This window comes from Carcharhinus amblyrhynchos, unplaced genomic scaffold (assembly GCF_965287045.1).
Source record: "Carcharhinus amblyrhynchos unplaced genomic scaffold, sCarAmb.v2.hapA scaffold_43, whole genome shotgun sequence".
In the NCBI taxonomy this organism is placed as follows: domain Eukaryota; kingdom Metazoa; phylum Chordata; class Chondrichthyes; order Carcharhiniformes; family Carcharhinidae; genus Carcharhinus; species Carcharhinus amblyrhynchos.
The window spans coordinates 2,996,487-3,265,801 of NW_027649784.1; the positions used below are offsets into that span (position 1 = coordinate 2,996,487).

The 269,315-nt window shown below is 49.6% G+C and overlaps 6 protein-coding genes and 1 long non-coding RNA gene across 8 annotated transcripts; 1 reads left to right on the top strand and 6 right to left on the bottom strand.

The window, feature by feature from the left end:
• Nucleotides 1-11,517: 11,517 nt before the first annotated feature.
• Nucleotides 11,518-22,915, bottom strand: LOC145337068 (mannose-P-dolichol utilization defect 1 protein-like). The gene is given in 8 exon segments (XM_080181813.1): nucleotides 11,518-12,014; nucleotides 12,795-12,905; nucleotides 13,492-13,583; nucleotides 13,586-13,609; nucleotides 17,271-17,356; nucleotides 19,774-19,906; nucleotides 21,002-21,067; nucleotides 22,738-22,915. Coding segments are annotated over 8 exon segments (732 nt in total). The 5' UTR covers nucleotides 22,835-22,915; the 3' UTR covers nucleotides 11,518-11,891.
• Nucleotides 22,916-42,976: 20,061 nt separating this feature from the next.
• LOC145337144 (macrosialin-like) lies at nucleotides 42,977-67,028 on the bottom strand. Its single transcript, XM_080181931.1, has 6 exons — nucleotides 66,952-67,028; nucleotides 53,879-54,435; nucleotides 52,405-52,524; nucleotides 50,086-50,158; nucleotides 45,021-45,194; nucleotides 42,977-43,155 (listed from the first exon to the last, which is right to left on the bottom strand). Exons 1-6 carry the CDS (start codon nucleotides 67,013-67,015, stop codon nucleotides 43,016-43,018), a joined length of 1,128 nt encoding a protein of 375 aa, XP_080038057.1. The 5' UTR covers nucleotides 67,016-67,028; the 3' UTR covers nucleotides 42,977-43,015.
• An 8,698-nt stretch (nucleotides 67,029-75,726) lies between these two features.
• LOC145337124 (eukaryotic initiation factor 4A-I-like) lies at nucleotides 75,727-85,321 on the bottom strand. Its single transcript, XM_080181891.1, has 11 exons — nucleotides 85,204-85,321; nucleotides 82,482-82,533; nucleotides 81,038-81,170; nucleotides 80,411-80,550; nucleotides 79,975-80,143; nucleotides 79,006-79,115; nucleotides 78,334-78,477; nucleotides 77,896-78,033; nucleotides 77,485-77,574; nucleotides 76,925-77,004; nucleotides 75,727-76,828 (listed from the first exon to the last, which is right to left on the bottom strand). The coding sequence occupies exons 1-11, from the start codon at nucleotides 85,227-85,229 to the stop codon at nucleotides 76,684-76,686; spliced, it is 1,227 nt and encodes a 408-aa protein (XP_080038017.1). The 5' UTR covers nucleotides 85,230-85,321; the 3' UTR covers nucleotides 75,727-76,683.
• On the top strand, nucleotides 84,832-117,636 carry LOC145337125 (uncharacterized). Of its 2 annotated transcripts, XR_013885312.1 has the most exons (5): nucleotides 84,832-84,993; nucleotides 92,435-92,529; nucleotides 106,447-106,512; nucleotides 108,485-108,597; nucleotides 116,934-117,636. It is a non-coding gene; the product is annotated as an uncharacterized LOC145337125 (long non-coding RNA). The 2 variants fall into 2 exon arrangements; XR_013885313.1 differs by lacking the exon at nucleotides 92,435-92,529.
• Nucleotides 97,461-144,207, bottom strand: LOC145337123 (uncharacterized). The gene is made up of 11 exons (XM_080181890.1): nucleotides 144,125-144,207; nucleotides 133,756-135,134; nucleotides 127,092-127,436; nucleotides 126,362-126,473; nucleotides 119,288-119,435; nucleotides 114,947-114,994; nucleotides 113,795-113,872; nucleotides 112,936-113,073; nucleotides 108,529-108,612; nucleotides 104,668-104,718; nucleotides 97,461-102,638 (listed from the first exon to the last, which is right to left on the bottom strand). The coding sequence occupies exons 2-11, from the start codon at nucleotides 135,119-135,121 to the stop codon at nucleotides 102,528-102,530; spliced, it is 2,481 nt and encodes an 826-aa protein (XP_080038016.1). The 5' UTR covers nucleotides 135,122-135,134; nucleotides 144,125-144,207; the 3' UTR covers nucleotides 97,461-102,527.
• A 5,868-nt stretch (nucleotides 144,208-150,075) lies between these two features.
• Nucleotides 150,076-194,891, bottom strand: polr2a (RNA polymerase II subunit A). The gene is made up of 29 exons (XM_080181916.1): nucleotides 194,570-194,891; nucleotides 185,023-185,155; nucleotides 184,109-184,245; nucleotides 182,893-183,066; nucleotides 182,117-182,398; nucleotides 180,858-181,019; nucleotides 179,644-179,864; nucleotides 177,803-177,935; nucleotides 176,750-176,874; nucleotides 175,637-175,847; nucleotides 174,492-174,701; nucleotides 173,172-173,340; nucleotides 169,797-169,891; nucleotides 169,488-169,691; nucleotides 169,003-169,225; nucleotides 167,779-167,962; nucleotides 165,382-165,553; nucleotides 163,859-163,964; nucleotides 162,281-162,486; nucleotides 161,187-161,411; nucleotides 160,172-160,418; nucleotides 159,007-159,107; nucleotides 158,452-158,559; nucleotides 157,518-157,700; nucleotides 156,153-156,356; nucleotides 155,255-155,441; nucleotides 154,361-154,474; nucleotides 154,078-154,227; nucleotides 150,076-152,260 (listed from the first exon to the last, which is right to left on the bottom strand). The coding sequence occupies exons 1-29, from the start codon at nucleotides 194,654-194,656 to the stop codon at nucleotides 151,146-151,148; spliced, it is 5,868 nt and encodes a 1,955-aa protein (XP_080038042.1). The 5' UTR covers nucleotides 194,657-194,891; the 3' UTR covers nucleotides 150,076-151,145.
• A 41,665-nt stretch (nucleotides 194,892-236,556) lies between these two features.
• Nucleotides 236,557-237,636, bottom strand: LOC145337087 (solute carrier family 35 member G3-like). Its single transcript, XM_080181835.1, has one exon. The coding sequence runs from the start codon at nucleotides 237,634-237,636 to the stop codon at nucleotides 236,557-236,559; it is 1,080 nt and encodes a 359-aa protein (XP_080037961.1).
• Nucleotides 237,637-269,315: the final 31,679 nt, after the last annotated feature.

Sequence of the window (269,315 nt, forward strand, 5' to 3'; positions counted from 1 at the left end):
ATATTACAGAGAAGGAGGTGCTGGAGGTCTTAAAGCGCATCAAGGTAGATAAATCCCCGGGATCTGATGAAGTGTATCCCAGGACCCTGTGGGAGGCTAGGGAGGAAATTGCGGGTCCCCTAGCAGAGATATTTAAATCATCGATAGTCATGGGTGAGACGCCTGAAGATTGGAGGGTGGCAAATGCTGTACCTTTGTTTAAAAAGGACTGCAGGGAAAAGCCTGGGAACTACAGGCCAGTGAGCCTCACATCTGTGGCGGGTAAATTGTTGGAAGATATTTTGAGAGACAGGATCTACAGGCATTTAGAGATGCAAGGACTGATTAGGAACAGTAAGCATGGCTTTGTGAATGGAAAATCATCTCTCACAAATTTGACTGAGTTTTTTGAAGGGGTAACCAAGAAGGTAGATGAGGGCAGTGCAGTTGATGTTGTCAACATGGACTTTAGCAAGGCCTTTGACAAGGTACTGCAAGGTAGGTTGTTGCATAAAGTTAAATCTCACGGGATCCAGGGTGAGGTGTCTAAATGGATACAAAACTGGCTTCTTAACAGAAGCCTGCCCGCGTCTCACACACTGACACACACACACATTTTATCATGCACACTGACACACACACACTGACACACACTGACGCACTCTCTCACACACACACTGACACACACACACATTTTATCATGCACACTGACACACACACACTGACACACACTGATGCACTCTCTCACGCACACACTGACACACACACACATTTTATCATGCACACTGACACACACACACTGACACACAGTGACGCACTCTCTCACACATACTGACACACACACACACACACTGACATGCTGCCTGGTGGTTATAGAGGGTTGTGTTTCAAACTGGAGGCCTATGACCAGCGGTGTGCCTCAGGGATCGGTGCTGGGCCCACTGTTATTTGTCATTTATATTAAAGATTTGGATGAGAATATAGGGAGCATGGTTAGTAAGTTTGCAGATGACACTAAGATTTGTGGCATAGAGGACAGTGAAGAAGGTTATCTAGGATTGCGACAGGATCTTGATCAATTGGGCCAGTGGGCTGACAAATGGCAGATGGAGTTTAATTTAGACAAATGCGGGGTGATGCATTTTGGTCGATTGAACCAGGGCAGGACTTACTCAGTTATTGGTAGGGCACTGGGGAGAGTTACAGTACAGAGAGATCTAGGGTTACATGTTCATAGCTCCTTGAAAGTGGAGTCACAGGTGGACAGAGTGGTGAAGAAGGCATTCAGCATGCTTGGTTTCATCGGTCAGAACATTGAATACAGGAGTTGGGATGTCTTGTTGAAGTTGTACAAGACATTGGTAAGGCTACACTCGGAATACTGTGTACAGTTCTGGTCACCCTATTATAGAAAGGATATTATTAAACTAGAAAGAATGCAGAAAAGATTTACTAGGATGCTACCGGGACTTGATGGATTGAGTTCTTAGGAGAGGCTGGATAGACTGGGACTTTTTTCTCTGGAGTGTAGGAGGCTGAGGGATGATCTTATAGAGGTCTATAAAATAATGAGGGGCACAGATCAGCAAGATAGTCAATATCTTTTCACAAAGGTAGGGGAGTCTAAAACTAGAGAGCATAGGTTTAAGGTGAGAGGGGAGAGGTACAAAAGTGTCCAGAGGGGCAGTTTTTTCACACAGAGGGTGGTGAGTGTCTGGAACGAGCTGCCAGAGGTAGTAGTAGAGGCGGGAACAATTTTGTCTTTTAAAAAGTATTTTGACAGTTCCATGGGTAAGATGGGTATAGAGGGATATGGGCCAAATGCGGGCAATTGGAATTAGCTAAGGGGTTAAAAAACAAAGGGACACACACACGGACAAGTTGGGCCATGCTGTAAACCTCTATGATTCTATAGCCTGATGACAGACACTGTCCCGGGGGAGAGCCCGATTCCTCTCTCTGTCCAATGTGAATGTCAGAAACAGGCTGACAAGGCAGTCGTTGGTTAAAGATGAGTGATTTTGCCACCGGTGCTGCAGGATTGAGCTGAGTGTCCAAGTCCAGGGAGCTGAACAGTTTCCAAGGATACAAATGAACAAGACTTGCCGGGGGGGGGGGGGGGGAGCAGATTGGATAGTTCATTCAAAGAGCCAGCACCAACATGATGGGCTGAACGGCCCTCCTTCAGTGCTGTGTGACTGTCAACAAACATTTCAGTAAGGCGTTTGATAAGGTTCCCCATGGTAGGCTCATGAAGAAAGTAAGGAGATGTGGGATAGAAGGAAATTTGGCCGATTGGATAAGTAACTGGCTGTCTCATAGAAGACAGAGGGTGGTGGTGGAGGGAAAGTTTTCAGACTGGAGACCAGTTACCAGCGGTGTACCACAGGGATCAGTGCTGGGTCCTCTGCTATTTGTGATTTTTATCAGTGACTTGGAAGAGGTGCTGAAGGGTGGGTTAGTAAATTTGCTGATGACACCAAGATTGGTGGAGTAGTGGATGAGGTGGAGGGCTCTTGTAGACTACAGAGACATTGATAGGATGCAGAGCTGGGCAGAAAAGTGGCAGATGGAGTTTAACCCTGATAAGTGCGAGGGGATTCATTTTGGTAGGACAGACTTGAATGCGGATGACAGGGTCAATGGCAGGATTCTGAGGAATGTGGAGAACAGAGAGATCTTGGGGTTCATATCCACAGATCTCGGGGTTCATATCCACAGATCTCTGAAGATTGCCACTCAAGTGGATAGAGCTGTGAAGAAGGTTGATAGTGTATTAGCGTTTAAGAGCCGTGGGGTTATGCTGCAATTAATATGGACCTTGGTGACACCACGTTTGGAATATTGTGTGCAGTTCTGGTCACCTCACTATAAGAAGGATGTGGAAGCATTGGAGAGAGTGCAGAGGAGATTTACCAGGATGCTGCCTGGTTTGGAGGGTAGGTCTTATGAGGAAAGGTTGAGGGACCTGGGGCTTTTCTCTTTAGAGCGGAGGAGGATGAGAGGCGAGTTAATAGAGGTTTATAAGATGATGAGGGGGATAGATAGAGTGGACGTACAGAGACTATTTCCTCAGGTGGATGTAGCTGTTACTCGGGGACAACACTATAAAGGTCCATGGTGGGAGATATAGGAGGGATGTCCGAGGTAGATTCCTCACCCAGAGAGTGGTTGGGGTGTGGAATAGACTGCCTGCTGTGATAGTGGAGTCGGACACTTTAGGAACTTTCAAGCGGTTATTGGATAGGCACATGGAGCACTCCAGAATGACAGGGAGTGGGATAGACTGATCTTGTGTTTCAACATAGCTCGGCACAACATTGAGGGCCGAAGGGCCTGTACTGTTCTACGTTTCTATGGTAAAGGATTTATAGGGTGAGATTTGTGGGTTCTCCAGGATCTAACATTTCAGATTTCCTTTCGCTTACAGGAAAATTCAAGAGGTGCCCTTCCCATTCCTGGCTCGGGCCACTGGGATAGGAGCGACGGAAAGGCCACTCAGCCCCCTTCATGCTGAATCTGCTGCTGTGTACTGATCCAACCGCGGGATCTTTCTGTGCCATCTCTACCTGAGCTTGCGACCCTGTTCTCCCACCTCCGCGGTGAGACATTGTAATGCTCCTCCCTTCCCCGACTACCATCCACGCTCGTAGCTCACTGCCACAAGGCCATCACTGCTTTCTGCAGTTCAAACACGATACACTGCTGGGAAGGGATTGGAGATCACACTCACACCCCCACAAACCCCCACCCACACAACCCCCCACCCACAACCCCCCACCCACACAACCCCACCCCAACGAACCCCCCACCCACACAAACCCCACCCCCACAAACCCCCCACCCACCCAACCCCAGGACAGGTACAGCACAGGGTTAGATACAGAGTAAAGCTCCCTCTACACTGTCCCCCCCCATCAAACACTCCCAGGACAGGTACAGCACGGGGTTAGATACAGAGTAAAGCTCCCTCTACACTGTCCCCCCATCAAACACTCCCAGGACAGGTACAGCACGGGGTTAGATACAGAGTAAAGCTCCCTCTACACTGTCCCCCCATCAAACACTCCCAGGACAGGTACAGCACGGGGTTAGATACAGAGTAAAGCTCCCTCTACACTGTCCCCCCATCAAACACTCCCAGGACAGGGACAGCACGGGGTTAGATACAGAGTAAAGCTCCCTCTACACTGTCCCCATCAAACACTCCCAGGACATGTCCACCTTGTAGGAATAGGTTGCTCACACAGACGCTGAAACTCAATGTGCCAGCAGTTAAATATAGCAGCAGAGATAGAGTGGACACGGTGATGTGACTGTTATACTCCCACCCCCTCCTTGCCTGGTTGACGGTGCTTCTATTACTCAATGTGTCAAGATATTGCTCCTTACTGCAAGAGCCACTGAAATCTAAACTGATTTACAATAATAAACTGCTTCATTTCAGAAACTGCCTCGTAATCTCCTTTCTTTGGAACCAATTCAGAAATCAGTATACAGGGTGCAGTACGGTGACACAGTGGGTTAGCGCTGCTGCCTCACAGCGCCAGGAACCCGGGTTCAATCCCAGTGGCACGGTGACACAGTGGGTTAGTGCTGCTGCCTCACAGGGACCCGGGTTCAATCCCAGCGGCATGGTGACACAGTGGGTTAGTGCTGCTGCCTCACAGCGCCAGGGACCTGGGTTCAATCCCAGCGGCATGGTGACACAGTGGGTTAGCGCTGCTGCCTCACAGCACCAGGGACCCGGGTTCAATCCCAGCGGCACGGTGACACAGTGGGTTAGCGCTGCTGCCTCACAGCACCAGGGACCCGGGTTCAATCCCAGCGGCACGGTGACACAGTGGGTTAGCGCTGCTGCCTCACAGCGCCAGGAACCCGGGTTCAATCCCAGTGGCATGGTGACACAGTGGGTTAGTGCTGCTGCCTCACAGGGACCCGGGTTCAATCCCAGCGGCATGGTGACACAGTGGGTTAGTGCTGCTGCCTCACAGCGCCAGGGACCTGGGTTCAATCCCAGCGCCACGGTGACACAGTGGGTTAGTGCTGCTGCCTCACAGGGACCCGGGTTCAATCCCAGTGGCACGGTGACACAGTGGGTTAGCGCTGCTGCCTCACAGCACCAGGGACCCGGGTTCAATCCCAGCGGCACGGTGACACAGTGGGTTAGCGCTGCTGCCTCACTGCGCCAGGGACCCAGGTTCAATTCCCGGCTTGGGTCACTGTCTGTGTGGAGTTTGCACATTCTCCCTGTGTCTGCATGGGTTTCCTCGCACACTCCAAAGATGTGCAGCTTAGCTGGGTTGACCCTTAGTGTCAGGGGGATTAGCAGTGTATAATGCGTGGGGTTATGGCGATGGGATTGTTGTAGGTGCAGACTCGATGGGCCAAATGACCTCCTTCTGCACTGTAGGGGTTCTATGACTCTTCTATACGAAGATGATCTGATTGAATGGTAGAACAGGCTCGAGGGGCCGAATAGCCTCGTCCTGGAGCTACAATGCTGTCTCATTTCCATGGAGAATGTGGGACTCGCTCCCACGGGGAGTGGTGAACGGGGAGGTGGGGGGGTGAACGGGGAGGGGGGGTGCGGTGAACAGGGAGGGGGTTGTCAATGGGGGTGGGGATGGGGTGAGATTGGTGTGGAGCAGAAACATCAACATATCATGGCTGGGCTGAATGGCCTTTCTCTGTATACCCTGTGTACAGCAAAATAGAGGGAGAGAGGCGCACAGAGACAGAGAGAGGTGCACAGAGACAGAGAGAGAGAGAACATAAGAAATAGGAGGAGTAGTAGGCCATCTAGCCCTTCGAGCCTGCCCCGCCATTCAATAAGATCATGGCTGATCTGTCGTGGCTCAGTTCCACATTCCCACCCTCTCCCCATAACCCTTAATCCCCTTGTCTATCAAGAACCCATCAACCCGCTTCTTAAATATATTTAGCGAGGCAGCCTCCACCACTTCAACGGGCAGAGAATTCCAGAGATTCACCACCCTTTGAGTGAAGAAGTTCCTCCTCAACTCCGTTCTAAACCGCCTCCCCTTTATCTTGAGGCTGTGCCCCCTAGTCCTACTGTCTTTTTTGAGCGGGAAGAGTCTCTCCACCTCTATCCTATCCATCCCATTCATCATCTTATACGTCTCAATGAGATCTCCCCTCATTCTTCTAAACTCTAACGAGTACAAGCCTAGTTTATTCAGCCTCTCCTCATAGCTCAACCCCCTCCTCATAGCTCAACCCCCTCAACTCCGGTATCAGCCTAGTAAACCTCCTCTGTACTCCCTCCAAGGCCAAAATATCCTTGCGCAGGTGCGGTGCCCAAAACTGCACACAGTACTCCAGAGAGAGACAGAGACACAGAGAGAGAGAGAGACAGAGACACAGAGAGAGAGAGAGACAGAGACACAGAGAGAGAGAGAGAGACAGAGACACAGAGAGAGAGAGAGACAGAGACACAGAGAGAGAGAGAGACAGAGACACAGAGAGAGAGAGACAGAGGGACAGAGACACAGAGAGAGACAGAGAGACAGAGAGACAGAGACACAGAGAGAGAGACAGAGAGACACAGAGAGAGAGACAGAGAGACACAGAGAGAGAGAGACAGAGAGACACAGAGAGAGAGAGAGGGCAAATAATGATGGTATTTAGTTCCACTCCGATGCCGTTCACAGTGATATAGCCACAAACACACAGTTCAGCACACACAACCTCAGTTACACAGAAAACCCGGGATCATTCTCCTCGGAGCAGAGAGGGATAAGGGGGAGATTTAATCCAGGCGTTCAGAATCACGAGGGGATTTGGATGGAGTGAAGAAGGGGAGAGAGTTTGCCAGTGGCAGGAGGGTGGGTAACCAGAGGGAGAGGGACACAAACTGAGGAGAATCAGGAAAGGAAACCAGCGTAAGGGAATGGGATAGGTCTGTCAGGGGGCCAGTGCAGACATGATGGGCTGATTGGCCTCTTGCTGGGCTGTGTCATTCTAACACTCCAATAATTGTATGTGAGCTTACATCACCATCCAGTGGCTGTTACAGTGCATAGCCCCAAGATTTATAAAGTGCCTTAAAAATAATAACAGCTTAGGGGAATTTCACAATTATTAAACCAAATACCACATGAGATATCAGCAGAAACAAAAGCTTCATTCCAAGGAGCGGCTGAGAGGAGGAGAAAGAGAGAGACACAGGACGGAGTGGTTTAGGGAGGGAATCCCAGAACTTAGGGTCCCCAGGCAGCTGAACATAAGAACATAAGAAATAGGAGCAGGAGTAGGCCATCTAGCCCTTCGAGCCTGCCCCGCCATTCAATAAGATCATGGCTGATCTGTCGTGGCTCAGTTCCACTTTCCCGCCCTCTCCCCAGAACCCTTAATCCCCTCTCTTATCAAAAACCCATCAACCCGCGTCTTAAAAATATTTAGCGAGGTAGCCTCCACCACTTCAACGGGCAGAGAATTCCAGAGATTCACCACCCTTTGAGTGAAGAAGTTCCTCCTCAACTCCGTTCTAAACCGCCCCCCCTTTATCTTGAGGCTGTGCCCCCTAGTCCTACTGTCTTTTTTGAGCAGGAAGAGTCTCTCCACCTCTATCCTATCCATCCCATTCATCATCTTATACGTCTCAATGAGATCTCCCCTCATTCTTCTAAACTCTAACGAGTACAAGCCTAGTTTATTCAGCCTCTCCTCATAGCTCAACCCCCTCAACTCCGGTATCTGCCTAGTAAACCTCCTCTGCACTCCCTCCAAGGCCAAAATATCTTTGCGCAGGTGCGGCACCCAAAACTGCACACAGTACTCCAGCTGCGGCCTCACCAATGCCCTATACAGCCGCAGCAAGACCTCCCTACTTTTATATTCAATCCCCCTCGCTATGAAGGCCAGCATCCCATTCGCCTTCCTGACCACCTGCTGCACCTGCAAGCTGGGTTTTTGCGACTCATGCACAAGGACCCCGAGGTCCCTCTGCACCATCGCCTGCTGCAGTTTTTCGCCCCGTAAGTAATAGTCCTTCCTACCATTCTTCCTACCAAAGTGGACCACCTCACACTTGCCAACATTAAATTCCATTTGCCATTTCCTGGCCCATTCGCCCAGCCTATCTAGATCCTTCTGCAGACTCTCCACACCCTCCGCACAATTTGCCGTTCCCCCAATCTTGGTGTCATCAGCAAATTTCGACACCCTACACTCGGTTCCCTCCTCCAGATCATCTATATAAATGGTAAAAAGTTGAGGCCCCAGCACCGACCCCTGGGGCACTCCACTAGTCACCATCCGCCAATCCGAATAGCACCCATTGACCCCCACTCTCTGCCTCCTATTTGACAACCAATCCTCTATCCACGCTAACACCCTACCGGAGGCTGGAGGAGGTTACAGAGATAGGGAGGGGGTGTAGGGGGCTGGAGGAGGTTACAGAGATAGGGAGGGGGTGTAGGGGCTGGAGGAGGTTACAGAGATAGGGAGGGGGTGTAGGGAGCTGGAGGAGGTTACAGAGATAGGGAGGGGGTGTAGGGAGCTGGAGGAGGTTACAGAGATAGGGAGGGGGTGTAGGGAGCTGGAGGAGGTTACAGAGATAGGGAGGGGGTGTAGGGGGTTACAGAGATAGGGAGGGGGTGTAGGGGCTGGAGGAGGTTACAGAGATAGGGAGGGGTGTAGAGGCTGGAGGAGGTTACAGAGATAGGGAGGGGGTGTCGGGGATCTCTTGAAGGGTAGTTAGCCTGTGGAGAGCAGAGGGGGCTGTGAGACAGTGAATATATTCAAGGCTGAGTTACCGAGACTTCTGACTGACAAGGGACTGATGAGGGTTAAGGGGGGAGGCTTGTGGGGGGGGGGGGGGGGGGGAACGTGAGGGGTGTGTGTGTGTCTGTGTGTGTGTGTGGAAGACAGGCAGACAAAGTCAGCACCACAATGAGCTCAGCCATGATCTGAGTGGCAGGGGGAGAGGATAGAGGGGCCAAATAGCCTCCTCCCACCCTGAATCCAGACGGTCTGAGTCACGGTCCAGTTGTCCGAGAGTCCAGGTTCAGATGCCATTCCTCTGCCGCAGTACCGGTCACCACCTGCAGGTGGCAGCTGGAGCGGCTGACCATCGCTCCACATCACCCCCCTCAGGCTGTCAGCAGTACTGCTGCCCCCCAACATCTCCCATTTCATTCAAGGGTTTGACTCAATGTTTCACCCAATATTTTGAGGGGCAAGTAACAATATGGAGATTTATTTTGTGTGGAAACTGGGCCGGGAATGGATCAATGTTAATTATTTCTCCTTCCTTCCCCTGCAATCATCGACTGACGTAGTTGTGACGGCAGCCATCTTGGGGCCTTGTCTCTCACTCTGGGGTTCTTCAGCTCAATTATGGAGTGCTTGACTCACCGCTGGTTGGGGTACCACCGTCTCCACTGAGACCCTCCGCATTCTTTTTGGACCATAAGACCTCCTCATGGATGTGGGGGGAGATGTTTCCATTAATGGGAGAGACCAGGATTCGAGGGCACAGCCTCAGAGTAAAGGGATAACCCTTTAGAACCGAGATGAGGAGGAATTTCTTCAGCTAGGGGGTGGGGAATCTGTGGAACTCTTTGCCACAGAGTAGGCTGGGTCATTGAGCGTCTTTAAGACGGAGATCGATAGGTTCTTGATTAATAAGGGGATCAGGGTCATGGGGAAAAGGCAGGAGAATGGGGGATGAGAAAAATATCAGCCATGATTGAATGGTGGAGCAGACTTGATGGGCCGAGTGGCCTAATTCTGCTTCTATATTAGATAATAAGATAAATCCACCGAACCTGCAGGTCTTTGGACACTAAGGGACAATTTAGCATGGCCAATCCACCCTAACCCACACATCTTTGGACACTAAGGGGCAATTTAGCATGGCCAATCCACCCTAACCTACACATCTTTGGACTGTGGGAGGAATCACACACAGGAGAAAATTTTACAGAGTTGAACCTGCGCATTGACCACAAACTGACCACGACATTTATCCACCAACCCAAACACTTCTTCCTGCTCCGATGTCCTGTGGGCCTTCCGCGCACAGCAAGATCCTGGGTGGAATATTTAAGGTCCAGCTCGAGGGGTGGTGGTGGTGGGGGGGGTCGGGTTGAGATAAATGTGAGCCTCAAAGTAGAGACAGGCGAAAATATTCAGATTTAATCACAATTGGTCAAAAATCAGGAAGAGTCATTTTTTTCTGCTTCTGCTTCTTCAGATGAATGATTTGGAATTGGGAATTGTTACAACGCTCACCTCACCTCGTGGTCCCCGTAGGAACGTGTCACACCCACACCTCCCCCTCTCACCCCCCGCACTCGCTCCCTCTCCCCCCCTCACCCCCGCGCTCGCTCCCTCTCCCCCCTCACCCCCGCGCTCGCTCCCTCTCCCCCTCTCACCCCCGCGCTCGCTCCCTCTCCCCCTCTCACCCCCGCGCTCGCTCCCTCTCCCCCTCTCACCCCCGCGCTCGCTCCCTCTCCCCCCCGCGCTCGCTCCCTCTCCCCCTCTCACCCCCGCGCTCGCTCCCTCTCCCCCTCTCACCCCCGCGCTCGCTCCCTCTCCCCCTCTCACCCCCGCGCTCGCTCCCTCTCCCCCTCTCACCCCCGCGCTCGCTCCCTCTCCCCCTCTCACCCCCGCGCTCGCTCCCTCTCCCCCTCTCACCCCCGCGCTCGCTCCCTCTCCCCCTCTCACCCCCGCGCTCGCTCCCTCTCCCCCTCTCACCCCCGCGCTCGCTCCCTCTCCCCCTCTCACCCCCGCGCTCGCTCCCTCTCCCCCTCTCACCCCCGCGCTCGCTCCCTCTCCCCCTCTCACCCCCGCGCTCGCTCCCTCTCCCCCTCTCACCCCCGCGCTCGCTCCCTCTCCCCGTCTTCCCCACTCTCAGTCACTCCTTCCCTCCTTGTCCCCAACTCTCAGCCCTCTGGATCAATACTGTGCCCTGCGCAATGCTGTGGTCACAGTCAGGATATTCGACTGCATGATGCATCACAATCTCCATCCTCTGACCCAGCACATCAGCTCCCGGATTGGATAAACTGCAGGCACAGCACAGATTGTGTCTTGACCCTTTACTGGTCTGTTGGGGTCACCGTTACACTCCCCCAGCCCACCATGTGAGAGTCAGGGTGTGTATGGGACCCGTACCCCAGTGAGAGTCAGTGTGTGTGTGTGTGTGTGTGTGTGGGGGGCACCCGTACCCCAGTGAGAGTCAGTGTGTGTGTGTGGGACCCGTACCCCAGTGAGAGTCAGTGTGTGTGTGTGGGACCCGTACCCCAGTGAGAGTCAGTGTGTGTGTGTGTGTGTGTGTGTGTGTGTGTTTGTGTGTGTGTGTGTGTGGCACCCGTACCCCAGTGAGAGTCAGTGTGTGTGTGTGTGGGACCCGTACCCCAGTGAGAGTCAGTGTGTGTGTGTGTGGGACCCGTACCCCAGTGAGAGTCAGTGTGTGTGTGTGTGTGTGGGACCCGTACCCCAGTGAGAGTCAGTGTGTGTGTGTGTGTGTGGGAGCCCATACCCCAGTGAGTCAGTGTGTGTGTGGGAGCCCATACCCCAGTGAGTCAGTGTGTGTGTGTGGGACCCGTACCCCAGTGAGAGTCAGTGTGTGTGTGTGGGACCCATACCCCAGTGAGAGTCAGTGTGTGTGTGGGGGACCCCGTACCCCAGTGAGAGTCAGTGTGCGTGTGTGTGGGACCCGTACCCCAGTGAGAGTCAGTGTGCGTGTGTGTGTGGGACCCGTACCCCAGTGAGAGTCAGTGTGTGTGTGTGTGTGGGACCCGTACCCCAGTGTGTGGGGGTGTGTGTGGGGGTTGGTGGAGGGGGGGAGCTGGGGGAGTGTCATGCTGAGCTGGGGGAGTGTCACGCTGAGCTGGGTGTGACACTGAGCTGTTCTCTCTCGCTGGGTTTGCTGTTGGTGTTTAATCAGTTTTTTGGTCTTTGTGGATGGTAACTTTCCAGTAATACAGAACCTGGCTGGCAATGATTCCATTAAAGGACGAAGCCACCACATAGGTCAGAATCATCAGCAGGTCACCCGTCTCCTGGGAGAGGAACACAAGGAACGGAGAGGGTTAATTCCCAGGACATGGCAATGGGGGGTTGCCAATGTTCATGCATGTACACGCGTGTGCGCATGCCAGTGTGCATACGCCAGTGTGAGAGTGTGCCTCACAATTCTTTATATGTGCAGCTGTGTATGTCTGTATCTATGTGCAGGCATGTGTGTGTGCGAGAACGTGAGAGTTTGTGCGAGTGTGTGTGTATGTGTCAATGTGTGTGTGTCTGTGTGTGTGTGTGTGTGAGAACGTGAGAGTTTGTGCGAGTGTGTGTGTGCGAGAACGTGAGAGTTTGTGCGAGTGTGTGTGTGTGTCAATGTGTGCGTGTGTGTGCGAGAACGTGAGAGTTTGTGCGAGTGTGTGTGTGTGTGTGTGTCAATGTGTGCGTGTGTGTGTGCGAGAACGTGAGAGTTTGAGTGTGTGTGTGTCAATGTGTGTGTGCGTGTGTCAATGTGTGTGCGAGAACGAGAGAGTTTGAGTGCGTGCGTGTGTCAATGTGTGCGTGCGTGTGGGAGAACATGAGAGTTTGAGAGTGCATGCGTGTGTCAATGTGTGCGTGCGTGTGGGAGAACGTGAGAGTTTGTGAGAGTGTGTGTGTGTGCGTGTGCGTGTGTGCGTGCGTGAAGGTGGTATTATAGAATTACGAGGCCAGTGGAGATTCTATGCCTCTTTGGGATGTGTGCAGCGAGCGGGTGGTGGGGGGTGGTGGGGGGTGGTGGGGGGGGTGCAGTGTGCGCGCGGGAGAGATTGAAGCCACAAACTGACCTGGACGGAGGTGAAGATTCTTGCCAGAGAGCCCGCGAACAGGAGGAAGACTGTGAGAGCAGAGAGCTGACCCGTGTGTCCGTTCCGATAGTTAGTGAGGATCTGAATCAGCTGCCGAACCCAAACATTACCCCAAGTCAGAGTTTGCATCACACCCCCAACATCCCCCACCCCCAACAACTACTATCACACCCCATCGCCGTCAGGGGGGTCGGTGCCGAGGGAGCGCCGCACTGTCAGGGGGGGTCGGTGCCGAGGGAGCGCCGCGCTGTCAGGGGGGGGTCGGTGCCGAGGGAGTGCCGCACTGTCAGGGGGGGTCGGTGCCGAGGGAGTGCCGCACTGTCGGGGGGGTCGGTGCCGAGGGAGCGCCGCGCTGTCAGGGGGGGGTCGGTGCCGAGGGAGCGCCGCGCTGTCAGGGGGGGGTCGGTGCCGAGGGAGCGCCGCGCTGTCAGGGGGGGGGTCGGTGCCGAGGGAGCGCCGCGCCGTCACGGGGGGGTCGGTATCCCTGGACCAGGATGACAAATAAACAAGTGACCTGGGGTCAACTGTTATGCTGTGGGATCTTGCTGTGTAAATTGGCGGCTGCGTTTCCCACAATGCAGCAGCGACCAGTCTTCAGAAAGACAGGCTGTGAATCTGGTTTGGGACGCCCTGGGCTGGGATTACGGCCGTTCTATCCAAAGGGTCAGTTACTCACCCGGCTGACAATGACCGCTGGCATGTTGAGGGCCTGAAGAAAGGTCACACCCACCATGGGGGTCAAAGGTGACAGCAGAACGCCAACCAGGAGAAGTAAACCAGCAGACACATCACACCTGGAAGGGAGAGAGGGGAGAGAGAGATTGACGCAAACCCTCGATCAACGAGCAGCGCTGACGCACACACCACACACCCCGCTCCCTGCCACGCACACGGACACACACCCCGCTCCCCGCCGCGCACACACACACACAGACACACACCCTGCTCCCTGCCGCGCACACACACACAGACACACACCCTGCTCCCTGCCGCGCACACGGACACACACCCCGCTCCCCGCCGCGCACACGGACACACAGACACACACCCTGCTCCCTGCCGCGCACACACACACACAGACACACACCCTGCTCCCTGCCGCGCACACGACACACACCCCGCTCCCCGCCGCGCACACGGACACACAGACACACACCCTGCTCCCTGCCGCGCACACACACACACAGACACACACCCTGCTCCCTGCCACGCACACACACACACAGACACACACCCTGCTCCCTGCCGCGCACACACACACACAGACACACACCCTGCTCCCTGCCGCGCGCACACACACAGACACACACCCTGCTCCCTACCGCGCACACACACACACAGACACACACCCCTGCTCCCTGCCGCGCACACACACACAGACACGCACCCTGCTCCCCGCCGCACGCGCACACACACAGACACACACCCCGCTCCCCGCCGCACGCACACACACACAGACACACACCCTGCTCCCCGCCGCGCACACACACACACACAGACACACACCCTGCTCCCTGCCGCGCACACACACAGACACACACCCTGCTCCCTGCCGCGCACACACACAGACACACACCCTGCTCCCCGCCGCGCACACACACACACAGACACACACCCTGCTCCCTGCCGCGCACACACACAGACACACACCCTGCTCCCTGCCGCACACACACACAGACACACACCCTGCTCCCTGCCGCGCACACACACACAGACACACACCCTGCTCCCTGCCGTGCACGCACACACACACAGACACACACCCTGCTCCCTGCCGTGCACGCACACACACAGACACACACCCCGCTCCCTGCCGTGCACGCACACACACACAGACACACACCCTGCTCCCTGCCGTGCACGCACACACACAGACACACACCCTGCTCCCTGCCGCGCGCACACACACAGACACACACCCCGCTCCCTGCCGTGCACGCACACACACACAGACACACACCCTGCTCCCTGCCGCGCACACAGACACACACCCTGCTCCCTGCCGCGCGCACACACACAGACACACACCCCGCTCCCTGCCGCGCGCACACACACAGACACACACCCCGCTCCCTGCCACGCACGCACACACACAGACACACACCCCGCTCCCTGCCACGCACGCACACACACAGACACACACCCCGCTCCCTGCCGCGCGCACACACACAGACACACACCCTGCTCCCTGCCGCGCACACACACAGACACACACCCTGCTCCCTGCCGCGCACACACACAGACACACACCCTGCTCCCCGCCGCACGCACACACACACAGACACACACCCTGCTCCCTGCCGCGCACACACACAGACACACACCCTGCTCCCTGCCGCGCACACACACAGACACACACCCTGCTTCCTGGCGCGCACACACAGACACACACCCTGCTCCCTGCCGCGCGCACACACACAGACACACACCCCGCTCCCTGCCGTGCACGCACACACACACAGACACACACCCTGCTCCCTGCCGCGCACACACACAGACACACACCCTGCTCCCTGCCGCGCACACACACAGACACACACCCTGCTTCCTGGCGCGCACACACAGACACACACCCTGCTCCCTGCCGCGCGCACACACACAGACACACACCCCGCTCCCTGCCGTGCACGCACACACACACAGACACACACCCTGCTCCCTGCCGCGCACACAGACACACACCCCGCTCCCTGCCGTGCACGCACACACACACAGACACACACCCTGCTCCCTGCCGCGCACACAGACACACACCCTGCTCCCTGCCGCGCGCACACACACAGACACACACCCCGCTCCCTGCCGCGCGCACACACACAGACACACACCCCGCTCCCTGCCACGCACGCACACACACAGACACACACCCCGCTCCCTGCCACGCACGCACACACACAGACACACACCCCGCTCCCTGCCGCGCGCACACACACAGACACACACCCTGCTCCCTGCCGCGCACACACACAGACACACACCCTGCTCCCTGCCGCGCACACACACAGACACACACCCTGCTCCCCGCCGCACGCACACACACACAGACACACACCCTGCTCCCTGCCGCGCACACACACAGACACACACCCTGCTCCCTGCCGCGCACACACACAGACACACACCCTGCTTCCTGGCGCGCACACACAGACACACACCCTGCTCCCTGCCGCGCGCACACACACAGACACACACCCTGCTCCCTGCCGCGCACACACACACAGACACACACCCTGCTCCCCGCCGCGCACACACACAGACACACATAAGCACACTCAGGCACACACACACACATAAGCACACGCAGGCACACACACACACACATAAGCACACGCAGGCACACACAGACGCACACACAGCAGAGAAGGTGTTTGCTCACCGTCTCAAACACAGGTCAAAAGGCGTAGTTGTGAGAATCTCAAACTGTGTCCGAGTGGTTGACCAATCACTTTTAGCCACAGCTGCGACCATGGAAGCCCTACGATGCAGACAAGGCCATTCGGCCCATCCAGTCTGCACTGACCCTCTGACAGAGCATTTTACCCAGACCCCCTCCCCCATCCTGTCCCTATAACCCACACCATGGCCAGTCCACCTAACCTACTCATCTTTGGACACTAAGAGCCAGTTTAGAATCATGGAACCCTACAGTGCAGAAAGAGGCCCTTCGGCCCATCGAGTCTGCACCAAACAATCCCACCCAGGCCCAACCCCCATATCCCCTACATATTATACCCACTAATCCCTCTAACCTGCGCATCCCTGGACTCTAAGGGGCAATTTCTCAGCATAGCCAATCAACCTAACCCGCACATCTTTGGACTGTGGGCGGAAACCGGAGCACCCGGAGGAAACCCACGCAGACATGGGGAGAACGTGCAGACTCTGCACAGACAGTGACCCGAGGCCAGAATTGAACCCAGGTCCCTGGCGCTGTGAGGCAGCAGCGCTAACCCACTGTGTCACCGTGCCGCTGGGATTGAACCCGGGTCCCTGTGAGGCAGCAGCGCTAACCCACTGTACCATTGTGGCACTTTTTAGATTCAAGCTGGCTCTTCTTACAATGCTATCTTTTACTGTCGTTCTATGCTTCTCAAACTTTATTCCAACTCTTTGAAACTCTCTAACAATGCACTATTACAATATCCAACCATCCTCAATCATTTCAGATGGTGCACACGGCTGTCACTGAGGGTGGGGGGAGTGAGTGTTTGTGGATGGGGGGCCGGGGCTGCTTTGTCCTGGATGGTGTCGAGCTTCTCGAGTGTTGTTGGAGCTGCCCCCATCCAGGCAAGTGGGGAGGATTCCATCACACTCCTGACTTGTGTCCTTGTAGATGGTGGACAGGCTTTGGGGGGGGGAGACAGGAGGTGAGTTACTCACTGCAGGATTCCCAGCCTCTGACCTGCTCTGGGAGCCTCTGTGTTTATGTGGATAGCGCCGGTCAGTTTTTGGTACCTTTGTCTGTTCTGCCACCGTAACGTTGAATGAGGAAGGCAATCGTCAAAGTCTGTAGCATCAGGAAAAGGGCTTCACCCCAGGAGCTGAAAGAGGATGAGGAACAAGAGTCAGCAGCAGAACTGTGTGAACATGCCCCGCACATTAGCGCACACGCTATGGGTCGCCACACTTCCTGAACTGGGGATTATCCAACACCAACTTGCAGCGGCACCGTCAGAGGGTCAGTGCCGAGGGAGCGCCGCACGGGGGAGAATGTGGGACTCGCTCCCACGGGGAGTGGGGGAGAACGTGGGACTCGCTCCCACGGGGAGTGGGGGAGAACGTGGGACTCGCTCCCACGGGGAGTGGGGGAGAACGTGGGACTCGCTCCCACGGGGAGTGGGGGAGAACGTGGGACTCGCTCCCACGGGGAGTGGGGGAGAACGTGGGACTCGCTCCCACGGGGAGTGGGGGAGAACGTGGGACTCGCTCCCACGGGGAGTGGGGGAGAACGTGGGACTCGCTCCCACGGGGAGTGGGGGAGAACGTGGGACTCGCTCCCACGGGGAGTGGGGGAGAACGTGGGACTCGCTCCCACGGGGAGTGGGGGAGAACGTGGGACTCGCTCCCACGGGGAGTGGGGGAGAACGTGGGACTCGCTCCCACGGGGAGTGGGGGAGAACGTGGGACTCGCTCCCACGGGGAGTGGGGGAGAACGTGGGACTCGCTCCCACGGGGAGTGGGGGAGAACGTGGGACTCGCTCCCACGGGGAGTGGGGGAGAACGTGGGACTCGCTCCCACGGGGAGTGGGGGAGAACGTGGGACTCGCTCCCACGGGGAGTGGGGGAGAACGTGGGACTCGCTCCCACGGGGAGTGGGGGAGAACGTGGGACTCGCTCCCACGGGGAGTGGGGGAGAACGTGGGACTCGCTCCCACGGGGAGTGGGGGAGAACGTGGGACTCGCTCCCACGGGGAGTGGGGGAGAACGTGGGACTCGCTCCCACGGGGAGTGGGGGAGAACGTGGGACTCGCTCCCACGGGGAGTGGGGGAGAACGTGGGACTCGCTCCCACGGGGAGTGGGGGAGAACGTGGGACTCGCTCCCACGGGGAGTGGGGGAGAACGTGGGACTCGCTCCCACGGGGAGTGGGGGAGAACGTGGGACTCGCTCCCACGGGGAGTGGGGGAGAACGTGGGACTCGCTCCCACGGGGAGTGGGGGAGAACGTGGGACTCGCTCCCACGGGGAGTGGGGGAGAATGTGGGACTCGCTCCCACGGGGAGCGGGGGAGAATGTGGGACTCGCTCCCACGGGGAGTGGGGAGAACGTGGGACTCGCTCCCACGGGGAGTGGGGGAGAATGTGGGACTCGCTCCCACGGGGAGTGGGGAGAACGTGGGACTCGCTCCCACGGGGAGCGGGGGAGAACGTGGGACTCGCTCCCACGGGGAGCGGGGGAGAACGTGGGACTCGCTCCCACGGGGAGCGGGGGAGAACGTGGGACTCGCTCCCACGGGGAGCGGGGGAGAACGTGGGACTCGCTCCCACGGGGAGCAGTCAAGGGTAGTATCGAGACATTTAAAGAGGGAAGCTGGATAAACACATGAGGGAGAAATGAATAGAAGAATATAGTGATAGGGTGAGATAGAGGGGGCTGGTGGGAGGAGGCTGGTGTGGGGCAGAAATACCAGCACAGATGGGCCGGATGACCTGTTTCTGTGCTCTAAGCTCTTGTAATGTGGACGGAGAAAGAACAGCTACAACGATAATATCACCATAATAATGGCAATCGTGACTTCAAAATGGATGTTCTGGGTGTTTATAATTTAAACTGCTGGGAGTTTAAATTATAGATGCAGGTCGTAAGGTCTGGGGGAGCTGTGATCTGAAGCTTCCCAGATAAGGGAAGTTGTTTACATTAACTGAGACTCTGTGGCACAGAATTTTATGGCTGCTATGTATGGTACATATCAAATTAACTAAGTGTAATGACTTCGTTCAAAAGTAATTTCACTGGATGATCAAGCCATGTGATCAGTTTCTGGTGACACAATTGGCTGGATGACAGAGAAAGCGAGTGGAGAATTGTGGATAAAAGACAAGTGAGTCCTTAGTTTGACAGCAATAACTTAGAGACCAACCATCACAACAAGACTTGTGCCCTGAAGGATGCTTCAGGGAAGAAGAAGATAGATTCTACATCGAGGACATTTCTCGGTCAGGGTTTTCCTAAATTCGGTAGTGTCTATTTTCAGTTAAATAGTTACAGTTTAGTTAAAGTTGATATTTGATTAAGGTTAGCATACAGTTTAAGAGTGAAAGTTCAGTTGATGTTCGGTTACAGTTAAAGTGCAGTAAAAAGTTAATAAGTTGCAAATGTTTATGTTTAAATTGGTAAAGTGTTAAGTAAAGAAATATTTGAATTACTGACCTTCTTCATCTCTTGAAACTGGAATGTGTGGAGGGTGTTTAAGTTAAAGCTGTATAACAGTAATCACACGTGAGACACAGAGAAAAGTACCTGAAGGGGAAGTGGTTCCTGATACCATACACCATGGAGCCAGTGATGGACACCATTTCCAGCAGTACAGACTTAAAGCTCAAACCTTCTGTACTCTTTGCTTTCATAATCTTCAAAATCTGAGGTAGTTTCACTGCAAATAATGTACATCAGAGTCACTTACAGAGAGACTGCGTAAAGCCATCGAATCCCTACACTGCAGAAGGAGGCCATTCAGCCCAAGTGTGCACCCACGCTCTGATAGAGCACCTTACTCAGGCCCACTCCCTATTCCTGTACACATGCATTTATCTGGAGCATCGTGTACAGTTCTAGTCTCCTTCATTAGGAAAGGACATACCCTGTCTACATCAACGGGGCAAAGAGCTTCAAGTGTTAAGGTGTCCCGACCACCAACGACCTGTCCTGGTCCCCTGGTTTCCCCCCCCCCACGCCGACACTATAGTTAAGAAAGCCCCACCAATGCTTCTACTTTCTCAGAAGACTAAGGAAACTTGGTATGTCCGCTACAACTCTCACCAACTTTTGCACCATAGAAAGCATTCTTTCTGGTTGTATCACAGCTTGGTCTGGGCTCCTGCTCTGACCAAGACCGCAAGGAACTACAAAAGGGTCGTGAATGTAGCCCAATCCATCACGCAAACCAGCCTCCCATCCATTGACTCTGTCTACACTTCCCACTGCCTCGGGGAAAAGCAGCCAGTATAATTAAGGACCCCCCCCCCCCCACACACACACACACACACACACACACACCCCGGACATTCTCTCTTCCACCTTCTTCCGTCAGGAAAACGATACAGAAGTCTGAGGTCACGTACCAACCGACTCAAGAACAGCTTCTTCCCTGCTGCTGTCAGACTTTTGAATGAACCAACCTCACATTAAGCTGATCTTTCTCTACACCCTCGCTATGGCTGTAACACTACGTTCTGCACCATCTCCTTTCCTTCTCTATGAATGGTATGCTTTGTCTGTATAGCGCACAAGAAACAATACTTTTCACTGTATGATGATACATGTGACAATAATAAATCAAATTAAAATCAGCACTCGGGGATGGACAAAACCTTACAAACTCAAGGGAAATGGTGGGGGGAGGGGGATCAGGATATTGAATTTGATGATCAGCAATGCTCAAAATGAAAGTCAGAACAGGCTTGAAGGGTTGAATGGCCTCCTCTTGCTTCTAGTTTCTATATTTCTAAGCAGTTCTAGATGTACTCACCCATCACAGATCCTGCAATGATTCCCAGTCCCAACACCTTGCTGAGGAGAATTTTCAGACAAGGAACTAAATAGGAATGGAGACAGGAAAAGGGTTAGTGTTTATCTGCACAGAAGGATCCCTGCCCCAAGCCGCCACTGAAACAGCTATCATGCGCAAAGAGTAATTCTCACTGGCTAAGTTTTAAAGTTTATGTATTCGTGTCACAAGTAGGCTGACATTAACACTGCATTGAAGTTACTGTGAAAATCCCCTAGTCGCCACACTCTGGCGCCTGTTCGGGTAACACCGAGGGAGAATTTAACACCTAACCGGCACGTCTTCTGGATTGTGGGAGGAAACTGGAGCGCTTGGAGGAAACCCACACAGACACGGGAGAATGTGCCCCAAGCCAGGAATCGAACCTGAGTCGCTGGTGCTCTAAGGCAGCAGTGCTGGCATAAACCTGGACAAGCTCTCTGGCAGTGGACTGACAAGCTAACACAGAAAGGGAGGCAGGGGTGGGGGGATCCTCACTCTTAGAGCCCCTATCTCCTGGCTGCACGTCCCCACACCTCCCCTCGCGTGGGCTGTGCGTCTGTCCTACATCACAACACTGGCTGTCCTTCAAGTGTAGTCAACTGACCTTTTTGTGCTTGTATCCATCTTTCTCTGCTGAACACAGATTCCAATGCAATAAAGGCAAACTACTGCAGAGGCTGGAGATCCTCACCATCGTAGAATCCCTACTGTGCGGATGGAGACCACTCGGTCCATCAGATCTGTACTAACTCCCCGTCACAGCATCCCACCCAGACCTTATTCCCATGACCTTATGTATTAATTATGTATTAATTTTTTGGACACTAAGGGGCAATTTAGCATGGCCAATCCACCTAACCTGCACATCTTTGGACAGTAAGGGACAATTTACCATGGCCAATCTACCCTAACCTGCACATTTTTGGACACTAAGGGACAATTTAGCATCGTCAATCCACCCTCACCTGCACATCTTTGGACACTAAGGGGCAATTTAGCGTGGCCAATCCACCCTAACCTGCGCATCTTTGGACACTAAGGGGCAATTTAGCATGGTAATCTCCCTAACCTTGTGGGATACACATTTCAATGGGACTGATCTGGGTTGCCCACAGGCATCAGTGTATGTTGGTTTTCCTCTTTGCAAAGCCGGTGTCTCTTCGTTCTCCCTGTGTCTGCGTGGGTTTCCTCCGGGTGCTCAAGTTTCCTCCCACACTCCAAAGATATGCAGGTTAGGTGGATTGGCCATGCTAAATTACCCCTTAGCGTCCAAAGATGTGTAGGTTAGGTGGACTGGCTATGTTAAATTCTCCCTCAGTGTACCCGAACAGGCGCCAGAGTGTGGCGACTATTGGGATTTTCACAGTAATTTTATTGCAGTGTTAGTGCCAGCCTTACTCGTGACACCAGTGAATAAACTTTAACAATCTAGTAGCAAGGAACGATTTGCATCCCAGGACGATAAATTCACCAGGGTCATCGCTGCTTTAAGAGGGCGGGGGGATCGAGCCTGATTGACGGCGCGAAAGAGCAATGGGAAAGCGCAGCAGCGTCTCCCATCTCCTGATTGGCCGAGACGGCTTGGGATAGACCAATCGGAAGCGGGAAGGGCGGGTTCTCTCCGGCGCGTGCGCGCCAACGGTTTGCACCGACCCACGGTAATGGCGGCGGTGGCGGCCGGGTCGTCCCCGGCTCCCCCCACGGTCCCCTCTCACCGTCCAGCAGGTTAAACTCCAAGAAGAAGCGGTCATAGCATTTCTCGGTGAGAAAGAAGTTAATCAGAAGCGATCTGAGCAGAGCGGACGCCATCATCGCCGCGGCGGGAGGTGAGGTGAGGTGAGGACCGGAGAGCGGCGACTTCCGGTGGGTCCGCCTTCTTAAACAGTCCGACTGGTCCCGCCTTCCTAGACTGTCCGGCCGGTCCCCGAGGCTCGTACAAAGGTTCTGCCCCCATTGCGATAGATCATAGAATCGCTAAGGTAATGAAAGAGGCCATTCGGCCCATCGAGTCCGCACCGACCACAATCCCACCCAGGCCCATTACTATTTTACCCACTAATCCCTCTCACCCACACATCATTGGACATTTATGGGCAATTTAGCATGGCCAATCCACCTAACCTGTATATCTTTGGACACTAATGGGCAAGTTAGCATGGCCAATCCACCTAAGAAATGTCTCTTCACCTCTGTCCTAAATGGCCCACTCTGAATCCTCAGACTGTGATCCCTGGTTCTGGACTCTCCCCACCATCGGGAACATCCTCCCTGCATCTACCCTGTCTAGTCCTGTTAGAATTTTATAAATCTCTATGAGACCCCCCCCCCCCCCTCATTTGTCTGAACTCCAGTGAAAACAATCCTAACCTGGTCAATCTCTCCTCATACATCAGTCCTGCTATCCCCAGAATCAGCCTGGTAAACCTTCACTGCACTCCCTCCAGAGCAAGAACATCCTTCCTCATTTATTAGTATCACAAGTAGGCTTCCGTTAAAAGTTTTTATTAAAGTTTATTTATTAGTCACAAGTAGGCTTACATTAACACTGCAGTGAAGTTACTGTGAAAATCCACTGGTTCCTGCACTCCGTTGCCTGTTCGGGTTACACCAAGGGAGAGTTTAGCACGGCCAATGCTCCCTAACCAGCACGTCTTCCAGACTGTGGGAAAAAACTGGAGCATCCAGAGGAAACCCACTCAGACACGGGGAGAACGTGCAGACTTTGCCCAGTCTGTGACCCAAGCCAGGAATCGAACCTGGGTTCCTGGTGTTGAAGCAGCAGTGATTACTGGAGAGGGAGTGGGGCAGAGGCTCATCTGGAGCAGAGACATCAGCACGGAGCAGATGGGCCGAACGGCCTGGTCCTTTGCTGGTGATGCTTTGAGTTTGCAGCCAGGAGTACTGAGTAAAGTGTTAGTCAGTGCCTCCATTTTAACATTCTCACTCTCAAATCCCTCCATGGTCTGGCTCCTCCCTGTCCCTAACCTTCTACATCCCCTCCCTATTTCTGTAACCCCCTCCAACCCCGACACCCCCTCCAACCTCGACACCCCCTCCCTATCTCTGTAACTCCCTCCAACCTCGACACCCTCTCCCTATCTCTGTAACCCCCTCCAACCTCAACACCCCCTCCCTATCTCTGTCAGCTCCTCCAACCCCGACACTCCCTCCCTATCTCTGTAACCTCCTCCAGCCCCTACACCCCCTCCCTATCTCTGTAACCTCCTCCAGCCCCTACACCCCCTCCCTACCTCTGTAACCTCCTCCAGCCCCCTACACCCCCTCCCTATCTCTGTAACCTCCTCCAGCCCCCTACACCCCCTCCCTGTCTCTGTAACCTCCTCCAGCCCCTACACCCCCTCCCTACCTCTGTAACCTCCTCCAGCCCCCTACACCCCCTCCCTATCTCTGTAACCTCCTCCAGTTCCCCTATACCCCCTCTCTATCTCTGTAACCTCCTCCAGCCCCTACACCCCCTCCCTATCTCTGTAACCCCCTACACCCCCTCCCTATCTCTGTAACCTCCTCCAGTCCCTACACCCCCTCCCTATCTCTGTAACCCCCTCCAGCCCCCTACACCCCCTCCCTATCTCTGTAACCTCCTCCAGCCCCACACCCCCTCCCTATCTCTGTAACCCCCTCTAGCCCCGACAACCCCTCACTATCTCTGTAACCCCCTCCAGCTCTTACACCCCTCCCTGCCTCTGTAACCTCCTCCAGCCCCTACACCCCCTCCCTATCTCTGTAACCTCCTGTAGCCTCTACACTGTTCTGAAATGGGGAACATCATAAAGATGAGTACCTGACACACAAAATGGTGGCCTGGCACATAAAATGGTTACCTGAGAGAGAGAGAGAGAGACATTAAGCAGGGGCAGACAGCTACTTAAAATTAAAACATACAGCACAGATAGTTATTTAAAGTTAAACATGCAGTAAACAGATACTGCAGAAAACCAGTAAGCGCTCGAGGCATTTTAAAGATAAGGACAGACTCAGGACAATAAGGTGTGATCAGGAGATTAGCCATAAATGGGAATGGGAATATATAAATGCAGGAAAACTAATTACTCAATGTATAGACCGAAACTAAGGTATTGATAGTCACTGATAGAGGAAGTGTATCCATTCTATGAAACAATGCGATGTTAAATGCTAATGTCTGTATATGTAATGACATGTTAACTATCGATCCTACTCAACTATAACAACGTGTTAAATGGCTAATGTCCGGACTATCCTTTGTAAAGTATAAAAATGAACCATTCCTTTCTTATTATTGAGAAAGTAGCTGCTAAGTACTGCAGAGTACCAGTGCTTTCTCCCCTGAAGCTTCGTGTCCGAAATAAAGCTGTACTTTTGGATCTCCAGTCTGACTCTGGTGGTAATTTTCCCACAACAATTGGCGTAGTCGGCAGGATCCTACTATTGATAAGTTTCGATCGATTGGCCCTGATCGGAAAGCCAGATAGAGATCACTGAATCTGTGAGAGTCGGACAGGGTCAAGAATACAGTTTGCAAGGGGTTAAACTTAACGGGTATTTGTAGTAATAAGTATTGTTGTATACATAGAACAAATAGAACATAGAACATTACAGCACAGTACAGGCCCTTTGGCCCTCGATGTTGCGCCGACTAGTGGAACCAATCTAATGACCCTCTAACCTAAACTATTCCAATGTTATCCATATGCCTATCCACTGACCATTTGAATGCCCTTATGGTATAGTGATAAGTAACTATTACTTGTGATAAATAGTGATAGTGATAAATAACTATTACTTGCGCTGACCAACAAGAGGATAAAGTGTTGCCTGTCTCAAACAACCCAGCCTTAGACCGGTTATTAAGAGGGGAAATCCCCTACGCGATGGTCAGGAATTGAAGTGGGCGTAGAGGCACCAAGGGCACTTAGGGTTGTGAAGCACAAGGGGGCAGAGGTCAGTTAACGTCAAACTCTGTAGTGGCGAACAAAATAGTCATGATGTGGAGACGCTGGCGTTGGACTGGGGTAAACACAGTAAGAAGTCTCACAACACCAGGTTAAAGTCCAACAGGTTTATTTAATAGTAAACACCACTAGCTTTCGGGGCTCTGCCCCTTCGTCAGGTGGGTGGGAGTTCAGATCAGAATTCTCCACTCACCTGACGAAGGGGCAGAGCCCTGAAAGCTGGTGGTGTTTACTACCAAATAAACCTGTTGGACTTTAACCTGGTGTTGTGAGACTTCCTACTGTAGCGATCAAACGCAGAGTTTGTAAAGTTGGGTACTGGCCTGTTAATGTTGTAAAAGCTGGACAGAAACAGGAGCTTGGTCAGCTCTGACCGAGAGCTGGAGTCCGGTGGAGAAGCACATTGCCGAGGTGGGAATAGTGGGAGGGAGTGAAGTCTCGACGGTAGGGAGTACACTTTACTAGGGAGTGATCGTGGCTGTACGGTGCCTAACACACATTGCCAAGGCGGCAGTAGTGACTGGGGGGGGGAGTGAAATCTGTAAAATGGTAGATAATGAAGTTGAGAGAGGACCTGCAGGTTCCCCCGTTGATGTGTACATGACAGACAGGCAAGCGTTAGTAAAGAGGATACAAAGGGATGGCTGGGATAGAGCAGCAGAGAAAGTGGATAGTTGAAAGAAAAACAAGACAAAGAATGCAGGGGTATTATTAGTACATCAGGTAGCAGGGACTCATTGAACAAGTAATCACCTCTACTAAAAAGGGGAGTGAAGATAAAGAGAAGATTAGAGAGTTAGAATCCCGAGTGAGGGAACTGGGGAAACAAAACCAAGTGTTAGAGGAGAATCAATGGGGAGGGGAAACTGTCCCTCTACCTCCTTACGAGTCCGCAGGACAGGGACCAACCTCGCCTCCAGAGGAGTGGGGAGTGCTAGAACACAACTTAGCGCCAGTAACCCGAGGCAAATTATAAACCCTTCACCCCAGGTGAGAGACAGCAGATAATGGCTTCCCTGGGTAAATTACAACCTAGAAGAGCAAACACTCGATTCTGGGGAGAATTAGACACAATCTGGGTGGGATACTAGTTACACCTGAGAGACGTACACCAGCTGGTCAGGGCAGCCTGTCCAGCAGATAAGTGGAGGCAGAAAGCAGGTGGACCCGCCGCTCCTCCAGCACAGGATTATAGTGGAGGTGGGGGGGGGGGGGCGGTGGACACATGTAGTTCCCCTAACATCGGAGATAGATACCCAACAGGCACCCTTCACCCAGTTTAAAGCAGAAATTCAGAGTATTAGGGAATACTCCCACTCACTGGAGCAGAATTACCACAACAAAGCAGTTAGAAGGGGAAGGAGCTTCTGAGTACGGGGAACAATTGTTCCAGTTTTATCAAGAATGCTCAGGACAAGGGAACCCAGGTCGAGGAGATCGAGCATTCATCCAGGTTTTTAAGAATGGACTCTGTAGCGCTCACCATCCTAAAAATGGGAGTGATTATGGCCCAACAATGCAGTGAATTGGTCGAATGGGTTAGTGGCAAACCTGGAGGCGGAGGAGGAGAAATCTTCGTTTCTGTACTTCAGCGTGTTTGTGTGGTCTGGTTGCTTGTCGAATGTAGGTGGTTGTTGTTGTATTAGAGTGAGAGCAGGAGTGGTTGAAGTCTGTTTGTTGTGGGCAGTGGATACGGGCTTTGCACCTTAGCTTAACCTCGGGGGTGCTGGGGAAGTGTTAAAACTGTTAAAGATTAAAGTGATAAGATTTCTTGAATTTACTTTTTTTTGAGTTTAATTACAGTTTGAAAGAGAGAAGAATAAAAGCGACTGTCTTAACTTTCTGTATTCTCTTTAAATGTTTTATTTCCGTCCAAGTTTAAAATTGAATGAAAGAGGAAGTGCTGTGGAACGAATGTTGGAAGCTTCCATGTGTGTCTGTGTTTACCAAAAATGAATGTTTTGTTGTTTGTTTCAGTGGTCTTCCCCTAATTGTGATTTTACAACAATGGGGTTTGACGCAGAGTTTCAATAAAAATTGGAAAGTAAATTGAAGTTTAAAGGATATAAACCTTGAAGGGAACCATGTGCTCTTTCCTTTTGTCTTGAAGTAGAAATTGTAAGAGAGTTAGTTGAGAAGTTAGGAGAAGAAAATAAGTCATTTTGTGGAAAAGTAGAAAAGTGGGAACAAAGGAATGAGGTAAATATACTGACTGTGAATCCGTTTAAAAGTATATCAAGTCAGTGAAGGTCCACAGAATATAGTGATTTACAAACGTCTGATAGTTTAGTATTCTGTAACTGGTTAAAATTATGCATTGACGTCAGAATTTCATGTGCCATCAAGGCTTGCCAAATATGAAAATACTGCAGAGTTTAACTCAGTTTAAAAATTGAAACAACTTAAATTAGAAGGATTTGGAAATAGGGTTTGTATAAGACATTGGTGAGGCCGAATTTAGAGAACTGTGTGCAGTTTTGGTCACCCCATTACAGGAAGGATATTAATCAGGTTGAAAGAGTGCAGAGGGTTTGCAAGGATGTTGCCGGGACTCGAGAAACTGAGTTACAGAGAAAGGACTTTATTCCCTGGAGTGTAGAAGAATGAGGGGAGATTTGATAGAGGTGAAGAAGATTATGATGGGTATTGAGAGAGTGAATGCAAGCAGGCTTTTTCCACTGAGGCTAGGGAAGAAAAAAAACTAGAGGGCATGGATTAAGGATGAAAAGTTTAAAAGGAATATTAGGGGGGGCTTCGCACAGAGAGTGGTGGGAGCGTGGAATGAGCTGCTGGATAAAGTGGTGAAAGCGGGCTCACTTTTAAGAAAAGCTTGGACAGGTACATGGATGAGAGGGGTGTGGAGGGATATGGTCCGGGTGCAGGTCAGTGGGACAAGGCAGAAAAATGGTTCGGCACAGCCAAGAAGGGCCTGTTTCTGTGCTGTAATGTTGTGTGGTTCTAAATCACGGTTATGATGTGTAAAGTGGTATGATACAGATGCTGCTTGATTATTATTACACAGTACAGCACCCGAGAATAAAATCAAATCCTGAACAACTTGCACGATGCAGCTAAGTGTTGGTGCTAGGCATTTGAAGGCACTCTTTGTAGGTGGGGTAGTGGCTTTTTGTGAAGTACTGTAATGTAGCACTTGCACGCAAACGTGATCCAATTATATATAATGTAAGAGTACATAATATAAAGATTGGAGCTGTATGGCATGTGATTTTAGTGGGGAAAGCGATGCCTTTACATCGGATTACATACAACTGAATGGATGCAGCCAAAAGACCAGTGCAAAGTGTTATTTGGTTCACACTAAGCTTTCAATGGAAGGGGGAAATGTAATAAAATATCTTGCACTAATTGCAGAGATATTGTCCACTATGCTGACAAGGCTAAGAGCTACCACAGACCAGACTAACCCCTTACCAACTAATGACAGGACGGGTGATTCAGTTACCAGAAAGCATCAGAACAGCAGGCGGGACGGATGTATGTCATAAGAACATAAGAAATAGGAGCAGGAGTAGGCCATCTAGCCCTTCGAGCCTGCCCCGCCATTCAATAAGATCATGGCTGATCTGTTGTGGCTCAGTTCCACTTTCCCGCCCTCTCCCCATAACCCTTAATCCCCTCTCTTATCAAGAACCCATCAACCCGCTTCTTAAAAATATTTAGCAAGGCAGCCTCCACCACTTCAACGGGCAGAGAATTCCAGAGATTCACCACCCTTTGAGTGAAGAAGTTCCTCCTCAACTCCGTTCTAAACCGCCTCCCCTTTATCTTGAGGCTGTGCCCCCTAGTCCTACTGTCTTTTTTGAGCGGGAAGAGTCTCTCCACCTCTATCCTATCCATCCCATTCATCATCTTATACGTCTCAATGAGATCTCCCCTCATTCTTCTAAACTCTAACGAGTACAAGCCTAGTTTATTCAGCCTCTCCTCATAGCTCAATCCCCTCAACTCCGGTATCTGCCTAGTAAACCTCCTCTGCACTCCCTCCAGGGCCAAAATATCTTTGCGCAGGTGCGGCGCCCAAAACTGCACACAGTACTCCAGCTGCGGCCTCACCAATGCCCTATACAGCTGCAGCAAGACCTCCCTACTTTTATATTCAATCCCCCTCGCTATGAAGGCCAGCATCCCATTCGCCTTCCTGACCACCTGCTGCACCTGCAAGCTGGGTTTTTGCGACTCATGCACAAGGACCCCGAGGTCCCTCTGCACCGTTGCCTGCTGCAGTTTTTCGCCACGTAAGTAATAGTCCTTCCTACCATTCTTCCCACCAAAGTGGACCACCTCACACTTGCCAACATTAAATTCCATTTGCCATTTCCTGGCCCATTCGCCCAGCCTATCTAGATCCTTCTGCAGACTCTTCACACCCTCCGCACAATTTGCCTTTCCCCCAATCTTGGTGTCATCAGCAAATTTCGACACCCTGCACTCGGTTCCCTCCTCCAGATCATCTATATAAATGGTAAATAGCTGAGGCCCCAGCACCGACCCCTGGGGCACCCCACTAGTCACCAACCGCCAATCCGAATAGCACCCATTGACCCCCACTCTCTGCCTCCTATTTGACAACCAATCCTCTATCCACGCTAACACCCTACCCCCAACTCCATGTCCCCTGACCTTCTGCAATAACCTCTTGTGAGGTACCTTGTCAAACGCCTTCTGAAAATCCAGAAAGACCACATCCACCGGCTCTCCTCTATCCACTGCCCTAGACACATCCTCATAGAACTCCAGTAAATTTGTCAGACACGACTTCCCTTTAATGAAACCGTGTTGCGTCCGCCCTATCAAGCTATTCCCTTCAAGATGCCTCGCAATTTCCTCCTTAATGACGGATTCTAACATTTTACCTACCACAGACGTTAAACTAACCGGCCTATAATTCCCCGCCTTTTGCCTGGCACCCTTCTTAAACAACGGCGTAACATTAGCCGTTTTCCAATCTTCCGGCACTTCCCCGGAATCCAGTGACGTCTGGAAAATAACCACCAAGGCATCCACTATAACCTCTGCCATTTCTTTCAGAACCCTCGGATGCATTCCATCCGGTCCTGGGGACTTGTCCACAACCAGCCCCTCCAGTCTGTCGAGCACCACCTCTCTAGTAACAGTAATGTCATCGAGACCCTCCATTCCTACCACCTTTCCATCGCTAACACCCGGCAAATTATTCACGTCCTCCTCCGTGAAGACAGAAACAAAAAAGTTATTCAAGACCTTAGCCATATCCCCATCCCCTACCACTAGCTCCCCTTTCTCATCCTCTAAAGGACCAACGTTCACCCTAGCCAGCCTCTTCCTTTTTATATATTTATAAAAACTCTTGCTATCCTTTTTTATATTAAGTGCTAGCCCAGCCTCATAGCTTCTCCTACCCTCCTTTATCAACTTCTTTGTCAATCTTTGTTGACATTTAAACCTTTCCCAATCCTCTTCTCGCCCACTGCTCTTAGCTACTCTAAATTCCTCCGCTTTTAATTTAACACTTTCCTTCACCTCCTTCGTTATCCACGGCTTATTACCTCTCTTCCTACTGTCCTTTTTAACCATCGGAATAAATCCTGAGATAAAATCAGGAGATACGTTTTGGAACGAAGCGCCCATCTCAAAGGGATGCACAGATTTGTAAAAGACGCAGAGAGAGAGCTTGAAATGCTCCCTGGTGTCCCGACAGTGGGAAGTCACGTCCTAGTAAAAACATTACCTGACAAACCAGGGTTTGTACCAAAACGGAATGGGCCATATGAAGTTATACGGAGACACTTGTGCCTGTCTAGACATAAGAGGCAAAGGTGTATGGAAACATTGGACCCAGCTGAAATTACACAAAGAAATGAATGAATTAATTAATTAACTGGACTGTTTTCCTCCCCCAAGCAGCCTGGCACCCTCCCTCCTGCCCCCCTCCCTTCCCTTCCCCCAGTGGCCTGGCACCCTAAGAATGATTGGTCCCTAAGAATGATTCCTGTGTGCAGACGCAGTGTGTCCATCAACATTGTTGGGTTAATAAGGGACAGATTACTTGCACTTGTGACGAACAGAAATGTCTCAATATAACGGCGGGAAGACAGCACATTTTTGGACAGTGCAATGGGACTCACGTAAGCTCAACCAAATGGACATAGCCATTTGATACCAGGTGGTGGGATCAAACGGGGAGTCAAGCAAACCAAACGATTGGCAATATGAACAAACTCATAATCGAGACACTAAGTGTTACCGGGCTAAGGAAGGATATGTGTTCCTCTTCAATGCTACTTACACAACAGAAACACCAAACCTCCCAAACTGTTTTGCAGTAGGAACAATAGGACCAGTGACGGTTCCATGCCTTCAGAAGGGGCACATACGGAGGAGAATAGTAACCTGGACTATTAGCAAGGAATTCTGCGCTGACTGGGAAGCCCCGAGCACAATGGGATCCTCACTGGGATATGGGTTCCTTGGAGCTTTATCTCTGGGAGAGGCAGCAGGAGTGATTAGTGCAAAGAATAGGAATCATAATTTTTGTGGTCTAACAGTCCTGGGAAACCACACTTCAAAAAGCACTACTAAAGTCATAATCCGGACCAAAAGGGGGGACTGAAGTGGGGGAAATCATAGAGATGGGTACCTGATACACAAAATGGTGGCCTGGCACATAAAATGGTTACCTGAGAGAGAGAGACATTAAGTTGGCATGGACTTTCGCGCAGACAGCCACTTGAAATTAAAACATACAGCACGGATAGTTATTTAAAGTTAAACATGCAGGAAACAGATACTGCAGAAAACCAGTAAGAGCTCAAGGCACTTTAAAGATAAGGACAGACTCAGGACAATAAGGTGTGATCAGGAGATTAGCCATAAATGGGAATATATAAATGCAGGAAAACCAATTACTCAATGTATAGACCAAAACTAAGGTATTGATAGTCACTGATAGAGGAAGTGTATCCATTCTATGAAACAATGCGATGTTAAATGTTAATGTCTATATGTAACGACATGTTAACTATCGATCCTACTCAACTATAACAATGTGTTAAATGGCTAATGTCCGGACTATCCTTTGTAAAGTATAAAAATGAACCATTCCTATCTTATTATTGAGAAGGTAGCTGCTAAGTACTGCGGAGTACCAGTGCTTTCTCCCCTGAAGCTTCGTGTCCGAAATAAAGCTGTACTTTTGAACCTCCAGTCTGACTCTCGTGGTAATCTTCCCTATCTCTGTAACCTCCTCCAGCTCCCTACACCCCCTCCCTATCTCTGTAACCTCCTCCAGTGCCTCAACCCCGTCCCTATCTCTGTAACCTCCTCCAGCTCCCTACACCCCCTCCCTATTTCTGTAACCTCCTCCAGCCCCACACCCCCTCCCTATCTCTGTAACCTCCTCCAGCCCCCTACACCCCCTCCCTATCTCTGTAACCCCCTCCAGCTCCCTTACACCCCCTCCCTATCTCTGTAACCTCCTCCAGCCCCTACACCCCCTCCCTATCTCTGTAACCTCATCCAGCCCCCTACACCCCCACCCTATCTCTGTAACCCCCTCCAGCCCCCTACACCCCCTCCCTATCTGTGTAACCCCCTCCAGCCCCCTACACCCCCTCCCTATCTCTGTAACCTCCTCCAGCTCCCTTACACCCCCTCCCTATCTCTGTAACCTCCTCCAGCCCCTACACCCCCTCCCTATCTCTGTAACCTCATCCAGCCCCTACACCCCCTCCCTATCTCTGTAACCTCCTCCAGCCCCTACACCTCCTCCCTATCTCTAACCTCCTCCAGCCCCTACACCTCCTCCCTATCTCTGTAACCTCCTCTATCCCCTCCAACGCTCCCTATCTCTGTAAACCCTCCAGCCCCTACAATCCTCCAAGTTCTCAGCGCACCTCCAGTTCTGGCCTTTTAAGCATTCTCCGATTCCCTTCACTCCACATGCCTTTAGCTGCCAGTGGCAGGGGAATGGGGTTGGCCCCGAATCTCTGGGATTCCCTCCCTCTCTTGGTCTACCTCATTGACCTAGTTTATATTCACCATTTATCTCGTTAAGTGCCTTGGTGTCAGCTCTATTTTCTGATTTACTTCTGGACATAACATTGGGACAGCTACAGCTAAAGCTATGAACATGGGGGTGTGTGTGTGTGTGTGTGTGTGTGTGTGTGTGTGTGTGTGTGTGTGTGTGTGTGTGTGTGTGTGTGTGTGTGTGTGTGTTAGTTCCCCAATCCATTTGCCTGTTCCTCTCAGATATTGTGTACATTTGTGGTCACCTAATTACAGGAAGGATATTAATAAGGTTGAAAGAATGCAGAGAAGGTTTACAAGGATGTTGCCGGGACTTGAGAAACTGAGTTACAGAGAAAGGACTTTATTCCCTGGAGTGTAGAAGAATGAGGGGAGATTTGATAGAGGTGTATAAAATGATGATGAGTATTGATAGAGTGAATGCAAGCAGGCTTTTTCCACTGAGGCTAGGAGAGAAAAAAAACCAGAGGACATGGGTTAAGGGGGAAAAGTTTAGAGGGAATACTGGGGGGGGCGGGGGTGCTTCTTCACACAGAGAGTGGTGGAAGTGTGGAATGAGCTGCCAGGTGAAGTGGTGAATGTGGACTCACTTTTAACATTTAAGGAAAACTTGGGACAGGTTCATGGATGAGAGGGGTGTGGAGGGATATGGTCCGGGTGCAGGCCAGTAGGACTAGGCAGAAAAATGGTTCAGCACAGACAAGAAGGGCCAAAAGGCCTGTTTCTGAGCTGTAATTTTCTATTTTTGATTTTCTACACCTCCTCCGGGCTGTGTCACACTCACTCCACGTCCCATATTAAGCTTCTCCCGCTGCCCCATGGCTCCATCTCCTCTCTGCCGCTGGCTCGGTCGAGCTGCCATCCCCCTGGAACAGAGAGAAGCAGGGAGAGGCCGTTCAGCCCCATTTCCAAATCCTGGCCCAGCTGCACCTGAGCTCCCTGGCCAGGGTTTTTCAGCCCCTTTCCCCAGCTGGCGGGACCTTCCAGTTCTGCTGAAGGTGACCCTGCTCGCAGCGCCTTACTTGGCTGGTTACATAAGAACATAAGAAATAGGAGCAGGAGTAGGCCATCTAGCCCTTCGAGCCTGCCCCGCCATTCAATAAGATCATGGCTGATCTGTCGTGGCTCAGTTCCACTTTCCCGCCCTCTCCCCATAACCCTTAATCCCTTCTCTTATCAAAAACCCATCAACCCGCTTCTTAAAAATATTTAGCGAGGCAGCCTCCACCACTTCAACGGGCAGAGAATTCCAGAGATTCACCACCCTTTGAGTGAAGAAGTTCCTCCTCAACTCCGTTCTAAACCGCCTCCCCTTTATCTTGAGGCTGTGCCCCCTAGTCCTACTGTCTTTTTTGAGCGGGAAGAGTCTCTCCACCTCTATCCTATCCATCCCATTCATCATCTTATACGTCTCAATGAGATCTCCCCTCATTCTTCTAAACTCTAACGAGTACAAGCCTAGTTTATTCAGCCTCTCCTCATAGCTCAATCCCCTCAACTCCGGTATCAGCCTAGTAAACCTCCTCTGCACTCCCTCCAGGGCCAAAATATCCTTGCGCAGGTGCGGCGCCCAAAACTGCACACAGTACTCCAGCTGCGGCCTCACCAATGCCCTATACAGCTGCAGCAAGACCTCCCTACTTTTATATTCAATCCCCCTCGCTATGAAGGCCAGCATCCCATTCGCCTTCCTGACCACCTGCTGCACCTGCAAGCTGGGTTTTTGCGATTCATGCACAAGGACCCCGAGGTCCCTCTGCACCGTCGCCTGCTGCAGTTTTTCGCCACGTAAGTAATAGTCCTTCCTACCATTCTTCCTACCAAAGTGGACCACCTCACACTTGCCAACATTAAATTCCATTTGCCATTTCCCGGCCCATTCGCCCAGCCTATCTAGATCCTTCTGCAGACTCTCCACACCCTCCGCACAATTTGCCGTTCCCCCAATCTTGGTGTCATCAGCAAATTTCGACACCCTACACTCGGTTCCCTCCTCCAGATCATCTATATAAATGGTAAATAGCTGAGGCCCCAGCACCGACCCCTGGGGCACCCCACTAGTCACCATCCGCCAATCCGAATAGCACCCATTGACCCCCACTCTCTGCCTCCTATTTGACAACCAATCCTCTATCCACGCTAACACCCTACCCCCAACTCCATGTCCCCTGACCTTCTGCAATAACCTCTTGTGAGGTACCTTGTCAAACGCCTTCTGAAAATCCAGAAAGACCACATCCACCGGCTCTCCTCTATCCACTGCCCTAGACACATCCTCATAGAACTCCAGTAAATTTGTCAGACACGACTTCCCTTTAATGAAACCGTGTTGCGTCCGCCCTATCAAGCAATTCCCTTCAAGATGCCTCGCAATTTCCTGCTTAATGATGGATTCTAACATTTTACCTACCACAGACGTTAAACTAACCGGCCTATAATTACCAATGCGGAAGGCCAATGACTTCAGCCGGACAATGGGATCCCAGCGGGGTGGGGGGCAAGGATTTCGGGTCCAACCCCACCGTTGGACTTGGGCAGACGTGTGGTGCTGAGGAAGTGCTACACTGTCAGAGACACTGTTTGCAACCGCCCCGCCCCGCCATGAAAGATCTGACGGCCACTATTGTAGAACGCTGTGTACAGTTTGGTTACCTTATTGGAGGAAAGGTATGTTATGATTGGAGGTGGTGCAGAGGAGGATGACCCCGGGTACGGAGGGACTGCAGTATCAGGAAGGTTCAGACTAGTTGGATCTGTAACTCCTTGAGGATGAGAGGTGGTGTGATGGAAACATATATAAGATCCCACTGGAGACCAATGGACAATGCCGTTCTGCGAGCCTTGCCCAATTCTGGGCAGGGCGTGCCACTAAAATTCAAGCAATTGAACCCCTACAGTGCAGAAGGAGGCCATTCAGCCCATCAAATCTGCACCGACCACAATCCCAGCCAGGCCCTATTCCTGTAACCCCTTGTATTTAGCCTAGCTAATCCCCCTGACACTAAGGGGCAATTTAGCATGGCCAATCCACCTAACCCGCACATCTTTGGACACTAAGGGGCAATTTAGCATGGCCAATCCACCTAACCTGCGCATCTTTGGACTGAGAGAGGAAACCGGAGCACCTGGAGGAAACTCAAGTAGACACGGGGAGAATGTGCAGACTCTGCACAGACAGTGACCCAAGGCCGGGAATCAAACCCTGCGAGGCAGCAGTGCTAACCCAGTGAAACCAAAAGGTAAAATGCTGGAAAATCTCAGCAGGTCTGGCAGCAGTCTGTTTCAAGTGCAGATGAGCCTTTGTCAAAGGGTTTTGACAAAGGCTCATCCGTACTTGAAACGTCAGCTCTTTTCTCTCCTTACAGAGGCTGCCAGACCTGCTGAGATTTTCCAGCATTTTCTCTTTTGGTTTCAGATTCCGCAGTAATCTGCTTTTATCCAGTGCTTACCACCGTGTTGGCCAAAAGATATAAGGTTTGTTAGGTGGTTAGACAGGTTAAATATTGGGAGGATGTTTCCACTGTTTGGAAGAAGGTGGGACCAGAGGGCAGAGTCGCAGAATAATGGCATGCCCATTTCAGCCGGATTTAAGGAAGAATTTCCTCTCTCAATGAGTGGTGAAGCTTTGGATTTCTCAGGAAGCTGTGGTGGCTGAGTCCTGGAATATTCTCACATTATAGGCTGGGCGAATGGGCCAGGAAATGGCAAATGGAATTTAATGTTGGCAAGTGCGAGGTGGTCCACTTTGGTAGGAATAATGGTAGGAAGGATTACTACTTACGTGGAGAAAAACTGCAGCAGGCGACGGTGCAGAGGGACCTCGGGGTCCTTGTGCATGAGTCGCAAAAACCCAGCTTGCAGGTGCAGCAGGTGGTCAGGAAGGCGAATGGGATGCTGGCCTTCATAGCGAGGGGGATTGAATATAAAAGTAGGGAGGTCTTGCTGCAGCTGTATAGGGCATTGGTGAGGCCGCAGCTGGAGTACTGTGTGCAGTTTTGGGCGCCGTACTTACGCAAGGATATTTTGGCCTTGGAGGGAGTGCAGAGGAGGTTTACTAGGCTGATGCTGGAGTTGAGGGGGTTGAGCTATGAGGAGAGGCTGAATAAACTAGGCTTGTACTCGTTAGAGTTTAGAAGAATGAGGGGAGATCTCATTGAGACATATAAGATGATGAATGGGATGGATAGGATAGAGGTGGAGAGACTCTTCCCGCTCAGAAAGGACAGTAGGACTAGGGGGCATAGCCTCAAGATAAAGGGGGGGCGGTTTAGAACGGAGTTGAGGAGGAACTTCTTCACTCAAAGGGTGGTGAATCTCTGGAATTCTCTGCCCGTTGAAGTGGTGGAGGCTGCCTCGCTAAACATTTTTAAGACACGGGTTGATGGGTTTTTGATAAGAGAGGGGATTAAGGGGATTAAGTGGAACGGAGCCACGACAGATCAGCCATGATCTTATTGAATGGCGGGGCAGGCTCGAAGGGCTAGATGGCCTACTCCTGCTCCTATTTCTTATGTTCTTATGTTCTTATATCAAGAAACGGCTGCAGGCACCGGATATTGCAAAGGCCCTGATAATATTCCAGCAATAGTACTGAAGATTTGAGCTGCAGAACTCACCGTGCCCTCAGTTACAACACTGGCATCTACCCAACAATGTGGAAAACTGTCCAGGTTTGTACTGTACACAAGAAACAGGAGGAACTAACCTGGCTAGTCTACTCTGGATCATCAGTAAAGTGATGGAAGGGGTTATCGACAGTGCGATCCAGCAGCACCAGCTCAGCAATAACCTGCTCAGTGGCACCCAGTTTGGGTTTTGCCAGGGTCACTCAGCTCCTGACCTCATTACAGGCTTGGTTCAAAGATGGACAAAAGAGCTGGATTCCAGAGGTGAGGTGGGAGTGACAGCCCCTGGTATCGAGGCTGCATTTGACTGAGTGAGACAGCTCGGATGAAACTGGAATCAAGGGGAATCGGGCAAATTCTCTACTGGTCGGAGTCATACCTGGTACAGAGGAAGGTGGTTGTGATGATTGGAGGTCAGTCATCTCAGCTCCAGGACATCTCTGCGGGAGTCCCTCAGGGCGAGTGTCCGAGGCCCCAACAATCCTCAGCTGCTTCATCAATGACCCTCCCTCCATCATAAGGTCAGAGATGGGGATGTTCGCCAATGATCGCACAATGTTCAGCACCATTCGCCACTCCTCAGATACTGGAACAGCCCGTGTCCAAATGCAGCAAGATCTGGACAATATCCAGGATTGGACTGACAAGTGGCAGTAACACTCGGGCCACACCAATGCCAGGCAATGACCATCTCCAATAAAAAACACTCCAACCACTGCCCCTTAACATTCAATGCGGTTACCATCACTGAATCCCCCACTATCAACATCCTGGGGGTTACCATCACTGAATCCCCCACTATCAACATCCTGGGGGTTACCATCACTGAATCCATCTTCCAAAGTCAGAACCACTTCCATCCAGAAGGACACGGGGCAGCAGATACCTGGGAACACCCCCACCTACAAGTTCCCCTCCGAGCCTCTCACCATTCTGACTGGGAAATATATCGGCCGTTCCTTCCCTGTCGGTGGGTCAAAATCCTGGAATTACCTCCCTAACGGCATTGTCAACCCACAGCACGTGGACTGCAGCGATTCAAGGAGGCAGCTCACCCCCACCTTCTCAAGGGGCAACTAGGGATGGGTAATAAATACAGCTCACCCCCACCTTCTCAAAGGGCAACTAGGGATGGGTAATAAATACAGCTCACCCCCCCCACCTTCTCAAGGGGCAACTAGGGAAGGGTAATAAATACAGCTCACCCCCACCTTCTCAAGGGGCAACTAGGGAAGGGTAATAAATACAGCTCACCCCCACCTTCTCAAGGGGCAACTAGGGATGGGTAATAAATACAGCTGACCCCCACCTTCTCAAGGGGTAACTAGGGATGGGTAATAAATACAGCTCACCCCCACCTTCTCAAGGGGCAACTAGGGATGGGTAATAAATACAGCTCACCCCCACCTTCTCAAGGAGCAACTAGGGATGGGTAATAAATACAGCTCACCCCCACCTTCTCAAGGGGCAACTAGGGATGGGTAATAAATACAGCTCACCCCCACCTTCTCAAGGGGCAACTAGGGATGGGTAATAAATACAGCTCACCCCCACCTTCTCAAGGGGCAACTAGGGATGGGTAATAAATACAGCTCACCCCCACCTTCTCAAGGGGCAACTAGGGATGGGTAATAAATACAGTTCACCCCCCACCTTCTCAAGGGGCAACTAGAGATGGGCAATAAATACAGCTCACCCCCACCTTCTCAAGGGGCAACTAGAGATGGGCAATAAATACTGGCCCAGCCAGCGAGGCCCAGGTCCCACCAATGAATAAAAAAGAAATTTCCGAGGCTGAGATGGGTCAGTTTTTAATCAGTTGGGGATTTCGGGGTTATGAAGGTAAGGCAGGAAGGTGGATTCAGTGCATTTTAGATCAGCCATGAGCTTATTAAATGGTGCAGCAGGCTGGAAGGGCTGAATGGCCTCCTCCTGTGACCCCCCCCCCCCCCCCCTGGTTCTGGACCCCCCCCACCATGGGGAATGTCCTCCCTGCATCTACCCTGTGTAGACCTGTTAAAATTTTATAAATCTCTAGAGACTAACCCCACCCCCCCCGCCACCCCCAATTCAACTGAACTCCAGTGAAAACAATCCTAACCTTGTCAATGTCTCCTCGTACATCAGTCCCTCCATCCCCGGAATCAGCCTAGTAAACCTTCACTGCACTCCCTCCAGAGCAAGAACATCCTTCCTCAGAAAAGGAGACCAAAACTGCACACAATACTCTAGGTGTGGCCTCACCAAGGCCCCTGGATAATTGCAACAACACATCCCTGCTCCTGTACTCCAAACCTCTCGCAATGAAGGCCAGTATGTCATTTGCATGTCCCCCAGATGACCCCCTGACATGCTCCGACCCCTGACCTCCTCCCCGTGACCCCCGACAGGATAACTTTCAACCTGCACCCCTGCATAGTGCCCTCCAACCACCACCCCAGCAATGACCCCTCATCTATCTTCCCCTCCCTGGTCCCCAACTCAGGCCCCATTCTCCTTGGCACTGACTCTGGGCACATTGCCAGGTGGGCACTGGCCAGCCATGCCCCTGACCACACAGGAAGGGATTCAGTGGCCCCCCCCGTGCCAGCCTGGCATAGCCATGGCGACTGGTCTCCACCATGAGTGGAGACCGGTAGTGACTCTCGCCTGTGTGACGTGCCACCGGAGAGGTGGGACATTGCGGGAGGGAAGTGGGACACATACACACACACGAGGTCTGCACCACACAGTGACGGGACGGGGGTCTGTGATTCCCCCTCACGCGGTGACGGGACTTTCCCTGTGTGGGAATGTGGTCTACCCAAATAAACATTCCCTCGGTTTTTGGTAGCAAACATGTATCGGTGTCTGCTGTAAACACAGCTGAGCCTCCCGCGGTGGTGGCTGGATGTTGGGTGGGGGGATTCCTTGGGATATTTAAGCAAAGTCAGTGACTCGAGACGGGCACGTGTTAAAATTGTGAGCTTATATATTAGAGAAAGAGGAACTGAAACTAGAGTCTTTGAACAAAAAAAACAAGATTTTATTACAAATATATATTCTACACAGTAAAAGACATGATGTTATGTATTAATGGGGTTATGATGACAATGGACAGCTTGCTATGTTAGATCCTGACACCCCCCCGGTCAATGAATTCCATTGGTGGCTCTGTCCTGGGGTTAAAAACCCCATCCCCAAATCGTGGCCTGAGATTTCAAAGCTCAGGTTCTAAGACAAGTGTGGTTCTGGCAGGGCTGCAACTAGAGAGAACAGCAGCACCAAAGGAGGCCATTCATCCCATTGTAAGCATGCTGGCCCGCCGAAAGAGCTATTCGACAAAGTCTCGCTCCCTTTTGAACTAACAGCCCTGCAATTCCCTTTGGACAGTTCCGACTGGAGCCGCCCTTTCAGGTTGGCGTGGTCCCAGGTCAGAGTCCGGGCCTGGGAGCTTCCTGAGGGGAGAGGGAAACGGGGAGCTTCACTCGGGAGAGCAGATCGGAGTGCCTCCTCCCCACTTCCCTCCTCTCCCACCGAGCAGGGGGCCATGGACAGCACCCTCACCCTGTCTCTCACATCGCTCTCAAACCACAAGCTTTCACCATAAGTATGCAGAAGAAATTCCCTTTTTCAAACAGAAATCACAGAATCGCCCAGGCGAGGCCCAGCCAACTGGCCAAAGTCCAAAGCGACAGCAGCAGAATCTAATCATCCATTTCTCAGATTCCACTGAATGAAGCTGCAACGCACAAACACCCCACTTCATCCTGAACGTTCCCCATCTCACCCTCACCCCTGACCTGATAACCCCTCCCCCCACCCCACCACTGACCAGGAACTCTCCCTAGTGACCCCCCCTCCCCACTGACCCGGTAATCCCCCGATCCTGGCCCAGTAATCCCCCCCCAACCACTGACCCAGTAACCCCCCTCCCCACTGACCCAGTAATCCCCCCGATCCCTGGCCCAGTAATCCCCCCGATCCCTGGCCCAGTAATCCCCCCAACCACTGACCCAGTAACCCCCCTCCCCACTGACCCAGTAATCCCCCGATCCCTGGCCCAGTAATCCCCCCCCTCACCCCACTGACCCAATAACTCCCCCTCATTGACCCAGTGAACCCCCCCCCACCCAACTAACTCAATAACCCCCCCCAACCCCGTAACTCACCCCCACCCATGACCCAGTAACCACTGCTGATCCCTGACCCAGTAACCTCCCCTCCTCCCCCCCCACTGACCCAGTAACACTACCCCCTCACCCCAGGACTCAGTAAATCCGCCCCACTCACCCTGAACCTCAGGAACCCTGACCCTGGAACATGCCATCTCCCCCCGTGTCGTATTCCTCACCCATGTTGTGCTGGGGGGGGGGGGGGGGGGGGGGCATTGGTGTCAGAGATGGGACCAATCAGATGCTCTGGTACCCGGCTGGGGTCCTCCTCCGGCCAATCAGATAGGCCAAGACCACGACGATGATGAGCACAATGAGAACAACAACAACAACAATGGCCACCACCGGGAGCTTCTGGTCCTGGGAGCAGAACTCGGCTGTCAGAGAGAGGGAGAGGGAGAGAGATCAGACTCAGAGTCAGCAATAATCATAATAATAATAACCCCTTCCCTCCCGCCAATCCCTCCACCCCAATCCCTCCCCCCAATCCCTCCACCCCAATCCCTCCCCCCCAATCCCTCCCCCCCCAATCCCTCCCCCAATCCCTCCACCTCCTCCCCCAATCCCTCCCCCCAATCCCTCCCCCCCAATCCCTCCCCGCCAATCCCTCCCCCCAAATCCCTCCCCCCCAATCCCTCCCTCCCAATCCCTCCCCCAATCCCTCCCCCCAATCCCTCCCCCCCAATCCCTCCACCTCCTCCCCAATCCCTCCCCCAATCCCTCCACCTCCACCCCAATCCCTCCCCCCAATCCCTCCACCCCAATCCCTCCCCCCAATCCGTCCACCTCCTCCCCCAATCCCTCCACCTCCTCCCCACAATCCCTCCACCTCCTCGCCCCAATCCCTCCACCTCCCCCCCGCCAATCCCCTCCTGCAGACACTTCCTGGGATTACAGGATGGAAGGACTGTCCGTGTGTCTGTTTTAGGGGGGGGTAAGGACTGTCCGTGTGTCTGTTTTAGGGGGTAAGGACTGTCCGTGTGTCTGTTTTAGGGGGGGTAAGGACTGTCCGTGTGTCTGTTTTAGGGGGGGTAAGGACTGTCCGTGTGTCTGTTTTAGGGGGGTAAGGACTGTCCGTGTGTCTGTTTTAGGGGGTAAGGACTGTCCGTGTGTCTGTTTTAGGGGGTAAGGACTGTCCGTGTGTCTGTTTTAGGGGGTAAGGACTGTCCGTGTGTCTGTTTTAGGGGGGAAGGACTGTCCGTGTGTCTGTTTTGGGGGGGGAAGGACTGTCCGTGTGTCTGTTTTAGGGGGGGTAAGGACTGTCCGTGTGTCTGTTTTAGGGGGGGTAAGGACTGTCCGTGTGTCTGTTTTAGGGGGGGGTAAGGACTGTCCGTGTGTCTGTTTTAGGGGGGGTAAGGACTGTCCGTGTGTCTGTTTTAGGGGGGTAAGGACTGTCCGTGTGTCTGTTTTAGGGGGGGGTAAGGACTGTCCGTGTGTCTGTTTTAGGGGGTAAGGACTGTCCGTGTGTCTGTTTTAGGGGGGGGTAAGGACTGTCCGTGTGTCTGTTTTAGGGGGTAAGGACTGTCCGTGTGTCTGTTTTAGGGGGGTAAGGACTGTCCGTGTGTCTGTTTTAGGGGGGGTAAGGACTGTCCGTGTGTCTGTTTTGGGGGTAAGGACTGTCCGTGTGTCTGTTTTAGGGGGGTAAGGACTGTCCGTGTGTCTGTTTTAGGGGGGGAAGGACTGTCCGTGTGTCTGTTTTAGGGGGGGTAAGGACTGTCCGTCTGTCTGTTTTAGGGGGTAAGGACTGTCCGTGTGTCTGTTTTAGGGGGGAAGGACTGTCCGTGTGTCTGTTTTAGTGGGGGAAGGACTGTCCGTGTGTCTGTTTTAGTGGGGTAAGGACTGTCCGTCTGTCTGTTTTAGGGGGTAAGGACTGTCCGTGTGTCTGTTTTAGGGGGGTAAGGACTGTCCGTGTGTCTGTTTTAGGGGGGCGGTAAGGACTGTCCGTGTGTCTGTTTTAGGGGGGAAGGACTGTCCGTGTGTCTGTTTTAGGGGTAAGGACTGTCCGTGTGTCTGTTTTAGGGGGTAAGGACTGTCCGTGTGTCTGTTTTAGGGGGGAAGGGTTGGTCATATGTTGAATGGCAGCCCTGTTCTGACCCTTTGCGCAGGGGGGGTTGGGGTGGAGCCCCTCCCACTGACATCAGCACTGTCTATGTCCCCACAGACACAACTAGATTCTGGGCCACCCCGAAGGTGTAGACGGGCGCTATTAGAACACACGTCCTTATATCCCGCACATTCTTACCTGAACCAAACTGTTGGTTTTTGGCGAAATTGAAGGCTTGGATACGTTGGTCCACCATATCCACAAAGAAGGTGCTGTTGGCCTCCACCGATTGGTTGGAACAGCGGTAGGAGTGTCCGAGGTCAGTCTGAAGCATCACTAGACTGGTATTGTGCACGGAGTAGCGAGTGGCCACTGTGAAAACAACCCAACGCTCTGATTAGAATCCCCTGGCCAAACGATCAGATTCTTTAACCCCACCTCTAGCGAGCCATAGGCACGGTGGGTTTGCATTGCTGCCTCACAGCACCAGGGTCCCGGGTTCAACTCCCAGCTTGGGTCACTGTCTGTGTGGAGTCTGCACGTTCTCCCCGTCTCTGCATGGGTTTCATCCGGGTGCTCCGGTTTCCTCCCACTGTCCAAAGATGTGCGGGCTAAGGGGTTTGGTCATACTAAATTGTCCCTTAGTGTCCAAAGATGTGCAGGTTAGGTGGATTGGCCATGCTAAATTGCCCTTAGTGTCCAAAGATGTGCAGGCTAAGGGGTTTGGTCATACTAAATTGCCCCTCAGTGTCCAAAGTTGTGCAGGTTAGGGTGGATTGGCCACAGTAAATGTATGGGGTTATGGGGATAGGTTGGAGGAAGCGGTGGAGGGAGGGGGGTCCTTGTCTGGATACTCTATCAGAGAGTCAGTGCAGACTCGATGGGCTGAATGGCCTCTTCTGCACTGTAGGGATTTGATGATCTCACATCTACAGGATATTATATGTTGGAAACGGCCCAGGGCTGTGTTGGAACAGTCATGTCTAGATTTAGTGATGGGTTTCAGCAGCAGGTTTGGCCACGCAGTGCTGGGTGCTGTTACTGAGATGGAAACATGCGAGCTCGCCAAGGTGTGAGTAATGTGGTTTACAACTCGTCACAAGCTCGGCTGAGGGAGCTGGTGGAGTTGAAAGGTCACACTGGTTCAGCCTCTTGGGCAGCTTCCAGGGGAGGGGGAAGAGGAGGAGGAGAGCGAGGTCTGTGGTCAGGGGAGGGTAGCGAGAGAGGGGCTGGGGTAGAGAGATCGCAATGGCCTTCACTCTGCACGGTATTTAGTTGGAGAGAACTTTTCATAGAATCTCTACAGTGCAGAAGGAGGCCATTCGGCCCATCGAGCCTGCACCGACCACAATCCCACCCCAGGCCCTATTCCTGTAACCCCACGTATTTACCCCACTGATACCCTGACACTAAGGGACAATTTAGTATGGCCAATCCACCCTAACCTACACATCTTTGGACACTAAGGGGCAATTTAGCATGGCCAATCCACCTAACCTACACATCTTTGGACACTAAGGGACAATTTAGCATGGCCAAAGATATGTGGGTTCGGTGGATTGGCCATGCTAAATTGCCCCTTAGTGTCAGGGGGACTAGCAGGGTAAATGTGTGGGGTTACAGGGATAGGGCCTGGGTGGGATTGTGGAGGCTGCAGGCTCGATGGGCTGAATGGCCTCCTTCTGCACTGTACGGATTCAGTGATTCAGGTTTTAACTGGCCGGTTTCTTGTTGCTCTCTCTTAATTAAATGCTGTCTTTTAATTCTCCCTTCCCCCTGCGGTGCCTAAACCACAGTCTCTGACTCCGCTGACCTCCCTTCAGTTTCTTTCTGACCCGCTATTTCCATTACCAGTCCTCGCTGCCCTCCCAGTTTAATGTCTCTGTGGCCCTCCGTAACCTGTATTTACTCTTTGGGCTCTGCTCCCAGCCCAGTTCGTGGGTGGGGTGTGGCCTTCCTGTGGCCACACTGCTGCAGTGTCACATCCTCCACTTTCCCCCACATCCACTCCGGCCCTGGCCGTGTGTCCAGCTCCCTAATCTGCTCTTGCTTCTGCTGCAGTTCTGGGAATAATCCAGAACTCACAGTCCTTCTTTCACTGAGCTCCCAGTTCCTCATGTTCTTCCCAACAAAGCAGCTTCTTGCCTGCCCTGTAACTCCATCAAAGATGAACGTGTAAAGCCTCCCTGCTGGTGTTTCCTGTCTGTCTCAGTGCCTTCTGCTTTTCACACAGATATGATTCCATTTTGAACTTTCACATCCTCTTCAGTCTGCACCCCATCCTCACCCCAATTCCATCCCCCCAGCTCACTGCTCCAGTGTTATTCCAAACTGAGCAAGTGCCACTCTTCCTTACTGACCCCTTCCTGAGAGAGAGAGAGAGAGGGGGGGAGAGAGAGAGAGAGAGGGGGAGAGAGAGAGAGAGGGGGGGGAGAGAGGGGGAGAGAGAGAGAGGGGGGACAGAGAGAGAGAGGGGGAGAGAGAGAGGGGGGACAGAGAGACAGGGAGGGAAATAGAGAGAGAGAGAGACAGGGAGGGAAAGAGAGAGACAGACAGACAGGGAGGGAGGGAAAGAGAGAGAGACAGACAGACAGGGAGGGAGAGAGAGTGAGACGGAAAGAGAGAGAGAGACAGTGAGGGAGAGGGGAGAAAACCTCTTGGTAAAATCAGTGCTTTGATCTGCACAATATCTTCTGGGTGAAGAAATAAACAAAGGAAAGTTCTGTAATCCGACACAGTCCCTTTTTAAAAAGTCACCCTGAATTGGGGCTTGCCCAGGTTGGAGCTGCCCCAACCAACAACTTGCATTTACGTAGCACCCCTTCTGTCCCTCACACCAGCTCTGGTCGAAAACAATTTGACTCGAGGTGGAGACTTGGCCCATGAGGAAGGCTTCAAGGACAAGGCAGAGGGTGGAGTGGATTAGGGAGGGAATTCCAGAGGTGGACAGGTTAGGTGGATTGGCCATGCTAAATTGTCCCTTTAGTGTCCAAAGACCATAGATGTGCAGGTTAGGGGGATTGGCTGTGCTAAATTGCCCCTTAGTGTCAGGGGGACGAGCTTGGGTAAATGTTATGAGGACAGGCCCTGGGTGAGATTGTTGTCGGTGCAGGCTCAATGGACCGAATGGCCTCCTCCTACATTCGATGGTGATCATGACACTGCTGCTTTAAGCCACGCCTGAAGTATCTGATTGTATTAACAGGTGTCTGAAGTACTGGACGTGAAGGGAGGTTTAGCAGAAGGATTTGAGAAGAGGGGAGAGAGAGAGAGAGAGGGGAAGGATTCACACTGGCTCGGAATCGAGCGGGAGGCAGGGACACGGCCCTCTCTCACTGCTACTGTGCTCCACCACCAACAAGCATGGAGATAAGAGGGTGGCTGGAAAGGAAAGATAATTTCTTTGCTGGGTATGTAACGCGTGATAGTGAGGCCCCACTCAAACTATTCCCTCCCCAATCACCTTCCCAGTCAGGGCCCTGCACTGTCACACAGTGTAGACAGGGCCTCGTTTACTGGGGGCTCACAATGCTGACACTATCGTTAAGAAAGCCCCACCATCGCCTCGACTTCCTCAGAAGACTAAGGAAATTTGGCATGTCCACTACGACTCTCACCAACTTTTACAGATGCCCCATAGAAAGCATTCTTTCTGGTTGTATCACAGCTTGGTCTGGGCTCCTGCTCTGTCCAAGACCACAAGGAACTACAAAAGGTTGTGAATGTAGCCCAATCCATCACACAAACCAGCCTCCCATCCATTGACTCTGTCTACACTTCCCGCTGCCTCGGGGAAAAGCAGCCAGTATAATCAAGGACCCCCCCCAACACACCCCGGACATTCTCTCTTCCACCTTCTTCCGTCGGGAAAAAGATACAAAAGTCTGAGGTCACATACCAACCGACTCAAGAACAGCTTCTTCCCTGCTGCTGTCAGACTTTTGAATGGACCTACCTCGCATTAAGCTGATCTTTCTCTACGCCCTCGCTATGACTGTAACACTACATTCTGCATCCTCTCCTTTCCTTCTCTATGAACGGTATGTTTTGTCTGTATACCGCACAAGTAACAATACTTTTCACTGTATCCCAGAACGTGACAATAATAAATCAAATCTATGTACTCTATGAACGGTATGCTTTGTATCGTGCACAAGAAACAACACTTTTCACTGTATCCCAGTACATGTGACAATAATAAATCAAATCAAGATGTTTCAGTAAGATCACCTCCCAGTCTTGTAAACTCCAACGGTTACTGGCCCAAACTGACCCTGTACGGCAAACCCCCTTCATTCCAGGAATTAACCCTGGGAAGCTTCTCCAAACTCCCTCAGGAGCTGATGGCCCAGTGGGATTACTACCAGACTATTAATCCAGAAACTCAGCTAACGTTTCTGGGGGACCCGGGTTTGAATCCCACCACGGTGGAATTTCAATTCAATAAAAAATATCTGGAATTAAGAATCTCCTGATGACCCATTGTCGGAAAAACCCATCTGGTTCCTTTAGGGAAGGAAATCTGCCGTCCTTACCCCGGTCTGGCCGACATGTGACTCCAGAGACACAGCAATGTGGGTGACTCTCAACTGCCCTCCAAGAGTGACCAGGGATGGGTAATAAACGCTGGACCCAGCCAGAGACACCCGTGTCCCAGGAATTAATTATAAAAAATCCCAAGGGGACAAAACCTCATCCAGCCCCCAACACCCCCTCCCTATCTCTGTAACCTCCTCCAGCCCCCTACACCCCCTCCCTATCTCTGTAACCTCATCCAGCCCCCAACACCCCCTCCCTATCTCTGTAACCTCCTCCAGCCCCCTACACCCCCTCCCTATCTCTGTAACCTCCTCCAGCCCCTACACCCCCTCCCTATCTCTGTAACCTCCTCCAGCCCCTACACCCCCTCCCTATCTCTGTAACCTCCTCCAGCCCCCTACACCCCCTCCCTATCTCTGTAACCTCCTCCAGCCCCTACACCCCCTCCCTATCTCTGTAACCTCCTCCAGCCCCTACACCCCCTCCCTATCTCTGTAACCTCCTCCAGCCCCTACACCCCCTCCCTATCTCTGTAACCTCCTCCAGCCCCTACACCCCCTCCCTATCTCTGTAACCTCCTCCAGCCCCCTACACCCCCTCCCTATCTCTGTAACCCCCTCCAGACCCTGTGTTCCTCCGGGATCTCTGCGCCCCTCCACTTTCTGCCTCTTGAACATTGCGGAGTTTGATCAGACCACCTTTATTAGCCATGCCTCTCACTTACCAGTGGTATCTGGGAACATGTACATCAACTCACTTTGAACTTCGCTGAGGTAAAAGCGTTGTGTTTGGCTGTTCTGTGGACAGACAGAGAGAGACAGAGAGGGCGTACATTTAACCAAAATCTAATACAAATGGCCAATAAACTTAACCCTTTGCGTTGCCCTGGGGTTCTGTGTATCAATTTAATCACAGAATCTTACAGTGCAGAAGTAGGCCATTTGGCCCATCGGATCCCACCCAGGCCCTATCCCCATCCATTTACCCCTAGCTAGTTCCCCACCCCACACTAAGGGGCAATTTTAACACAGCCAATCCACACAGCTTTGGACTGTGGGAGGAAACCAGAGCACTTGGAGGAAACCCACGCAGACATGGGAAGAACGTGGAGACTCCACACAGACAGTGACCCAAGCCGGGAATCGAACCCGGGTCCCTGGCGCTGTGAGGCAGCAGCGCTAACCCACTGTGTCACCGTGCCGCTGGGATTGAACCCGGGTCCCTGTGAGGCAGCAGCACTAACCCACTGTGTCACCGTGCCGCTGGGATTGAACCCGGGTCCCTGGCGCTGTGAGACAGCAGCGCTAACCCACTGTGTCACCGTGCCGCTGGGATTGAACCCGGGTCCCTGTGAGACAGCAGCGCTAACCCACTGTGTCACCGTGCCGCTGGGATTGAACCCGGGTCCCTGTGAGGCAGCAGCGCTAACCCACTGTGTCACCGTGCCGCTGGGTTTGAACCCGGGTCCCTGGCGCTGTGAGACAGCAGCACTAACCCACTGTGTCACCGTGCCGCTGGGATTGAACCCGGGTCCCTGTGAGACAGCAGCACTAACCCACTGTGTCACCGTGCTGCACTAGTAAAATTAGCACACAGTCCATGACCAACGAGTCAAGGCACAGATCCTGGGTTGGAGAGGATTTCTGCTCCTGATCACTGTCCAGTGATCCCTGGGTTAGAGAGAGAGAGAGCGGAAATCAGCCAGGGTTCCTGCTCCTGATCACTGTCCAGTGATCCCTGGGTTAGAGAGAGAGGGGAAATCAGCCAGGGTTCCTGCTCCTGATCACTGTCCAGTGATCCCTGGGTTAGAGAGAGAGAGAGAGAGGGGAAATCAGCCAGGGTTCCTGCTCCTGATCACTGTCCAGTGATCCCTGGGTTAGAGAGAGAGAGAGGGGAAATCAGCCAGGGTTCCTGCTCCTGATCACTGTCCAGTGATCCCTGGGTTAGAGAGAGAGAGGGGAAATCAGCCAGGGTTCCTGCTCCTGATCACTGTCCAGTGATCCCTGGGTTAGAGAGAGAGAGAGAGAGAGAGGGGAATCAGCCAGGGTTCCTGCTCCTGATCACTGTCCAGTGATCCCTGGGTTAGAGAGAGAGAGGGGAAATCAGCCAGGGTTCCTGCTCCTGATCACTGTCCAGTGATCCCTGGGTTAGAGAGAGAGAGAGGGGAAATCAGCCAGGGTTCCTGCTCCTGATCACTGTCCAGTGATCCCTGGGTTAGAGAGAGAGAGAGGGGAAATCAGCCAGGGTTCCTGCTCCTGATCACTGTCCAGTGATCCCTGGGTTAGAGAGAGAGAGAGAGGAAATCAGCTAGGGTTCCTGCTCCTGATCACTGTCCAGTGATCCCTGGGTTAGAGAAAGAGGGGAAATCAGCCAGGGTTCCTGCTCCTGATCACTGTCCAGTGATCCCTGGGTTAGAGAGAGAGAGAGGGGAAATCAGCCAGGGTTCCTGCTCCTGATCACTGTCCAGTGATCCCTGGGTTAGAGAGAGTGAGAGAGGGGAAATCAGCCAGGGTTCCTGCTCCTGATCACTGTCCAGTGATCCTTGGGTTAGAGAGAGAGTGGGGAAATCAGCCAGGGTTCCTGCTCCTGATCACTGTCCAGTGATCCCTGGGTTAGAGAGAGAGTGGGGAAATCAGCCAGGGTTCCTGCTCCTGATCACTGTCCAGTGATCCCTGGGTTAGAGAGAGAGAGAGAGAGGGGAAATCAGCCAGGGTTCCTGCTCCTGATCACTGTCCAGTGATCCCTGGGTTAGAGAGAGAGGGGAAATCAGCCAGGGTTCCTGCTCCTGATCACTGTCCAGTGATCCCTGGGTTAGAGAGAGAGAGAGGGGAAATCAGCCAGGGTTCCTGCTCCTGATCACTGTCCAGTGATCCCTGGGTTAGAGAGAGAGAGGAAATCAGCCAGGGTTCCTGCTCCTGATCACTGTCCAGTGATCCCTGGGTTAGAGAGAGAGAGGGGAAATCAGCCCGGGTTCCTGCTCCTGATCACTGTCCAGTGATCCCTGGGTGAGGGACATTCTGAATGTTGAGTGTGAATTACTCACCTTCTTAAATCCGAACATGAGGTAACCCCCAGGGAAAGTGAGAGTCATGTTAACAAAGTCTTTGCCGCAGCTTCCTGAAGTCTTTGTCTTCTTAGGTTCAATTCGGAACAAACCCCAACTCTGTCAATAAAAAAATAGCAGCAGGTCAGAGTGTGTGGCAAATATCTGCACCTTTTCGTATCGTTTTAACCAGCGGTGCTCCTCTGGGGTAGGTCACTGAAGGAGGCGTCAGGAGAACAGCTATCAAACCCTCCAACTTCAACAAATCAAATAAAATTCCTCCCCAACTGAGAGAGAGAGACCTCAACGTATTCTGTCACTGTGAGCAAGCTAGTAGCGGGAGCTTTACTCTGTACCTAACCCCGTGCTGTACCTGTCCTGGGAGTGTTTGATGGGGGGGACAGTGTAGAGGGAGCTTTACTCTGTATCTAACCCCGTGCTGTACCTGTCCTGGGAGTGTTTGATGGGGGGGACAGTGTAGAGGGAGCTTTACTCTGTATCTAACCCCGTGCTGTACCTGTCCTGGGAGTGTTTGATGGGGGATAGTGTAGAGGGAGCTTTACTCTGTATCTAACCCCGTGCTGTACCTGTCCTGGGAGTGTTTGATGGGGACAGTGTAGAGGGAGCTTTACTCTGTATCTAACCCCGTGCTGTACCTGTCCTGGGAGTGTTTGATGGGGGACAGTGTAGAGGGAGCTTTACTCTGTATCTAACCCCGTGCTGTACCTGTCCTGGGAGTGTTTGATGGGGGGACAGTGTAGAGGGAGCTTTACTCTGTATCTAACCCCGTGCTGTACCTGTCCTGGGAGTGTTTGATGGGGGACAGTGTAGAGGGAGCTTTACTCTGTATCTAACCCTGTGCTGTACCTGTCCTGGGAGTGTTTGATGGGGGGACAGTGTAGAGGGAGCTTTACTCTGTATCTAACCCCGTGCTGTACCTGTCCTGGGAATGTTTGATGGGGGGACAGTGTAGAGGGAGCTTTACTCTGTATCTAACCCCGTGCTGTACCTGTCCTGGGAGTGTTTGATGGGGACAGTGTAGGGGGAGCTTTACTCTGTATCTAACCCCGTGCTGTACCTGTCCTGGGAGTGTTTGATGGGGGGACAGTGTAGAGGGAGCTTTACTCTGTATCTAACCCCGTGCTGTACCTGTCCTGGGAGTGTTTGATGGGGACAGTGTAGAGGGAGCTTTACTCTGTATCTAACCCCGTGCTGTACCTGTCCTGGGAGTGTTTGATGGGGGGACAGTGTAGAGGGAGCTTTACTCTGTATCTAACCCCGTGCTGTACCTGTCCTGGGAGTGTTTGATGGGGGGGACAGTGTAGAGGGAGCTTTACTCTGTATCTAACCCCGTGCTGTACCTGTCCTGGGAGTGTTTGACGGGTGACAGTGTTAGAGGGAGTTTCGCTATCCTTGGTGCTGACTCTGGCGCTGAGGCATTGAGATCCCGTTGAAGATTAAAGTCTTTACTCACCATTTTCTTCTTTGCTCCTTGATATCGGATCCGGAGCTGTAGTTTCACATCGGCCATCACGCACACCGACTTGTTCACCGACACATTGTAGTGTCCTGATTGGAGGGCAGGGGCGGTTGTTGGATGCACGGTGGTGGTCAACGCAGAGTGAGTGGTGTGATTGGTCGGTGGGTGAGTGGTGTGATTGGTCGGAGAGTGAGTGGTGTGATTGGTCGGAGAGTGAGTGGTGTGATTGGTCGGAGAGTGAGTGGTGTGATTGGTCAGAGAGTGAGTGGTGTGATTGGTCGGAGAGTGAGTGGTGTGATTGGTCGGAGAGTGAGTGGTGTGATTGGTCGGAGAGTGAGTGGTGTGATTGGTGGGAGAGTGAGTGGTGTGATTGGTCGGGGTGGGATGATGAGTGCTGGCTGTGCTCAGAGTGACCGGAGACGCGGGAGTCAGGACCGTTGGCTGCACCAAAGTGGCGGGTCTTTTGGGAGTAACGACAGTGGCGGGCACCAGCGAGGCTGGGGTTGGCTGTGGACGACAGTTCTCTCCCTCGCACTCAACGCCTCCAGTCGCTGCGGAGAGAAGGACAAGAATGAACCTCACCGACTGGGAAAGAGGGAAGTATCCCGAACTTCCGAATGAACGCAAGGAACAGCGCGTGGGAACGAGACACCAGTTAGTCAGAGACACAAGATGCTCAGTAACACCCCTCACGGTCAGTCCAGCCTCTCTGCACGCCAACTCCCCAGGACCCTGATCAGATATTCCAAATAATCAGTGCCTAATTCCCAATTTTCCAGATTGGGGTCCCTGTTCCAGGAGGTGGGAGAGGGACCTGCAATCTGGAGATGATCGACAAAGATTCTCAAAAGCTGACAACGTGAAGACTCAGCGATGGACACCCGAGTTACTGTTCCCCAAAACTCCACACTATCAATCATCTGAAATCCTGTATCTAACCCCGTGCTGTACCTGTCCTGGGAGTGTTTGATGGGGGGACAGTGTAGAGGGAGCTTTACTCTGTATCTAACCCCATGCTGTACCTGTCCTGGGAGTGTTTGATGGGGGACGGTGTAGAGGGAGCTTTACTCTGTATCTAACCCCGTGCTGTATCTGTCCTGGGAGTGTTTGATGGGGGACAGTGTAGAGGGAGCTTTACTCTGTATCTAACCCCGTGCTGTACCTGTCCTGGGAGTGTTTGATGGGGACAGTGTAGAGGGAGCTTTACTCTGTATCTAACCCCGTGCTGTACCTGTCCTGGGAGTGTTTGATGGGGGGACAGTGTAGAGGGAGCTTTACTCTGTATCTAACCCCGTGCTGTACCTGTCCTGGGAGTGTTTGATGGGGACAGTGTAGAGGGAGCTTTACTCTGTATCGAACCCCGTGCTGTACCTGTCCTGGGAGTGTTTTAGTAAGAGTTATCTCTGTGTTGGAAAGGTTAATATCTCATCCTTGGGGCAGTTGGTCTTCAGATCTCTGCAGGAAGTGGGTTGGAGAGTGTGTAAGAGGAAGTGTCACCGCGATTCGCACCCCATGATGGTCTGGTCGATATGAACTCTTGTGCTGAGAGAACTGTCTGGGGACAGTTTGTGTGCAGAGACAGCCGGGTCAGAGAGCTCGAGACTCCACAGCTAAACAACAACGAGCTGCATTCGCATAGCCCCCTTTCAAACAGTGCAAAGTCACAGGAGTATAATCAGGGAGACAACTTGGGACAAGCTACAAAGTGTTCAGCCAAAGGGGGCTGGGCTTTAAGGAGAGAGAGAGGGAGGGAGGGAGAGGACAGAGAGGTTCAGGAGGGAATTCCAGAGCTTAGGCACCAGTCTCCTACCCCCAACCCTCATCCAGGCTGAAGACAAGGTCGCCAATGGCAGAGCGATGGGGGTCAGTGGATCCCTGGGGTGGGGAGTGCCAGAATTGGAGGAGCGCAGAGATTTCGGAGGCTTGTAGGAGCTGGAGGAGGTTACAGAGATAGTGAGGGGGGTGTAGGGGCTGGAGGAGGTTACAGAGATAGTGAGGGGGGTGTAGGGACTGGAGGAGGTTACAGAGATAGTGAGGGGGGTGTAGGGTCTGGAGGAGGTTACAGAGATAGGGAGGGGGTGTAGGGGCTGGAGGAGGTTACAGAGATAGTGAGGGGGGTGTAGGGGCTGGAGGAGGTTACAGAGATAGGGAGGGGGTGTAGGGGGCTGGAGGAGGTTACAGAGATAGGGAGGGGGGTGTAGGGGGCTGGAGGAGGTTACAGAGATAGGGAGGGGGGTGTAGGGTCTGGAGGAGGTTACAGAGATATGGAGGGGATGTAGGCTCTGGAGGAGGTTACAGAGGTAGGGAGGGGGTGTAGGGGCTGGAGGAGGTTACAGAGAGAGGGAGGGGGTGTAGGGTCTGGAGGAGGTTACAGAGGTAGAGAGGGGATGTAGGCTCTGGAGGAGGTTACAGAGGTAGGGAGGGGGTGTAGGGGCTGGAGGAGGTTACAGAGAGAGGGAGGGGGTGTAGGGTCTGGAGGAGGTTACAGAGGTAGAGAGGGGATGTAGGCTCTGGAGGAGGTTACAGAGGTAGGGAGGGGGTGTAGGGGCTGGAGGAGGTTACAGAGAGAGGGAGGGGGTGTAGGGTCTGGAGGAGGTTACAGAGGTAGAGAGGGGATGTAGGCTCTGGAGGAGGTTACAGAGGTAGGGAGGGGGTGTAGGGGCTGGAGGAGGTTACAGTGATCGGGAGGGGGTGTAGGGGCTGGAGGAGGTTACAGAGATAGGGAGGGGTTGTAGGGTCTGGAGGAGGTTACAGAGATCGGGAGGGGGTGTAGGGGGGCTGGAGGAGGTTACAGAGATAGTGAGGGGGTGTAGGGGCTGGAGGAGGTTACAGAGATAGGGAGGGGGTGTAGGGTCTGGAGGAGGTTACAGAGATAGGGAGGGGGTGTAGGGTCTGGAGGAGGTTACAGTGATCGGGAGGGGGTGTAGGGGCTGGAGGAGGTTACAGAGATAGGGAGGGGGTGTAGGGGGGCTGGAGGAGGTTACAGAGATAGGGAGGGGTTGTAGGGTCTGGAGGAGGTTACAGAGATCGGGAGGGGGTGTAGGGGGGCTGGAGGAGGTTACAGAGATAGTGAGGGGGTGTAGGGGCTGGAGGAGGTTACAGAGATAGGGAGGGGGTGTAGGGTCTGGAGGAGGTTACAGAGATAGGGAGGGGGTGTAGGGTCTGGAGGAGGTTAGTTACAGAGATAGGGAGGGGGTGTAGGGTCTGGAAGAGGTTGCAGAGATAGGGAGGGGGTGTAGGGTCTGGAGGAGGTTACAGAGATAGGGAGGGGGTGTAGGGTCTGGAGGAGGTTAGTTACAGAGATAGGGAGGGGGTGTAGGGGGCTGGAGGAGGTTACAGAGATAGGGAGGGGGTGTAGGGTCTGGAAGAGGTTACAGAGATAGGGAGGGGGTGTAGGTTCTGGAGGAGGTTACAGAGATGGGGAGGGGGTGTAGGTTCTGGAGGAGGTTACAGAGATAGGGAGGGGTGTAGGGGCTGGAGGAGGTTACAGAGATAGGGTGGGGGTGTAGGGGCTGGAGGAGGTTACAGAGATAGGGAGGGGGTGTAGGGTCTGGAGGAGGTTACAGAGATAGGGAGGGGGTGTAGGGGGCTGGAGGAGGTTAGTTACAGAGATAGGGAGGGGGTGTAGGGTCTGGAGGAGGTTACAGAGATAGGGAGGGGTGCTTTGAGACCACAGAATGGTTTAGTGTGGGGCAGACCGGTGCAGGGGCAGCAGGATTTTGGATCAGCTACACTCAGGGAGGTCGAACGTTGGAGCATTCCGGATTCCGATCACAACCCCACGATCCCAGGGCATTGGCGAAGGGACGGAAGAGGTGGGTCATCAGGAGATTCTTAACTCCAGATATTTTTTATTGAATTGAAATTCCACCATCTGCCGTGGTGGGATTCGAACCCGGGTCCCCCAGAAACATTAGCTGAGTTTCTGGATGAATAGTCTGGTCGTAATCCCACTGGGCCACCAGCTCCCCTGATTGGGACCTACTCCTGAACACAGTTCTGGTTGCCATGTCACAGGAAGGGTATGACTGCTCTGGAGGAGGTTCCCAGGAGTGTTGCTATGAGGAGAGATTGGGGTTATTTCCCTCGGAACAAAGAAGGCTGAGGGGTGATTTGCTTGAGGTGGGCGAGGGATAGAGTGGACAGGATAACATTGATTCTCTGGGTGGAGAATCCTAGATCGGATTTAGGATGAGTGGCAGGTGTCGAGGGAACACCAGGGAGAACTTCTTTCCGCAGAGGGTGGTGAGTGTCTGGAATTCACTGCCCGAGTTTGTGGTGGAGGCAGAGACCCTAAACTCTTGGATCTGCACCTTAAATACTGTCGGCTGCAGGGCCATGGGCCGGGTGCAGGAAGGTGGGATTAGAAAGGACTCCTGGGTGTCCTCGGGCTGCCATCAACAAGATGGGCCAAATGGCCTCCTTCTGTGCTGTAACTTTTCTGTGGCTGTAAACCCACTGAGCCCTGGGGGAGGGAGGGGAAGCATTGAACCCTGGCTGTGAGGGGGTGAGGAGGAAGGAGGGAGCGGGGAGGGAGAGGGGGAGGGGCTGAGAGGGAGAAGGGGACAAGGGGGAGGAGTGGAGGGGAAGAGGTGGAGGGGAGGAGGGGAGAGCGGGGAGGGGAGAGAGGGGGAGCGGAGAGAGGGGAGGGGAGAGAGGGGGAGGGGAAGAGGTGGAGTGGAGGAAAAGTGGGAGTGGAGGGGAAGTGGGAATAGGGAGAGGGGAGGAGGGAGAGGGGAGGTGGGAGGGAGAGGGGGGAGGTGGGAGGGAGGTGGGGGAGTGGGAGGGAGGTGGGGGAGTGGGAGGGAGGGTGGGGGAGTGGGAGGGAGGGTGGGGGATGGCATCATTTCCAACTACTGCAAACTCTGAAACTGTTGTTCTTGTGGTGGGAGTTCAGAGAGATCAGGGATAGCGAGAAGGAGAAAGAGGGAGAGGGAGAGAGAGACAGAGAGAGAGGTAGAACAACAAGGGAGACACAGCAGATAGAGAGAAAACATAGTGAATGAGGAAGCAGAGAGAGAGAGAGTTGAGAGAAGAGAGAATAAGGGAGGGAGCAGGGAGAGAGGAAGAGGGAGGGAACAGAGAGAGAGAGACAGACAGGGAAACGGAGGGAGCAGAGAGAGGGAGGGAACAGAGTGAGAGAGAGAGAGAGAGGGAGGGAACAGAGTGAGACAGAAGGAGGGAGCAGAGAGAGGGAGGGAACAGAGAGAGACAGACAGACAGAAGCAGGGAGCAGAGAGAGAGAGGGAGAGGGAGCAGAGAAACAAAGACAGAGAAAAAGAGTGAGATTTGAGAGGGAGAGAGAGAAACAGAGTGAGATTGGAGAGAGAGAGAGAGAAAGAGTGAGATTGGAGAGAGAGAGAAACAGAGTGAGATTGGAGAGAGAGAGAGAGAAACAGAGTGAGATTGGAGAGAGAGAGAGAAACAGAGTGAGATTGGAGAGAGAGAGAGAAACAGAGTGAGATTGGAGAGAGAGAGAAACAGAGTGAGATTGGAGAGAGAGAGAAACAGAGTGAGATTGGAGAGAGAGAGAAACAGTGTGAGATTAGAGAGAGAGAGAGAAACAGAGTGAGATTGGAGAGAGAGAGAGAGAAACAGAGTGAGATTAGAGAGAGAGAGAGAAACAGAGTGAGATTGGAGAGAGAGAGTAACAGAGTGAGATTGGAGAGAGAGAGAAACAGTGTGAGATTAGAGAGAGAGAGAGAGTAACAGAGTGAGATTGGAGAGAGAGAAACAGAGTGAGATTGGAGAGAGAGAGAGAAACAGAGTGAGATTGGAGAGAGAGAGAGAAACAGAGTGAGATTGGAGAGAGAGAGAGAAACAGAGTGAGATTAGAGAGAGAGAGAGAGAAACAGAGTGAGATTGGAGAGAGAGAGAAACAGAGTGAGATTAGAGAGAGAGAGAGAAACAGAGTGCGATTAGAGAGAGAGAGTAAAACAGTGAGATTGGAGAGAGAGAGAGAAACAGAGTGAGATTGGAGAGAGAGAGAGAAACAGAGTGAGATTGGAGAGAGAGAGAAACAGAGTGAGATTGGAGAGAGAGAGAGAAACAGAGTGAGATTGGAGAGAGAGAGAAACAGAGTGCGATTAGAGAGAGAGAGAGAGTAAAACAGAGTGAGATTGGAGAGAGAGAGAGAAACAGAGTGAGATTGGAGAGAGAGAGAAACAGAGTGAGATTGGAGAGAGAGAGAGAAACAGAGTGAGATTGGAGAGAGAGAGAGAAACAGAGTGAGATTGGAGAGAGAGAGAGAAACAGAGTGCGATTGGAGAGAGAGGGAACAAGGAGAGAGAGAGAGATATCACTACAGAAACCACAAAGAGGAGGTGTCAATAGCTCAATGAGCTGATACGGTTTAGAAGGAAAATGAGAAATTTAAATCGAAAGTTTGGTAAGAAGAGGAACTACGAGCTGAGGAGAAACTCAAGACCAAACAGTAACAGCAAGGAGACAAAGTAGGTGGGATAAGTATCAGACACTGTACCTCTCTGGAGAATAAGATAGTCTGAGGAATGTGTACAAATCCCAATCAAACACCACTACATCACACTGTGATAAACTGCCTTTCGGCCCATCGAGTCTGTGTTGCTCTTTGACAGAACCATTCCATTAGTGCTAAGCCTTGCGTGTGTTCCTGCTGATGTCAGCTGTGGCTCCATTCATGACAGGCTCTCCTCAGAACCGCAAAGTTCCTGGTTCGAGTCCTACCCCAGAAACTCAGCGCAATAAACCAGGGTCTGTGAGGGAAGGCAGGGCAGTGCTGAGGGAGTGCTGCACTGCCCGAGGTGCTATCCTACAGACGAGGTGTTTAAAAAAAAGCCCCCCCCCCACTGTCCCCGGACAAGTGGATGCTAAAGATCCCACAACATGGTTCTGTCGGAGAATAGGAGAGTTCTCCTGGTGACAAGATTAGTCCCTCAGTTAATATAGTTATGCCCCCTATTAACAGCTACGTCCACCTGAGGAAATAGTCTCTGTCCGTCCACTCTATCTATACCCCCTCATCATCTTATAAACCTCTAAGTTGCATCTCATCCTCCTCCACTGTAAAGAGAAAAGCCACAGCTTCCTCAACCTTTCCTCATAAGACCTACCCTCCAAACCAGGCAGCATCCTGGTAAATCTCCTCTGCACTCTCTCCAATGCTTCCACATCCTTCTTATAGTGAGGTAGACCAGAACTGCACACAATATTCCAAATGTGGTCTCCCCAAGGTCCGTATTAATTGCAGCATAACCCCACGGCTCTTAAACGCTAACACACTATCAACCTTCTTCGCAGCTCTATCCACTTGAGTGGCAATCTTCAGAGATCTGTGGATATGAACCCCAAGATCTCTCTGTTCCTCCACATTCCTCAGAATCCTGCCATTGACCCTGTCATCCGCATTCAAGTCTGTCCTACCAAAATGAATCCCCTCGCACTTATCAGGTTTAAGCTCCATCTGCCACTTTTCTGCCCAGCTCTACATCCTATCAATGTCTCTTTACAGCCTACAAGAGCCCTCCACCAATCTTGGTGTCATCAGCAAATTTACTAACCCACCCTTTAGCCCCCTTTTCCAAGTCACTGATAAAAATCACAAATAGCAGAGGACCCAGCACTGATCCCTGTGGTACACCGCTGGTAACTGGTCTCCAGTCTGAAAACTTTCCCTCCGCCACCACCTTCTGCTTTCTTTGAGACAGCCAGTTACTTATCCAATCGGCCAAATTTGCTTTCATCCGACACCTCCTTACTTTCTTCACGAGACTACCACGGGGAACCTGATCAAACACTTTACTAAAATCCATGTATATGACATCAACTGCTCTACCTTCATCCACACACTTAGTTACCCCCTCAAAGAATTCAATCAAATTTGTGAGGCAGGACTTACCCCTCACTGACTATCCCGGATTAAACTGCATCTTTCCAAATGGTCATAAATCCTATCTCTCAGGACCCTTTCCATTAACTTCTTCACCACTGAAGTAAGACTAACTGGCCTATAATTACCAGGGTCATTCCTATTTCCTTTCTTGAAGAGAGGAACAACATTCACCACTCTCCAGTCCTCTGGCACTATCCCCGTGGACAGTGAGGACCCAAAGATCAAAGCTAAAGGCTCCACAATCTCATCCCTTGCCTCCCAAAGTATCCTAGGATGTATCCCATCTGACCCAGGGGACTTATCCACCCTCAGGTTTTTCAAAGTTGCTCATACATCTTCCCTCAGAACATCTACCTCCTCCATCCTATCAGCCTGTATCTCACACCCTCATCCTCAAAACATGGTCCCTCTCCTTAGTGAACACTGAAGAAAAGTATTCATTCAACGCATCAGTATCTCTTCTGACTCCATGCACAAGTACCCACTACTATCCCTGACCGGCCCTAACCTCACCCAGTCATTCTTCTATTTCTCATATAAGAGGAAAAAGCCTTGGGGATTTCCTTTATCCGACCCACCAAGGACTTCTCATACCCCCTCCTAGCTCTCCTAAGCCTTTTTTTAACCTATTCCTAGCTATCTTGTAACCCTTAAGTGACCCCACTGAACCTTGTTTTTTTCACCCTTACATACACTTCCTTTTTCCTCTTGACAAGACATTCAATCTCCTTTGTGAACCATGGTTCCCTCACTCAGTCATTTCCTCCCTGGGTGATCAGGAACAGTTCATTATTGTGCAATTGTGTCTTGGCCTCTATAGGCAGTGTTCATTATTGTGCGATTGTATCTTGGCCTCTATACGCAGTGTTCATTATCGTGCGATTGTATCTTGGCCTCTATACGCAGTGTTCATTATTGTGCGATTGTATCTTGGCCTCTATACGCAGTGTTCATTATCGTGCGATTGTGTCTTGGCCTCTATACGCAGTGTTCATTATCGTGCGATTGTGTCTTGGCCTCTATACGCAGTGTTCATTATCGTGCGATTGTGTCTTGGCCTCTATACACAGTGTTCATTATTGTGTAATTGTGTCTTGGCCTCTATACGCAGTGTTCATTATTGTGTAATTGTGTCTTGGCCTCTATACGCAGTGTTCATTATTGTGCGATTGTGTCTTGGCCTCAAAGGCAGTGTTCATTATCGTGCGATTGTGTCTTGGCCTCTATACGCAGTGTTCATTATGGTGCGATTGTGTCTTGGCCTCTATACGCAGTGTTCATTATCGTGCGATTGTATCTTGGCCTCTATACACAGTGTTCATTATCGTGCGATTGTATCTTGGCCTCTATACGCAGTGTTCATTATCGTGCGATTGTGTCTTGGCCTCTATACGCAGTGTTCATTATGGTGCGATTGTGTCTTGGCCTCTATACGCAGTGTTCATTATCGTGCGATTGTGTCTTGGCCTCTATACGCAGTGTTCATTATCGTGCGATTGTATCTTGGCCTCTATACACAGTGTTCATTATCGTGCGATTGTATCTTGGCCTCTATACGCAGTGTTCATTATGGTGCGATTGTGTCTTGGCCTCTATACGCAGTGTTCATTATCGTGCGATTGTGTCTTGGCCTCTATACGCAGTGTTCATTATCGTGCGATTGTATCTTGGCCTCTATACACAGTGTTCATTATGGTGCGATTGTGTCTTGGCCTCTATACGCAGTGTTCATTATCGTGCGATTGTGTCTTGGCCTCTATACGCAGTGTTCATTATCGTGCGATTGTGTCTTGGCCTCTATACGCAGTGTTCATTATCGTGCGATTGTATCTTGGCCTCTATACACAGTGTTCATTATCGTGCGATTGTATCTTGGCCTCTATACGCAGTGTTCATTATCGTGCGATTGTATCTTGGCCTCTATACACAGTGTTCATTATCGTGCGATTGTGTCTTGGCCTCTATACACAGTGTTCATTATCGTGCCATTGTGTCTTGGCCTCTATACGCAGTGTTCATTATCGTGCCATTGTGTCTTGGCCTCTATACACAGTGTTTGTGAACCCAACTCTCCACTCACCTGAGGAAGGAGCAGCGCTCCGAAAGCTCATATGATTCCACATAAACCTGTTGGACTTTACCCTGGTATTGTGAGACTTCTTACTGTGCCCACCCCTGTCCAATGCCAGCATCTCCACATCGAGGCCATTCAATAAGATCATGGCTGATCGTTTCGTGGACTCAGCTCCACTTACACCCGCCCGCTCACCATAAACCTTAATTCCTTTACTGTTCAGAAATGTGTCTATCCTTGCCTTAAAAACATTCAATGAGGAAGCCTCAACTGCTTCACTGGGCAGGGACTTCACAAGCCTTTCTCTCTAATATACACAATGCAATTGACTGTTCTGAGCTGTAAGATACTGCGGCAAGGGTAAGTGGGATCTGATCCTGTAGGAACTCCCATAAGGGCAACTGGATCAAGGGAGAAGGCAAGAAGTGGATACTTCCTTCAAAGAGTTCGAACAGGCATCTTAGGGAAAGTTAATTTATTAGTGTCACAAGTAAGGCTTAATTAATACTGCAATGAAGATACGGTGAAAATCCCCCCGTTGCCACACTTGTTCAGGTCAATGCACCCTAACATCTTTCAGAGTGTGGGAGGAAACCGGAGGAAACCCACGCAGACTCGGGGAGAACGTGCAGACCCCACACAGACGGTGACCCGAGCCGGGAATTGAACCCGGGTCCCTGGCGCTGTGAGGCAGCAGTGCTAACCCACTGTGCCACCGTGCCTTCCCCCTTAGGCCTGGTGTGCTGCATCAACCCATGAGTGGCTGTCTGGAACGGAACACTGTGGGTCGGCAAAAACCCGGAGCAGATGTAAAAGTTTCATAGAATCCCTACAGTGCACAAGGAGGCCATTCAGCCCATCAAATCAGCACCCACTCTCCAACAAAGTGTCCTACCCAGGCCCTACCCCTCTAACACCACACATTTACCCTGATAATCCTCCTAACCTGCTCCTTGGACACGAAGGGACAATTTATCATGGCCAATCCCCCTAACCTACACATGTTTGGACACTAAGGGGCAAATTAGCATGGCCAATCCCCCTAACCTGCACATCTTTGGACACTAAGGGACAATTTAGCATGGCCAATCCACCCTAACCTACACATCTTTGGACAGTAAGGGACAATCTAGCATGGCCAATCCACCTAACCCGCACATCTTTGGGCACTAAGGGGCAATTTAGCATGGCCAATCCACCTAACCCGCACATCTTTGGACACTAAGGGGCAATTTAGCATGGCCAATCCACCTAACCCGCACATCTTTGGACACTAAGGGACAATTTAGCATGGCCAATCCCCCTAACCTGCACATCTTTGGACACTAAGGGGCAATCTAGCATGGCCAATCCACCTAACCCGCACATCTTTGGACACTAAGGGGCAATTTAGCATGGCCAATCCACCTAACCTGCACATCTTTGGACACTAAGGGACAATTTAGCATGGCCAATCCACCTAACCTACACATCGTTGGACATTAAGGGACAATTTAGCATGGCCAATCCACCTAACCTACACATCGTTGGACACTAAGGGGCAATTTAGCATGGCCAATCCACCTAACCCGCACATCTTTGGACACTAAGGGACAATTTAGCATGGCCAATCTCCCTAACCTGCACATCTTTCGACACTAAGGGGCAATTTAGCATGGCCTAACCTGCACATCTTTGGACTGTGGGAGTAAACCCACAGAGACACAGGGAGAATGTGCAGACTCTGCACAGACAGTGACCCAAGCCAGAAATCGAACCTGGGTCTCTGGCACTGTAAGGCAGCAGTGCTAACCCACTGTGTCACCGTGCCCCGTAAAAAGTACACACCAAGCTGGTTAAAAAAAAGTAAAAATTTCGATTTAGATTCTAAATAAGACTGGGTGGTTGTTTGAGAGGAATCTTTTTTGGAAAAAAGTTTCACTTAGACAGTGTGAAATCCCAATATTTTGTTAATTACACATTGCCCACTCCCTCTCACTGCAAGCAGAGAGCCTTCTGCAAAAGTTACAGAAATTTCCCCAAATTAGAGTCGTACAGTACACAAGAGGCCCTTCGGCCCATCGAGCGTGCACCAACCAAACCACATTATAGCACTTAACTCATCGCCCTGACGGTTAGAACATTTCAAAATCCCATTCGTTTTAAACAGTGTGAAGTTTCCCACCTCTGCTACCCTCCCAGGCAGCGCATTACATCCAACCATACAATCCCCGCTGGCCATTTGGCCCATCCAGTCTACACCCACTCTCTGAAAGGGCATCCCACCCAGGTCCTCCCCAGCTGCCTTATCCCTATCACCTCGCGCATTTATCATGGCCAATCCACCTAACCTACACATCTTTGAACCCTAAGGGGCAATTTAGCATGGCCAATCCACCCTAACCTGTACATCTTTGGACACTAAGGGACAATTTAGCATGGCCAATCCACCTAACCTACACATCTTTGGACACTAAGGGACAATTTAGCATGGCCAATCCACCCTAACCTACACATCTTTGGACATTAAGGGACAATTTAGCATGGCCAATCCACCTAACCTACACATCTTTGGACACTAAGGGACAATTTAGCGTGGCCAATCCACCTAACCTACACATCTTTGGACACTAAGGGACAATTTAGCATGGCCAATCCACCTAACCTACACATCTTTGGACACTAAGGGACAATTTAGCATGGCCAATCCCCCTAACCTACACATCTTTGGACACTAAGGGGCAATTTACCATGGCCAATCCCCCTAACCTGTAAATCTTTGGACACTAAGGGGCAATTTAGCATGGCCAATCCACCTAACCTGCACATCTGGAGTGTGGGAGGAAACCAGAGCACCGGGAGGAAACCCGCGCAGACACGGGGAGAGCATGCAAATGCCACACAGAGAGGGTGACCCGAAGCAGGAATCGAACCCGGGCTCCCTGGCGCCATGAGGCAGCAGTGCCAACCCCCGCTGTGCCACCGTGCCAACCTCCACCACCTCCTGCGGGAGGTGGGTGGGGTGAACGTAAAATAAATTCCCCCCCCCGGCGCTTCGCAGCTGAAATGCGCAGAGCCGGGTGAAACCCAGCTCCAACCTCCGGGAGAGTTTGGCTGCTGTTGGAAAGTTGAACTCAAACTCACCGGCAGGGATAGTGCAGAGGAAGAGGCAGAGTATCACTGCCCTGGACATTGTTCTGATGCTCATTCTCCCTGCTCCTCTCGCTGTCTCTCTCTCTCCTGTCCCTCTCTGCACCGACTGGAAGAAAACTCCAGCCCAGAGCCGACTTGCTTTGCCTGGAACTGCGATACTTTCAGCATCTGCTGATGATCTCAGTTCTGGGAAATGAAACTGATACAACGTAAGACCATTTGCATACAGCCAATCAAAAACCACTCCAACATTTTAGCAAGAAGCCTCCCTCCCCACCCCACCAACCCCACACAACCCCTGAGTCCCTTCATCGCCCAGCTCCCAGTCAACTATTCAGAGCAACAGTTCAATCGCTCTGAACTAGCAATTGTTCTTTGCAAGAACTCTCAATCCATGCCATTCTCTTCCCATGCTCTCTCCCTCTCTCACCACCCCCCCTCCCCAGCCAGTGATGGGCTACCTGGGCTAGTGAGTGGGTGGCCTCTCCTGCATTGCAGGCGGGGGGGGGGGAGGGCGGGGGGGAGCAACCTTGGGTTCATATTCACCAACCACAGCCCCGTGAGTAAAATTGAGTATCTTTAATATGGCTGGCACAGCAGGTTGGCACTGCTGTCTCACAATGCCAGGGAACCGGGTTCAATTCCGGCCTTGGGTCACTGCGGAGACTGCACGTTCTCCCCACCCCCCCCCCCCCACCCCCTCCCGTGCCAGCGTGGGTTTCCTCCGGGTGCTCCGATTTCCCCCCACGGTCCAAAGATGTGTAGGTTAGGTGGATTGGTCATGCTAAATTGCCCCTTACTGTCCAAAGATGTGCAGGTTAGGGGGATTGGCCATGATAAATTGTCCCTTAGTGTCCAAAGATGTGCAGGTTAGGGGGATTGGCCATGCTAAATTGTCCCTTAGTGTCCAAAGATGTGCAGGTTAGGGGGATTGGCCATGATAAATTGTCCCTTAGTGTCCAAAGATGTGCAGGTTAGGTGGATTGGCCATGCTAAATTGTCCCTTAGTGTCCAAAGATGTGCAGGTTAGGGGGATTGGCCATGATAAATTGTCCCTTAGTGTCCAAAGATGTGCAGGTTAGGTGGATTGGCCATGCTAAATTGTCCCTTAGTGTCCAAAGATGTGCAGGTTAGGGGGATTGGTCATGCTAAATTGTCCCTTAGTGTCCAAAGATGTGCAGGTAAGGGGGATTGGTCATGCTAAATTGTCCCTTAGTGTCCAAAGATGTGCAGGTTAGGGGGATTGGTCATGCTAAATTGTCCCTTAGTGTCCAAAGATGTGCAGGTTAGGGGGATTGGTCATGCTAAATTGTCCCTTAGTGTCCAAAGATATGCAGGTAGGGGGATTGGCCGTGCTATGTTGTCCCTTAGAGTCCAAAGATGCATAGGTTAGGTGGATTGGCCATGATAAATTGTCCCTTAGTGTCCAAAGATGTTTAGGTTAGGTGGATTGGTCATGCTAAATTGTCCCTTAGTGTCCAAAGATGTGTAGGTTAGGTGGATTGGCCATGCTAAATTGTCCCTTAGTGTCCAAAGATGTACAGGTTAGGGGGATTGGCCATGCTAAATTGTCCCTTATTGTCCAAAGATGTGCAGGTTAGGGGGATTGGTCATGCTAAATTGTCCCTTAGTGTCCAAAGATGTGCAGGTTAGGGGGATTGGTCATGCTAAATTGTCCCTTAGTGTCCAAAGATGTGCAGGTAGGGGGATTGGCCATGCTAAATTGCCCCTTAGTGTCCAAAGATGTGTAGGTTAGGTGGATTGGCCATGCTAAATTGTCCCTTAGTGTCCAAAGATGTGCAGGTTAGGGGGATTGGCCATGATAAATTGTCCCTTAGTGTCCAAAGATGTGTAGGTTAGGTGGATTGGCCATGCTAAATTGTCCCTTAGTGTCCAAAGATGTACAGGTTAGGTGGATTGGCCATGCTAAATTGTCCCTTAGTGTCCAAAGATGTGCAGGTTAGGGGGATTGGTCATGCTAAATTGTCCCTTAGTGTCCAAAGATGTGCAGGTAAGGGGGATTGGTCATGCTAAATTGTCCCTTAGTGTCCAAAGATGTGCAGGTTAGGTGGATTGGTCATGCTAAATTGTCCCTTAGTGTCCAAAGATGTGCAGGTTAGGGGGATTGGTCATGCTAAATTGTCCCTTAGTGTCCAAAGATATGCAGGTAGGGGGATTGGCCGTGCTATGTTGTCCCTTAGAGTCCAAAGATGCATAGGTTAGGTGGATTGGCCATGATAAATTGTCCCTTAGTGTCCAAAGATGTTTAGGTTAGGTGGATTGGTCATGCTAAATTGTCCCTTAGTGTCCAAAGATGTTTAGGTTAGGTGGATTGGCCATGCTAAATTGTCCCTTAGTGTCCAAAGATGTACAGGTTAGGGGGATTGGCCATGCTAAATTGTCCCTTATTGTCCAAAGATGTGCAGGTTAGGGGGATTGGTCATGCTAAATTGTCCCTTAGTGTCCAAAGATGTGCAGGTTAGGGAGGATTGGCCATGATAAATTGCCCCTTAGTGTCCAAAGATGTGTAGGTTAGGGGGATTGGTCATGCTAAATTGTCCCTTAGTGTCCAAAGATGTGCAGGTTAGGGGGATTGGTCATGCTAAATTGTCCCTTAGTGTCCAAAGATGTGCAGGTAGGGGGATTGGCCGTGCTACATTGTCCCTTAGTGTCCAAAGATGTGTAGGTTAGGGTGGATTGGCCATGATAAATTGTCCCTTAGTGTCCAAAGATGTGCAGGTTAGGTGGACTGACCATGTTAAATTGCCCCTTAGTGTCAGGGGGATGAGCAGGGTAAATACATGGGGGTTAAGGGGATAGAGCCTGGGTGAGTTGTGGTCTGTATAAACTCGCTGAGCCGAATGGCCCCCTCCTTCTGTACTGTAGGGATTCTATGACCTGTATTGACTGGAGTTTAGAGGAATGAGGGGTGATCTTATTGAAACAGATGAGATCCTCAGTGGGGGGGGGGGGGGGGGGTGGCCTGCACAGCGTGGACGCTGAGAGGTCGTTACCCTTCATGGGACAGACTCAAACGAGGGGAGACAGTTTAAAGATTAGCATTTAAGACTGCAGTAAAGAGGATCTCCTCTCTCAAAGGCCTGTGGAACTCTGACCCCCTCCCCCCGCAGAGAGCGGTGGGGGGACTGAGGGATATTCAGGGCTGTTTTAGAGAGAATTCTGACTGTCGGCAGGTGGGGGGGGAGGGGGGGGAGGTGTAGAAAGTGGAGTCTGGGCCAAAATCAGATCAAGCATACTGGCACAAAGTATCTGTGCTCCTCCCTCAGTGCGAGTGGCTGGATGGTGGGGATTTGAGAGTGAAAGTTGATGAGGATGCAGTTTCTGCTCTTATGACTAGCACATGACAAGTTGAGTCAGATCAGAAGCGTCAGTGCGACACGAGATTTTTCCTCACCTGTTTTAAACGTCAGGACTGATTTCCTTCCGTGTAGAATATTTTCCTGCCAGTCTGACTGAAGCGATTTGCACATAAACCAAGGGCGAATGAAGTGAGGTGTGTGCTGATCACTCACAACACTGACTGTGAGAGCCCTGCGCTCCCTCTGTGTCTATCTCTTCCGTCTTTACCATTTGATTTATTGTCACATGTTACGGCAGTGTTTAGCGTTGCTGCCAGGCTCGATTCCTGGCTTGGCTGACTGTCTGCGTGGAGCCTGCACGTTCTCCCTGTGTCGGCGTGGGTTTCCTCCGGTTTCAGGCTAAAGGGACGATCCTTTAAAACAGAGATGAGGAGGAATTTCTTCAGCCAGAGGGTGGGGAATCTGTGGAACTCTTTGCCACAGAGGAGGCCGGGTCATTGAGTGTCTCTAAGACAGAGATAGATAGGTTCTTGATTAATAAGGGGATCAGGGGTTATGGGGAAAAGGCAGGAGAATGGGGATGAGAAAAATATCAGCCATGATTGAATGGTAGAGCAGACTCGATGGGCCGAGTGGCCTCATTCTGCTCCTGTGTCTTGCGGTCACACAGCCCACTGGTTGCCCTTCACTGTTCTGGATGATTTTATTAGGAACTGATGCCACTGACTATTGCTGCTGGTCACTTTCGTTCTGAGCTTTGAGTATATTCAATGATTAACAGACATGAAGTAAGCCCTGTTACATTGCCTGTTGCGCAAATAACAGCAGATTGGTTTCACAACCATTTTAATCCCTCGGTGGCTTTGCAATGATGAAGAAAGAGCAAAGCTCAAACTCCATTTAGCAAACCTCCCTAACTGGAATGGGAGGGATGTGTGAGAGGCACCAGTCCCCAGACCATTAACTGTGCAGTCGATAAGGCAGCAGCTGTGATCTGGAAAGAGAATTCCCTTCTCAAGCGAAGATTGGAATAATCCAAATTTCATTCATCTTTGTCTCATCAGCAGTGCGATGCTCCCCCCACACCACCTCACTGACTGTCCAGGGTGGCGCTCCCTCAGCACTGACCCTCTGACGGTGCGGCACTCCCTCAGCACTGACCCTCTGACAGTGCGGCACTCCCTCAGCACCGACCCTCTGACAGTGCGGCGCTCCCTCAGCACTGACCCTCTGACGGTGCGGCGCTCCCTCAGCACCGACCCTCTGACAGTGCGGCACTCCCTCGGCACCGACCCTCTGACAGTGCGGCGCTCCCTCGGCACTGACCCTCTGACAGTGCGGCACTCCCTCAGCACTGACCCTCTGACAGTGCGGCGCTCCCTCAGCACTGACCCTCTGACAGTGCGGCGCTCCCTCGGCACCGACCCTCTGACAGTGCGGCGCTCCCTCAGCACCGACCCTCTGACAGTGCGGCGCTCGCTCAGCACTGACCCTCTGTCAGTGCGGCGCTCCCTCAGCACCGACCCTCTGACAGTGTGGCGCTCCCTCAGCACTGACCCTCTGACAGGTTTCGCCCAATTGGCCCTGACCCTCTTGCTAGTGCAGCGATCCCGAGTCAGCGCAGGGATTCACACCGCTACTTCACAGCGCCAGGGACCTGGGTTTGAATCCCTGCGTGGGTGACTGTCTATGTGGACTCCAGACCTTCTCAGTGGGTTTCCTCCCACAGTCCAACTGAGATGCGGGTCAGGTGTATCGGCCCTGCTAAATTCTCCCTCTGTATACCCGAACAGGTGCTGGAGTGTGGTGACTGTGGGCTTTTCACAGTAACTGCATTGCAGTGTTCTCAAATCCCAGCCTCTTGCCTATTTAAATTTTAATTCCTCAGCATCAGGATCCATTTAGTCAAAGCCGTTAGCCCACAGTCTCTGTGCCAGCTAAGACCTACTCATTCTCCAGCACACACTCTGCAGCCTTGTATTCTGTGGCCTTTTGTAAACGTTGTGAAGCCTCTACCCCCCTCCTTTCAGGCAGCGAGTTCCAGATTCCCACCACCCTCTGGGTGAAAAAGCTTCCCCTGCTTATTGACCCCTCTAGTAAAAGGCTAATTCTGCTGCCTGAGCCCTGACATTCTTCCCCAGAAAAGTCACTCCTTCAACAACACTGTTGAAACCGCCTTCATTGCCCCATCCCAGTCCCTTCGCTATCCACTTCAATGGCCAACTACGCCATCTATCGTCACTCAACCATTGTACACGTCTATGGTTGCAGCTATCATATCTCATGGCCATTTTATCAGACATTCTTGTGGACAATTGGCACCATTATTTTGTCAATTTAAACAGCCCATCTCGCACTATCCCACAACCCTCCCTCCAAACTATCAAAGTATGTGCAGGTTAGGTGGATTGGCTGTCCTAAATTGCCCCTTATTGTCAGGAAGACTAATTAGGGTGACAGTGGTTAGGGCCTGGGTAGGATTGTTATCAGTGCAGATTCAATGGGCCAAATGGCCTCCTCCTGCACTGGAGGTTTTAAGGCCTTTGCAACATAGGAAATGCTGTGGACCATTTTAGCGTTTATTGGTAGAGGGATTGAGTTTTGGAGAGTTTAGCTGTACAAAACTCTGGTGCGTACAGTTCTGGTAACCGCATTATAGGAAGGATTAGAAAGGGTGCAGAGGAGATTTACCAGGATGTTGCCTGGTATGGTGGGAAGATCTTGTGAGGAAAGGCTGAGGGACTCGAGGCTGTTTTTGTAACAGAGGTTAAGAGGTGACTTAGAGGCATACAAGGTGATCAGAGATTAGATAGGGTGGACATTGAGAGCCTTCTTCCTCAGATGGAGATGGCTCACACAAGGGGACATAGCTTTAAATTGAGAAACAATAGATATAGGACAGGAGGTAGGTTCTTTACGCAGGTGGTGGTAAGTGTGGAATGCTCAGCCTGCAATAGTCGTTGACTCACCAACAGGGGTGTTTAAATGGTCATTGGATAAACATATGGATGATATTGGAAGTGTAGATTAGATAGACTTTAGCTTGTTGTGCCAACCTGTGAAACCATTGAGGGCTGAAGGGCCTGCACTGCAATGTTCTATTCAGCCCCTCAAGCCTGCTCTACTGTTCAATGAGACTCCCCCCAGTCTTTAACACTGCAATGAAGTTACTGTAAATGTAAACCTTGTGACTAATAAAACTTGAGCGCAGCATCCACTACCTTTGGGGAATATCGATTCCGCGCTCCTCCCTCTCCCTACTAACCATAAACCTCAATTGCGCCACTACTTCACCCAGTTAGCGGAGCAATTTCTGCTTGAGAATTGTTTTGATCAATCAGCAGACTGGTACATTTCTTCCACCCTCAGACCTCCACATCCTCCTGTGTCCCAAATGCAATTGCCCTAACCCATGGTTTGAGAACACAAATCATTATGCTCACTTTTCAACATCCCCAGTTCAAAAGTAGTTACTCTTCCATTTCATACATACACAAATTGACAAAATGGCTCCACCTGAACAGCAGGCTGAGTAACACTACAAAAACATCTTTGATAGAGATGGGTCTCTGATTCAGTTACTAGTTTGCAATTAATATATAGAAGGCCAAGGTGGATTGAGTGTTTCTAGACAGGGCAGCACAGTAGGTTAGCACTGCTGCTTCACAGCACCAGGGACTGGGTTTGATTCCCAGCTCAGGTCACTGTGTGGAGTTTGCACATTCTCATGTCTGTCTGAGTTTCCTCTGGGTAAGTTTCCTCCCACAGTCCAAAGATGTGTGGGTTAGGTTGATAGGCTATGTTAAAATTGCCCTTCAGTGTCCTAAACTGCACAGGTTACAGGGATTAGTGGGTAAATGTGTAGGGAGATGGGGGTAGTTCCTGGGTGGGAGTGTGGTCAGTGCAGACTCAATGAGCCAAATGGCCTCTCTGTACAGTAGGGATTCTATGACATCCAGGGTCTGCTATAGAACTTAACCAGGGATTACTGCCCTATCCCAAACTGTTGATAAGGTCTGGTTGAAGGCTGCTTCATGGTGGAAAGCTTGATTCAATGACACCACTGCACAGTAGGGTGAGTGGTTAGCACTGCTGCCTCAGTGGCAGGGACCCCAGTTCAATTCCTGCCTTGGGTCAGTGTGTAGAATTTGCATGTTTTCTCCAGGAGAGCTTCAGTCCTGTCTCAGTCCAAAAAATAGGGGAGTTTTAGCATTTGACTGCAGCAGGGACAGTAAATAGTCTCAACTCCAGGTTAAAAGTCTAAACAGGTTTATTTAGTAATGCAAGCTTGCAGAGCATTGCCCCTTCTTCAGGTTGAGTCCTAATGAAGGGGCAACACTCAGCTCAGATTAACAAGTAAACAGACTTCAACCTGGGTGTTGAGTCTAGTACTGTACTTACCCCATTCCAATGCCAGCATCTCCACATTTGAGACTACCCAGTCCAAAAGATGGGAGAGTTATGTGCATTGACCTAAGCAGGTGCAGGTGTGCTAACTAGGGGATTTTCATAGTAACTTCATTGCAGTGTTAATGTAAGCCTTACTTGTGACTAATACCTAACCTAATCCAGCAGGTCCCAACTAACGTGCCACAAGAAAGATATTTTAAAAATTACTAAATTCATGTAATTAGACTAAAACCAACCACAAATCTCAACTCTTGCAGTTAAGATCTCAAAACACCCATTGAAGCTCAGGCCCCCATGTGCACACTGACCAAGAACCTGACACATGCATGTGAGTTGGAGCTGTCCCACAAACTCAAAAAAAGGTGCAAAAACCTTGGAGTGAGACAGCTAAAAAAATGGCATATACTGTTACACAGCATCTGCAGAAAATCAACACATGATTAGAACATAACTAGGAGCAGGAGGTGGCCATCTAGCCCTTCAAGCCTGCCCTGCCATTCAATAAGATCATGGCTGATTTGTCATGTCTCAGTTCCACATTCCCACCCTCTCCCCATAACCCTTAATCCCCTTGCCTATCAACCCACATCTTAAATATATTTAGCAAAGCAGCCTCCACCACTTCAACGGGCACAGAATTCCAGAGATTCACCACCCTTTGAGTGAAGAAGTTCAAAACAACAAATCTTGTGGGAACTGGATAAATTTCTGAACTGTTTTAACAAACTGAGGCTCTAATTCACATGGATTTGGAAAATTACATTAACCAGGTCAGCATTATGGTGGAAACCAGATGGACATTACAGTCAAGCCATGTGCCAATTCCTGACAGATCTCCCACCTCCTGGTTGGAATTAGCCACCAAAATTTTGTCATAGAGCATGTCACAAAGTAGGTGATGTGCCTCATTGCTGTATGGAAGTATGCTGTGACATGGTTTAGTATCACTGTTCCAAACCCAACCCTGCATTACAAAGAACACTTCAAACAGCAGCAGCAGAATCATGAGAAAATAAATGTAACCAAACAGCAGTGGTGAGTCTTTTACCAAGTTTAATGTTCAATAATACATGACTTTTATAAAGTGCAACATCCAAAGCCAGATGCACGAGAGAACAAGACACAGGACTCTACTCTGCAGCAACATGAGGTGAGCTCAACAACTTGCTGTACTTTGGCTAAGATGGATGGAGATCATAATCAGGAGGGGAAGCCCACACACAGGCCAGGTACATATTCATCTGACCAGTGCAAGGAGCTACAAAACACAGCCCACACTGTTGTTAGGTAGAGTAGTAGCTCTCTGCACAGGTGTCATCAAGAGAAGGATCACCCTATCCCCACCCAATGTTCCCCCCACCCCACTCTGGGGAATTGTGGATACTGGAGAAAAGCCCCCCCCCCCCACCAACACACACACCAAGTCCCTGCCCTGTTCCAAAGCACAAAAGTTATTAAGACCATTGAAGATTCCCAGGACAATGCATGTAAACAAATACAAATTTATTGAAAGCATTTAAATAAATACTATACAGACAATGCAAGATTTGTACATGATCTCTGTCCGGTGATAAGCACACATCCCAAGAAGGCTATCCCACACTCCACTCAATCCCAAAACATTATCCTGAAGTAAGCTGGCTTCACATAGTTGGCAGACTGCAAACACCTGTGATACTTCCGGGCCCGCAAATACATGGTTACATGATGAAGAATATCTAATGCTACTAAATCTAAAAGACAACTGGGCCTGAAAAAGTACTTACCCAGAATTCTTAATGACCCCATAAGTATTCTCTTTCCCCACCCCATTGCCAGTCTGGACCTTTCAAGGAGAAGGACGAGGAAGCTGACCACCAGTGTTCTATGCAAAGTGATCAGTTCTGAGCATCCAGGCGACACTCAAACACCAAGTTTAAAAAGAAATGAACCTGTGATTGCAAGTAAACCAGTCAGCATTCACAGCCTCAAACAGCTTCACCAAACTCAAAAATCAGATCAAATCGGCCACATTCATTGGCATCTCATCCACAGTAGTGTTGTAGAACGATTCAATGTCACGCAGTGTCCGTCTGTCCTCTTCAGTGATTAGGTTAATGGCAACACCCTTTCTTCCAAAGCGGCCTCCACGGCCAATTCTGCAGGGAGAGGGAGGAGGGAGCACAACAGGTGTGAGTGTTTGCACCATGGCGGATAAGCTGGCTACCTGTGGAAAGATGAGACTCTCCACTCACCTGTGAATATAGTTCTCCCGGTTGGAAGGCAGATCATAGTTGATAACCAGGGATACCTGTTGGACATCAATTCCACGAGCCTAGAAGAAACCCAACTTCATTAGAGCTACCAGCAAGCTAAATAACTTCACAACCATGACCTGATTTCAGTCACCAGATAAGTTAAGTTATATCTGCTAAATGACTTGGGAAATGTTGATGCCAGCTATTTGAAGGGTCACAGCTTGGGTACAAATTCTGCCTCAAAGGGTCAGGCCAACAAAAAGTTCCAATTTTAAACTGCTCAGGGACCCATCTCACCTGATGACACTGCAGGCAGATTAAAATTGTTAACTGCATTTTAGTTGTGAATTTGGGTCAATCCAGAATTCACAGTGGAGTGCAGTTCACTATTCTACCAGAAAACCAGAATCCAAAAAGCACACATTGATCTTTATGGATAAACTAGGGGTTCTCTGGAACAATATTTTCATAAGAGTCCCATCACAAGATCAGGTTTTGCTACATCCATGTTCCCATTCCTAAACTGCCACAAGCCCAGATTAAATGCCCCAACTCACCAACAAGTCAGTAGTAATGAGAACACGGCTGGACCCAGATCGGAACTCTCTCATGATGAGATCCCGCTCCTTCTGCTCCATATCACCGTGCTGTAAAAAGAGACAGAATCCATCAGTTTTACAACTCAGACTGATGCCTGTAGCCAACCTGCCTCAGTAACCACCATGACAAATCCATGAATAGGATGGGAAGAGAGATATGGTCCTCAGAAGGGTAGGGGGTTTGAGTTCAGATGGCACAGTTGATGCAGGCCTGTTCCTGGGCTGTAATTTTCTATATGTTCAAAGGGAGATCACAAAAGTAACCAGACCAGGAGACTGATGCTGCCAGGAAGATTGTTACAAGTAGGAGTTGGCCATGTCAACGCTGGAAAACAACAGGGTAAAGTGAAACATTGCACTGAACCTCACCAGAGCAGAGACAGTGAAATCTCGCGCAAGCATCTTCTCTGTCAGCCAATCCACTTTCCTCCGTGTGTTGATGAATATAACAGCCTGAGTGATGGTGAGCGTTTCGTACAGATCACACAGGGTATCCAGTTTCCACTCCTAGGGACAAGCAAACAACAAGATGCTTTAAGCACACAGCATCAATATCAGCAGAGCCCCAGGACAAGACCATGTTCTCTGCCATTTGGATAACTCTGTCAACCCCATCAGTGTAAAACCACAAGCTGTAATCCACAATGGACAGCAGACTCAGAGCCAGCATCCCACTGTAGCACACAATCCACATGGAAACAAATCTCCTTCGACACCAAGCCGCTTAGCGGAGCAGAATTGTCACATTATCTCCTCCTCAGCTGTGAAGCAGAAGGCAAATTTGGCCAGAGTATCCACGTCACTCACCTCTCGCTCCACATTAATGTAGAACTGCCTGATTCCCTCTAACGTCAGCTCTTCCTTTTTCACCAGGATACGTATCGGATCACGCATGAACTTCTTTGTCACTTCCAACACATCAGAAGGCATGGTGGCAGATAACAGAACCACCTGTTTTAATAAGGAGAAGTAAATGAGACCCATCTGTCTGAACAGAGGGGAGACCAGAGAGACTGTGCCACCACATCTACAGGCAAAAGCACTGGACATTAAGAAAGAGGTCCGCTTCTCCTGAGTCGATGTGTGTGGGGAATTCATCTATGTCCCAACAAATCCCACAGTCATTGCCAAGAACTCCAGACTCAACCAAAGTTCCTGGCTGCAGTAGGATGCTTGTGCAGGACAACACCACCTAAGGCAGGGCTCTGCTGGAACCAGGATGAGCAATGATAGCACCCCCATCCACTTTTGTGATGTTCCAACTTGAAATCCATGGTTCACTTTTCCCCTAAAACACAAGTTCCTCAGCTTAACATGCACAAGATTTTACTTTGAATGGACCAACCGAGGGGGTCAATTATATCAGTTACTACATTGATAAATGCTAAGATCTGTTCTTAACTAGTGAAATTTGATTAAACCATACAGCTGGCCCACAAATGGGGATTACTTGTTGTAGCAAGTGACAGAATGATGTACCTGAATGGAAGTGTTGAGTTTCTGGAATATTTCATAGATTTGGTCTTTGAACCCTCTGCTCAACATTTCATCTGCTTCGTCCAAAACAAACATCTTGATGTACCTTGTAGCTAAAACAAAGTTTGTTTCTTAGAAACGTAATCTGTTTAGTGAAAGCACCCAGTTAACAATAATGCTGCCCTGGTCTAGACCCTGACCCAGCCAAGCACAGGGTGAAGACTATTGAAGAGCCCCATTGATGCAGCCAGGCACAGGGAGGGACCATTCTAGACTCTGACTGACCCAGTTAAGAACAGGGTGGAGACTGTTCTAGAGCCTCACTGACACAGCCAGGCCCAGGGTGGAAACTGTTCTACAGGAGAAAAAGGTGTCACATTCATGTGCAAGACAGTGCTACTGTTGAAAACATGGTACTAATCTGATCCTAATCCAGCATGCAACCTACAGCCAAATACAAACAGATCAGTTGCTTGGTGGTGGTGGGGGTATTATTTAATGATATAAACTCATTAAAATAAATGCAAAATTCAGATGCAGGTTCTAGCAGGTGCTGGAATGAAACAAAATTCTGGAAGTAGATTTGGCAAAGCAAGAAAGTTGTGTCAAGAAGATTAATATGGGTGACTATAGAGTTTGTACATTCTCCCAGTCCCAAGGTGTGCAGGTCAGGTTGATAGGCCATGTGTGGGGTTATAGGGAAAGGGCCTGGGTAAGGCAGGCTGTTGAGAGAATTGGTGCGGACTCAATGAGCCAAATGGCCTCTTCTGCGCTGTACAGATTCTATGAATATTGAACTCAAACAGTTGGCTCTCATCACTCCACAAATGCAGAGTTTTGTGGGTGTTGTTATTAAAGTAACAGATTGTTTTTGTATTGCAGGATGTGCAAATGATATGGATTTTCTTTCATCAGTGTGAAATCTACCTGACTTGTCCCTAAGCTCCCAAGCTGTTCCTGCCATGTACTTACACAGATGCTGCCGGTTCATCATGTCAAACACACGGCCTGGGGTTCCAACCACAATATGCGGGGCCTCCAGCTGAAACTTCTGCATGTCTGACCGGATGCTGGTGCCACCAATACAGGAGAAGCAAGTTCCACCCATGTAATCTCCCAAAGCTACAATGACCTTCTGAATCTAAAAAAAGGGGGAAAAACCAAGAATGTTACCCCAGGAGGCTGCAAATCCATCAACAATCCCAGACTGAATGGCAAGCCAGCCAAGCCACTCTACATTGGGAGTGCTATGAAGCTGCAACCAGGCACATGCAAAGAGCTCTTTTATAAAGCAAAAATCAACAGCAATTGCAAATGGAGGAATTAACTGTGAACCAATTTACAGCCAGTTAAGCACAGAAGCCATCTTCAAAAACAAAAGGCAGAGAAAACAGTAAAGCCACCTTACCTGCAGAGCCAGCTCCCGAGTTGGGGCCAACACCAAGGCCTGTGTCTCCTTCAGGCCTACATCTAGCTGCTGCAAGATAGAAATGGCAAACGTGGCAGTTTTACCCGTCCCTGACTGTGCCTGGGCAATGACATCATACTCTAGGAGGAGGAGAAGGTTGTCAGTCAACAGAAGCAGAACCAGACAGCCACCCACCTACACATGCAACTCCAACATCTGTCAGACTGATACAAAACTACCATTTACAATCGTAGAGAGTCTGGGTGCTCCACTCAGGTTACTATTGATAAAATACCTTGTGCCCACTGCATGAACCAGTATCAATTCACAGAGAATAGACTGGGATAAAAATGGGTTAGTTATTATCCCCCAAATCAGATATAAGGCAGTACCACAAAAGGTACCCCTTTGCCCAATGATTGGGGATAACTCAAAACATGACAGTGTCAGTGTTACATACATTTCTGAGTAGAATTTTACCTTATGAGAAGCCATGCTTGTGTGTATTACCATGAGTCAGCTGTTTTTAACATCACTCTGCTAGCCATTACCAAATTGCGCTTTACACTTCGCCCCTAAACCTGCCTTTGTGGCAGGTTTGTTCTCATCACCCAGTGTAACTCTTACCCCTGATGCAGGGAAGAATGGCTCGCTGCTGGATAGCAGATGGCTTTTCAAAACCATAGGCGTAGATTCCACGGAGCAGGTTTTCCCGGAGATTCATGTCATCAAAATTATCCACAATCTCAGTCCAGTTGCTCTGCAAAACCAAACAAGCATTTTCAAAGGTCATGGAAAGGATAGTAAGGCAGGAATAATAGTAGGAGGAATTACTATTTAAAAGGGCAAAAAGCTGCAGCATGCTACGATGCAGAGGGACCTGGGGGTCCTTGTGCATGAGTCGCAAAAACCCAGCCTGCAGGTGCAGCAGGTGATCAAGAAGGCAAAAGGGATGCTGGTCTTTATAGTGAGGGGGATAGAATATAAAAGCAGGGAGGTCTTGCTGCAACTGTACAGGGCACTGCTGAGGCTGCAGCTGGAGTACTGTGTGCAGTTTTGGCACCGCACTTGCGCAAGGATATTTTGGCCTTGGAGGGAGTGCAGAGGAGGTTCACCAGGCTGATACCAGAGATGAGGGGGTTGGACTATGAAGAGAGGCTGAATAGACTGGGCTTGTACTTGTGGGAGTTTAGAAGGATGAGGGGGGATCTTATAGAGATGTATAAGATGATGAATGGGATGGATAGGGTAGAGGTAGAGCAATTCTTCCCGCTCAGAAAGGACAGCAGGACTACAGGGCACAGCCTCAAGGTAAGGGGGGGACAGTTTAGAACAGAGTTGAGGAGGAACTTCTTCACTCAAAGGGTGGTGAATCTCTGGAATTCTCTGCCCATTGAAATGGTGGAGGCTACCTCGCTAAATATATTTAAGACACGGGTAGATAGATTTTTGGTAGGCAAGGGTGGGAAAGTGGAACTGATCCACTTCAGATCAGCCATGATCTTATTGAATGGCAGGGCAGGCTCAAAGGGCTAGATGGCCTACTCCTGCTCCTATTTCTTATGTTCTTAAACCTTCCCTGGTTCTTTGAAAAGTTTTTCCAGAGTATTCCGATTGGTATTTAGGGCAACATGTGTGCATGGATGTTCTCCTGCAGCTCCTTGTCTCCATAGCATGAACCAGTATTGATTCACGATCAGAACGTACTGGGATGAATATGGTTGATCATTATACCCCAAATCAGATTAAGACATGATACCATATCAAAAATATCATCTTTTCCACTGACTGGGGATAGAGCCAAAGTCCTGGGCAGCACAGAATGTAATTAGAAGCTGTTTGATGGCCACTGACTAGTCCACTTGATATTGGGAGGGGTGTAAGAACACACATTAGGGAAAAGCAAAATACTGTGGATGCTGGAATTAAACAAAATGCTGGAAAATCTCAGCAGGTCTGATAGCATCTGTGGGGAGAGAATAGAGCGAATGTTTTGAGTCTGGATGACTCGTCGCCAGAACATTGTTAGTTTCTAATGAGTTCAACACAGCCATGGCCTCAGCTTACTCACCTCAATAACCCCTTCGGGTTCCATTCCGTCAGGGCAGCCATGATCATTAGATCTATACAAAAAAAGTAAAAAAAGGGTTGAAATACACAGTCTGACAGAAGGAGATGGCGCATTAGGCTGCAGAGTTACAGGGCTTGCTGCAGTGTTCAAAAGGAACATTAGTCATCAACACATAGCAGCAGCTCAACTCCCACTCTCTTCTCTTGCAAGAGAGGCTGGCAAACAATCAGACAAGACAATGTTATCAAACAACTGGCACTCAGTGCAGAGACCCAAACCCTGAGCAAAGAGAAATTGGTCCATCGCTATTCCTGATTTGCTTAAAAAGTCATCGCCTAAGACCATTAGTCTCACTGGGCCTAAAATCTCCAGCTCACAGCTGATATGCTCCTCATACCCATCATCTTTCAACCCATTACCAAAATCTGCCCATTGCACCCCCCCATTTAACTGGAGCACCTGTCACCTTCATACCATCACCCCCCTTCTCCCCACTCCCAGCCACTGTTCATTCCTAATTTTTTTTGGGGGGGGGGTAGAGGAGAGGGTCCCTCAAACCTCATTTACACCCATGATCCCCTCCCCATATTGCCAATGGAGGAGGGTCCTTCAGTCTCATTTCCAGCTTCACCCCCTACCGATTTGCACCCTCACATCCCCATCTCATCAGATGTCTTAAGCCTCACCTCAGAATCTACATTGCAAAAGGAGGCCATTTGGTCCATCACATTTGCACCACCCACAATTCCACCCAGGCCCAATGCCCATAGGCACATTTACCCACACTTGTACCCCCAGACACTAAGGGATAATTTAGCATGGCCAATCCCCCCCATCTTTGGATGGTGGGAGGAAACCCAGAGACAGGGAGAACATGCAGGCAGGGACCCAAGCCAGGAATTGAACCTGGGATCCTGGGAGGCATGATGAGGAGATGCCAGCATTGGACTGGGGTAAGCACAGTAAGATGTCTCAACACCAGGTTAAAGTCCAAAGGCTTTGTTTATTTGGTAGCAAACACCACTAGCTTTTGGGGCTCTGCTCCTTTGTCAGGAGAGTGGGGAACCACAAACAAGGCATATAAAGACAGTTTACAGAATACTGATTCTAATCATTCCAATCAGCATTCTGTAAATTGAGTGTGTGCCTCTATATGCCCTGTGTGATCAGAATTCACCTGACAAAGGGGCAGAGTCCTAAAAACTAGTGACATTTGCCACCAAATAAACCTGTTGGAAATTAAGCTGGCCTAGTGCTTCATGTCATTAGTGTGCACTTAAACTGGACCAGATGCTGGGCAACACAACAGCTCAGTGACTATCACTGTTTGCTGTACAGACACATGGATTTGGGCCAGTGTCTGTGGGAGTTTGCACATTCTCCCCATGCTTGCTTGGGTTTTCTCCAGGTGCTCTGGTTTCCTCCCACACCCCAAAGACGTGCTATTAGTCTGACTGGAAGTAATAAATTGTCCCTAAATTAGTTTTCCCTCAATGTGGATTGCCATAAAAACAAAGGATAAGGGTCATGGGTGGACTGGTAATATTAAAATGGTGGTGCAGGCTCATTGGGCTGAAGGGCCTGTTTCCCAGGTTGTCTTTGTTCTTTGGCATTACGAGACTTCTCCCTGGGAGGCAGCAGTGCCAAGTACTGTCACCCCCACCACCCTTTCTAGGTGACAGTAGCCCTCTAGATTCCCATCCAATGATTTCCCTGCCCCCCCCCATCCCCTATATAGGATAATGGGGCTTTGGGGGATAGAGAATGAGGAGGTCCCCTATACAGATCAAATGGGGGAAAGAACCCACATCTCTGTCCCTCTATACAGGAGAATTGATGGAGGGGGAGAGAATAAGATCTTTCTAAACAAGTCAATGGGGGAAAGAGAATGAGAAAGAGTCCCTCCTTCCAGACCATTTTGGGGGAGGGGGGTTGAAAGAATGAGGAAGGGACCCCTCCCTCTGTACAGGTCAAGGGGGAAATGAGGAAGTTTAGGCGCGCATGCGCAGCCCGCCGTGCCATGCGGCCCCCGGCTGCGCAAAGCCAGTTGCGCAGCGGCGGAATGGCGCCTGCGCGGCGAGATCCCACCTCCCAGTGAGACGGCTCGCGCAGGCGCAGAGAAGGGGAAGAAGCCGGCCCGCGCAAGCGCGTTGAGGATTGGGGGGGGGGGGGGCGGCAAGAAGCCGGCCGGCTCGTTTCCTCTCTCGCCACCCCCCCCCCACTACTTAAATGTAGCATCGCCGAGGCCGGGGTGGGGGCCTGAAATCATCTACCCCTCCCGGGGTAAGGATGGAAGCGGCCATCCGCCATTTTGAAACAAGTTTCCCCCCCCCCCACCCAACCAAACACAATCCCTGCGCCGCGCGCCGGGGCCCAACGTTCCATTTTCGAACGCCGTTTGAAAAGTGACCGTTAGCCGCTGGGCAACCGTCAGTCGCCATCAACCGAGCGGCCGCCTCTCCTCCTCACCGCGGCCGACCAGAGAGGAAGAAAAACACACCACCCCGCCGCGGTAAGGACATCAATCTCCTAACCCTTTACAGAGAGAAAAAGCCCGTTGCTAATTCTGATAGGACCCTCCATGGAAAAAAAACTCCTCGCTTTCTTCTTCCCTTCCCACACACGCGCCGGCCATTTTGTGCCATGACTCCCTTCACCGACATTTTTAATGAATGGAAGTCCCGATTTTCTCTCTCCCCTTCCCTTTTCTCTTTCCTATTACCTGTACTCCGCGCCGTCTTCTGACATTTTTTTTTGTTTTTGTGTGTTTTTAAATTATAGTAAAGGTTGCGACCGTCCGTCCCGCTGTGTACCTCCGAGCTGTGCCGCACACGGCCGAGAGAGAGACTCGTCGCACCACTTGCGCCCCCTCTTATAGGCGGCCGGCCGGCGCAGCCTAGCCTGCTGGCCCGCCGCCCATTGGCCGCTGCCTCCCGTCACTCAGGCGCCTCCCCCGCCTCCCATTGGTCCACCGCACTTTAGTCCCGCCCTCCTGTTGCGTCATCGCGTCCCCGCCCCCTCCTCCCCCCCACACGCTCCAAGCTTGGTTGAGACATCAGGCCCCGCCCATCGCTTCCGGCCTCTTGCAACATTCCCTCAGCAATGTGTGTCTTTGGCTGTTTTTTTTAATTAAGGTACATTTTATTTGCTTAAAGGAGGAGGAGGGGGGGATGGAAATGGAAAGTTCAGCCTTATCTTTTGTAGGGAAGACTTTATTTTATCCCCCCCTCCCATTAGCACATGATTAGAAGGATTAAATGGGTAGTCCCAGTCTAGGAGACCACGTGTCTGGGGGAGATCTCTCTCTTTCTTTCTGTCTGACAAAGTCCTATTCATTCATCAGACAAAGGAGTGCCAGCCCCCAAAATCCCAGGCCCAGCAATTGAACCACACACACACACATACGTATACAAGAGGCAGCCACATTTTTGGTCTCCTTTGCTTAAGGGAGGGGTAGCATATAGGGGTGGTCATTCTCACCCACATCCACACCTTTCCAGACTGAACAGTGTCTTTAAGACAGAAATAGATAGGTTCTTGATTAACGATCCCAGGAATGAAGAGCTTGAGCTATGAGGAATGATGCAGACTCAACAGGCTGAATGGCCTCCTTCTGCACTGTAGGATTCTATTTGGGCAGCACAGTAGCACTGCTGCTTCGCAGCTCCAGGGACCTGGGTTTGATTCCCGGCTTGGATCACTGTCTGTGTGGAGCTTGCATGATCTCCCCATGTCTGCGTGGATTTTCTCCAGGTGCCCTGGTTTCCTCCCACAGTCCAAAGATGTGTAGGTTAGGCTGATTGGCCATGTTAAAATTGTCGCTTAGTGTCCTGAGATGCGTAGGTTAGAGGGATCAGTGGGTAAAATTTGTAGCGATATGGGGATAGGGCTTGGGAGGGATTGTGGTTGGTGTAGACTCAATGGGCTGAATGGCCTCTTTCTGTACTCTAGGGTTTCTATGATTTTATGATTTCCCCTCATTCTTCTAAATTCCAGAGAATATAGGCCTATACTCAGGCTCTGGAGTTTAGAAGGATGATGAGGGGATCTTATCGAAACTTACAGGATACTGCGAGGCCTGGACCAAGTGGATGTGGAGAGGATGTTTCCACTCGTCGGAAAAACTAGAACCAGAGGACACAACCTCAGGCTAAAGGGACGATCCTTTAAAACAGAGAATGAGGAGGAATTTCTTCAGCCAGCAAGTGATGAATCTGTGGAACTCTTTGTCGCAGAAGGCTGTGGAGGCAGGTCATTGAGTGTCTTTAAGACAGTGATCAACAGACAGAGCTTTGACAAAGGGTCGTTTGGACTCGAAACATCAGCTCTTTTCTCACCTTACAGATGCTGTCAGATCTGCTGAGATTTTCCAGCATGTTTTCTTTTGGTTTCAGATTCCAGCATCCACAGTAATTTGCTTTTATATAGAGGTAGATAGGTTCTTGATTAATAAGGGAATCAGGGGTTATGGGGGAAAAGGCAGGAGAATCGGGATGAGAAAATGGCCTGTTTCAGCTCCAATGTCTTTTGGTCATATAGTTCAGGTCTATTCTCTCTGGAATTTAGAAGAATGAGGGGAAATCATAGAATCCTACAGTGCAGAAGGAGACCATTTCAGTTCATCGAGTCTGCACCGATTCCACCCAGACCCTATTCCCATAACCCCACGGATTTACTCTAGCTAGTCTCCCTGACTCTAAGGGGCAATTTACCATGGCTAATCCACCTAATCTGCACATCTTTGGACTGTGGGAGGAAACCCATGCAGACATGGGGAGAATGTGCAGACTCCACACAGACAGTGACCCGAGCCAGGAATCGAACCCAGGGCGCTGTGAGGCAGCAGAGCCAACCATTGTGTCACATGCTGCCCCTGGGAGATCAAATTGAGGTATACAAGATGCTCAAAGATCATGGATTGAAGTGGACGTGGAGCGGATGCTTCCTCTTGTGGGGCATTCTAGGACAAGAGGTCACAGTCTGAGGAGCAGCAAATTTAAAACAGAGTTGAGGAGAAACTACTTCTCCCAAAGGGTTGTGAATCTGTGGAATGTGCTCCCCCAAAAGTGCGGTGGATGCTGGGACAGTGAGTAAATTTAAGGAGCAGATTTTTAATTGGGAATGGGGGTTGAAAGGTTGTGGAGAGAAGGCAGGAGAGTGGGGATGAGGAGCATATCAGCTATGATTGAATGGCAGAGTGGACTCGATGGGCCAAATGGCCTAATTCTGCTCCTGTAACTTATGAACTTTCTCTCCCCACCCCAGGAATTGCAAGTCAACCCTCCAGAGCAACCTCCAGTGCTCAGGTTCCTCTTTGCAACCCTGGATAAAGGGGAATTTTTTGTTTAAAAAGAGCATCAGGACCTTAAATGGATTCACTGAATCCCTACAGTGCAGAAGGAGGCTATTTGGCCCATTGAGCCTTCACCGACTCTCTGACAGAGCATCTTACCCAAGCCCTATCCCTATAACCAAGTTGATGGGAATTAGGAGCAGAAGTAGGCAACTCAACCCTTTGAGCTGGCTCCTCCATTCAATCAGATCATGGCTGATCTCTTCGTAGTTTCGAATCCACCTGTTTCCCTTATCCCTTTAATACATTGTTTCATCAGAAATATATCTATACAAGTGGCACAGTAGTTAGCACTGCTGCCTCACAATACCAGGGATCCGAATCTAATTCTGGCATATATTGACTCTGTGTGGAGTTTGCATGTTCTCCCCTTGTCTGCGTGGGTTTCCTCTGAATGCTCCGGTTTCTTTCCATAGTCCAAAGATGTGCAGGTTAGGTGGATTAGTGGGGTAAATGTGTGGGGTCACAGAATCATAGAATCCCTACAGAGCAGAAAGAGGTCATTTGGCCCATTGAGTCTGCGACAGACCATCTTACCTAGGCCTATCCACATAACCCCACACCTTCAACCAGCTAATCCCCCTACCCTGCGCATCTTGGGTCACTAAGGGGCATTTTTGTGTAACTAATCCCCCTAACCTGCACATTTTGGGACATGAAAGGGCAATTTAGCATGGCCAACCCCCTAACCTGCACATTTTGGGGGCAATTTAGCATGGCCAATCCACCGAACCTGCACATCTTGGGACACTAAGGAGTAATTTAGCGTGGCCAATCCGCCTAATTGTCGTCCAGATTTGAAACATTGGCTCTAATCTCTCCAGCATTTTCTGTTTTTGTTTCAGATTCCAGGATCCGCAGTATTTTGTTTTTATTTGCACACTTTTGTTTCATGGGAGGAAACCTATGCAGACACGGGGAGAATGTGCAAACTCCACACAGTCACCCAAGGCCAGAATCGAACCTGGGTCCGTGGTGCTGTGAGGCAACGGTGCTGCCATCGTGCTGCATGTTCTTTCTGGAACCTTAGGAGCAGGGTTAGGCCATCCTATCACTGCAGGAGGAGGTGGCACAGTGGTATTGTCACTGGACTAATAATCAATCCTGCCATAGAATCATACAGCCCAGAAAAGGCCCTTCAGCCCATTGAATCTGCACCAACACATTAGAAACACCTGAACTCGCATTTAATCCCATCTGCCAGCACTTGGCCCATAGCCCTGAATATCATGATGCACCAAGTACTCATCCAGATACTTGTTCAAGGATGTGAGGCAACCCACCTCCACCACCCCCCCAGGCAGTGCGTTCCAGACTGTCACCACCCTCTGGGTTAAAAAAGCTTTTCCTCACATTTCCCCCTAAACCGCCTGCCCCTCACCTTGAACCTATGTCCCCTTGTGACTGACCCTTCAACTGAGGGGAATAGTTGGCATGGCAGATGGTGATAAAAATCTGGAATTAAAAGTCTAATGATGACCATGAAAGCATTGTTGATTGTCATTAAAGATCGATCTGGTTCACTGCCATCCTTACATGGCCTGGCCTACATGTAACTCCAGATCCACAGCAAGTGCTCTGATGTGGAGGGCAGTTAAGGATGGACAATCAATGCTTAATGAATAAGAAACTTAGCCTGCACAGCCTGGTCTGCAAACATTGGGGTGGCGAGACCGGGAATAAGAACTGGGTCATTATGTCTTCCACCTCACTCATTTCCTTTGAGCGTTTTTCTTTGCCAGATATAAAACTATTGAAAACGGAGGGGGCAAGGATAGAGGCAAGCAATTCCCCCTCAGTTCCAATGAGATCGCTTCCTGTTTTTCTAAACCCCAGAGAATATAAACCCAATTCATTCAGTCTCTCACTGTAGCACAACCCCACATGCAGGGATAATCTACTCCACTCCACTGTACTGCCTCCAATGCAAATATATCTTTTATATTCTTCAGCCCCAAGGTTAACTCTCTCTCCACAGATGCTTAGCGCTGCTGAGTATTTCCAGCATTTTCCCATTTGGCAGCAGGCATAACAATTTGTTTTTGATGGGGTGAATGCTAGGATGCTGTTTCCCCTTGGCTGGTGAGTCTCGAACTAGGGGTCACAGTCCCAGGATGTGGGCAGCACAGTGGTTAGCACTGCTGCCTCACAGAGCCAGGGACCCGGGTTTGATTCCCGGCTTGGGTTACTGTCTGTGTGGAGTTTGTACATTCTCCACGTATCTGTGTGGGTTTCCTTCGGGTGCTCCAGTTTCCTCCCACAGTCTGAAAGACGTGCTGGTTAGGGTGCATTGACCCAAACAGGTGCTGAAGTGAGGCGACTAGGGGAATTTCACAGTAACTTTATTGCAATGTTAATGTAAGCCTTACTTGTGACTAGTAAATAAACTTTTAACAAAGAAAGAGGGGGAGTGGACTAAGTTGAAAAATTCTGAATCTTTGGAGTTGCCTGCCCCAGGGTGCTGTGGATGGTCACTGGCTGAGATTGATAGAGTTTGTCTATCCCAGAGTGCTGTGAATGGTCACTGGTTGAGGCTGATGGATTTTGGGATCCCAGGAAACAATGGATGTTAATTTTATGCAGAAAGATGGTGTTGAGATAGCAAGTCAGCCAGGATCTTATTGCATAGCAGACCAGGCTTGAAGGGCCAAATGGCCTACTGCTATTTCTTATGATAGAAATAACATAACATTTCATATTTGATCAGAACTTGTTTCAGTAATGTTCATTCCCAAGGCATTCTGACAATTGGTTCATTTTGGTTTGACGAATTTATTGGATTTCTATGAGGATGTGACTAGTGCGGTAGACAGAGGGGAACCGGTGGATGTGGTGTTTCTAGATTTTCAAAAGGCGTTTGATAAGGTGCCTCACAAAAGGTTGCTTCAGAAGGTTAGGGTGTGTGGAGTTGGGCGTAAGGTGTTAGCGTGGATCAAGGATTGGTTGTCTAATAGGAGGCAGAGAGTTGGTATCAATGGGTGCTATTCTGATTGGCGGTTGGTGACTAGTGGAGTGCCGCAGGGATCGGTGCTGGGGCCTCAGCTATTTACCATTTATATAGATGACCTGGAGGAGGGGGCTGAGTGTAGGGTGAAGAAGTTTGCTGATGGGCTACCTCGCTAAATATATTTAAGTCACGGGTAGATAGGTTTTTGACAGACAAGGGAATTAAGGGTTATGGGGAGAGAGCGGGAAAGTGGAACTGATCCACTTCAGATCAGCCATGATCTTATTGAATGGCGGGGCGGGCTCGAAGGGCTAGATGGCCTACTCCTGTTCCTATTTCTTATGTTCTCCATTGTCTGCATACATCCTCCATAGAGAATCCCAACAGTGCAGGAAGAGGCAAATTGGCCCATTAAATCTGCACCAATTCTCCGACAGTATCTCACCCAGGCCCTCTCCCCACTCTATCCCCATAACCCCACACATTTCCTAGTTAATCCATCTAACCTACACTAACGGGCAATTTAAGTTGGCCAATCAATCTAATTTGCACATCTTTGGACACTAAGGGGCAATTTAGCACAGCCATCCACCTAAGCTACACATCTTTGGAGTGTGGGAGGAAATCCACACAGCCACAGGGAGAACACAGGAAGTCATTCACCTCAGATGCAGAGCTGAAGTTTGATGCGTGAGGGAGATAGGAATAGAGGGAAATGGGGAAGGGAGTGTGGTGCGGGATGGAGAAGGTCACGAGAGGTAGAAAGGTCAAAATGCTGTTTCTCTGTTATAGATTCTATTGAATCATTCTGTGCACTCCCTGATATCCAATTTCAAATAATCTGGCTAAGATTTCCCTGTCTGTGAGGTACTTAACCATTGAACATTAGTGTAACTGCAAAAGGAAAGAATGTTATTTGGCCTTTAATTTAAAAATGTTGCATTATGAGAGGCCAATGCAGATATTTACATGAAGTAATGGACTAATCAGTGGATAGCCAGAATAAATATTCATAGCTTTGCAGCAGGAGATCTAAGACATTGTATGGGAGTTACAGAACATTACAGCACTGATGGAGGCCACCGAATCCATCGTGAGTGCACTGGCTCTCCGAATTCTCCTTGTAACCCTGCACAATTTCCCTTTGCAGAGAACAATCTCATTCTCTTTACAATGCTTCAATTGAATCTGCCTCCACCACACTCTCAGGCAGTGTATTCTAGACCTCAACCACTTACTATGCAAAAACTGTTTCCCCTTGACACTTCTGCTTCTTTTGCAAATTACTTTAAATCTCTGCCTGCTCTTTCACATACAGGAACAGTTCCTCCCTATCTACTTTGTTCATACCCCGCATGATTTTGAACATCTCTATCAAATCTTCTCTAAGCCTTCTCTTCTACAAGACAAACAGTCAAAACTTCTCCAATCTGCTGCCTCACAGCACCAGTGACCTGAGTTTGATTCCAGTCTTAGGTGACAGTCTGTGTGGAGTTAGCATGTTCTCCCCATGTCTATATGGGTTTTCTCCAGGCACTCCCACAGTTCAAAAATATGTAGGTTAGGAGGATCGGCTATGCTAAATTTTGATTTGATTTATTATCACATGTATTATCATGCAGTGAAAAGTATTGTTTTTTGCACGCTATACAGATAAAACATACCGTTCATAGGAAGGAAACGAGAGACTGCAGAATGTAGCGTTACAGTCATAGCAAGGGTGTAGAGAAAGATCAACTTAGTGCAAGGTAAGTCCATTCAAAAGTCTGACAGCAGCAGGGAAGAAGCTGTTCTTGAGTTGGTTGATACGTGACTTTTGTACCTTTTTCCCAAAGGAAGAAGGTGGAACAGAGAATGTTCTCCACATTTTCTTCATTTCCTGAATACCTTGTACTCAGCAATTTTATCACTAAGATCTCTGCTAATTGTTGTTTAATATCAGTACCTGGGAGGTTTTTGGTCAGACATTAACTATAATCTTAGTATTCCTTCAGGACTGCTTGAAGAAGGAACTAAACAGAATCATAAGAGTCCCTGCAGTGCAGAAGGAGTCCATTTGGCCCATTGAGTCTGCACTGACCACAATCTCACCCAGGCCCTATCCTCATAACCCTATGCATTTACCCTAGGTAATGCCCTTGACACTAAGGGGCAATATAGCATGGCCAATCCACCTAACCTGCACATCTTTGGACTGTGGGAGGAAACTGGAGCACCCGAAGGAAACCGGAGCACCCGAAGGAAACCCATGCAGACATGAGGAGAACGTGCAGAGTCCACACAGTGACCCAAGCTGGGAATTGAACCCAGGTCCCTGGCGCAGTGAGGCAGCGGTGCTAACCCACTGTGCCACTCACATACAATGGGCTATTTAAAGTTTCTTCAATGGCAGCTGAGTTCCAGTCGCTAACATGTCCAAACAGCTTCATTTTGTGGTGCAGCATCCTTAGGCATGCTGCTTTGGTCCGTGTGTGAAACACTGGGGCAAACTGTGAGGTTGACAGGAAAATAGGAGAGAACATTAGCCTACATCAACCAAGGAGTCTGAAAGTGAAGCTTGCCTCATAACCATCTGTTCTCAACAATTGTGAGTAAATGGAGGCGAATTGGCCATTAAACATATGGTATGTTATGATGCTGCCACATCTCATCTGCTTCAGTAATGTCCCTTTAAGGAAAGAAATCTGCTATCCTTACCTGGTCTGGTCTACATGTGACTCCAGAACCACAGCCATGTGGTTGACTCTTAACTGCCCTCTATAATGGCCAAGATACTCTGTTCAAGGGGCAATTAGGAATGGGCAACAAATGCTGGCTGATTAAAATACAGTTCTATTGTCTAAATCTTCTCACCATACTAAAAACTGTTGGATGGCCTTTGAGGGAACGGATGATAATAATGGCTGGAAACAAGGTTTGAAAATACCCGGTGTAATCTGGGTTAGGTACCTGCTGTGATTAATTAGAGAGAGGCAAGTAGCTGTTGGAGAAAGCCTTCACCTGGAACCTCTTGGTGGGTCAGGGTGCACATTCATATGGTAAGGAAGATGGTGGTAAACACTCACACAGATCGAGTTGTGTTGCTTATTGTCTGTTCCTATCCAGATAGCAACATTTGTTCTGGTTAATGGGCTAATGATTAGTGAGTGACTGCACAGTATAAAGGTGAAAGCACTTCTAACATGGTGATGAAAAATTGCAACAGAGTCAAGCCTCTGTTCAGACCTGTCCATTCCACACAGGGGCTGGACGAGTTTCTCAATTCCCAAGGCACAATAACAAGCAATCAGCTCACCGAGAGGATATGGACATTCATTCATCAAATGGGAACTTGCACTCAACACACTTCAATTCCAGCTCTCTCTGGGGTTTGTACTCCTTAAAACCTGCAACCCCTCATTGTGACATCCACCAGCCTCTCTAGCGATCTCAAGTCTTTGAAATGGGAAGCCCATTAGATAACTAGGTGTAACTAGCATCTAAAGGTAGAAGGCAGGGAGGATTAAAGATAAGCTTTGTCTCTTTAAATTGCAAACTTCTGGCAAAATGTGTTGACACATGCAGAGTGAGTCATTAAATGTGAGTTAATTCTGATGAATCATGGTATCCTTGGCCAGCATAGAATGGAATCTTAAAGAGAGCTAAGAGAACAGAAATGATCAAACTCAGCAAGTGCACTGACAGGTGATTACAGAACAACATTTACTCCCCCCATCCTCTGCAAAATACCCACACCCTCCAGTTCAGGAGACGATATCTGTACGAGCGAAGAGAATGGGAAGAAAAACACTTTTCACTACCTGGGGGAGATCCTGCAGTGCTTTCGATATCTTTGTGTCTTTTTAAATGCAGTCGCAATAATAAACAGCAGCCAATTTGCACACAGAAAGCACTCAGAGTGATATGATAGATGTTGCTGAGATAAATATTCTCCAGGACATCAGAGAAACCCCCCCACCCCAAACCTCCATTTTTCCTAAAACTAGTTCCAAGGAATCTTTCACATCCATCTAATGGGAAACATTTCAAAAACAGCACCTCTGACAGTGCAATGCTCCATCAGTACTACACTGGATGGTCTGCCTGGATTTTTGCTGTCAATTCTCTAGAAATGGACTTGAGCCAGCAATCTTCTGACTCGAGGCGAGAGCATAACTCAAAGGTGCTGAGGCCAATTACACTCTTCCTTCTTACATTCCAACGAGAGAATATTGGCAAGGAGGTGGGATGGAGCCCCTGGTGGGCTTCTTGCTAAATGCACCTGTTGCTTTGCTTCTAAGCCCTGTAGATAAGGAAGATCCAACTCTTGTCCTTCCTTGTTGAGTTAGCTGAGCTTAATTAGAAGCACTGTAATTAGCTTCAGCATCCTGGCTCTTGAGGTGATAGGGAGAGGGAGGGATAGTACCAAGCATCCAGAGCATTTGGCTCTTGATGGAGATGGCTTGTGTGAGAAATTGATAGTGAGGGATATCACAGCCAAATAGCCTGTTATCATGCTAATGGTCACTTGTGTGAGGTCTTTGTAGATTACCAGTGCTCGTGGGCAGCATTCCTGAGAGAATCTTGGAGAGGGGAATGGAGGGTTGCATTTGGGATGTAGGGGAAAGAAAGAATACAAATTCCATCAGTGAGGTGACCGTTCCTTCTGCTACTGATTGGGAGAGGTTGTTTGAGGGCAAGTCCACGCCTGACACGTGGGAGTCTTTTAAAGGACAACTGATAAGGTTGCAGCACAGACATGTGCCTGTTAAGAGGAAGGATGGGAAAGGTAGGATTAGAGAGCCGTGGATAACTAGGGATATTGAGGACTTGATCAGAAAGAAAAGAGGTGTATGTTAGCTCCAAGCAACTGGGAACGGAGAGAGCTTTGGAGGAATACAGACAGAACTCAAACGAGGAGTTAGAAGGGCAAAAAGGGGTCACGAACTGGTCTTGGCAGACAAGATTAAGGAAAATCCAAAGGCATTTTACTCATGTTAGGAACAGAGGAGGGGAACTATGTTTAGAGCCCGAGGGAATGGGGGAGATCCTGAATGAATTCTTTGCATCAGTATTCAGAAAGGAGAGGGACTTGTTGTCTGGAAGTGTCTTGGAGGGATTTGTGGACCCGTTGGAGAAAAATATCCATTACGAGGGAGGAAGTGTTAGGGTTTCTAGGTAGTATTAAAACTGATAAACCTCCGGGGCCTGATGGCATTTATCCTAGGCTGCTTAGGGAGATGAGAGATGAAATTGCTGGGCCTCTAATGCAAATCTTTGTCTCTTCTTTGGACACAGGTGAAGTTCCAGAGGACTGGAGGATAGCGAATGGGGTACCGTTGTTTAAAAAGGGTAGTAGGGATAACCCGGGTAATTATACGCCGGTGAGCTTGACATCAGTGGTAGGGAAGTTGTTGGAGAAGATTCTTAGAGATAGTATGTATAAGCATTTAGAACACAGCAAGCTGATTAGTGACAGGCAACATGGATTTGTAAAGGGGAGTTTGTGCCTTACGAATCTGGTAGAATGTTTTGAGGAGGTGACAAAAACGGTTGATGAAGGACGAGCTGTGGATGTCATCTATATAGATTTTAGTAAGGCGTTTGACAAAGTCCCTCATGGTAGGTTGGTGAAAAAGGTTAAGGCTCATGGGATACAAGGACAGGTGGCTAGATGGATTGAGAACTGGCTTGGTAACAGGAGACAGAGGGTAGTAGTGGAAGGGTCTTTTTCTAGCTGGAGGTCTGTGACTAGTGGTGTGCTGCAGGGCTCAGTACTGGGACCTTTGCTATTTGTAATATATGGAAGAGGGTGCGATCAGCAAGTTTGCAGATGACACAAAGATGACTGGATTTGCGGATAGTGACGAGCAGTGTCAGACAATACAGCAGGACATAGATAGGCTGGTAAATTGGGCAGAGAAATGGCAGATGGAATTTAATCCAGATAAATGCGAGGTGATGCATTTTGGAAGAAATAATGTAGGGGGAGTTATACAACAAATGGTAGGACTATTAAGAATATAGAAACGCAGAGGGACCTAAGTGTGCAAGTACACAAGTCCTTGAAGGTGGCAGTACAGGTGGAGAAGGTGGCGAAGAAGGCTTATGCAAAGAACAAAGAACAACACAGCACAGGAAACAGGCCCTTTGGCCCAACAAGCCCACACCGCCATTTTAACATTGAGAGTGCCCTCTTCTACCTATGACCTTTGTCTACGCCTATTGGACTCCACAATAAAGGAAATATAACCAGATTAAGGGATGCCTAATTTAGGGACAATTTGTTAACATCAATCAGCCTAAGAGCACGTTTTTTTGGGATGTGGGAGGAAACCGGAGCACCCGGAGAAAACCCACGCAATCACAGGGAGAATGCGCAAACTCCCGCAGACACCGGCCCAAATCCATGTGTCTGCACAGCAAACAGTGATAGTCACTGAGCTGTTGTGTTGCCCAGATGTTAGATCAGACACAGAACAGAAAGCATTTCAGAATCTCTGCTATATGCTCAAGACTCAGATCTTTATTGTGTCAATACAAGGCATAGGAAATTCAAATCAGTACAACAATGATATTCATACATGAAGAATATTGGGAACAGGAGGATTAAACACAATAAACCTTCATGTCTGCATTATATCAGATATATTCAAATGTAAAACAACCCATGTATAAGTTGAACCCCCCCCCCCCCCCCCCCCCAACACCCGCATGTATCCTGCCCCTCCCACCCCAGAACAGCATGAAATGGAACTGATAATCATACACACTGGCACTGCTGTGCACAGATCGCAGCCCCTGAAAGAGAAGGGTACAGATCTCATGGAGCTTGAAGTAGATTAATGGGAGAGTACTGACAGAGAACAAAGCGATGCTGAAGGGTCTGAGACTGACTGGACAGGTAAAGGAGGCTGGCAGCAGTGCGTTTCCCAAAGTGAAGCACAATAACCCAAATGCCAGATGACTCCTGTCCCAACCCCCTATTTTCAACACCTTGCGACCAAGTGTTTGAGGGATGATTTGTGCACTGGCTGCTGGACCTGTGCGTCCATCTTTTGGCTTCAGAAGTGGGCTTCTCAAGGCTTCCACTAACCTGAGATCCATTCAGCTCAGGTTCAGTTCTAGCCAGTTACAATAAGGGTGAGCAAAGCAAAAAGAAAAAGAAACACAAAGTTTCAGTGGGGGAGGGAGGTGATGGAGAAATAATGGGGCTGACAAGGGTCTATTTTTCAGACTAGAAACCTCCCCATTGATTTTAGCTCCCGTTTCTTTCCGTTAACAAATGGCTCAGAAAAGTAATACTTGGTGCACTTACACCATTGGTCCTTCACTGTCTTTTGGCTGCACCCATATTCTTCTTCCATCCCATTCGTCCTCTCTCTAACCCTGCCTCAGGAAAAAGAGCAAGGCCACATGGCTGTGGTTTTTGAGGGATGAAGCATGGAATGCCATTGCGAAAAACCACAGAATCCCATGTAACACAAATGGAAATGTCGATCACTTCAGGACACCATTTTGTATCAAGAGACTGAATTCCTTCATCTTTGGTGAGCAGGATTAGGAACTGTTAAATGCTGAGTCAGAAATTACTCTGTGGAAGTTTCCACGGCTGCTTTACCGCTGATGGAGACCCTTCCCCTTCTAAGCTTTCCCCTCCATCCCTCCCCTCTCCAGAAGTGTTTCTGGGATTGGAAGTCATTTACTCTGCCATCATTTGCACCAATGCAAAAAAAAAAATCAGTGACCAAGGTAGCATCCTTGCACTAAAGCCAAACAAGACATCTTTGGGAGCTCAGAAGGGTAAAGTGTGACTCTAGTTAAAAAAAAAAGGAAAATTCCACATATATGGAAATCTGAAATGAAAAAAAAGTTAGAAATTGAGCAAGATAGGCATGTGAGGAGAGAGAAGCAAAGATATTGAGCTGAAATATTAACTCTGTTCCTCTCTACAAATGCTGCAGGACCTGCTGAGTATTTTCAGTTTATGGTAAAATATAATTCCAGTGTGTGAGAGAGAGAGAGCATAAAATCAGTGTTCTGATGAATCTTCCAGGAGTTTCTCTGAAGCTTGAGGAAGCAGCTGGACCCATCTGCACCTTAAGTGTTAAATATTGAGCAGCCCAGATGCAGTTTGGATTCCCTATCATCAGGCAGAGTGTGAATTTCAGAGAAGCACCTTGCTGATACTCACAATCTATATTCTACAGTTACAGCAGCACGATAACTTTGACAACTGTTATAAATCTAACTAAACTGGCATGTTTGCACCAGAGGTGTGGCATTGCAGAGCCCACCTACAAAGTCCATATCGGCTGCAAGCTCTTGTACAAGTGGCTTCAGAGAAATGATCAAAGGTCCAGACTTGTAGACAACCCTTATCTTGCAATCTTTGCTGCTTTTATTAAAGTCTATTTATCAGTGTCACAGACAGGCTTACATTAATACTGCAATGAAGTTACTCTGAAACTCCCTCATCACCACATTCCCTCCACTGAGGGAGAATTTAGCGTGGCCAATACATCTAACCAACAGATCTTTCGGACTTGGAGGAAACCCATGCAGGCACAGGGAGACGTGCAAACTCTGCACAGGCAGTGACCCAAGCCAGGAATCAAACCCAGGTCTCTGGCACTGTGAGGCAGCAGTGCTGCACCACGTTATGCACTCAGACAGATTAGGTGAATGGGATGAAACAGTACAGAAGGCTCTTGCCTTTCTAGATTAGTGGTATAATCCCTGGCCGTGTTTTCTTGCTTGTGCTGCTGACTGGATCCAAAGACACGCCAATCCTGCGGCAGCTAATGTGTGCAGTGCAGAACTGGATTCACTTCAGCTTCACAAAAGCACAGTTGCTACAGATGATGTAAACCGGCTACCAGTTATGCCATGTGCTTCAAATAAAATATTAGACAAGGCAGATCTCTGCTGAGTGAAGCATGTGCAGGAAATTTCTCCTGCCATGTACTAGCCGCAGCTCCAACCACACACCAGCTGACAACCTGATACACCTGTATGCAGCAATTCAACACACACCGACAAATAAAGATACTGTTACAGCAAGATCTCTTCCAACACTGTCTGGCTTTCAGCAAGGAGGTGTATATCCAACACCTAGTGTTTGACAAAGTTGACCAGGGGTAAGCGGGGGATGGAGATACAACCACAGGAGGAAGCACATGATGGCCAATGGTCTAATAATCTGACTGATTCTCTTTACTACCTGTCCAAGAATCACTTGACATCTTAGTGACACACTTAAACACAATCTACTTCCAAGATAGCGGGATGGTGAGGAAGACCCAAGCGAAACCAGTTTCACACACCACACAGACATTTAAGATTAAGGAACCCAGCTGAGACACTCAAGGCCTCAACAACTCCCACCCTCCCCAGTTAGTGTTTACTCCACTGTTGCCCCTCTCTGCATGGCTACAAGATTGCCATTTTCAGGTTGGAATTGTGCTGCATGCAGTTTGAGAGATTCAGGACACACTCAAAGGTCACAACATTTAAACATGTCCCACAGAAACCCCAAAAAACGGACATTTACTGATGGATTCATCCTTCAAGCAAAAACTGGGCTCATCAATAGAACAGAATGGAATCCCTACAGTATAGACGGAGGCTATTCGGCCTATCATGTCTGTCCTGACCAAAATCCCAACCAGGCCCTATTCCTGTAACCCCTCAGCTCTGGAGCTGAGGCAGCAGTGCTAACATGCCACCCCAATGGATTCCTCCTTCAAGTAAAAACTGGACTCATCAATAGGTTGCAGAGTATTGGAGGGTTTTAATGTGGGCAAAGGGTTTCAGTGGTTGCTTTCCCTTTCCAGGGCAGAGCAAAAAAAAACACAAAACAAAATCTCATTATGTTTTTGAATATTTCCAACAATCTGACTTATTAATCTTTGCACCTCTATACGAAACAGGGTTTCACGATCAACTGAAGTTCACATAGGGTTTCATACTTTAGTCTGTTAAATCTCATTACACAGAGGGGGCATATAGAGTTACAACCACAGAATTTTAAACACACATATTGAACATGGCCCAAGTACAATAGGCCCTGCATCTGCAGCTTTTTAACAGGGCGGACAGAACTTATCAGCACAGAGGTGGAACACTTTCCCACTGTCAAATTAGACTGACACCAAGTAAAGCTCCCTCAACGTCCCAACAAAAGTCCCTTCACACCAAACTTGTAACAACAGTCCTTAGCGACAATTCCATTTCCTATTTGAGTGAGGCCTTCACTTCCACAGCATATGGGTTGAGGTGTGGGTTCATACTAATTAAGCCCTGCTTTGCTTTAAGGCTGGATCTTTTACAGGCAGCAGACAGAAGAGTCCTTCATGCTCTCGGCCTGAACCCAAGTGCTGGTGATGAAAAAGGTGAAGTGGGTAAAGCCACCTTGGCACCCAATGCTTTCACCTTCGGGAGTGAGGGGAGCAGCTGCTACCTGCAAAGGACTGCTGGTGTTGGGATAAGCGAAGCAGACACCAGCAAAACACATCAACCAAAGCTAAAGAAATGTGTTTTGGAAAGTACCTTTCAGCTAAGTGTTACTGAGTGTCTCAGGGATACTCCGAGCAAGTTTCATTCTGAATTCCCACAAGGAACTTTATGCTATCCAATACTTTAAACCCATACTAATCTGTGCATGCAGAAGATAGTTCATTTAATGCTACTGGTGTTGAAATTTATGATAACAGAATTTCACAAAACTGATATCCCTTAGTTTTTTTTTAAACCCCCATTCCCCCCACCCCTCAAAGCCCCATATTCTTCATACACAAACACTTATTCACGCGGTACTATCAAACCGTGTGGACACAGAGAGATGCCTGGCTAGTGCTACAAGAATAACATAACTGATCAAACATTTACGATGGGTGTGTCATACTGTCGAGAGACAGTACCACACGGACTGCATCGGTGAGGTACATGAGGTTTATGGTGAAGGCTACTGCCCTTTCCTTCTCCATTCAAAAACAAACCTAACGGCTTTGCAAATCCACTTTTGGTCACAATATTCAGTCCCAGCTTTTTTTTTTATTCTCAAACATATAAACCGAAAAAAGACACCAAAGAGAACGAAACACCGAACAACATCTTTGAAGAGGGTTTTGCAAAGTGACTAACCACCACTTCCAATTTGACCGAATGTCAACGGATGCAACTTTCCTTTACTTCAAATCCCATTGGGACTCAGAGAGAACCTTTCCTTCTCTCTCTCCCCCCCACCAGGCCGCAGCCTCTCCATGACCAATGTCAACTAGGATGCCAACGTAAACCACACAAGACAGGCAAGCATTGTTCTTGCTCCCTTACCCTATCCCATGTGCGGGGCTGACCAAGATCTGGTGGAAAATAATCCGAGAGTCACCGATCCTGCATAATCACCTCTTCTGCCAGTTTGCAACCCAGCCACTGGACAGCCTCGAAAGACGCTAAATAACCAATGCCTCCGCATGCATCCATCGTTGTCATTTAGTCTTGTAATTCTGGTGTGATAATACAATACAGCTAACCAGAATTTCAAAATTGAACAACACTTAAATAACTGAAAAAATATGGCATAGAAAAAAAAAGGTTTGTGGCTTTCTTTAAAAAAAAGGAAAAAAAAGTTTCTTATTTCAAACACATTTGAAGATGTGGATTGTTGAATCCAGCCTTCTCTGAACTCGCACCATCTTTTGTAACGTTCACAGAAAGGTGCGTCAGTCTATTCGATCGCCCGATGCTAGGTTTCTGTTGGCCGTTCTCACACAGTGAGCTTGCAGTTGCAGAGTTCCTTGTAAATCTGGCGCCGGAGTTTGGGCATATCCTGCTGGGTGAAGCTGAACGGTTGTCCCAGAGCCAGACATTTACAGAACTGAAACGACACACATACACACACACAGCCACCTGAGAAACTTCACATGCAGGATTTGAAATCTGCTCTTTTTAAACAGCTTAGTGTTCTCCCTCTCCACCAACCCAACATACTCTGCTCCAAGTACCCATTATTCATTGTGGGGACTGATTACATTATGTAGGATATACCACATAGAAACAAGGCCATTCGGCCCATCCAGTACTGTTGATCCATTTGAGCATCCTCCCATCCTGTCCGATTGAAATTCATCATAAACCTTTCCCTCATATTTTAAATCATTTATACTACTCACTTCAACCACTCCCCATGGGGAGCGAGTCCCACATTCTCCCCCATTCCCCGTGGGGAGCGAGTCGCACATTCTCCCCCATTCCCCGTGGGAGTGAGTCCCACGTTCGCCCTGCTTGAATTGAGGAATTCAGGCCCGCATAGAGCAGCCATTATCATACCGAATAGCTGGGCAGGCTCGAAGGGCCAGGATGGGCTACTCTTGCCTATTTGTTGTGTTCAAAGCTAGATATCAGAATTGAACAGTGCAGAAAGAGGCCATCTGGCACATCAAGTCTGCACTAACCAGAATCCCACCCAGGCCCTATCCCCACAGCCTTACTTATTTACTCAGCTAGTCCTCCTGACACAAAGGGACAACTCAGTATGGCCAAGCCACCTAATTGGCACCTCTTTCAGACTTTGGGAGGAAACCGGAGCGTTCGGAGGAAGCCCATGCGGACACAGGGAGAACGTGGAGTCTCCACACAGACAATGACCCAAGCTGGGGATCGAACCCAGGTCCCTGGCGTTGTGAGGCAGCAGCGCTAACCCACTGTGCCATTGTGCGACCATGGGAAGTTCATCTTGTCAAAGACACTGACTTCAGGAGCTAATTGAATTAACTGTATGGATTCAATGGCTGAGAGCTGGATGGTTCCTGAGATTGGCCAAGCCATCCACTTCACCAATTCACTGGTCACCTGGATTTCACTTCAGGGATCAAAGAGTGATTTCCTGGACTTTAAGAGATTAGGCTGAGTGTGACTGGCTGAGGGGAAAAAGCACCAGATGGGAGTGCAATGCTGTGCAAAAGTTACACCGTGACAATATAAGACAATATATGGAAAACTGGTCTTCACCTGAAAGGATTATATATTACAAGGACAGGTTGAATAGACCAGATTTGTATTCCTTTAATACAAAAAGTTAAGGGTTAAGGTGTTTAAAATGATTAAAGGATTTGATAGGGTCGAGGCTATTTGATAGAAGAGGCAGCACAGTAGCACAGTGGGTTAGTGCTGCTGCCTCAACATCAGGGTCTTGGGTTCAATTCTGGCCTTGGGTCACTGCCTGTGTGGAGTTTGCACGTTCTCCCTGTGTCTGTGTGGGTTTCTTCCGGATGCTCCGGTTTTCTCCCACACTCCAAAGACGTGTAGGTTAGGTGGATTGGCTATGCTAAATTACCCCTTAGTGTCCAAAGCTGTGTAGGTTGGCAGATTAGTGGGGTAAATACGTGTGGTTACAGGGATAGAACCTGGGTGGTACGATTTGTTGGAAGGTCAGTTCCGACTTGCCTCCTTCTTGCCATTCTCGAATGGCCTCCTACATAATAGGGCTCCATGATTGAAAAAGAGGACCTAACCTTATAATCTGAGGCAGCCTGTTCAGGAGATGATGTCAGGAAGCACCTATTGACACAAGGGCAATGGAAATGTGGAACTCTCTGCTACAAAAGCTGGTAGGCTGGGAGCCAAACAGAAATTCCAAAAATCAACCTCGAGATTTTTACTGGGCACAGGCAAACATGGAACTAAGGTAGTTTTACCAGAGTCAAGATACAGAAGAGCTCTATAAACAGGCTGAGGGGCTGAATGGCCTCCTCCTGCTCCTGTGTATCTGTTTTTGTATGTCTGACAATAATATTCTGCGGCTGGGGAATGGAGCCAGTAGGAGTGGAGAGGATATACTACAGAGGGTGAAAAGACGTGAGGAGAGACTAGGCCAACAGTTCAGAATTACCTCCACAATCACATACCTGCAGTACGAAGGCTCCGCAGTCACTGTCATTGTTTTGTCTTGCCACATTCTGCAAAGGGAAATGAGTAAAATGAACTCACAGTTCCAATCTCAAAGTCCAAGGTAACTTTACCGTGCACACTGGACACGTGGAGATCGCAAATTACAGAAACTGAACAAAACAGATTCACCAGCAATATTTGAAAAGAATATTTGCTCGGTTACACAAACATCGGCAACTTTGGTATTGGCCAGAATACGACCCAACCTTGTTCTCACAAAGGATTCTCGGGCACTGCTCAGAGGGACAGAACATGAGTTTGTAGCTGCCAATTTCCACATTGTGAGCTCCCTGGTCTCACTCAGAACAGATGCCAAATGCAACAGAGAGAAAACGCCTATAGTCCAAGAGTTATTTCAACGAGGAGTGTCTGTTACTCACTGAACAGATACCCTTCAGATTTCCCTTACAGAGAGAGGATAGCCTGCAGTAAGAGAGAGCTAAGCAAGGGTAGTTGGAACTGCAAACTCCGAAGGTGGTGGTAGGAAAGAGAGTTTAACCTTTACTTATTATTGTCACAAGTAGACTTACATTAACACTGCAACAAAGTGACTGTGAAAATCCTCTAGTCGCCACACTCCAATACCTGTTCGGGTACACTGAGTGAGAATTTAGCATGGCCAATGCACCCTAACCAGCACATCTTTCGGACTCTGGGAGGAAACCCTAGCAGAACATGCAGACTCCACACAGACAGTGAACAAAACCAAGAATTGAACCTGGGTCCCTGGCGCTGTGAGGCAGCAGTGCCACCAGTTATATTTCAATGGTGTAAAAGGATGATAAAGTGATGGGATGAATCAGCAAGGGGAGCCCTGGGGTGCGGCATGAGTGCTGCTCGTTCGGGAACACAAGACTTGAAAGAAGGTTTGCAATGCACTGCACCCTGACCGCTTCTACATACACAATGTGACCATCCTGACACCCACACCAATTTATCAATATCGGCATCAGGAATATGCAGCTCCCTTAAAGGTGACCGCTTGTGACAATTACTCCTTTTACCCAAGAGGGTGTGGAGGAGAGAAATAAAGGCAGCAGCCACTGTACTCTCAGCAGAACAAGATTATCACAATGTATAACTTGGGGAAAATACTGCTTTATTTAAGACCATTACTGGCTGCTCAGATTTCCAGCACATTCAGGTAATATACAGCAGAGTCCACACTGTTCTTTAAAACATTTGGAGGTGATCCCAGATTCATACTCTCACACCTGGTCTAAAATTAATAGCACTTCCCATAGCTAAGCACAATAAGATAGTAATTTCAATTATTTTCATTTTAGGTAAATAACTTTTGAAATGATTTAATGCAAGACTCGCCCCATATCACAGTCCAACTGTCCTGGGCGACAGAGTGGTTAACACTGCTGCCTCACAGTGTCAGGGGCCCAGTTCAGTTCTGGCCTTGGGTCACTGTCTGTGTGGAGTCTGCATGTTCTTCCCATGTGCAGGTTTCCTCTGGGTGCTCTGGATTCCTCCCACAGACCAAAAGATGTTTGGCCATACTAAATTCTCCCTCAAACAGGCGCCAGAGTGTGGTGACTAGGGAAATTTCACAGTAACTTCAATGCAGTGTTAATGTCAGCCTACTTGTGACACGAATACATAAACTTTAAAACTTAGCCAGTGAGAATTACTCTTTGTGCATGATAGCTGTTTCAGTGGCGGCTTGGGGCAGGGATCCTTCTGTGCAGATAAACACTAACCCTTTTCCTGTCTCCATTCCTATTTAGTTCCTTGTCTGAAAATTCTCCTCAGCAAGGTGTTGGGACTGGGAATCATTGCAGGATCTGTGATGGGTGAGTACATCTAGAACTGCTTAGAAACATAGAAACTAGAAGCAAGAGGAGGCCATTCAACCCTTCAAGCCTGTTCTGACTTTCATTTTGAGCATTACTGATCATCAAATTGTGTGTGGATTTCCTTTGGGTGTTCTGGATTCCTCCCACAGACTGAAAGATGTGCTGGTTGGGGTGAATTAGCCATGCCAAGTTCTCCCTCAGTGTATCCAAACAGGTGCTGGAGTGATGCGACCAGGGGAATTTCACAGTAACTTCATTGCAGTGTGAATGTAAGCCTACTTGTGACACTAATAAATAAATTTCAAACAGTATTCTATTAGCCATAGATGGAGGTTCTCATCTGGCCTAATATATCTGTGCTGGGTCGATGAAAGAACAGACCAATCGATCCTCTCATAGCCCTGTAACTTCTCTTCCCTTCAAGTATTTATCCAATTCCCTTTTGAAAGTTCCCACTGAATCAGCCTCCATCACCCTTTCAGGCAGTGCCTCCCAGATCACAACTTTCTGCAGAAGGAAGTCTTTAATCATATAGCATCTACTCCTTCTACAATGATGTTAAATCATGGTTTTATGATGCAGGGCATTGTGTCCCAAATTAAGTTGAATCATCTGCAGACTGCGGTGTTAAACATCCTGATTTAGAAACGTAACGGCCGTTCCTTCACTGTCGCCGAGTCAAAATCCCTGGAACTCCCTCGCTAACAGTGCTGTGGATGCACCTACAAAACACAGGATTGCAGCAACTCAAGAAGGCAGCTCACCACCACATTCTCAAGGGGCAATTAGGGACGGGCAATAAATGTTGCCTGGCCACTGATACACATAACAAATGAATAAAATTGAATTGCTGTAACATGGCAACAAGCAATTTGCAGGCACTTAAATTCTGATATACAGAATTCGAATACCCACTGCACAGTGAACTAAATACGAGACAGAATTAGGCCACATCATCCAATCGGTCATGTTAAAACAGTTAGAACATTTCATATAGTCTAAAATTTAATTTCCATCTTCTCTCTTTAGTCACACAGCCCCAAGCAGATCACCTTTTTACTCTGATACAGCACTACATCAGAAGGTGCAAAAGGACTAGATATTCATTAAGTGTTTCTTAAACTGCCCGCCAGCACTTTGCAGAGAACCAGAAGCTTCTGTTTTTCAGACAGATCAAGTTGCAAAGTGATGCAAACTGGGCCTCCCCTGCACCCCATCCCCAAGTTTCTGACCAGTGAAGGAGTCCTCGGCCTGCTAGCATCCCATCCACTGACTCCGTCTACACTTCCTGCTGCCTTGGCAAAGCAGCCAGCATAGTCAAGAAACCCCATGCACCCGGACATTCTCTCTTCCACCTTCTTCCGTCAGGGAAAAAGATACAAGCGTCTGAGGTCACGTACCAACCGACTCAAGAACAACTTCTTCCCTGCTGCTGCTCAGACTTTTGAATGGACCTAACCCACATTAAGTTGATCTTTGTCTACACCCTAGCTATGACTGTAACACTACATTCTGCACTCTCTCCTTTCCTTCTCTATGAACGGTATGCTTTGTCTGTATAGCATGCAAGAAACAATACTTTTCACTGTGAATTAACACGTGACAATAATAAATCAAATCAAAAAGAATCCACTACACAGCAATGCTGCAAACTGCCCAGTAAATCAGCAATCATTCTCTGGGATCAGAGTCGCTGGGAGACAGAAAGATGCAGAAAAGTACACTCTAGAAAGATTAGGATAAAGAAACATTAAAGGAATGGTTGAGGGAGTTTTACTCTGTACCTAATGCTACGCTGTACCTGTCCTGGGAGTGTTTGATGGGGGACAGTGTAGAGGGAGCTTTACTCTGTATCTAACCCCGTGCTGTACCTGTCCTGGGAGTGTTTGATGGGGGGGACAGTGTAGAGGGAGCTTTACTCTGTATCTAACCCTGTGCTGTCCCTCTAACTCTTCCCTAATTTATCCAGAAGGTTCGTTCACAATGCAAGAACAGAGTTTCCAGACTACCCACCATTTTGAAATATCCCTTCCAGTCATTGTAGAAGTCATGACGGTTCTTCTTGATGGCCTCTGCCTGCAGGTACTTGCCGATATGCTGAAAGGCAAACGGATATTCAGACTGCTTTAAAGTAAAAGCTTCCCTTTCTATATTTTCTCTCTCCTCTGTTCATTGAGCCAGTTGTCATTTATATACTGTTTGGACTGTGCAATCTGTCACTCAATCCAGTGGAATCCAGGCTTTCATGGAATTCAAATTGCACTATTTGCCATTGCGGGATTGAACCAGGCTCCACACAGCATCACCTTGAGTCTCTGGATTACTGGCCCTACGACAATAACACTGCACCACCACTTCCCTAGTACCGTACAGTACTGGCGGGGACGGGTCTGTCACCGTGTAACACTGGGGTACAGTACTGGCGGGGACGGGTCTGTCACCGTGTAACACTGGGGTACAGTACTGGCGGGGACGGGTCTGTCACCGTGTAACACTGGGGTACAGTACTGGCGGGGACGGGTCTGTCACCGTGTAACACTGGGGTACAGTACTGGCGGGGACGGGTCTGTCACCGTGTAACACTGGGGTACAGTACTGGCGGGGACGGGTCTGTCACCGTGTAACACTGGGGTACAGTACTGGCAGGGACGGGTCTGTCACCGTGTAACACTGGGGTACAGTACTGGCGGGGACAAGTAGGTAGATAAGTCTCCTGATCCTGATGGAATGCATCCCAGGGTACTAAAGGAGATGGTGGTGGAAATAGCAAATGCACTAGTGGTAATTTACCAAAATTCGCTGGATTCTGGGGTGGTTCCCACAGATTGGAAAATAGCAAACATGACGCCACTTTCAAAAAAAAAGGAGGCAGACAAAGGGCAGGTAACTATAGGCCGGTTAACTTAACTTTGTAGTAGGGAAAATGCTTGAATCTATCATCAAGGAAGAAATAGGGAAGGACAGATCATTTTTGACTAATATAGTGTAATTCTTTGGGAACATTACATGTGCAGTGGACAATGGGGAGCCTGTGGATGTGGTGTATCTGGATTTCCAGAAGGCATTTGACAAGGTGCCGCACCAAAGACTGCTGCATAAGATAAAGGTGCATGGGTAATGTATTAACATGGATAGAGGATTGGATAACTAACAGAAAGCAAATAGTCGAGGTAAATGGGTGTTTTTCTGGTTGGAGATCAGTGCCGGGATCACAATCGTTTACAATTTTCTGGAGCTCGGGACCAAATGTAGTGTGTCAAAATTCACAGATGACACCAAGATGAGTGGCAGAGCAAAGTGTGCAGAGGACACAAAGAACAAATGGATATAGATAGTCTAAGTGAATAGGCGAGGGTCTGGGAGATTGAATATAGTGTTGGTAAATGTGAGGTCATCCATTTTGGTTGGAATAACAGCAAAATGGACTATTATTTAAATGGTAAAAAAATTGCAGCATGCTGCTGTGCAGAGGGATCTGGATGTCTTTGTGCAGTAATCACAAGGAGTTGGTTTGCAAGTAATTAAGAAGGCAAATGGAATTTTGTCCTTCGTTACGAGAGGGATGGAGTTTAAAAACAGTGAGGTTATGTTGCAGCTGTATAAGGTGCTGGTGAGGCCACACCTGGAGTACTGTGTACAGTTTTGGTCTCCTTACTTGAGGAAGGATATACTGGCACTGGAGGGGGTGCAGAGGAGATTCACTAGGTTGATTCCAGAGGTGAGAGGGTTGGCTTATGAGGAGAGACTGAGTAGACTGGGGCTATACTCATTGGAATTCAGAAGAATGAGGGGAGATCTTATAGAAACATACAAGGTTATGAAGGGAATAGAAAAGCTAGAAGCAGGGAGATAGTTTCCACTGGCAGGTAGAACTAGAACTGGGGGGCATGGCCTCAAAATAAGGGGGAGAAGATTTAGGACTGAGTTGACGAGGAACTTCTTTACACAAAAGTGTTATGAATCTAGAGTCATAGAACCCTACAGTGCAGAAAGAGGCCCTTTGGACCAATGAGTCTGCACTGACTACAATCCCACCCAGGGGATATCCCTACATATTTTATCAGCTAATCCCTCTAACCTAAGCATCCTAGGACAGTAAGGGGCAATTTTAGCATGGCCAATCAACCTAACCCGCACATCTTTGGACTGTGGGAGGAAACCGGAGCACCTGGAGGAAACCCACACAGACACGGGGAGAACATGCAAACTCCACACAGACAGTAACCCGAGCCGGGAATCGAACCCAGGTCCCTGGAGCTGTGAAGCAGCAGCGCTAACCACTGTGCTACCGTGCCGCCCCTAAAATCTGTGGAAGTCCCTGCTCAGTGAAGCAGTTGAGGCTGCCTCATTGAATGTTTTTAAGGCAAGGATAGATAAATTTTTGAATAGTAAAAGAATTAAGGGTTGTGGTGAGCAGGCGGGTAAGTGGAGCTGAGTCCACAAAAAGATCAGCCATGATCTTACTGAATGGCAAAGGAGGCTCGAGGGGTCAGATGGTCTACTCCTGCTCCTAATTGTTATGTTCTTACCTCTGTCACTGTATAACACTGGGGCACAGTACTGGTTGGGATGGGTCTGTCACTGTATAACACTGGGTACAGTACTGGTGGGGACAGGTCTGTCGCTGTATAACACTGGGCTACAGTACTGGTTGGGATGGGTCTGTCACTGTATAACACTGGGTACAGTACTGGTGGGGACAGGTCTGTCGCTGTATAACACTGGGCTACAGTACTGGTTGGGATGGGTCTGTCACTGTATAACACTGGGGTACAGTACTGGTGGGGACGGGTCTGTCGCTGTATAACACTGGAGTATAGTACTGGTGGGGACAGGTCTGTCACTGTATAACACTGGGGTACAGTACTGGTGGGGACGGGTCTGTCACCGTGTAACACTGGAGTACGGTACTGGGGGGGGGGAAAACAGGTCTGTCACCGTGTAACATTGGAGTACCGTACTGGAGGGGGAAAACGGGTCTGTCACTGTATACCACTGTGGTACAGTACTGGTGGGGACAGGTCTCTCGCTGTATAACAGTGGTGGGGACGGGTGTGTCGCTGTATTTAGTTCCTGCCCCAGTGATCACTGATTTCTAAATGTAGCTGGGGTGAAACTGTAGCTGAGAGTTCCGGTCAATCACCTTGTTCCTTTCTGGCTGTGTATTGCAGCAGCAAATGGAAACAGCTTGGAACTTTTAGCTCAGGCTTGGGTAGACAGAGAGCAGTCAATGGGGGAAAATAACAACGTGTATATTCATTGGGAACTCCTCGCTATGTAAAACATTTCAACATTCCCTCTGTGACGAGGAGGAGATCAAAATGCTGGGGTCGCTGTTACACAGCGAGCGGAAAGAATTAGAAAAATATTCATCTGACTGCTTTTCTGACCTGGCTTTGGAGACTCGCGCCAGGGGACACAGCCTCAGTACGAGGCGTTGGCTGTTGGACTGAGGTGAGGAGGGTGGTGAATGTTTGAAGTTCCCTGACCACAGAGGCTCAGTCATTGAACACATAGAAGACACAACGCCAAGGGAGTTCATAAAGAGATGTGGTGATAGTGCAAGAAAATGGCACTGAGGCAGAAATTCAGCCGTGATCTAGCTGAAAGGCAGAACAGACTCGAGGGGCTGAATGGCCTCCTCCTGCTCTTGTTCCCTATTGGGAGAACGTTACTGGTCAACTTTACCTTTCCTTTGCTACCTGACACACAGAGGACAATCACCGGGGTGAATGTTAGGAACTTAACGTTCAGGGTAAGGATACAGAAGAGGTTTACTAGGATGTTGCCTGGTCTGGAGGACATTAGCTACGAGGAGAGGTTGGAGAAACTCACTGGGACAATGGCGGTTGAGGGGCGACCTGATAGAGGTTTACAAGATTATAAGCAGCGTGGACAGAGTGGATAGTCAGTTGCTCTTTCCTAGGGTAGAAGACTAGAGTACTCGGGGACATAGTTTTAAGATGCACGGGGAAAAGTTTAGAGGAGATGTCATGATGCCTGCCTAAACTAAAACCGTACGTGCTTACAGAGTCCGAATCCTTCTGTTCCCATCCTATTCAAGTATTCCTCTAGCTGCCCCTTAAATGCCGCTATCATACCTGCTCCCACCACCTCCCCGGCAGCGCGTTTAAGATGCAAGGGGAATAGTTTAGAGGAGATGTACATGGCAAGTTCTTTTTTAACAGAGGATGGTGAATGTCTGGAACGTGCTGCCTGAAGAGATGGTGAGAGCAGGTACAATAGCAGCATTTAGGGGGCATCTAGACGAATGCATGAATAGATGGGAATGGAAGGATACGGACTCTAAGTGTGTACCGTTTTAGTTTAGGCAGGCATCATGACCGGTGCAGGCTTGGAGGGCCAAAGGGCCTGTCCCTGTGCTGTCCTGTCCTTTGAACCAGATCCCTGTGCCAATACCTTGGGGCACCTCCTGTTCAGGGTACGCTGGGAGTCGAAGTACGTTATGGTTTTTTCTCGGACATCGACGGAGACCAGAGACCAGTGAACTTCCAGGTGAATGGGAATCAAGAGCAGATCTTTGTTAAAAATGTCAACCTACAAGAAGAGAGTAGAACAAACAGCTGAATAAACTGCATAATGAGCAGACCCACTGCCCTCAAGCAAAGGTTGACAGGTCAACAATCACCTAACCATTGCCCCACCCGTGACACTGAGTGAATGTGGATAATGGAGGAATATTCCACTTCACCCTCCCATTTCCAAGTCCCAAAAACTGCTCCTGCTTAAAAGTAGTGACCAAGTCACATTGGGGGGGGGGTCAGAACCATTGCAACACGACCCACAGCGAGCCAATGCTTTTGGATAGTTCTCAGAGAAAATGTGAAAGGGTGGAAAGGAGAACAACAAAGGCCCAAGGGGTGGGGAAAGAACATCACCCCTTACAGGACTGAGGAGGAGTCTCACATTGGCACAGCGGGAGACACTTTGGGAGAGTGGGGCAGGTTCTAAACACTCCATCCATTCCATGCAGACACTGGGAGTACTGCCACAGCTTATAAAAGGAGCTTTATCCAGCTGGTGGGCCAGCTGGGACTGCAGGAGCTGGACTGGGAGACCAGCTGGCAATGGGAGGGGGAGCCAGGACTTGGGACTTGGTGGGGGGGGGGGGGGCGGGGGAATGACTAGTCGGGACTGGGGAACAGGGCGGGGGGCTGTGGGCATTCCAGGATGGCAGTTCAGGGACCGGTCCGGGAAAGCTTCGCTCCACATTCAATCTGCGCCACACCCGAGGTTCGTATTCAGTTGGAAATCTTACATTTTTAGTCCATCGTTTGACTCCGTCGTAGCCCTTGGTTCTCAGCTTGTCATAAAAAAAGCTGTTGAAGAAGTGAACCTGAATGAGGGAAACAGACGTGAAATTCTTACACAGCGATATCACGCTGTAGTGCAAACCCACCCTCATCACTGACAGAATACTTTACCCAGCTCCCCCCACCCTATCCCTGTAACCCCACACCTTTACCAGGGCTAATCCATCTAACATTTCCCTGGCAGTACCTCTAAACAACACCAATCCATACAATCTCTCGGCCAAACTCTGAATCTTTGACTCCTCTCCCCCGAGGCATCTACGCTCTTCCTGAACGGACAATTCTGGTGTGACATTTAGACTCAAGATGCAGGGGAGTTTAACCAGAATGGGACCAGGGATGAGGGATTCTGTTACCTGAAGAGATTGGAGAAGCTACAATGTTCTTCTTGGGTAACTAGAGGAAGATTCTCAAGTGGCTTTTAATCACGGGGGCTTTGATAAACCAGGAAAAAGGAAGAACTGTTTCCACAGAAAGCAGAGAAAATAGGTACAAGAGTAGGCCATTTGGCCCACTGAGTCTGCTCCACCATTCAATATGACCATGGCTGTTCATGCGCTTTCAGTTTCCCATTCCCACTTTCTCTCCATACCCCCCCCAATCCCTTTAGCCACAAGTGCCACATCCAGCTCCCTCCTGAACATATCTAACAAACTGGCCCCACCAGCTTTCTACGGTAGAGAATTTCACAGGTTCACAACTCTGAGTGAAGAAGTTCTCCTTCAGTTCAGTCCTGAATGGCTTACTCCTTATTCTTAGGCTGAAGAGAGGGTCATTAAACAGTGGGCACCGGGCAAAGGCAGCGGGCAGAACAAGTGAACATCACGGTTCAGAGACAAGCACAGCTGAATGTGTCTCAGAAGTCACGCAAGGGATATTGAAATTCATGCTTTCTGGTTCAAAACCCATTCGCTTCAATCGGTTGAGCAAGAACAGGCAGCTGCATTTTCGAGTTTGTACCAATCCTGATCGAGTGACGAGACTGAGTTACCCTGCCATTCCCCCATGCTTTCCTCGCCTCCACCAGAGTAAAGAGGAGGGAGAACTTTAGCACATTAGCAGCATATGGGTACACAGACACCAATGAGTGGACATACCTTGTCGGGAACTGTGTCCATGACCAGATCTCCGTACATGTTCATGACCTGCAGAAGAAAAAGGACTTCATCTGACACCAAGGACAGCCTCATAAGAACATAAGAAATAGGAGCAGGAGTAGGCCATCTAGCCCTTCGAGCCTGCCCCGCCATTCAATAAGATCATGGCTGATCTGATCTTAGCATCTATTTGATCAGTTCAAGCCCCCTCCCCAGCCCAAAGCAGCTCCCAGTCCCATTTACTGCAGCGTTCCCACTTCCAAAGCCGCAGCTAATTCTGTTTCGTCGGTTGTTGGACTGAGGGAGTCTGAACGGGAGTGCCTTCCAGTCAGGCTCTGCCAAAGATCCAAATGGACATCCCCTGGTCGTGTCTGAGGTGTGCAGGCTGTGCAGTGAGCTAATCCATCAGTCCAGCTATCTCCAATATCTACTGCTTTACTACCGTCCCACTCCCTGCACCAACACCCAACCCCCTAATCGCAAAGATTAATTCCCTGTATGTTACTGACTCTCTTAACAATTCTTTCAGAGGCCACTGCCATACTTTCCAACTACTGTCATAAGATAAGGATGCACAATACTCACCTTGACAAAACTAAATGCCCCCCTTTTGGAACTCACCTAATGCTGGCTTTAGAATCACAGAATCACCACGGTGCAGGAGGCCGCCATTTGGCCCATAGAGCCTGTAACTGACTCAGCACCTCACCCAGACCTATCCCTATCCTATTCCCGTAATTCCATGTACTTACCCCACTAATGCGCCTAATCTGCACATCTTTGGAGTGTGGGAGAAAACTGGAGCACCCAGAGGAAACCCACGCAGACACGGGGAGAATGTGAGTTTGCTTCAAAGCCTGTCTTTCAAATCTCTCCCTGACATTATCTCCATGAAGCTTCCCTTGCAGACATCCAGTTGGTTCCCTTCCCCTGTACTCTCTGCTTTCCCATTTGTGGCCATCCTTCCTTTCCCTGTATTCCCATCCTCTAGAACACCCTGCCCACTTATAGAATCATAGAATCCTATGGTGCAGAAGGAGGCCATTCAATCTATTGAGTCTGCATCAACCACAATTCCACCCAGGCTCTATCCCTGTATCCTCATGCTAGTCGCCCTGACACGAAGGAGCAATTTAGCATGGCCAATCCACCTAACCTAAACATGTTCGAACACTAAGGGCTAATCTAGCATGACCAAGCCGCACATCTTTGAATACTAAAGGGGCAATTTAGCATGGCCAATCCACCGAACCTGCACATCTTTGGACATCAAATCCACTTAACCTACACATCTTTTGAATGTGACAGGAAACCAGAGCACCTGGGGGAAACCCACGCAGACACAGGGAGAACGTGCAGACTCCCTACAGACAGTGACCCAAGCCGAGAACTGACCTGGGTCCCTGGTGCTGTGAGGCAGCAGTGCTAACCACTGTGCTACCGTTCCAGTTGCGGTCACTGTCAACTCCCACCTTCAAAGCCTACTCAGAATGGTTTCATTTCATTGTGCCTCTACTCCGGCACACTTCCACAGCCCAAATCCTCCTCGGTGCAAACTATACACAGTGCTCTGATAACACAAACTGTTAGTGTTCCCTTAGTCCCCCCCATAGCAATGTATGTCATTCCTCATCCCTCGCTGTCCGAAACCGTAGCTTCCCCCAGGGATACAGCCTGCTGGAAGAGCTCAGAAAAAGCGACATAAGATCCAGGGCGGAACATTGCACCTGTTCACCTGGTGGATTTTCCAAACTTGCTGCAGTGAACGGAGATTTGGCTGGGCACCAGATTCTCTGATCCCACTGCAGCAGGAGCATGGTGTGGATGGCTGTTAAGATCGCACTCGGTGAGTCTCAGTGCACATTGTACAATGTTACTTTAATACTTGACTCCATAGCTGCTTATAACTGTTAAAAGCCTCAAACTTCTCCCGGTTCTGAAGAAAGGTCAGCGAGCTAGAATATTAATTCTTTCTCTCATTCCACAGGTACTGCCCTAGGCCTGTCCAGCATCTTCACTGCCTTACATTCTGAGAATCTGAATGGGAAACCACTTAAAGGGAGCAAAGCAATATTAAATGTCTCATATTGTACAGCACAGTCCCAAATTCAAGGACAGACCAGACAACCAGCACATTACTTGCAACTAACACACACAAACTGATGTGGAGATGACGGTGTTGGACGAGGGTGGGCAAAGTAAGAAGTCTCACGACACCAGGTCAAAGTCCAACAGGTTTATTTGGAATCACAAGCTTTCGGAGAGTCGCTTCTTCCTCAGGTGAGTAGAGAGGTGGGTTTCACAAACACAGCCATATAATCGACAGAAACTGCATTGCAAGATAATGGTCAGAATGCAAGTCTTTATAGGTAATCAAGTCTTTGTAGGTGCAGACGGATAATCACAGATTAAAGAGGTGTGAATTGCCTCAAACCAGGATAGTTACTGAGATTTTGCAAGCCCAGGCCAAATGATGGGGGGTTTACATGAAGTGTGAGACATGGACCCAAGATCCCGCTTGAGGCCATCCTCATGTGTGTGGAACTTGGCGATCAGTCTCTGCTCAGCGATTCTGTGTTGTCTTGTCATCTGATGAAGGAGCAGCACTCCAAAAGCTCATGATTCCAAATAAACCTGTTGGACTTTAACCTGGTGTTGTGAGACTTCTTACAGATATGAGAATGGTTCACAGTGTATATAAAAAGCAACGTTTAGATCTTTCTGGGAGGGATGGCACTTCCCTCGTGATCAGCAAAGCAACCCCCCACCCCCCGGCTGATTTTGCTGAGCAGGAAGGGGCTGAAGCCAACTGCTTGAGGTTCAGGGCAGCTCGGTGGCAAGGGAGCCTGGCAGCGATGCCAGCTGAGCAGTGAAACGGTCCAAGCTGTGGCTTCAGTGCCCAGCACTGTAAAGGGAAACAGGAACTGTTGGCAAGACCACAAAACTAACCAGCAGTCGGACAGTGATCAGGGAGGGGAAAATAATGTGAATGGTATGTGTTTTAATTCAATCCTGGGATGTGAGCATGGCCGTTAAGGCTGGACTTATTATCCACTCCTAATTACCCTGGTGGTGAATACAACAGAGTGGTTAGCTAGGCCAGTGAAGAGGGCAAGTTAAAAATCAACCCCCTGGCTGTAGGCAGGGATGTGGACAGCAGATTCTGCTCCCCAAAGGGCACAAGAGAAACAGATGGGTTTTGATGACAATCCAATTCTTACATGGTCAGCTTTCATTTCCGCCTCTCTTTCCCAGGTTTTATTTAATTATTTTAATTTAGAATCCCCGAATGTGGTGGTGCTAACAGAACTCATGTCTCAGAATTGCTACTGTACAGCTCTGGTCACCCTATTATAGAAAGGACATTATTAAACCAGAAAGAGTACAGAAAAGATTTACTTGGATGCTACTGAGACTTGATGGTTTGAGTTATAAGGAGAGGCTGGAGAGACTGGGACTTTTTTCTCTGGAGCGTAGGAGACTGAGGAGCGATCTTTAGAATCCCTTCAGTGCAGAAGGCCGCCATTCGGCCCATCGAGTCTCCACCAACCAAAATCTTGCCCAGGCCCTATCCCCATAAACCCATGCATTTACCCTAGCTAGTCCCCCTGACACTGAGGGGCAATTTAGCATGGCCAATCCACCTAACCTGCACATCTTTGGACACTAAGGGGCAATTTAATATGACTAATCTCCATAACCCACACATCTTTGGACACCAAAGGACAATTTAGCCATAGCCAATCCACCTAACCTAAACATCTTTGGACTGTGGGGAAACCGAAGCACCCGGAGGAAACCCACGCAGACACAGGCAGAACATGCAAATTCAACACAGACAGTGACCCAAGCTGGGAATCGAACCTGGACCTCTGGTGCCGTGCCGCCTTATAGAAGTCTATATAATAAACTATCAGCTAGATAGTCAACATCTTTTCCCAAAGGTAGGGGAGTCTAAAACCAGAGGGCATAGGTTTAAGATACAAAAATGTCCAGAGGAGCAACTTTTTTTTCCCCACACAGGGTGGTGAGTGTCTGGAATGAGCTGTCAAAGGCAGTAACAGAGACGGGTACAATTTTGTCTTTTAAAAAGCGTTTAGATAGTTACATGGGTACAATGGGTATAGAGGGATATGAGCAAATGCAGGCAATTGGGATTAGCTTAGGGGTTTATTAAAAAAAAAGGGGCAGCATGGACAAGTTGGGCTGAAGGGCCTGTTTCCCTGCTGTAAACCTCTATGACACTAGTGCGGGCCACTTGGTTACACATCCATTGCACTCCCCCCGTACATGAACAATCGTCCCTCGCCAATCCAAAATAGTCAAAAGAAGGAATATAACCTGGTCATTAAGCCAGTTTTGTCCATACAAAGTGGAGAGGTCGTCCATGGTCAGCACGTGCCTCTTGTATGTGACCCGGAAGTTCCGGACTGCATTATTCCCAATCATCCGGTGGTATGATTGCATCACATGCTGAATCATGTTCTTCCTGTGTACAAAGCCAGAGGAAATCACTGTGAAAACTCCAGCCCCAAGTTTAAACAGTTCCCACTCTTCGCAACATGTCCCCCTACTACCATCCCCCCAACTCCTCCTCAGAATCACTCAAAGACTGAATGATTCGCTCTCGAGAAGAGCGAGGAGCAATGAGATTCCTGTCCGACCCAATCCCACACAGCCTTATCCTGTCTGCACCAAATAAAAGTTTATTTATACTCAGTAGGAGAGAGAATTTAACCTTTGTCACAAATAGGCTTACATTAACACTGCAAAGAAGTTATGTGAAAATCCCCTGGTCGCCACACTCCGCCACCTGTTCTGGTCAAGGCACCCTATCCAGTATGTCTTGAGTGTGGGAGGAAGCTGGAACACCCGGGGGAAACCCATGCAGACACAGGGAGAACGTGCATACTCCACACAGACAGTGACATAAGCCGGGAAACGATCTGGGGTCCCTACCACTGTGAGGCAGCAGTGCTAATCACTGTGCCACCATGCCTGCTTATAAAGCTTTTCCCATTACTCACTGCAGAGTCCCAGGCTAAGAGATAATTTTCTTAGCCCCCAGCACCCAGGGACACGGGGACAACATGGACAATTCCACTGACTGCCTGAGGTCAGCAAACTCGATAGAGAGGGAATCATGCCCAGCACCTTCTGGATCTCTCAGCCTCACTGGGCAGTCTGTTTACCCTTTAGGGAATCACAGAATAAAATCATAGAATCCCTACAGTGCATTAGACACCATTTAGCCCATTGAGTCTGCACCAATAAGAACATAAGAAATAGGAGCAGGAGTAGGCCATCTAGCCCTTCGAGCCTGTCCCGCCATTCAATAAGATCATGGCTGATCTAAAGTGGATCAGTTCCACTTTCCCGCTCTCTCCCCATAACCCTTAATTCCCTTGTCTGTCAAAAACCTATCTACCTGTGACTTAAATATATTTAGCGACGTAGCCTCTGCCACTTCAACAGTCAGAGAATTCCAGAGATTCACCATCCTTTGAGTGAAGAAGTTCCTCCTCAACTCCGATCTAAACTGCAGCCCCCCCCTTATCTTGAGGCTGTGCCCTCTAGTCCTGCTATCCTTTCTAAGCGGGAAGAATCTCTCTACCTCTACCCTATCCATCCCTTTCATTATCTTATACGTCTCTATAAGATCCCCCCTTCATCCTTCTAAACTCCAACGAATACAGACGCAGTCTATTTAGTCTCTCTCTTCATAGTCCAACCCCCTCAACTCTGGTATCAGCCTAGTGAACCTCCTCTGCACTCCCTCCAAGGCCAAAATATCCTTGCGCAGGTGCGGCGACCAAAACTGCACACAGTATTCCAGCTGCGGCCTCACCAGTGCCCTGTACAGTTGCAGCAAACCTCCCTGCTTTTATATTCTATCCCCCTCGCTATAAAGGCCAGCATACCATTTGCCTTCTTCATCACCTGCTGCATCTGCAGACTGGGTTTTTGCGACTCGTGCACAAGGACCCCCAGGTCTCTCTGCACCGTAGCATGCTGCAGCTTTTCGCCCTTTAAATAGTAATCCCTCCTATTATTCCTGCCAAAGTGGATAACCTCACACTTGCTAACATTGTACTCCATCTGCCAGGTCCTCGCCCACTCGCTCAGCCTATCTAGACCCCTCTGCAGACTTTCCACACCCTCCGCGCAATTTGCTTTTCCACTCATCTTTGTGTCATCAGCAAATTTCGTCACCCTACACTCAGCCCCCTCCTCCAGATCATCTATATAAATGGTAAATAGCTGAGGCCTCAGCACCGATCCCTGCGGCACTCCACTAGTCACCAACCGCCAATCAGAATAGCACCCATTGATACCAACTCTCTGCCTCCTATTAGACAACCAATCCCCTATCCACACTAACACCTTACGCCCAACTCCATGCACCCTAACCTTCTGAAGCAACCTTTTGTGAGGCACCTTATCAAACGCCTTTTGAAAATCTAGAAACACCACATCCACCGGTTCCCCTCTGTCTACCGCACTAGTCACATCCTCATAGAAATCCAATAAATTTGTCAAACACGACTTCCCCTTAACGAATCCGTGCTGCGTCTGCTCTATCAAACCATTCCTTTCCAGGTGCCTCGCTATTTCTTCTTTGATGACGGATTCAAGCATTTTTCCAACCACAGACGTTAAACTAACCGGCCTATAATTCCCTGCCTTTTGTTGCTACCTTTTTTAAACAGCGGCGTACCATTAGCCGTTTTCCAATCTTCCGGCACTTCCCCGGAATCCGGCGAATTTTGGTAAATAATCACTAAGGCATCCACTATCATCTCTGCCATTTCCTTCAGAACCCTGGGATGCATTCCATCCGGTCCTGGGGACTTGTCCACCATCAGTCCCGTTAGTCTACTAAGCACTACCTCTCTAGTGACAGTAATCGCATTCAGGCCCTCAACTCCTACCATCCTTCTATCTTTAATATCCAGCAAACTATTCATGTCCTCCTCTGTGAAGACCGAGGCAAAAAACTTATTTAAGGCCTCCGCCATTTCCTCATCTCCCACTACTAAATCCCTCCTCTCATCCTCTAAGGGTCCAACATTCACTCTAGCCAGCCTTTCTTTATATATTTGTAAAAACTCTTACTGTCCTTTTTCATATTTAGTGCTAGTTTAGCTTCATAGTCTATCCTTCCTTTATCAACTTCTTAGTCATTCTTTGTTGATTTTTAAACCTTTCCCAATCTTCTAATCGCCCACTACTTTAAGCCACTCTAAACGCATCAGCTTTTAATTTAATACTCTCCTTTATTCCCTTCTCCTACATTCCTTCTTTACCATCGGAATATATTTCTGCTGAGCACCGAAAAAGATCTCCTTAAAGATCCTCCACTGTTCCTCAGCCGTCCTACCAACCAATCTGCGCCCCCAATCTACATTTGCCAATTCCTCTCTCATCCTATCGTACTCCCCTCTGTTCAGAGGACACAGGTTCGGGATCCTACTTTCTCATCCTCCATCTGCATTAAAAACTCAACCATACAATGATCGCTCGTCCCAAGAGGATCCCTCACAATAAGATCCCTAATTCTTCCTGCCTCGTTACACAACACCAGATCCAAGATAGCTCGCTCCCTCGTTGGTTCCATCACACACTGTTCAAGGAAACTATCCCGACAACATTCCAAGAACTCTTCCTCAAGCCCACCGCGTCCGACTTGGGTCAACCAATCAATTTGCAGATTGAAATCCCCCATAATTATGGCCGCTCCATTTCTGCACGCATCATTTATTTGCTTGTTTATAGCCCGCCCCACCTCTAACTTATTATTTGGGGGCCTATAGACCACACCCACCAGCGTCTTCCTCCCCTTACTGTTCCTTATCTCCACCCACAACGATTCCACGTTTTGCTCTTTGGAGCCTATATCTTCCCCTACTATGGCCCTGATATTATCCCTAATCAGCAGAGCTACCCCACCCCCTTTTTCCTTCTGTCTATCGTTCCTAAACACTTGATACCCCTGGACATTGAGCTCCCAGTCCCTGTCACCCTGCAACCACATTTCCGTAATGGCCACCAGATCATATCCATTTGTGCTGATCTGCGCCACCAGCTCATTCACTTTGTTCTGAATGCTTCGTGCATTCAGGTAAAGTGTCTTTATACCAGCCTTTACTTGGACCTTATTTGAAGGAAAGCTACCAACCTTTCTCATGCCCCCTACTCCCTTTATTATTGGGACATCTCAACATTTTCCCATGCCCGTACCCTCTCTTTTACTTTGGATATTGTAATTTCTCCCACCCCTGCACCCTGCTCGCTCCCACCCCTGCACCCTGCTCGCCGCGCTCACCGTCTCCCCCCATTAGTTTGAAGCCCTATCTACAGTCTTTAAACTAATGGGGGTGGGGGGGGGGGGGGGGGGGGGGAGCACAGGGGTGGGAGAAATTACAATATCCAAAGTAAAAGAGAGGGTATGGGCGCAGGAAAAATGTTGAGGATGTCCCAATAATAAAAGGGAGTAAGGGGCCATGAGACACTCTGTCAGAGTATCTTACCCAAACCCTCTCCCCACCCTATCCCTGTAACCTACATATTTTTGGATACTAAGGGACAATTTAGCATGGCCAATCCACCTAACCTGCACATAGAAACATAGAACAGTACAGGCCCTTCGGCCCTTGATGTTGTGCCGAGCTACGCTGAAACACAAGATCAAGCTATCCCACTCCCTATCATTCTGGAGTGCTCCATGTGTCTATCCAATAACCACTTGAAAGTTCCTAAAGTGTCCAACTCCACTATCACAGAGGCAGTGCATTTCACATCCCAACCACTCTCTGAGTGAGGAATCTACCTCGGACACCCCTCCTATATCTCCCACCACGAACCTTATACTTATGTCCCCTAGTAACAGCTACATCCACCCGAGGAAATAGAGTGGACATGCAGAGACTTTCTATCCCCCCCCCCCCATCATCTTATAAACATAAGAACATAAGAAATAGGAGCAGGAGTAGGCCATCTAGCCCTTCGAGCCTGCCCCGCCATTCAATAAGATCATGGCTGATCTGTCGTGGCTCAGTTCCACATTCCCGCCCTCTCCCCATAACCCTTAATCCCCTCTCTTATCAAAAACCCATCAACCCGCGTCTTAAAAATATTTAGCGAGGTAGCCTCCACCACTTCAACAGGCAGAGAATTCCAGAGATTCACCACCCTTTGAGTGAAGAAGTTCTTCCTCAACTCCGTTCTAAACCGCCCCCCCTTTATCTTGAGGCTGTGCCCCCTAGTCCTACTGTCCTTTCTGAGCAGTAAGAGTCTCTCCACCTCTATCCTATCCATCCCATTCATCATCTTATATGTCTCAATGAGATCTCCCCTCATTCTTCTAAACTCTAACGAGTACAAGCCTAGTTTATCCAGCCTCTCCTCATAGCTCAACCCCCTCAATTCCGGCATCAGCCTAGTAAACCTCCTCTGCACTCCCTCCAAGGCCAAAATATCCTTGCGTAAGTACGGCGCCCAAAACTGCACACAGTACTCCAGCTGTGGCCTCACCAATGCCCTATACAGCTGCAGCAAGACCTCCCTACTTTTATATTCAATCCCCCTCGCTATGAAGGCCAGCATCCCATTCGCCTTCCTGACCACCTGCTGCACCTGCAAGCTGGGTTTTTGTGACACATGCACAAGGACCCCAAGGTCCCTCTGCACCATCGCCTGCTGCAGTTTTTCGCCACATAAGTAATAATCCTTCCTACCATTATTCCTACCAAAGTGGACCACCTCGCACTTGCCAACATTAAATCCCATTTGCCAGTTCCTGGCCCATTCGCCCAGCCTATCTAGATCCTTCTGCAGACTCTCCACACCCTCCGCGCAATTTGCCGTTCCACCAATCTTGGTGTCATCAGCAAATTTCGACACCATACACTCGGTTCCCTCCTCCAGATCATCTATATAAATGGTAAATAGCTGAGGCCCCAGCACCGACCCCTGGGGCACTCCACTAGTCACCAACCGCCAATCCGAATAGCACCCATTGACCCCCACTCTCTACCTCCTATTTGACAACCAATCCTCTATCCATGCTAACACCCTATCCCCAACTCCATGTCCCCTGACCTTCTGCAATAACCTCTTGTGAGGTACCTTGTCGAACCTCTAAGTTGCATCTCATCCTCCTCCACTCCAAAGAGAAAAGCCACAGCTTCCTCAACCTTTCCTCATAAGACCTACTGTCCAAACCAGGCAGCATCCTGGTAAATCTCCTCTGCACTCTCTCCAATGCTTCCACATCCTTCTTATAGTGAGGTAGACCAGAACTGCACACAATATTCCAAATGTGGTCTCACCAAGGTCCGTATTAATTGCAGCATAACCACACGGCTCTTAAACGCTAACACACTATCAACCTTCTTCACAGCTCTATCCACTTGAGTGGCAATCTTCAGAGATCTGTGGATATGAACCCCAAGATCTCTCTGTTCCTCCACATTCCTCAGAATCCTGCCATTGACCCTGTCATCCGCATTCAAGTCTGTCCTACCAAAATGAATCCCCTCGCACTTATCAGGTTTAAGCTCCATCTGCCACTTTTCTGCCCAGCTCTACATCCTATCAATGTCTCTTTACAGCCTACAAGAGCCCTCCACCAATCTTGGTGTCATCAGCAAATTTACTAACCCACCCTTTAGCCCCCTTTTCCAAGTCACTGATAAAAATCACAAATAGCAGAGGACCCAGCACTGATCCCTGTGGTACACCGCTGGTAACTGGTCTCCAGTCTGAAAACTTTCCCTCCGCCACCACCTTCTGCCTTTTTTGAGACAGCCAGTTACTTATCCAATCGGCCAAATTTGCTTTCATCCGACACCTCCTTACTTTCTTCACGAGACTACCACGGGGAACCTGATCAAATGCCTTACTAAAACATCTTTGGACACTAAGGGGCAATTTAGCATGGACAATCCCCCTAACCTGCACATCTTTGGATTGTGGGAAGAAACCAGAGGAGAACTTGCAGACTCCACACAGACAGAGACACAAACCGGAAATCAAACCTGGATCCCTAGTGCTGTGAGGCAGCAGTGCTAACCACTGTGCCACCCTATCAAAGAAAGTAAAGATCCCCTTTTTTAACCCACAGGGAAAAGTCTGCAATGACTCAGTCCACAGGGTGGGAGGGAAGCGAAGAGTGGGCAAAAGGTGAGTAGGGGAGAGAAAGCAGCAGAGAAACAGTGAGCCTGGAGTGAAGGGTATTGAAAGGTAAAGCAGACATGGTAAGAGAGAGGGCTCCGAAGAAGAGAGAGGGAGGGATGACAAGGTTGGTACATTAGTGTAAATTTCCATATTGTGGATAAAAGTTAAACTTGACACCACACGATACCAGAGAGCTCCAACCAGATGTGGAAGCAACATACATGACACAATGTGTACCTGTGTGAGGTGGAGAAATCTTCCTCAAACACATCCTGCAGTTTCTCAATTACTTCATCTGTGTTGAGGGGTATTAAGCTGCCATAGGTCTGGATATACTCATCCAGAAGGCCTGAAAAGGAAGGTCACCATTAGAATCCTACAGTGCAGCAGGAGGCTATTCAGCCCATCGAGTCCGCACTGACTACAATCCCACTCAGGCCCTATCCCCATAACCCCATGCATTTACACTAGCTAGTTTCCCCTGACACTAGTGGGCAATTTAGCACGGCCAATCCATCTAACCCAAAGTCATAGAGCTTTATGGAAATGGATCCTTTGGCCTGGCTTAGCCACGCTGTCCCTTTTTCTAACCCCTAAGCTAGTCCCAGTTGCCTGCGTTTGGCCCTTATCCCTCTATACCCATCGTACCCATGTTTAAATGCTTTATAGATCACAGAGGCACATCTTGGTACACTAAGGGACAATTTAGCATGGTCAATCCATCTAACTACACAACTTTGGACACTAAGGGGCAATTTAGCATGGTCAATCCACCTAACCTATGCATCTTTGGACACGTGCAAAGTCCACAAAGACAGTCACCCAAGGCTGGAATTGAACCCGGGTCCCTGGCGCTGAGAGGCAGCAATATTAGCCATCGTGTCTGTGCCGCACATCACAAAAAAATGATGGCCAAAACGCCCAGGGAGTGTGCAATGACGTTAGCAGATGACAGCAAGGTCCTTACCATGAATGCAGGCTATATGCTCGTTGCTCATCGCTGACACGTGGGCTGAGCCAGGTCGATCACCGCTCTTTGACTGCGCTGTAGTACCTCCTTCAGTCTCCAGCTGTCCTGCACCAGTGGCTGGGCTGTTGGACTCGTGCTTGTGCTTGCTAATGCTTGCTGAACTACCCTCTCCGCTGTCCTCATCCCCAAACAGCTGCTCCACCATCTGGGAGCCAATGCTGCATACATGACTGATCACAATCCCATTGTCATCTCCAACGCTGCGCTGGCACGGAGTGCTGGCATCCAAGGGTGGGACTTCATCTGGGTCACTGAGGGGGTGCCCGTTCACTCCCAGCATATCTGTAACGCCATTCCAAAACAAGATCAGTGGGAATAAAACAAAGCACACATACAGATTAGGAACACAGTGGGTTAAACAACTGGTGTATATCCGCCAGATGGAGAGCTTTACTTAGAACCTAACTGTATTAACCTGAACAGGGAACAGTGCAGTTCAGGAACAGGCCTTGTGGCCCATTATGTTGTGCTGAACCTGACACATTCTTCCTTCCCTTGCTCCACAGCCCTCTATTCCTTGGATATTCATGTGCTTATCTAAAAGCCCCTTTGACACCCCTATCATAGCTGCCTCCACTGCCACCCCTGGCAGCGCATTCCAGAATCCTACCACCCTGTGTAAAAAAAAAACTTTGCCCGCACACCTCCTTTGAACTTTCTCAATCTCACCTTAAATGGGCCCCCCAAGTATTGGGCATTTCAACTCAGGGGAAAAAGATTCCGACTCAGTCAACCCTATCTATGCCTCTCATCATTTTATATTCTTCTATCCGGTCTCCTCTCAGCCTTCGCCACTCCAGAGAAAACTACCATAGTTTGTCCAGCCTCTCCTTATAGCTCTAATCATCGACACGGACGCCATCATCTCACGTGAGATCATCCACCAAGTACACAGTACATACTCTTACGACTCGGCCAAAGTTGTCTACCTGATACGCTACAGGAAAGGATGTCCCGAGGCATGGTACACTGGGGAGACCATGCAGATGCTACGGCAACGAATGAATGGGCACCACTTGACAATCAGCAGGCTGTCGGGGAACACTTCAGCAGTCAAGGGCATTCAGTCTTTGATCTTCAGGTAAGCGTTCTCCAAAGCTGCCTTCAAGATACTCGACAACACAGAATCGCTGAACACAAACTAATGCCACGTTCCGCACACGAGGACAGCTCAACCGGGATCTTGGGTTCATGTCACACTATCTGTAACTCCTACATCTTGCCTGGGCTTGTAAAATCCTCACTAACTGTCCTGTCTGGAGACAGTACACATCGCCCTAACCTGTGCTTAACCCTCTCTCCACTCACATTGTCTGTACCTGTAAAGACTTGATTTCCTGTAGAGACTTGCATTCCAACCCTTATCGTGTAATTGAGTTTGTGTCTATATATGCCCTGTTTGTGAACACAACACTTCACTCACCTGATGAAGGAGCAGCACTCTGAAAGCTCGTGCTACCAAATGAACCTGTTGGACTTTAACCTGGTGTTGTGAGACTACCCTCTAATTCAGGCAGCATCCTGGTAAACCTCCTCTGTATCCTCTCCAAAGCCTCCGCATCCTTCCTATAGTGTGGCAACCAGAACTGAATGCAATACTCGCAGTGTGGCCTAACCAAAGTTTTATAAAGCTGCAACATGACATCCTGATCTTGTACTCAATGCCCCAATCAATAAAGCATGTCATGCCTTCTTCACCACCCTATCTACCACTTTCAGGGCACTATGGACATGAACCCCAAGATCCCTCTGTACATCAATGCTGTTCAGGGTCCTGTCATTAACTGTATACTTACCCTTAACATTTGATCTCCCAAAGTGCAGCACCTCACACTTGTCCAGATTAAACTCCATCTACCATTTCTCTGCCCATATCTGCAACTAATCTCTATTCTGCTGTATCGTTTGACAATCTTCTACATAATCTACAACTTCAACTATCTTTGTGTTGTCTGCAAACTTACTAACCCACCCATCTACGTCATTTATATATCTCACAAACAGCAGAGGTCCCAGTATGGGACCTCGAGTCACAGACCTCCAGGCAGGGAAGCACACCTCCATCACAACTCTCTGACTTCTACGGGCAAGCCAATTCTGAAGCCAAGTGGCCAAATCACCGTGGATCCCATGCACGTTAATCTTCAGGGCCAGCCTTCCATAAAGGGACTTGTCGAAAGCCTTACTAAAATCCACGTACACAACATCCACTGCTCTACCCTCATGGATCACCTTCATCACCTCCTCAAGAAAAAAATCATTCTGGGATTTCGATTACAAAAGCAGAGAGGTCATGATGGAGTTGTCTAGAACTTTGGTGAGGCCACAGCTGGAGTACTGTGCGCAGTTCTGGTCGCCACATTACTGAAGGACGTGAACGCACTGGAGGGGGTACAGAGAAGATTCAGCAGGGATGCTACCTGGGAGGGAACACTGAAGTTATGAAGAGAGGTTGGATAGGCTTGGGTTGTTTTCTCTGGAGCAGAGAAGACTGAGGGGTGACCTGATTGAGGTGTTCAAGATTATGAGGGACATGGACAGAGTGGATAGGCAGCAACTGTTCCCCTTAGTTGATGGGTCAGTCACCAGGGGACACAAGTTCAAAGTGAGGGGTGGTAGGTTAGGGGGGCAGATTTGAGGAAAGTCTTTTTTACCCAGAGGGTGGTGAGGGTCTGGAATGCGCAGCCTGGGAGGGTGGCGGAGGTGGGATGCCTCACATCCTTTAACAAGTATCTGGATGAGCACTTGGCACACCACAACATTCAGGGCGATGGACCAAGGGCTGGCAAGTGGGGTTAGATGAGCATCAGTGCAGGATTGATGGGCTGAAGGGCCTCTTTTACTACAGTATTCTATGAAGTTAGTTAGTCACAACCTGCCCTGCATAAAGCCATTCTGCCTTTTCCTCATTAGGGAATGCTTTCTCCAATGCTCAATCTAACCAGACCTAACGGAGGGCTTTACTCTCGGTCTAATTTTACTCCACTACATTGTGATGTTGGTGAACACTCAGTAAAATGTCTCACAACACCAGGTTAAAGTTCAACCCTGATGGTTGGACTTTAACCTGGTGTTCTGAGACTTCTTACTGTGTTTACCCCAATCCAACGCCGGCATCTCCACACCGTCAACACTCAGTCAGGCTGTCCACTGTCATTAACTAGCCAGCTCCCCCTGCTGTGCTGGCCTGTCCTACATCTAAAATCCAGGCCGCTTACCACCCGCCTCCCAGCCACACTCTCAGTTCCCCAATCTCAACTTCCTCACTTCTCTCTCCTCCCCCCACCACCTCCCGACCTACTCCATGTCCTGAAGATCCGACAGAATCCTGGTGTCCTCACTCCAAGTCCTGTTTCTGCTTGGGTTGAGTCTGCAATCTCTCGTCCCTGGAGCTGAATCACAGAATCCCTACATTGCAAAAGGAGGCCATTCGGCCCATCGAGTCTACACCGACCACAATCCCACCCAGGCCCTATTTCCGTAAACCCATGCATTTACCCTGCTAATCCCCTGACAGTAAGAGGCAATTTAGCAGCTAATCCTGCACACCTTTGGACCATGGGAGGAAACCCATACAGACATGGGGAGAACTCCACACAGTGACCCATGCTGGGAATTAAACCCAGGTCTCTGGCGCTATCAGACTGCAGTGCTAACACTGTGCCATCCCGTGGCAGACAGGAGAGATTTTCCATTGCCCCTATGTCAACCCTCATCTCCTTCAGGCATCATTATAAAGGAAAAACCAGATAGACTGAGACTTTTTCCTCTGGAGCATAGGAAGCTGAGGGATGATCTTATAGAAGTCTATAAAATAATGAGGGGCACAGATCAGCTAGATAGTCAATATCTTTTTCCAAAGGTAGGGGAGTCAAAACCTAGAGGGCATAGGTTTAAGGTGAGAGGGGAGAGATACAAAAGGGCCCAGAGGGGCAATTTTTTTCCACACAGAGGGTGGTGAGTGTCTGGAATGAGCTGCCAGAGGTAGTAGTAGAAGTCGGTACAATTTTGTCTTTTAAAAAGCATTTAGACAGTTCTATGGGTAGGATGGGTATACAGGGATATGGGGCAAACGCAGGCAATTGGCACTAGCTTAGGGGTTAAATAAAAAATGGGTGGCATGGACAAGTTGGGCTGTAGGGCCTGTTTCCATGCTATAAACTTTTATAACCCTGTATGACACAGTAAAACATCAGAGTAGATTACCCGCTTACTATTTATCACAACATTGGATGCAGAACCGATCTACTCCACACTTACTGCCCAATCCCAGGAACAAGCCTCCACACTCCCGCTCAGGGAACCTACAGCAGTCAGTAACCTGATTGTGAAGCTGTGACCATGCACGAGGTACCAGTGCTTTCAGAGCTCATTCCATCTCAGACGTTTGAGGCTGACAGAAAGACTGAAGCTCACCGTGCAATCCTACTGTCAAACTCGCTGGCCCCCGGTTCCTCAGGTATCAAACTAATGCACGACGGACCTGCGCACTGTCCACCTGCCCATGGCAGGGCCAGGGCTTATACTCACTGCAAATCGCAGGAACTGCACTGAATTTTAAAATAGTGTTTTTGGTATCTGTACATCACAGGTAAATCTGTAAAACTCTAAGTGTTTGGTTTTATGAATGGTATAAATAGTGGGAGCTTTGATGGGATTGTGGCAAGGATTCTGAAAGCCGTGTGTTGTGAGGAGCTTTTGAGGACTCTGGGTCTCGATGGAGTTTAGAAGGAGGGGTGGGGGGGGAATCTAAATGAAACTTGCAGAATACTGAAAGGCCTGGATAGAGTGGATGTGGGGAAGATGTTTCCATTAGTCGGAGAGACTGGGATCGGAGGGTACAGCCTCAGAGTGAAGGGACAACACATTAGAACCGAGATGAGGGAGAATTTCTTCAGCCTGAGAATTTATTGCCACAGAGGAGGCCAGGTCATTGAGTGTCTTTAAGACAGAGATAGATAGGTTCTTCATTAATAAGGGGATCAGGGGTTATGGGGAAAAGGCAGGAGAATGGGGATGAGAAAAATATCAGCCATGATTGAATGGCGGAGCAGACTTGATGGGCCGAGTGGCCTAATTCTGCTTCTGTATTTTATGGTTATGAAGGTGGCATAGGTTAAGAAAACAACTGATAAGGAATACAGCAGAGGGGCAGAGACCATCGTGAGGTTTTTATAAAACACTTGTACAGTCTAAAGGAGATGCAGGTTCACGAGAACAGTCCCAGGGATAAAGGACCTTTTGTTTATTATCTGGCTGGATTTATCTGTGCTAAATCCTCAAATACTATATCCTCATGTATGGTGGCACAGTGGTTAGCCCTGCTGCCTCACAGCGCCAGGGATCCGGGTTCCATTCCCAGCTGGCTGGTTAGCCCTGCTGCCTCACAGCGCCAGGGATCCGGGTTCCATTCCCAGCTGGCTGGTGAGCCCTGCTGCCTCACAGCGCCAGGGATCCGGGTTCCATTCCCAGCTGGCTGGTTAGCCCTGCTGCCTCACAGCGCCAGGGATCCGGGTTCCATTCCCAGCTGGCTGGTGAGCCCTGCTGCCTCACAGCACCAGGGATCTGGGTTCCATTCCCGGATTTGGGTCGCTGTCTGTGTGGAGCCTCCACATTCTCCCCGTGTCTGCATGGGTTTCCTCTGGGTGCTCTGGTTTCCTCCCATAGTCTGAAAGATATGCTGATTACACACAGGCACAGAATCCAATAGTGCAGAGGGAGGCCATTCAGCCCATCATGTCTGCACTGACTACAATCCCACCCAGCCCCAATCCCCATGCATTTACCCTGCTGATCCCCCTGACACTATGGGGCAGTTTAACATGGCCAATCCACCTCACCTGTACATCTCCTCCTGATTCAGACAAAGTGGAGTTGGAATGCCTGAGCTTGTGGCTAAGGGCAGCGTGTCCCGCAAGGCGTCCAAGCAGTCACTGACCAAGGTCACCAAGAAGCAGAGGAAAGGCCGCAAGCAGAGCTACTCCACTTACATGTACCGGCTGCTGACCCAGGTCTACCCCTCCACCCGCGTCTCGTCCAAGGCCATGAGCATCATGAACTCTTTTGTGATCGACATCTTTGAGTGCGTCGCCTCTGAGGCATCGCACCTCATCCACTACAACAAGCGGTATATCATCTCGGCACGAGAGAGCCAGAGAGCGCAGTCTACCTAATACTACGGGCCAATCACGCCGTCTCCAAGGACACCAAGGCGGTCACCAAAACACCAACTCCGCCTAAAATCGACTACACAAAGATTAAAGAGTACATATATAACACATAAAGGAACAATTTAGCATGGCCAATCCACCTAACCTGCATATCTTTGGAGTGTGGGATGAAATCTCAGGCGTGTCGGCCATGCTAAGTTCTCCCTCAGTGTCCCCAAAGAGGTGCCAGAGTGTGGAGACTGGGAGATTTTCACAGTAACTTCATTGCAGTGTTAATGCAAGCCTACTTGTGACACTGATTAATAAACTTTACTGCAGACACCTCAATACCGCACCATGCATTTCTCTCTCTCTCTCTGTCAACAGGGGAAAGAGGTAAACAAATGGCTTGGAATTGCCTCCCAGACAAACACACTGAACTCAGCAGTTACCTCCAACACCACTGAATGGCCCTTGGCCAACCGCGATGCCGGTCTCCACTGGTTTCATCCGACCGGACAGAGGTCCTCTCGCCTGTTCCAGCGCATCGAGGTGAACAGCGCTATGGGTGGAGGTGTCACCGCCAGCTTCATCCCGGCAAACCTGCGGCGGGTCCTTCTGCTGTGCCACGTAGTGGGAAAACAGAGGATGTTCCCGGTCCATGGGCAGCCTGCCCAGCAGCCTGGCGCCTTGAAGCTGCTCGGCCGTTTCGCCATCCAACGTTCGGCTGGGCCCACAAAGACCGTGGCTGTTGGTCTGCCCGAACGCACGCAGGCCCTCCTTTGGTTTCTCCGAAAAATCAGTTGGGGTGCTCCCCCTGAACGAGACGTTGCTGGCGTTCTCGAAGGGACTCCCTTGGTTCGAGAGCCTGGAGTCCTTGGGCAGGGTCTGGCAGTTGGGGACAGACAGGCCTGGCAGCCTCATGTTGAGGGTCCTGCCCTCAGCCTTCAGCCAGGGATTATTGCTTCCTTCCAGCGAGCGGGCGGCTTTGTGCATCTCCTGGCACGGACTGGTGGCACCTGGGCCAAAGGCAGGAGCCATCCCTGCCCGGAACATCTCTCCTCCCTCCTGACGCTTCGGGCAGTCCCACGGCCCACTGTTCCCTGCACTTTCGGATCCTTCCTCCAGCGACTGGCGAGTCGGGGTGGCAGCCTTGGCCCCAGGCAGCTGGGGCACTCGTCGCTTCCTGAACAAGTTCCAGACCCGCCAGTGGAAGGTCAAGGGGGAGATGCGGCGGTACAGGAGCATGTGGAAGGTTTGCATCAGCTTCCACCGCTTCCTAAACCGCCTCCGCCTTCGACAAGGTCTGGCAGCCAACGTTATCTTGCACCCACTGGCATTCCTCCCTCGGTGCTCAGTGTCCCCACCCAGGATGTAGGGACTGCACCCAACATGGCTATTGGTCATGTTACAATTTCTCTCTGCCCGCTTGGTACTGACCCCAGAGTCTGGGACGTTGTCACAGGGAACGCTGCACTCCTGTGTCTCCCAGTCCGTCGCCAATCCCCAGTCGCTTGTGGTCCCTTCGGACAACCCCCCAAAGTCGGGTTTCCTTTTCCTCAGCAGATTGTTCCAGGGGGAGTGATTCGCCAAGGCGCGGCTTCCATCTTTCTGCAGCCGTCCTTCCATCGAGTTGGAGGCGCCTTTGTAAAGCTGGTGTTCCTGGAACCAGCCCTCAGCTGATACAGACTTCTCCCTTCTCGCCGTGAAATCCATTTTCCCACCAGGACACAGTCGTTCTTGCTTTAGGGGTGATGGGATGTCAGGATGGAGACCAGTCTGCCCACAGTCTTTCCTTCCTTGGCTGTTATCTCGCATACTTCTGAGCTACCTGAAGGTGAGAAACGGTGGGTTTTAGTATGGATTTCATTCCACAAGACCACAAGACATAGGAGCAGAATTAGGCCACTTGGCCCATCAAGTCTTGTTCAATCATGGCTGATATTTTTCTCATCCCCATTGTCCCACCTTTTCCCCATAACCCCTGATCCCCTTATTAATCAAGAACCTGTCTATCTCTGTCTTAAAGATACTCAATGACCTGGCCTCCACAGCCTTCTGCAGCAAAGAGTTCCACACATTCCCCACTCTCTGGTTGAAGAAATTCCTCTCATCTCTGTTTTAAAGGATCATCTCTTTAGCCTGAGGTTGTGCCCTTTGGTTCTAGTTTTTCCTATTAGTGGAAACATCCTCTCCACATCCATTCTATCCAGGCCTCGCAGAATCCTGTAAGTTTCAATAAGAACCGCCCCCCAATCCTTCTAAATTCCAACAAGTACAGACCTGGAGTCCTCAACTGTTCTTGTTATGACAATTGAAACTCCCCCCCACCCCTCATTCCTTTTCTCAAAGTGTTGACAAACTATTGGGTACAATTCTAAAGGAACTGGCGTTCCCCTCCTATACCCACCTGCTCCCTCTGACAGCCTAGCTCTCCTCAAACTTGAACCCTGTATACATGCCCGATCTTTATCGCTTTACTGCTGGTTGCTGTGCCTTCATCAGCCGAGGTCCTGAGCTCTGGACTATCGTCCCTAAACCCCCATAAAAGGAGCAAAAGAAACAGAGAAAGGACTGGGCCAATAATCTCTCCCTCAACGTCAACAAACGAAGGAGATTGTCATTGACTACAGGAAGTGTCAAGGAGATGCCCCTGTCTACATCAACAGGGATGAAGTTGAAAGGGTCGAGAGCTTCAAGTTTTTAGGTGTCCAGATCACCAACAACCTTCCTGGTCTCCCCCAGTTAAGAAAGCCTCTACTTTCTCAGAAGACTAAAGAAATTTGGCACGTCAGCTACGACTCTCACCAACTTTTACAGATCCAGAAAGAATGCTTTCTGTGCTGATTGTATCACAGCTTGGTATGGCTCCTGCTCTGCCCAAGACCGCAAGGAACTAAAAAGGGGCATGAATGTAGCCCAATCTATCACGCAAACCAGCCTCCCATCCACTGACTCTGTCTACACTTCCCACTGTCTTAGGAAAAGCAGCCAGCATAATCAAGGACCCTACCCTGGACATTCTCTCTTCCACCTTGTTCTGTCGGGAAAATGATACAAAAGTCTGAGGTCACATACCGACTGACTCAAGAACAGCTTCTTCCCTGCTGCTGTCAGACTTTTGAATGGACCTACCTCGCATTAAGTTGATCTTTCTCTACATCCTAGCTATGACTGTAACACTACATTCTGCACCCTCTCCTTTCCTTCTCTATGAATGGTATGCTTTATCTGTATAACGCGCAAGAAACAATACTTTTCACTGTGTTCCAGTGTGACGATAATAAATCCGATCAAAAATAATAAATCAAATCAAAAATCTTCACCACACCTCTCCTCCGCAAGACCAACCAGTCTGACAGAACCCCTGCACACCCATCTTAACATCTGAAACGGCTTGGTGTTGGATTTAGTCTGAAAGCATTCCCTGCTCCAACTCCTGTTTCTTACAACACTTGCATCAAAACCTGCAGGAAACCAATCGCCGCTCAAAGCTTCTGTCCAAAGCTTTGCAAGACTCGGCCACTAGTTGACATTGGGTGGGGGAGGTTGGGGGTCGTGCTTCCTGGGTGGTTCCCACACACGATGCGATAGTGAGTGAGTTGTGTGGAGCGGTTAGGACAGTTGGAGATGAGGAAGTGGAGGGGAGGAGATTTGACATTCAGAATCAGGAGGGGGCCCGGCGAGATAAGAAGCCATTCCCATCGGCGGGAGGATCGGGAGCTGGGTGACATCGATCTGAAGGTAACTGGTGGAAGAGGCCAGAGGTGAGGTGAGGGTCATCTCATTTCGTGCAGCAGGTGGAACTGGGAGGCGCTGCCTGAGTGTATGGCCGAGACAGGAACTATCAAGACTTCCCAAAGGGAATTACTTCATGATCCAAATAGCAAATGGCTGGGGGAAAGCAAGACAACAGCACCAGGAGAACTACCCCTTTAGAGGGCCAGTACAGGTACAATGGCTGAATGGCCTCCTGCACTGCGACTCTGATACGATTCACAGATCAATCCGATTGTAACACTGAGACGCAGCTAATGGAAGATAATGTTTGTGGCCGTCCTAAGCAGTACACCTGAATCAATCACAATCTATCGAAGCAGACACAAACTGCCTGTCCTCAACACCTTTCAATATCCTGTTTGGAGGCTGGAGTATTTACTGGAAATGGTCATTCACTGACGGATAGGTGGAGAGACTTCTCAACTCAATTCCCCTCCAATTCGATTTTCAAGTTTGCTGACGACATCACCGTAATGGGCTGAATCTCAAGCAATAACGAGACAGAGTACAGGAATGAGATAGAGAATCTGGTGAACTGGTGCGGCAACAATAATCTCTCCCTCAATGCCAACAAAACGTGGGAGATTGTCATCGACTTCAGGAAGTGTAAAGGAGAACATGCCCCTGTCTACATCAACGGGGACGAAGTAGAAAGGGTCGAGAGCTTCAAGTTTTTAGGTGTCCAGGTCACCAACAATCTGTCCCAGTCCCTCCATGCTGACACTACAGTTAAAAAAGCCCCAACAACGCCTCTACTTTCTCAGAAGACTAAGGAAATTTGGCATGTTAACTACAACCATCTTTTACAGATGCACCATAGAAAGCATTCTTTCTGGTTGTATCACAGCTTGGTATGGGTTCCTGCTCTGCCCAAGACCAGAAGGAACTACAAAAGGATTGTGAATGTAGCCCAATCCATCACGCAAACCAACTTCCCATCCACTGATTCAGTCTACACTTTCTACTGCCTCAGAAAAGCAGCCAGCATAATTAAGGAGCCTACGCACTGCGGACATTCTCTCTTCCATCACTTTATGTTGGGGAAAAGACACAAAAGTCTGAGGTTGTGTATCAACTGACTCAAGAACAGCTTCTTCCCTGCTGCTGTCAGACTTTTGAATGGACCTACCTCGCATTAAATTGATCTTTCCCTACACTCTAGCTATGACTGTAACACTACATTCTGCACTCTCTCCTTCCCTTCTCCCCATGTATTCTTTAAACGGTATGCTTTGTCTGTATAGCACTCAAGAAACAATATTTTTCACTGTGTGAAAATAAATCAAATCAAATCAAGGAGATGAGTTTCCACCACCCACCACCACCACCCCCTCACCCCCACCCCGGCCTGATGTCGAAGGGGTAGCGAGAATAAAATGCACACCACAGGTTCAAAGCTCCTGTGGACAAACTGGATTCACATTGCCCATGTATAATGCTACATCTGGGCTGTCTGCCAAGACTGATCTGCCTGCCATCCAAATATCTGGCATTCTGGTTAGCACTGCTGCCTCACGGCACCAGGGACCCGGGTTCAATTGCAGCTTGGATCACTGTCCGTGTGGAGTTTGCACGGGTTTCCTCTGAGTGCTCCGGATTCCTCTCCCAGTCCATAAGATACGCTGGTTAGTGCATTGACCCAAACAGGTGCCGGAGTGTGGCGACTAGGGAATTTTCACAGTAACTTCATTGCAGTGTCAATGTAAACCTACTTGCGACACTAATAAATAAACTTTACTTTAAATTTGCATATTCTAAACTCGTCCAGTATACAACAATTCCAATTTTATGCTTTTAAGGATTAGTGCTTCTGGTATCTTGCTGTAACATTCGATGACTGCGTATGAACTAACACATAAATAAATCTGATTTCAGTGGGCTTAGCCTGTAAGGCTCGGTCTGCCAATTTTGTTTTGGAAGAGGCAGCAGCCCACGCCATCTCCAATGAACCTTATCCTGCAATTGGGGTTTTCTGTTGGAGCTAGAGACTAACAGGGTACCTGCAGGAAATGGACCAGAACAGTTCTCACCTTAGGTCATACCGATCCTTCAAACAACACCGACAAAAGATGCTCAGTTTGCGGCACAGATTGAGTGACAGTGACTAAATATTAATAGGAGTTCATTTTTCTCTAATGCACTTTTGAGACAGCCTTGGGGCATGTCCCATGCCCTGTATAAGAAATAGTAAGAAGTTTCACAACACCAAGTTAAAGTCCGACAAGTTTATTTGGAATCACGAGCTTTCGGAGTGCCACCCCTGCATCAGGCGAGTCAAGGAGCAGCGTTCCGAAAGCATCCATTGACTCTGACTACACTTCCTGCTGCCTCGGGAAGAGCAGCCAGTTTAATTAAGAACCCCACGCACCCTGGACATTCTCTCTTCCACCTTCTTCCGTCAGGAAAAAGATACAAAAAATGTCTGAGGGCACGTACCGACCGACTCAAGAACAGCTTCTTCCCTGCTGCTGTCAGACTTTTGAACGGACCTACCTCGCATTAAGTTGATCTTTCTCTACACCCTAGCTATGACTGTAACACTACATTCTGCACTCTCTCCTTTCCTTCTGTATGAATGGTATGTCTTATCTACAGAGTGTGCAAGAAACAATATTTTTCAATATATGCTAATACACGTGACAATAATAAATCAAATCAATCTTAACCACCCACATAAATACTGCAATGACAACGTGGCAGAGACTGGGAATCCTGCAGTGATTAACTCACCTCCTGACTTCTCTCCTTCCCCTCCACCCCCACCACCCCAAAAAATCTAGTGCACCATCTTAAAGTTAAAGTTTTATTTATTATTCACAAGTAGACTTACATTAACACTGCAATGAAGTCACTGTGAAAATCCCCTAGTCGCCACCCTCTGGTGCCTGTTCGAGTTACACTGAGGGAGAATTTAGCATGGCCAATCCATCCTAACCAGCACGTCTTTCAGACTGTGGGAGGAAACTGGAGCACCCGGAGGAAACCCATGCAGACATGGGGAGAATGTGCAGACTCTGCACAGACAGTGACCTAAGCCAGGAATTGAACCCGGGTCCCTGGTGCTGTGAGACAGCAGTGCTGCCTCTACAGGGACACAAGTGTGACAGAACGCTCTCCAACTCAGCCTCTTTGCCATCCCGAGTGAAAGCCGCCAGCAATCCAATCTCTAACTTTGCTGACTTACCGGCCTCATTGCAATGGTGCAGGTTAGTTTCCCACACTAGTTACTGCGAGTGTCGCTTCTCAAACAGTTAATGCACAACCTCAAGGGATCCCATAAAGTGGTAAAACCACTGGAAACTCACTTCACATTAACAGGTTACACTGCATCTAAATCATCAAACCAAAAACATCAGTAATCCTGAGCGGAGGATACTCAGTAACTTTCTAGTTAGTGCTGGAAATCCAGCAAAATCTAAACTCTCACTCCATTAGTGACACACTCTGCTTCCATTTCCCCCAAACTATTGAGCCAAAGAAACATGCGGCAACTGGTGGTTGGTGAATACTGGGGGGCTGAGTCACCAGTCTCAGAACTGCCTCTCCCACCAAGGGCTCCCCAACCCTCTCACCCTCTTCTCTCCCACACCCCTCATCCCACCTCATTCTCTTCCCCACTTCTGCTCGCTCGCCCACTCCCCCGCCCACACCCCTCACCCTTTCAGACCCACCTCTCTATATTAATTCTCACTATACATATTCACTTGCTATCTATATGTTAACAATCACTCCCTACTATCTCTACATTCTCTGTCTCACTCTATATTCACCCTCTCTCCATATACGAGCTCTCTCTCTATATCACTAGATTCACTAACTCTCACTATATCAATTCTATATCTCTATGATAACTCTATATATTAATACTTCCTACATCTAAATAACCCTACATTTACAAAAATATTTCTATTTTTTCACTCACATTATGGGTCTCTCTCTCTATATTTATATATTAACTCTATTATCTCACTCTCTCACCACTACAGCTTCTCTCTAATATATTCACTCACTCTCCCCCCATTCTATATTGCCTCTCTCTCTATAATAACTAGAAACATTACGAGATTATCTTTACTCTCATTGTTATTCTGGGTTTCTCTCTGTGTATATATACACGTTTATATATCTCAATACTCACTCTATCTCACTCTCTATATATTAACTCTGTCACTGTATATATTAGTTATATATCTGGACTAACTCTGATACTGTCTCACTCACCATTATTCTGGTGGAATATATGATATATAAATATATTCACGTTATGATAACACTATATTATGTAATCTCAATATTTTCCTCTCCCCATTCTTGTGTCTCACTCTCTATGTAATATATCCATATACACACATATTCTCCCTACATCTGTGTTAATTCTGTCTGTACATTCACACTATGATATTCTCTGTGTTTTATATGTTATATACATTCTCCCTACATCTGTGTTAATTCTCTTTGTACATTCACACTATGATATTCTCTCTGTGTTTTCTATATGTTACATACATTCTCCCTACATCTGTGTTAATTCTCTCTGTACATTCACACTATGATAATCTCTGTTTTATATATATTATATACATTTTCCCTATATCTGTTAATTTTCTGTACATTAATGCTATCTCAATGATATTCTGTGTATTATACATATTATATACATTCTCCCTGTATCTGTTAATTCTCTGTACATTAACACTATCTAGAACATCAAACATTACAGCGCAGTACAGGCCTTCGGCCCTCAATGTTGCACCGACCTGCGAAACCATTCTAAAGCCCATCTAACCCAAACTATTCCAATATCATCCATATGTTTATCCAATGACTATTTAAATGCCGTTAATGCTGGCAAGTCCACTGCTGTTTCAAGCAGGGCATTCCATGCCCTTACTACTCCCTGAGTAAAGAACCTACCTCTGACATCTGTCCTGTATCTATCACTCCTCAATTTAAAGCTACGTCCCCTCATGGTAGCCATCTCCATCTGAGAAAAAAGGCTCTCACTGTCCACCCTATCTAATCCTCTGATCATCTTATATGCCTCAATTAAGTCACCTCTTCACCTTCTCTCTAACGAAAACAACCTCAAGTCCCTCAGCCTTTCCTCATAAGGCCTTCCCACCATACCAGGCAACATCCTGGTAAATCTCCTCTGCACCCTTTCCAACACTTCCACATCCTTCCTATAATGCGGTGACCAGAACTGTACACAATACTCCAAGTGCAGCCGCACCAGAGTTTTGTACAGCTGCAACATGACCTCATGGCTCCCAAACTCAATCCCTCTACCAATAAAAGCTAACACACTGTACGCCTTCTTAACAACTTTATCAACCTGGGTGCCAACTTTCAGGGATCTATGCACATGGACACCGAGATCTCTCTGCTCATCCACACTACCAACTATTTTATCATTAGCCCAGTACTCTGTATTCCTGTTCTCTTTCCAAAGTGAATCACTTCATACTTTTCCGCATTAAACTCCATTTGCCACCTCTCAGCCCATTCTGCAGCCTATCTATGTCCCTGTGTACCCTGCAACATCCTTCTGCACTGTCCACAACTCCACCGACTTTAGTGTCATCTGCAATTTACTAACCCATCCTTCTACACCCTCATCCAGATCATTTATAAAAATGACAAACAGCAGTGGCCCCAAAACAGATCCTTGTGATACACCACAAGTAACTGAACTCCAGGATGAACAATTTCCCATCAACCACCACCCTCTGGCTTCTCACAACTAGCCAATTTCTGATCCAAACCACTAAATCACCCTCAATCCCATGCCTCTGTATCTTATGCAATAGCTTACCGTGGGGAATCTTATCAAACGCTTTACCGAAATCCAGTAAATCTCTATGATATTCTCTGCGTGTTATATTATATACGTTCCCCCTATACCTGTGTTAATTCTCTGCACATTAACACTATGATATTCTCTGTGTCTTATATATATTATGTACATTCTATATCTGTGCTAATTCTCTCTGCATATTAACACTATGGTATTCTGTCTGTATATACACACAATATACATTCTCCTAATCTGTGTTAATTCTCTCTGCACATGAACACGATCTGTATAATATTCTGTGTATTGTATAGATTATATACATTCCCCCAAACCTGTTGTAATTCTCAGTACATTAACACTTATCTCTGATATATTCTGTGCATTATATATATTACATAGTCACCCTATATCTCTATGTTAATCTTCTCTGTACATTAACACTTTGATATTCTGTGTATTATATGCTATATACATTCTCCCTATATCTGTGCTAATTCTCCACACATTGACACTATCTCTGTGATATTCTCTCTCCAGATTAACACTATACTTATATATAAATTCTGTACATTTATATATGGAATTACAAATCCCTATAATAACACTATCCGTACTACATCTATATATCTCTCTCTCTCTATATTAACATTATATTTATATATAAAAACACACTGTATATTTATATATGAATTATAAATCTCTATATTAACTCTCTCCATACTATCTAACATCTCTCTCTATATTAACACTATATATATATAAACACTCTGTAAATTTATATATTGTATATAAATTATATTTATCTACATTAACTCTCTCTATACTCTCTACATATGTCTATATTAACACTATTTTTATAAACACTCTGTATATTTATATATGAATTATAAATCTCTATATATATATAAACACACTGTATACTTATATATGAATTATAAATCTCTATATTAACTCTATATTAACACTATATTTATATATATATATATAAATAAACACACTGTATACTTATATATGAATTATAAATCTCTATATTAACTCTATCTATACTATCTCTATATAGTGTTAATATAGAGATATGAACACTCTGTATATTTATATATGAATTATAAATCTCTATATTAATTCTATCTATACTATCTCTATATCTCTCTTTCTATATTAACACTATATATATATAAACACTCTGTATATTTATATACGAATAATAAATCTCTACATTAACTCTATCTCTACATTTCTCTCACCATTCTCCCTGGGATTTTTCTCCCCGTCGCGCTTGATTTACGTCATCACGGTCATCGACGCACACCCTCTAACATCATCACGCAGCGTCCAACGTTGAACGCGCCTACGTCACATCGCCCAACGCCTTGCGCATTTATGTCATCGCGCCCAGCGCTTTGTGATTTACGTCACCGCGACCATGCCTTGCGACCTTACATCACCGCGCCCAGCGCTTTGCGATTTACGTCACCGCGACCACGCCTTGCGACCATACGCCATCGTTCCCAGCGCCTTGCGTCTTTACGTCAGCCCGCCCACACCTTACGCCTTTACATCACTGCGCCCAGGGACTTGTCCCGAGCGACGGCCTCACACTGTTCCGCGCAGACGCGAGCGACAGCGCCACCCCCTGTTCACGTGACCCGACGACAGCGCCCCCCCCCCCCCCCCCAAGGAAGCGAATGCTGCAGGGAATGGTCAAGGAGTAGCCAATGGGGGAATGGTCAAGGAGTGGCCAATGGGGGAATGGTCAAGGAGTGGCCAATGGGGGAGATGGTCAAGAAGTGGCCAATGGAGGGATGGTCAAGGAGTGGCCAATGGGGGAACGGTCAAGGAGTGGCCAATAGGGGAGATGGTCAAGAAGTGGCCAATGGAGGGATGGTCAAGGAGTGGCCAATGGGGGAATGGTCAAGGAGTGGCCAATGGGGGAGATGGTCAAGAAGTGGCCAATGGAGGGATGGTCAAGGAGTGGCCAATGGGGGAACGGTCAAGGAGTGGCCAATGGGGGGATGGTCAAGGAGTGGCCAATGGGGGAACGGTCAAGGAGTGGCCAATGGGGGAACGGTCAAGAAGTGGCCAATGGGGGAACGGTCAAGGAGTGGCCAATGGGGGAACGGTCAAGAAGTGGCCAATGGGGGAATGGTCAAGGAGTGGCCAGTGGGTGAATAGTCAATGAGTGGCCAATGGGGGGGATGGTCAAGGAGTGGCCAATGGGGGGATGGTCAAGCAGTGGCCAATGGGAGAATTGTCAATGAGTGGCCTATGGGGGGATGGTCAAGGAGTGGCCAATGGGGGGATGGTCAAGGAGTGGCCATTGGGGGGATGGTCAATGAGTGGCCAATGGGGGAGATGGTCAAGAAGTGGCCAATGGAGGGATGGTCAAGGAGTGGCCAATGGGGGAACGGTCAAGGAGTGGCCAATGGGGGAATGGTCAAGAAGTGGCCAATGGGGGAATGGTCAATGAGTGGCCAATGGGGGGATGGTCAAGGATGGCCAATGGGGGGATGGTCAAGGAGTGGCCAATGGGGGAATGGTCAGTGAGTGGCCAATGGGGGGATGGTCAAGGAGTGGCCAATGGGGGGGATGGTCAAGGAGTGGCCAATGGGGGAATGGTCAAGGAGTGGCCATTGGGGGGATGGTCAAGGAGTGGCCAATAGAGGAAGTACATAACAGGATGGGAATGGAGGGATATGGTCCCCGGAAGGGTAGGGGGTTTTAGTTCAGTTGGGCAGCATGGTCAGTGCAGGCTTGGAGGGCCGAAGGGCCAGTTCCTGGGCTGTAATTTTCTTTGTTCTTTGCCCCTTATTGCTGCAGCAACATCGATCCTGTGATCCCAAAGTGACTGGTTCACAAAGTACAGCAAGCCTGGTAAAACACACAATACATAATGGGATGGCACGGTGACACAGTGGGTTAGCGCTGCTGCCTCACAGCCCCAGGGACCCGGGTTCAATCCCAGCGGCACGGTGACACAGTGGGTTAGCACTGCTGCCTCACAGCCCCAGGGACCCGGGTTCAATGCCAGCGGCACGGTGACACAGTGGGTTAGCACTGCTGTCTCACAGGGACCCGGGTTCAATCCCAGCGGCACGGTGACACAGTGGGTTAGCGCTGCTGCCTCACAGCCCCAGGGACCCGGGTTCAATGCCAGCGGCACGGTGACACAGTGGGTTAGCGCTGCTGTCTCACAGGGACCCGGGTTCAATCCCAGCGGCACGGTGACACAGTGGGTTAGCGCTGCTGCCTCACAGCGCCAGGGACCCGGGTTTGATTCCCAGCTTCAGTCACTGTCTGTGTAGAGACTGCACATTCTCCCCGTGTCTGCATGGGTTTCCCCCCCGGGTGCTCCGGTTTCCTCCCACAGTCTGAAAGACATGCTGGTTAGGGTGCATTGGGCCGTGCTAAATTTTCCTTCAGTGTTACCTGAACAGGTGCCGAAGTGTGGCGACAAGGGGATTTTCACAGAAACTTCATTGCAGTGTTAATGTAAGCCTTACTTATGACACTAATGAATAAACAGTATCAAAAACTGTGGGGGTCTAAGCTAACTTCATAATACACCTTGGAGTTTCTGATCTGGACCCTAACACATCTAACAAGGAAAGAGGGGAATGCTTCCAGGGTAGATATGATGTTCTTCAGCCCATCTATTGCAGGACAATTCGATATTCTATTCTACAAAATGTATTTTCCCAAGGGATGTGAATGTCATTGGCCAGACCCAGCATTTTTCACTCATCCTTAACTGCCCCTTAAACAGAGTGTCTCACGTGGCCATTTCAGCAGGGGATTTAAGTGTTGATCCTCTATGTCTGGAGTCTCATGTAAGCCAGACTGGGTAAGGATGGCAGATTTCCTTCCCTAAAGTGACACTTTTAAAATTCATTCATGGCACATGGGTATGGCTGACCAGCCATCATTTATTGCCCCTCCCTAGTTGCCCTTGGAGGGCAGTTGAGAGTCAATCACATTGGCTGTGTCTCTGGAGTCAATGTAGGCCAGACCGGGGTAAGGACGGCAGATTTCCTTCCCTAAAGGAACCAGATGGGTTTTTCCGACAATGGGTCATCAATAAAAAATATCTGGAATTAAGAATCTACTGAATTCAAATTCCACCATCTGCCATGGTGGGATTTGAACCCGGGTCCCCCAGAAACATTAGCTGAGTTTCTGGATTAACAACTTAGCCATCGCCTTCCCATTAGTGAAGTGGATGGGCTTTTATCGATGATTTGTTTGTGGTCACCCTAGAATCAGGGAAGGTTCTGTCAAATTGGATGGTCGTGAATGTAACTCCATTATTCAAAAATAATATGGGTGGCACAGTGGGTTAGCGCTGCTACCTCACAGCACCAGTGACTCAGCTTTGATTCCTGGCTTGGGTCACTGTCTGCAGAGTTTGCACGTTCTCTGTGTCTGCGTGGGTTTCCTCCGGGTGCTCCGATTTCCTCCCACAGTCTGAAAGACGTGTTGGTTAGGATGCATTGGCCGTGCTAAATTCTCCCTCAGTGTGACCTGAACAGGCGTGTGGCAACGAGGGAATTTTCACAGTAATTTCATTGCAGTATTAATGTAAGCCTACTTGTGACACTAATAAATAAACTTAAGAGAGGTGCCAGTGTTGGACTGGGCAGGCACAGAAAGAAGCCTCACAGCAGCAGGTTATTTGGAATCACGAGCTTTCAGAACCCTGCTCCCTCATCCAGTGAGTGGAGAGGGAGACAGAAAGCAGAAAAGTATAGCCTAGTTAGCCTGACATCTGTCATGGGGAAAATGTGAGAAGTTATTATTAAAGATGTTATAGCAGAGCACCTGGAGAGGTGATCAACATGGTTTTGTGAAAGGGAAATCATGTTAAACTAATTTATTGAAGCTTTAAATAATCTGTGCTGTGGATAAAGGAGAATCAGTGGATGTACTCACTCAGATTTCCAGGAAGTATTTGATAAGATGCCCCATCGGTTAGTGTGAAAAAGAACCAATAGGGCACCTTGGTGTAAGGGGTAACATTAGCATGGATAGAAGATTGGCTAGCTCATAAACAGTTGGCATAAATTGGTACTTTTCTGACTGGCAAGATATATAACGAGCAGTATGCGTGGGTTTCCTCCGGTTTTCTCCAACATACCAAAGATGTGCAGGTTAGGGAGATTAGCCATCTTAAATTGACCCTTAGTTGGATTTACCACACACTGGGATACAGTGAAAAGTATTGTTTCTTGCACACTGTACAAAGCATACTGTTCCGAGGGGAGAGTGCAGAATGTAGTGTTACAGTCATAGCTCATGTGTAGAGAAAGATCAACTTAATGCAAGGTAGGTCCATTCAAAAGTCTGACAGCAGCAGGGAAGAAGCTGTTCTTGAGTCAGACGTCAGATTTTTGTATCCACCCTCCCCACCGAGGGAAGGCGGTGGAAGGGAGAATGTCCAGGGTGCGTGAGGGTCCTTAATTATGCTGGCTGCTTTGCCAAGGCAGTGGGAAGTGTAGACAGAACCGCCCCTTAAGTGTCTAAAGATGTGTAGGTTAGAGGGATTTGCTGTGCTAAATTTGCCCCTTAGTGTCCAAAGATGTGCAGGTTAAGGGGATTAGCCATGGGAAATGTGTGGGGTTATATGATGGGATAAGATTGCCTGGGTAAGATGCTCTGTTGGAGAGTTGGTGCAGACTCAAAGGCCTTTCCTGTACCCTGGCAAATTCAATGGCTAGAACAACGGGATGTAACATCCTCCTCCAGTCGCTATGCAGAGGTGAACCTTGAGGTATCTCTCTGCACTCTGATCTGCAGTCTCTTGTGTATAATTTCAGTGTCTCCAGATAAATTCAGATTCCACCCCCCACCCCGCCCTTCCACCCAGAAAGACTGCAAATCTATCAGGAGAGATGTAGAGATGTTGGAATTGGCCAGGAACACAGTGAACTGTAGCACAGAATATAATCAACAGGGCAAACAGCCACTAACTCACATACACCCCCACAGTCTGAGGCAGAAAGTGCAAATCTCAACATCAGCATCAACCTTGTACATGGAATGGTGCAGTACAGCCCTTCAGCCTTCAATGTTGCACCAACCAGTGGAACCAATCTAATGGCCCTCTAACCTAAACTATTCCAATATTATCCATATGAACGCCCTTGGCGAGTCCACAACTGCTGCAGGCAGGGCATTCCACACCCTGACTACCCTCTGAGTAAAGAACCTACCTCTGACATCCGTCCTATAATTACCACCCCTTAATTTAAAACTATGTCCCCTAGTGTTAGCCATCACCATCCTAAGAAAAAGGCTCTCACTGTCCACCCTATCTAACCCTCTGATCATCTTGTATGCCTCAATTAGGTCACCTCTTAACCTTCTTCCTTCTAAGAAAAAATAACCTCAAGTCCCTCAGCCTTTCCTCATAAGACCTTCCCACCATACCAGGCAACATCCTGGTAAACCATCTGCACCCTTTCCAATGCCTCCACATCCTTCCTATAATGCGGTGACCAGAACTGTACACAATACTCCAAGTGCGGCCGCACCAGAGTTTTGTACAGTTGCAACATGATCTCACGGCTCCGAAATTCAATCCCTCTACCAATAAAAGCTAACACACCATACGCCTTCTTAACAACCTTATCAACCTGGGTGCCAACTTTCAGGGAGCTATGCACATGTACCCCAAGATCTCTCTGCTCATCCACACTACTAAGAGCCCTTCCATTAGCCCGATATTCTGTACTCCTGTTACTCTTACCAAAGTGAATCACCTCACACTTTTCCGTATTAAACTCCATTTGCCACCTCTCAGCCCAGCTCTGCAGCTTAACTATGTCCCTCTGCAAACTGTAACATCCATCCTCACTGTCTACAACTCCTCCGACTTTGGTGTCGTCAGCAAATTTACTAATCCATCCTTCTACACCCTCATCTAGGTCATTTATAAAAATGACAAACAGCAGTGGCTCCTAAACAGATCCCTGAAGTACACCACTTGTAACTGAACTCCAGGTTGAATATTTCCCATCAAGCACCACCCTCTGTCTTCTATCAGCTAGCCAATTCCTGATCCAAACTGCTAAATCACCCTCAATCCCATGCATCTGCATCAGCTTACCATGAGGAAACAGGGACAAGTCATTCGCTCGCAAGAAAACCCCCCCCACAGAAAAAAAATGAACAAACGAATCAATGAACGGATGCACAAAACTCCACAAAAATTAGTAAAACTTTATTTAAGTATATTTGCAACATTTCCAAAGGAAAAAACAGGAAGAGAGTAGGAAATGTTCTGTACATTAATCAGACGATCTAATATCGCCTCATTTTTAAACATCGCTCAGATCCCGGCTTTAAATTCTTTTTTTTTACACAGTTTCGTCTGAAGAATCACAGCGGAATTAGGTGATTTAAGAAACGTCTGCTTCCCCCACCTCCCCCTCTAAAACATAAAGGGTTCACTCTGCTGAATGTGTGTGGGGGGTGGGGGATGGGGAAAGAGAGCAGGGGATAGTCCTGTGTCTCACACAGCAACCCCCACCCCTCGCAATCACTGACCCCATCTCGCTCCCCACCCCCCCTTCCTCATCACGCGTCACCTCCCATTTCCACGGCAGACGGAATAAATTGTTATTTCTTTCAATCCACGGTTAACCACCCTCCCCCTCCCACCCCCCCCAAAAAAACTTTTAAAAGCACAAAGTCACAATTCACAATATAAAGAATCCCGCAGGGATGGACAGACAAGAACCAGGCCTGCCTTATTGCCTCTGGGTCACCGGGGAGGGGAAGGGAGGGGAGAAAAACGAACACTTGGTTCAAGTAGCATTATTCGCAGAGCAAGAAACAAAAATAAAAGGAAAAATAAATCAAAATTCACACTGGTCCAGGTGCAGCGGGGTAGAGAGTAGTAGTTTCAGATCCCTCACTGCACCCCAATACGGATTCCAGAATTGAAAGCATCCAAAGCAAAATATATATTCAAATTATACAGTTTAGATTTTTCTTTCTTGCGCATCTTGGATTTATTTATCCTTAAAAAAACGTTCAGTGTTTCTCCACATCACGACAGAAAGTCAGCAGGCTCGAGTCCAGTTCCAACAGGGAGCACGCTTTGGAAGTAAGAAATAAAACCCAAAGAAAGCGCAGTCAGGTGTGGAGTACGCACGTGGGCTGGGAGGGTGGGTGTGCGCACCTTTGAGGAGTGGGACAGGGAAGGCCCTCGCTTGGTTTCTCCCCCCCCTCCCCACCCCCACTCCTCTCTCTCGCCTCGCTCCTCCCTCAGTTCTCCTCGTCGCTGTCTTCTGGACTGATAGCTGGGCTGGTGAGGCTGTAGGTGGGGGAGGTGGGGGAGTAACCCGGCGAGGTGGGCGAGTAGGTGGAGCCCTTGGGGGAGGTGGGCGAGTAGGTGGGCGAGGTAGGGGAGTACTTGGGGGAGGTGGGTGAGTAGGTGGGGCTGGTGGGCGAGTACTTGGGGGAGGTGGGAGTGTAGACGGGGGAGGTGGGTGAGTAGGTGGGGCTGGTGGGCGAGTATTTGGGCGTGGTGGGAGAATAGGTGGGGGAGGTGGGCGAGTACTTGGGAGAGGTGGGCGAGTACTTGGGAGAGGTGGGGCTGTATTTGGGGGAAGTGGGTGTGTATTCTGGAGAGCTGGGGCTGTAGGAAGGGCTGGTGGGGGAGTATTTGGGGCTGGTGGGGGAGTAACTGGGACTGCTGGGGCTGTAGCTTGGGGAACTGGGGGTGTAGGTCGGAGACTGGGGGGTGTAGCGGGGGCTGGAGGGCGAGTAGCTAGGGGAAGTGGGGCTGTAACTGGGCGAGGTGGGACTGTAACTGGGGGAAGTGGGGCTGTAATTCGGAGAGGTGGGCGTGTAACTGGGGGAGGTGGGGCTGTAACTGGGTGAGGTGGGACTGTAGTTCGGAGAGGTGGGGGTGTAGTTCGGGGAGGTGGGAGAGTAGCTGGGGCTGGTTGGCGAGTAAGAAGGGGAGGTGGGGGAGTAGGAGGGAGAGGTAGGTGAGTAGGAGGGAGAGGTGGGGGAGTAGGAGGGGCTGGTCGGTGAGTAGGAGGGAGAGGTCGGGGAGTAACTGGGACTGGTCGGTGAGTAGGAGGGAGAGGTCGGGGAGTAACTGGGACTGGTGGGGGAGTAGGAGGGGGAGGTGGGCGAGTAGGAGGGGCTGGTGGGGGAGTAGGAGGGAGATGTGGGGCTGTAGCTGGGGGAAGTGGGGCTGTAGCTGGGGGAGGTGGGGCTGTAGTTTGGGCTGGTGGGGGAGTATGAGGGCGAGGTGGGACTGTACGAGGGGGATGTGGGGGAGTAGCTGGGACTCTGGGGCGTGTAACCACCAGGAGATCGCGGCTCGTAGGCAGGAGAGGTTGGCGAATAACTTGGAGACATCACTCCACCTGGAGGGGAAACAAAACAAGGTCATTACTGCTCAGCAGACAAAAAAAATTAACAGTAAATGGCCCCAGAATGGAGACGTCACAACCCTCAGGAAAGATCGAGAATGGTGCGGCTGTAACTGGGACACCTACATCAGAACTAGGAGCAGGAGTCGGCCTCCTGGCCCCTCGAGCCTGCTCCGTCATTCAATAAGACCATGGCTGATCTTTTTGTGGGCTCAGCTCCACTTACCCGCCCGCTCACCATAACCCTTAATTCCTTTACTGTTCAAAAATCTATCTATCCTCGTCTTAAAAACATTCAGTGAGGGAGCCTCAACTGCTTCACTGAGCAGGGAATCCCACAGATTCACAACCCTTTGTGTGAAGAAGTTCCTCCTCAACTCAGTCCTAAATCTGCTCCCCTTTATTTTGAGGCCATGCCCCCTAGTTCTAGTTTCACCCGCCAGTAGAAACTACCTCCCTGCTTCTATCTTATCTATTCCCTTCTTTATCTTGTATGTTTCTATAAGATCTCCCCTCATTCTTCTGAATTCCAATGAGTCTACTCAGTCTCTCCTCATAAGCCACCCTCTCAACTCTGGAATCTCCTCTGCTCCCCCTCCAGTTCCAGTATATCCTTTCTCAACTGAGGAGACCAAAACTGTACACAGTACTCCAGGTGTGTGGCCTCATCAGCACCTTATACAGCTGCAACATAACCTCACTGTTTTTAAACTCCATCCCTCTCGCAATGAAGGACATTGAACCACCAGGAGATCTCAGTCTAACAGAATGACAGGAACTCTCAGGCAGTAATGAGTACAGTGGAGTTCCAACCTGAATGTTAACCATTCAGGGGGTGGGGGGGGTCCTTTATAATTGTTTTATTTTCTATTAGCGAGCAAGAGCTTACACAGATCCTTGACACGCTATTGTGGATCGAAAGGCCAGACGTTTTTAGCTAAACACAGATTTACAAAGTTGTTTTGTGTGGGCCTTACTCAGAACTGCTGAATGTGGGCAGGTTCTAGTCCAAGGTCAGCAAAGTTCCTGTACAAACAGACTGGCACAGACTCCCAATTACACACAAACATTACAAGACAAGGACACTGCAGGCTGCAAAATAGTCACAGCAAAAGCAGACAAATGCTGGAAAACCTCAGCAGGGCTGACAGTACCTGTTAAGGAGAGAAAAGAGCTGATGTTTCAAGTCCAGATGACCCTGTCTCTCGAAACGTCAGCTCTTTTCTCTCCTTAGAGGCTGCCAGACCTGCTGAGATTTTCCAGCGTTTTTGCTTTTGGTTTCAGATTCCAGCATCCGCAGTAATTGGCTTTTCCGAAGTTGGGATGAGACGGAGATGAGCTACAATCATACATATTGGCGGAGAGACTCGAAGGACTGGACTGCTTACTCTCGCTCCCAATTCCCATGAAGTGTACGAGAGAAAAAGGGGGATAAAAGACAGGTGAAGGGGCTGAAGCACGAGAGGTGGTAGATTATAAACATCATGAAGTGGAAATGCCAGCGTTGGACTGGGGTGGGCACAATAAGAAGTCTCAACACCAGGTTAAAGCACAACATGTTTATTTGGTAGCACAACCTTTTGGAGCACTGCCCCTTTATCAGGCAAGTGAGGGAGCAGCACTCTGAAAGCTCGTGATCCCAAATAAACCTGTTAAACTTTAACCTGGTGTTGAGACACTACTCATTGTAAACACTAGCACTGATCCTACATTGCTGGTTTATGCTGTAAATACTCCACGATTTAACGCAGTCTTGCTGGTAAAACACACTATTCCCGACTGAACAGATTATTAATGGATCTCATACTGACCTGGAGATGGAATGTAGGGACTGGATGGACCAGGGGATCCGGGAGAGCCAGGGGTTGGCGACCAGGCTGGAGAGTAGCCAGGACTGAAACCGCTGGCATCAGACGCGGCACTTGGAGAGAAGCCGGCAGCCCCGGGGGTCATTCCACTGCCTGTAACACAAACGGAACAGGAAAAGTCAATCCTTTCCCCATCGCAAACGCCGCAATTAAATAACACTTGCCACACTGGTGCATCTCTGCAACCTCTGGAACAACACTACATAGTTAGGACATCCACACTCACCCACACTGGGAGACCAGGCCCCATAGGCAGGAGTCGCACCCTGGTTCCATGGAGTCATTGCTGGAGACATCCCTCCCATTGGGCTGGGGGCAGAGCCAAAGAACATTCCGGTAGCTGTAAATTAAAAGAAAATAAAGGTTATTCAGGCTGAATCTGCCCTCATTGACCTACACTGGCTCACACGGGTCTGGATCAACTTACCCAGGGAGGGGGGCTGGCATGGTGGATAGCGCTGCTGCCTCACATCACCAGGGACCAGGTTCGATTCCCAGCTTGTGTCAGCGTGTGTGGAGTCTGCACGTTCTCCGTGTCTGCGTGGGTTTCCTCCCACAGTCCGAAAGATGTGCAGGTTAAGTGGATTGGCCATGCTAAATTGCCCCTTAATGTCAGGGGAATTAGCAGGGTAAATGTGTGGGGTTACAGGAATAGGGCCTGGGGCCGAATGGCCTCCTTTCGTACCACAGGGATTTTATGATTTTCACTAAGAACCGGAGATAAGAATTTCTCCCAAATCACTTTCCCACATCTTCTCTCACTCCTTACACAAGTGACTACACCGGGGGCAGCATGCTGGCACACTGGGTTAGCACGGCTGCCTCACAGCACAAGGGTCACAGGTTCGAGTCCCAGCCGTGGGTCACTGTCTGTGTGGAATTTGCACATTCTCCTTGTATCTGCGTGGGTTTCCTCCCACAGTCTGAAAGACGTGCTGGTTAGGGTGCATTGGGCTGTGCTAAATTCTCCCTCAGTGTTACCCAAACAGGCGCCGGAATGTGGGGACTATTTGTGACACTGAAAAATAAACTTTGAACCGACTCTCTCATTGGCCTGTCCCTCTGACCAAGAAGCTCGATTTGACACGAGCCTGGATTCGATTAATTTTGGGAAACTTACGCCCTCCGACTCCGAGGCCTCCGATGTTGGTTGGGATCTCCATGCCGTATTTGCATTTTTCAGCATCCAGCAGGAGGTCGAAGGATCCCGTTCCGGCAGGGGCCAGCTGCCCCAGCATGATGTTCTCTGAAACCCCTTTCATTGGGTCCATTTCACCGTGCGCGGAAGCCTCCATCAGAACGTCCACCTACAAACACACCCAGAGGCGGCAGGGTTAGCCGAGAGGTGGGGGGACAGGACGGAGACAGAGAGCGCTGCAGGGAGTGGAGTGGGGGATACATCGTCACGGTGAGACTGTGTTAAACAGGCCAGGAGGATATCACCCAGCTCCGTGACATTTTCTCTGCCCCAAGCCTCACAGTGCTCCCCACCCCCAGCAATGCTCCTCTCCCCCAACCCTCTACTGCAACCCTCCCTCACTGGACACTCGCCCTACCCCCCCCATCCATTCTGTGATGCTTCCCTCTCCCCCACCCTACTCCAGTGCCCTACAACCCTTTCTTCTTCCTCCACCACCTGCTGTGTCTGACAACACTCTCACCACCTCCCCCACCCCACCCCAGTGCCCTACAACCCTTCCCCAACCCCCATGCCCTACAACTCCCCCACCCTTCCCAATCCCTGCACCCCTCCGGTGCCCTACAACCCTTTCCCTACAACCCTTTCCCTAACCCCACAGCTCACAACATTCTCCCACCATCCCTACTCCTGCGACGCTAACCTGCTGCCCACCTTCCCCCACAGATTCCACGACACTCTCCCCCGCCCAAGCCCCGTGATGCTCCCCCCACCACTGTCCTCAGCTGACATCCGCCCGCTCCTCTCCCCCAGCACCTGAATGGTCCCTGACCACTCGAGCTCGGTGTTACGCGCAGAGCTTTTCACACAGGGCCCTTACCGTCTCCTCGAAGGAACACTTCATCAGCGGCCCAGTGTCCTGCCTGTTGACGCCGTGACGGGTAATGGCCATCAGGTGACCTCGGCAGGTCATGGTGTCACACAGCAGCGACAAGTGGCGGTAGTTGACGTAGGAACCGTCGAAGGAGATGACGTGATACAACTCTCGCTCCAAGGCTTTCCGAACAGCTTCGATACCCAGAACCTGCAGGAGAAAGTTTCAGTAAATCTCCAGTCTAACCCCACAGAAAGTGTTGTGTATCACCTCACTAACACTGGCCTCCTTTGAGGATCGTGGAATCCTACAGCGCAGGAGGAGGCCATTCAGCCCATCGTGTCTGCACCAATCACAATCCCACCGAGGCCCTTACCCCCAAAACGTTTACCCTGCTAATCCCCCCGACACTAAGGGACAATTTAGCACTGCCAATCCACCTAATCCACACATCTTTGCGGGACTGTGGGGGGAAACCGGAGCACCCGGAGAAAACCCACGCAAACACAGGGAGAACATGCAGACTGCGTGCCAACAGTGACCCAAGCCAGGGATTGAACCCGGGTCCCTGGCGCTGTGAGGCAGCAGCGCTAACCCACTGTGTCACCGTGCTGCTGGGATTGAACCCGGGTCCCTGGCACTGTGAGACAGCAGCGCTAACCCACTGTGTCACCGTGCCGCTGGGATTGAACCCGGGTCCCTGTGAGACAGCAGCGCTAACCCACTGTGTCACCGTGCTGCTGGGATTGAACCCGGGTCCCTGGCGCTGTGAGACAGCAGCGCTAACCCACTGTGTCACCGTGCCACCCATAAAAGGAATATTTCCCAGTTTTTTTTTTAGTGAATTCAAATTCCACCATCTGCTGTGGTGGGATTCGAACTCGGATCCGCAGAACATTAGCTGAGTTTCTGGATTAATAGTTTAGCGATAACACCACGAGACCACCGCCTTCCCTAAAATTTGTGTCTTGTACTCGAGATTAACACATTCTGAACGACGTGGGTGTCAGTGGGTTAGCACTGCTGCCTTAGCACCAGGGACCTGGGTCTGATTCCCAGCTTGGGTCACTGTGTATGGCATTTGCACATTCTCCCCACGTCTGCATGGGTTTCCTCTGGGTGCTCCGGATTTCTCCCAGTCGGAAAGACGTGCTGGTTAGGGTGGATTGGCCGTGCTAAATTCTCCCTCATTGTTACCCGAATAGGCGCCAGAGTGTGGCGACTAGGGGATTTTCACAGTAACTTCATTGCAGTGTTAATGTGAACCCACTCGTGACCCTGATAAATGAACTTTAAACTGCTTAAAACCCAGCAGCCTCCCCTGGGTGGAAAATCAGACTCTAGGAGAGAGAGAGAGAGAGAGAGAGTTACCGTGAAGATCTCCACAATGTCGTTGGATGTGGTCCGCACAGGGTCCACGTCTTTCTCACTCAGAACCCTCATCAGACTGACTCCGTCTGTCTCCAGAATCCACTCCTGGAGGGCTTTGAACTCCCCATCCTCTGTAATGATAATCTTCTTCTTGTTGTCTGTCTGAGGAAGATGCATGTACACCTGAGAGGGGGAGGAAGGGAGAGGGGGAGAGACAGTTAAAGATCAGCTACAATCCAGGTGGGGTCAGATTCAGCAACAAGTTAAACATCGGTCAGAACACTGAATACAGGAGTTGGGACGTCTTGTTGAAGTTGTACAAGACATTGCTAAGGCCACACTTGGAATATTGTGTACAGTTCTGGTCAGTCTATTATAGAAAGGATATTATTAAACTAGAAAGACTGCAAAAAAGATTTACTAGGATGCGATCGGGACTTGATGGATTGAGTTATAAGAAGAGGCTGGATAGACTGGGACTTTTTTCTCTGGAGCGTAGGAGGCTGAGGGGAGATCTTATAGAGGTCTATAAAATAATGAGGGACACAGATCAGCTAGTCAATATCTTTTCCCAAAGGTAGGGGAGTCTAAAACTAGAGGGCATAGGTTTAAGGTGAGAGGGGGGAGATACAAAAGGGTCTAGAGGGGCAATTTTTTCACATAGAGGGTGGCGAGTGCCTGGAACAAGCGGCCAGAGATGGTGGTGGAAGCAGGCAACATTAGCCACATTTAAGAGGCACCTAGATGGGTACATGAATAGGGAGGGAAGAGGGGGATACGGATCCAGTAAAGGCAGAAGGCTTTTTTTAAAGTTTCATTACAGCCACAGGCTTGGAGGGCTGAAGGGCCTGTTCCTGTGCTGTACTTTATTGTGATTTTCCCCAGTTGCCTCTAAACCCCCTCCTCTGGTTTTACTTTCCCAGCAAGTCCTTACCTTACTGATCTGCTCGATCCCCTGCAACGTCATGTCTGTCAGCATGTTAGACTCGATGCACCGAAGGAATACATCATCGTCCATCTTGTCTACCACCTCCTCCTCCTGCTGCAAGAGGATAGAATCGACAAATGTTGGAGCTGGTGACTAGCATTGTACAACATTCAATAATTACAGCTCCCACTACACTGTCCCCATCAAACACTCTTAGGACAGGTACAGCACGGGGTTAGATACAGAGTAAAACTCCCCAGGACAGGTACAGCACGGGGTTAGATACAGAGTAAAGCTCCCTTTACACTGTCCTCATCAAACACTCCCAGGACAGGGACAGCACGGGGTTAGATACAGTAAAACTCCCTCTACACTGTCCTCCATCAAACACTCCCAGGACAGGTACAGCACGGGGTTAGATACAGAGTAAAACTCCCTCTACACTGTCCTCCATCAAACACTCCCAGGACAGGTACAGCACAGGGTTAGATACAGAGTAATTACATTCCACACGCTTTCTCAGACCTCATTACTGGCGCTCCGCACTCTCAGTAATCTCACCTCCTGAAATTTATTTTCATCACTGTTCATGATGCGGATTCTCAGAACCAATTTCTCTGCGTTGTCATCATTAAATATGCAGTTCAAATCATCACCAAAACCTGTTGGGTACAGAACACCACTGGATGTTAGAACAGAGAATAATACAGCGCAGTAACAGGCCCTTTGGCCCTCCTGCCTCAATCACATTGTCCTATCTCGATCAACTGCCTGTATCGCTATTCCCTAATTGTTCATGTGTTTATCCAGATAAGTCTTAAATGTCACTAACACGTCTGCTTCAACCTTCTCACTTGGCAGTGCATTCCAGGCCCCCACTCAAGAAACTACCCTCCCCCCGCCGACACACATCTCCACTGAACCTTCCCCCCTTATCTTGAACTTGTGCCCTCTTATGTTTGTCATTTCTGCCCCTGGGAAAAAGCTTTCAACTGTTCACCCTATCCACACCCCTCAATTTTATAAACTTCTATCAGGTCACCCCTCAGCCTCTGTCTTTCCAGGGAGAACAATCCCAGTTTATTCAAGCTCTGCTCACAGCTAATACCCTCCATACCAGGGCAACACACCCTGCTGAACCTTTTCTGTACTCTCTCCAAAGCCTCCACGTCCTTCTGGTGGTGTGGTGACCAGAATTGGACACAGTATTCCAAATAGATGGTGATTTAGAGATTGACGTTACAATTACATCACTGAGTTTAAACAGGGGAAGGGCATACATCAGCTACATAGTCAATATCTTTTCCCACAGGTAGGGGAGTTTAAAGCTAGAAGGCATCAGTTTAAGGTGAGGGGAGAGATACAAAAGGACGCAGAGAGGCAATTTTCTCTCAGAGTGGTGAGTGTCTGGAATGAGCTGCTACAGGCAGTTGTAGTGGCGGGTACAATTTTGTCTTTTAAAAAGCATTTGGGCGGTTACATGGGTATGATGGGTATAGAGGGATATGGGCCAAATGCAAGCAATTGGGACTAGCTTAGTGGTTTAAAAAAAGGGCAGCATGGACAAGCTGGGCCAAAAGGGCTGTTTCCATGCTGTAAACCTCTGAGTTAGCACACACTCCTCCTAGTCCTGAGGGGACCAACACCTTCATGTTACAGCAGGAATTCCACACTCGCCATCGGTGCCACACCCCGGGAAAGAGATGAGGAGCTAACAGTCTCTCACCCGCATTGATTTTCTCAGCGATTTGCTCCATGGTCAGTTTGCGGTCAGTCATGTGCTTGCGGTCCAGCTCAATTCGCAGCAGCCAGGGAGAGATCCGCGTCACGTCAAAGTCCGGCATCTCGTAGTAAACATTCACCCACTCCTGGTCCTCAGACACTACCGTGTTCTGGGGGTCGGGGTCGTAATAGATGGCAGTGTTGGCCGTTACCTTCCTCAGAGTGGTGTGTTCTAACCGGCAGAGAATGTCCTGTAAGGATACAGAAGCAGCGGCTGTGTCAACGTGAAGCCAATCCCCTGGCGGTAATAACCACCCCCCCCACTCAGGGTTCACATCTCCCCCCCCCCGCCCCAGTCTAGACTCGGGTACACCCACCCAGCTTTCCCCACACACCTACAGCAATGCCCCAGATAAAAAAAATCCCTACAGTGCAGAAGGAGTCCATTCAGGCTTGCACTGACTCTCCAACAGAGCACCCAGGCCTAACCCCCCGGCCTATATCTGTCACAGCACACATGTACCCCACTGATCCATCTAACCTGCAGATCTTTGGACACTAAGGGGCAATTTAGCATGGCCAATCCCCCTAACCTGCACATCTTTGGACACTAAGGGACAATTTAGCACAGCCAATCCACCCTAACCTACACGTCTTTAGACAGGTGAAAAAACTCTCCTTCATTTTGAGATGGTGGTTTCTGGATCAGAAACACTCTGCTTGGAGAGATAAGTTGTGAGCCAGCCCCAGCGCATCCCTGCTTGGGGAACGTGTTCACATGTGATGGGATGTTCACATTAGTCTTCTTCAACCCTCCTTTTCCCGCTCAAAGCAAAACTTGAGGAGTTGGCCATTCGGCCCCTCGAGCCTGCTGCGTGATCACAGCTGAGGGAACTCAACTCCACCTTGCCACGCTGGGATATCGGAACATACTCAAAGGAGAATTGCCAAAGGTTCACAACCCTCCCGTGTGACAAAATCTCTGCTGCAGCCTTACCCTTCACTGCTCCATCGCCTACCTTGGCACGTTCCGCGTCCCTGGCAGACTGACCCAGCAGGAAGACAGTCAGCGAGGGGGTCTTGGGCTTTTTGGAGATGTTAATCAACTCCTTCAGACGGGGGACACCCAGGGTGACGTTTTTGGCCGACACTCCGGCGTAGTGGAAGGTGTTCAGGGTCATCTGTGTGGCGGGCTCACCCAGTGACTGGGCAGCCAGAGCACCCACCATCTCCCCAGGGTGCGCCTATAGCAGGGGAGAGAGCGAGAGAGAGTTAGCAAAGTTCCAACTATTCAAACCCTTCAGCATCCTTGTGCACTCTCTCACACAGCTCATGGTGAATGTATATCCCTGTGCACTCCTCCTCACAAACCTCACAGTGAATGTATATCCCTGTACACTCTCTCACGCACCTCACGGTGAATATATATCCCTGTGCACTCTCACACACACCTCACCGTGAATGTATATCCCTGTGCACTCTCTCACACACCTCACGGTGAATATATATCCCTGTGCACTCTCACACACACCTCACCGTGAATGTATATCCCTGTGCACTCTCTCACACACCTCACGGTGAATATATATCCCTGTGCACTCTCACACATACCTCACCGTGAATGTATATCCCTGTGCACTCTCACACACACCTCACCGTGAATGTATATCCCTGTGCACTCTCACACACACCTCACGGTGAATATATATCCCTGTGCACTCTCACACACACCTCACCGTGAATGTATATCCCTGTGCTCTCTCACACACACCTCACCGTGAACGTATATCCCTGTGCACTCTCTCACACACCTCACAGTGAACGTATATCCCTGCGCACGTCTCTCACACACACACCTCACGGTGAATGTATATCCCTGTGCACTCTCACACACACACCTCACGGTGAACGTATATCCCTGCACATTCCCTCATACACCTCACGGTGAACGTATATCCCTGCGCACGTGTCTCACACACATGGGCGAACGTTGCCTGAAGGGGGTAACAGAAACTCTGCGTTCGCACCACTGGACAGACCCAGCAGGGGTAAAAACGTTACCCCAGCTCACGGGAACGGGGCCCAGGAAAGGGGCGAGGACTCGCTCACTCACTATTGACTGGTTAAACTTGGCCTCGATCTCTCCCAGCAGCCACTCGAAGGCCTCTCCACTGAGCCGGAATTCCTCAGTCATGCGGCGACTGCACAGAGTGGAACGCAGGTGGATGTTGAAGAGCAGCGTGGCGTTCTCCTGGGCCTGTCGGCTGAGTGGGTCATCACCATTCACAATAATCAGCTTCTTGCTCAGCTCCTTCACGCCTGCAACAGGAACACAGCTCTGAGAATCAGCCCAGAGAGAGGTCATTCAGCCCAGCACACCTATGATAGCCCCTCTGAAAGAGCAAACCATTTAGCAGCACCCCCTCCAACCACCATCTCCTTTCCCAATAGCCCCTGCTAATCTTCCCCTAACAGGGTTTCTCTTCCTCTTCAAAAAGTGATCTCTCTGACTAAGTTGTGACCAACCTCCCCACCACTACACTGTCAAAACATTCCCTTGCAAAATATCCCAGCATCCTTTCCTGTGTTAAAAATGCAAATGTTAAAACTTTCTACTCCATTCTTCTCACTCAGACCCACCTCATATCGACCCAGGAATTTACAGCATGCCAGTAGAACTGGGGTCTCTTACTTGAGGAAGGATACACTGGCACTGGAGGGGGAGCAGAGGAGATTCACTAGGTTGATTCCGGAGTTGAGAGGGTTGACTTATGAGGAGAGATTGAGTAGACTGGGGCTATACTCATTGGAATTCAGAAGAATGAGGGGGAGATCTTATAGAAACATATAAGATTATGAAGGGAATAGATAAGATAGAAGCAGGGAAGTGGTTTCCACTGGTGGGTGAAACTACAGCTAGGGGGCATGGCCTCAAAATAAGGGGGAGCAGATTTAGGACTGAGTTGAGGAGGAACTTCACACAAAGGGTTGTGAATCTGTGGAATTCCCGGCCCAGTGAAGCAGTTGAGGCTAGCTCACTGAATGTTTTTAAGGCAAGGACGGATAGATTTTTGAACAGTAAAAGAATTAAGGCTGAACGGGGTGGGGGGTAAGCGGAGCTGAGCCCATGAAAAGATCAGCCATGATCTTATTGAATGGTGGAGCAGGCTCGAGGGGGCAAATGGTCTAGTCCTGCTCCTAGTTCTTAGGACTCTAGACTGCGGGAAAACAGGCCCAGGTCTACACGCTAGACTGGAGAGAAATAGACTGGAAAAAAAAATCAGCTATAGTGCTCCATTTAAAAACTAACATGTCCCATTGGTCTAACTCCAAACTCTCTTCATCCACTAAGAAAAACAGTGAGGCCATGGAAAGATGGCCTGGGTGGTACAGGTTTGATGGGCCGAACGGCCCCCTTCTGCACTGTAGAGATTCTCTGATTCTAAGAGTGTTAACGTGCTGGTGGTCAGAATGTGGAACTGAGTGACGCCTGCGAGACCAATCTCATTAACACATGCGAGTTAGGTTTGTTTGGAAAGGTAACGAGAGTGAGGGGAGGGAAGAGGAATGTTCTCAGTAACAGCAGCAGACCCGACAGCCCTTGGCAGCGAGGGAATGTTCGAATCGTCGAGCCTTTCGGGGAGAGAAGCCCCAACCCCCAGCCCCACTGGGCTCAGTTTCACTCACTGACCTTCGATCACACGAATCGGATGGAGATCAGTCACCGTGCGTGTGTTGATGTGGAAGATTTTCTGAGCGTTCCAAATCATACGGAGCAGGTTACAGGGCAGCACCACCTGCAGGCAAGGAAACACAAGAAGTCCTGGGTCAAATCATCTGTCTGTGGCAGGAAAATGGGGATGAGGAGCTTGTCTGCCATGATCGATGGGCCGAATGGCCTAATTCTACTGCTATATCTCATGAACTCCTCACCCAGTGTTGTGCTGTGTAATTGCTAGGTAGAAAAACTGCAACATTTCCTTGGGTGGCACAGTGGGTTAGCACCGCTGCCTCTCAACGCCAGGGACCCAGGTTCGATTCCCAGCCTTGGGTCACTGTCTGTGTGGAGTCTGCACGTTCTCCCCGTGTCTGCGTGGGTTTCCTCCAGGTGCTCCGGTTTCCTTCCACGCTCTGATTATGTGTTGGTTAGGGTGCATCCGCCATGCTGAATTACCCCAGGGTAAAATGAGGAGGGTTTATGGGAATAGGGACTGGGTGGGATTGTGGTCAGTACAGACTCGATGGGCCGAATGGCCTCCTGGACGGTAGGGATTCTATTCTTATAAATGTTAAAATTTACACCACAGCTTGCCTCTGTGAAACACCCTACCCATTTCAAACTGATTACTGAGGGTTTGTAATTAGTTCCGACGGTGAGTTGAATGACTGATGAAGGAGGTGGTGGGGGTCCTGCTCGCAAACCAAGTATCAGAATTTCTCCAGTCAGACAGACTGGCATTCACTGACACCACTTCAGGCTGGCAGCTCAGTCCAGACTGCAGGATGGCACCTTTGATTGTGCAGTACACCCTCCAGCACTACACGATTGTGGGGAGGATTAAGGTTTGAAACCACAGCCTCCTGGGGGACAGAGGGCAGCTTGCTGCCAATTGGGGCCAGTTGACGAGGGAGCGGAGGGCACTCCGAGAGGGAAAGAGAGACAGCAACACACTAACTGGGTTCACATCCCATTTACAACAAGTCACAGCTGTTCGAATGGGATTCAAGAGGGTGATCTTATAGAGGTCTATAAAATAATGAGGGGCACAGATCAGCTAGATAGTCAATATCTTTTCCCAAAGATAGGGGAGTCTAAAACTAGAGGGCACAGGTTTAAGGTGAGAGGGGAGAGATACAAAAGGGTCCAGAGGGGCAATTTTTTCACAGAGGGTGGTGAGTGTCTGGAACAAGCTGCCAGAGGCAGTAGCAGAGGCGGGTACAATTTTATCTTTTGAAAAGCATTCAGACAGTTACATGGGTAAGATGGGTATAGAGGGATATGGGCCTAACATAGACAATTGGGACTAGCTCAGGGTTAAAGAAAAGGGGCAGCATGGGCTGAAGGGCCTATTTCCATGCTGTAAACCTTTATGACGCTAAGAATATCTCATGTGTTGGAACGTTAAGGGCTGGAGACTGCCAAAGGAGGAAGGGGGGAGGTGTGGAGGTTAAATTGCCAGCTGATCGAGATGGTACATCAGTTGACTATTTTACCTTGCTGTCTCCGGTGGGGAAAACGGCTCGAAGAACCTCACGGTCATCTTTCATCTTTTCAAACTCCACCTCCAGCTCGTTCTGAATGGCAGCGTTGCTGAGAATTTCCTTCACAATGTCTTCCTGCAGGGTTCTGCGCAAGCTTCGCTCGTTCGTGTACTCCAGCTTGAACCTGTTGGGAAGCAGAAGGCCCAAAAGGTCAGAGAGTGGATTCCCTACACAGCAGGAGGCTATTCAGCCCATCGAGCCAGGGATCCCTATGAGCAGGAGGCCATTCAGCCCAACAAGCCAGTATGCCTGCAGTGCACGAGGTCATTTGGCCTATCGAGCCTGGATCCCTCCAGAGCAGGAGGCCATTTGGCCCATCGAGCCTGGATCCCTACACAGCAGGAGGCCATTGGGCACACACCACCACCAAAAAACCCACCCAAGCCCTATCCCTGTACCCGACCTGCTAATCCCCTGACACTAAGGGACAATTTAGCACGGCCAATCCACTTAACCAGCATGTCTTTCAGACCGAGGGAGGAAACCCATGCAGACACGGGGAGAATGTGCAAACTCCATACAGTCAGTTACCCTGAGGCCGGATTCGAACCCAGGTCCGTGGCGCTGTGAGGCCACAGCGCTAACTACTGCGAGGCCACAGCGCTAACTACTGCACAAACTCGAGGTGCTGGACCCTCCCCGCCCCCAATATTGCCAAATCCATTCCCGCCCTCTCTCCACCCAAATCTCATGAGTCAACTGAGGAAACCTGAGATAGTTTCAGCTCCAGCGCAGGGTTCGAGTTGAATAGTGCTAGTCTGGCCCAGTCTCAGGAAGGCTCACAGCTTCCCCACAGCCCAGAAACTGGAGGCAGAAGAATAAACATCTCCTCAGAGAAAACATTCACACCACTGACCAACAACCAGCAAATTGCAGTGTGGATCAGGAATGTAAACTATCCAGCAGGGTGACACTGCCAGGGAGAAGAACCATCTGAAGAATAAATGTTTCAGGATGGGACCGGGCAAAGAGAAACTAATCACAGGGATTGGTCAGTCCATCACTGTGGGTTTTTGCTGCTTCAGAATGTCCTCAGATTCTATTTAACGGCAAGAGATAGAGACTTACACCAACGTCTCTACTTTCTCAGAAGACTGGTGAGAATCATAGCGGACATATCAAATTTCCTCATAGAAATGCCCCATAGAAAGCATTCTTTCTGATTGTATCACAGTTTGGTCTGGGCTCCTGCTCTGCCCAAGACTGCAAAGAACTACAAAAGGTCGTGACTGTAGCCCAATCCATCACACAAACCAGCCTCCCATCCATTGACTCTGTCTACACTTCCCGCTGCCTCGGGAAAAGCAGCCAGCATAATTGAGGACCCCACACACCCCGGACATTCTCTCTCCACCTTCTTCCGTCAGCAAAAAGATACAAAAGTCTGAGGTCGCGTACTGACCGACCGACTCAAGAACAGCATTTTCCCTGCTGCTGTCAGACTTTTGGATGGGCCTACCTTATATTAAGCTGATTTTTCTCTACACCTTAGCTATGACTGTAACACTACATTCTGCACTCTCTCCTTCCCTTCTCAATGAACGGTATGCTTTATCCGTATCGCGCGCAAGAAACAATACTTTTCACTGTATATTAATACATGTGACAATAAATCAAATCCTTTCCCTTCTTCCCTACACAGGGCAGCACTGGGGCACAGTGATGAGCACTGCTACCTCACAGTGACAGGGGCCCAGGTTCGATTCCCAGCCTGGGTCACTGTCTGTGTGGAGCCTGTACATTGTCCCTGTATCTGCGTGGGTTTCCTCCGGGTGTTCCAGTTTCCTCCCACAGTCCGAAATACATGCTGGTTAGGGTGCATTGGGCCGTGCTAAATTCTCCCTCTGTTACCCGAGCAGGTGGAGTGTGGCGACTAGGGGAATTTCACAGTAACTGCAACACAGTGTTAATGTAAACCTTACTTGTGACGAATAAACAAACTTTATGAATGGTGTGTTTGTCTGTATAGCGTGCAAGAAACATCACTTCTCACTGTCTTCCAATACATGTGACAATAACAAATCAAATTGATTTATTGACATTTAACCTGAGCAGGGGTTTAATGTTACAGGTGACATTCTAACCTGAGCAGCCTAGTGTCTATTATTTAAACGCAACACACTTCTCCCACCAGAAGGGAATGCTGGAAGATCTCAGCAGGTTTGGCAGCCTCTGAAAGGACAGAAAGGAGCTGACGCTGAGTCTGGATGAAGCTTTGATAAAGGGTGGCCTAGACACGAAACATCAGCTCCTTTCTCTCCTTACCAATGCTGCCAGACCTGCTGAGATTTTCCAGCATTCTCTCTCTTCAGATTCCAGCCTCTGCAGTAAAATTGGCTTTTCACTCACTTCTTCTCAAAGTTCTTGTGGGAGGGTTTCACCGATGCCAGGTTCTGAAATTCGACACTTTCACCTGCCAGGCCGTCCTCTCCGTACCGCAGCTGAATCACCTGGTTGATGGAGTTACGAACCGTAGCGTCGTATTTCACCATCACAGACTCCATAGACTTGATCAAACGTCTCTGGATATAACCTGGAAGGAGAAGAGAATTCCCCGTCATCACAAAGTGCTTTTGCACCCAACACTGGCAGATAACCTCACTGCCCCCCACCCCCAATCTGTTGCCACCCCTTACCACAAAGACAAGCCGTCTCAGTATGAAGGCGTTTACGCAGCACCTCAGCACAGTCTCTGAACCAGCAGAGTGTGTCGCTGCCAACGTGGGGCTTCCTGAACGACAGCCACTGGGAGTAACGTTGGAGAGACAAACCAGTTTGCAGACAGGAAGCTCCCGTGCCAGCATATAGAGGGTTCACCGCACTGCCACAGGGACCGGGCAGTCTTGTATACCAGATAGTGAACCGAGTTTGTGTCTGCGCTCAGGTGGGTGCCAACAAGGTAGAATTATTGGTACCACTATCCGAAGAATGTGGGATCAGAATCCCTACAGTGGGCCGAATGGCCTCCTTCTGCTTTGCATCGGCACCAACAGCAATCCACCCAGGTCCCATCCCTGTAACCCCAAGTATTTACCCCCTTAATCCCCCAAGGGGCAATTTACCATGGCCAATCCACCTAATTTACACATCTTTCCCTCAGACGAGCGGCAAGGTAGGTTTCACAAACACAGCGCATGTAGACAAAGTCACAGTTGTAAGATTGTAATTGTGTCTGTCTACATATGGCATGTTTGTGAAACCTCTCTCTCCACTCACCTGATGAAGGAGCAGCGCTCCGAAAGCTCGTGATTCCGAATAAACTTGTTGGACTTTAACCTGGTGTTGAGAGACTTCTTGCTGTGCCCACCCCAGTCCAATGCTGGCATCTCCACACACATCATGGCTGCATATCTTTGGACACGAAAAGGCAATTTAGCATGGCCAACCCCCCTAACCTACACATCTTTGGACTGCAGGAGGAAACCCACACAGACACGGGGAGAATGTACAAACTCCAGACAGACAGTGACCCAAGCCAGGAATTGAACCCAGGTCCTTGGCACTGTGGAGCCGCAGTGCTAGCCACTGTGCCACTCTGATCAGTAAGGATGTGTTGACCATCAAAAGAATTACCAGTTTCAGCAGTCTTCACCGCTGTATCAATCAGACCCTCTCTGCCTCCCATGGCATGGAAGAAGAACTCGGTGGGGGTCAGGCCGGCGAGGTAAGAGTTCTCCACAAATCCTCTGCTCTCAGGACCGTAGTCATCCTTGATGAAGTGAGGAAGTGTGCGGTGTTTGAAGCCAAAGGGAATCCGCTTCCCTTCCACGTTCTGCTGGCCCACCACAGCAATAACCTGGGTGGAGGAAGGAGATCTGTTACTGTGTGTCTAACCCTGTGCTGTACCTGTCCTGGGAGCAGGGGACAGTGTAGAGGGAGCTTTACTCTGTATCTAATCCCGTGCTGTACCTGTCCTGGGAGTGTTTGATGGGGGGACAGTGTAGAGGGAACTTTACTCTAATCCTGTGTTGCTTCAGACTTGAGGCAGTGTAGAACCTCATTTCCACCTCACCAAGGCTGTTAGCAGCAGGAGTGGGAGTAAGTGGCAGGCAGCTCACCTGAGAGATATTAATCTTGGATCCTTTGGAGCCAGCGACCACCATGGATTTGAAGTTGTTGTATTCAGACAGGGATTTCTGTGCTGAGGAGCCGGTTTTGTCACGGGCATCGTTCAGGATCCTGTTGACCTGGTTCTCAAAGGTTTGGCGCAGAGTGTTACCGGGAGTGGGCTCCAGTTCGTTATTGTGAGCTTTCTCGATAACCTGCAGGGACAAAGACATCAGCAACAAGCATGGCCTGGCCACAGAGACCCCGCAGCAGATAGGGACAGTGTGTGTCTAACTGGAAGAGTCTGGCAGCAAACTCACCTCTATCACATCCTGCTTAGCCTTTTTGATGGTATTCTGAATGTCCTGATAGGTTTTAGCATCAGCAATGGAGTCACCAATACCAATCGTGTGACCTGTCACAAAGCAAAATACGTTAATTCTCTGTATCTAACCCAGTGCTGTACCTGTCCTGGGAGTGTTTGATGGGGGGACAGTGTAGAGGGAGCTTTACTCTGTATCTAACCCCGTGCTGTACCTGTCCTGGGAGTGTTTGATGGGGGACAGTGTAGAGGGGGCTTTACTCTGTATCTAACCCCGTGCTGTACCTGTCCTGGGAGTGTTTGATGGGGGACAGTGCAGAGGGAGCTTTACTCTGTATCTAACCCTGTGCTGTACCTGTCCTGGGAGTGTTTGATGGGGGGGACAGTGTAGAGGGAGTTTCGCTCTAACCCTGTGTTTGTTGTGTATAATACACTACAAACAGCCCGATTTTTAACTAGCTTAGTGCAAAAGTGGTAGAAGTCCCTCCCTTCTCAGTTTCTGCATGCGTCTTACCAAACTGAGAATCAGCAGACAAAATTAAAGACAGCATGGAATTGGCAGCATGGTGACACAGTGGTTAGCACTGCCCCAGGGACCTGGGTTCGATTCCTGGCTTTGGGTGACTGTCTGTGCGGAGTCTGCACATTCTTCCTGTGTCTGCATGGGTTTTCTCCAGGCGTTCTGGTTTCTCCTCGCAGTCCAAAGACGTGTAGGTTTGGTGGATTGGCCATGCTAAATTGCCCCTTAGTGTCAGGGGGATCAGCAGGGGAAATGCATGGGGCCTGGGTGGGATTGTAGTTGGCACAGACTCGACAGGCCAAAGAGACCTTTTCTGCATTGTAGGATTCTATGATTATAGTCCAGTGACAATACTCCATGCCACCATCTCCCCCAAATAGCCACTCCTGTTGCTTTGAGGGGTCTCTGCAGCTTTCCATTAACAGAGCCTACTGCAAATACAGGTGCCCCCCGGCCCCCCCAAACAGGTTCAGCATATAAAACAACCACTTTCAAACCACTGCAGTGAGAAACAATTTAAATTTAGTTGTCGAGTCAGAGGTTTACAGCTTGGAAACAGGCCCTTCGGCCCAACTTGTCCATGCTGTCCAATTTTTTAACCACTAAGCTAGTCCCAATTGCCCGCATTTGGCCCATAATCCCTCTAAACCCAATTTACCCCTGTAACTGTCTAAATGCTTTTTAAAGGACAAAATTGCACCCGCCTCTAATACTGCCTCCGACAGCTTGTTCCAGACACTCACCACCTTGAGAAAATTGCCCCTCTGGACACTTGTATCTCTCCCCTCTCACTTAAACCCGTGCCCTCTAGTTCTAGGCTCCCCTATCTTTGGGAAAAGATATTGACTATCTATCTGATCTGTGCCCCTCATTATTTTATAGCCCTCTATAAGATCACCCTACTGTCTCCTACAGTCTAGAGAAAAAAGTCCCAGTCTATCCAGCCTCTCCTTATAACTCAAACCATCAAAAGTCCCGGTAGCATCCTAGTAAATCTGTTCTGCACTCTTTCTAGTTTAATAATACCCTTTCTATAATATGGTGACCAGAACTGTACACAGTCACACGAGGGAAGCCAGTCTGTTGTGAGTGGAGCTTACTTGCTGTTGGGTTAACCGGTTCCAGTCAGGCAGGGAGAGTGGCACGTCACACTGCTGCTCTGGTGGAGGAATGAGCACACTGCAGCACAGAGCATCACCCAGTGGGGAGAGAGGGCAGCAGCAACTTACAGCACGGGGTAATCAGGCTGAAGGGAGAGAGAGTTGGCTGCAACGTCAGTTCTCTGTATGAACGGACAGGTCTTCTCTCAACCTGGGCCCCGACAACATAGCAGGCGGGCATTGTTTTCAAAAGTTATCGGAGCAATAGTCTTGCTGCTCACAGATGGGGTTCCTGTCCAGCAGCACAGTCTCTTACTCCAGTATTAATGTACCTCCTGTGTGAATCTACACAGTCGCCACAGAAGCACAACCATGCGAGGGAAGGAGGATGAACACAAACCAGACAGACAATCTCACTGGGGCTACGCTGGGAGACGGCAGCACGATGGCAGAGTGATTTGCACTGCTGCCTCTCAGTGCCAAGAACCTGGGTTCGATTCTCGGCTTGGGTCACTGTCTATGTAGAGTTTGTGCACTCCTAAGAAAGAGGCTATTTGACCCACCGAGCCTGCACCCAGGGCCTACCACTGTGACCCCACGCATTTACCTTACTAATCCACCTGACACTCAGGGGCAATTGAGCATGGCTAATCAACCTAACCCGCACATCTCTGGATCTTGTGAACAGAGCTTGTGCATCTTAGGGTGGCAGTGGTTAGCACTGCTGCCTCACAGTGCCAGGGGTTTGAGTCTCGGCCTCAGTCAGTCTATGCCGACTCCGTACATTCTCCTTGTGTCTGCGTGGGTTTCCTGCAGGTGCTCCGGTTTCTTCCCACAGTCTGAAAGATGTGTAGATTAGGTGAATTGGCCATGCTAAAGATTGCTGCTTAGCGATAGAGGGACGAGCTAGGGTAAACGCATGGGGTTATGGGAATAAGGCCTGGGTGGGGGAATTGTGGTCGTTGCAGACTCGATGGGTCGAATGGCCTCTCTCTGCACTGTAGGATTCTACATGTTCTAGGTATTGGAACAAATTAGTTTTACCATTTAGCCCTTCATGCCTGTGATATCTCTGAGCTGTCACATCCTGGCCCCTTACTCTTTTCAATTCTTTCCCCCTTGCCTTTTATTTTATATAAAAGTTATTCTGGAATCTGTGTGGCCCAGTGATGGAGCATGGTGTCCTAACCTCATCCTTTGTTTTTTGGTTTTGAGTTTCAATTGACAGGAGTCGGACTGACTGGTTACAGACAGGCAGGAACAAGGCACAGCCAGAGGTGGACAGTTCTGTACAAATGCAAAGGGAAGGTGATGGACTCGTGGGATTATCACTAGACAATTAATCCAGGAATTCAGCTAATGTTTCTGGGGGACCCGGGTTCGAATCCCGCCATGGCGGATGGTAGAGTTTCAATTCAATAAAAAAAATCTGGAATTAAGAATCTCCTGGTGACCCATTGTTGGAAAAACCCATCTGGTTTCCTTTAGGGAAGGAAATCTGCCATCCTTACCCCGGTCTGGCCGACATGTGACTCCAGAGCCACAGCAACGTGGGTAACTCTCAACTGCCCTCTAAGGGCAACTAGGGATGGGTAATAGACACGGGCCCAGCCAGCGAGGCCCATGAATAAAAAGAAATCTCTTGTAAATCTACGCCCCCCCACCCCCCGTTGCAGAGAGTGACGGAAACAGCGCGTACCCAACGCGGGATGCGTTGCGGTTTAATATCTCCAGGGCCCTCTTCAGCCATTACCTTCAATCAATAGCCAGTTGTTGATGACAGTCTGGATGTTGCTGTAGAACAGTCTGGTGATATCGTGACCCATCTCCAGGAAGGTGATGTGTACCAAGGAGCCTGCCGAGGTACCCAGAGACTTCTTACACAGGATGCCCATAATCAGCTCCCCGTTCTCCACAATCACCTACACGAGGGAGAGGAGGGAGACAGAATGAACAACCACCAGAAGCGGCCTCTTAATCACATTCACAGAGAGCTAACATTGCACACTTAGTGAATCAACTACTCTGTCAATGTACATTTACACACAAGACTGTGCTCAGCTGTGAGGAGATTCTCTGTTCTACAGAACAAGGAGGAGTTAACACAAGGTAATTCAGTGTGTTAATGTTTCCAAAGTACTGGGTGGTTCGCACTGCTGCCTCAGCGCCAGGGACCCAGGTTCAATTCCCAGCTTGGGTCACTGTCTGTGCAGAGTCTGCACACTCTCCCCACGTCTGCGTGGGTTTCCTCTGGGTGCTCCGGTTTCCTCCCACATGCTGGTTAGGGTGCATTGGACCGTGCTAAGTTCTCCCTCAGTGTAACCCGAACAGGTGCCGGAGTGTGGCGACTCGGGGATTTTCACAGTAACTTCAAGCTGCTCATGTAAGCTTACTTGCGATTAACAAATAAATTTTAAACTTTTAATAGTTTAGGATATATTGAGATATGCCACAAGTTACCAAAACTGGGGATGCTCAGATAAGTTAGTTTATTTATTAGTCACAATTTGGCTGACATTAACACTGCAATGAAGTTAGTAAGAATGCCCTTGTTGCCACACTCCGGCGCCTGCTCAGGTACACTGAGGGAGAATTTAGCACTAGCCAGTACGTCTTTCCGACTTTGGGAAGAGACCAGGGCACCCGGAGGAGATTCTTGCAGACGTGGAGAGAATGTGCAAACTCCACACAGACAGTGATCCAACCCGGGTCCCTGGCGCTGTGAGACAGCAGTGCTAACCACTGTGCCACCAGTCAAAATTCAGTACGCCTCCCAGCAGCATCTAATGATGCACTGCTCATCTTCCAGATCAGAGGCAGAAAGAGGGGAGGAAGCAGGACCTTGCCACCCCACACCCCTTCCCCCCTCCCTCAGGGGAAGGATCTCACGCCCCACACCCTCAGGGGGTAAGGAGCGGGGAGAAGGTGGGATCTCGCACCTCCCCCTCTCGAGGAGGGCGGGGTGAATGTGGAACTTGCTCCCGAGGAGGAGCGGGAGAACGTGGGGCTGGCCGCGGTGAATAGAAATCACGGAATCTCTATAGGGGAGGAAGCAGGAGGTGCTGCATGTTACCTTTGTGTCCCCAGGTGAGATGTGTTTGTAAGGACCATTGTCCTCCTCGTCTGGGTGAGTGCTGTGTGTCCGGATGCAGTTAATGTGTCCAGGGATGACCAGGGTGAAGATCTGCTTCCCGGTCCACAGCGGCCGAGGTTTCAGGATGGAAGGCTGGGGCACTTTCCCATCCCAGGTGGACAGATGCATCAACAGGTTCATGACTTCACCCTGGGCCAGAGGAAGAGAACAACACATCAGACAGAGGGTAACTACAATCTTTGACTTATTATTGTCACATACATTAGTATACAGTGAAAAGTATTTTTCTTGCACACGACACAGGCAGACAAAGCACATCATCCACAGAGAAGCAGAGGGTGTAGAATGTAAAGTAAAAGTTTATTTATTAGCATCACGAGTCAGCTTACACTAACACTGCAATTAAGTTACTGTGAAAATCCCCTAGTCGCCACACTCAGGCGCCTGTTCAGGTAACACTGAGGGAGAATTTAGCACCTAACCAGCACATTTTTCAGAGTGTGGGAGGAAACCAGAGCACCCTGAGGAAACCCACGCAGACACAGGGAGAATATGCAGACTCCACACAGACAGTAACCCAAGCTGGGGTCAAACCCAAATCCCTGGCACTGTGAAGCAGCACTGCCAACTGCTGTGCCACCACAATGAGGAGGGTATGAGGAGAAATCTGCCCCCACTGAGGGGAGGGAATCTCAGAGACACTTATAAAATTGTAACAGGACTAGACAGGGTAGATGCAGGGAGGATGTTCCCAGTGGTGGGGGGAGTCCAGAACCAGGGAGTCAGAGAGGATTCAGGGTAGGCCATTTAGGATGGAGGTGAGGAGACATTTCTTCACCCAGAGAGTGGTGAGCCTGTGGAAGTAGTTGATGCCAAAACATTGAATATATTCAAGAGGTGGCTGGATAGAGCACCTGGGGGTGAATGGGATCAAAGGTTATGGGGAGAAAGCAGGATGAGGCTATTGAGTTGGATGATCAGACATGATGGTGATGAAGGGCGGAGCAGGCTCGAAGGGCCGAATGGCCTCCTCCTGCTCCTATCCTATGACACAGACTGGGTGTGGGATGGGGGTTAAAATCAGAGCCACAATTCAGAGCCTGGACCTCAGCGAGAAATCTTACTCTGTCCATGAAGACATCGCGCTTTGTGAACTTGCGCACGGCTGTCAGAGTGTCCTGCACAATCCCCATGACGGGTCGGTTGGACTGAGGCGTGACAATCATCCTGGGGACCATGGCCAACTCCTGGATCTCCGCTCGTGTCTCCAGGGACTGAGGTAAATGGAGATTCATCTCGTCACCGTCAAAATCAGCGTTGTACGGAGTGGTCACACTGCACGGAGAAACAAGAACATTAACAGTGCGGTTATCTCCAAAACGGCAAGGTACCCCCCACCCTGACAATCCATACCATACAATCCCTACAGTATAGGAGGCTGCCATTCAGCCCATCGAGTCTGCACCGTCAACAGTCCCACCCAGGCCCTATCCCCATAAACCCACTTAATCTCCCTGACACTAAGGGGCAATTCCACCCAGACCTGTTCCCCACAGCCCCAAGTACTTACCCCTCTAATCCCCTTAACCTACACATCTTTGGGCACAAAGGGGCAACTTAGCATGGCCAAACCACCTAACCTGCACATCTTTGGACTGTGGGAGGAAACTGGAGCACCTGGAGTAAACAGTAGCAGCCACAGGGAGACTCCACACAGTGTCCCAAGCCAGGAATCTAACCCAGGTCCCTGGCGCTGGAAGTCAGCAGCGTTAACCACACCCATTCCTGTACTCCTACCCCAACACCATAAAATAACAGATTATCTGGGGGTTGGGGAACTGTGTCAATGAGCTATTCAGTAACAAGGGTCATCACATTCTGATACCCCTGCCCGCTGCCCTGGCAGAGAGGTCAGCAAGGATGTCTTAGCCATTGAATGAATTGCTGAAACTGGTAATTCATAAGATATAGGAGCAGAATCGGGCCATTCAGCCCATCGAGTTTGCTCCCCCATTCGATCATGGCTGAGATGCTCCCCATCCCCATAACCCTTCAACCCCCCATTACCAATTAAAAATTAATCTACTGCCCCCTCCCTGTCCCAAAAACAATTGGGACACCTGTCATCTTCATACCATCACCCCCACCCCCCCCCTTTTTGAACGAGACGCATGCACCAGAGAGAGAGAGACAGAGAGAAGGAAGGAGAGAGATTTCCACAAGGGACAGCCACTGACCTGAGATTAAGGCGAAAGGTTGACCAGGGCAGGATCCGCACCTTGTGCCCCATCATTGACATTTTGTGCAGAGTGGGCTGTCTGTTAAAGATGACAATGTCACCGTCACACATGTGCCGCTCCACCTAGAATGGACAGACAGGAGGTATACTGTCAGTGGCGGGAGCAGGTACAACACTAGGCGACAATCAAGATTGGCTGCAGCAATGATCAACAAGGTTAGCTGCAGCAAAGTAAAATATTAAAAAAAAAACAGTATTTCTTCCTCCCCCACCCAGCAAGCTCCACCTGCTGTGAGCACAAACACCCAAACTCTCAGCATCCATGGGCCAGTCCCATCCACAGCACCTTACATTTCAGATGTACCTCATTGGCTGTAATTTATAGCATGGCTAATCCACCTAACCTGCACATCTTTGGACACTAAGGGGCAATTTAACATGGCCAATCCACCTAACCTGCATATCTATGGATACTAAGTGACAGTTTAGTATGGCCAATCCACCTAACCCTCACGTTGTTGTACTGTGGGAGGTGACCAGAGCACCTGCAGAGAACATGCAAACTTCATAGACAGACAATCCCGAGGCCGGGATTGAACCCGTGACCCCGGTGCTGTGAGGCAGCAGTGCTAAACATTGTGGGCAGCACAGTGGTTAAGAGACAAGTACTGGAGAATTGAGGAGATCTCGGGGAGGTTGAAGGGCTGCAGGTTGTTAGGCAGACAGCCTCCCGAGGCCAGCGGGATTTGAAAACAAGGATGAAGATTTGTAAAATCAGGGGAGTGTCAGAATCTTAAACTGTAAATTTATAAAGTGATGAGAGATTCTAAAGGAGACACTTTTCTCCCACTGAACCCTGCCTGGACAAGACTGGAGTCGTAAACCACAGCACCCAAAAAACATCTTCCAGATCTGGATTCAGCTCCAAGGCTTCAAGGTGACAGTATAACTGCACACTCCTGACAGGGACAAATCAAGTAACACACATCCCTCCTGGCTGGTATAGACTAAGCTGTATACACCCCTCACATCACAAACATGCTGGACTGACCCGGTATCCGATTTGAAGGTGCAGATCGCTGGGTTTGGGATGGAAACGCAAGTCGATTCGGTCACCGTTGTCTCGGATGATGTACTTGGCGCCTGGATACTGATTGTTGCCTCTCCTCACCAACTCCTGGAGTCTGTAAAAGCACCATCGCAAACAGTCAAAAACCTGGAGCGGCGCAGTGTCCAGCACGGGCGCAAGAGAAGTTTCAGTTTATTCACTGGGGTCACAAATAGGCTGACATTAACACTGCAACGAGGGTTACTGTGAAAATCCCCTAGTTGCCACACTCCGGCACCTGTTCGGGTAACACTGAAGGAGAATTTAGTACGGCCCAATGCACCCTAACCAGCATATCTCTCGGACTGTGGGAGGAAACCTATGTGAACTCCACACAGTGGCCCAAGCCAGGAATTGAACCCGGGTCCCTGGCGCTGAGCAGCAGTGCGAACCCACTGTGTCACCGTGCCGCTGGGATTGAACCCGGGTCCCTGTGAGGCAGCAGCGCTAACCCACTGTGTCACCGTGCCGCTGGGATTGAACCCGGGTCCCTGGCGCTGTGAGACAGCAGCACTAACCCACTGTGTCACCGTGCTGCTGGGATTGAACCCGGGTCCCTGTGAGGCAGCAGCGCTAACCCACTGTGTCACCGTGCCGCTGGGATTGAACCCGGGTCCCTGGCGCTGTGAGACAGCAGCGCTAACCCACTGTGTCACTGTGCTGCTGGGATTGAACCCGGGTCCCTGTGAGACAGCAGCGCTAACCCACTGTGTCACCGTGCCGCTGGGATTGAACCCGGGTCCCTGGCGCTGTGAGACAGCAGCGCTAACCCACTGTGTCACCGTGCCGCTGGGATTGAACCCGGGTCCCTGTGAGACAGCAGCGCTAACCCACTGTGTCACCGTGCCGCTGGGATTGAACCCGGGTCCCTGTGAGGCAGCAGCGCTAACCCACTGTGTCACCGTGCCGCTGGGATTGAACCCGGGTCCCTGTGAGACAGCAGCGCTAACCCACTGTGTCACCGTGCCGCTGGGATTGAACCCGGGTCCCTGTGAGGCAGCAGCGCTAACCCACTGTGTCACCGTGCCGCTGGGATTGAACCCGGGTCCCTGTGAGACAGCAGCGCTAACCCACTGTGTCACCGTGCCGCTGGGATTGAACCCGGGTCCCTGTGAGACAGCAGCGCTAACCCACTGTGTCACCGTGCCGCTGGGACTGAACCCGGGTCCCTGTGAGACAGCAGCGCTAACCCACTGTGTCACCGTGCCGCTGGGATTGAACCCGGGTCCCTGTGAGGCAGCAGCGCTAACCCACTGTGTCACTGTGCCGCTGGGATTGAACCCGGGTCGCTGTGAGGCAGCAGTGCTAACCCACTGTGTCACCGTGCCGCTGGGATTGAACCAGGGTCCCTGCGGCTGTGAGGCAGCAGTGCTAACCCACTGTGTCACCGTGCCGCTGGGATTGAACCAGGGTCCCTGCGGCTATGAGGCAGCAGTGCTAACCCACTGTGCTGCCCCATGGGAAATGATAGAGGAGTTCAGGGTGTTGACAGAGAAGTCAGAGAGGGGGGTGGTGGGAGGAATCCCTGCTCATCACTGAACCCAAACGAAATTCAAAAAAGTAAATAAAATAAGACCAATGCTAGTAATCAAAACACAAGATGCTGCATAAGCTCACAGTCAGTGTCGGGAGAGGGAGAGGGAGAGGGAGAGGGAGAGGGAGAGGGAGAGGGAGAGGGAGAGGGAGAGGGAGAGGGAGAGGGAGAGGGAGAGGGAGGGGAGAGGGAGAGGGAGAGGGAATGCCTGTTGTCCCAGTATGCAGAGAGGGAGAGTTGTCACCAATACCTGTCGATGTTGAATGGCGTGACGATCTCCGGGAAGGTCATGTTGGCAGCGATGGATCGCGGCACACCGACCTGATCGATGGAGAGGTTGGGGTCGGGCGTGATGACTGTCCGCGCTGAGAAGTCCACCCGCTTCCCCATCAGGTTACCACGCACACGTCCTTCTTTCCCCTTCAGCCTCTGTTTCAGGGACTTCAGCGGTCGGCCGGACTTTTGCATTGCCTGGAATCGGAGAGCACATCGGCATGTTCTCAGGACAGAAGGAGCAGCTCAAAACCCACAGACAAAAACCCCAAGGAGCATCGAAACTGCATTTAACTGGCAATTTTCACCTCCTCTTATAGATCACAGAATCCCTACAGTGCAGGAGGCCGCCATTTGGTCCATTGAGCCTGCACTGACCCCGATCCCACCCGGGCCCTATCCCTATAACCCCATGTATTAACGCTGCTAATCCCCCTGACATTAAGGGATAATTTGGCATGGCCAACCCACTTAACCTACACTCAGCACCTCACCCAGACCTATCCCTATCCTATTCCCGTAACTCCATGTACTTACCCCACTAATGTGCCTAATCTGCACATCTTTGGAGTGTGGGAGAAAACTGGAGCACCCAGAGGAAACCCACACAGACACAGGGAGAACGTGCACACTAAACACAGGCATTGAAACTGCATTTAACCAGCACCTTTCATGTCCTCTTATAGATTGTGGAATCTAACAGCACAGGAGATGGCCATTCAGCCCATCTAGCCTGCATCAACAACAAACCCACCCAGGCCCTATCCCCACAACCCCACATGTGGCAGCATGGTGGTTAGCACCGTTGCTTCACAGCTTGGGTCACTGCTCATGTGGAGTTTGCATGTTCTCCCTGTGTCTGCGTGGGTTTCCTCCCACAGCCCAAAGATGTGTGAATTAGGTGGATTGGCCATGTTAAATTGACCCTGAGTGTCAGGGGGTCCAGCAGGGTAAACAATGCGGGATTACGGGAATAGGGCCTGGGTGGGAATGAGGTTGGTGCAGATTCGATGGGCTGAATGGCCTCCTCCCACACTGCTGGGATTCTACGATTCTGTGAAACCATCCCCACCGGCGATGAAAGAAATCAGACAAAGTCTTGTGAGATCCCCCCCCCCCCCACCACCGAGGACTCGCGCATCAACCCTCCCCCTCAGCGATATCACACTGCTACCCCAGGCTGTCACTCACCCTGGGAAGCCCCGGAAGTTCATTGTCCACCATGGTGGCCACGTGGAACTGCAGGAGTTTCACATCCTCGGCAATGACGTGGGCCGCTGCACCATTCTGTTCGTTCCTCCGCAGCTGATTGTTGATTTTGACAATATCGGCCAGTTTGTGGGTCAGATCATCCTGAAAACAGGGGGAAGAAACACGGATTTACACATTTTCACAATGCAGCGAGAGAGCAAAGTCTGCCCCCCCCCCCCCCGACCATTTTTCACAGAAAGGGAAGATGCACTGGGTTTAGCACCTAAGACATAGGGGCAGAATTAGGCCACTCAGCCCATCCAATCTGCCCCGCCATTCAATCACGGCTGATATTTTTCTCATCCCCATTCTCCTGCCTTTTCCCCATAACCCCTGACCCCTTATTAATCAAGAACCTCTCTATCTCTGTCTTAAAGACACTCAATGACCTGGCCTCCACATTCTTAAAAAAGCCAGCTCAAAGCTTGCACTGCCTTTCTCTTCACAACCTCTGCCAACTTCTCTCTACCCACCGCCCCCCGCACCCCCCCCCCCCCCAACCCCTCCCTAGGAGGCCTCACGACCTGGGGAGAGCCAGCTGCCTTGAGAAAACCCCAGCCAAGCAGCCAGTCCCCTCCCTACGTGTGCGAGTACTTAGCTATTCAACCAAGGGAGGAAGCAGAACCGGATCCCAATCGGGAGCACGATGGCTGGCAAACTGCTTCTCCCCAACCTGTGCGTGCGTGCATTCTGAATATCTCCCTCATTCCTCTCTCCAGATTTCATGAAGTGGAGACGCCAGCATTGGACTGGGATGGGGCACAGTAAGCAGTCTCACAACACCAGATTAAAGCCTAACAGGTTTATTTGGAAACGCTGCTCCTTCGTTAGGTGTTGAGAGACTTCGTACTGCCTCCAGATCGCAGAGCTCATAGAAACCCTACAGTGCAGAGAGAGGCCACCCGGCCATCGAATCTGCACCGACCACAGTCCCACCCTGGCCCTACCCCCATATCCCTACATATTTACCCGCTAATCCATCTTTGGACACTAAGGGACAATTTAGCATGGCCAATCCCCCTAACCTACACATCTTTGGACACTAAGCTGTGAGGTTTTCCCAGGACTCTGAATATACATTTTCTGCAGTGTTCAGTTTTGATCTGTCTGTCCCACCCTAACACTTGCTCCCTGACCCCACTGAGTGTTTCCCACCCATATTCTGTGCTTCCCTGTCGCTCCGCTGGGAAGATTGGTACCTGGTTACGTGCAGATCCCTGCATGACGACAGCGGGACGCACTGAGAGTGGCGGCACAGGGAGTACAGTCAGAATCATCCACTCTGGCTTGGCGTACTTGGGGTCCATGCCCAGGATCACACACTCCTCGTCCGTGATGCGCTTGAAGATCTCGTACACTCGTTCCGGGTTCAGCAGGATTTTTTTCTCCTGAGAGTCCTCGTTCACGTGCTTCCACTCGGCATACAGCTCCAAGCCCACCCTCCGAATGCGGGGCTGGTACCGGCCACAGCCTCCATGACCCTGTGGGGGAAAGAGGAACCACAGTGCAGGGGGTGACAACACAATCCAATCAAGCTCAGGACAATCCACTTGTAATGATTCGATGCAGGGAACCAATAAGCTATAAAAACAAGTTAGTCACTAAAAAACCCAGAGGTCTTTCAGAGAGTAGAATCTCTACAGTGCAGAAGGAGGCCAATCGGTCCATCAAGTCTGCACAATCCCACCCAAGCCCAGTCTCCATAACCCCAGATATCTACCCTGCAAATCCAACATTAGGGGCAAATTAGCACAGCCAATTCCCCCTAACCTACACATCTTTGGACATTAAGGGGCAATTTAGCATGGCCAATCCCCTAACCAGTCTTTTGGACTGTGGGAGGAAACTGGAGCACCCGGAGGAGACCCACACAGACACGGAGAGAATGTGCAAACTCCACACAGTGACCCCAAGCCAGGAATTGAACCCGGGTCCCTGGCGCTGTGAGGCAGCAGCACTAACCCGCTGTAGTTACCTTCTCCTTGGTCAGGTCTTCCTCGCCCTCCTGCTGCTCCACCCCGAACTTGTTGTCCATCTCCTCACCGCCTTCGCAGATGTTCTTCCCTTTGCAGAGATCGTAGACGTGGGTGAGACGCTTCCGTGGCTGCCCCTTCGATTTGATCAAGATGTCTTTGATTTTGGGATTGTTCTAACAGACAAAAAAAAAAGGGGAGGAGGGAGAAGCGAGATCCTGGTAAGTAATGACACAGATCAAAGGCAAGGTTAAAATCAGGAGGTTTCTCTCCAGTGCAGGCTGGATCATCACGAGAGGAAACCCTTCCAATTCCAACTTGTGTTTTAAGTTTAAATTTAAAATTTACATCTTATAAAATTACATCAGATGTACAAGTTTCATTTTGAACATTATACAAAGTACCCCAACGCAGTCTACTTTTGTATACACTGTATTTATGGCCGATATATTTCCAAGTCAGGTTGGTGCAGGGCTCGGAGGGGAACACCCAGGTGGTGGTGTTCCCCATGTGTCTGTTGCCCTTCTACATGGTACAGGCTAGGGTTTAGAAGGTTCCACAGTGCATCTTGTAGATGGCACACGGTTACAACTGCGCATCAGTGGTGGAGGGGATTAGTATTGAAGGTGGTGGATGGAATGGCAAACAAGCTTTGTCCTGGATGGTGTCGAGCTTTGAGTGTTGATGGAGTTGCACCCATCCAGGCAAGTGGGGAGTATTCCATCACACTCCTGACTTGTGCCTTGTAGATGGTGGACAGGCTGGGTGGGATAGGGAGGGAGGGACTCTCCACAGGATTCCCAGTCTCTGACCTGGTCTGGTAGCCACAGTATTTATATGGCTAGGTCCCAGTTCAGTTTCTGGTCAATGGTAACTCCCAATATGGCTGGCAATGGGAGGACTCAGCAACGATAACGTCACTGAGATGCAAGGGGAGATTACTGGATTCTCTCGGTGATGGTCACTGCCTGGCACTTAAGTGGCAAATAACGTGTGCAACACATCAGCCCAAATGTAAATATTGCCCTGCACATGGGTGAAATATTATAGGCTCACTCCTCATTACAGCCCCAATGTCACAGGGTCACAACTCATTATAGTCCCAACATCTCAGGCTCGCTATTCATTGCGGCCCCAACGTCGCAGGAAGGAGACAAGTCAGAGACAACATTGCAAGACGAGCTGTAAATACTGTGCAATATGAGAGGTGCTACTTACAGAGTCTACCAGCAGTTTGGAACAGAAGAAGCAGACACAGCGCAGAACTTTCATTGTCTTTGTCAGAAAGCCAACATGGAAAACTGGCTTTGCCAGCTCAATGTGTCCAAAGTGGCCCGGGCATTCTGTCATGTTACCTACAAGTGGAGATAACAGATTATCTTCCAAGTGTCACACAGGGCAGACAGGGGGTGAGAGGGGAGGGGTGGTGTATCGCTACTGCTCTCAGGGCCTGAGTGAGAGAGCGGGAGGGACTAAAACTAGCCACAGTTTCTGCTCCTGAGAGATTCTACTATTAGACAACACGGGCATGGATAACAGGCAAAAGGAGTCTACCCCGCCACTGACTGAATCATGGCCCATCGATACGTAAATACCATCCATCTGTCAAAGTTTCCTAACACAGGTAGACACACTGGGTTAGCACTGCTGCCTCTCAGCGCCAGGGATCTGGGTTCAATTCCTGGCGCGGGTCACTGTGTGTGGAGCCTGCACATTCTCTCCGTGTCTGCACGGGTTTCCTCTGGGTGCTCCAGTTTCCTCCCACAGTCTGAAAGACATACTGGTTAAGTGCACTGGGCCGTGCTAAATTCTCCCGCAGTGTTACCTGAACAGGCGCCAGGGTGCAGCGACCAGAGGGATTTTCAAATAACTTCATTTCCCATTTGTGATACTAATAAATAAACTATAGTTACGTGACCACACCATGCCACCATTCCTAGTCTGGTCCTGTGCCAAGCATGACGAAAAAAAGGGACATTTTGCAATCTCGAGGCGAGGATATGTTGCGAAAGAGTCAGCAAAGGAGAGGAGGTTCACGAGGCTTTGTTTTAAGCACAGGGCAGGGGGTCGGGGGTAACACCATCAGCTGAACACTGGAGCGGGATCTCTTCCTGCTCCGGGTAATCACTCACCTGCACAGGTCTGGCATCTTCCAGTCCTCTCGATCACACCTTGCCGGGGGTCCATCAGCCCACCTAGCTTGGGCCTGCCTCCCTCGGTGGTCTCGGAGTACTTTATTCCTCCTTCAGTCACCGACATCCGTTTCTGGGTGAGACAACAAGAGGAAAGCTGTGAGGAATCGCAAACCGACATACCCAAGTCCCAGTAGAGAAGAAACAAGCCCAGTGCTGGTCTGTCTGTACACAATTCACCTCTCACCCTTATCAATATTGCTTTCTTTTAGCTTAAACAGCTCCCCCGCCCCAACCCTTAAAACACATCAGTGATACCTGCCTCAACTGCTTTATGGTAACGGTTTACACATTAACACCATTGTAAAACACCAAGGTTCTTTATGGGAGCAATTAAACAGTTTGAAACTGAGGAATTAAGGCAGATTTTAAGGCACAGCTTGTGGTCTAAGTATCACAGCTTGCTACGTCTCCTGCTCTGACCAAAACCGCGAGGAACTACGAAAGGTCGTGAACGTAGCCCAATCCATCACACAAACCAACCTCCCATCCATTGACTCTGTCTACACTTCCCTCTCGCTGTCTCTGGAAAAGCAGCCAGTATAATCAAGACACCAAGCACCCCGGACATTCTCTCTCCCACCTTCTTCTGTCGGGGGAAAAAGATACAAAAGTCTGAGGTCACGTATCGACCGACTCAAGAACAGCTTCTTCCCTGCTGCTGTCAGACTTTTGAATGGACCTACCTCACATTAAGTTGATCTTTCTCTACATCCTAGCTATGACTGTAACACTACATTCTGCACTCTCTCCTTTCCTTCTCTATGAGCAGCATGCTTTATCTGTAATACGCACAAGAAACATTCCTTTCACTGTATGCTAACAACAATAAATCAAATCTAAGTGCTCTATGAACAGTATGCTTTTTATAGGGCGCAAGAAACAATACTTTTCACTATGTCCCAGTACAGTAACAATAATAAATAAAAATGACAGTCAAAAAATATATTTTTGAGATGGGCTCTGAGCAAGTAGCTTGTCCCACATTCCTGTACTAATTTTGTTTGCTTGTGGGATCTTGCCGTGCAGTCAACTATGTGTCAACAAAGCAATGGCACCTATGCTTTGAAAAGCAAAGAACGAACAGTACAACACAGGAACAGGCCCTTCAGCCCACCAAGTCTGTGCCCACTCAGACCCCTCTCTAATATTTTCTTGCCTCCACACACTCCATATCCCTCTATTCCCCACCTATTCATATATCTATCCAGATGCCTCTTGAATGTTGCTATAAAATCTGCTTCTTCCACCTCCTGCGTTCCAGGCGCATACCACCCTGTGTGAAAAACTTGCCCCTTACCCCCCTCACTTTCAACCTATGCCCCCAAGTAATTAAGCCTTTGCCCCTGGAAGAAAATTCTGACTGTCCCCTCTATCCAAGCCTGTCAATCTCCATCAGGTTCTTCTCTCCCCCTCCCTGCCTCATCATCCTACGTAGCACATGCTTGGGACTTGACGAATGGCTGATCAGATGGTCATTGTGCTGAAGGTGTTAGATAGCCCACGCAAAGCCATACTGGATGGGGCAGACAAATGCCCCCCCCCCCCCGCAACTTCTAACGTCAGAGCTGTACACAAGCTGTTTTGGGTGGGGAGGGAAAAAGGAGAACGAAAGAAAGAACCAAATTCTCCATTAAGCGACAATGCTGTCCACCATTAAACACCGTGATCCATCACTCTCTTGCAACAATCAGGCCTCAATGTTAGATGGTAATCACTGCTCCCATTTTCCGCTGTACCTCTAGACCGGTTTTCACTATGGCACCTTTTATTATCTTCCCTTGTGTCTTTTAATTATAGAATCCCTACAGGGCAGGAGGCTATTCGGCCCATCGAGTCTGCACAGACTGCAATCCCACCCAGGCCCCATCCCCATAATGCTATGCTTTTACCCTGCTACTCCCCCTGACACTAAGGGTCAGTTTAGCATGGCCAATCCACCCTAACCTGCACATCTTTGGACTGGAGGAGGAAACCGGAGCACCCGGAGGAAAGCCACGCAGACATGGGGAGAACGTGCAGACTCTGCACAGACAGTGACCCGAGCTGGGAATCAAACCCGTGTCCCTGGCGTTGTAAGACAGCAGCGCTAACCACTGTACCACCCCCGTCCAACCAGTTTTCCTCTAGCCTCCTTTCCGATCAGGCACGTCTAACTCTGAGGAAAGATCAGACTCAAACATGACCTGTTTCTCTCTCCCTGTGCGTACTGCCTGACCTGCCCAGTATTTCTCCCATTCTGTTTAGATCATTGTTCTGCTGGCTTGTACTCAAAATGCCAAGTGCAGTGCATCACATCACATCAAACCGGAGAGAGAGAGCACAAGATCTCTCAATAGGGCTGTTTCCCAACTAACTCAACCATGACAGCAAGAATCAGGGGATCGCTGCCCTCTGTGGGTCTCCAGAGACTGCCAACCTGGGACAGGGTGCCCAAGAGCCAAGCTGAGCCTACAAGTTCACAGCTTAACGTCAGGACTACATTCCTAGATATTCCTAGATTGTGTCACGTGAATTGAAGGTCTGGCCAACATGAGATAGCGTACAACCGCTAGATACTGATAGCACAGGAGCTATCGTACACACAGGATGACAGATTTGGGAGGGGAAACCAATTTTCCATATTCAATCCAGCTCACCCCGTTTCCCTCACGGCCATGTGGAAACCTGGGAAAACAAGCCAAACGGGGCCAGCTCCTACAGAAACCAACTCCCACCAGATGCAACTTTCTACAGCTCATTTAGGAAGCAGCTTTGGAGGACGTGGGAAATCACCATCGATTGGATCTTACAGAACAGGAGACCGTTCAGCCCACCATGGCTAGGCCAGCTCTTGATAACAGCCACCCAATTAGCCCCACTTTACCCAGTCACCCATTCAGTCATACAGCATGGAAACAGGCCCTTTAGCCCAACCAGTCAATGCTGACCATGGTGCCCTCTGAGCCAGTCCCTGCGTTGGGCCCATTTGTTCCTCATTTTTAAGCAATTTCCTTTTGAAAGTCCCTACTGAATCTGCTTCTGCCACCCTTTGAGGTAGCACTTTCCAGATCACAACAACTTGCCGTGTTTAAAAAACCTCCTTCCATTCTTTTGCTAGTTAACCATGATAGACTCTGGTTACCAACCATCCTGGCAACAGGAAACAGGTTCACTATCAAAAAACCCCCCAACTTCACGATTCTAAACTATTTAAATCTCTCCTTGGAACCTCTAATCTAAACAAAGACCATTGGCACCCAGGACTTTTCTGACAAATCTCCCCCCACATCCAAGCCAGTTAATTTCAAAGAACAAAGAAAATTACAGCACGGGAACAGGCCCTTCAGCCCCTCCAAGCCTGCACCAACCATGCTGCCCGACTGAACTGAAACCCCCTATCTTTCTGGGGACCCTATCTCTCTATTCCCATCCTAGTCACATATTTGTCAAGATGCCCCTTAGACCACAAGACATAGGAGCAGAACTAGGCCACTCAGCCCATCGAGTCTGCTCCACTATCCAATCATGGCTGATTTTTTCTCATCCCCATTCGCCTTCCTTTTCCCCATAACCCTGATCCCTTTATTAATCAAGACTCTCTCTATCTCTGTCTTAAAGACACTCAATGACCTGGCCTCCACAGCCTTCTGCAGCAAAGAGTTCCACAGATTTACCATTCTCTGGCTGAAGAAATTCCTTAAAAGTCACTGTTGTATCTGCTTCCACTAACCCCCTTGCCAGCAAGTTCCAGGCACCCACTACCCTCTGGGTTTAAAAAAAAACTTGCCTTGTACATCTCCTAAAGCAATGATTTCTTTGTAGGGTCAGGGTGCACCGTACACAGTTGAGAAACCCCATCTGCCCTGTTAAAAACTTGAGTGCAGCACAGATATTAGTTGACTTCTCAGCTAATGGAAGTAGAGATCAATTTACAGGTGTAGGGAAGAAAGCTTAAAAAAACCTGATGGAAAGGATCTGCGGGTTTATGAAGGGCTGAACAGAGGGCATGGGATTGGCTGGATAGCTCAGAGCCAGCACAGACAATAGAATGGATGGCCTACCATGTGCTACAAAATTCCTCAGTACACCTGAACACATTGCTCATATGTGAATAAATAAAATCACTGTTAGATCATGATAACCCACCTTAAACCCTTTGCTCATGTTCCCACTCAAGCTGTACTTGTACTCTGAGTTGGACCTCATTGTGTTCTCACTCCCTCCTCCCCAATCTCACCCCCTACACTTGCTCAGCAACATCTTAACTCTAATGATCAGTTTTCCATCAACTGCCTTCCCCATTACCGCAACTTCCCCCCAGCCCTATTAACTCACATCTGCACACTGCCAATTCTGGCCTCTTGTACAGGCACCTACCCCCCAAATCACTAGCAGGGCACTGAACTACAGATTTCCCTCCAAACTGCCTCCTTCTGCCATTTTTGTTTGTTGCTCCCCCCATGAAGAACTTGGGGCTGTTATTGTATTATAAAAAGGGGCTATGGGAATGCAAATTTGTGTATGTGGTTAATCAATCGCCTCTCCTCAATAGTGTGGAGGTATGTGGCAGAGATAAGCATCACAACACCAAGGTCCTGGGTTTGATTCCCAACTTGGGTCACTGTACTGAATCTGCATGTTCTGTGTCTGTGTGGGTACCCCCCCCCCCCCCCCCCCCCCCACCCAAAAGACATGCTAGTTAAGGTGCATTGGGCTGAACACACTGGGAGTGTGGCTGCTAGGGGATTTTCACAGTAATTTTATTGCAGTGTTAATGTAAGCCTTACTTGTGACTAATAAATAAGTAACCTTTAAAGGCTGGAATGTCAAACATTACACTTGTTGGTCTGGGTGACCATTTCTCCCATTGGGCTGGAGGCTGCTTTGTATCCCTAGAGATTTTGTCTGATAATGATTACTCGGGGAGGGGGGTGGCTATGGTTTGGTTTTAAAGGTGGCAGCAGTGGGGCCAGGAGAGCCAGGACATAATAAACTGCAGCAAGGTTTTATTGATAATTTCGGCTTTATTTTTCAGAAAAAAAGTTCTTCACAAACTCAAGGATACAAATCGTATTTAAACACACCCAGGAAAGATCCCGTCCTGGATCCCTGTACATCTGCAGCACCTTAAAGTCTGCAGGCTTAACACCAAGATACAAGAACAGAAAGTGCACCACTCCATACTACCACCTGGATTTCAGTGAGTTTTTGAGTAGACAGACCCAGCAGAACTGAACAGTACCATTCTAGATGTTGCCCTTCCAGAATCACGTGTACTGGGAGCTGTACAATACTCAGGATAGAGAGGTGGGAACAGAGCAGACACCAGGGAACAGTGATCTCAGGAATCAAGAGCACAGCAAGAAAGGAATTTAATACATTCAACTGTAACTTGTTTGTAATATATCTATATCAGACAGCAGATAAAACCATGCAAAAATGCCCCTTTCTAATTCCAGTCTTCTGCTTGCTGTCGGAGCGCGCTCCCGCAGTTCAGGATATTGTGGCTGACGGGAGGTCCCATGGTGGAGGATTAGATCAGCCTGAAGCACACTGGAGCCACGCGCGACACTCCAGTTCAGCAGGATGCGCAGAGGTTAAAGAGTGAGAAACAGAACTTTAAAATCGAGACATCTTCTAAATTCCAAACCACCCCAGAAAAGCAATTTAAACGACTACCCCGACTTGTGGGAGTGCTTCCTATAATCAAAAGGGGAGACCATTCAGCCCCACAAACCTGTCCACCACTCCCCCCATATCTACCAGCCAAGGTCTATAAACCCTTGAAATCATCATTAAGTGAAAGTAAGGAACAACCCTCCCCCCTCAATAATCTACAACATCACCTAAAAAATTTTTATAATCCTTGCAAAATAAAATGCAGAAGCAAGTTGATCGAGGCACAAGGATATGTTGTTTGCCCAGCTGGCAGATCCAAACTGCCGATGTCTTTGAGCTACTTTGCAGTTTATGTTCGTAGAGGATCCCTGCAGTACAGAAGGAGGCCATTTGGCCCATGAGTCTGCAATGACCACAGCCCAGCCCAGACCCTATTCCTGCAAACCCTCAGTTACCCCCACTGACCCCTGTCATATGAAGACAGACCAAGTCTTAAAGATATATTCACTGGAGTTTAGAAGAGAGAGGGGATCTCAGAAACTTATAAAATTCTAATAGGATCAGACAGGGTAGATCAAAAAGAATGTTCCTGATGGTGGGGAGAGTCCAGAACTGTCAAGAGTCCCTACAGTACACAGGAGGCCATTCAGCCCATTGAGTCTGCACCAATCAATCCCACCCAGGCCTGACTCCCATCACCCCATGCATTTACCCTGCTAATCCCCCTGACATTAAGGATCAATTTAGCATGGCCCATTAACCTAACCAGCACAGCTTTGACTGTGGGAGGAAACTGGAGCACCCAGGAGGAAACCCACACAGACAATGGCCCAAGCCAGAAATCAAACCCAGGTCCCTGGCACTTTGATGCAGCAGTGCTAACCACTGTGCTGCCTTAATTTCATGTGCAGCACAGAAAGGATAGCAAGGCTTATGACTAACAGGTGGGGTTTACAGGAATAGGGCCTGGGTGGGATTGTGGTCAGTACAGACTCAATGGGCTGAATGGCCTCCTCCTGCACTGTAGGGATTCCATGATGATTTGAACCCAGCTGGATTTAACCTTGGTTAATATCAACTGGACCAGTTCAAATGTCAACACCCAAATGAACACATTAAGACAGTTGGCAACATTGACAGCAAAGGAAAAAATGCCACCTTTCCAACTCTAGAACATGGCATTCATTCTGGGGATCTACTTTGTTATATAATGTTTTGAGACATTGTATTACTGGAAAAGCTCAGGGACAACTGTGCACTAGGCAACTCAACAAAAGATTCAAGAAATAAGGAAATGTTCAGGAAGGAAAGTTCAGGGACAGCTTTGCACTCAGATCCTCAGTGATTCAAGGAAGTGCTGGAGATACTCAGTTGGGGCAGGATCCATGGTGATAGAGAAAACTGATATTTCTGGTCAAAGACCCTTCACCAGAATCACTATTTTTGTTCAAATGGGTGGCATGATGGGTTAGCACTGCTACCTCAGTGCCAGGGACCTGTATTCAATTCCTGCCAGAGGTCACTGTCTGTGGGGAATCTGCACGTTCTCCCTGTATCTGTGGGTTTCCTCAGTCCACAAAGATGTGGTGGCATGGTGGCAGTGATCAGCACTGCTGTGTCACTGCACCAGGGACCCAGGTTCAATTCCCAGCTTGGGTCAGTGTGTGTGGAACTTGCCCCTTCTCTGTGTCTGTGTGGATTTCCTCCCAGTCCAAAAGATGTGCTGGTTAGGGTGCATTGCCCATGCCAAATTCTCCCTCAGTGTATCTGAACAGATGCCAGAGTGTGGCAACTAGAGGAATTTCACAGTAACTTCATTACAGTGAGAATGTAAGCCTACTTGTGACTAATAAAATTAAAAAGATGTATGGGTTAGGTTGATTGGCCATGCTAAGTTGTACTGAGTGTCAGGGGAGTAGCAGGGTTAGTGTTATGGGGATAGAGGCTGGGTGGGACTGTGGTTGGTACAGACTTGATGGGCCAAATAGCCTCCTACAGCACTGTAGGGATTTTATGATTAAGAACTGGTGGGAAAGCGACAGCATGCCTAAACACAAAAGTTGTTTTCTCGTGGGGTGGGTGGAGGGGAAGAAATTGAGAAGAAACTAGGCCTTTGAAAGTGACATTCTTCAGTAAAGACAGAATTCTGCCACACATTCAGCTAGTGCAACAAGTCAGGACGACAATTCTCCCAACTCAGTGGAAAGGGAACACTGTTCATCTGAAATCATTTTCCTTTAAGTCGATTATGAAAGGAGGATTATGCAACTGCTGGATGGGCAGAATGTACAAGGCACCACATTCTCTGGAGAGCAAAAAACCAACAACTTGGGCTGGCAACTCTCCAAAAACTCACCACCTGCACAAATCTGAGCTGAGTAAAAGACCTCTGCGAGGGGGGGTGCAGCACAGAATTATTGGAGGAGAATAAAAATACACTGCCCGCTTGGAGCCATCACACTTTGCAGCATTTTAACTGAAAAGCATGCAGACCTGCAAATGGAAATGCAATTACAAGTCCTTAAAAGCTTCAAACAGAATTATTGGTCCCAACTGGTCCAGATAAGGGGGAAAAAGATGTACACCTGCAAACACAAATGCAGTTATAATCAAAGTCATGACAACTTTTTATTAATTATTGATTGCCATAGAATCCTATAGCGCAGGAGGCCATTCAGCCCATCAGGTCCACACCAACCACAATCTCACCCAGGCGCTATCCTCATAACTCCATGCATTTACCCAAGTCCCACTGACATCGAGGGACAACTTGGCATGACCTGTCCACCTAACTCATGTCTTTTGGACTGTGGGAGGAAACTCATGCAGACGTGGGAGAACGTGCAAACGCCACACAGACAGCGACCCGAGGCCAGAATCAAACCTGGGTCCCTGTGAGGAAGCGACGTTAACCACTGTACCACCCCTAACCATTCCAAATAAGGAGAAACAAATGTAGACCTTAAGTTTATTATTAGCGTAGGCTTACATTCACACTGCAACGAAATTACTGAGAAAATCCCCTAGTTGCCACATTCCGACACCTGTTCGGGAACAGAGAGAATTTAGCATGGCCAATCCACCTAAACTACACATCTTTGGCCTGTGGGAGGAAACCAGAGCACCCAGAGGAAACCCATGTAGATATAACCCAAGCTAGGAATCAAACCCGGGTCCCTGGAGCTGTGAAGCAGCAGTGCTAACCACTGTGCTACCGTGCCGCCAAAAGTAAGTAGTAAGGTACATCTGCAAACAGAAACACAATTAATAATCAAAAGTCCTTACAAATAGTATTATGGTCCAAGTAAAGGTAAGAAATGTATATCTGCAAACAGAAATGCAACTATAATCAAAAGGGCTTACACATTTCAAATGAGAATTACTGTCCCAAGGAAGGGGAAAGAAATGTAGATCTGCAGACATTAGAAGTCCTTACAAATAGTATTACAGGTCCAAGTAAGGGCTATAGTAAGGTACATCTGCAAACAGAAATGCAACTAACAATCAAAAGCCCTTACAAATAGTATTACTGGTTTAAGGGCAAGTAGTAAGATACATCTGCAAACAGACATACAATTAATAATCAAAAAGGCTTAGAAATTTCAAATAGAATTACTGTCCAAAGGGGAAAGAAATATATATCTGCAAACATCAAAGGCCCTTACAAGTAGTATTACTGGTCCATGAGAAGGAAGTTTTAAGTCGGGGGGATGACGAGAGAAAACTTTAGCCAAGTTCAGCAAAAGTTCTTGCACAAGGGAAAATTAAAAAGGACAAAATGCAATTAGAATGAATTGGTCTATAAAGTAATTTGCAATTGCAGTTTCTTAAAGTATTCTCCCTAGCCAAGAAAAATAATGTATATTAAAAAAGGTCCAGCACGTACCATTTCATCTGGACTTAAGATACCAAACTGGACTCTTTTGATGGTGCGCAGTGGGCATGCGCTGTCTCCGGAAGGAGGTCCTTGCATGGTTCAAACTCCCAGCAGTCAAGCGGCGTCTCGTCAGTGAAGGGGGGGTGGGGGAAAGAAAACAAACCCCCCTTTTCCCTCTTTAAAAACCAGTTATTATAAAACCGCTACTTTTCATCAGCAAGACGGAGACATCGACTGAAAGGTGCTGTAGCCCTCTCAGGAGTTTTTTAAACTCTCTACCTCCCCCCCGGCTCTATCCCCCTTCCCTCTCTTTTTCCTCCCTCCTGCGCCGGGTGCGCTCGAAGCGCATCTGAAGGCTCTCCGGCTTGCGCGCCGCCTTTTATAGACTTCAGGCGGCCGCGGGGTGTCCGAACGGACGGCGCAGGGGCCGGAAGGCTGCCGCATGCAGATGAGGCGGCCGGAAGTCGGAACGATTGGTCGGCGGAACGGTCGGAGGGGCGGGGCCCTGGGCGAGAGGGCGGGGAAAGGGGGCGGGGCGCGGCTCGAGCCGGTCGGCTGCCGGCATACATTAAGTTCCGGGCGCCGGAAATAGCCGAACGCCGCCCAGAGAGGTGGGGGGAGGGGAGCCAGGAGTTTGGCGGGACCCAGAGAGTGAGGGGAAAGCGGCTCGAGCTGCTCGTCTGCTGCGTCGTGAGGGCCCTCGGCCTAGGCCGCGCTCGCCGGAAGCTCCCCTCAAACCATGCCTTTCCGTCGACGGCTGGGCCGCCCGCAGCAGCTTTCGGACCGCCGCGACCAGCTCATCCCAACTGCCACGACGGCCCCTTTCCCCCTCCGCTTGTCATTTCCCCCATCCTTGTCGAAATCTCGGTCCTCCGGCCAAGCCTCGGACTGTCGTAGGAGGGCCCTCCGGGGTGAGGCGATGCGCGGCCGGCGTGCCTCGGCAGGAAAGCCCGCTGAAAGCCTGCCCGCCCGCAATTGGCGGCTGATCGGTCGGACGACGCTATTCCGCCATTTAGTAAGTCGCCGAAGGCTTGCCTTTGCTTATTTTTAAGTATTTTGTTTAAAAAAATAATAGTAAGTGTTGTAGAAATGCTGCTGGATCTCGGCCTCCCCACACCCCACCTCTGTGTATTTATGGGGAGAAAATGGAGGCGAGTGATTCCTGAGGCAAACTCTTGAGCAACAATAAACTGCTTTAAATCTGCTTTAAAACTGTAAAAATAATGTTTAAAACATTTTATTATTTAATTATTAAAAAAATTCTTTCTATCCCCTTTAAAAACATTAAAATCCACCCGTCTCCCCAGCCAAAATGTGTCGTAACATTTTATTCCCCTTTGGGCTGAAACTAATTTCCTGGCTGATTAATTTTCTTGACAAAAGAAAAGGAGAAAAACAAAAAAAAACTTGGAATTGTTAAATTTATTATTATTAACTCTAAAGAGAGACAAACAAAACAAAACTTTTTCTCTCTCTCAAAATTAAAGAGAGACAAAACTTTAATTTTTAGAAGGTGAGACAAACAAAAACTCTCGAGGTTCATTTGCTGCCCTTCTGGGGACTGGAAGGAGGAGGTTTCAAAATTTCTGATGGGTTACAAATACTCTTGGTGGGTTTGTTTACGGTAAAAACTGACATTTTTTTTTACCCCACCAAATCAGCTCCCTATGCCCCCCCCACACGTACACACTCTTGGCACGGTGGTCTGACTTGTCCTATAATGTACAAAAAGAAAAGACCAATATGTGTTTTTTTTATTAATGGTGTCCAAAAATGTGTAGGTTAGGTGGATTGGCCATGCTAAATTGCCCCTCAGAGTTCAAAGATGCACAGGTTAGGTGGATTAACCATGGTAAATTGTCCCGTAGTATCCAAAGACGTGCACCATCCTGACTGCCTTTCTACCGTGGCTACGTTCGTGGCCAGGTGTCCCTGGAGAGGGAGCATGCGGTGTCCACGGGCACAGTTGACGCCTTCTGCGCTTGTTGGGCACCGCAGGGGCTGGGGTGTGTTATTGACCCGTGTAATCACATTTTAATTTGACGTTTTTAAGTTTCCTTTGTACTTTCATTTTGTTCGGGCTGTTCCCTTTCCTTTTGGGGAACTGCCCCTTTTACTTTGTTTTGATTTAACTTGAGTTTTTTTATTTGGTTTGACCTTTAAAAAAAGAGGCTAGAGATGTGCGGATTAGGTGGATTGGCCATGCTAAATTGCCCCTCAGTGTCCAAAGATGTGTAGATTAGGTAGGATTGGCCATGCTAAATTGGCCCTTTGTGCCCAGAGATGTGCAGGTTAGGTGGATTAGCTATGGCAAATTGCCCCATAGTGTCCAAATATGTGTGCATTAGGGGGGAATTAGCCATGCTATATTGCCCCTCAGTGACCAGAGATGTGGAGGTTAGCGGGGGGATTGGCCAAATTGCCCCTTAGTGTCCAAAGGTAGAATCATAGAATCACTACAGTGCAGAATGAGGCCATTTGGCTCTGTGTCTGTGTTGACCACAATCCCACCCAGGCCCTGTCCTATAACCCAACATATATGGTAAAGCAACACAATGGTTAGCATGGCGCCAGGGATCTGAGTTCGATTCCTGGCTTGGGTCTATGTGGCGTTTGCACGTTCTCCTCGTGTTTGCTTGGGTTTCCTCCCACAGTCCCAAGAGGTACTGGTTAGGTACGTTGACTTGAACAGGTGCCGGAATGTGGTGATGAGGGGAATTTCACAGTAACTTCATTGCAGTGTTAATGTAAACCTTACTTGTGAGTCATAAGTAAATTTAACTTTGCTAATCGCCCTTGCACAAGGGTCAACTTAGCACAGCCAACCAACCTGACTGTCCTGTTGATCTGGATGGGCCAAGGGGCACCACTGTTCTCAGGAAATTGATTTACACCCGTTCCGTTGTTGGAATCCCATGTCTGGGATTGTTCCAGGGTTTAGAGGATCTGTCAGTTTGCACCATCATGTCTTGGTTCAGTTGACAGCAACCTTCGCTTCCGCACTGAGGGAATGCTGCAGTGTCAGAGGTGCTTCTTGCTGTTGAGATGTTGAAACACATCTTTGGAGTGTGGGAGGAAACCAGAGCACCCGGAGGAAACCAGAGCACCCAGAGGAAACCTGCAGAGACCGGGAGAACATGCAGACTCCACACAGACAGTGACCCAAGTTGGGAATCGAACCCAGGTCCCTGGCACTGTGAACAGCAGGGCTAAGGCTCGAGGGTGATGACTGACTCCCATCTGTTCCTGAAGTGTTGGGTCAAGCCATTTTTGTAGAAACCACGTTAGAATTGCACAGAATGGAAATTTGCAAGGGAACATGCTGGGAACTGCACAGCTCATCCAACAGCATTGTTTTAAAGTTTAGTTACTAGTGTCACAAGTAGGCTTACATTAATACTGCGATTGAGTTACTGTGAAAATCCCCCTCGTCGCCACACTTCGGCGCCTGTTCGGGTACACTGAGGGAGAATATAGCACCAACCAGCACATCTTTCAGACTGCAGGATATAAAAGGGAGTGGATATAAGAACATAAGAAATAGGAGCAGGAGTAGGCCAACTAGCCCTTCGAGCCTGCCCCGCCATTCAATAAGATCATGGCTGATCTGTCGCTGCTCAGTTCCACTTTCCCGCCCTCTCCCCATAACCCTTAATCCCCTCTTATCAAAAACCCATCAACCCGCGTCTTAAAAATATTTAGCGAGGCAGCCTCCACCACTTCAACGGGCAGAGAATTCCAGAGATTCACCACCCTTTGAGTGAAGAAGTTCCTCCTCAACTCCGTTCTAAACCGCCCCCCTTTTATCTTGAGGCTGTGCCCCCTAGTCCTACTGTCTTTTTTGAGCGGGAAGAGTCTCTCCACCTCTATCCTATCCATCCCATTCATCATCTTATACGTCTCAATGAGATCTCCCCTCATTCTTCTAAACTCTAACGAGTACAAGCCCAGTTTATTCAGCCTCTCCTCATAGCTCAACCCCCTCAACTCCGGCATCAGCCTAGTAAACCTCCTCTGCACTCCCTCCAAGGCCAAAATATCTTTGCACAGGTGCGGCGCCCAAAACTGCACACAGTACTCCAGCTGCGGCCTCACCAATGCCCTATACAGCTGCAGCAAGACCTCCCTACTTTTATATTCAATCCCCCTCGCTATGAAGGCCAGCATCCCATTCACCTTCCTGACCACCTGCTGCACCTGCAAGCTGGGTTTTTGCGACTCATGCACAAGGACCCCGAGGTCCCTCTGCACCGTCGCCTCCTGCAGTTTTTCGCCCCATAAGTAATCGTCCTTCCTACCATTCTTCCTACCAAAGTGGACCACCTCACACTTGCCAACATTAAATTCCATTTGCCATTTCCTGGCCCATTCGCCCAGCCTATCTAGATCCTTCTGCAGACTCTCCACACCCTCCGCACAATTTGCCGTTCCCCCAATCTTGGTGTCATCAGCAAATTTCGACACCCTACACTCGGTTCCCTCCTCCAGATCATCTATATAAATGGTAAAAAGCTGAGGCCCCAGCACCGACCCCTGGGGCACTCCACTAGTCACCATCCGCCAATCCGAATAGCACCCGTTGACCCCCACTCTCTGCCTCCTATTTGACAACCGATCCTCTATCCACGCTAACACCCTACCCCCAACTCCATATCCCTCGACCTTCTGCAATAACCTCTTGTGAGGTACTTTGTCAAACGCCTTCTGAAAATCTAGAAAGACCACATCCACTGGCTCTCCTCTATCCACCGCCCTAGACACATCCTCATAGAACTCCAGTAAATTGTCTGTAACTCCAGTAATATGTCTGTGTCTCTGGTAGTGACCAGTTTTCCGAACTCCCGTTTTCCCCACCTGTGGGATTGCAGCTGTCAATCCAATTCGAATGCTCCAGTTGTGCAATGTTTGTGATGTCAGTGCTGACCTGGGCTTGCGCAGAGGAAGGAGATTCTGAAACGTAGGCAGCGTCTGTTTCAAGCAGACAGGATCGACGCACTGGGGAAAGCAATTTTTTCATTTGTTCGACTCTCAAAACAAAGGGGCTAGAATACAAGAGCAGGAATGTACTTCTGAGACTGTATAAGGCTCTGGTCAGACCCCATTTGGAGTATTGTGAGCAGTTTTGGATCCCGTATGTAAGGAAGGATGTACTGGCTTTTGAAAGGGTCCAGAGGAGATCCACAAGAATGATCCCTCGAATGAAGAGCTTGCCATATGAGGAATGGTTGAGGACTCTGGGTTTGGGCGATAGTGTAGAAGGGTGCGGGGGAGGAATGTTATTGAAACTTACAGGATACTGCGAGGCCTGGATGGAGTGGTTGTGGAGAGGATATTTCCACTTGTAGGAAAAACTGGGACCAGAGGGCAGAACCGTTAAAACAGATGATGAATTTCTTCAGCCAGAGAGTGGTGAATCTGTGGAACCCTTTGCCGTAGAAGGCTGTGGAGGCCAGGTCATTAAGTGTCTTTAAGACAGAGATAGGTTCTTGATTAATAAGGGGTTCAGGGGTTATGGGGAAAAGGCAGGGGAATGGGGATGAGAGACATATCGGCCATGATTGAATGGCGGAGCAGACTCCATGGGCTAAGTGGCCTAATTCTGCTCCTGTGTCTTATGGTCTTGCATGCATGGAGGAACATCAAGCTGGCTCTGAGGATGGAGATTCTTATACATGAGGCCAATGTTTAAAGGGGGAACGGCTTGGGGGTGCTCAAAGCAGATCAAGAACATAAGAAATAGGAGCAGGAGTAGGCCATTTAGCCCTTCGAGCCTGCCCCGCCATTCAATAAGATCATGGCTGATCTGAAGTGGCTCAGTTCCACTTTCCTGCTTTCTCCCCATAACCCTTAATCCCCTTGCCTACTTAGCTTTGTCTTGACTGTTTGCTGTGTGTTCTAGACATCTGGTGGAACGACAAAACATCTGATTGTGGTCGTCCTCTCCAAGGCAAACCTGTTGGCACTTAGCAAGCAGGGGTGACTTTACTGATTTGGGTGCATTTGCAGGAGGCAAGACAGATGCATACCCAAGGATTTTCTGTGTGGTCAGCCAGAAGCTGGCACAGCGGTTAGCACTGTTGCCTCAGCACCAGGGACCTGGGTTCAATTCTCGGCTTGGGCTACTGTCTGTGTGGAGTCTGCATGTTCTCCCCTGTGTCAGCATGAGTTTCCTCTGGGTGCTCCGGTTTCCTCCCACATTCCAAAGATGTGTAGGTTAGGTGGATTGGCCTTGCTAAATTGCCCGTTAGTGTAAGGGGGATTAGCAGGGTAAATATGTGGGGTTACAGGAATCAAGCCTGGGTGGAATTGTTGTCACTGCAGGCTCAATGAGCTGAATGATCTCCTCCACTGTAGGGATTCCGTTCCAATCCGTGACAGGGGTTTTGAAGCCACTGTGTACTGCTGTGACGATCAGCTGGTGGCAACAGGCACCATCACTAACCCACAAGGGCACCTGATAACGTTGATGCTTGTGGCAGGACCTGAATCCCTTGCGGATTGGTCTCCATTCATCTGTCAGCAAAGGAACATTGTGTGAAGCTAACGCTACCACCACCCCATTTGACACATGCCCCATCATCCTACCCAGATGGTAATGAAAAAGAGGTTTAGAACATTCCAGAAGAATGCAAGCCGGATCTTATCAAATGTTGTTCATGACCCTGTATTCGAAGTAGTTTTTCTCCTTGGCGGATGAGGAGGAGTTTGAATAGAGGAGATGAGCTGAATGGTTTCACTCACCTTTGTGAATGTTCTAGTGTGGCTGTTAGAATCGAGGTATGTAGGAATGCTGTGATTCATGCATTCTTTTGGCAAAGCTTAGTTCCTAAAATAGACTCAGTCAAGGAAGCTGAACGAAGCTCTCCTTTTGTCTTTCTGATACTCATAGAAACCTTACAGCGCAGAGGAGGCCATTCAGCCTATCAATTCTGCACCAACAAACAATCCTGGCCCAGGCCCTATCCCACAACCCCACATATTCACCCTGCTAATCCCTGTAACCTACATATCCTAGGACACTAAGGAGTAATTTAGCGTGACCAATCAACCTAACCTGCACATCTTTGGACTATGGGAGGAAACCAGAGCACCCAGAGAAAACCCACACAGGATCAGCTGCTCCTCCTTAAACCATAGACTGGAGACTTTGTTGCCCTTTTGCCATTACACTTTGAGGTCCTCTTCCACGCCTGTTGAGTTTAAAGATTAATTTGTTAGAGTCACAAGTAGGTTTACATTAACACTGCAATGGAGTTACTGTGAAAATCCCCTAGTCACTACATTCTGACATCTGTTCCCGTACACTGAGGGAGAATTTAGCATGGCCAGTGCACCCTCACCAGCACGTCTTTTGAATTGTGGGAGGAAACCGGAGCAAGAGGAAACCCACACAGACATGGGGAGAATGTGCAGACTCTCTCAGACAGTGATCCAAGCTGGAATTGAACTCAGGTCCCTGGTGCTGTGAGGCAGCTGTGCCAATTACTGTGTCACTGTGCTGCCCCAAAAAACCCTAACTTTCTCCTACATTGCTCAGATTTAGACTGTGTAAACCTTATGGTTTCAGGGCTCATATATCTCCCCTGTGTCTGTTCCAAGACCTTGTCTCTGGTATTAATGTTATAGTTTGGCCTGAGCACAGTATAGTGATTGGTATAAAGAATCAAATATTTTCCCACTCTCGTCTCAAAGCAAATTATATTGGCAACTAATAGTTGTTTTAAAGTCCTTAATTCCCACATTCATTCACGCGATGGCGATGTGGGAAGCTGGTGTTCTTGATACAGCTTCAAATGATGCAGTTCTAACGCAGCTGCTGTCTTAGTATATTACCAACCTCACTATCCCGTCTGATTCCTGCAGTATTCAAAATTCGAATGATTGTCGTCTTGAATACACTCAACAAACGTCAGCAGCCCTCGGAGCTAGAGAATTTCAAAGATGTACAGCACCTCTAATGACCTCCAGAGTGGCTTACAGTCAATGAAATACTACTTCATGTTGTAATGTGGGAAGCCAGGGCAGCTAGTTTGTGCACCAGCAAGCTCCCACAGACAGTAATGTGAAGGGCCTGTTCCTGTGCTACATTGACTAGATCTGCTGCTTTTAGTGAGGTTGGTTGTGAGCTAAGACTTGGACTCAGGGTAGATCTCACCTCCTTTGAATAGAGTCGTTGATGCTTTGTGCACTTGGGAGTCTTGGTTTCACATTTCATTTGAAAGATGGCACATCCTCAGAACAGCTTAGTCTTGAGTCTCTGGAGTGGACGTGTCATCAGTCATCTCAATTTCACTGCCCCTCTCGCTTGCTCTGACCCCTCCCTCTGAACCCGCTGCATTCCATTCTCTCTGATCTGATCCTAATGTCTTCAAACTTGCTGACATGGGTGGTACTGTTGTTGGCTGACCTCTACCCAACTTTCTGGCACTTTGTCCCACCTCCACCCTAGACTGTGACCCCACTGTCAAACCATTGTGTCCAGTACTGCCACTGAGCTCGTATCCTCTGGAAATGTCCCCTCCATAGCTCTTCGATCCTGAACAGCCCACTTCCTCCTTTTCCAAAATCCATAAGCAAGATTGTAGTGGTTGACCTGTTGTTTCTGCCCAATTAATCGTGATTCTCCCTACACACACACACACACACACACACACACACACACACACACACACACACACACACACACACACACCACCAAGCTGTGTCCCTTACTCTTCTGATTCGGTACATTATTTCTCCTGGCCCTGACCATTTCTTCCTCACTGTGGGCAGGGGTGGCATGTTGTTAGCGCTGCTGCCTCATCGTGCCAGGGACCCAGGTTCGATTCCCAGCTTGGATCACTGTCTGTGCGGAACCTGCATGTTCTCCCCATGTCTGCGTGAGTTCCTCTGGTTACTCCGGTCTCCTCCCACAGTCTGAAAGATGTGCTGGTTAGATGCATTGATTCGAACAGGTGCCAGAATGTGACAACTAGGGGAATTTCACGGTAAATTTAACTTTAACCATCGCCAACAGGACAACTGGAAACTCAGACTTTCATCCTTCTCTCACCTTCACCTGGCCCACATCTGCCTCTTTCCTTTCTTGATTGAGATAACAATGAATATTCACTACATTATGGCCTCACACTGCCACATTGACCACACTTCTTCACTTTGTACTTCCTGTAAGGACCCCATTCCGTTTTCCACTTTCTCCATCTCTTGTTCCATCTCTTCTGAAGATATAACCTTCCAGACCAGCAAATAGAATCCTACAGTGCAGAAGGAAGCCATTCGGCCTATTGAGTCTGCACTAACCATAATCCCGCCCAGATCATATCCCCTTAACCTCTACGCTAGCTAGTCCCCCTGACACCAAGGGGCAATTTAGCCAATCCACCTACCCTGCACTTCTTCAGACGATCCTGATGTGTCTTCCCTTTTCTTGAATTGTGGATCCCAAACTGTTGTCTGATCAATTTCTGCTTTTTCGTTCCTTCCCATCTATCCCTGAACCATGATAGGTTCCCCTTGTTCCTTGTCTTTCACTCCTCCATTTTCACTGGATCATTCTGTCATTTTCATTGCTCCAGCAGTTTTCTCGCTGCCATCCATGTTCAACATTCTGAAGGGACCATTCTCCCCATAGCACTCAGGTTCACCACATCCCTTTTCTCATTTGGTGACATCTACCTCCCTTCTTGCCTTTCAGGCACTCCTTTCAAATCAAACAGCCTTTTCATGTAACTCTTTCAGGTTAGTATATGCCATTCATGATCTGGTTCCCCTCTACGCTGGGGAGATGAGACATAGATGGGGTGACCACGTTGTGGAACACCTTTGTTTTAGTCTGTAAGCATGTATGAGCCTGAACTTCCTATCACTTTTTTATTATTGTCACAAGTAGGCTTACATTAACACTGCAATGAAGTTACTGTGAAAATCCCCTCATTGCCACACTCCGGCGCCTGTTTGGGTAACACTGACGGAGAATTTAGCACAGCCAATGCACCCTAACCAACCCATTCTAAGTCTTCATTCTGCTCCCACTCCGACCACTCTGTACTTGACCTGCTGTGGTGTTGCATTGAAACTCAACCCACGCTCCAGGAACCGTGCTTCTACTTTCAGCTTGGCACTCAACAGCCCTCTGGACTCTCAGCAATTTTAGATCAAAATCTCTGCCTGTTCTGTGTGTCCTTTTGGAGCTGTTCTTGTTGGCTTGTTGCATTCAGGTGGCTGGGATAAAGCTGTTCACACTGTATGGTAGTTCCTCTACTCTACCCATTACCACCCTCTTTTTTGCTTTTGCATTGTGAACTCTTGTTAATCTCCTCTGCCCTCCCGGTCCAGTCCCTGCCTCTCCTCCTCCCTCCCTCCTTTCTTTCTTCAGTTCTGATGAAAGGCAGCAGACCTGCAATGTTAACTCTGTTTCTCTCTCTCCACAGATGCTGCTGGATCTGTTAAGTATTTGCAGTTTTGTCTTTTGTTTTGTTTTTACTTGGACTTGTGGCCTTCTTGTTGAGAGGAGAGAATGCTGCCCAATGAACTGAGACTTTAGGGAATATTTCTCTTTACCCATTATACTTCATTCAGCCGTACTGCTAATGTTTCACCCCCAAAGTAAACATAATGGTAGAATGTAAATATATAATTGGGTAGAATGTAGAAACAGGAGTTCACGTACACAATCCTTTTGAAGGTGATAGGAGAAAGGGGTATAGAATAGGGATGTTTTGATGCAATTGTACAGAGCACTGGTGAGGCCACATCTGGAGTATTGTGTGCAGTTTTGGCCTCCTTAACTGAGGAAGGATGCCTCTGCTGTAGAGGGCGTAGAGCAAAGCCTTGCCAGGCTATGCAGGTGGCTTCTTTTACCAAAGATGTGCTGGTGATGTTGATTAGCTATGCTAAAAAATTGCCCCTTAGTGCCCTGAGCTGTGTAGGTTAGAGTGATTAACCTACATATTAGGATAAGTATGTAGGGATATGGGTGAGGGCCTGGGTGGGATTGCGGTCAGTGCAGACCCGATGGGCCAAATGGCCTCTTTCTGCACTGTAGGGTTTCTATGGCTGATTCCTGGGATGGCCTCATATGAGGGGAGAGTAAGTCGTTTAGGATTATATTCATTGGAGTTTAGAAGAGTTAGAGGGAACCTCAGTGAAACTTAACAAATAGCAGCAGAATTAGACAGGGTGGATTCTGAAAGAATGTTCCCGATGGGGGTGTCCAGAACTAGGGGGTCACAATTTGATAAGGGGTAAACCTTTTAGGACTGAGGTGAGGAGAAATTTCTTCACCCAGAGGGTGGTGAATGTGTGCAATTCACTCCCATAGAAAGTACTTGAGGCCAAAATGTGCGATTTCAAGAAGAAATCAGAAAGAGCTCTTGAGGCTAAAGGGATTGAGGGATATGGGGAAGGAAGTGGGGGGCATCAGGGAATTTGATCAGCCATGATCAAAGTGAGTAGCGTAGCAGAGCAGGCTCGAAGGGCTGAACAGCCTCCTCCTGCTTCTATGTTTAAAACAAGTGGCTTTATAAATATTAGCAGTGTATGAAAACAAGCAGGTTCATATGCCTAAACCTTTTTATATATGAACGGCTTCAGCTGGAGCATTGTGTCTGGTTGTGTTGCAAGAGATGTCACGGCCTTGGAGAAGGTGCAGAGGAGATTTACCAGATCAGTCTGACTGATGAGGGAGTTCAGTTAATGTAGAGAGACTGGAGAAGTTGGGATCGTTCTCCCTGGAGCAGAGAAGAGGTAATTTTAGCCAAGAGTTTTGATTGAGTAAATAAGGAGAATCTGTTTCCATTCGGCCTGGAGATGCAATGGATGGGGTTAGCAGTTGGTAACCAGAGGGGCCAGATGTATGGTAATTGGCAAAATAATCTGGGGGGGAGGGGACGGGGGAGGTGCTGGTGGTGGTGTGAAGTTTCAACAGTGGGGGAGAGGAGGGGAGACCTAGGTTCAAGTTTGACCTTGGGTCACTGTCTGTGTAGAGTTTGCATGTTCTCCCCATGTCTGTGTGGGTTTCCTGCTGCAGTCCAAAGATGTGTGGGTTAGGTGGATTGACCATGCCAAATTGCCTCTTAGTGTCCAAAGATGTGTAGGTTAGGTGGGTTTGCCATGGTTAATGTCTGGGACTAGGGGGTTGGGCCCAGGTAAATTTCTCTTTGAGACGGTACCGAGGCAATGGACTGAACAGCCTCTCTTTGCCCTGTGGGGATTAATTGGACTGTTGGTTGTTTTGACCATTTTGTGTGCACTCTGTAATCCTGGTACAGACACTGTATCTGATGTAAACTTCAGTGTTCAGGGTCAAGTTAATTTTACTTGTAGGAAGTGGCTTTCAGTTTTATTTCCTTCTGAGTTGCTGTTTGCAACACCCAGAACAAGCAGTTAAGCAGGCTAATTCCCTCTGCCCCAGCCCTGACGTGGCTGATGTATCCTCCTACGTCATGCTTCATCACCTCTTGGTGGTGAATGGTGAGTCCTGGCTGACTATCTGCCTTCAGTTACCTGGATAGTTGAGCACTTCTCTGGGGCACCTGTAAGATCATTTAAAAGTCTTATCATGTGGGACTGGAGTTAGGGGTATATAAAATTATCAGGATTTTGGGGTGGGGGGGGCACTCCTATTTTAGAGAGATATGGAGGAGAATTTCTCCTCTTGGGGAGTTGTTAGTCTGTTGAATTTTTTTACTCAGCACACAAGAGGCTAGCACTTTGCAAATATTCAAGGTGGAGTTAAGTTAATGAGAAGGGATTGAGGAATTATGGATGCAATTCTCATCCTCTGTGATCTTGCTGAATGTCCAAAGAGATGGGGGGGGGAGTTCAAGTGCATGGAGCTTTAAATAACCACCAATGGGTGCAGAAAATAAGTTATGGAAAGTTGGTCTTTATTGAGAATCATAGAGTCCCTACAGTGCAGAAAGAGGCCATTAGGTCCATTGAGCCTACACCAATAACAATCCCATCCAGGCTCTATCCCTGTCACTCCACTTATTTACTCCGCTAATTCCCCCTAACCCGGGACACTAAGTAGCAACTAAGCATGACCAATTCATCTAACCCGCACATGTTTGGACTGTGGGAGAAAACCCACACAGATGGTGACCCAAGCTGGGAATCGAACCCAGGTCCCTGGCGCTGTGAGGCAGCAGTGCTAATCATTGCGCCACTGTGCTGCCCCATAACACGAGTAATGGAATATAATGATGCAGAAGTTATGCTGTGGGCTACACAAAAACCTTGGTTAGACCAGGACTGGAGCAGATCTGGGCACCACACCTTGGGAAGGATGTATTAGCCTTTTAAGGAGTGCAGCGCAGACTTACAAGAACTTGATGGATTGATTTATAAGGAGAGGATGGAGAGACTGGGACATTTTTCTCTGGACCGTAGGAGACTTAAAAATAATCTTATCAGAGCTCTATAAAATAATGAGGGGCATAGATCAGCTAGATAGTCAATATCTTTTCCCAAAGATAGGGGAGTTTAAAACGAGAGAGCATAGGTTTAAGGTGAGAGGGAAGAAATACAAAAGTGTCCAGAGGGGCAATTTTTATCACACAGGGTGGTGAGTGTCTGGAACAAACCACCAGAGGTGATAGTAGAGGCAGGTACAATTTTCTCTTTTTAAAAAAAAAACTTGACAGTTCCATGGGTAAGATGGGTATAGAAGAATATGGGCCAAACACGGGCAATTGGGACTAGCTTAGTGGCTTTAAAAAAAAGGGCGGCATGGACAAGTTGGGCCGAAAGGCCTGCTTCTATGCTGTAAACCTCTGTCTCTATGATACCTGGACTTCAAAGGTTTAATTGTGAGAGATTACACAAATTAGACCTGTTTTCTGTCAAACTTAGCTCATGGGGTGATCCATTCGAAGTCTCCCAAGATACTAACAGGGCAGATCAGTATAAACTATTTTCACAGATTGGAGATTCTAGAACTAGAGGACGTTGTTGAAAAATTAAGGACAGATTGTTCAGGAGAGATGTTGAGGGACACACAAAATGTGTGCATGAGATGCAGGACCCTCTTCCGCAAGAGGCAGTCAATACTAGATCAGTTGCTGTCTTTAAATCTGTGATGGATGAATTTCTGTTAAGATTTTAAGGGATATGGGTCAAAGGCAGATGTATGGAGTTAGGTCACACATTAGCCATGATCTATAAATGATGGAACAGCCTTGATGGGCTGAATGGCCTACTTCTTTTGATTGTCCGTGGGTGAGCAAAATCTGTGAACTAGCCAGGCTTTTGTGAAATTCTAGTGGCTGTTCTTGCTGTTGTTCCCAGTCTCTGGCCCACAAACGATCATTTTTTTGGTTGAATTCAGCTTCACAAATCCCCACCGATGTGCTCTGAACACGTGAGCTGTGAGTTCAGGGCCGTAAGCCGCACTCTGTACCCTGAGAACAAAATGCTTTCTGTGGACGGGCAGCAAGTTGGGGAGAGGACAAGCTGTATAGTTGTGCTACTGGGCAGTGTCAGTTCAAACAGTCAGTGTGTGTGTGTATGTGTATGAAATCTTTCCACCCACATTACACTGGTTGTAAATCCCAGTAACAACAGCCCTTTGCTTGTGTATCTGCAGAACATTTTCCACACTCAAATCATTCACAGCCCCGTGCAAACTGGAGCAATTGTTTTCTTGTATGTTTGTGATCAGAGAGGTGAAATGAGATTATAGAATCTAACTGCACTGTTGGCCCATAGTGTTAATGCTGGCTCTGGAGCTATCTAATTATTTCCATTGCAACCCTGCGCCTGGCTCTTCCACCTAAAGTCAAAGAACAACATAGGAACAGGCCATTCGGCCCTCCAAATCTACGCCAATCATGATGCCTGCCTAAATTAAAACCTTAGAACTTAGCACTTAGAATCTGTATCCTTCCACTCCCATTAATGTATTCATAGAATCCCTACAGTGCAAAAGGAGGCCATTTGGCTCATTGAGTCTGCACCAGCCACAATCCTACCCTGGCCCTATCCCCATAACTCTACTTATTTACCATACTAACCCCTGACACTAAGGAGCAATTTTCATAGCCAATCAGCCTAACCCGCACGTCTTTGGAGGAAACCAGAGCACCTGAAGGGAACCCATGCAGACTTGGGGAGAACGTGTGGAGTTTGCACAGAGAGTGAACCAAGTGGGAATCTAACCCGGATCCCTGGTGCTGTGAGGCAGCAGTGCTGACCGCTGTGCCACCGTACTGCCATATTTGTTTAAATACCCCTTAAGTGCTGCTATCGTACCTGCTCCCACCACCTCCCTGGGCAGTGTGTTCCAGATATTCACCATCCTCTGTGTTAAAAAAACAAAACTTGCCCCGCACATCTCCTCTGAACTTTTTCCCATGCATCTTAAACCTATGTCTCCCAGTTCTTGACTTTCCACATTGGGGAAAAAGCTTCTGATTGTCTACCCTGTCCGTATCATTCATAATTTTGTAGACCTTCTATCAGAGTGCCCCCTCATCCTCCGTGAGAACAAACTGAGTTTCTCCAATCTCTCCTCATAGATAATATCTTCTTTACCAAGCAACATTCCAGATAAACCTCCTCTATACCCTGTCCAAAGCCTTCACATCCTTCTGGTAGTGTTGTGACCAGAATTGAATGCAATCTTCCAAATGAGGCCTAACGAAGGTTCTATAAAGCTGCAACATGACTTGCCAATTTTTATACTCATTGCCCTGACCAATGAAGGCAAGTATGCCATATGCCTTCTTGACTACCTTCTCCACCTGCGTTGCCACTTTCAGTGATCAATGGACATGTACGCTCAGATCCCTGTGCCTGCCTGTAAGTACTAGAACTTTCCTTTGCCTCAAGGAATTCATCCAATTCCCTTTTGAAAGTTATGATTGAATCTGCTTGCACCCTCCTTCCAGTGATTAATGAGAAAATTAGAATTTAACGCTCAAGCAACTGAAGGCTTGGCTGCCAATTGGAAAGTGATTGAGAATTGGGAATTTGCAGGGGGGCTGGTCCCGGCATCTCTGGGCTGGTCAGGCAGGAGCCCCAGGATCAGAGAGGTTGTGTGGGCCTGAGTGCCAGGATCTCTGAAGCTCCTTTGACAGTACCTTCCAAACCCACGACCTCTACCGTTTAGTAGGGTAAGAGCTGCAGATACCTAGGAACACCACGACCTGGAGGTTCCTCTCCAAGTCACTGACCATCCTGACTTGGAAGTATACCTTGGCTGTTCCTTCACTGTTGCTGAATCAATATTCTGGAACTCCCTCCCGAACAGCACTATGGGTGTTACCTACGCCATACATACTGCAGAAGGCGTGAGAAGGCAGTTTGCCTGAATGACAACTAGGGGTGGCCAATAAATGCTGACCCAGCCAGCAATGCCCACATCCCACGAAGGAATGGAGTAGGCCATTCAGCCCTGTGAGCCTGCTTTCTTCTTCTAGCTTTCTACACTACTCCCATTTCTCTATCTTAAGTATCTAGAAATTTGTTAACCTCTGTCTTGAACATCCTTAACTATTGAGCCTACACAGCCTTCAGGAGAAAAGAATTCCAAAGATTTACCACCTTCAGAGATTGGACTTTCCCTGTATTCTTTGTCCCTGCATGTTTGAGAATATCTAATCGAATCTCAGCACCTCCGTTACAGACTGGTCAGGCGGATATCAGCACAGATGACTGCAGGAGAGCAGCAGAAGGTATAGTCTGGGTTTTGGAAGTGGAGTGGGTTGAATTTCATCAATTCTCCTACTGTTTTATGTGTAAGTGTTTCTTAACTTCACTCCTGAAAGACTTGCCTCTAGCCTTTAGGCCCTGCCCCTTAGTACTAGACTTTAAAAGTGGGCTGCATATAGAGAACCAACTGTTCTGTTTAAAATCTTGTAAAGTTTGATCAAACTGTTCCTTAACCATCAGACTTCCAGAGAATGCAACCTTAGTTTGTGTAATCTTTTCCTCCTCACAGAATCCCTACAGCGTAGAAGGGGCCTTTCAGCCCATCAAGCGCACACCAGCAACAACCCTGTCCCTGTAAAAAAAAAAAAAACCACACACACAGGATAATAAGGGGCAACCCTGTGTGGCCAATCAACCATCTTTGGAGTGTGGGAGGAAACCCACACAGACGCAGGGAGAATGTACAGACTCCACACAGACAGTGACCCAAGGCTGGAATTGAACCCAGGTCCCTGGTACTGTGAGGCAGTAGTGCTGACTGCCGTGCTGCCCTAAAACATGCCAAACTTGAGCTGTGCTCATTAATAGCAGAAAGGAACGCTACATTATCCATTCATTGCAGCTGTGTGAATGTGACAGTATTGTACAGCCCAGAACATCTGGCTATGGAGAGGGTAGGCGGCCTTACCAAATCAGATTTTATTATTTACACAATGTGGGTGTTGCTGGCTAGAACAACATTTTTATTACCCATCCCTAATTACCCTTTGAGAAGGTGGTGGTGAACTGTGCTGTCTTCCTTCCTGGCCATTCACCTCCTTGCGAATTGTCCAACAACTTGATGGCTCAGCGTGAGAGACCATTGGATGATCCATTCAGAGGAAAGGATGCGATGTGATAGTGTTTTCCTCAAAGCATTTCCCCCCGCAGATTTAATGAAAGTTGTACATTTTGTAACACAGAAACAGTCCATTTGGCCCCTCTGTTCCACGTGAACCTCCTCCTACCCCTCTTCATCTCCCCTGTCAGAATGTCCTTGTGTTCCATTCTCTCTCGTGTATTTATCCAGATTCCCTTAAGTGTCTCAACCACTCCCTGAGAAAGCAAGTTCTAAGTTAAGTCCCATGTTCCCCCCTGCTGCCCCTCCCTGCCCAGTGGGAGCGACTCCTGCATTTCCCTGCTCCCCCACCCCTAGTGGGAGTGAGTCCTACATTTCCCCTCCCTCTGCATAGAAAAATTACAGCACAGAAGGAGGCCATTCCGTCCATCTTGTTCAGTGCTGCCTGAGGATTCCCAGATGCCATTTCTCATCCCACCATCCTCCTCCTGGCCCATAGACCTGTAACTTAACGCATATCAGGTGCAGTTCTATAGCTGAATGCTGTACCAGTGAATAAAATGTAATGTGTGTCTATTTTCAATAAACTTGTCTGAAATATCTTTGTGATTTGTTATTTCAAAAGCACCAATATCCTTGATGCAGAATTGAATGATTTTTGGCAAATAAGCACACTCATATTATCCTCAGGCATACAGCTACAGTGGCCTGTACAAGATTCTGTACTGCCTTTTCCAGAATGCCCTGGCCCAGCTCAGAGCTGCATCCTGTGGGGTCAGGCTCCAAGCAACAGAAGTCCAGCACGGAGCTCCATCCTGTGGAGTCAGACCCCAAACAGCGGTGGCCCAGCTCAGAGCCCCATCCTGTGGAGCAGGGCACCAAGCAGCAAGGGCCCAGCTCAGAGCTCCATCCTGTGGAGCAGGGTTCCAAGTAGCAGAGGCCCAGCTCGGAATGCCATCCTGTGGAGTCCAGCTCCAAACAGCAGCGGCCCAGCACGGAGCTCCATCCTGTGGAGTAAGGCTCCAAGCAGCAGGGGCCCAGGTTGGAGCTGTATCCTGTGGAGGGCTCCACACAGTGGGGGGGGGGGGGGGCAGCTTGGAGCTTCATCTTGTGGAGTAGGGCTTCAAGCAGGAACCAGGTAAGGAGCATTGAAATTTTTTACTTTATTTGTGAATGGTGATTTGACATTTCACAGCAAAGCAAATCTAGTGGCTCTCAGTTAATGCAGTAGATAAGCACTTTGTGTCTGCCATGAAGACGGAGACCCCATCTGTCTAAATTAGCTGATCACAGAATCCCTACAGTGCAGAAAGAGGCCTTTTGGCCCATCCGGCCCGCATTTCCGAGAATCCCACCAGGCCCTAACCCCACATGTTTACCCTGCTAATCCCCTGACATTGAGCAGCTCAGCATGGCCAATCCACCTAACCCTCACATCTTTGGAGTGTGTGAGGAAACTGGAGCACCTGGAGGAAAGCCATGCAGAAATGGGGAGGACGTGCAAACTCCACACAGTCACCTGAGGTCAGGATTGAACCCAAGTCCTTGCTGCTGTGAGGCAGCAATGGTGCTCGCTGAGTATGGTCCGCATAGTTGGCACAGGTCCTCCCTAGATTAACAGGGAAAAGAAATAGTGATTGATTCCAATCTCGGATTACTGTGCTTCCCTCCTTTTCCCATTTTAATGCAAGGATAGGTCTGGCACAGTGGTTAGCATTGTGCAGTTCGATTCCTGGCTTGGGTCACTGTACATTCTCCCCGTGTCTGCGTGAGTTTCCTCCCACAGTCCAAAAGACTTGCTGGTTATGAGGACTGGCCATGCTAATTTCTCCCTCTGTATCCAAACAGGCGTCAGAGTGTGGCTTCATTGCAGTGTTAATGTAAGCCTACTTGTAGCACTAACAAATAAACTTTAAATGAAAGGGTTGCTGTGTGAAAAAGTAGCCTGTAGTTGAATATCTTGCCAACACTCCATCTTTGGCTCGTTTGAAAAATAGTCATTTGGAGGAATTTCTGGGCTGCATTCCAATTAGATAGAAATATAGAAAATAGGAGCAGAAGGCCACCATTTGGCCCTTTGAGCCTGCTCTGCCATTCATCACCATCATGGCTGATAGTCCAACTTGATAGCCTCATCCTGCTTTCTCTCCATAACCTTTGATCCCATTCGCTCCCAACTGCTATATCCAGCTGCCTATTGAATACATTCAATGTTTTGGCATCAACTACTTCCTGTGATGATGAATTCCACAGGCTCACCACTCTTTGGGTGAAGAGACTATGGACTGCTGTTTCTCATGGCAATCCTAAAATTTAAAGTTTATTTATTAGTGTCACAAGTAAGGCTTACGTTAACACTGCAATGAAGTTACTGCGAAAATCCCCTAGTTGCCACATTCCAGCGCCTGTTCGGGTAACGGTGAGGGAGACACGGTCACTGCACCTAACCAGCATATCTTACGGACTGTGGGAAGAAACTGGAACACCTCAGAGTCACAGGATTACAGCATGGAAACAAGCCCTTCGGCCCAACGTGTCCATGCCACCCTTTTTTTTTTTGTTTAAACCCCCTAATCCCAATTGCCTGCATTTGGCCCATATCCCTCTATACTCATTGTACCCATGTAACTATCTCAACCATCTTTTTAAAAGATAAAATTGTACCTACCTCTGGCAGCTTGTTCCAGACATTCACCACCCTCTGTGAAAAAATTGCCCCTCTGGACACTTCTGTATCTCTCCCCTCTCACCTTAAACTACACCCTCCAGTTTTAGACTCCCCTACCTTTTGGGAAAAGATATTGACAATCTAGCTGATCATTATTTTATAGACCTCTATAAGGTCACCCCTCAGTCTCCTATGCTCCAGAGGAAAAACGTCCCAGCCTCTCCTTATAACTCAATCCATTAAGTCCCAGTAGCATCCTAGTAAATCTTTCCTGCACTCTTTCTAGTTTAATAATATCCTTTCTATAAGAGGGTGACCAGAAGTGTGCGCAGTATTCCATTTGTGGCCTTACCAATGTCTTGTACAACTTCAACAAGATGTCCCAACTCCTGTATTCAGTGTTCTGACTGACGAAACCAAGCATGCCGAATGCCTTTTTCACCACTCTGCCCACCTGTGACTCCACTTTCAAGGAGCTATGAACATGTACCCCTAGATGTCTTTGTTCTGTAACTCTCCCCAACACCCTGCCATTGAACCGAGGCAGGGCTTACTCAGTTATCTACCAAAATGCATTACCTTGCATTTATGTAAATTAAATTCCATCTGCCATTCGTCAGCCCACTGACCCAATTGATCAAGATCCTGCTACCATTGGAGATAACCTTTCTCATTGTCCACTAGCAACCAGTCTTGGTGTTGTCTACAAACTTACTAACTATGCCCCCTATATTCTCGTCCGAATTATTAATATAAATGACAAATAACAGTGGGCCCAGTGTTGATCCCTGAGGCTCACCACTGGTCACAGACCTCCAGTTTGAAAAACAACTCTCTACAACCACCCTCTGGCTTCGATCAAGAAGCCAATTTTATATCCATTTAGATACCTCACCCTAGATCCTGTCAGATTTAACTTTATGCAACAACCTACCATGCGGTACCTTGCTTTGGAGGAAATCCATGCAGATACGGGGAAAGCGTGCAGACTCTGCACACAGATAGTGACCCCAGCCAGGAATTGAACTGTGGCAGAGCTAACCACTGTGGCAGCCCTGTCCTGGCATCTACTACTTCCTGTAGGAATGAATTCCACAGGCTCACCAGGTGAAGAAATGTCTCCTCACCTCCGTCCTAAATGGTCTATCCTGAATCTTCAGACTGTGACCCTCTGATTCTGGACTCCCCGCCACCATCGGGAACATCCTCCCTGTATCATCTACCCTGTCTAGTCCTGTTAGAATTTGAGAAGTCTCTCTCAGATTTCCCTCCCCCCTCCTTTGTGTGAGCACCAGGGAAAACAACCCTAAACTCATCAATCAAAGATGAGGTAAGGGGGAGATTGTGGAAGGAATTTTTTTTTAAAATTGATTTAAAATTCCGTCAGGCCCTTTTTTATTTTGAATGCAGTAGTAATGGTGTGAGCTGGATAGCTTGCTACAGGCTTTCATTATGTGAGAGTACAGAACAAGACAACAGTCACATGGCTCGCTGAAAGAACATTGCAGCCCGACTGCTCTGACCTAGAAATTCTAACGCCCACAGCGCTGCTTGCCTTTACAGCTATCTTTATACTGAGGCAGGCAATTTGCAGGATACATTTTGTTTGCACTGTCATGGTTTATGGAATGCATTTTACATTTCAGTAAACTTAATGAACCCTAAAGCTGTTGGTCTTGAGAAGGGAGGGGTGTGGGTGGGGGTGTGCTGTGTTTTTTGAAGGAGAAAAAAAAATATTGAAACCAATACCCCAAAACGAGGGGAGACTTTGACAGTTTCTTTCATAAGAACTAGGAGTAGGAGGCAGCCATCTGGCCCCTTGAGCCTGCTCCGCCGTTCAATAAGATCATGGCTGATCTTTTCGTGGACTCAGCTCCACTTACCTGCCTGCTCACCATAACCCTTAATTCCTTTACTGTTCAAAAATCTATCTGTCCTTGCCTTAAAAACGAACAATGAGGTAGCCTCAACTGCTTCACTGGGCAGGGAATTCCACAGATTCACAACCCTTTGTGTGAAGAAGTTCCTCCTCAACTCAGTCCTAAATCTGCTCCCCTTATGTTGAGGCCGTGCCCCCTAGTTCTAGTTTCACTGCCAGTGGAAACAACTTTCCTGCTTCTATCTTATCTATTTCCTTCATTATCTTGTATATTTCTATAAGATCTCCCCTCATTCTTCTGAATTCCAATGAGTATAGCTCCAGTCTACTCAATCTCTCTTTATAAGCCAACCCTCTCAACTCCGGAATCAGCCTAGTGAATCTCCTCTGCATCCCCTCCAGTGCCAGTGTATCCATTCTCAAGTAAGGAGACCAAAACTGTACACAGTACTCCAGGTGTGGCCTCACCAGCACCTTTATACAGCTGCAACATAACCTCACTTTTTTAAACTTCATCCCTCTAACAATGAAGGACAAAATTCCATTTGCTTCTTAATTACCTGCTGCACTTGCAAACCAACTCCTTGTGATTCCTGCACAAGGATACCCAGGTCCCTCTGCACAGCAGCATACTGCAATTTTTTACCATTTAAATAATAGTCCATTTTGCTGTTGTTCCTACCAAAATGGATGACCTCACATTTACCCATCTGCCAGACTCTCACCCACTCACTTAGACTATCTATAATCCCTTTGCAGACTTTCAGCATCCTCTGCACACTTTGCTCTGCCACCTATCTTAGTGTCATCTTCAAATTTTGACATGCTACATTTGGTCCCCAACTCCAAATCATCTGTCATCTTTCACGATCTGTAGATGTGTCACACTGCTCTCAGCCAATGGCGCCCTCTTGAAGCTTAATGACAGCCGTGATGCACTCTGCACTCTCTCCTTCTCTGTGAACAGTATGCTTTGTCTGTACACTGCGCAAGAAACAATACTTTTCACTGTAAATACATATGACAATAATAAATGTAGAACATGCTTTTGTGCACAGCAAGATCCCACAAATATCCTATTTTTAGGAATTAACTAACTATTGGGGTGGCATAGTGGTTAGCACTGCTGTCTCAAATCTCCAGGGACCCGGGTTCCATTCCCGGCGTGGAGATTGCACGTTCTCCCTGTGTCTGCATGGGTTTCCTCTGGGTGCTCCGGTGTCCTCCCACAGTCCGAAAGATGTGCTGGTTAGGTTCATTGACCCGAACAGGTGCCATAGCGTGGCAACTAGGGGAATTTCACAGTAACGTCATTGCAATGTTAGTGTAAGTCTTACTGGTGACTAATAAATAAACTTTAACATAAAAACTAGAAGCAGGAGGAGGCCATTCAGCCCTTCAAGGCTGCTTTGCCATTCATTGTGATGATGGCTGACCATCAAATTCAATACCCTGATTTCACCACCCCCCCCCCCCCCCACACACACACACACACACATACACACACGTCCCTCAATCCCTTTAGCCCCAAGAGCTATATCTAATTTCTTCCTGAAATCTCATGATGTTTTGGCCTCAACTACTTTCTGTGGGAGTGAATTCCACACATTCACTACCCTCTGGGTGAAGAAATTTCCCCTCACCTCAGTCCCAAAAGATCCTCAAGCTATCACCCCCTGGGCACGGTGGCACAGTGGTTAGCACTGCTGTCTCACAGCATCAGGGTCCAGATTCAATTCCGGCCTCTTTGTGGAGTTTGCACTTTCTCCCCAAGTCTGCGTGAGTTTCCTCCGGGTGCTTTCGTTTCTTTCCACATTCCAAAGATGTGCGGGTCAGTTGATTAGCCATGCTAAATTGCCCCAGCATGTCAGGGGGATTAGCAGGGTAAATACATGGGGTGATGGGAATAGGGCCTAGGTGGGATTGTGGTGAGGACAGACTCAATGGGATGAATGGCCTTCTTCTGTACGGTAGAGATTCTATGATAGCTCTGGACTTCCCCCAACAAGAACATTCTTTCTGAATCTACCCCGTCTAACCCTGTTAGAGTTTTACGAGTTTCTGTGAGATCCCCTCACCCTTCTAAATGCCAGTGAATATAATTCTAACCGACTTAAGCTTCTCCTCATATGACAGACCTGCCATCCCAGGAATTGGCCTGGTAAACCTTTGCTGCGCTCCCTCTATAGCAAGGACATCCTTCCTCAGGGCACTTGTAATTATTGTCTTCAGTGGAGTCACAGGTGGACACAGTGGTGAAGAAGGCATTCGGCATGCTTGGTTTCATCGGTCAGAACGTTGAATATAGGAGTTGGGACATCTAGTTGAAGTTGTACAAGATGTTGGTAAGGCCACACTTGGAATACTGTGTACAGTTCTGGTTACCCTATTATAGAAAGGATATTATCAAATTGGAAAGTGTGCAGAAATATTTATTAGGATGTTACCGGGACCTGATGGCTTGAGTTATAAGGAGAAGCTGGATAGACTGGGACTTTTTTCTCTGGAGCGTAGGAGGCTGAAGGGTGACCTTATAGAGGTCTATAAAATAATGAGGGGCATAGATCAGCTAGATAGTCAATATCTTTTCCCAAAGGTAGGGGAGTCTAAACTAGAGGGCACAGGTTTGAGGGGAGAGATACAAAAGGGTCCAGAGGGGCAATTTTTTTCACACAGAGGGTGGTGAGTGTCTGGAACAAGGTGCCACAGGTAGTAGCAGAGGTGGGTACAATTTTGTCTTTTAAAAAGCATTTAGACAGTTGCATGGGTACGATGGGTATAGAGGGATATAGGACAAATGTGGGAATTGGGATTAGCTTAAGGGTTTAAAAAATAAGGACGGCATGGACACTGACAAAGAATCCTATTAACTGCATGCGTAGATTAGGGTCTGGAATGGTGAGGGTAGGTTCAATTCAAGCATTCCCAAGGGAATTAGACTGTTATCCGCAAAGGAAGAATGTGCAGGGTTACAGGGAGAAATCAGGAAAATGGTTTAATGTGAATTGCTCATTGGAAGAACTGGTGCAGACATGATAGATTGAATTGGATCATAGAACCCCTGCACTGCAGAAACAGGCCATTGCGCCCACTGAGTCTGTACCACCCGTAATCTCACCCAGGCCCTCTCCCCGTAACCCCACACGTTTACTCTGCTAATCCCCCTGACACTAGGTTCAATTCAGCACGGCCAATCGACCTAACCTGCACATCTTTGGACTGTGGAAAGAAACGGAGGAAACCCACACAAAGACGGTGAGAACATGCAAACTCCACATGTCCTGAGATTGGAATTGAACCTGGGACCCTGGCACTGAGGCAGCAGTGCTAACCACCATGTTGCCCCGTGTCATAATTCTGTGGGATCTCTTGAGGTGTAGTTGTTTTACTTCCCACACAGCGACATGACAGCAAGGACCGTCTTGCTGCTTCTTGGAATATCTTTTTCAGGACTTCCTGAACCGTGGATTTAAAAAGCAGCTTTCCATGTGGGTGGTCAGGATTAGAAATGGCGTGGACCCATGCACAACGTGCAAGTAGGTAATAAACCGCCCTATAAAGAAAATGACGCAAATCCTTCGATAAAAGCAAAATACTCCAGATGCTGGAATCTGAAGCAAAACCAAAAAATGCTGGAAAATCTCAGCAGGTCTGACAGCATCTGTGGGGAGAGAATAGCGTCAATCTTTGATGACCCTTTGCCAGAGTTCTGATGCTGTCAGACCTGCTGAGATTTTCCAGCATTTTCTGTTTTTGACTGGAATCCTTCCCAAGACACATGAAGCTGTTTAAATTCCCCCTCCGAAATGGCCGAGTGAGACGCTCAATTCAAGGGGCAATTAGGGATAGGCCTCAGCCTAAGACAAAAGCTGGGCCCAGCCCAGCAACACCCAACAGCCGGTGAAAGAATTGAAAAACAACTTATCGCTACCTTACTGAGTAGCTGTCTTGGTGATTATTAGAATCTTGTCTACCTCAGTAACCTCTCTTCTAAATCTTATGCAAAGAATATACATAGAGTTACACAGAGTTTATAACACAAAAACTGGCTATATTGAAGACAATCTGCCAGTGCTAATGTTCCATATGGGTTTACTCCATGAATATATTCTATCCCTTTCTCCCTGATGTGGATACCACTACACTAAATTGCTGCTGGCCTTCATAGCGAGGGGGATTGAATATAAAAGTAGGGAGGTCTTGCTGCAGCTGTATAGGGCATTGGTGAGGCCGCAGCTGGAGTACTGTGTGCAGTTTTGGGCGCCGCACCTACGCAAGGATATTTTGGCCTTGGAGGGAGTGCAGAGGAGGTTTACTAGGCTGATACCGGAGTTGAGGGGGTTGAGCTATGAGGAGAGGCTGAATAAACTAGGCTTGTACTCGTTAGAGTTTAGAAGAATGAGGGGAGATCTCATTGAGACGTATAAGATGATGAATGGGATGGATAGGATAGAGGTGGAAAGACTCTTCCCGCTCAAAAAAGACAGTAGGACTAGGGGGCATAGCCTCAAGATAAAGGGGGGGCGGTTCAGAACGGAGTTGAGGAGGAACTTCTTCACTCAAAGGGTGGTGAATCTCTGGAATTCTCTGCCCGTTGAAGTGGTGGAGGCTGCCTCGCTAAATATTTTTAAGAAGCGGGTTGATGGGTTTTTGATAAGAGAAGGGATTAAGGGTTATGGGGAGAGGGCGGGAAAGTGGAACTGAGCCACGACAGATCAGCCATGATCTTATTGAATGGCGGGGCAGGCTCGAAGGGCCAGATGGCCTACTTCTGCTCCTATTTCTTATGTTCTTATGTACACTGTTCATCTCAACTCCATTCCCTGCAGTAGCAAGTTCCACATTTTCCCCAGTCTCTGGGGACATTTTTCCTGAAATTCTATTGGATTTATTAATCACTATCTTATATTTATGCCATAAGATATAGGAGCAGAATTAGGCCACTCAGCCCATCGAGTCCGCTCCGCGCTTCAATCATGGCTGATATTTTTCTCATCGTTCTCCTGCCTTTTTCCCATAACCCCTGATCTCCTTATTAATCAAGAACCTATCTATCTCTGTCTTAATGACATTCAATGACCCGGCCTCCACAGCTTTCTGTGGCAAAGAGTTCCACAGATTCCCCACCCTCTGGCTGAAGAAATTCCTCCTCATCTCTGTTTTAAAGGATCGTCCCTTTAGCCTGAAGTTGTACCCTCTGGTTCTAGTTTTTCCCACGAGTGGAAACATCCTCTCCACGTCCACTCTATCCAGGCCTCGCAGTATCCTGTAAGTATCAATAAGATCCCCCCCCTCATCCCTCTAAACTCCAACGAGCATGGACCCAGAATCCTCAACCATTCCTCCTTAGTTTTTGTCTCCACTGCAAGTGGAAACGTCTTCTCTTCTGCTGTGGTCCCACTGATGTTACTACTGAATAAGTTGCATCTCAGGGTGGAACCTGGCTTGATAGATGCTAACTTTTTTTTGATTAGACACATAGAGGGCAGTTACTGAACAGTCACAGAGATTTGCTGAAAACTTTTAACAAAAAAGTTAAAACATTTATTAAGAAAAAAACACTATAATACACCATTCCTTCACCCGCTTTGCTGATGTATACAGATTCGTAGGGCTAGTACAAGTTACAAAATCTATCCCATACTCTAACGTTCACAATAAGTACATAGTCCATGTGTTAAAAGGCAGCCTGTATTAAATGCACCACACTCTACAACTAAGTGACAGATACAAGCAAAGCAATTTCTGTGGATTTCTCATTAACTACCCCTGGAGTCAACTGGTCTCAGAAATCCTGTCTTTCACACAAAGATTTTCAATCTCTTTAGAAGAAATGGCTTTGAAATTTTCTCCCAAACCATCCTTTCAGTTGGACATCTTCAACAAGGATTCACCTCCAGGATTTCAACCTCTCATTCTGATGTTCCTCTCCCCTAGGTCGCCACATGCATTCGACCTTCCATGCACGTACTGAGATATTCAGCTGTACCAATAGAACACCACTACTTCACAGGCACATAGTAAGGAGTCACCAACTTTTGGCTGTCTCCTCTACATATAGATCAGGAGCAGAAGTAGGCCATTCAGCCCCTCGAGCCATCTCCACCACTTGATAAGATCACAGCTGCTCTGTTCATGTTTTCAAGTTCTAAATTTTCATTTATTCCCAATAACTTTTGATTCCTTTACCTAACAAGAATCTATCTACCTCCATCTTAAAAATATTCAGTGACCCTGCCCCCACTGCCTTCTGTTCCAAAGTTGCACCACTCTCTGAGAGAAGAAAATTCTCATTTCTGTTCTAAAATGGGGTGTCCTTATTTTAAAACAGTGCTCCCGAGTTCTGGACTTTTCCACTAAAAGAAACATCCTTTCCACATCCACTGTGTCAAGGTCATTCAGGATCTTAATACTTCAGTCAAGTCACCCTCATTCTTCTAGACCCTAAGGGAAAGAAGCCCAGTCTATCTGACCTTTCCTTGATGTGGAGATGCTGGCGTTGGACTGGGGTTGGCACAGCAAGAAGTCTCACAACACCAGGTTAAAGCCCAACAGGTTTATGGATGCCCTGAGGCATGGTACAGCGGAGCGACCATGTAGACACCGTGACAACAGATGAACAGACACTGTGTGACAATCGCCAGGCATAAGGCAGGAGTATTCCCTTCCAGTTGGGGGACATTTCAGCAGTCAAGAGCATTCAGCCTCTGATCTTCAGGTAAGTGTCCTCCAAAGCAGTCTTTCAGACAACGCAGAATCGCTGAGCAGAAACTGATAGCCAAGTTCTGCACACATGAGGACAGCATCAACCGGGATCTTGGGTTCACGTCACAGTACATGTAACCCCCCACCATTTGGCCTGGGCTTGCAAAATCTCACTAACTATCCTGGCTTGAGACAATTCGCATCTCTTTACCTGTGACTATCTCTCTCTCTCTCTCTCTCCACTCACACTGTCTGTAATTATAAAAACTTGATTACTCGTAAAGACTCGCACCCCAACCATCATCTTTGCTTATACATGTCGTGTTTGTGAAACCTACCTCCCCACTCAACTGATGAAGGAGGAGCGCTCTGAAAGCTCGTGATTCCAGTGAAACCCGTTGGACTTTAACCTGGTGTTGTGAGACTTCTTACTGTGATCTTTCCTCATAAGACAATCTGATCATTCCAGTTATCAATCTTCGAAATTCCTCTGAACCACCTCCCGCACATTTAAATCTTTAAATAAAGAAAGCAAAACTGTAGAATATTCAACAGGTGGTCTCACCTAGGCTCTGTGTAACTGAGGCTTAATATCCTTATTTTTAAGTTAAATTTCTCTTCTAGTAAAGGATGTCATTCCATTAACCTTATTAATTACTTGCTGTATCTGCATACTAAACTTTTGTGACTCAAGCACCAGGAATCCCTGCGGCTCAGAATTCCTCAGTTGTTCTCCAATTAAGTAATACTCTTATTCTTCCTGTCAAAGTGAATGACTTCACGTTTTCCCACATTATTAGTGGGCGGTATGGTAGCACAGTGGTTAGCACTGCTGCCTTACAGCACCAGGAACCCAGGTTCGATTCCGGCCTTGAGTCACTGCCTGTTCTCCCTGTGTCTGCATGGCTTTTCTCCGGCACTCCAAATGATGTGCATGTTAGGTGGATTGGTCATACTAAATTGCCTCATTCGTGTCCATACTGTGCAGATTAGGTGGATTGGAAATGCTAAAGTGCCCCTTAGTGCCCTAAGATGTGTAGGCTGGGTGGATTGGCCATGTTAAATTGCCCCTTAGTGTCCAAAGATGTGCGGGTTAGGTGGATTGGCCATGCTAAATTTCCCCTTGGTGTCAAAAGATGTGCAGGTTAGGTGGATTGGCAATGTTAAATTGCCCCTTAGTGTCCAAAGATGTACAAGTTTGGAGGATTGGCCATGCTAAATTGCCCTCTAGTGTCCAAAGATGTGTAGGTTAAGGGGATTGGCCATGCTACATTGTCCCTTAATGTCCAAAGATGTGCTTTGGACATGGGGGGATTGGCCATGCTAAATTGACCCTTAGTGTCCAAAGATGTATAGGTTAGGGGGATTGGCCATGGTAAATTGCTCCTGAGTGTCAGAAGATTAGCAGGGATTACTGGGATGGGGTCTGTGTGGGATTGTTATCTGTGCAGGCTCGATGGGCTGAATAGCCACCTTCTGCACTGTAGGGATTTTATGATTTTATAAATTGGTTAGTGTCAGAAATAGGCCTGTGATGGAGCAGCTCTGCTGCCTCACAGTGCCAGGTTCAATTCCGGCCTCGGGTCACTGTCTGTGTAGAGTTTGCATGTTCTCCCCGTGTCTGTGTGGGTTTCCTCAGGTGGCTCCGGGTTCCTCACACACTCCTTAGTGTCCAAAGATGTGCTGGTTAGGGTGCATTGACCATACTAAATCCTCCCTCAGTGTTACCCGAACAGGCGCCAGAGTGTAGCAACTGGGGGATTTTTCACAGTAGCTTCATTGCCATGTTATTGTAAGCCTAATTGTGACACTGATAAATAAGCTTTAAAACTTGTTGGGTGACCATCACTCTACGAAGTGTGACATTGAAATCCCACCTCCCCTCCCAAGCCTCTGCCTGAGTGGGCGTGTATGGAGGCGGCTCTGGCCATGGCCTTGGCAACAGTGACCAAGGACGCCCACTGGGCTCCCATCGGCTGTCTTGGAGTAAGGTTGCTTTTTTTTCCAGGGGAGAATCCAGCGTGGGTTCCAGTGCTGTGTCAGTTTGACCATCACTGTGGCAACCCGTTTGGAGATTTGCCTAACAGAGCAAAGGTAGGGGGGAGGGAGGAAAATAATGTTGTTCAGACTAAGAACGAGGAAAGGGTGAAAGACTCAAAGAAAGCTTGAGATGCTACAGATTCTGTCCAAACCCCTGTTAGAGAGGGAAATGATGCGGAGATGCTGGCATTAGACTGGGGTAAACACAGTAAGAAGTCTCACAACACCAGGTTAAAGTCCAACAAGTTTATTTGATAGTAATCCCACAAGCTTTCAGAACGGTGTTCCTTCGTCAGGTGTGTGGAAAGTTCTGATCAAAAACAATAACGGCATGCCCTGTTATTGATCAAAACCCCTGTTTCAAAACCTCCATTTCATTCTACATGCTGCTGTCAAAGTTAAGAAAGCCCATCAACACCTCAACTTTCTGAGAAGACTAAGGAAATTTGGCATGTCAGTTACGACCCTCACCAACTTTTACAGATGCACCATAGAAAGCATTCTTTCTGGTTGTATCACAGCTTGGTCTGGGCTCCTGCTCTGCCGAAGACTACATGGAACTACAAAAGGTTGTGAATGTAGCCCAATCCATCACACAAACCAGCCTCCCATCCATTGACTCTGTCTACATTCCCGCTGCCTCGGGAAAAGCAGCCAACATAATCAAGGACCCCACACACCCCGGACATTCTCTCTTCCACGTTCTTCTGACGGGGGAAAAAGATACAAAAGTCTGAGGTCACATACCAACTGACTCAAGAACAGCTTCTTCCCTGCTGCTGTCAGACTTTTGAATGGACCTACCTTATATTAAGTTGATCTTTCTCTACACCCTAGCTATGACTGTAACACTACATTCTGCACTCTCTCCTTCTGTATGAACGGTATGCTTTGTCTGTATAGCACGCAAGAAACAATACTTTTCACTGTATCCCAATACATGTGACAATAATAAATCAAATCAAATTGAACAAGGAAAGGGTGAAAGACTCAGAAAGAAAGCTTGAGGTGCTACAGATTCTGTCCAAACTCGAGTTAACGAGGGAAATGGACACAGAATATCTATTCCCCCTTAGCTCTCTCCATTTCATTCAACATGCTGACACCAAAGTTAAGAAAGCCCATCAACACCTCAACTTTCTCAGAAGACTGAAGAAATTTGGCATGTCAGTTACAACTGTCACCAACTTTTACAGCTGCACCATAGGAAGCATTCTTTCTGGGTGAATCACAGCTTGGTATGGGCTCCTGCTCTGTCCAAGACTGCAAGGAACTACAAAAGTAGTAGCCCAACCCATCACGCAAACCAGCCTCCCATCCGTTGACTCTACATTTTCCGCTGCCTCGGGAAAAGCAGCCAGTATAATTAAGGATCCCACACACCCCAGACATTGTCTCTTCCAACTTCTGTCGGAGAAAAAGATACAGAAGTCTGAGGTCACGTACCAACCAACTCAAGAACAGCTCTTTCCTGCTGCTGTCAGACTTTTGAATGGACCTACCTCACATTAAGTTCTTTCTCTACACCCTAGCTGTGACTGTAACACAACATTCTGCACCCTCTCCTTTCCTTCTCTATGAACAGTATGCTTTGTATAGCACACAAGAAACAATACTTTTCACTGAATCGCAGTGCATGTGACAATAATAAATCAAATCAAATCAAACAAGGAGAGGGTGAAAGACTCAGAAAGAAAGCTTGAGACGCTACAGATTCTATCCAAACCTCTGTTACAGAGGGAAATGGACATTGAATATCTGTTCCCCCTCAGCTCTCTCCATTCCATTCACCATTCACAATTGCTGCAAAAAGTTAAAATAATCCCAGACAAAGCTTGATAAAGAACCTAATTAAATCCCAAGTATTGTCAAAATGAGGTAAAATGTATTTATTGGTCACTAGTACGGCTTACAAAATATAACAGAGAGAGAGAGAGGAGGAGAAAGAAGATGCAATGAGACCAATGAGGGAAAAAAAAATCCAGGTCCTATATCAGAATGAAAACTTGAATGGAAATGGTATTGATAGTGGGACAGAATTCTCCCCTCCCCCTGTGATACAGGCTCAGAGGGGGCAGCCAGCCAGGCTGCTCTTAAGATACGAATAGCAGGCAGTGTACTGTGGTTCGAAAGTTTGAAAAAGTTGGTGAAAAGTTTTAGGCGGCCTCTCATGCGCGACCTGCCTCAAATAGAATCTGCAGGAAATTCTAAAACTCTCCCCTATACCTCGGGAATCCCCCCCTTTGCAATGTTCAGCATCCAGTTGCCCTGCCTGGCTACCGTTGATTTTAACCTGTTACAGTGTAAAATTCACCATCTGGAAATCACTGAAAGTTGCATTAGTTTAGTACATGATGCTGAACTTGACACGTTGGGTAATTTGATATTTTATCCTCGGTGACTTAGCTCATCAGCCTGAAAAGATTTTATTTTTGAAAAATATGGAAAGTCCAAAGATGTGCAGGTTAGGTGGATTGGCCGTGCTAAATTACCCCTTAGTGACCAAAGATGTGCAGGTTAGGTGGATTGGCCATGCTAAATTGCCCCTTAGTGACCAAAGATGTGCAGGTTAGGTGGATTGGCCATGCTAAATTGCCCCTTAGTGACCAAAGATGTGCAGGTTAGGTGGATTGGCCATGCTAAATTACCCCTTACTGACCAAAGATGCAGGAGAGGAAGATTGCTCGGGTGGATGGATGAATGACGGCAGCTGTAATCACAGAGCGCTGTGACCCCTCTTCCCAATCCCTCTCTCCTGCCAAAGCGCAGGCAGCAGATCCCGATTGCCCCGATGTGCAATAGCTTCCTGCCACAGGATCCATGGCACACCACCCCACATTCCCCCAATGTCGAGGAACATCTGCAACCCCAACTCTCCCCATCACCTCACCTCCTGCAGGTTAGGTGGATTGGCCATGATAAATTGTCCCTTAGTGTCCAAAGATGTATAGGTTAGGGGGATTGGCCATGGTAAATTGCCCCTTAGTGTCCAAAGATGTGCAGGTTAGAAAGATTAGCAGGGTAAATGTGTGGGGTTGTGGGGATAGGGCCTGGGTACCCAGATCCCTCTCATTGCAACAGGTCACTCTCATTCTCCAGAACCACCCTCCCAAACCTGGCACACAGCACTACGGTGTTTCTTTGGGTACACCAGCGAGGTTTCCACACTCATTCCCGCCCCTCTCCACCTCACCCCCAACCCTGTTGGACTGTGAGATCACGCTGGATTAGGGGATCCCATTGGATCCGGAGCTATTCGCCATTGGTCATGAGCATTTTAGGATTGGCAAGAAGTGCCAGCCTTCCCAGTGACCCTGTCACACCATGTCGACCCAGGCCATTGAGGTTGACAATGAGACCTCTTTAATCCAGGAGATCACATTGCACTGGGGAGATCTTAAGGTCTCGGAGGATGTCCCTGGATCTGGAGATCTTTTTGGATCCAGAGATTCTAACAGTCTAGACAGTCTAACAGCTGCAGGGAGGATGTTCCCAATGGTGGGGGGAGTCCAGAACCAGGGGGTCACAGTCTGAGGATTCGGGGTAGACCATTTAGGATGGAGGTGAGGAGACATTTCTTCACCCAAAGAGTGGTGAGCCTGTGGAATTCATTACCACAGGAAATAGTTGATGCCAAAACATTGAATGCATTCAAGAGGCGGCTGGATAGAGCACTTGGGGGTGAATGGGATCAAAGGTTATGGGGAGAAAGCAGGATGAGGCTATAGAGTTGGATGATCAGCCAAGATGGTGATGAATGGCAGAGCAGCTCGAAGGGCCGAATGGCCTCCTCTCTGTTTCTATGTTTCTATCCCACTGGATGATCCTTGGTTTGAAAAACTGAATCTCACCAACTGCGACCAATCTGCGAGATTGAGCAAGTGTGGGACTAGGTAGCTCTTTCTCAATGAACACAAATAATTACAGTCACTGACCCAGTAATACACACACACGCACACATACACACGCACACATACACATGCACACACAAATACACTCACACGTACACACACACATACTCACACACACACTCACATTCACTCACACACACACACACACATGCACACACAAATACACTCACACGTACACACTCACATACTCACACACACACTCACATTCACTCACACACACAGTCTCACACACACACTCATACACACACACATACACTCACACAGTCTCACACACACACTCACATACAGTCACACACACTCATATACTCACACACACACACACACACACTTAGACATACACACACACACTCTCACCCAGTGCGGCCTCACTGAGGGAAGCCCCTTTCCCAGGCCCGTGCCCCTCACTGAGGGAAGCCCCTTTCCCAGGCCAGTGCCCCTCACTGAGGGAAACCCCTTTCTCAGGCCAGTGCAGCTTCACTGAGGTTTAGAGCCCAGGAACCGAACGCTGTCTCTTCAGGTGCGGTCTAACCAGAGTTTTGTGCAACCTCACAATAACTTCCTCCTGTTTTGCTTCACTGTTTCCTTGCCTGGCTTTCTGAAGTGTTGCGCACAAGCACATCGAATGTGGTAATGAGTCCAGAAGACCATAAGACACAGGAGCAGAATGAGGCCACTTGGCCCATCGAGTCTGCTCTGCCATCCTATCATGGCTGATATTTTTCTCATCCCCATTCTCCTGCCCTTTCCCCATAACCCCTGATCCCCTTATTAATCAAGAACCTATCTATCTCTGTCTTAAACACACTCAATGACCCGGCCTCCTCTGCGGCAAAGAGTTCCACAGATTCACCACTCTCTGGCTGAAGAAATTCCTCCTCATCTCTGTTTTAAAGGACTGTCCCTTCATGCTGAGGCTGTGCCCTCGGATCCCAGACTCTCTGACTAATGGAAACATCCCCTCCACGTCCGCGCTATCCAGGGCCTCTCAGTATTCTGTAACTTTCAATAAGATTCCCCTCTCATCCTTCTAAACTCCCAACGAGTACAGACCTAGAGTCCTCAACCATTCCTCACGCAGCAAACTCTTCATTCCAAGGATCATTTTTGTGAACCTGCTCTGGACCCTTTCCAAGGCCAGTACACCCTTCCTTAGATATGGGGCCCAAAACTGCTCACCATACTCCAAATGGGATCTGAGCCTCTCCATGGCCAATGCATCCTCCCTTAGATACAGGGCCCAAAATTATCCATTCCCACTGCTACTATGCAGGTAAAAGGACCAAAAGTTACAGGGAAAAGGCAGGAGAACGGGGTTGAGTAACTTATCAGCCATGATCGGATGGCGCAGTAGACTCGATGGGCCAAATAGCCTAAATCTGCTCTGATAACTTATGTCCCCACATCTACCCACTTGGTATCTCTCTCTGTCTCCATCTCTGTCTCTCTCTCTCTGCCAACTTGTGTAAGAATCTCGCTTGAGAACCAGTTTGATGCATCCCCCCTCCCCGTATCTCTCCCCCTCCCGCTCTCCAGCCCACCCCCTCCCCCGCCTCCAGCCCATTCCACCCCCCCCCCCTCCATGATTACATCATAGGCCCAGAGATGTCACAGGCCGGCCACACCCAGGAAGCCCCGCCCTGCGAGTGGGTGATGTCACAGGGCAGATCTTTATGATGGGAGAGGGATGTTGTAAATGGGGTGGGAGACCCTCGTTCCCCCTCCCCCTCCCCCCCCCCCACCCCACCCCCTCTCCGACCCCCAGCAACAAAAATGGACGTCCCTGTCACTTGACGATGAAGTGTGGAGTTCTTGTGCATTTCCCCCGCCAGGGTGGCGGTGGGGGTGCGGGGGGGGGGGGGTGCCAGAATCTTGGGGAGCAAGCTTGGAAACTTTTCTCACTGCCTCAAATTTGATGGTGGCTACTCTTTTTTACAGGAATACGGGCTCTGTCTCTCTCTCTCTCTGTCTCTGTCTCTCCGTCTCTCTCTCTCTCTCTGTCTGTCTCTCTCTGTCCCTCTCTCCTCCCCCATCTCTCTCTCTACCTCTGTCTCTCTCTGCCTGTCTTTCTCTCTCTCCCTCTATGTGTGTCTCTCTCTCCCCCTCTCTCTCTCTCCTCGCCACCCCTCTCTGTTTGTCTCTCCCTCTCTTTCTGTCTGTCTGTCTGTCTCTCTCTCTCCCCCCTCCCCCTTCCAGGTAAGGGACAAGGAGGGTGAAGGGGTTGGGGTTGGGGGGTGGGGAGGAATTGGTGATGTGCGTGCCCGCCCAGTTACGCTGACCACACCCCCCGCCCCCCGCCCCTGGGGTTGCAAGAAGGCCACTTGGTGTGCCTCACTCGATCATTGTCACTGATGTGGTATCTCAGACACCCACCCCACCCACCTATCTCACCCCCCCCGCCCCCACTCTCCTGGCTCTGTGCACTCTACCAACTGTTCTCAAAACCCAAGGCAGCATCCCTGCGGCCTTTAACCGACCGTTTTAACATCACTCCCACCTCAATGGGGATGCCTTCATCGGCCGGGGCATTGAGTTTAAATGTACAACCTTAGGCCACACTGGGAATATAGTGTTCAATTCTGGATGCCACACTACCAGAAGGATGTGGAGGCTTTGGAGAGGGTACAGAAAAGATTTACCAGGATGTTGCCTGGTATGGAGAGCATTAGCTATGAGGAGAGGTTGGAGAAACTTGGTTTGTTCTCACTGGAGCGACGGAGGTTGAGGGGAGACTGGTAGAAGTCTACAAGATTATGAGAGGCATGGACAGAGTGATAGTCAGAAGCTTTTTCCCCAGGATGGAAGAGTCAGTTACTTGGGGGCACAGGTTTAAGGTGCGAGGGACATGGTTTAAAGGAGATGTACGAGGCAAGTTTTTTTAAACAGTGGGAGCCTGGAACTCGCTGCTGGGGGAGGGAGTGGAAGCAGATCCGGTAGTGAGTTTTAAGGGGCATCTGGACAAATCATGAATAGGATGGGAATAGAGGGATATGGTCCCCGGAAGGGTAGGGGTTTTAGTTAAGTTGGGCAGCATGGTCGGTGCAGGCTTGGAGGGGCCGAAGGGCCTGTTCCTATGTTGTAATTTTCTTTGTTCTTTGTTCTATTCCCCACACTGCTGCCGACATTGGACTAGGGTGGGCACAGTAAGGAGTCACTCACTCACCTGATGAAGGGGCAGCGCTCCGAAAGATCGCAATACCAAATAAACCTGTTGGACTTTAACCAGGTGTGTGGTGGGACTTCTCACCCTGTCTACTCCCCACAGACTTTGATAGTGGTGATTCGGAGGAAGGAGTTGGAATGGCCTCCCGGAAAGCAGTGGGGGGGAAGTAAACTCCGTTCCGGGGAAATAAGAACACTGGTCTGAAGTGTTTTTTTCCCCCTATTAGGGAAGCTGTGTTCCCTTTTTCCCTTGGGCTGAGCTCCCCATGCGCTGAGATCATGAAGAGAGGGAGGCCAGAGGCGTGTGACAGGTCTGCGGGGGGAGGAGAGGGAGATGGGGAAAGGAGGCGGGGAGGGGGAGATGGTGGGATTAATAGTTCTGGACCAGTCAGCTGCTCTGAACGTTTGGGGGAATCGGCCTGCTTTAGATAGGGAAAGAAAATCAGCCGGTGTTTCCCCTCCCTGTCCCCACCACCCGCCTGCTAGAAAGACCGTGGGAGGGGGGAGGAGGCCAAACGGGAGGGAGCTGCGACGCCCCTCATGGTCAAATAGCCGGGCCGATTGTCCTGCCGCCTGGATGCCTGGCAGAGTGTTTCTGGGGGGAATGAGGGAGGGGGAGGGTAGCCTTCCCCGGGGAAAGTGAGTTTGGCGGGGGTTGGTGGCTGGGGAGGAAGCCAGCCCTGACATGCTGGGGTCGAGCCCCTCACTTTAACCCTGCCTCTGCCTCCCTTCCACACTTCGCTCTTGTTATTGCAGCTGTGCCTCGCAGTGCCAGCCGCTGCCCTGCGGGAGGTGCTGTCGAGCCACACTGAGGACGGTCCCCAGCAGCACTGCCTGCAGGCGGAGGGCGGAACTGCCCGCTCACCATCTCTTTGGTCAGAAAGAATCCCTACAGTGTGGAAGAGAGGCCATTCGGCCCACTGAATCTGCACCGATTCTCTGACAGAGCATCTAAGGGGCAATTTATCATGGCCAATCCACCTAACCCGCTATCTAAGAGACAATTTGCCATGGCCAATCACTTAACCTGCACATCTTTGGACACTAAGGGGCAATTTAGCACGGCCAATCCACCCTAACCCACACATCTTTGGACACTAAGGGGCAATTTAGCACAGCCAATCCACCCTAACCCACACATCTTTGGACACTAAGGGGTAATTTATCATGGCCAATCCACCTAACCCACACATCTTTGGACACTAAGGGGCAATTTAGCACAGCCAATCCACCCTAACCCACACATCTTTGGACACTAAGGGGCAATTTAGCATGGCCAATCCACCTAACCTGCACATCTTTGGACACTAAGGGGCAATTTAGCATGGCCAATCCACCTAACCTACACATCTTTGGACACTGAGGGGCAATTTAGCACGGCCAATCCCTCTAACCTACACATCTTTGGACACTGAGGGGCAATTTAGCATGGTCAATCTACCTAACCTACACATCTTTGGACACTGAAGAGGCAATAGTAATCCTGCTCAGTGTGCGAGGAACCGCAGGTTCAGACAATTGGTGTACGTGCTTAGCTGAGGAGTCAATGGTGCGAAGCTACCATTGTGGGATTGTGACTGAACCCCTCTCAGTGAGAAAGCTGCCTGAACGTAGCACTCAGTCATGATGCCCGTTTGGAGAGTCACTGCAGACACACTGGGCCGAATGGCCTCAATCCAAGCCACAGGAATTCTGGGATTTGTTGAGGCAGAGTCTAAAAGTCAGAGGCAGCTCTTTTGGGAGAGAAATCCAGAAACACTTCACACAAAGGATCGGAGAAGTTTGGGATCGGGTAAGTTTGGGATCAGGGGGAGTTTGGGACATGGGGAGTTTGGGATTTGGGAGTTTGGGATTGGGGAGAGTTTGGGATCGGGGAAACTTGGAAATGAGGGAGTTTGGGATTGGTGAGAGTTTGTGATCGGGGAAATTTGGGATCTGGGAGTTTGGGATCGGGGAGAGTTTGGGATCTGGGAGTTTGGGATCGGGGGAGTTTGGGATCAGGGAAGTTTGGGATTGGGGGGAGTTTGGGTTCTGGGAGTTTGGGATCGGTGGGAGTTTGGGATCGGTGGGAGTTTGGAATCGGGGAGTTTGGAATTGGGGAAGTTTGGGATCGGGGAAGTTGGGAATCGGGGCAGTTTGGAATCCAGGGAGTTTGGGATCAGGGGAGTTTGGGATTGGGGGAGTTTGGAATCGGGGGAGTTTGGGATCGGGGATGTTTGGGATTGGTGGGAGTTTGGAATCGGGGGAGTTTGGGATCGGGGATGTTTGGGATCGGTGGGAGTTTGGGATCGGGGGAGTTTGGGATCAGCGGGAGTTTGGAATTGGGGGAGCTTGGGATCAGCGGGAGTTTGGAATCGGGGGAGTTTGGGATCAGCGGGAGTTTGGAATCGGGGGAGCTTGGGATCAGCGGGAGTTTGGAATCGGGGGAGCTTGGGATCAGCGGGAGTTTGGAATCGGGGGAGCTTGGGATCAGCGGGAGTTTGGAATCGGGGGAGTTTGGGATTGGGTGGAGTTTGGGATCGGGGGGGGGTTTGGGATCGGGGATCAGGGGGGGTTTGGGATCGGGAATCGGGAGAGTTTGGGATCAGGAGTTTGGGTTGGGAATATTCCTACACTAAGGGTGGGAGAAGTTTGGAATTCTCTTCAGCAAGGGGAATTAATGTCAGATCAATTTATTAAAACCCTGTGATTGACGAATGATAAAGTGATGTGGAGTTCAGTCATGGCGCAGCTATGGTAGCTCTGTCTCACAGTGGGTTAGCACTGCTGTCTCACAGTACCACAGACCTGGGTTCAATTCCCGTGACTGTCTGTGTGGAGTCTGCACGTCCTCCCCGTGTCTGCGTGGGTTTCCTCCGGGTGCTCCAGTTTCCTCCCACAGTCCGAAAGACATGCTGGTTGGGGTGCATTGGGCTGTGCTAATTTCTCCCTCGGTGTTACCCAAACAGGCGTCAGAGTGTGGCGACTGGGGGATTTTCACAGTAACTTCATTGCAGTGTTAATGTAAGCCGATTTGTGACATGAAGAAGTAAACTTTAAACTTTTAAACAATGACTTGGTTGAATGACAGAACATTAGAAAGGGGCTGAATGGCCTTTCCTGCTCCGACTTGTTCTCCATCTGGGAGCACAGGTGGAAAAGGTGGTGAAGAAAGCATGTGGCGTGCTTACCTTAATCGGACGGGGCATTAAGGATAAAAGTTGACAAGTTATGTTACAGTTGTATAAAACATTGGTTCGGCCAAGTTTGGAATACTGTGTCCAATCCTGGTCGCCACACTACCAGAAGGACGTGGAGGCTTTGGAGAGAGTACAGACAAGGTTTAGGGGGGTGTTGCCTGGTACGGAGGGTATTCGCTATGAGGAGAGATTGAATAAACTGGGATTGTTCTCCCTGGAAACATGGAGGCTGAGGGGTGACCTGATAGAAGTTTATAAAATTATGAGGGGCATACATAGGGTGAACAGTTGGAAGCTTTTTCCCAGTAAAGTTTATTTACTAGTCACAAGTAAGGCTCACATTAACACTGCAATGAAGGTACTGTGAAATCCCCCCCTTGTCGCCACACTCTGGCGCCTGTTCGGGTTACACTGAGGGAGAATTTAGCACGGCCCAATGCACCCTAACCAGCACGTCTTTCAGACTGTGGGAGGGAAACCGGAGCTCCCCGGAGGAAACCCAGGCAGACACGGGGAGAACGTGCAGTCTCCACACAGTCAGTGAGCCCGAGCTGGGAATCGAACCCGGGTTTGTAGCGCTGTGGGGCAGCCGTGCTAACCCACTGTGCCGCCCCCAGGGCAGAAATGACAGTTGTAAGGGGGCACAAGTTCAAGATAAGGGGGGAAAGGTTCGGTGGAGATGTTGGGGGGAAGTTATTTTACACAGAGGGTGACAGGGGCCTGGAATGCACTGCCAATTGAGGTGGTTAAGGCAGACACATTAGCTACATTCAAGACTTATCTGGATAGACACATGAACAGACGGGGAATAGAGGGATACAGGTCTGGATAGGACAGGAGGACCGAAGGGCCTGTTCTCGCGCTGTGCTGTTCTTTGTTCTTTGTTCCGCCGCAGGTGCCCAGACTGAGGAACTAGAAAATCTCTGTCACGTTGTGTGTGTGTCTAAAATTAAAATTTTTAATATTATTTCTTTCCACTCGACGCCTGCTGATCCTGGGTCATGCTCTGAGCCGTAATGACAACGATACTGCAGATAATAATGGTGGCACCGCTGATTCCGTAGGCTGTAACAGGCTCCTGTAGGACGTAGTACTGGATCATCATGGTGACCACCACCTCGGAGTGCAAGAAGGCGCACACCAGGGCCGGGTGTGTCTTGGTCACCGCATAGTTGGCGCAGAAGAAGGAGAACAGGGCCAGTAGCGTGATGCCAGTGACGCAGCACCAGGTGAGCGGGTCGAGGGGTATCACGGGCTTCTGCAGCAGGGACATGAGGGGGGCGCAGAGCAGGCTGCCCACCACACCAAAGGTGAAGACGGCCGTCAGCAGCCTGGAGGAGTGGGTGAGCGTGCGGAAGATCATGAGGGCCATGGCGAGGGCCAGGCCGCCCAGCATGGCCAGGATGTAACCAAAGATGTCCGACAGGCGTGAGCTTTTGTCCAGGTTCACCAGGTCCGGCACCACGATGAGGGCCAGCCCCACCATGCTGCCCAGAAGGCCGATCCAGTCACAGATGCTGAGGTGGTAGCTGTCGATGACCAGCGCCATCAGGGTGGAGCAGAGGGTGGACATGCCCTTGCGGACGGTGGAGGCGTTCCCAGCCGGGATGACCATGAAGGAACTGTAGGCGCAGGCGATGGACACCACGTTGATGATGGCGTGGATGAACACGGTCCTCCAGGCCTCCCTGGGCCCGATGAGTTGGGCTCCCCGGCACTTGATGTAGACTCCCACCAGCAGATGGAGCACGCAGCGGAAGAGCAGGATTTCCAGCGAGGGCACCTGCGAGGCCTCGTAGGCGATCCGGGTGAAGGGGGCCACGAACCCAGCCGGGACTCCCCCCCCAAACAGGGCCACCAGGAGACCCTTCACGGTGTCGGGGACTCGCAACTTCCACTGGCCCTTCTCGGCCTCGGTGGTCGTGGCCTTGTGCTGAGAGCTCCAACTGGCCTCCTGGACTGCCTGCTTCTTGCTCCCGTTCTCGAGCCCGTTCCCATCGGGTGCCTTTCTCCGTTCCTCATTCTTACCGGTTTTCAACTGCATCTGAGTGAGGAACAAGACTCTTCGATGGCACCTAGTGACAACAGAATAGAGACAGAAAAGTAAAGATCGAGTCAGTGAACCTTCCTCAGGCCACACTGGGAGCACAATGCACAGTTCCTGCCTCTGTATCCCTCGGTTACACCACACTCGGAGCACTGTACACAGTCCCGATCTCTATATCCCTTGGTTAGACCACACTGGGAGCACCGTGCACAGTTCCTGCCTCTAAATCCCTTGGTTAGGCCACACTGGGAGCCCAGTGCACAGTTCCTGCCTCTGTATCCCTCGGTTAGACCACACTCGGAGCACTGTACACAGTCCCGATCTCTATATCCCTTGGTTAGACCACACTGGGAGCACAGTGCACAGTTCCAGTCTCCGTATCCCTCGGTTAGACCACACTGGGAGCACTGTGCACAGTTCCTGCCTCTGTATCCCTCGGTTAGACCACACAGGGAGCACAGTGCACAGTTCCAGTCTCCGTATCCCTCGGTTAGACCACACTGGGAGCACAGTGCACAGTTCCTGCCCCTGTATCCCTCGGTTAGACCACACAGGGAGCACTGTGCACAGTTCCTGCCTCTAAATCCCTCGGTTAGACCACACTGGGAGCCCAGTGCACAGTTCCTGCCTCTGTATCCCTCAGTTAGACCACTCTGGGAGCGCTGTGCACATTTCCTGCCTCTGTATCCCTCGGTTAGACCACACTGGGAGCACAGTGCACAGTTCCTGCCTCTATATCCCTCAGTTAGACCACACTGGGAGCACTGTACACAGTTCCGATCTCTATGTCCCTCGGTCACACCACACTCGGAGGACTGTGCACGGTTCCTACCTCGATATCATTCGCCTAAACTACACTCGGAGCACTGTACACAGTCCCGATCTCTATATCCCTCGGTTAGACCACACTGGGGACACTGTACACAGTTCCAGTCTCAATATCCTCAGTTAGACCACACTGGGAGCCCAGTGCACAGTTCCTGCCTCTGTATCCCTCAGTTAGACCACACTGGGGGCACTGTGTGCAGTTCCTGCCTCTGTATCCCTCAGTTAGACCACACTGGGAGCACTGTGCACAGTTCCTGCCTCTGTATTCCTCAGTTAGACCACACTCAGAGCACTGTACACAGTTCCGATCTCTATATCCCTCAGTTAGACCACACTGGGAGCACTGTGGGCAGTTCCTGCCTCTATATCCCTCAGTTAGACCACACTCGGAGCACTGTACACAGTTCCGATCTCTATATCCCTCGGTCAGACCACACTCGGAGGACTGTGTACGGTTCCTACCTCGATATCTGTTGGTTAGACCACACTTAGAGCACAGTGCTGTGTTCCTGCCTCTATATCCCTCAGTCAGACTACATTGGGAAAATCATGCACAGTTCCAGTCGCTATATCCCTCAGTTAGATCACATTCGGACTATGTGCACAATTCCAGTCTCTATAATCCCTCAGTTGGACCATATTCGGAGCCCTATGCACAGTTCCTGCCTCTATATCCTTCAGTTAGATCACACTGGGAGCACATTGCACAGTTCCTGCTTCTGTATCCCTCAGTTAGACCACACTGGAAGCACTGTGCACTGTTCTAGTCTCAGTGTGCCTAGTTTAGACCACACTGGGAGCACTGTGCACTGTTCTAGTCTCAGTGTGCCTAATTTAGACCACACTGGGAGCACCGTGCACAGTTCTGGTCTCCATATCCCTTGGTTAGACCACACTCGGAGCACTGTATACAGTTCCAACCTCCATATCGCTCAGTTAGACCACACTGGGAGCACTGTGCACAGTCCTGGTCCTATATCCCTTGTCTAGACCACACTGGGAGCACTGTGCACAGTTCCAGTCTCTATATGCCTCAGTTAGACCACACTGGGAACATCGTGCAAGGTTCCAGTCTCTATATCCCTCAGTTAGACCGCATTTGGAGCACCGTGCACAGTTACCATGTCTGTATCCCTCGGTTAGACCACACTGGGAGCACCGTGCACAGTTCCAGTCTCTATATCTCTCAGTTAGACCACATTCGGAGCACTGTGCACAGTTTCAGTCTCCATATCCCTTGGTTCGACCACACTGGGAGCACCGTGCCAAGGTCCAGTCTCCATATCCCTCAGTTAGACCACATTCGAAGCACCATGCACAGTTCCTGCCTTTATATCCCTCGGTGAGATCACACTGGGAGCACTGTGCACAGTTCTCGTCTCTGTATCCCTCGCTTAGACCACACTGGGAGCACTGTGCACAGTTCCGGTCTCCATATCCCTCGGTTTGACTACATTTGGAGCACCGTGCATAGTTCCTGTTCCCGTATCCTTCAGTTAGACCACACTTGGAGTATTGTGCACAGTTCCAGTCTCCATATCCCTTGGTTAGACCACACTCGGAGCACCATGTGCAGTTCCAGTCTCCATATCCCTCGGTTAGACCACACAGAGCATCGTTCACAATTCCAGTCTCTATATCCCTCAGTTAACCACATTTGGAGCACTGTGCACAGTTGCAGTCTCTATATCACTCGGTTAGACCACACTAGGAGCACCCTGTGCAGTTCCGGTCTCCATATCTCTCAGTTAGACCATACTGCGAGAACCATGCAGTTCCAGTCTCTATTTCCCTCGGTTAGACCACGCAGAGCACTGTGCACTGTTCTGCTCTCTATATCCCTGTGCAGACACACACACATGCACAGACAGACAGACACACACACATGCAGCACGGTGGCACAGTAATTAGCATTGCTGCCTCACAGGGCCAGGGACACGGGTTCAATTCCCAGCCTCGGGTCACTGTCTGTGCAGAGTCTGCACGTTCTCCTCGTGTCTACGTGGGTTTCCTCCGGTGGGTCTGGTTTCTTCCCACAGTCCAGAATTGTGCAGGTTAGGTGGATTGGCTATGCTAAATTCTCCCTCAGTGGAACCGGAACAGGCGTTGGAGTGTGGCGATGAGGGGATTTTCACAGTAACTTCATTGCAATGTTATGGGAACCAACTTGTGACATTAATAAATAAACTTTCCATGCACACATCCCTCCCCACATACACACACACACACACACACACATGCACATGCACACACTCAAACACTCATCAGCATAGACACACAAACATGCACAGACAGATAGAGATACATGCAAAGACAGACAAGCACATACAGAAACACAAAGACAGTCACACATGCACAGACAGACATACACATATATATGGAGGCAGATGCATGGGCACACATGAACAGATGGGCAGGCACACATACAGGAACCTACACAGATACACACACAATACTGAGGGAGTGCCGCACTGTCAGAGGGTGAGTGCTGAGGGAGTGCCGCACTGTCAGAGGGTCAGTGCTGAGTCAGAACATTAACCATGTTCTACTTGATTGGCTGGGTAAACTTGAGGGGCCGACACCGGCCTACACCTGCTCCAATTACCTGCATCTCGTCAGAAAACTTGTATCTACAACAGTGTGGCACTCCCTCAGTACTGACCCTCTGACAGTGCGGCGCTCCCTCAGTACTGACCCTCTGACAGTGCAGCACTCCCTCAGTACTGACCCTCTGACAGTGCAGCACTCCCTCAGTACTGACCCTCTGACAGTGCGGCGCTCCCTCAGTACTGACCCTCTGACAGTGCAGCACTCCCTCAGTACTGACCCTCTGACAGTGCAGCACTCCCTCAGTACTGACCCTCTGACAGTGCGGCGCTCCCTCAGTACTGACCCTCTGACAGTGCGGCACTCCCTCAGCACTGACCCTCTGACAGTGCGGCACTCCCTCAGCACTGACCCTCTGACAGCGCGGCAGTGAGTACCTTCTCCATGTTCTGGGACCTCCGGGGTCACACAGGGGAACTGAAGAAACACCAGCTTAACGAGGGTAGGGTCAATCGGATGGGTGATTACTTCAGTTCCGCTTCTGTGTGAGCTACCATACCTTGCTTCCTCTGCTCCGATCTTGGCCCATCAACCTCTCACGCCCCATCCCATGCACAGTGAATGTTCCTTTCCAATCACCCAGAGTTCCTGGAGAGGGGACCTCGCTACCATTCTGCATTTAACAACAAGTGTCACGGCACATTGCCTCCATCTCACTCGCTCCACTTTGCAGTCAATGCACATCGTACACTCGCCATCAGGACAAGTGCTTCTGCTGTGTGCCTCGCTGGTCGGAAGGTTATAGATGATAACCTTCGTAGAATCCCTACAATGCAGAAGGAGGCCATTCGGCCCATTGAAGCTGCATCCTCCCCATCCCCACCAGCCATGCATCCACCATCGCTAATTCACCCAACCTACAACTAGGACAATTTAGCGTGGCTAATCCACCTAACCTTAACTTTTTTGGACACTGAAGGGCAATTTAGCACAGCCAATCCACCTAACCTACACATCTTTTACACTAAGGGGCAATTTAGCATGGCCAATCCACCTAACCCGTGCATCTTTGGACACTAAGGGGCAATTTAGCATGGCCAATCCCCCTAACCCACACATCTTTGGACACTAAGGGGCAGTTTAGCATGGCCAATCCACCTAACCCGTGCATCTTTGGACACTAAGGGACAATTTAGCATGGCCAATCCACCTAACCCACACATCTTTGGACACTAAGGGGCAATTTAGCATGGCCAATCCCCCTAACCCACACATCTTTGGACACTAAGGGACAATTTAGCATGGCCAATCCACCTAACCCACACATCTTTGGACACTAAGGGGCAATTTAGCATGGCCAATCCACCTAACCCACACATCTTTGGACACTAAGGGGCAATTTAGCATGGCCAATCCCCCTAACCTACACTTCTCTGGACTGTGGGAGGAAACCGGAGCACCCAGAGGAAACCCACGCAGATGCGGGGAGAGAACGTGCAAACTCCACACGGATGGTGACCCGAGGCCAGAATTGAACCCATGACTCTGGCGCTGTGAGGCAGCACTGCTAACCACTCTGTTGTCAGGATGACATTGCCTTTCTTGTGCCTCTGCTCAAGCTAGGAATTCAAAAGAAAAATTAAAGGAGCTGTTCTTGGATTGATGTGCATACAATCACACACAGAATATTACAGCACAGTACAGGCCTTTCGGCCCTCAATGTTGTGCCGAGCTATGTCCAATTCTAAGATCAAGCTATCCCCTCTCTATCATTCTGGGGTGCTCTATGTGCCTATCCAATAAATATCACTTGAAAGTTCCTTGGCGATCTGAGAACCTTATCTGAGAATCTGCATCCTCTGAGGAGATGGAAGGTCAGCATCCTTGGGTAGACTCTGAAGATTCCAGCCTTCTGTTGGCAGCAGAGTTGGGCCATTCTCCTGGAACCTTGGCCAACATTCATCCCGCTAAACCAACCAACCGCACTAATGGGAGGCTGCTTTTGAAACCTGGCTACGGAAAGCTGACTGCTTTCCTTTGTCGCAGTGACTGTCCAGTGGGAGAGCAGGAGCTTGGAATGCAAGAACGTTGGGATGTCCACATTGGAAGGGAAGACATTCTTGGATAGGTGATCATGTGGGGTCAGACCAAAGTCCAGTCTGCGAGGGTGCCTGTGTTAAAGACTGATATCATTCCTGCTGTAAGGGTGGGATTGGCGGGCGTTAAAGCGGAAGAGATAGACTCACCTCAGGCCCCGTGAGAACGATGCAGAGGAAGCAGAGGCATCCAGGTCACCAGAACCCGTTATCTGCTGTGAGGTCACAAACACAGGCCTAAGTGACGTCAGCAACACTCCCTCAGATCAGCAGAATGGGACGCAGCGGTGGCACAATGATTAGCACTGCTGCCTCTCAGCGCCAGGGAACCGGGTTCAATTCTGGCCTCGGGTCACTGTCTGTGCGGAGTTTGCATGTTCTCCCCATGTCTGCGTGGATTTCTTAGGCGGGAGAGGAGGTGGGATCCAGGATTTTGATTTAATTTGATTTATTATTGTTACGTGTGTCAGTAATGATGTGGAGATGCTGGCGTTGGACTGGGGTAAACACAGTAAGAAGTCTCATAACACCAGGTTGAAGTTCAACAGGTTTATTTGGAAGGAAACACCACTAGCTTTTGAGGCTTTGCCCTATATACAGTGAAAAGTATTGTTTCTTGAGCGCTATATAGACAAAGCATATCATTCATGGAGAAGGAAAGGAGAGAGTGCAGAATATAGTGTTACAGTCATAACTAGGGTGGAGAGAAAGATCAGCTTAACATTAAGGAGATCTATCCAAAAGTCTGACAGCAGCAGGGAAGAAGCTGTTCTTGAGTCGGTTGGTACGTGACCTTAGACTTTTGTATCTTTTTCCCGACAGAAGTTTCTTGCACGCTATACAGACAAAGCATACCGTTCATAGAGTACATAGATTTGATTTAATATTGTCACATGTACTGGGATACAGTGAAAAGTATTGTTTCTTGCGCACTATACAGACAAAGCATACTATTCATAGAGAAGGAAAGGGGAGAGTGCAGAATTAGTGTTACAGTCATAGCTAGGGTGTAGAGAAAGATCAACTTAATGCGAGGTAGGTCCATTCAAAAGTCTGAGGCAGCAGGAAAGATCTGTTCTTGGGTTGATTGGTACGTGACTTCAGACTTTTGTATCTTTTTACTAATGGAAGAAGGTGGAAGAGAGAATGTCCGGGGTGTGTGGGGCCGTTGATTATGTTGGTTGCTTTGCTAAGGCAGCAGGAAGCGTAGACAGAGTCAACGGATGGGAGGCTGGTTTGTGTGATGGATTGGGCTACCTTCACGACCCTTTGTAGTTTCTTGTGGTCTTGGGCAGAGCAGGAGCCCATACCAAGCTGCGATACAACCAGAAAGAATGCTTTCTATGGTGTATCTGTGAAAGTTGGTGAGAGTCGTAGCGGACATGCCAAATTTCCTTAGTCTTCTGAGAAAGTTGATGCATTGGTGGGCTTTCTTAACTATAGTGTCAGCATGGAGGGGGACCAGGACAGGTTGTTGGTGCTTTGGACAGCTAAAAATTTGAAGCTCTCGACCATTTTCACTTTGTCCCGGTTGATGAAGACAGAGACATGTTCTCCACTACACTTTCTGAAGTCAATGACAATCTCCTTCGTTTTGTTGATATTGAGGGAGAGATTACTGTCGCCGCACCAGTTCACCAGATTCTCTGAGTGGAATTCTCCCAAAATAATTCTACGTATTGAATTTGCGGGAAAACTGGAGTAATTCATGCTTTTTTTTTAAATGGGAGTTCATCCCAAAAAAATCTCCCACACTCTGTGCACTGCAGAGGCGACCATTGCTGAACCCTCCACTGTCAACACCCTGTCAGTTTCTGCTCCATACCAGCTATCTCCCACACTCTCTCCATCTCACCCTATCAGCATCTCCTTCTGTTCCTTTCTCCCTCATGTGTTTATCCAACTTCCTCCTTAAATGTCTCAAGACCACAAGACAAAAAGGCAGATATAAGCCATTCGGTCCATCAAGTCTGCTGTGCTATTCAATGAGATCACGACTGATCTGATGTCATAATCCTCAACTCCACTCTCCCGCCTTATCCCCATAACCTTTGATTCCCTTAAAAATTAAAAATCTATCTACTTCAGCCTTGAACATGGCCAATCCCCCTAACCTGCACATCTTTGGACACTTAAGGGGCAATTTAGCATGGTCAATCCACCTAACCTACACATCTTTGGACACTAAGGGGCAATTTAGCATGGCCAATCCTCCTAACCTGCACATCTTTGAACACTCGGGTAATTTAGCATGGCTAATCCATCTAACCTGCACATCTTTGAACACTAAGGGGTAATTTAGCATGGCTAATCCAACTAATCTACACATCTTTGGACACTAAGGGGCAATTTAGCATGGCCAATTCACCTAACCTGCATATGTTTGGACACTAAGGGGTAATTTAGCATGGCTAATCCAACTAATCTACACATCTTTGACAGTAAGGCACAATTTAGCATGGCCAGTCCCCCTAACCATAGAGTGGATGTGGAGAAGATGTTTCCACTAGAATGAAAAACTGGAACCAGATGGCACAACCTCAGGCTAAAGTCTTTAAAACAGAGATGAGGAGGAATTTCTTCAACCAGAGAGTGGTGAATCTGTGGAACTCATTGCCGCAGAAGGCTGTGGAGACCGGGTCATTGAGTGTCTTTAAGACAGAGATTGATAGGTTCTTGATTAATAAGGGGCTCAGGGGTTATGGGGAAAAGGCAGGAGAATGGGGGATGAGAAAAATATCAGCCATGATTGAATGGCGGAGCAGACTCGATGGGCCAAGTGGCCTCATTCTACTCCATATGTCTTATGGTCTAACTACATCGTTGGATACTAAGGGGCAATTTAGCATGGCCAGTCCACCTAACCTGCACATTGTTGGATACTAAGGGGCAATTTAGCATGGCCAGTCCACCTAACCTGCACATCTTTGTAGTGTGGGAGGAAACCCATGCAGACACGGGGACAATATGCAAACTCCACACAGACAGTCACCTGAGGTTGGGTTCGAGCACGGGTCCCTGGTGCTGTGATGCAGCAGTGCTAACCACAGTGCCACGTGCTGTCCTGTTGGTGTGCATGTAATGACCTCAGTGAGGCCCATGATATGGGCCTCTTGGAATATGAACTTCCTGATTGAGGGAATGGTTGCCCAAGCAGAGAGTCTCGCCTGAGAATATATGGAGGAGTGCCAGGGGTACCAGCACGCCGGATTCCCACTGCCTACCTGAAACACTCTTAGATCAAAGAACAAAGGAAATTACAGCACAGGAACAGGCCCTTCAGTCCCCCAAGCCTGCACCGACCATGCTGCCCGCCTTAACTAAAACCCCCTATCCTTCCAGGGACCATGTCCCTCTATTTCCATCCTATTCATGTACTTGTCAAGACGCTCCTTAAAAGTCACACCGTATCCGCTTCCACTACCTCCCCCTGGCAGCGAGTTTCAGGCACCCACCACCCTCTGTAAAAAACCTGCCTCGTACATCTCCTTTAAACCTTGCCCCCTCACACCTTAAACCTGTGCCCCCCCCTAGTAATTGACTCTTCCACCCTGGGAAAAAGCTTTGACTATCCACTCTGTCCAAGCCTCTCATAATCTTATAGACTTCTATCAAGTCGCCCCTCAGCCTCCATCATTCCAGTGAGGACAAACCAAGTTTCTCCAATCTCTCCTCATAGCTAATGCCCTCCATACCAGGGAACATCCTGGTTAATCTTTTCTGTACCCTCTCCAAAGCCTCCACATCCTTCTGATAGTGTGGCAATCAGAATTGAACACTATATTCCAAGTACGGCCTAACTAAGGTTCTATGAAGCTGCAACATGACTTGCCAATTTTTAAACTCAGTACCCCGGCCGATACCTTCTTGACTACCTTCTCCAACTGCGCTGCCACTTTTAGTGCAGCCAGATCCCTTTGCATATCAATACTCGAGGGTTCTGCCACTTAGGGTGGCACGGTAGCACAGTGGTTAGCACTGCTGCTTCACAGCTCCAGGGACCTGGGTTCGATTCCTGGATTGGGTCACTGTCTGTCTGGAGTTTGCACATTCTCCTCATGTCTGCGTGGGTTTTCTTTGGGTGCTCCAGTTTCCTCCCACAGTCCAAACACATGCTGGTTAGGTTGATTGGCCATGCTAAAATTGCCCCTTAGTGTCCTGAGAGGGATTAGCAGGTAAATATGTAGGGATATGGGGATAGGGTCTGGGTGGGATTGTGGTCAGTGCAGACTCGATGGGCCAAATGGCCTCTGTGCACTGTGGGGTTTCTATGACCTATGATTTACTGTATATTTCCTATCTTTATTAGACCTTCCAAAATGCATTACCTCCCATTTGTCTGGATTAAACTCCATCTACCATCTCTCTGCCCAAGTCTCCAACTGATCTATATCCTACTGTATCTTCTGATGGTCCTCATCTCTATCCACAAATCCACCAACCTTTCTGTTGTCCACAAATTTACTAATCAAACCAGTTCCATTTTCCTCCAAATCATTTATATATATTACAAACAGCAGAGGTCCCAGCACTGATCCCTGAGGAACGCCACTTTGTCACAGCCCTCCATTCAGAAATGCACCCTTTCACTGCTACCCTCTCTCTCCTATGACTGAGCCAGTTTTGTATCCACCTTGTCAGCTCACCTCTGAGCCCATGTGACTTCACCTTCTGCACCAGTCTGCCATGAGGGACCTTGTCAAAGGCCTTACTGAAGTCCATGTAGACAACATCCACTGCCCTACCCTCATCAATCATCTTCGTCACTTACTCGAAAAACTCAATCAAGTTCGTGAGGCATGACCTCTCCTTCACAAAACCATGTTGCCTCTCATTAATATGTCCACTTATTTCCAAGTGGGAATAAATCCTGTCTTGAAGAATGCTCTCCAATGATTTCCCACCACTGATGTAAGGCTCACCGGCCTGTAATTACCTGGATTATTCTTGCTACCCTTCTTAAACAAAGGAACAACATTGGCTATTCTCCAATTCTCTGGGACCTCTCCTGCAGCCAGTGAGGATACAAAGATTTCTCTCAAGGCCTCAGCAATTTCTTCCCTTATCTCTGTCAGTATTCTGGGGTATAGCCCATCAGGCCCTGGGGACTCTTCTACTTTGATGTTTCTCAAGAACCCCAATACCACTTCTTTTTGATCTCAACATGACTCAAACTATCTACACATCCTTTCCCAGACTCATCATCCACCAAATCCTTCTCTTTGGTGAATACTGACACAAAGTAATCATTTAATACCTAGCCCATTTCCTCTGGCTCCACGCATAGATACTCTTCCTTGTCCTTGAGTGGGCCAACCCCCTCCTCTTGCTCTTTACATTTGTATTAAAAGCCTTGGGATTTTCCTTAATCCTGCTGGCCAATGCTTTTTCATGATCCCTTTTAGCCCTCCTTACTTAAGTTTCTTTCTACTTTCCTTGCATTCCACACTTGCTTTGTGTGTGTTCCCAGCCTTAGGAGTGGGGAGAAGTTTATAAATGAAGTCAATCTGGAGAAAGGAACCCCGGCCTCTGAGGAATTGATGTCCATCGCCTTGGGGGCACTCGGGGAAAGACCCTCCTGTCTACATTCCCTCCCAAAGACCTTGAATGAAATTAAGCAGAGGAATGGAACAGGAGAGAAGCGGGAGGGAGCTGGTGGGACTCCCTGGTGAACAATAAGTGTGTTTTAAAAATATCACACATACACAAGAAGGTCACGGGGTTATCTGCCAGTAAACAAGGGATTGAATTCTGCCTCACTGAGCAGACACTGGCCGTGACTTTGCCTCCGGGCTGTCACACAAAGAGGATGCCTCACGTCATGACCACAGCTTGCTGAGGATGCAGGGTGGCCAACGTTCAGGCCCATTTAACCACCGGCAGAATCACAAAAATATCCCAGTGGTGGGGGGAGTGAGAAACCCACTAGGGGGATTCCAGAGAAATATCTTTACCCAGGGAGTGGGGGAGAATGTGGGACTCGCTCCGACAGGGGAGTGGGGGAGAATGTGGGACTTGGTCCGACAGGGGAGTGGGGAGAATGTGGGACTTGGTCCCACAGGGAGTGGGGAGAATGTGGGACTTGGTCCCACAGGGAGTGGGGAGAATGTGGGACTCGCTCCCAGGAGGAGTGGGGGAGAATGTGGGACTCGCTCCCACGGGGAGTGGGGGAGAATGTGGGACTCGCTCCCATGGGGAGTGGGGGAGAATGTGGGACTCGCTCCCACGGGGAGTGGGGGAGAATGTGGGACTTGCTCCAACAGGGGAGTGGGGAGAATGTGGGACTCGCTCCCATGGGGAGCGGTCAAAGTGAGTAGTCTTTGCAGAGCGTGGTGAATCTAAAAAAACAAAAGAACAAAGAACAACCCAGCACGGGAAACAGGCCCTTCGGCCCAACGAGCCCGCGCCGCCGCATCGCCCTACACCTATTCTACCCTGCATGTCTACGAATGGGACCCTACTCAGTCAGATTCAGGGAAGAAATAGTGTCAATTTGGTGGAAACCAATTAGCCTAAGAGCACATCTTTGGGGTGTGGGAGGAAACCGGAGCGCCCGGAGGAAACCCACGCAACCACAGGGAGAATGCGCAAACTCCCACAGACACAGGCCCAAATCCATGTATCTGCACAGCTAGCAGTGCTAGTCACTGAGCTGTTGTGGAGCCCGTCTATCGGTCCAGGATCAAGCACACACACCGACATGAAGTACTAGGCCACTCCTGGACTTCCAAGAGCAGCCCACGCACAACCCGCCGTGTGCATGCCCCTCGCTTGACACGAGGTGGACCTCCACCTGTGGAATAAAGACAAAACATATTAATCATACAGCCTGCCCTTCCGGTGTCTCCCGAGGTTTAACCCTATTTAATAGCCCCTACCATATCCCTCCATTCTCGTTTCACTCATGTGCCTATCTAACTGCATCTTAAACGAGTCCAACGTGCCTGCCTCCACCACCCTACTCGGTAGCGCATTCCAGACCCCCACAACTCTCTGTGTAAAGAACCTTCCTCTTACCTCCAAATTATACCTCCCCCCCCTCACCCTTAAGTGATGACCTCTTGTGTTCGTACCCAGTCTAGGGAGCAGTCTCTCACTATTAACTCTATCTATTCCCTTCAGTATCTTATATACCTCTATCATGTCCCCTCTCAATCTCCTTCTTTCCAAGGAGAATAGCCCCAGTCTCTTCAGTCTCTCCTCGTAACCCAGTCCCCCCATGCCAGGCAACATCCTGGTAAACCTCCTCTGCACCCTTTCCAGAGACTCCACGTCCTTCCGGTAATAAGGTGACCAGAACTGGACGCAGTACTCCAAATGCGGTCTAACCAACGTTCTGTATAACTGAAGCATTAGACGACAGCTTTTATACTCTAAGCCCCTTCCTATAAAGGCTAACATCCCATAAGCCTTCCTAACAACGTTCTCCACTTGTGACACAACCTTCATGGATTTGTGGACCTGCACTCCCAGGTCTCTCTGTACGTCTATACTCCTAATCGGCCTACCTTTTATCACATAGCTCCTCTCTGCATTATTCCTTCCAAAATGCATCACCTCGCATTTGTCAGGATTAAATGCCATCTGCCACCTATCTGCCCACTGCACCAACCTATCTATATCCTGTTGTATCACCTGACAATCCAGTTCCGTACCCGCCAACCCTGCCATCTTGGTGTCATCAGCAAACTTGCTGATCACACCACCTACTCCCTCTTCTAAGTCATTTATGTAGACTACAAAGAGGAGAGGTCCCAGTACCGAGCCCTGCGGCACACCACTGGTCACTGGCCTCCAGCCCGACAAGGTACCCTCCACAACTACCCTCTGTCTCCTATTTCCCAACCAGTTCTCAATCCACCTAGCTACCTGGCCTCGTATCCCATGCGCCTTAACCTTTTCTACCAGAATCTGTGGAATTATTTCCCGCTGTAGAGGCGGGGTCATCCTGTCTGTTCAAGGCTGAGGCCGAGAGGGTTTTAATCAGTAAGGGAATTGAGGGTTATGGGGATAAGGGAGGGAAAGTGAAGTTGAGGGTTATCACATTGGATATGATCTCACTGAATAGCAGAGCAGTGTTGATGAGCCGAGTGTCCTACTTCTTCCTCTGTGTCTTGTACTGTTGAGACATTACTGGGGGGAAGCTGGATAAATGCATGAGGGAGAAAGGAATAGAAGGATATTCTGATCAGCTGAGATGGAGTGGATGGAGGCTCATGGGGAGCTAATAGTGGGGGATTCAACATGGCGATCCATTGAATGCTGATGGTTAGATCCCCTCTCGTTGGAGATGGTCATTGCCTGGCATTGGTGTGGCCCGAGTGTTACTGCCACTTGTCAGCCCAATCCTGGATATTGTCCAGATCTTGCTGCATTTGGACACGGGCTGTTCCAGTATCTGAGGAGTGGCGAATGGTGCTGAACATTGTGCGATCATCGGCGAACATCCCCATCTCTGACCTTATGATGGAGGGAGGGTCATTGATGAAGCAGCTGAGGATTGTTGGGGCCTCGGACACTCGCCCTGAGGGACTCCCACAGAGATGTCCTGGAGCTGAGATGACTGACCTCCAATCATCACAACCACCTTCCTCTGTACCAGGTATGACTCCGACCAGTAGAGAATTTGCCCGATTCCCATTGATTCCAGTTTCATCCGAGCTGTCTCACTCAGTCAAATGCAGCCTCGATGCCAGGGGCTGTCACTCCCACCTCACCTCTGGAATCCAGCTCTTTTGTCCATCTTTGAACCAAGCCTGTAATGAGGTCAGGAGCTGAGTGACCCTGGCAAAACCCAAACTGGGTGCCACTGAGCAGGTTATTGCTGAGCTGGTGCTGCTGGATCGCACTGTCGATAACCCCTTCCATCACTTTACTGATGATCCAGAGCAGACTGATTGGCCAGGTTAGTTCCTCCTGTTTCTTGTGTACAGGACATACCTGGACAATTTTCCACATTATTGGGTAGATGCCAGTGTCGTAGCCATACTGGAACTGCTTGGCTAGGGGCATGGCGAGTTCTGGAGCACAAGTCTGTGTTTGCTGTGTCAATGTGTACTATTGTATGTTTGAGTGAGTTAATCTGTGGATGAGTGTGTGTGTGTGTGAGTGTGAGCGAGTCTGTGTGAGACTATATGTGAGTGTGTGTGCAAAAGAATGTGTGTGGGAGTATTAGTACGAGTGCGAGAGTGTATGTGAGCGAGTGTGGGTGTCAGTGAGTGTGTCAGTGAGTGTGTGTGAGAATGTGTGATGTGTGTGAGAGTGTGTGTGAGAATATGCGTGTAAGAGTGTGTGTGTGAGAGTGTGCGATAGTATGTTTGCAAGAGTGTGTGTGCGCGTGTGAGTGTGTGTGTGCGTGTGTGTTTGTGAGTGTGTGTGTTTTGGAGTGTTTGTGAGAGTGTGTGTGTCTGTATGTGAGTCTGTGTGAGTGTGTGAGTATGTGTGAGTGTATGTGCGAAAGTATGCGTGCGAGAATGTGCAAGCAAGTGTGTGTGTGTATGTGAGATGTGTGTGAGAGTATGTGTGTAAGAGTGTGTGTGTGAGAGTAGGTGTGCGATAGTATGTCTGCGAGAGTGTGTGTGCGTCTGTGTGTGTATGAGTGTGAGTGAGGGTGTGTGAGTGAGTGAAAGTGTGAATGTGTGTGTCTGAGTGAGTGTGTGTGTATGTATGTGTTTGTGTCTGTGTGAGTGAGTGTGTTGGAATGTTTGTGAGTGTGTGAGTGTGTATATGTGTGTGTGTGTGTGAGTATGTGATGTGTGCGAGAGTGTGTGAGTGTATGTGTGTGTTTGTGTACACAGGTGTGTGTGTGTGTGAGAGTGTATGTGAGTGTGTGTGTGAGTGAGTGTGTATGTGTGAGTATGTGATGTGTGTGAGTGTGTTTGTGTACACAGGTGTGTGTGTGTGTGAGAGTGTATGTGTGTGTATGTGAGTATGTGTGTGTGTGAGCGAGTGCGTGTGTGTGTGTGTGAGTATGTGATGTGTGCGCGAGTGTGTGAGTGTGAGTGTACGTGTGTGTGTGTTTGTGTACACAGGTGTGTGTGTGTGTGTGTGTGTGAGAGTGTATGTGTGTGTGTGAGTGTGTGTGTGTGTGTGTGAGTGAGTGTGTATGTGTGAGTGTGTGATGTGTGTGAGTGTGAGTGTTTGTGTACGCAGGTGTGTGTGTGTGTGAGAGTGTATGTGTGTGTGTGAGTGAGTGAGTATGTGTGTGTCTCTCTCTGCTGTGTGTGTGTGTGCGTGTGTGTGTGTGTGTGTGTGTGTATGTGATGTGTGCGAGAGTGTGTGTGAGAGTGTATGTGTGTGTGTGTGACTGAGTGAGTGTGTAAGTGAGTATGTGATGTGTGCGAGGGTGTGTGTGAGTGTGAGTGTATGTGTGTGTTTGTGTACACAGGTGTGTGTGTGTGTGAGAGTGTGTGTGTGTGAGTGAGTGTGTGTGAATATGTGGTGTGTATGAGAGTGAGTGTGTGTATGTGAGTGTGTGTGTGTGAGAGTATGTGATGTGTGCAAGCAGTATGTGTGCAAGATTGTGTGTGCATTTCAAAGAATGAGAAGCTGATCTCATTGAAACTTAAAAAGTTCTTACAGGATGCAAAAGGGTAGATGCAGATAGGTAGTTTCTCCTGAGTGGTGAGTCTGGAATCAGGGGACACAGTCTTAGAATAAGCGACAGGGAAGGAACGGCGATATATTTCCAAGCCAGGGTGGTGAAAGGTTTGGAGAGGAACTTGCAGGGGGGGCTGTTCCCAGGTATCTGCTGCCCTTGTCCTTCTGGATGGAAGTGGGTTTGGAAGGTGCTGTCTCAGGAGCCTTGGTGAGTTACTGCAGTGCATCTTGTAGATGGTACACATGGCTGCTACTGAGTGTCAGTGGTGGAGGGAGAGAGTGTTTGTGGATGGGGGACCGGGGCTACTTTGTCCTGGATGGTGTCAAGCTTCTCGAGTGTTGTTGTTGGAGCTGTACCCATCCAGGCAAGTGGGGAGTATTCCATCACACTCCTGACTTGTGCCTTGTAGATGGTGGACAGGATTTGGGGGGGAGACAGGAGGTGAGTTACTCACTGCAGGATTCCCAGCCTCTGACCTGCTCAGGTAGCCCCAGTATTTATCTGGCTGGGTCCAGTTCTGTTTCTGGGTTGGGGGTAACCCCCCCCCGGATGTCAATAGTGGGGGAGGTTACGCCCCAGCGTGTCAATAGTGGGGGGTTTACCACCCCCAGGATGTCAATAGTGGGAGAGGTTACGCCCCAGCATGTCGATAGTGGGGGGTTAACTCCCCCAGGATGTCGATAGTGGGGTGGAGGGGGTAACCCCCTCCCCGGATGTTGATAGATGGGAGGGGAGGGGGGTGCACTGAGGGCGAGCTACTCACCAATGAAATGATTGTTGCCACAGTATATGGCTGGGCCTAATTAGTGTTCTGGTAAACGGTAACCCCCCAGGATGTTGATAGTGTGTGTGTGTGGGGGAGGGAGGTGGGTGGGGGGGGTGGTGGTGGTGGTAGAGGGTGGGGGGGGGGTGTAGTCAGGAGGTGAGTTACTTGCCAATGGAATTAACATAGTAAGAACAGAAAATGTTGGAAAACCTCAGTGGGTCTGACAGGGTTTGTGGAAAGAGAATAGAGCCAGTGTTTTGAGTCTTGATGACCCTTCGATGGGTCACCCAGGCTCGAGTGCTGGAATTTTACCGCCTCTCTTACCTGGGGCTCGTAGGGACCTCCCTCGAGACCGAGGGAGAATGCTGTACTGCGAGGTGATAAAATTTCGGCAGCAAACCTTGACTCCATTCTCTCTCTGTCTCTCCCCACACACAGGCGCTGTCAGACTTGCTGGGATTTTCCAGCATTTTTTTGCCCTTGTTTCAGATTCCGGCACCCGTGGTGTTGATCGGGCCTAGTTAGGCTTTGATAACGCCTTGGATTCTGAGCGAGGTGGTAAGTGTTTGGGGAAAGGCGCAAGGCTTTAAACAGTGACCACCCCAACCCCTCCGCCTCCCTTACTCACTCGCTCCCCACACCCCCGGGGCGGGAAACCCAGAGCGCAGGGACCCCAACGAGAGGGTTGGATTGCAAGGCCGGGCTTGGGGAGGGAGGCCCAGGGCTCTTTGGGTGTCCAGGTGTGTTAAAAGAAATCACTGGCATTGCCCCTTCTCCCCCACCACCCTACACCGGATCCAACCCTTGACAACATCCGGAAGTCTCCAATATAGCCCCCTCTACCCACCCCTCCCTCCTCCAGGTGGGGGACCAACCTCAGCTGAGCTTGCTGCGAGTGGGACTGGAGAGAGTCGGCCAGAGTGAGCATCCGGAAAGACACACACACAGACACGCTCACACACACACACACACACATACGCACACAGACAGAGGCACACACACATACGCACGCACATACAGGCGCACGCACACACTCACATGCACACACACTCACATGCACGCACACACAGGCGCACACACACACACAGACGCGCACACACACACATGCACACACACACACATAGACACATATGCACACGCACCACTCACACACGCACATGCACACAGGCACCAACAGAAAGAAGGAGGATACTCTATAACTTGTTTACGTGAAGAGGAGGAAGTGATTGAAAATTCGAGAGGATCTGACAGTCCCAAAACATATATCTTTCTGGCACCCCCCTCCCCTTTTCCTCATGCTTTGGATAGCTTGGCCAAGGACCACTTACCCCCCCCAACCCCACCAACCTCTCCTCCAAATGGAAACCAGGGTGAGAGATAGCTTTAAGAAGCTGTTTTAGCACTGAGATTGTGTGTGTGTGTTTATATATCCCTTCTCTCTCTCTCTCTCTCTCTCTCTGCTCTGCTCTGCTCTGCTCTGGAGTGCGACAAGGGATTCTTGAAATTCTGCGTGTGTGCCAGACTGCATCTTTTAGTTACAATGCTTGGCAGGGAATCAGCCTGGTGTAAGGGAGGGAGGGAACGAGAGAGAGAGAGAGAGCAAGAACGTAATTAGGGCTTTGATGTTTGTTTTATTAAAAAAGAACTCACACACACACACACACCCACAGACTGAAACCAACCTCCATGTTAATCTGAATAGCTCTTCTCTCTCTCTCTCTTTCTCTCTCCTGACGGGATTGGGTATTAGGCATTTTTTTATCCCGCTGGATTATTCTGTGTGTGTGTGTGTGTGTGTGTGTGTGCACAAACTTACCAGCGCTGAGACCTTGATGATGTCACAGAGAAAGGGAAGGCGCAAATGCAGTTAGTATGCCAGGATCCCGAGCATGAGAGAGAGAGAGAGAGAGACGATCAGAAGGGAAAAAGCAGTCTCCATATTGGGTGGCTGGACGGACATCGGTCGCTACAGCCCGGCAGAGATGAAGCAGGTGAGGGGTACTGCCAGGCCTTGCTGCGGGGGGTTGTGGGGTGGGGAGGGGATTGGAGGGGGTTGGGGGGATAACACTGGAGGAGTGAGGGAGGGGAGGGTGGCAGAGAGAGAGAGAGAGAGGGTGGCAGAGAGAGAGAGTGAGAGAGAGGGTTGGCAGAGGAAGAGAGGGTTGGCAGAGAGAGAGGGTTCCAGGGAGAGACAGAGAGAGGGTTGGCGGAGAGAGCGTGGCACAGAGAGAGAGGGTAGCAGAGAGAGGGTTGGCAGAGGGAGAGAGGGTAGCAGAGAGAGAGGGCAGAGAGAGGGTGCCAGAGAGAGAGAGGGTTGGCAGAGGGAGAGAGGGTAGCAGAGAGAGAGAGAGGGTTGGCAGAGGGAGAGAGAGGGTTGGCAGAGGGAGAGAGGGTAGCAGAGAGAGAAAGAGGGTTGGCAGAGGGAGAGAGAGAGTTGGCAGAGGGAGAGAGGGTGGCAGAGAGACAGAGTGGCAGAGAGAGAGGGTTGGCTAGAGGGAGGATGGTAGAAGGAGAGAGAGTGGCAGAGGGAGAGAGGGTGGCAGAGGAAGAGAAAGAGAGGGTGGCACAGGGAGGGAGAGAGGGTAGCAGAGGGAGAGAGGGTGGCAAAGGGAGAGGGTTGGCAGAGAGAAGGTAGTAGACAGAGAGAGAGCATTGGCAGATAGAGAGGGCAGCAGAGGGAGAGAGGGCAGCAGAGGGAGAGAGGGTTGGCAAAGGGAGAGAAGGTGGCAAAGGAAGAGGGAGTTGGCAGAGGGAGGGAAAGAAGGTGTCAAAGAGAGAGGGTGGGAGAGGGAGAGAGAGGCAGATAGAGTTGGCAGAGGGAGGGGGAGAGAGAGAGAAAGGCAAAGAGAAAGAGTGGAAGACGAGAGAGGTTGGCATGGGGGAGAGAGGGTGGCATAGAGAGGGTTGCTCAGAGAGAAAGAGAGAGAGGGTAGCTGAGGGAGAGAGGTTGGCCGAGAGAGAGGGAGAGTGCAAGCCTGGGGGGTGGGGGATGAAGGGGCAGTGGTATTTGTAGAGTGCGCCCACACCCTTTACCCGCATATTACTCAGCCCTGCCTGGCTAATGCAGGGAGTGAATGGGCCAACCAAGCAGCTGGGAGAGGGAGAGAGAAACAGATCATTTCACCCTCTGTGCAGAGAACAACTCACACACACACTTACACACACACACACACTCACGCACTCTGTTACACACACACAGTCACGCACTCTGTTACACCCCCACACACACACACACACTCACAGGTACACACATACACACACTCCCACTCTGTTACATGCACACTCACACACACACACACTCACAGGTACACACATACACACACTCCCACTCTGTTACATGCACACTGTCACACACACACACTCACACACACATGCACACACGCACGCACACTCACATGCACACACACACACACTCACAGGTACACACACTCACACACTCCCACTCTGTTACATGCACACTCACACACACATTCACACACACATACGCATGCACACTCATACACACACTCACGCACACACACATACACTTTGTTGGGGGGTGGGGAAGGGGTGGCACTGACCTCGGAAATTTGGCCGGGGGGGGGGGGGCGGGTGGTGGCGGTGGTGCAGACAGAGCCGGGAGAGAGGGAGGGGAGTTGGGAGACAGAGCCGGGAGAGAGGCAGAGAGGGAGAGAGGAGGGGAGATAGAGCCAGGAGAGGTGGCGGGGCGGGGGGGAGACAAAGTTGGGAGAGGGGAAGGGTGGTGGGAAGGCAGAGTTGGAGAGGGGGAGATGGGGGGAAGACAAAGCTGCAAGAGGGAGAGACAGGTGGGGGTGGGGGGAGACTGAGTCAGGAGGGGGTGGGAGGGGGAACACGGGGAGACTGAGTCAGGAGAGAGGGAGAGGAGGAAAGAGACTGAGCCGGGAGAGACGAGGGGGGCTGAGGTGGGGGTTGGGGGGGGTGGTGGAGGAGACAGAGCTGGAAGAGAGGGAGAGAGAGGGGGGAGACTGAACCAGGAGAGAAGGGGGGAAGAGAGGGGGAGACTGAACCGGCAGAGAGGAAGGGGGTGGGGGCGTGGAATACAGAGCCAGGAGAGAGGGGAGACTGGAGAGAGGTGGGGGACTGAACCGGGAGAGAGGGGGGAGGCAGAACTGGGAAAGAAAGAGAGAGAGAGGTTGGATATAGAGCTGGGAGGGAGGGAAACCGAACCGGGAGAGAGTGGGGGGGGGGGTGAAGAGACTGACCCAGGGAGGTGGGGGTGGGGGAGACGGAGCTGGGAGAGGGGAGGAAAGAGACAGAGCTGGGAGAGATGAGGGGAGGAGGTAGTGAGGTTTATTGGGGAGGGAGTAAAGAGGGGGTAGTAGGATAGATCATGGGCACAAAAAGAGCAGGATTAACAAGGATGGCGGTGACATGATCGACTTGCAGCCGATGCTGGGAATTTGAGCTCCATTTAGCCCAGCAGGGGATTATTCTCCACTTAGCTCAGCAGGGAATTATTCCTCCACTTACTCCAGCAGGAGATTATTCCTCCACTTCGCCCAGCAGGGGATTATTCCTCCACTTACCCAGCAGGGGGTTATTCTTCCACTTACCCCAACAGGGGGTTATTCTTCCACGGACCCAGCAGCGAGTTATTCCTCACTTGCCGCAGCAGGGGCTTATTCCCCCACTTACTCCAGCAGGGGATTATTCCTCCACTTACCCCAGCAAGGTGTTTATTGCTCCACTTATCCCAGCAGGGGGTTATTCCTCCACTTACCCCAGCAGAGTGTTATTCCTCCACTTACCCCAGCAGGGGTTTATTCCTCCACTTACCCCAACAGGGGGTTATTTCTCCACTTATCCCAGCAAGGGGTTAGTCCTCCACTTAACCAGCAGGGGCTTATTCCTCCACTTACCCCAGCAAGGTGTTTATTCCTCCACTTACCTCAGCAGGGTGTTATTCCTCCACTTGCCCCAGCAGGGGGCTATTCCTCCTCTATTTCCCGCCCTCCCCACCCGCTCCCCCCCCCCCCCCCCCGCCCCCCACCCCCCACCCCCACCGCCACGCATGAGTGTGGGTAAGGGTGGAGGTCTGAAGGGGCAGTGATTGGGAGGGGCCGGGCGGTTGGCGTTACTTGGCAATGCAAAGGCTGGCAGCGGGAAGGCGATGGACGACAGGGAGGGGGAGGGGCTCACCGTAGGTTTTCCCAAAGCGCTCACCCCTCCCACCGGCACCCCCAAAACGTAAACAAGGACGCCAACTGGCCAGTGTTTTGCTGTTTATTCCAAGCCCTGCGCAGAGCTTAGTGATAACGTAGCAACAATCCTTAACCGCTGAACTAATTGTGTGTGTTTCTCTCTCTCTCTCTCTCTCTCGCTGCCTCCCATTCCCCCACAGGATCCACTCCGTCACCTTGGTTGCCTGGTCGCTTTGAACCAAGCAGCAGCCAGCAACTACAAAAATTAATGAACTGAAGCTGCCCTCACACTCACACACACAGGACAGCAGCACCGAGGACCACCCAGCCCACTCGCACGAGGTGAGATTTCTTTCCCTTTCTGCCGCTTACAGATTCTGTCGGGGATGATTTTTGTTTTAAAATGTCGGTGTCTCCTGTTTATAACCTGGTACAGCCTCTTACTCCTCTGCAGATCAGCTTTAACCCCTCTGCACCCCTGTTATGTGTGTGTGTGCACGTATATGTGTGTTTGCGTGTGTATGTGTCTATCCGAGTTTGTGTGTGTGTGTGCGCGTGCGCGCGCGCGTGTGCCGGGCGTATGTGTGTGTGTGTGTGTTTGTGTGCATGTTTGTGTGTGCGCACATGTGTCGTATGTGTCTGCATGTGTATGTGTGCATGCGTGTGTACATACATGCATATATATGTGTGCATGTGTGTATGCTCTGTATGTATACATGTGCGAGCATGTGTGTTGTGTGCATGCATGTGTGTTGTGTGTGCGCGCGCATGTGTTGTGTATGTGTGTGTGCATGTATGTGTGTTTGCGTGTGTGTGTCCACACGTGTTTGTGCATATGTGTGTGTGCGCGCGCGCGTGCGTGTGTTTGTGTGTGGTGTATATGCATGTGTGTGTGCGCGCATGTGTCGTATATGTCTGTGCAAGTGTATGTGTGTGTGCATGTGTGCATACATGCATGTATATGTGTGCGTGCATGTGTGTGTTCTGTTTGTGTGTGTGCATGCGTGTTTGTTGTGTGCTGTGCGCATTTTGTGCATGCACGTGTGTTTTGGGTGTGCATGCACGTGTTGTGTATGCATGCATGTTGTGTGCTGTACATGTGTGCATGCATGTGTGTTGTGTGTGCGTGCACATGTGTGTTGTGTCTGCATCTGTGTATGCATGCGTGTAGTGTATGCGTGTGTGTGTGTTGTGCATGCGTGTGTGTTGAAATGAAAGGTCTACTCTGAGGTTATAACTGCGGAGAGAGGCAGTGCAATGTGCTGCAGATGGCAAGGTTGGTGACTCACATCCCTGGAACCCTGCTCCCCACCCGCCCCAGAGGGTGAGGTGGTGCAGGAGACGGGTGTGGGGGTTTGGAGGGGGGGGTGGTATGAATAGCGACTGAGGCTGGCTGCTCGGTGTGGGGACAGGGAGGTGCGGAGGGAATAGCTGCTTGTTTGTCTGGCTGGCGAAGGATGGGCAGGCTGGTAGTGACAACTGCAGTCGAATAGCCGATCGGGCTGATACCTCGAAAGGAAGTCCCACTCGAGTGGGGAGGTGTGGGGTGGGGTGCGGGGGCGCGGTAGCGGCAGGGTGTGGGGGGGGTTTGCTGCTTACGGAATTGTCTCTCCTGGATGTGGCAGCGAATGCGGAGAGCGGGGGAGGGAGAGAGAGATGGCTGAGATGCAGCTTGAGTGATTCAGAGTGATGCATTAGTGCGTCCCCTTCACCCTTCAATAATAACTGGAATCACAGAGTAGAGGCTGTGTGTTAATGGCTTATTGATGGATTCCCAGCGAGAAGCAGAGCTCTCAGTGCCGGGAAGTGGGACACATTCTGGATTCTTCCTGCCCTCTGACTCCCGACAGCTTCCCGATCAACTTCCCGACAATCCAGCAGCACAGAACAACATCGCACCCCCAAATTCAACCCAGTACACAAGCTGCTGCTCGAAAAGGCAGACCTGAAACCACCCCCCAAAACAATCCAGACTTACACTGAGGGAGCGCCGCACTGTCAGAGGGTCGGTGCCGAGGGAGTGCCGCACTGTCAGAGGGTCAGTGCTGAGGGAGCGCCGCACTGTCAGAGGGTTGGTGCCGAGGGAGCGCCGCACTGTCAGAGGGTCAGTGCTCAGGGAGTGCCGCACTGTCAGAGGGTCAGTGCTGAGGGAGCGCTGCACTGTCAGAGGGTCAGTGCTGAGGGAGCGCCGCATTGTCAGAGGGTCAGTGCTGAGGGAGTGCCGCACTGTCAGAGAGTCAGTGCTGAGGGAGCGCTGCACTGTCAGAGGGTCAGTGCTGAGGGAGCGCCGCATTGTCAGAGGGTCAGTGCTGAGGGAGTGCCGCACTGTCAGAGAGTCAGTGCTGAGGGAGCGCCACACTGTCAGTGGGTCAGTGCTGAGGGAGCGCCGCACTGTCAGAGGGTCAGTGCTGAGGGAGCGCCGCACTGTCAGAGGGTCAGTGCCGAGGGAGCGCCGCACTGTCAGTGTGTCAGTGCTGAGGGAGCGCCGCACTGTCAGAGGGTCAGTGCTGAGGGAGCGCCGCACTGTCAGAGGGTCAGTGCTGAAGGAGCGCCGCACTGTCAGAGGGTCAGTGCTGAGGGAGCGCCGCACTGTCAGAGTGTCAGTGCTGAGGGAGCACCACACTGTCAAAGGGTCAGTGCTGAGGGAGCGCCGCACTGTCAGAGTGTCAGTGCTGAGGGAGGACCGCACTGTCAAAGGGTCAGTGCTGAGGGAGCGCCGCACTGTCCAGAGGGTCAGTGCTGAGGGAGTGCCGCACTGTCAGAGGGTCAGTGCTGAGGGAGTGCCACACTGTCAGAGGGTCAGTGCTGAGGAGTGCCGCACTGTCAGAGGGTCAGTGCTGAGGGAGTGCCACACTGTCAGAGGGTCAGTGCTGAGGGAGTGCCACACTGTCAGAGGGTCAGTGCTGAGGGAGCGCGGCACTGAGTAACAGATGACATGGCCATTAACATATTGCTGTTTCAGGGAACTTGCTGTGGGACAATTGGTTCCCGCTTTTCATTCCGACCTGGCTCCAGTTGTGAAGTGACTCGATTGGCTTTTGAGGAACTCGGGATAAGCTGAGGCAGTAAATGGTGTTCTAGAAATACAAATCTCGCTTTCCCTTGGCTGTCCATTCCAATCGAGAGGTTAATAGCGTGGTGAAAAAGGCTTCTGGCACACTCGCCTTTATCAATCGGGGTGTAGTTTAGAAAGCAGAGAGGTCATGATGGAATTGTATAGAACTTTGATGAGGCCACGGCTGGAGTACTGTGTGAAGTTCACCCTGGCACAGTGGGTTAGCACTGCTGCCTCACAGCGCCAGGGACCCGGGTCAATCCCAGCAGCATGGTGACACAGCGGGTTAGCACTGCTGCCTCACAGCGCCAGGACCCGGGTTCAATCCCAGCAGCATGGTGACACAGCGGGTTAGCACTGCTGCCTCACAGCGCCAGGGACCCGGGTTCAATCCCAGCGCACGGTGACACAGTGGGTTAGCGCTGCTGCCTCACAGCACCAGGGACCCGGGTTCAATCCCAGTGGCATGGTGACACAGTGGGTTAGCGCTGCTGCCTCACAGCACCAGGGACCCGGGTTCAATCCCAGTGGCACGGTGACACAGTGGGTTAGCGCTGCTGCCTCACAGTGCCAGGGACCCGGGTTCAGTCCCAGCGGCACGGTGACACAGTGGGTTAGCACTGCTGTCTCACAGTGCCAGGGACCCAGGTTCAATCCCAGCAGCATGGTGACACAGTGGGTTAGCACTGCTGCCTCACAGCACCAGGGACCCGGGTACGATTCCTGGCTGGGTTGCAGAGTGGGTTAGCTCTGCTGCCTCACAGCACCAGGGACCCGGATTCAATCCCAGCGGCACGGTTGCACAGTGGGTTAGCACTGCTGCCTCACAGCGCCAGGGACCCGGGTACGATTCCTGGCTGGGTTGCAGAGTGGGTTAGCTCTGCTGCCTCACAGCACCAGGGACCCGGATTCAATCCAGCGGCACGGTTGCACAGTGGGTTAGCACTGCTGCCTCACAGCGCCAGGGACCCGGGTTCAATCCCAGCGGCACGGTGACACAGTGGGTTAGCGCTGCTGCCTCACAGCGCCAGGGACCCGGGTTCAATCCCAGCAGCATGGTGACACAGTGGGTTAGTGCTGCTGTCTCACAGCGCCAGGGACCCGGGTTCAATCCCAGTGGCACGGTGACACAGCGGGTTAGCGCTGCTGCCTCACAGCGCCAGGGACCCGGGTTCAGTCCCAGTGGCACGGTGACACAGTGGGTTAGCACTGCTGCCTCACAGCGCCAGGGATCCGGTTTCAATCCCAGTGGCACGGTGACACAGTGGGTTAGCACTGCTGCCTCACAGTGCCAGGGACCCAGGTTCAGTTCCCAACTTGTGTCACTGTCTGTGTAGAGTCTGCACATTCTCCCCATGTCTGCATGGTTTCCTCCGGGTGCTCCAGTTTCCTCCCACAGTCTGAAAGACATGCTGGTTAGGGCGCATTGGCTGTGCTAAATTCTCCCTCAGTGTAAACCGTACTGGTGCTGGAGTGTGGCGACAAGGGGATTTTCACAGTAACTTCATTGCAGTGTTAATGTAAGCCTTATTTATGACTAACAAATAAATTTTTTAGAAAGTTCTGGTCGCCACATGATAGACAGGATGTGATTGGAGGGGCTGCAGAGGAGATTCACCAGGGATGCTGCCTGGGAGGGAACATTGAAGTTATGGAGAGAGGTTGGATAGGCTTGGGTTGTTTTCTCTGGAGCAGAGGAGACTGAGGGGGTGACCTGATCGAGGTGTTCAAGATTATGAGGGACATGGATAGGGTGGGAGAGAGCCGGAGGCAGAGTGGGGACACCAGGGACAGCGGAGAGGCTCATTCGTCTGGGGGATCACACTGGGGTTAGCATTGATTATATTGCCAGCGTTCCCCCCCAGATACATAACCCAGACAGGCCAGCGGATCCCAATCCCCTGCCTCTGGACAGTGTAGCGGGGGCGATTACTGGGGAGGGGGGAATTTCCTTGTCCTCAGCATCGTAATGGGCCACAGTGTTGAATGTTCGCCTGGGCCTGTTTTCCGGAACATTCCACGTTGTTGTTCCAGAGCTACAGGACTGGGATCTTGGCTGCATTTCCCCAGTGCTGATTCCTCCCCATACCCCAACACACCACCGCCCCCACCTCCACCCTTCTCTGCTAGGGCGACAACCATCCCAGATCTCCGAGCCCTTCCAGCTCTGCCCTCCGTTACTCCACAGGCAGCGGCTTAGGCCCCAGCTCTGCGATTCCACCCCTAAACCTCTCCGCCTTTATCTCTCTCTCTCTCTGCCTTTCTGTCTCTCTCTGTTTCTCTCTGTCTCTGTGTGTGTGTCTCTCTCTCTCTGTCTCTCTCTGTCCCTCTCTGTCTCTCTCTCTCTCTCTGTCTCTCTCTGTCTCTTTCTCTCTCTGTCCCTCTCTATCTCTCTTTGTCTCTGTCTCTCTCTCTCTCTGTCTCTCTCTCTGTCTGTCTCTCTCTCTCTGTCTCTCTCTCACTCTCTGTCTGTCTGTCTGTCTGTCTCTCTCTGTCTCTCTCACTCTCTGTCTTTCTGCCTCTCTCTCTCTCTCTCTGCCTCTCTCCCTCTGGCTCTCCCTCTCTCTTTCTGTCTCTCTGGCTCTCTCTCTCTCTCTTTGGCTCTTTCTTTCTCTCCCTCTCCTTGCTCTCTCTGTCTCTCCCTCTCTTTCTGTTTCTCTCCCTATCCCTCTCTCTCTCTGTCTGTCTGTCTCTCTCTCTCTGCCTCTCTCTCTCTCTGTCTCTGTCTGTCTCTCTGTCTCTCTCTGCCCCTCTCTCTCTCTCTCTCTCTCCGTCTCTCTGTCTCTCTCTCTCTGTCTGTCTCTCTCTGTCTCTTTCTCTCTCTGTTTCTCTCCCTATCTCTCTCTGTCTCTCTCTCTCTCTGTTTCTCTCTCGGTCTCTCTCCACCTCTCTCCCTCTCTCTGCCTCTCTGACTCTCTCTCTCTCTCAACCCGTCTCTCTCTCCCTCTCTCTCTCCCTCTCTCTCTCTCTGTCTATGTCGCTCTCTCTCTCTGTCTCTCTCTCTGTCTCTGTCTATGTCTCTCTATCTCTCTCTCTGTCTCTCTCTCTCTTTCCGTCTCTCTCTCTCTGCCTCTCTCTCTCTCCCTATTCCTCTCTCTGCCTCTCTCTCTCTCTCTATCCCTCTATCTGCCTCTCTCTCTCTCTCTCCTCTATGTCTCTCTCTCTCTCTTTCCATCTCTCTCTCTCTCTGCCTCTCTCTCTGTCTCTCTATCCCTCTCTCTGCCCCTCTCTTTCTCTCGCTCTCTCTTTGTCTCTGTCTATGTCTCTCTCTCTCTGCTTCTCTCTCTCTCTCTCTATCCCTCTCTCTGCCCCTCTCTTTCTCTCTCTCTCTCTGTCTCTGTCTATGTCTCTGTCTCTGTCAGATGGATACCTCAGAAACTACCTCTTTGACCAGGAGGTTTTGTTGATTTCTCTGAATATCCCCCTGTGTGGCACAGTGTCAAACTTTGGCCCGATGAGACAAACATGACTCAGGTCCCGAATGGCGACATTCCCTCAGCCTGAGGCCTACTAGATTTGCGGGATTGATCTGCAGAGTTTTAAGATTAATCCCTAGATCACTGCAAGAAAGAAGTTGGGGGGGGCGTAAAACCAAGAGTGTTTATAAAATAAAAGGAACATTTTTATAGCAATTTCTTGTATATTGTCTAGAGATTGTGGGCGGCATGGTGGCACAGTGGTTAACACTGCTGCATCACAGTGCCAGAGACACAGGTTCAATTCCCGTCTTGGGTCACTGTCTGTGTGGAGTCTGCACATTCTCCCCATTTCTGCATAGGTTTCCTCCGGGTGCTCTGGTTTCGTCCTGCAGTCCAAAGATCTGCAGGTCAGGTGGATTGGCCATGCTAATTGCCCCTTAGTGTCCAAAGATGTGTGGGTTAGGTGGATTGGCCATGGGAAATGTGAGGCGTTATGGGAAGGGGGTGGGTGAGGGAGCCTGAGTAAGATTCTGTGTCAGAGAGCTGGTGCACACTCTTGATGGGCCGAATGGCTCCTTCTGCGTTGTAGGGATTCTATGATTCTAGGTAGTGCGTGAGGCAAGGGGAGTGAGTTTCTGGGTCAGGATGAAGAACACTCCTTGGCCTGTTCGCTGCCTCTTTAGGATTGTCTGTTGGGTCAGGGAGTGGCAGAGTTGATGGCGCAGTGGAGGAACCAGCGGGTGACACTAGTAAGATGGCAGAGAACTCTCCCTGCCTCATTCTGCCTTCCTCTGACAACCAGACCCGCGCCCTCTGGTGTAAGAAGCAGCTACTGACGTCAGCCAGTTCCCACTCCACTTTTCCCACCCAGCATCAGATTATTGCAATATCAGGGAAAAGCTCGCCACTATCCCCTGCGTCAACCCTCACGAACCCTTTCAAAGCCCACTATCAACACTGACCCTGCCACATCCCCTCGTTAATGGAGGCTTGTTCCCCACAGGGAGTGGGGAGAACGTGGGACTCGCTCCCACAGGGGAGTGGGGGAGAATGTGGGACTCACTCCCACGGGGGAGTGGGGGAGAATGTGGGACTCACTCCCATGGGGAGGGGGCAGAATGTGGGACTCGCTCCCACGGGGAGGGGGGAGAATGTGGGACTCGCTCCCACGGGGAGTGGGGAGAATGTGGGACTCACTCCCACGGGGAGTGGGGGAGAATGTGGGACTCGCTCCCACGGGGGAGTGGGGAGAATGTGGGACTCACTCCCACGGGGAGTGGGGGAGAATGTGGGACTCGCTCCCACGGGGGAGTGGGGAGAATGTGGGACTCGCTCCCACGGGGAATGGGGGAGAATGTGGGACTCACTCCCACGGGGAGTGGGGAGAATGTGGGACTCGCTCCCACAGGGAGGGGGCAGAATGTGGGACTCGCTCCCACGGGGAGGGGGCAGAATGTGGGACTCACTCCCACGGGGAGGGGGCAGAATGTGGGACTCACTCCCACAGGGAGGAGGCAGAATGTGGGACTCACTCCCATGGGGAGTGAGGAGAATGTGGGACTCGCTCCCACAGGGAGTGGGGAGAATGTGGGACTCGCTCCCACGGGGAGTGGGGGAGAATGTGGGACTCGCTCCCACGGGGAGTGGGGGAGAATGTGGGACTCGCTCCCACGGGGGGAGTGGGGAGAATGTGGGACTCACTCCCACGGGGAGGGGGCAGAATGTGGGACTCACTCCCACGGGGAGGGGGCAGAATGTGGGACTCGCTCCCACGGGGGGAGTGGGGAGAATGTGGGACTCGCTCCCACGGGGAGTGGGGGAGAATGTGGGACTCGCTCCCACAGGGAGTGGGGAGAATGTGGGACTCGCTCCCACAGGGAGTGGGGAGAATGTGGGACTCGCTCCCACGGGGGGAGTGGGAGAATGTGGGACTCGCTCCCACGGGGAGTGAGGAGAATGTGGGACTCGCTCCCACAGGGAGTGGGGAGAATGTGGGACTCGCTCCCACGGGGAGTGGGGGAGAATGTGGGACTCGCTCCCACGGGGAGGGGGCAGAATGTGGGACTCGCTCCCACGGGGAGTGGGGGAGAATGTGGGACTCGCTCCCACGGGGAGGGGGCAGAATGTGGGACTCGCTCCCACGGGGAGGAGGCAGAATGTGGGACTCACTCCCCACAGGGAGTGGGGAGAATGTGGGACTCGCTCCCACGGGGAGTGGGGGAGAATGTGGGACTCGCTCCCACGGGGAGTGGGGGAGAATGTGGGACTCACTCCCACGGGGAGGGGGCAGAATGTGGGACTCACTCCCACGGGGAGGGGGCAGAATGTGGGACTCACTCCCACGGGGAGTGGGGGAGAATGTGGGACTCACTCCCACGGGGAGGGGGCAGAATGTGGGACTCACTCCCACGGGGAGGGGGCAGAATGTGGGACTCACTCCCACGGGGAGTGGGGGAGAATGTGGGACTCACTCCCATGGGGAGTGGGGAGAATGTGGGACTCGCTCCCACGGGGGAGTGGGGAGAATGTGGGACTCGGTCCCACGGGGAGTGGGGAGAATGTGGGACTCACTCCCACGGGGGAGTGGGGAGAATGTGGGACTCGCTCCCACGGGGAGTGGGGAGAATGTGGGACTCGCTCCCACGGGGGGAGTGGGGAGAATGTGGGACTCGCTCCCACAGGGAGGAGGCAGAATGTGGGACTCACTCCCACGGGGAGTGGGGAGAATGTGGGACTCACTCCCACGGGGGAGTGGGAGAATGTGGGACTCGCTCCCACGGGGGGAGTGGGGAGAATGTGGGACTCACTCCCACGGGGAGTGGGGAGAATGTGGGACTCGCTCCCACGGGGAGTGGGGAGAATGTGGGACTCACTCCCACGGGGAGTGGGGAGAATGTGGGACTCACTCCCACGGGGGAGTGGGTGAGAATGTGGGACTCGCTCCCACGGGGAGTGGGGAGAATGTGGGACTCGCTCCCACGGGGGGAGTGAGGAGAATGTGGGACTCGCTCCCACGGGGAGTGGGGGAGAATGTGGGACTCGCTCCCACGGGGGAGTGAGGAGAATGTGGGACTCGCTCCCAGGTCCGATTGTCACGGCCCCTCAACTCTCAAAGTGCGCAGTTCACGTTTTGGGATTTCCACCTGATTAAGAGAGAGAGGGGGAGAGATAGAGGAGCAGGAATTGAGGATTGCTCTTGCACG

Bases quoted from the DNA above. Each gene is read 5' to 3' on its own strand.
- LOC145337124 (XM_080181891.1), bottom strand. From the start codon at position 85,229: ATGTCAGAAGACGGCGCGGAGTACAG. The intron at 80,551-81,037 runs GTAAGAGTTACA...TCCTCCTCCTAG, and splicing joins CATTCTTCCCTGCATCAGGG to AGTATGATGTCATTGCCCAG. The intron at 76,829-76,924 runs GTGAGTGGAGAG...CTCTCCCTGCAG, and splicing joins CGGGAGAACTATATTCACAG to AATTGGCCGTGGAGGCCGCT.
- LOC145337087 (XM_080181835.1), bottom strand. From the start codon at position 237,636: ATGCAGTTGAAAACCGGTAAGAATGAGGAACGGAGAAAGGCACCCGAT.
- LOC145337123 (XM_080181890.1), bottom strand. From the start codon at position 135,121: ATGCGAGATAACAGCCAAGGAAGGAAAGACTGTGGGCAGACTGGTCTC. The intron at 127,437-133,755 runs GTAACTGCTGAG...ATGGCGTTACAG, and splicing joins GCCATTCAGTGGTGTTGGAG to ATATGCTGGGAGTGAACGGG. The intron at 119,436-126,361 runs GTACACATTGTG...CTTTGTACACAG, and splicing joins GATTTCTCCACCTCACACAG to GAAGAACATGATTCAGCATG.
- polr2a (XM_080181916.1), bottom strand. From the start codon at position 194,656: ATGCAAGGACCTCCTTCCGGAGACAGCGCATGCCCACTGCGCACCATC. The intron at 169,226-169,487 runs GTGAGCTGCCTG...TCCTCCACCCAG, and splicing joins CCAAGATTAATATCTCTCAG to GTTATTGCTGTGGTGGGCCA. The intron at 159,108-160,171 runs GTGAGAGACTGT...TGTACCCAACAG, and splicing joins CGCTGAGAAAATCAATGCGG to GTTTTGGTGATGATTTGAAC.
- LOC145337144 (XM_080181931.1), bottom strand. From the start codon at position 67,015: ATGAGCATCAGAACAATGTCCAGGGCAGTGATACTCTGCCTCTTCCTC. The intron at 54,436-66,951 runs GTGAGTTTGAGT...TTCTCTCCGCAG, and splicing joins CCTCTGCACTATCCCTGCCG to CGACTGGAGGCGTTGAGTGC. The intron at 52,525-53,878 runs GTGAGTAAAGAC...TTTTATTGACAG, and splicing joins AAGGAGCAAAGAAGAAAATG to AGTTGGGGTTTGTTCCGAAT.